General features: G+C 46.0%; 5 protein-coding genes and 2 long non-coding RNA genes across 20 annotated transcripts; 6 read left to right on the top strand and 1 right to left on the bottom strand.

The window, feature by feature from the left end:
• Positions 1–3781: 3781 nt before the first annotated feature.
• Positions 3782–10484, top strand: dapk3 (death-associated protein kinase 3). 4 transcript variants are annotated; one of them, XM_023844074.2, is made up of 9 exons: positions 3782–3899; positions 4814–4902; positions 5599–5959; positions 6172–6301; positions 6404–6452; positions 7013–7039; positions 8281–8433; positions 8541–8586; positions 8912–10484. In XM_023844074.2, the coding sequence occupies exons 2-9, from the start codon at positions 4841–4843 to the stop codon at positions 9440–9442; spliced, it is 1359 nt and encodes a 452-aa protein (XP_023699842.1). In that variant the 5' UTR covers positions 3782–3899; positions 4814–4840; the 3' UTR covers positions 9443–10484. The 4 variants fall into 4 exon arrangements, with proteins under 4 accessions (XP_023699842.1, XP_023699841.1, XP_023699838.1 ...); XM_023844073.2 differs by having other exon boundaries at positions 3787–4045; XM_023844070.2 differs by having other exon boundaries at positions 3791–4000.
• A 1189-nt stretch (positions 10485–11673) lies between these two features.
• On the top strand, positions 11674–29612 carry LOC111860196 (uncharacterized). 3 transcript variants are annotated; one of them, XR_002841984.2, is made up of 7 exons: positions 11674–11866; positions 12184–12316; positions 16823–16933; positions 17649–17738; positions 17901–17969; positions 18599–18958; positions 29179–29612. It is a non-coding gene; the product is annotated as an uncharacterized lncRNA (long non-coding RNA). The 3 variants fall into 3 exon arrangements; XR_002841983.2 differs by having other exon boundaries at positions 18599–18992; XR_002841985.2 differs by having other exon boundaries at positions 17880–17969; positions 18599–18992.
• LOC111860197 (uncharacterized) lies at positions 12296–13233 on the bottom strand. The gene is made up of 3 exons (XR_002841986.2): positions 12973–13233; positions 12812–12882; positions 12296–12418 (listed from the first exon to the last, which is right to left on the bottom strand). It is a non-coding gene; the product is annotated as an uncharacterized lncRNA (long non-coding RNA).
• Positions 29613–29712: 100 nt separating the features above from the next.
• Positions 29713–33539, top strand: LOC111860295 (uncharacterized). The gene is made up of 4 exons (XM_023843851.2): positions 29713–30208; positions 30930–31026; positions 32037–32190; positions 32308–33539. Exons 1-4 carry the CDS (start codon positions 29882–29884, stop codon positions 32468–32470), a joined length of 741 nt encoding a protein of 246 aa, XP_023699619.1. The 5' UTR covers positions 29713–29881; the 3' UTR covers positions 32471–33539.
• A 3013-nt stretch (positions 33540–36552) lies between these two features.
• Positions 36553–51131, top strand: LOC111860755 (uncharacterized). 7 transcript variants are annotated; one of them, XM_072700075.1, is made up of 17 exons: positions 36553–36702; positions 38727–38821; positions 39238–39311; positions 39830–39928; positions 40318–40388; positions 42545–43407; positions 43494–44619; positions 45291–45434; positions 45606–45676; positions 47484–47560; positions 47756–47816; positions 48241–48316; positions 48491–48541; positions 48699–48940; positions 49022–49237; positions 49693–49781; positions 49970–51131. In XM_072700075.1, the coding sequence occupies exons 2-17, from the start codon at positions 38768–38770 to the stop codon at positions 50040–50042; spliced, it is 3387 nt and encodes a 1128-aa protein (XP_072556176.1). In that variant the 5' UTR covers positions 36553–36702; positions 38727–38767; the 3' UTR covers positions 50043–51131. The 7 variants fall into 7 exon arrangements, with proteins under 7 accessions (XP_072556176.1, XP_072556175.1, XP_072556177.1 ...); XM_072700074.1 differs by having other exon boundaries at positions 36563–36728; XM_072700076.1 differs by having other exon boundaries at positions 36563–36739.
• A 1124-nt stretch (positions 51132–52255) lies between these two features.
• Positions 52256–117897, top strand: wdr18 (WD repeat domain 18). Its single transcript, XM_023843719.2, has 10 exons — positions 52256–52518; positions 53816–53926; positions 54989–55122; positions 64817–64958; positions 79687–79830; positions 85548–85612; positions 86594–86718; positions 113046–113212; positions 114704–114772; positions 117135–117897. The coding sequence occupies exons 1-10, from the start codon at positions 52309–52311 to the stop codon at positions 117261–117263; spliced, it is 1296 nt and encodes a 431-aa protein (XP_023699487.1). The 5' UTR covers positions 52256–52308; the 3' UTR covers positions 117264–117897.
• Positions 117898–118432: 535 nt separating this feature from the next.
• grin3bb (glutamate receptor, ionotropic, N-methyl-D-aspartate 3Bb) lies at positions 118433–211052 on the top strand. 3 transcript variants are annotated; one of them, XM_072700022.1, is made up of 10 exons: positions 118433–118625; positions 119201–121673; positions 185049–185677; positions 188446–189538; positions 192339–192484; positions 193482–193597; positions 204543–204694; positions 207426–207590; positions 209459–209526; positions 209711–211052. In XM_072700022.1, exons 2-10 carry the CDS (start codon positions 121632–121634, stop codon positions 210237–210239), a joined length of 2940 nt encoding a protein of 979 aa, XP_072556123.1. In that variant the 5' UTR covers positions 118433–118625; positions 119201–121631; the 3' UTR covers positions 210240–211052. The 3 variants fall into 3 exon arrangements, with proteins under 3 accessions (XP_072556123.1, XP_072556122.1, XP_023699486.1); XM_072700021.1 differs by having other exon boundaries at positions 118433–121673; XM_023843718.2 differs by lacking the exons at positions 118433–118625; positions 119201–121673 and adding an exon at positions 125253–127069.
• Positions 211053–213994: the final 2942 nt, after the last annotated feature.

Genomic DNA, 213994 nt, shown 5'->3' with positions numbered 1-213994 from the left:
CTACCATCTGTTAAAATGGTTTAGTTTGAACGCAGACCCGCGAGCAAAGGGACAGTAAACGTAGAGAGCGGCGCGGTACCGCTCTGTGTGTAAACATTACTCCTCGAAAACGGTGTATCATACTCAACAGTTAATTAATAAAAGATTTTCTGAAATGGTGGAGTTTAATAGTCTCATGTACATCAGTTTTCATAAAGATTATCTTATTTGATTGTGCAACCTGCAACTAGCTTTGTTATTTAATTAATAGCATACCACAAATAGCAACGTTGTTAACACAGCGGTAAATTTGTGTCAGTCCCAATTCTCATTCCATGTTTGCTGTCAGGTCAAAAGAAGAGTTAGAAGCTTGTCAAAGCACGGGGCAGACCTGGCATTAATTTGGAAAACACCATAAAGTTACTCCGTTACAAAAACTCAGAATCATTTAGTTTATAAACAGTGCTGGAAGAAAGTTACATTTACAACTAAGATGAGATCAAATAAATCCCCTATATTTACTTCCATGAGTCTTTAGCAAAAGTTCTCCTAGTTGCTATTTCATGCATGTTGTGATTGTGCTAGTGATTCATTTCCCAGAACGCTAAGATGTGTTTTTGGGAGAAGACGGTGCAGGACAGTGACAAGGGCATCATAGTGGACCATGTGTGGACCACGTGTGGTCATTTTTCCAAACTGAATGGCCTGACATTCGTGGCAGTATTTCGCGGTTTGTGCATAATTTTAATAATTCCCGCAAATTCAGCATACATTATGCGGGACATTGCCGCACATAAGCTGCCATATTAGAGAAGATGAATATCAGTTTATATATTGTGATTGTAATAGTAGTAGCTTACTTATTTTAAAAAAAGAACCGTATACAGCGCAACTACAGATTCACCCTATAATGCGACGTGACGTCACACTTCTGACCACGCACCCGTCTCCCCCAACGTTAATATTATAGCGCCGGTGGAATAAGCGCATGTCTCGCGAGCGTGTGTATGTCATTGTAAATAGCCCTTGTATTGTTGCTGCTGTTGTTAGAACTGAAAACACGTACAAAACTAGACTATATACAAATGAAAGTGTTCAATGTCCATGAGTTTGGGAGGGTAGAAATGGTAGAGGTGTACTTGCTCAGTGTTCATGTGTCTGGGAGCACGGTAAGCAGTAAGAACAAGTGCAGGGCTGCAGTAGGCATCCCAGGGGCCAAATCTGACATCACAGTCTGCGGGGCTGCAGCAGTCGCCCCGGGGGCCTGATCTGAGGTCACATTCTGCGGGGCTGCAGCAGTCACCCCGGGGGCCAAATCTGAGGTCACAGTCTGCGGGGCTGCAGCAGTGGCCCCGGGGGCCTGATCTGAGGTCACATTCTGCGGGGCTGCAGCAGTCGCCCCGGGGGCCTGATCTGAGGTCACATTCTGCGGGGCTGCAGCAGTCGCCCCGGGGGCCTGATCTGAGGTCACATTCTGCGGGGCTGCAGCAGTCGCCCCGGGGGCCTGATCTGAGGTCACAGTCTGCGGGGCTGCAGCAGTCGCCCCGGGGGCCTGATCTGAGGTCACATTCTGCGGGGCTGCAGCAGTCGCCCCGGGGGCCTGATCTGAGGTCACATTCTGCGGGGCTGCAGCAGTCGCCCCGGGGGCCAGATCTGAGGTCACAGTCAGCGGGGCTGCAGCAGTCGCCCCGGGGGGCCAAATCTGAGGTCACAGTCAGCAGGGCTGCAGCAGGCAACCCAGGGGCCAAATCTCCCAACAATAGAGGTTGTCATTGTACAATATGCTAATACCATGACATTGACAGTTTTGTTGAAAATGAACATAAAAAATCATGTGTCAGTAACAAGCAGGAATCTCTGACCAGACTAATTTTATGTTTTCACTCATATCTCTCATACTATATGCTCTGTATTACAAAGTCCTGTTCTTCCATAAAGATGACAGTTAGCACTTTAAGATGATGCCACATGTGTGGGGGTGTGACCTTCCCAACTTCCTGTTATCTCAAAATTTTAATCAATATTTAAAAAAGAACCTTTTTCCCCCTGGATGTCGAGAGGGTATAAATCTGAATAAGTTGGCATCTGTGTACAGCCGCACTCCATTTTCATCAGTGATGTGGCTGCAAAAACAATTAAGCTGGGCGATGTAACACAACCTGTGTTAGGGGAGAAGGAACACATATTCACAGAATGAGTACAGCGTTAGGACCTGGGGAAGAGTAAGTTATCTGGGGGGCCCAGGCTGATATCGCCATAGACACAGGTGTTACGATTTAACTAGCCATTCCATTTTTCCTGAGGCGAGGTGAGGCGAGGCAGGGCGGGGCAAAGCGGGAGGGGGCCCTAATGTTAGCTGGGATAGATGATTCATTAACCCCCCCCCCCCCCCCCCGGTTAGTGCTCTCTCTGACTCCACAGGTGATCATTGCTGCAGTGACACATTCTTTTATTTGCTCTAGGCTAGTTGTTCATATGGTCTGCATCCATCTCACTGCAAAGGCATTCAGGCAGCATTGTGTTTCTGGACAAAGTTTTACAGATCGCAGTGATGCCAGTCAGGTTTGTGCCAGCAAACAGGTTCTTTCAATCTAAAACTGTATTATATGTACAATTATGTTGAATGACTGATACATATACATACCCTGAGCTTTGATTTTTTTCCAACAAAAAGCTATGCATGTTTATATATTTGTCATAGAAGCAAAACGTTTTTGCATCTCTATGTATGATTTTGATTACATTTGGCACGTGAATGACACATACCTTCCAGGGCTCAGAAATGTTTTTTTTTTTTAAATTTTGTAAATATTTTCCCTTTGAGATATAGCACCTTATTTACAGCCTGGGTAGCAAAAAAAATTGTGTTTTCCTATACGCTGTAACTTTTTTGCTATTATAGTTACATAGCTCAGCCGTAGCTCACTGGAAAGCACAAAAAGAGGACCTTTTCATAAGTCTCCTTTTTCACGTTCAAAGTTCATCTCACTAACTGTATTTTTAACTACTTTTGATTACGAAAACAGTGAATGGCTTGGAGTAACAATTCAATTAAATATAATACAATACATATGCATGTGTACTATTTATATATAAAACACTGACCTGTTACTTGGTCCCTTCATGGAATAATCAAACCCAAAAAGTTTCTTATGATGTTTTTGTTTTATATACATTGTCAGAAAAAAGGGCAAAAATGTGCACCGTTGCTTGTCACTGGGGCTGTTCCTTTGTAATTGTACCTTTTAAGGTACAGAAATGGACTCTAAAGAGCATCCCCAGGGTACAAACGACATTAATGTACCACCAATGGTGCATAAATGTTTACCAGAGTCCATGTTTGTACCTTAAAAGGTACAATTACCTACAGCTAAGGGTACAACTGGTAGATCCTTGAGGGTACAGCCCCAGTAACAAGCAAAGGCACAATTTGTACCCTTTTTTCTGAAAGTGTATAAGTAGCACACATTATTTGTACTACTTGTACACATCTTGCTCAATAATGGTTTTCTTTCAACAAATCTCTTCAATAATGCTCATTAGCAAATAAAATTCTATAAAACAAAAAGGAATGACAGCAAGTAATGTCACACAAATCTGTAAAAAAAAATAAAAATAAACCAATAATTACATTACAATCCTTCCAGGGACAATTATGCTTTCATAAAGTGTCTTTACAGAAATATACGCCTTAATATTATTGTTGTTCTTATTCTATATTGTGTATATATATTTACAGAAACACGCATATTTATAAATACACACGGCTTCATACTTGATGGAGGTGATCTTTCCCCAGCTCTGGGACTTTAAATGTTGCAGACTTGCCCCGGGAGGAAATTCCAGCCGGCAGATTAGAGCATCGGCAGCCTGCGCAGCTACCTGGCCGCAGTCCCTTTCCTGGTTAAGGCGGCTCGACGGTGCGGTGATGTAATCTCTCCCTTTCTAATACCAAATAAAGTATTTCTACTGTCGGCCGCGGTTCGGGAAAGGGCTAAGGAAGAAGCGGATCGATAGAGATGTGAGTCTGTGCTGGGTGTAGCCGCTTCGTTAGCTTCGGACGGCGGTGTGTTTTTGATTTTCTTGATAATGAGCGAATTACGGGTTTTAAGTAGTTTGTAGTTGTAGTTCGCCGGTTATAGCTAGCTAGCTAAGTCAATCCAATCAAATTCTCTTTCTGGAAAAGAATAAAACAGCATGTAATGATCGGTCAGAAACTGTATTTGTACAGGAACACCAGTTAGCCAGCTAAAGGAATTCGCCGGAGCCCGGCTTTACGCCCTCGTCCTGCCTATGGGGACACCGGAGAGTCGGCATTGCAGGCTGCTAGCCGGGCATTTAGCCGGCACTTAGCCTGACAGCTAGCGGGCAGCTAGCCCACAGTACCCGCAGTGACGTACTGGCTCTTTCCTTTCAGGTGGCTTGTCTGGCATGTTTCTAGCTAGGTAATCGTTGGTAAATATGCTAATTATTAAAGAAACAACTTTACTTTGTTATAGTTGATATGTATCCTATACTTACCCTCTTGTTTTTATCCTGAATAGGTTTATTATTGGTTATACGGATAAGGACCATTTAATTTAACCGATATAATTCTGTATAGTTTATAAAATCCGGTGGTTGTGTGTTGTATATGTACAGGGCTGTTTGTACCATGGGAATGAGCCAGACTCTAAAATGCAACCTTCTTGTTTTAAATTACTAATAAATGAGTTTATAATGCAGGAAGTAACAGTTATGTTGAAAATGCAGGAGTAAAGCATAATCACTTTATAGTAACCTATTTAGAGGGCCTGGAGATTCATTTTCAATGTCCTTTTCCTCCTTGATACAGTTGAATTTTTCATCATTTTGAAGTGCCATGGCTGGGTTCAGGCAAGAAGATGTGGAGCTGCACTATGAAATGGGTGAAGAGTTGGGGAGGTACGTCACCCACGACAGAGACGATATACTGTACAGCAAACTGCTGATGAAATCAGTAATTCACCCTTTGCAAATACGTGGTCCCAGTCCTGTAGTGTTTTGTTCTGTAAGAGGTTATGGGACAATGAAGCAGGAACTGCTTGGTAAATGATAGTGTTAGTGTGAGTCATGATTCATGAAGTCCAAACTAGACTGACTTTCTTTATATGGAAGCCAGTTCATCTGGCAGTAAGCATGACCTCAGTGCCTGACTATGCATGTGCTCTGTGGATTTGCTGCAGTAGAAAAAAGGTTCTTGAAACTGGATTTAAAAGGAATGTAAGTAATCTTCTTTTAATGTGCTTTTGTTCTACTTGATAATAGTGTCAACGAAAACAATCAGACTTTGCTTAAACACACTGTCCAGCAAACCATGCTGCAGAATAATTGTGTACGGTGTCTGTGGCAGTGTGGGGCGTGTGGTACGCTGGCAGCGTGTGGGCCGTGTGTGGGCCGTGTGTGGAACGCTGGCAGCGTGGGGCGTGTGTGGGCTGTATGGTACCCTGGCAATGTGGGCATGTCCTGCGCCCTGTGCGTCCTGGCAGGGACTCCAGGCTAGTTAATTGTTTATGGAAAATGGGTAGATAGAGGAAAAAGGTCATAACTAATCATAAAATCCATCTTTCTTGCCCTTTTCCCACTCTCCCTCCATTACAGTGGACAGTTCGCTATTGTGCGCAAGTGCCGGGAGAAGAGCACTGGCCGTGATTATGCGGCAAAGTTCATCAAGAAGCGGAGGTTGTCCTCCAGCCGGCGTGGCGTCAGCTGTGAAGAGATTGAACGCGAGGTCAACATATTGCGCGAGATCCAGCATGCCAACATCATCACTTTGCACGACATATTTGAGAACAAGACGGATGTTATCCTCATCTTAGAGCTTGTTTCTGGTGGGGAGCTCTTTGACTTCCTGGCTGAGAAAGAGTCCCTAACGGAGGAGGAGGCCACCCAGTTTCTTAAGCAGATCCTGGACGGTGTCCACTACCTTCACTCAAAAAATATTGCCCATTTTGACCTAAAGGTAAGAAGGTCATTGGCTTTGGTTGGGTAGGATCAGGTTGTCTGAAATTACCCGGCAGACTTGCTAAGACAGTTGACAGGTTATTCCAAATACTGAAGTTGCACTGAAAATGTTGAACCATTTTTTTTCATGGTCTAGGAAAGGCTTAGGCCAATTAAAATGTTGCTCATTATTCAAGTTAATATGAGAATTCTCTGTGTGTGGTGTTCTAGCCTGAAAACATTATGCTACTAGATAAGAATGTGGCCAATCCCAGGATCAAACTCATAGACTTTGGAATAGCACATAAAATCAAAGAAGGCAATGAGTTCAAGAACATCTTTGGGACTCCTGAGTTTGTGGGTGAGCAATCTCGACTTTCATTTGAGGTGCTTCCCTCATGTTAAAATGCTTGTGGCATTGTTTGTGTTTTGTTGCTAAGGTGGGTTTGCTAACCTTTTACAGCACCTGAAATTGTGAACTATGAGCCACTTGGCCTGGAAGCAGACATGTGGTAAGTAAATTTCTTACAAGAGTAATAACTGACCTAATTTCATTCACTGTACACACACTCAGGCTTTATAAAGGTGCTAAACGTTCAGTGTAGTGTGGAAAGACTGAATACTGAGAATTTAGGTACTATGGTACAACTGGTTCAATGGTTCATGCTGAACCCCTCCAGAGAGTAAAGGTTGGGGTGCGTGGTTTGCATTTTCTGAATTTTTCATCGAAAATACATATTCCGTGGAAACTCCCCTTGATCATGTTTTTGAGTCCGAATGAAAGCATATCACAGTGTAATTGTTAAAGCAGGAGTAAGTTCAAGATACAGTAGCTCTCGGTCCATAGTCGGTCAAAATGCTTTGTGTGAAGCTGGTGAAAATGCAGTTTCAGTAGGGCAGTCTTATATTTATAGTGTTTTTTGTGAATAACGGTGTTTTCAACCGAAACAGACTAACCTGTAACCCAGAAACCTAAATCACGCAGCGATATAACGTGCCATAAAACGTTCTTGTATACCTGTGCCTGAGAACAGATTTCCCCTGAATATTCTCTTAATTCTTATTTCTGCAGGAGCATCGGGGTCATCACATACATCCTGTAAGTACGCTTCAGCCTGGCTTCTATTGTGCCTTGATTTATTATGGTTACACATAGTGGGCAGTGTGACTGATGTCGATCCATCTGTTTATTTATTACTAATAATAATTATGTAGAGCAGTGTTTCCTAGCCTGTGGGCCATAAGGGTATTGAAGGGAGGTCAGCACATGTTGCTGGCCACGTCAGAAAGGCTTTTCTGTAGTTCAGTTAATGAGAGGCTTGATGCCACGCTAAGAACACATGGAAATGGATTGATGGCTTTCAGCGAGATCATTGAAAGGAAAGAACCGGTTGACACCTAGGAAGAGCAAACAGAGACATGAAAATGAAAGGTTAGGTTAAACAAACTGTGCCACACACTTTGCATGCCAAATTGCTTTGTCATTTCGTATGCAGACCTTTTTATAAAATATACACACCATCTAAATTATGCCCCGATATGCACAAAGTTACTACTGAAAACTGGGAGCACTACGTTTTGGACTATTACTAAAAATGCAAAACTAACAACACTGAAAAGTTTAAAAGTTACTGCAAGAAACGCAAGGTTGCATGGTTACAAAGACCGCTAACTGACGAATGAGGCTGGTTACTGAGATGGATCCGCGGTGTACTTAAGGCTACCTACCTCACTACCAAATATTATGCATTACTAATATTTATTCATTAAGCTAATTTATGTGATCCAAATGTGATTTTCAATGTTGTATATGGCTTACGTGTTGTCTGAGTTTCTGCGATCTTTCAGCAAACTCCAAAAATATTCCTGTTTAATTGTTCATGGCCAACACATAAATAACCGAAACTGCAAATGTCAAATGTGAAAGGGTTACTGTACAGCAGCGAGTGTTTGCTGTTTGGATTACAGCAACAGCCCTCTCATTCGGCAAGTGATCATGTTAATGAAAAAACAAAACAGTACTGTTGCAACAGCATTGCAAGTATACAAAGTAAGTTGATATTTGTATTTGATATGTTTGCTTATTGGTTTTGGGGTATGAGTTGCTAATAGCATGTAATCATACTACAGTGTAAGTGTTTGTGTGGTTACATTTACTGTGGGCAGCAGATACTTTTTGAATTATGAAAGTGGGCCATCATGGAGAAAGCCCTGATAAAGAGAGCTCCTTCACGCACATCGCCTGAACATCAGTGCCATCCCTGTGCTCCCTCTGCGAATTTCAGTAGGCTGCTGATGATAATGTGATGATGAAAGCTGATGAAAGCTGCTTCTTCACAGGCTGAGTGGAGCTTCTCCGTTTCTGGGAGAGACCAAGCAGGAAACCCTCACCAACATCTCGGCTGTTGACTATGACTTTGATGAAGAGTACTTTGCCAACACCAGCGAACTGGCCAAAGACTTCATACGAAGGCTGCTGGTCAGAGATCCCAAGTCAGTTTCTTTGTACAAAACATCAATTTGAGTCTCATTGAACTGGTTTATGTAAACTTATTAACTTCTGTTTGGAAACTACATGATGAACCTGTGATTTATTCCAGGAAAAGGATGACGATCGAAGATAGTCTGGAGCATCCATGGATCAAGGTCAGAATCTCATGGATGCCCAGTGTTATGGTTAAATTAAGCCTGTTCGTCTTGGCAATGACATCACCATCCTAACTTGTTTACATATAAGATATGTACTCTTTTACTAGTGCTGGGAAATAAGGCATGGAAAAAACGTGCATTGATAAATGTCTGTGTATTATATGATAAATTACTTCTAAGAGTTGTTTTCCTATTTTAGTCATACTTTGCATGTAGAAATTAGTGCCAACACACACACACATTCACCCTATCTAAGGAGGTTCAATCGTGGGCCGTTCAGTGCTGTCTGCTGTAGGTGATTGTGGTTTGTACCTCCTCCCAGGTAATCAAGCGCAGGAACGTCCGGCAGGAAGAGAGCGAGCGCCGGCCAGAGCGTCGCCGGCTGAAGACCACACGCCTGAAGGAGTACACCATCAAGTCCCATTCCAGCATGCCGCCCAACAACACCTACGTCAACTTCGAGCGCTTCTCCCAGGTTATGGAGGGCATCACGGCTGCAGAGGAGGGCTTGCAGCAGCTGGAGCGCAACCAGAGGTCCTGTCAGGAGGATGTGGCCGCTTTGCTGTCCATCTACGAGGAGAAGGAGAGCTGGTACAAGGAGGAGAAGGAAAGTGTGGAGGAGGAGCTGGTGCGCATTCAGCAGGAGCTGCAGCGTGCACAGGCGCGACGCCGGCAGAACCAGGAGGAGGTGCGGGTGGCCACGCTGTCCGCCAACGCCCTCAGGCGCAAGTTCGGCCGGCTAGAGAAGCGCTACGAGGTGCTGGCGGAGAGCGTGCACGCGGAGGTGCGCTGGGTGGAGGAGCTTGTCCAGTCGCTGGCATCGGAAGGCTGCTCTGTCACCAGCATGCGCTGACTTGGTTCCCCCAGACCTTCTCTCTACACTCCTGCTCATCTCGTCACATTTCAGAGCCATATCCCATATCTGACAGAAATGAACTCTGGAGCAGCTCACACTAAATGTACTTTAATCATTTCAGCATGCAGTGCCTTCCCCTCGTCCCTCAGGCTGGCATCTCCGCCCAAATCGCCTGTACACTTGCTTACATATTTCTTGTGATGTCATGTCTTGCCCTGGCTGTCCCTGGGAATGGTAGATGAGTTACTGTTGGTCAGTTGTATTTCTGCACTAAAAGTGCAATATTACTCAGTCACTTCCTCAGGTGGTGCTGTTAAATACAAATTTTGTTGCAGAATAATATTATCGTTATTCAAAATTAGCTGTTGGTAGCAAAATGGACATGGTATTTTTATAACTCTACCATGTTATTTATACATCAATCCGTGTTTTATTTTTGTGTGGTTTGTTTAGTGTCGAATACATAAGCGAACCAAAGTTTGATCTCAACTTTTAGCACGACTCTGGTATGGTTGCTGAATATCATTAGTGCAGATGCATGTCATCCACGTACTGTACTGTCAGACAGCTTTCCAAAGCTGCGTTCTGATTCTCTTTGGGGGGGTGGGGGCTGGTCGCTGTCCTCAAGCATAACGAAGGCAAACTGCGCAAGGCAACACTTTGATCTGGAAATGAATGCTTGCCTGTGCGTTATATATCCCCCCCCCTCCAGATATATATTATATATTTATAAATTCAACGAATAAAAGGACTTATTTACAAGTTACAGGCAAATTATATGTACTTACACGTAAAAAGCCATGTTATTCATGTATTTTTTCTTAAATACTCAAAGCATTCCATCAGACATATACTCACTTTCCAGTGTTTTTTTTTTTTACTATGTGATCCAACCCCCTCCACCCCACACACACGTAATTCTCTGTATGTCGCTTGTGGGGATTACGTAACTGTATTCAATCCCGTTTCCTTCTATGGTACTCCGCTTAGTGACGTTTATTCTTCATGAAATAAACACGAGACTGAAGTTGGCTCCTTATTCGCAGCTCCTTATTTCGATTTTCCGGTCCACCTTAAATGCTGCGCAGCCGAAAGCAATGACGCGATTGCGCATCTAGGGAGACTCATTTAGCGAGGCTTACCTTCAGGACTTCATTTGGCTTTCGATTCGTATTAACTGAACACGATTCTACTGACTTGTTACCACTTTGAGGAAAGTACATATCTGGGCAGATTTAGTAATAGTATGTGTGTATTTTATCAGAAAATGAGACAAACGCAATCGTCTTTCCACTCCCAATCAGGCCCGGAAATATGCCTAATCAGGCAAATATGAACTTCTCAGTACACGTCAGATACCCAACTATATAGAGAAGGTGACATTGTCCTGGCCGAGACTGATTTAGTGCTTTAAAAATCAGATGGAAACAAGGCATGTCATACTATAGTGCACAAAGGTGTGAATGAGAAGCCAGGTTTCCAGATTGAGTATTCAATTGTACCATTTTTTTTTATAACATTACTATTTAAGACAGTAAAGGTAACTAAACATTGAAGCAGATTACTTAAATTACTCAAATAGGTTAAATTACAACTTAAAAATATACGTAAAATGCAAGTATCTATAACAATGCTTAATTCCAGTAATGTGAGTAGTTCTAATTCGTTACATCCACTCCCTATACACAGAAAAAAATATTTGGGTCATTGAAACTTATACAATTCAATTGTAAGAAATAAGTTTCCATCAAACTAAATCGTATAAATACAAATAATATTAATAATTTAATATGCATATTAAGATTCACAAAATTTAAATTGTTCAAGCACTAAAGTTAAGTTGATTCAAATAAATATTTTTAAAGCCGGAATATCTCCATATTTTACTTCGGGAACCCCATCTTTGTGTATTCAGATGCTACCAGAGCAGCTGCCATCTTTTCCAGTAAAACCTCTGAACAAAGTGAAAAAGCGCAGCGTGTCACCGCCGGATCTTAAACGTGGATGTAAGTCGCGCATGCGCCAGTGTTGAAAACCAAATACTAAAGCAACGACTAACTCAAAATAAAATAAAAGCGAGCCAAATACAAAAAAGGTACATGTCCAGTTCACGCTAGGGGAATATATAATTTCTATAATTGGTAAGAGTGCAGGTTTGGCATATAGTATAAAGTACTTTATTACTTGCATAGTACACCACGTGACACCGCGTTCTCCCTGCCGTTGCTCTCGGTTGTTTCCCGCTATCAACTTAAATAGGCTGATTCCTGTTAGCTTAATCAAATACCCATTCGCAAGTATCGATTTTTAATGTGCTGGTATTGTACAGTTTTCAAAACTCTGGTACGACGTTTTTTAAGTACCGGTTTACCGCACAACCATACTGCTTACATATACATAGTTTCAAAAAGGTAGAAAACAGTGAGTATATATTTTATTTCTCCCCAGTCGAGTTGTTTTCTTGGAATCCTTACCGGTCTTCTTTAGGTGGTTTAACGTAATAACAGTAATGTCCATTAGAGGGCATTTTTGCAAGCAATTCAGCAATGTACGATACACTGGCGTTCAAACGTAACTCCAAGCCAGGCTTATCACCATGCTGGAATAGACAATGTAGTCACTGCCAGACTCTTATTACTGTTTATTTAACGTAGTAGCAGCTAGAGGCCTGTCTGCTGCCTTCATAAACATGGCTACCATGGTTTACTATACATCTGTATATGTTGTTTGGGTGCCAGTGTGTCACAGGAATTAGGAGAAATCCTGTAGCAGAATATGAGCCGTCAGTGTCTACAGATGCTTCAGATGTAGCGTCTCCATCATTGATTTTCTCTTCGTTCACCGTCCAGTGGAGTCTCACCTGACTGTCAGGTAAGCCTCGTACCAGACACACCAGGACTACAGGGCCTGAACTCCTCTGGTCAGGCAGCAAAGGCTGAAGCACAACGACCGTAGGAGGAGAGCTGGAGCCCTCTGCAGAGAGACATAACAAAGAGCCATTTTAATGCTGCAAACCTCATGCTTAACAATGTACTGTCCCATAGTCATCTTCTGTTCCAAAATATTAAGGCGAAGTACCTTATAGTATGCATGTGATAACTGTAATTGCTAGTTATTTCCTGAGCAGAATATTTAATATTTCCAACATTAATACTACACCAGTATTTTAAAATGAACAAGTGATAAATGCATAATTTTATAAAGTAATAATTGATATTAGTACTGGTACTGTAGAAAGAACAATGCATTACTTCAAAGGATTTAAATAATGAATATCTTGTATGTAAAGGAAGAATTATGATGGATCATGTTGCCCTCTACAAGATTGTATGTTTTTAATGAACTTATGAGTCTGAGCTTACCTACCGTCAACAAAGAGCTGGATTCCTTCGCTAAATTTAATATTTCTCAGGTCTTGATTTATCCCATTTACTGACCTGTATGGAGTCAAGATTTGCCATCTTTATCATCATTGTGCTACACAGCCATTAAATTCTAATCTGTCATCGATAGCATTTCATATTTACCTCAGCAGGACTAAAGCCACCCACAGCTTGACTGTCCTCTTCATTCTTTCAGTGAGGGACGCAGTCAGCGATGTTGAGCAGACCTCCAGCACAGGCATAAATATTTAAATTTGCGCGTCGCTCTCACCGCACGCTGAGATGGATAAATGGGGAGCAGTTGTTAGTTTGACCAGCAGGATTAAATATCTGGCCTTGCTGATAAAGACAGCATTAGGTCCCTGTACAGCAATTGACTGTGTAGCAGAACGTGTAAATTGTAGAATGTTCCGTGTGTGAGTGGCGGCGTGCGAGGAGGGCTCTGTGGGCAGGGGGCGGTGAGGCGTGCAGGACAGCGGAAGAACAGATTGACAAGCGTTTTTGCTTATATCTGTAACACTACAGTATGTGGTCAATAGAAAAGAAAAGCCAGGCAGTGGTCATGTGTATGACTGCAGAGTTATAACTCTGATAGTCTGCCACTGGAATACTTTATAAAAGTTGGAGTTAATTTCAATGGAAGTCAACAGAGATCATATTGAAATTAAATAAATTAATAGTGAGAATATAGAAGTGGTGAATAGCTGCGATGGGTTGGCAACCCCTCCTGGGCTATTCCTGCAATGTGATACGTTGGCACCCCCACCTGGATTATTCCCTGCCCGGTGCTGAGATGGCGCCCCCTCCTGGACTACTCCCTGCCCTGTGATGGGGTGGCGCCCCCTCCTGGACTATTCCCTGCCCTGTGATGGGGTGGCGCCCCATTCTGGGTTATTCCCTGCCCTGTGATGGGGTGGCGCCCCATTCTGGGTTATTCCCTGCCCTGTGATGGGGTGGCGCCCCATTCTGGGTTATTCCCTGCCCTGTGATGGTGTGGTGCCCCATTCTGGGTTATTCCCTGCCCTGTGATGGGGTGGCGCCCCATTCTGGGTTATTCCCTGCCCTGTGATGGGGTGGTGCCCCATTCTGGATTATTCCCTGCCCTGTGATGGGGTGGCGCCCCCTCCTGAACTATTCCCTGCCCTGTGATGGGGTGGCGCCCCATTCTGGGTTATTCCCTGCCCTGTGATGGTGTGGCGCCCCATTCTGGGTTATTCCCTGCCCTGTGATGGGGTGGCGCCCCATTCTGGGTTATTCCCTGCCCTGTGATGGCGTGGCGCCCCCTCCTGGATTATTCCCTGCCCTGTGATGGGGTGGCGCCCCATTCTGGGTTATTCCCTGCCCTGTGATGGGGTGGCGCCCCATTCTGGGTTATTCCCTGCCCTGTGATGGGGTGGCGCCCCATTCTGGGTTATTCCCTGCCCTGTGATGGGGTGGCGCCCCCTCCTGGGTTATTCCCTGCCCTGTGATGGTGTGGCGCCCCCTCCTGGGTTATTCCCTGCCCTGTGATGGGGTGGCGCCCCATTCTGGGTTATTCCCTGCCCTGTGATGGGGTGGTGCCCCCTCCTGGGTTATTCCCTGCCCTGTGATGGGGTGGCGCCCCATTCTGGGTTATTCCCTGCCCTGTGATGGGGTGGCGCCCCATTCTGGGTTATTCCCTGCCCTGTGATGGGGTGGCGCCCCATTCTGGGTTATTCCCTGCCCTGTGATGGGGTGGCGCCCCATTCTGGGTTATTCCCTGCCCTGTGATGGGGTGGCGCCCCATTCTGGGTTATTCCCTGCCCTGTGATGGGGTGGCACCCCCTCCTGGATTATTCCCATCCATCTTTGTCTTGCGTTTCCTGGTAAGAGTCATGGGTGGCCTGTTAAAATATATAAGCAATATATGCCATACATAAGAATACATATGTTGGCAGATGTGGTGCAAAACAATTTTTAACACATAGTTGATCATTTGATTGATTTAAATACAATCAAATTGTTTAATCTGATGTAGTCAAGTGTTTTGAGATTTTGTCCAAGTTATTGCATACTTAGTGATCAGCTGTATGGTGGATTGAGGTTTCCCAAATAATAATCATGAGCTCGAACAACTTAAGTAGAACTTCAAAGTATAACAAGAGTGGAGTAACTGACCCTGGAGAATTAGAATGTTCAGAGGAGTCATCTAGGTGAAACCAGTTTGACCTTCTGGTGAATTCAGGCGGTTATGACAGTTATTCAGTTAAGAGAAGATGAACAAACAGGAAAGAGCACTTGGTCTTATTTTTCATCAATTAAACAGACTTCCCTGGGACTGCTGACATCGCTGCATCTATGTTGCAGAAACATTTGTCCAGTGTAATGCTCTCGGAGACTTTGAAGAACTTGTAGGATAGTAAAAATGAAAACTGAAATAGGCCGGAGAAAGTGGCTGTAAGGATAAAGAATTTAACGTAAACTATTATCACCGTGCCTTGTTGGAAATAGAATAGCTATTTGTTCCTTAGGATGTAATTAAAATGGAAAATATCTTCAAAAAAGACATGAATTACATAAAATATATACAAATAGAAAATTGGACATGATATCAGTAAAAAGAATAAAAAGTTTCGACATTGGTGAGTTTTATATTCATTCATCAATCATTTTTCTTTAGTTGTGTATTGTAAAAGCTGCACTTACACCTACTTGGTCCACTTATAGTAAATAATCATTTATGCAAATAAATAAATGTAAATGGTCATTCATTGCAGCCTGGTTTGGGGGGGGCTAAGGTACAGCAGAGGTACCTGAACAGGACGAGAGTTAAATGGGTAGCGGAGCTAAAATGGATGAATGATGTCTGAGGCTTTGAAACGTTATATGGTGTGATTACACCCCCCCCCCCCCCCCCTTTTGCTTATCTAGCATAGACTCACAGTGACCCAGAAGCCCCTACCAGGAAATGCAGGGAACACCCTAGACAGGATGCCAGTGAATACCAGTGCAAATTCCAGGGCCAGTTTACAGGCACTAGTTCACCAAACTACATGTGGGAGGAAATCCATGCAAAACCCTCACCCAGCCATGGGGGAAGGAAATCTTTTTTTAAATCGTGTAACAATTTGCAATGCTACCATGCTGTTATATTGTTAAATCAGTCATTTTCCTGTGATAAGTTGTTTTAATTTAACACCTTGCAGACAAATTAATCAAAATGACGGGCATAGGCAGTTGTTACATTCCAGCCTGCACTGGCCGTGTTGCCAGGTGACTTTGTACAGTATGTTTCTCACTGAGCCTTTCCTGGTGTTAAATTCAAATACACACAGTCTCACTTGTTCTGTCTTTAGAATAATGACACCATCTCTGATGATATCATTGAGGAAGTCCTCGTTGCTTCATGTGGCTTTCTCAGCACCACTGTAAATTCATTCATTTCAATAAACATCAAGAATATCTCCCATCAGCACTCCCACTGTACCAGAAAGAATTCTGTGTATGTAGTTATGTTCACTGCCATGGGTTGGCGCCCCATCCTGGGTTTTCTCTGCCTTCCGCTGCAGCCTCCTGGATAGGCTTGCCCCCCCCCCCCCCGTGACCCTGGTTTCAGAAAACGGATGGATGGAATGGGTGGGTAGTTATGTTCATATTTATTCATTGGCAAAAGAAAATCTGGACAAATGTTTCAGGTTCATTATTGCTGTCATTAAAATCACACACACATTAAGGTAAACATTACACCAGTTGTTCTTGTGCATTTTCATGTCATAATATATAAACAAAACAGGAATTAATGCTACAATTCAAATTGTAATTGATTTTTTTCTTCAGCACATAATTTATTAAAAAACACACAAAAAAGTCTTTTGTATTGATGTTTTTGGGTCTTTTGGCTGTTTAAAATGAGACACCGCAATAATAGATAGCTGTGTCGTTTCTTGTTGCCGTGGTGATCTCCAGTTGCTGGAGCGCTGTCCCGTTCTCGCCACCCCGAACAGCAAAATGACTGGAGTTTAATCCCCGGCCATAGAACAGGTTGGTGGCGTTGTGGACCAGGTAGCTGAGGACAAACTGGGGCCCGAACCCGCGGCTCTGCCTGTACCAGCTGATGTGCATACGGCTGGCAGTCCTCAGTGGACAGGTGAGGGTGGCTTTCTGTCCTGCTTTCACTGCCACTGGCACGCCATTGCATGTGTTCATCCATGACAGAGCTGCGTGGTGCAGGGTTATAACTGCCTCAGCATAGACACTCTTATCAGCCACAGATAGACACAGCACATGCCTTTCACTTTGTTTCTACCAAAGTGTCTTTACCAGAAACACAGACAGACACTCTTACTCTGATAAGCTGTATAAATATCAATGATGAAATTACATTTTAATATTTTAGAACAGCTTTCTTGCAAAATTTAAGTTCTTTTTAATTATGTGTTCTTACTAAATAGAATGATGTTCTTGCTTGGTTCACAAACGCTTAAATTAACATTCAAATTTCTTACTAGTAAACCAGGAAAAAGTATTAATAGATTCATTTTTATTAAAGCAACAAATCTTACAGATATTATTTACCTATACTCTACTGTTCTAAGTGCAATTTTATATAATACCAGACTAAATTACAAAAAAAATAAATACTTACTATTCAGGGAGATCCAGAACAGGAAATGAATTTTATTTTTCATTTTTCTTTTGTTGAAATTAGGGTGACAGCTGCAAATATGAAAGTGTTGACTGGTCAACAGTCTGTCCTGTCTACTGGTTAACTGACAGTGACAGTTATATTGAGAATGAAAAGCTGCAGCTGAAAGCAAACTGTTTATCTGCAGCGAAGTGCAACAACAGTCATGTTTTGGCAGAAATGGTTTGACCACCTGGCTCCGGCAGCAGAGGGTTGCCTGCCTGCCTGCCTGCCGCTTCCCCTGGGACTCTCAGGAAATAACTCTTTTGTGAGTGAAATATGAACATATCAGAGATGTCCTGCAGGGCATGGAGAAGCCCACCCTATGTATCCATTACCAGCGTGCAGTGCTACATTTTAGTGCTACATTTTAGTGCTACATTTTAGTGCTACATTTTGCTCATCACAGGCATCTCTGTAATTTACCAAGGACTTGGGGGATGGACACCTGCTAGAAACCCTTGGAGATCCAGGAATACAGCAAAATGTGTGAAGCAAGGTCTGTATGTAACATTCTACCTCCGCATACAGTTAGGAAGCAGAGCCATGCATGCTCTGTCGACTGCATGACTTTACATTCCCATGATATGGTTAGGATGTCGGTTTAATTCCCAGTATACTGCTTATGAAGGCAGAATGCATAGCAAGAGTGTGGAGTTTGCCTGAGAAGCTGCCTTTTAACACCAGGTAGCCATTTACACTCCCTAAGGGCCTGTCACAGTGGTGCGACTCTATTAGCACATGGGACATATTCCAGAGACAGAATTCATAATAAGAAAAGCAATTATAGCGTGGCCAGTACTGTTATTCATTACACATCAGTGATGTGTAGGGTATTTTTTTCATTACACATCACTGATGTGTAGGGGCTTTCTGGGTATTGGTAATTCTGCTACAGATTTTTAAAAATCACTGGACATTATTTAAAGCTGTTTTCTAAAGAATGTAGTTCATTTGCAAAGTATACCTAGAAACAAGGACAGTGTAAAATCTCTTTCTGTGGCTCACTTGCAGGTCAGATTAGGTCTGGATCTAGTCTGGGAGCTCGCAGTCTATTTTGCATTTAGGACAAATGGTCCCATGTTGTGTCCTCGGTATGACGTTAAACTTGTGGTCCTCTTAATACAGGGAAAAACGTTGGTTGGCCACCGTAAAACTTCACACAGCTCCAACAGTGCAGACAGGACTATTTTCTGCTCTCCGCGGGAGCAGCTCTGCTGCAGCCGCCCGCAGGAAGGCTGCAGGCACCATGAAGGGGATGAGGGAAAGCCCTCGGGAGCCTCATCCCAGGAGCCGAAACCAGAGGGCCAATGGGGTCCAGCCTGCTGAGGATTAGGGCTGGTGTGGACCAAGGCTTTGCCAGCTACGAGGAAACACCACGGACCTAATCTGAGGTGGCCCACTGGAGTAATCATATGGAACATCGTGTCTCTCCAGCATGATGACCGTCTTGTTCTGCTGTGGGGAGAGCTTCATACACTCTCTGAGGTACGCAGACCAGGGAGTGGCCAGAACTCTGTAGGTGGGTACACCCTTTATTTTTCTGGTTATTCTGATGGCTGCCATACTGAGGGAGTAGCTGTTGCTGATGGTGTCTGATGTCACTCCTTTCATCAAGCGTATTATGAGACTCTCAAGGTGTCTTGTCTCAGTATATGCTCTGACCATGGTCAGTGATATCTGGGTGAGGGAGACATTTCATTCCCAATTTCGCTCGGTTGTTGATGGGTGCCCATGAAGTGGTCATGGGTGACATCATTGTGACCGCTGGCACTGACGGGGCTGGCTATGGGGACTTGGTTCTCCAGTACTGGTGGTACAGAGGAGGAGACCGATCACAATCTCGTGGGTAGCAGTGGGAGGCTCCTACAGAACTGCACCGTCTATCAAAGCGCCCAGTTTGTGAATTCTGATCACAGACATATTGTTGCTACTCTGAAGATTCAGCTTAGGGCCTAACCCTAACCCTAACCCTAACCCTACTAGGAGAATGAGGCTGGACCTGGCCAGACTTCAAGATCAGGTGATTCTAATGGGTTTGCAGGCAGTTTGTGTGAGGAACTTGCAGACTTGTGTGTGAATGCTGATCTGCTGATCAGGGATCTGTGGTATCTGGTGAGAACTCCAGGCTGGTGGTAAGGCTGGCATTGCAAGCATTCCTTATAGAGAGGTGATAACCCAACTGACTGGAAAATGGGACTTGTCCCTGTGCCTGAGTTGTGCCTGTTTGGAAAGGGAAAGGTGATCGCCTGGACTGTGGCAGCTACAGGGAGAAAACACTGCCAGGTAAGGTCCTTGCTAGGGTCATCCTCAGTAGGATCTGTGATCACTTGCTCGCCTCATCCTCAGTAGGATCTGTGATCACTTGCTCGCCTCATCCTCAGTAGTATCTGTGATCACTTGCACGCCTCATCCTCAGTAGGGTCTGTGATCACTTGCTCACCTACCAGCAGATGGAGCAGTCTAGTTTTACAGCTAAGAATTCCACTGACCACATCCTGGCACTGAGGGTTCTCATTGAGTATAAACACGCACATCAGCGGACTTTCTTTGCAGCTTTTATTGATTTTTGTAAAGCATTTGGTTCAGTTGATCGAACTGCCCTGTGGGACATCCTGAGACTTTGCGGGATCCCCCAAAGTTGCTGGGTGTCATGGCCCGCCTGTACACTGGTACTGTGAGTAATGTGCAGAGGGGAGGCAGAACCTCTGTGTTCTTCCCAGTGGATTCTGGGGTTCATCAGGGGTGTGTTCTTGCTCCTCCTCTGTTCAGTGCTTACATGAACTCAGTGTTGGGCAGGGTTGTAGGATCCAGTGAGGGATCTGTTGGGGAGGAAAGATTTACTGATTTTCACTTTGCTGATGATGCTGTGATCTTTGCAGAGTCAATGGAGTCCCAAACAATGGAGCTTGTTTGGGACTGTGTCTCTGTGCAGATTGCTTGTGTATCATTGCTTTGACTTTGTGTTGAACGAATGGTTGCTCAGGAAGTCATGCACATCAAAGCACATCACCTGCATTGTGAGGGAGCATGACCTAATCTGCTCCATGTTGCAGCTGAATGTGCTCTTGGGACAAGGCTCACAGACAGGCAAAGACCTGCTGTGTCATATAGCTACTGTATATTGCTGTGAGACTCGTTGCATACAGCATGGTGGCGCTGTAGCACCTTCCCTAAAAGCTCTCCCCACAAGCCTCTAGTTCTGCAGACCAGAAACTGGTGATGTGGTGATTATGCTGACCCAGTATATGTGTGGATCTCCAATGCATGCTGTGATTTATCCAACAACTCCTGCTCGAAAGGGGACAGAGTGCAGTTAATGGAAAGCAGCAAATCCTTCCATCGTTATCTGTCTGCCATTAAGAGCAGCCTACATTTTACCCAGGACAAGGAGTGTATTGAGGACTCAGTGCCAATACAAATGTAAATGAGAGTATGGGCACCTCGTCGGAGAAATTCATTCATATAAATATTTATGCAAGAAATGTTTAGAAAACGGCAGAGTCATTATCTCATAAAGTGAAACATCACAGATAGACTGGCTTTCATGATTTAGGAATAGTAAATATTAATATTAGATAATCGAACTATTGTGATATTTTATCATCTTTTATCATCTTGAATATTTAACAGAATATTTCCAGTAAATCTGACTTAAATGAAGTAAAGTAATGCGTTACATTGTCAAGAAAAACTATCCGGAAATGAAGGAGATCACGCTGTTTAAACTAATTTACTTTGGGTGGGGGCGCTAAAGAACGTTTTTCATTTTAAAACATGCGATGCTCCACCCTACAATGAAGCGGCATGTATCGTAACTGTATGCCTAAAAACAGGTGTTCGTTTGAAGGGTATCAGATCATCCCGAGAAACCACTCTTAGAGCCTGCGTCACCTGCTATAAAACTATAATAAGATAACCTTCTTCACTTAAATTACATAGTGAAATATATTAACTTATTATTAACTCATATTAACCATCTGTGAATTACATTATTATTATTTTTGTAATTATAGATGTTCGCTGTGACCCTTCACTGTCTTTTTTATATAAGAAAGGCGTTACTTTCAAGTCTTCTAAAGTGTCATAAGGAAACCGTGTTGCATTCTGACTTCCGACAAATCCGAGTATGGCTCCACAGCGTTTATAGACTCACGCCAGTGATAACATTTATTGTAAGCGATTTTGAGGTGGCTATTTCTCGCCATAATTAATTCGCTATATGTGTGTCAGTCTGAAATCTCAATACACGTTATAATATTGTTATTCCCGGTTATGAGTATAGATGGTAGGATACCAGATAATTCTACGCAGAAAACGACACAATGCTACTCATGGAACTGAACAAATACGGGAAACGCCGAATGAAAACAGGGGAAATTACAGCTAATTTTAATCTGCCTTTATCTTTAATGTCCGCACGTTTGGGATCAGTGCTCGCTTTTCAAAGCGCTTTATTGGCACGGTAAATCAGCTTGAGCATAGACCGTTTAGTTCTGGTTCTCATATTAACCGACGCTTTGGATAGTCATGTTTAGCAGACTACGTGTTTTTTATTTCTTTAATCTATTCGCCAATAAGTCCATTTTTTCCGTTACGGATGTCTTAAAATGACTTCCAAAATTCTGTTTATAGACCTATACTATATTTACATGTTATATGTTTAAGCTTGTGCACTTCGTAAGTGATTATCTGTACTCTAATATTCTGAAAACACATACGTTCGTTTTGGTTTTATAGAAATCCGCATTCATCATGGTAAACTTTTATAAAAGTATATCAACCAGTTCATCATCAGTGATCTTGTTATTTACAGTCATTGTGCTGTACAGGAGATATATGTGCACTTTGTCAGCTTCTTGTGAATAAATATTTTCCCTAACATTAATAATGCTGACCGGTGTTTATACTGTCCTGTACTAATTCTGCGACCCATAGTAAATAAAATCACTCCTTGGGTTGCCAGGAGAGGCAGTAACCAGGCACTTTCCATTTCATGGCACATTCTTTCTCAAGGACCGGATAGAAACGACTGGAGTGGGTACTGCAGGCCCATGGGAATCCGAGTAGGAACTGTGGGCACTGGGCCTGCTGCTGGCAGTGGCTCTGGGGTGCACCAATGGCAACCATGCCCCAGTTGATCCCACTGGGAGGGCAGAAGCTGCGCAGGGTGCTCAGGTCCAGGATTGAGTCACAGGTACTAAAGAGTTAGATGCTGGCAATATGCCTGGGACTAGCACTGGTGAACAAGGGTCAAGCTAGATGGTCTCTGGAGACACTGCAGCATAGACGGGTTCTGAAGACACTGCAGCATAGACGGGCTCTGGAGACACCGCAGCATAGCAGTCTTTGGAGACACTGCAGCATAGACGGGTTCTGAAGACACTTCAGCATAGACGGGCTCTGGAGACACCGCAGCATAGACGGGCTCTGGAGACACCGCAGCATAGACGATCTTTGGAGACACCGCAGCATAGACGATCTTTGGAGACACCGCAGCATAGACGATCTTTGGAGACACCGCAGCATAGACGATCTTTGGAGACACCGCAGCATAGACGGGCTCTGGAGACACCGCAGCATAGACGGGCTCTGGAGACACCGCAGCATAGACGGGCTCTGGAGACACCGCAGCATAGACGGGCTCTGGAGACACCGCAGCATAGACGGGGTCTGGAGACACCGCAGCATAGACGGGGTCTGGAGACACTGCAGCATAGACGATCTTTGGAGACACTGCAGCATAGACGGGCTCTGGAGACACTGCAGCATAGACGGGCTCTGGAGACACTGCAGCATAGACGATCTTTGGAGACACTGCAGCATAGACGGGCTCTGGAGACACTGCAGCATAGACGGGCTCTGGAGACACTGCAGCATAGACGATCTTTGGAGACACCGCAGCATAGACGGGCTCTGGAGACACTGCAGCATAGATGATCTTTGGAGACACTGCAGCATAGACGGGCTCTGGAGACACTGCAGCATACACGGGCTCTGGAGACACTGCAGCATAGACGGGGTCTGGAGACAGTGCAGCATAGACGGGGTCTGGAGACACTGCAGCATAGACGGGATCTGGAGACAGTGCAGCATAGATGGGCTCTGGAGACACTGCAGCATAGACGATCTCTGGAGACACCAGTATAGATGGGCTCTGGAGACACTGCAGCATAGATGGGCTCTGGAGACACTGCAGCATAGATGGGCTCTGGAGACACTGCAGCATAGATGGGCTCTGGCAAAGTGCCCCCCTCTGGGCTGAGCGCAGGGGACTCAGGCAGAGAAATGCCCCCCAGACAGGGTGCTAGGGACTCGAGCTAGGCAGGGATCAGGGGACTCAGGCAGTGCTGCACCCCCAGACAGGGTGCTAGGGACTTGGGCTGGGCAGGGTTCTGCAGATTCGGACGGAGCAGCCCATCTGGGCAAGGCACTGGAGACACAGGTGAGCTTGCCAAGTCCTGAAGTATCAGGAGACGTCTCCTTACCCTAACACTAACCCTTAGAAATGCAAGGGCGTAACCCAGGGGAGAAACCAAACCGCCACTGACTTTGCCCATGAAGAACACAGCATTGTCGGTAAAGCCACTGGACCCCATGACCCTGCCCAACACCCAGTTCATGTAAGCTTTGATCGGAGTAGGAGCAAGAACACACCACTGATGAACCCCAGAATCAACTGGAAAGAAGGTTCTGTCTCCACTTTGCCAAGCACTCATAGTACCAGTGTACAAGCCACCCAGAATGTCAAGCAACTTTGGGGGATCCCGCAAAAACTCAAGATCGATAACAGCTGCAAAGAAACTCTGCCGATATTTATGTTTGCACTCAATGAGAACCCTCATGGCCAGGATGTGGTTCATGGTAGACTTCTTAGGCATAAAACCAGACTTCTCCGGTTGCTGGTAGGTGAACAAGTGATTACTGATTCTAATGAGGATGACCCTAGCAAGGACCTTACTCGGCACTGAGAGCAGTGTAATTCCCCTGTAACTGCAATCCAGGCGATCACCCTTCCCTTTCCAGATGGGGACAAGAAGTCCGGTTTTCCAGTCAGTTGGGATGATGCCCGTCTCCCAAACGGAAGCAAAGATTGCCTGCAATGCCAGGAGGACAGCCTCACCACCAGCCTGGAGAAGTTCACCCTGGACACCACAGATCCCTGCGGCCTTCCCTACCCTTAGCTGGTTTACCACCTGTGCAATCTGGGTGGTTCACAGCTAATTGTAAATGCAATTTAGATGCATAGGATTAATTCTATCTTAACTCTAGATGTTGCTTTTTTCCTTTTCCTCCAAAGCGTTCGTAGGACTACTCTGGACCATTCGTAAATGGACAAACTTTTTCAGGGTATGTTTTATTCATATTGTTTATTTATAGATCCCAAAATCTTCTTATGAATGTGTGTATGAATTTTCGTGGTTATTTAGTTTCTACAAAGTTTCTATAAATGAGCCCCCAGCATCGTGATATCGAAAAACCAGGGTTACTTCTACTTATCCCCATAGTTATCCGGCTAAGCAAGGAATCTGGCTTTGTGATACAGACCCCAGGACAAGTGGGTGGAAACAGAGGTGGACGTTACCATTAGGCAGTCTAGGCAACCGTGCATATACAATGTCTTTGATACTATCCCGCTACAGTGGCAGACATGAAAGGACCTGGAGAAAACACATTTAAACGAATGCATGAAAAAACTGAAGGTTAACCGTATCAAAAGTGGGAATGGTTAAATTTCTTAAATTTACTACCCTCAATCGGCATGTCGGCATAACATTTTTGAAAAGTTAGAGAGAACCCTGCGTAAACATGATCTGGACATAGAACTCTCAACACTAGAGGGGCTACATTGGTGATAGAACCTATCAACGTTCCGGACCTGTGGACATGAGCTGAAAAGCATAGTCACTTATGTAAGCTGCATAAGTTCGGATAACTTTGTTTGACATATACTTGTTTTTACAATGTTAATGAACGTTTTCACTTACTGTAGGAGGACGGGTGTATTCTTTCTCTCCTTTTATCACTTTCATCTTCACTTGGGTCATGAAAGTTCAATCAGTGAAGCTAATTTCATATTCATCAAAATGTTGATTATAGTGACCTCAAATGACAGGTATGTTATGTACCTTGTCGAGTTACATGGTGAAATAGGAACCTTCAACATTAATGTCACCAGAAGAAGAAGGCATGCAGAAATGATATCAGTGCTCGAGCACTGCCGAGCTCAGAGATTTTCTGATACCAAAATTCAGCTGCATAATATCTCGAAATATCTCCAAGACTATTATTCAGACAACAGAGAAAAAAATGAAAGATCTACAGTTTTGACAATTGAAAAACAGAACGTGGCAAGAATCTGCAATTTTCTAAAGCTTTTGCAGTGTCTGGGATCCTGCTATCAGGCTGTCCCTCACGCACCCCAACCCCAGACAGAAATGCAAGACTTTTAACAAGTGCGTGTGAGTATCTTCAGAGACCCTTGACTTTCTCCAGTCTTGTCATGCCTGTTGCTGACAGTACCGTTTTAGGGATGAACCAAACCAGGCTGACACTGCACTGCATGCCTTCTCCTCTCACTCATTTTCTTACAATACAAACAAAGCTTGGGGTCCAGGCCAAGGTTGGCAAAATGCCCCTATCAGTCTGTGCCAGCCACCCCCTGGTCAGCAGCTTTCACAATCACCCCCAAATCTGGCATTCTGGTAGCATCGCTACTGACCCGCCATAAAAGTCTTGCACCCCCTATCAGATTTGTACCTGGTCCCCCTAGAGCACTTGTTGAGGCTTAAATGCCAGGTACAGGCATCCAGGACCGCTGCAGTAAGAGCATTGTCTGTCTGAACTTCAACAAAAAGTCACAGAGTGGAACGGACTTCCCAGAGGATTCACAATCGCGGAATCCCTTCCACTCTTCTGCAAGACCCAAAACCAAGGGCATAGCTTTGGGTTGAACATTGGGGGAGGGGGGATTGAAGTCTCCACCCATTTAGGAGGTTCCGGGGGGTTGTATTGGTCGGTTTTAATTATTGGGGGGTTACCACCCTCCCACCCCTGTAACTTATGCCTGTTATGGCCAGGAACACATGAGACATGGATTTAGTTGCTTAGCAGATGTTCTGAAACAACAGGGCATTATGGAGGTTCTACGTGGAAAACCCCTTGCGAGAATACATGCCTACTGATTCCCCATATGTATTGGAGGCCTCGGAACTATTACTGATTTCTCTACTTATACTCAATGACCTATAAGCACTTTTGATAAAGAGTACAAATAATTCTAAATCCAGATGTTTGCGGAGGTTAAGCAGCCAAAATCTTTTCATCTATCAGTTTAGCACATTAATCGGTCTGCTCAGTTCCATTCCATCCCTTTTGACTTATAAACTAAATTCTTCCATGTCTACTGGATTTTTCCCCACTTATTTAAAGCAGGAATGAGTCATAGAGCTAAAGCCACTCTCACACACTGACCCCTGAGAAACATCTGTATAAGGAACAAGCAGCCAGCCTGCTTGGAGGTAAAAATATCATTTTCTGTCAGTGGATGTGTTTTTCTCTGGTGTCACGGTTACATGGAGAGTTGTCCTCTTGTGCCCAATTATTACAAAATAAATACAAAAAGCATTGTTACCATGCAATGTTGCATGCATCTGTCCAATCAGCGGCTGACCTACAGACATGCTTTAGTTTTTCTGTGAACTCTTAAGCACTATTATGCAAATTCGTTGTTTTGATGTGTTCACAGCTTCAGATATCTGCTATGATGTTTCCCCTCCGGAAGAGCTTGGGGCAGCTGGAGGCAGTGCTCTGCCGTTTAGCTTTGATTAATGCTAAGTTGTCCAGTTAACTGGCTGCTCTTTGGCCCAGTGAGTAGCACTGTTGCCTCCCACTTGCAAGGTTATGGGTTTGAATTTCTCCTCCAATCTTAGTGAGGAGTGTATCTTCCCAAAGATCTTCAGTGAGGCTGATTGGTACCTTATGTGCTCTCTGATGGGTTGGCATCCTGTTTAGAAAAGAACTCTCTGTAAATGTTATACAAATATATGAAAATTCATTCCAAACTTCAAAGCAATATGCCAAGCATGCAACTTGAGGTGAAAATGTATCACATAAAGTACCATGACTAACAACCTGTCTCAGGTTACCTAACTCAACAGAGCAAGATCAGCATATATATATACACACCCAGCTGGGTGTATGGGGACTGTATACATCCCCCCGTGTGAGCAATCTTAGGTGCAGCTAAATTGCTTCTATTGTGGGATATTGAGAGTGTACTCTGCATTGAGCTGGTGTGCCCTGTGTTTTGCTTTTGCTATCTGGAGCAGAAATGTCACTATACATGGGTGCATGGATGGATAGATCACTTATACACTGTTTTTAATTGTGTGTAATTAATTGCAATTAATTGATTATTGTCTTGAATCTGAATCAAATTGCACCACCTGGAGCAAATTAAGTTTTGCTCTGAAGCTCGTGATGAACTGTAGCTCACTGGTGGATGGTCTTGAGCTCCCAGATTTCCATAATAATGGCCCAACACAACCCTGACTTTTTATTATTTTCTTATAAAGGTTTAATGTTCAAGAATGTATACAAGAATGTATAAAATTCCCTAAGCATGTGACGTGAAATACACGCCCTGCCCTGTGACACTCTGGGACTGCGACAAGGGAGACGCCCACGCCTCTGTTACCCCAGTCATAGACCTTGTACAGTAGGAGCTCTGCTTCCAGTTACCAATACATGCACTTCCAGTCCAAACCCGCGATAAGGGTCATCCCAGGTTTTCCAGGGGATCCCCATCAGTCGCACGGCCAGCACTGGAGCTTTTGCCAAACTTTCTCGACTGCACACACACCTCAGCATGAATGGCCAGCAGATAGGATCAGGCAGTTACCCACAGAATCAGGCAGTTACCCACAGGATCAGGCAGTTACCCACAGAATCAGTCTGTTACCCACAGAATCAGTCTGTTACCCACAGGATCAGGCAGTTACCCACAGGATCAGGCAGTTACCCACAGTATCAGGCAGTTACCCACAGGATCAGGCAGTTATCCACAGCAACAACACTGCAGCCCCAGAGGCACACGGTGGAATTGCTCGGGTATCTAATGCTGGAGAAAATTCCTTAAGCATGTGACGAGGGTTAGGGGAGGGGTGAGGGGATATGAGAATGAAGAGGGGCTTTTGGGGGGGGGATAGGGGCTAAGAGGGGGAGGGGTCCTGATCCAAGTCTAGAGGGCTTCCCAAACCTGGTTGTGTGCAGGAAGCAGGAAGGGCATGAGAAGGGTGTAGATTCTACGCCCCCCCCCCCCCCCCGCCCACCCCGCCACCTCACAATGACACTAAACTTATTATTTTAATAGATCGTTTGGGCAGATTTCACTCACATGCTACATTTTATATGTCCATATAAGTGGAGTGGAACAACATTTAAAATGATGATCAGGATAACATAACACAAGCAGAATGATTTATAACCGTCATCTGCTCAGAGATTCTGTCTGGAAAAGACAAGCAAATTCACTCCCTGAAACTATTTGTTGCAAAACTCAAAACAGGTCATTAGCCAAACGAGGTTTAACTGTACATCTTAGAGTAACTAGGGGGAAGGGGGGGCATAGAATCTGGTCATTCATTGTGTAACTGTATGAGCAGTTGTTAGTGTCAGTGGTTAATGATACATATATCGTGATGCAGGCACTTGCAGGTTTAAGTCCCGTTCGCCGCCTTCTCGGGACCCAGTGGCATAGGGCAACGAACAGCACAGCCACTGGAAAGGGCTGTGAAAACTCAGGACACTGGGCAGGGAGACACCAGCCCGCCTGCCCTCACTCCTGGCACACCTTCAGGAAAGACTGAGTCGGAACAGCACTCGCCTTGTTCAGGGAGTGTTTAAAGTAAGAAACGGCCGAAGAACCAAACAAGTTCTGCATGCCACAGTCAAGACTCGCTCTGTCAGCGGCCATCACCGCAGCGCTGGAAATGGAAACAGAAACATACCCTGCAAACTTAAGTTTCACTTTCTCCTGGTGACTTTTGAAACATCAGGGATTGCAACATGGTGACGATCTGGAGGTAAGCCCAACATTATCTGTGTCTTTATACATTTATACCCTGTCGACCCCCCACCCCCCACCCCCCAGCCACAACCCCCCAGCCCTCCCCTAGCTCACAGGCTGATGCCAGGACTGAATAAAGTTGGCCTCCCTATTTGCTGCTACTGGGAAATGGGCCACACCCCGCTCTTGCTGTTAAGCAGTCGGAGGGGAATTCCTCCCTCACTCAGCCTGTGAGCTCACTCAGAGACGCCATACGGCCTGCAGGACTCTCCAGAGCTGACACCTTCAGCACACGACGTTCAGCAATTCCCGTTTGGTCTCCATCAGCTTCTGCCCACAGAATGACGAGCTCCAAGTCATCCAAGACCACCTGCAACATTGTCATGGCGATCCTTGTTATTTGGTCTATCATTTCTCTCGTCATAATCATCGTGTGGGCAACCTCATCGGAAAGAAAAGAACAAGCGAACAAGTGTACGACAGAACTTGAAGCCCAAATCCAGGAGTACAGGAGTGCCAGCGTAGTGTGGGCAAAGGACAGGGAAGCTCTGGAGGAGCTTATAGAGAAAAGCCGCGAAAAGGAGGCACAGCTGAGCCAAGACATCAGCAGGCTTTGGGAAAGCCAGCACAAGACCAATGAATCCCTGAAGATCAGCTTGGAGGAAAACGTGAGTGTTGCTTTGCAGCCTGTGTGAGCTGAAGCAGTCCTGTGGCTTTCTCTCCCTGCTTTACAACGATGCTTTGGAGCAGTGATAATTCTTTTAAAGGAGGATGTTTAGCAAACACCAGATCATCTGATATAAAACCGCACTGGTCTCTTCAGCTTCATGAAAATATTAATGTATGTGACAAAGCAACAAACTGTTTATGAGTTTCTCTCTCTGACCGGAAGGAGATTAAGACACTTGTGGATGTACTTTATATACAAATCGACAGTGAAAAATAATGGTGTTTTACAGCAGGTTGTCATACAAATACAAAACAAATCCTTGCATGGAACTGTTAAGGGACAATATGGGAGGGGGGTTATGGCGACCAACAGCAGCCTCAGCAGCCAGTGCTGTCAGCCACACCCTAGTAGGTCATTTCAGTGAAAGCAGTTACTTTTTTGTATCACATTTATTTTGTATTTTTGCTTGTATGTTGAACTGAATAGTGCATATTTATTGGGGGAATATTTGACTACATCTGTTCCTTGCCAAGCCCACGGCTGGAATGTGACTGTCTTTTCTCAGAGTGTCACATATGCGATATGGCAGGTTTTTTTGGCACGAGCCAGTGAAGTAAGTGTTCCCTCTGTGTTATTTATAGTCAAACAAGCAGGTGACTGAATTTTACTACTACCCACGTAATGAGCATGTTATATATACCATTTGTTCATTATTACAGGTCATCTTAAGGGACAACATAACAGCGCTGGAAAATGAAACCAAGTCACAGAGAGAATTAGTGAAGAACCTCACTTCAGAAATAACGGCACACAAAGGTAGGAAAATTTAAACTGCACTTTTCCTATTCGCCTGCCAGAAAAGGCTTTTCATTTAAGATATTTTTAGCATCATTTTCCTCATGTCGGCATAGAAACCCCCAATTGGGGAAAACAAATATTGCCTGAAACTACTTCAAAAGAGAACTTTGGTAATTGTTTAAATAGTGGGGTGATATGTATACTGTGTGTGTATAATGTAGGAGGCTATATTGGCTATGAAGTATGCATGAGAGACTTTATACCTGTATGAAAAAGTCTGACATGAAAGCGTGTAATCATATATCATACATTTGTGAATCATATATGAAAAGGCCATCATCATGTATGTAAAGTACTACACTTCACTCTTCTGTATGGGTGTCTCACGCATCATTATACACTGCATAACGCATTGGTGTAACTGTTCACAACTGCACTCCATATTGAAAGCGCACAAACTCAACCTTGCTTAGGTAGTTTGCAAAGCAGTGAAGGATGTTGTGAAATCAGTCATCAAATTCATTTTAGGTTTTGATTTCTTGACCTGAATCTGAAATAAATAATTTTGAGTAAACGCCCCAAGGGAAGGACAATAGAAAAATCGTGGGTAATATTCTGTCTTCCAGACAATCTTCTAAGTAGCCTAGAGTCTGAAAATTTTCACTTAAAAACAGGATTAGTTTGTCGTACCATAGCTTGTTTGTTAGCAGATAGACAAGCAATGAGATTAAGCTGAGTAAAATTCCCGAGTATCTGGCAGCTCCAGAAATAACAAAACGTGTCATGGATGGCTGGACCTACTTCAAACTGATAATCCAGTTCCATGACAGATATTGCCTTATAAGTTAATATCACAACGGGGAGGAAACCTTTTTTGAACACAAAAACTACGCCATCAGTCTTGGCAGATTCCATGGCCTGTCTTATGAAAAATTACAAATTTCTTATAATTTGTTTTACTGCAGTCATAATATACTGCATGTTATATGATCTTCTTTGTATCTGCTACCAAAAAAACTATGTTTCAGAGAAACTGGAAGACCTGCAGTACAATCTGACACAGGCTTTCCACCTGAAGGAATCATGTGAGGCATCATGGGCCGCCGCCATCAACCACCAGAGGGCGGCAGAGAGCCGGTACAATGCATTGAACATCAGCCACATGTCCCTGCAGAACCAGCTGTGAGTAGCAAGCATGACTCTGAACTCTGCCCAAGAGTCCATACGCGATTCAGGGTTAAATGTACAGGCTATATTATGTAGCCACTGACTGATCATTTATAATGTTAACAATTTCAGAAATCGGTGCAAGAAGGATAACAGCAGCATCAGCCAGCAGAACCAGCAGAACCAGCAGAGTCATCAGAGTCAGCCAGACAGTGGCTCCCCCAGACTCCTCACCGGCACCTTTGCTCTTTTAGTCCTCCCCTTCGTCAGCCTTCATTTGCTGTGTGTCTTGTGAGTTACATGCCTTTTAAATGCAGGCCTGACTGATTTCATACCTTAAAAATGAAGACACATTCTTATTCATGGATAAGGAACATAGGCTGTATGCATTTTAAAAAGTTCTTATTAAGGAAAGAATCTGGCTTGCTTATTTCCTATTTACAGCAAACAAACAAATAAACAGACAAACTGCATAGAACAGAATTTTGTGATTGGCTGGCGTTTGCCCAGTCTTGGAGCTGGCCAAGCTTGTGATTGGCCACCCTGCATCCCCTCGGTGGAGCCAGGCCTGTGTGATGGCCTTCATACAACATTTTATTTGCTATACAGGAAACATTCTAGGCCGTTTGGCACATATTCCAGATCAACACTGTATTCCAGAATGGCTAAATGATGCATTGTTTCAGGCTTAAAAGACACTCATCAAACTCTGCTGTAAAATGCAATAAGTTTTCTGTTGCCAAAAATATATATCAGGAAAACCATTATGGAAAAATATATATAATACCAGAACTTTTGTATATGAAGATGTGGTCACTAATGGTGATGTAAATGTAATTGATAAATCCTATTGATTTCATTGACCTAACTCTTACTGTATAAGACGTTTCTATTGTTCTTCTGATACATTGTTAGTGTAGCTGTATTTGTTGCAGTTGGGTTTACAAATAACCCTTGCATTCATTTGCTCTGTGTATGGAGCTAAATTTATGGAAATTAAATTTGAACTTAAAACGTGTAATGGGTTTTTTTCCTTAAAGACTTAATAACCTAATATTAATCTTATAATACTGTATTAATAACATTATATTAATTTAAAACATTCCCGTAGTTCTAGATTTTGTTTTAAATTTGTTGGCCTAGCTGAGTAACTATGTTTCCCATAACCAAAGACATGAGTGTTTAGCATTTCACAAGGTAGCGTACCACCATTTTGTAGAAATGTATGTAAATTTGTATAATTGTTGCAGTTAATTATGTTACAGTTTACTTGTCTCACAGAACAATTTTTGACTGCAGCATAAACTAATTTCTATGGAGTGAGATTAGCACCAAAATAAATTAATATGGATTGAAGAATGTTGCATTGGTGTCATGGTTTCTTTTTTAACTCTGTTTGAAACCGTGTACATATTAGATCCCACCATACTGTACAAAAACTGGAACGCAATATATAACTTATAACAAACCTTAAATACCATGTGTATGCAGTTCATAGTATGAGATGTTTGCATTAATCTGTGATTTATCCTTATTCACTATTTTGCGTATTATCACTTTGATACATTACTTTGCTTAATGAGTATAATATTTCTATTTTAGCATGTATAAAAGATGAATAACACTTCTTTAGGAATAAAAATATGTGACACCCGCATACTGTGAATTGGTTTGCCATATCATCAACCTAAAAACCAAAACCAACCAAAAAACCTAGTCGTGGCCAAAAGTTTTGAGAATAACACAAGTATTGGTTTTCACAAAGTTTGCTACTTTATTGTTTGTAGATCTTTTTGTCAGATGTTTCTATGGTACACTGAAGTATAACTGCAAGTATTTCATAAGTGTCAAAAGCTTTTATTGACAATTACATTAAGTTTATGCCTAAGAGTCAATATTTGCAGTGTTGGTCCTTCTTTTTCAAGACCTCTGTAGTTCGCCCTGGCGTGCTGTCAATCAACTTCTGGGCCAAATCCTGACTGATGGCAGCCCATTCTTGCATAATCAATGCTTGGAGTTTGTCAGAATTTGTGGGTTTTTGTTTGTCCACTCGCCTCTTCAGGATTGACAAGAAGTTCTCAATGGGATTAAGGTCTGGGCCATGGACCCAAAATGTCAATGTTTTGTTCCCCAAGCCACTTAGTTATCACTTTTGCCTTATGGCACGGTGCTCCATCATGCTGGAAAAGGCATTGTTCGTCACCAAACTGTTCTTGGATAGTTAGGAGAAGTTACTCTCAGAGGATGTTTTGGTACCATTCTTTATTCATGGCTGTGTTCTTATGCAAAATTGTGTGAGCCCACTCCCTTGGCTGAGAAGCAACCCGACACATGAATGGTCTAGGATGTTTTACTGTTGGCATGACACAGGACTGATGGTAGCGCTCACCTTTTCTTCTCCGGACAGTCTTTTTTCCGGATGCCCCAAACAATTGGAAATCGGATTCATCAGAGAAAATGACTTTACCCCAGTCCTCAGCAGTCCAATCCTGTACCTTTTGTAGAATATCAGTCAGTCCTTGATGTTTTTCTTGGAGAGAAGTGGCTTCTTTACTGCTGTTCTTGACACCAGGCCATCCTCCAAAAGTCTTCGCATCACTGTGCATACAGATGCACTCACACCTGTCTGCTGCCATTCCTGAGCAAGCTCTGCACTGGTGGTGCCCCGATCCCGCAGCTGAATCATCTTTAGGAGACGGTCCTGGCACTTGCTGGAATTTTTTGGGCGCCCCGAATCCTTCTTCACAACTGCTGAACCTCTGTCCTTGAAGTTCTTGATGTTCTGATAAATGGTTGATTTAGGTGCCATCTTACTATCAGCAATACCTTTGCCTGTGAAGCCCTTTTTGTGCAAAGCAATGATGTCTGCACATGCTTCCTTGCAGGTAACCATGGTTACCAGAGGATAAACACTGATTTCAAGCACCACCATCCTTTTAAAGCATCCAATCTGCTATTCTAACCCAACCAGCATGACAGAGTGATCTCCAGCCTTGTCCTTGTCAACACTCTCACCTGTGTTAATGAGAGAATCACTGAAATGATGTCAGCAGGTCCTTTTGTGGCAGGGCTGAAATGCAGTGGAAATGGATTTTTGGGATTAAGTTCATTTTCATGGCAAAGAGGGACTTTACAATTAATTGCAATTCATCTGATCACTCTTCATAACATTCTGTAGTTAAAAACTGATGCATCAGACTTTGATAAAATCGATATTTGTGTCATTCTCAAAACTTGGTCACAGCTGTGCGAAGGCTATGTTTTAACTGTCGATGGTAAAAATTACGCTTTAATCAAAATACCATCAGAATTCATCATGGTTTTGGCGCCTGATGATAGTGAAAAGAAAACTAGATGTAACTTTTATCCATTTATGCTTTTCATACTGATGTCATGAACTTGCTGCTGAGAAATTCCTTCACATGATAAAAAAATCACATGATATCATAATTCAGTAACATTCTCCAACTGCATAAACGACACGTCCGTGGTTTAAGGGCAAGTAAGAAAATACTATATAGGGGTGACACTTACTCAGGGCTAAATATGTACTGCTCGCATCGATATGCAAGATAAAGTTTCCAGGGACTGACCATCATTTTTAAAACAAGTCTAAAAACTGTAGCCTTTAACCCTGAATGATATCAATCTCTAAGTCACTTAGCCCAAGTCAATTTCCAACACAGACATCTTCTCGACTGCCAGCCTTTTTCAAACTCAAGAACACTACAGAATGTTAATGGAGAAAATGAGAATGGAATACGTTTACAGTTCCTGTAAACCACAGTGACTTGGACATTTGACAAGGGCACAAAGTGCTCTGAATTTAATTTACAAGGCAGTTCCAAGCAGGAAGAGTCATCTCCTTCTACCAAGCTAAATACATTCTAAGTAGGCTCTTCACAGTTTACTGCTCTAGAAGCAGACAGCTGGTGTACAAGTGTGCATAAGATGCCCCCTAGCAGAGGTTAGAGAGTACAGCAAAAGGCTTCCTAAAATCTGACACAATTAAATATTAATATTAAACAGTAAACTAATGAATACTATACTGTTTGAACTGGTCGGCCCAATGGGCAGAGAAGTCTGTGTGTACTCCTTGCGCTGCATGTGTATCCTCTGGATACTTCTTTCACCTGCAGTCCAAAGACATACACGTACTTTTGTCAGAGTCTTGCTCTTTGTGTGTGTGACCTCGCGTGCATGTGTCTGTAAAGTACAAGCATCCCAGGAGAAGCTAACGCCAGCTCCGCTCCCTGACTACGACCAGGATTTGCGGTTAGTAAATGTGTGGATTGATATATGCAGCACATATGTTTATGCAGGTAACTAACTAACGGAATGTCTCATACAGGAAACCGACACTTTTATGACCGTATTTCCCCACCACGAAAGAACTGGAAGCATCACCGTTTCAAGGAAGAAACTACACGCGTGACGCCAGCGGAAATGAGGAGGCGTTTCCGAGTGAACAGCTGACCGGAAGTGCGAGCACAGTTCCGATGGCATCCGACTGAACACAGATTATCTGTGAGTACGGAGACAGACGGGAGCAGGTATGCGGTCGGTTAGTGGAGTCTTACTTAATGCTGCACACATGTCTTAAACTGCGCTGGTCGCTAGCCGTTAGTTGAACTATTTGCCTCTTGTCTCCATCAGCGGAGTGGGAAAGGTTGGCTTCGTCGCACGGCGACGGATCTGAAATGTCGCGTATGGTTATTTCTTTCAGACGCTCCTGTATTTCAGTACGTCTGCAGACAGTTGCGTCACTTTTTAGTTCTGTTTCTGAATAGCGTTAAGGTGTGTAACCATTTAACTTCATTACGGATTTACATATTCAACTGGAGCTGTACTGCGTACTATAATGTGTCATACCGCTTACATTTAATACTCAAAAACGCGTTTAAATCACTTGAGACGTAATTATGTAGGCGACCTTAAATTTAATGCGTACGGTAATGAAATAGACAATGGTAATCGACCTGTTGCACCCTTGAGGATTAAATAGCGGAAAGCTAACGTAAGACACACACTTCAGTTTTAAAATATATTTTAACACGTCCATTTTACGATCGTAAATTCACCGATTATTTTTTTGTAAATAATGAATTTCTAGCCGCATGTGACGAGATCACAATCATAAAAAAATAAATGCTGACAACGTGGTCTGTTTGTTTTGGATATTTCATGATTTATTGAAAACGACGGGATATTTTAATAACAGTGTCGTGTACTTGTCGTGATTTTAACTTTTTGTTCTTTCAGCTCCTAGTTTTTCCTATGATCTGCTGTGTGCAGGGCTCAGTTTGTAAATCAGAAGTTACCTGAACGCGAATGGGTGGGTGCAGGTTTCATAATGCGTGCAAAACACTACGGAAAATTTTGGAAAAGCGAAAAAAATGTAAATATTCAGAATTGTCCATGCACATACTTCAGGTTACTTGAAATATATACTTGCAGAGCAATCTTTTTCATTGGCTCTCCAAAACTGACGAATTTGCATCGTCTTCTGCAAAAATAAATGAGTGCATGTTGCGTGGATGCGCTTGTCACCAGTTAACAGGATCACCATAACAGTGGCACGCAGACAATCGAAAACAGAGGTCCGGGAATGTTTTCCGCCAGAATCTGGCACAAATTAAACACTGGTCATATGTATTCCACTAAGGTTAAACGGATATTGATAATATTATTCAGACCTGTTCAGCTTTGTGTTACTAAATGTTACTGATCCTGGGAATGTGTGACACAGAACTGCCACCACAAGCTTTATGCAACTCATAGCTGAGAGTATTTCGCCAGCATGTTAGCGTGGTCTTTTGTCCAAACTGATAAAGAGAAAGCGTCTGTAAGTCCCACCCCAAAGTACTGAAGTACCAAAAAATACCCCAACTGGTTTGGTACTTTAGGTACTGGTTCTCGACCGGAAGTCAATGGAAAAGGAACAGTAGCAATAGTACCGTACCAAAAGTACGCTACCTGCTGTGGTGGAAAAGTGCCCTTAGTTGTGCTGTTGCTATGGTGTGGTACTTATACCTGTAATAGTAATACTTTCGCTTAACTTAATTCAGTCAGATTTGTTCCAAAATTCAAGCAAACTTGTTGGGTACTTATGTTTATGGTTAGTATTGACTGTCTCAGATAATCTAGTAACCTATCAGACTAAAAAGTGTCTGTGAAAATACCATGATTTTATAGAGCTCGTTACAGAAGAATCATAATGGATAGTCATACAATGAGAATTTGTTATTTTTGCAAACTGTGGGTTAAGAACTAGGTTTCAGGCTCATGTATGATATTCAGATTGTGCTTAAGAATTTACTGACTGATATTTTATAGAAACATTTTCTTGTATGACTATACCTATTAATTATGTATAGGAAGGTCTGGATACTTCAGATGCAAAGTCACTCTGTGATACTGGATGTTGAGTCTCAGTTGATGCCTAACTGTGCAATAGAGGTATCCTTGTGAGTTTTGTTGCTAAAATGCTTGTCACAGGACTAAAGAGAACGGCAGCAATATCAAGTTCAGTGTTGTCTTTGGCTCTGCAGATGGGCGTGGCCGTGCATGCCGCTGCAGTTATTGATGAAAGATGGATGACAAGCTGTGCCTCTGCGAATGGAAAGGGCAGCTGTGGCCGGCAAAGGTGAGTGTCGCTGGCAGGCAGCAGGTGCATGCAGCAGGACATGCGATTGCAGTGGATGTAGAGATGGTAACTAACAGGTTTATGGTGCTAACTATGCGAAATCGCTGAAGATTGTGATACCAGCACAAGTGTGAAATCCCTAACGCGCCACATGTGGCTGTCCTACAAAGATTGGACCCTTTAAAGGGGCAGTGCTGAGCTGCCTCTTCACACAGCTGGGCCTGCACTTGCCGTCCAGCCTACCAGGTTTTGGTCGTGCCTCAGGAAATGGACCTTACTGCTTGTTCATGTGTTTTTTTTCTTCTTTTATTCTTATTTGTTTTGGACTTATTTGTTTTAGCAAAGAGCCTGTTTGTGTTACCATTGGTTACTGTACTTTAATGGAGTTTGTGTCTTTTTTTTTCTTATTCTAAAAGATTCTAAGATGTGCTGCCCAGAAATCCAGGGGAAAGAATGAAACTGAGGTTGAAATCCTGGGTGAAAAGGAAAGGTAGGTGGAAAAAGGGCAGTTCACCCCACATTTTTCCGATATGCTGTAGTGATATACTCCAAATCCAACTAGGCTGTTGTGGTGAGTGCTGAAATATATAAATACATCTGAAAAATTCAACATCAATGTCTCGTACCAGAAATCATGACACAGGTACTCAAGATAATCTACATACTTTGTAGTGAGCAGTTTAATATAGGAACTATTTTCTTCTGCCAAATTCCAAACACCAGTTTATCCCTGTGCAGAAGATGCTTTTGACAAAATGACTGGATGTAAACATCAATGATGTCCTCCTATGCTGAGCTCCAACATTAGCTGGCTCAGTGGTACAAGGTGAGCTAGCAGTATTGAGCTAATATTAACTAAGTATTGTTACTATTTGTTATTGTTCATAGCTCGTAGAGAGTCAAATTTAGAGCTCAGCTGAGGAGGATGCAGTTGATGTTTACATTTGCTCATGTTGTTGGACTCACAAGCACTGCACACATGCTGCTGTTCTGCTTATGTCCTGGAAGAGATAAGGCTCCTCAGAGGAAGCTTCCAGTGTCTGTGAGGAAAACGACAGCTCAGCAGCCAAACCAGTCATTAAGAAGGAGATATTGTGGATACGCAAGGTAAAAAGACGCTGGTGCTATGGCGCTGCTTTTCCCAGCTTAAAGTCAAACATGCAACAGGCTGGTCCTGTGTACTGTAAACTGTGCCGAAAACCTGGGCCAACTAAAGCTGGAAATACTGTGAGCTTATTTCATGATTGGAAACTGTCATCCAGTAGAACATCCACAGTGCAAGGGCTTACAGTCACAGGTGGCAGCAGTTGCAGTTTCCATTTTCAATCTGACAAAATATAGGGACAAATCACATCCTGTGTTGGTTCAAAACGGGACACGGTATATTATTTTCCATTACAAGTTGGGTGGCAAGTCTGCTAGCAATGTCACAACCGTTACCTGAAGCAAGACAATTAGAGAAAAATGAGCAACAAACAGCTAAGCTCTGCTTGCAGGTTGTGGGTCCAGCAGAGTGAAACGGTGCCCCTGACTGAGCAGAGGATTGAGACGATCGCTCAGCAGCTGGGTCAGTGATATTGTTTTACTGGTCTCTCCCTTCCTTCTTCCTTCCTTCACTGGAATCTGCCCACTTGCAAGTGTCCATATAGAGACTCTGTATCAACTCCAGTTGTTTTAGTAAGGCTGAAGCATTGTACATTAAAGTACAGGATCCCCCAGGTTTCCCATGAGTCTTTGATATGGAAAAGAGTATTCTAGAGGAAGGTGAGGTCTTTACATTGGGATTGCTGAAAGCAGGGGGATGGAGACCGTCCTGTTTATAGACTGTCATCAGGTCAAGCCAAAGCCCAGCTGGACATGCTAACATTATTGAGAGAGAAAGGAGTGGGATTGCTGAAAGCAAGGGGATGGAGACCGTCCTGTTTATAGACTGTCATCAGGTCAAGCCAAAGCCCAGCTGGACATGCTAACATTATTGAGAGAGAAAAGAGTGGGATTGCTGAAAGCAGGGGGATGGAGACCGTCCTGTTTATAGACTGTCATCAGGTCAAGCCAAAGCCCAGCTGGACATGCTAACATTATTGAGAGAGAGAAAAGAGTGGGATTGCTGAAAGCAGGGGGATGGAGACTGTCCTGTTTATAGACTGTCATCAGGTCAAGCCAAAGCCCACCAATGAGTCAATTCTCCATGCCGGCCAGAGCAGGGTGGCACACTGAAGGCTGCACCCATGATGTTGCAGTTCATAAGTCAGTTTTCCATAGGACTGAACCAGAACTCTAGCTCAGTTGGTGCTCATGTCGAGAACCATCCGGACATGTGGGAAGGAAGGCAGAAAGCATGGGTGGTCAGAACACACATTGACACTTTAATGGACAAGCATAGTAGTTAAAAATTACATGTATAGCAGCCCAAGCAGCCGTAGTTATGTTGTATTATGAGTTAAATTGTGGGTAAGCTAAACTGATGTAATAGGTCTTCAGTCAGGATTTAACTGAGACTGATTTGGCCCTGTAGCAGAATGTTCTACCAGCAACTGTCACTTTATTTTTATGTGGAATGACAAGAAAACCTACGTTCCATGATCTGAGTGGATTATGCAGCTTGTAGACTTGAAATAATTCTGTTAGGTAGGCGGGTGCTAGACGTTTAAGTGCCTTATGTCCAAGTAGGAGAACTTTGAAATCAGTCCTGAACCTAACAGGAAGCCAGTGCAGGGAACTAAGAGCAGAGGTTATGTCTTTGAACTTCCTGCTCATGGTGACAATTTCAGCTGCTACATTTTGAATACGCTGCAAGGTGCTTAATGTGTGGTGTGTCTCCCAGATAACATTGCGGTACTCTAACCTACCGTATACAAAGGCATGTATTAATTTCTCAATATCTAGAATAGTAAGGAATAGTTGTAGCTTGGCAATGTTACGTAGCTGTAAGAAGCGTACCTTTAGGGGCAGCGTGTGGTTCAGTGGGTTAAGCCTGTGTGCCAGTAATCAGAAGGTCACCAAACCCAGCCTCAGTATATCTGCGGGTCCTTGAGCAAGGCCCTTAAAGGTGTAAAAAGACGATATAGTATCAATAAAGTGTCTTGTTATTATTATTTGATACTGCATCTACATGTGATTTAGTTGAGAGGCTTATATCTAAGATGACACCTAGGTTACAGGCTGTGCTGCTGAGGGAAAATTCCTATTCCTATAGCAATTCCTATTCACAGACTTGCCTCCAAACAGAACTTTGGTTCAGCCCATCGCTGTCCTGCTCTGTCTAATCCTGGGGTATCACTTGATTCTGCCCATTGTCCATACAAAAATGATTTCCCAGACTTAATTTTAATTAGGTGATTTCCCTAATGAGAACTTCATTCTCATTAGTGACACATTTCCATGTTCTCTGATATTTCAACACCTAGGTTTCCTTTTCTCTTGCTGCAGATGCCAGTTGTGTTCACCAGAGACCAAATTCATGTTAGCTGTTGGGGAATTCATCTCTGCTAATTTGCATATCTTTGTGTCCTGTATTGTGGGTTCAGCCAATAGAAATGTCTGGTTCAGTTTCATGACGTTATATTTAGCCGAGCTGAGACTGCAGCGGTTTTCCCACAGCAAGGCTGAAGCTCTTTCAGGTTTCAGGTTAGATAAGATCCCCTTCAGCACCTTGTAACATTTCACGTCTTTGCATATTTCCCCTCATTTTGAAGTGGCTGGGTTCTCTGTGACACGCTGTAGGTCGCCATGCTGCCAGAGATCCGACGGAGGAACTGAGGTACCGCAAGGCTCTGCGCTTGGCCCTGAACATTTTTGCCAAACGTGATGGTCAGTGCTCTCCTGAGAAGGAGCCACTCCAGCCGTCTTCATGGCTTTATGCCGTTTCTGCTCAGCCGGCTGGGCGGGAGGGTCCAATTGGTGCTGGCCAGCCGGTGGCTTGCTCTTCGCCCTTGCAACCTGCGGCGGTCCCAGCAAAGGCCACAGGGAGACGCAGCAGGAGTGGCTGGTTGGACCCGCGCTGCTTACAGCTGCAATCTGATCATGAAACTGAGCTGGCGCCATCTTCGGATCCCCAGCCGCTACCAGAAAAAAGGCCAAGACGCGAGGGGGCTTTGGGAGAGGCCTGCAAGGCTTCCGGGAGCGTGTCTGCTGGAGATGACCATGTGGCTCGCCGCGGCCCCGTAGTGCGAACTGGCAGAGGGAGGCGGGCGAGGGAGCCGAGCGGGATGAGTGTGGGAGGCAGGAACAGCGAGCGGGACAGAAGGCCACATGGCGATGGTGAGGACATCTCAAGGACTACTAGTATGGGGCCACTGAAGGGCCAGGCTGGGCTCAGAGGTGGGGTGACTGCACGCAAAACACACACTAGAAAGTACAGGGCCTCTGGGAGAAGAGGAGCCATGCCCAGGGACCTGTCCCTGGCTCCGCCCCGGGACACACTAGGAAACGAGCTTCTGGATAAGGCTCCCCGCCCTGTCCTCGGTCCTCAGGAGACCGTATCCGAGTGTCCAGGCTCTGCCTCTGGCTCGCCTGAGCTGGAAACTCAGTGGAGGGCAGAGACCCAGGGATGTCGGAGCACCAGATCAGCCGGTGAGGAGCGACAGGTACGGTCCAAAAGCCTCAGTGATGATTAAATCATCCTCTCAATGCTGGCTGAACCATATCTGGTGATTGTCTCTTTTTGTTTTAGTGCCTGGGGCCTCGCTCCAAAGTGGTGGTGGCCAGAGACAAAGCCAGGCCTGGGGGCAGGCCACGAAAGGCAGCTGCAGAGATGTTGGCTGGAGACAAAACCAGGCCCAGGGGCAGGCCGCGAAAGGTAGCTGAGAAGGTGGCAGCAGGAGTCAAAGCCAGGCCTGGGAGCAGGCCACAAACGGCAGTGGCGGAGGCAACGGCTGGAGACAAACCTAGGCCCTGTGGCAGACCCCGAAAGGCAGCCACAGAGATGGCGGCTGGAGACAGAGCCAGGCTCGGGGGCTGTCCGCGAAAGGCAGTGGCGGAGGCAGTGGCTGGAGACAAAGCTAGGCCCAGGGGCAGGCCGCGAAAGATAGCCGCGGCAGCTGGAGACAGGGCCAGGCCCGGGTGTAGGCTGCGAAAGGCAGCCGAGGAGCTGATGGCTGGGGACAAAGCCAGGCCCGGGGGCAGGCCGCGAAAGACAGCCGTGGAGCTGGGGGCTAGAGACAAACCCAGGCCCGGGGGCAGGCCGCGAAAGGCAGCCGCGGGGCTGGCTGCCGGAAATAAACCCAGGCCCGGGGGCAGGCCACGAAAGGCAACCGCGGAGCTGGCAGCTGCAGACAAAGCCAGGCCTGGGGGCAGGCCGCGAAAGGCAGCCGGGGAGCTGGCAGCTGGAGACAAAGCCAGGCCTGGGGGCAGGCCGCGAAAGGCAGCCGGGGAGCTGGCAGCTGGAGACAAAGCCAGGCCTGGGGGCAGGCCGCGAAAGGCAGCCGGGGAGCTGGCAGCTGGAGACAAAGCCAGGCCTGGGGGCAGGTCGCGAAAGGCAGCCGGGGAGCTGGCAGCTGGAGACAAAGCCAGGCCTGGGGGCAGGCCGCGAAAGGCAGCCGGGGAGCTGGCAGCTGGAGACAAAGCCAGGCCTGGGGGCAGGCCGCGAAAGGCAGCTGAAGCCAAAGCCAGGCCTGGGGGCAGGCCGCAAAAGGCAACCGCAGAGGTGACAGCCATGAACCCGAGAGGAGAAGAGGCGGCTCTGCCCAGTCTGGACACTCTGCCAATGATGAGGAAGGTACAGCTGGACAGTGGCTCTGCAGAACCTCTAGAGGGCGCGGTGGGCTCTCCAACGCCCTCACACAGCGAGGGGCTTGCAGGTATGAGAGTTAGGACACATTTTTTACGTATTTAACACCATAGTAATGCATAGTATAGTGATCCCCCACTATATCGCGGTTCAGCTATCGCGCCCCGATATATCGCAGACTTTTCCCTGACGCATCACAGTTCTCTACGCATCGCATATCTTCCTTGTGGTCCGATTGTTGTGAGCAAACTTTTTGTGAACATACTGAGCTTAAAATGTTTTTATTTTTACATATTCCATTATGTATACAGAGATAGAGAGATGTGTATATATACATATATACATTACATATTATTATTTATTATTATGTTACTCATATCCTTAGCCCAACACCTACATATATGTCTTTACAAATTGTGCTTTAATAAGTTTACATGTGTTTAATCTGTGTGGGAGGGGTATTTTAGGGGCTTAAACTGTAAAAAAATATAATTTCTATATATTTCACCTATCGCTGACGGGTCTGGAGTGTAGCTTCCGTGATAGGCGGGGGGTCATTGCAATACAATTCAATTTTATTCATTCAGTTTTATTTTATTCATTTACTCCAACATGAAGATCATTTAAACGTCATTTTCTTCAACTTCCTAAATACTTTTGCGTGTGTCATTTGTACCTTACATTTGACATTCATGGCAGTGAAATTCCATCGGGCCTCAGCAGCTGTGTGTCGCCCTGCAGGTGAGACCTCGTGGATCTCTGACCTGTCTATTGAGCTGAGTCTGCAGGAGGATCCCAGCCCCCTGAAATCCTCCCTGTTGCAGGATGAAGGTGACGAGCAGGAGGATGAGGAGCTGCCCAGCTTTCTGCTGCAGACAGATAAAAGTATGTACAGCATTAAGTGTAATATGCAGGCATTCAAGCTGATTAAAATTACATACAAAAGTGCTTTACCTCGATGCAAATATGTGGTTCTGTTAGCATGTACAGTATTGACACAAGTGCGAGTGGTAACCAGTTTTCTAGATGAACACTACAGTATATGTTCTCTTCCAGAACCGAGTGCCATCAAAGAGGGAAACTGTGTCTGGTGCAAATACAGATCTTATCCCTACTGGCCAGCAGTAGTAAGTGCAGCATAACTGTTTGTCCTTCACCCGTCTATCCTCTACCCGCTTATCCCGGTCAGGAGAAGAGCTGCATGTCTGTCTGTCCATCCTACAGCCATCCATCCCCTAGCCGCTTATCCTGGTCAGGAGAAGTGCTGCATGTCTGTCTGTCCATCCTACAGCCATCCATCCCCTAGCCGCTTATCCTGGTCAGGAGAAGTGCTGCATGTCTGTCTGTCCATCCTACAGCCATCCATCCCCTAGCCGCTTATCCTGGTCAGGAGAAGTGCTGCATGTCTGTCTGTCCGTCCTACAGCCATCCATCCCCTAGCCGCTTATCCTGGTCAGGAAAAGTGCTGCATGTCTGTCTGTCCTACAGCTGTCCATGGATGTGCTATTGGATGAACAGGGCACGAGTGGTAACCAGGTTACTGAACGAATGGATCGCTCAGGGCACGAGTGATAACCAGGTTACTGGATGAATGGGTCGCTCAGGGCACGAGTGGAAACCAGGTTTCTGGATGAATGGATCGCTCAGGGCGTGAGTCATAACCAGGTTACTGGATGAATGGATCGCTCAGGGCGCGAGTGATAACCAGGTCACTGGATGAATGGATCGCCCAGGGCGCGAGTGAAAACCAGGTGTCTGGATGAATGGATCGCTCAGGGCGCGAGTGATAACCAGGTTACTGGATGAATGGGTCGCTCAGGGCACGAGTGGTAACCAGGTTTCTGGATGAATGGATCGCTCAGGGCGTGAGTCATAACCAGGTTACTGGATGAATGGGTCGCTCAGGGCGCGAGTGATAACCAGGTTACTGGATGAATGGGTTGCTCAGGGCGCGAGTGATAACCAGGTTACTGGATGAATGGGTCGCTCAGGGTGCGAGTGATAACCAGGTCACTGGATGAATGGGTCGCTCAGGGCGCGAGTGATAACCAGGTTACTGGATGAATGGGTCGCTCAAGGCGCGAGTGATAACCAGGTTACTGGATGAATGGATCGCTCAGGGCGCGAGTGATAACCAGGTTACTGGATGAATGGGTTGCTCAGGGCGCGAGTGATAACCAGGTTACTGGATGAATGGGTCGCTCAGGGTGCGAGTGATAACCAGGTCACTGGATGAATGGGTCGCTCAGGGCGCGAGTGATAACCAGGTTACTGGATGAATGGGTCGCTCAGGGTGCGAGTGATAACCAGGTCACTGGATGAATGGGTCGCTCAGGGCGCGAGTGATAACCAGGTTACTGGATGAATGGGTCGCTCAAGGCGCGAGTGATAACCAGGTTACTGGATGAATGGGTCGCTCAAGGCGCGAGTGATAACCAGGTTACTGGATGAATGGGTCGCTCAAGGCGCGAGTGATAACCAGGTTACTGGATGAATGGGTCGCTCAAGGCGCGAGTGATAACCAGGTTACTGGATGAATGGGTCGCTCAAGGCGCGAGTGATAACCAGGTTACTGGATGAATGGGTCACTCAGGGCACGAGTGATAACCAGGTTACTGGATGAATGGGTCGCTCAGGACGCGAGTGGTAACCAGTTTTCTAGATGAACAGGTCGCTCAGCCCAGAGATCCCAGAGTGGTGATATCATTTTCCAGAAAACCTCAAATGAAATAATGGTATCATGTTCCTCTAGCACGGCTTACAGTGCCCGTGGAGATCCAGGCTGAGAGTCTGTAGAGCTGTTCTGGTGGCTTGTAAAAGAGGCCCAGAATCCCATGGTGATGTTTCTCAGTGTTGAGGACATGGCATCTGCTTCGGCTGACCGTGAAGGTTACTCTGAGCTGTCTGCTTACATGATACCCCTTTGTCTAACAGGTGAAAGCCATCAACCGCAAGAGGAAAAAAGCCAGCATAATCTTCATCGACCCATTACTGTTTGAGACCCAGAGGGGGTGAGTGCCTGGCTCTCGTCGCTGTGGCTGTTCACCACAAACAAAATGCCCATGTTGAAGTTGTGTGGCCTAAATGAGGCCTGGCAGGTTTTCCGTCGTTGCCGTCTTTTGTTCTCTAATAAATTTTTAGGGCTAAATATGGAATTTTAGTGCATTGTAAGAAGTTACGGCTTTTTTCTCATTTCTTCTCTTTAGCTTAAGTGTAGGCATGCGAAGTATTAAGCCTTTTGACTGTGAACTGAAAGATCAGTTGGAGGTGAGCGGTGTTTTTTGTCTTTGTTTTGTTGGAGTCAGTAATGTTAAATGTATAACACCAGTTTTTAAGTATGACTGTGAGTACACTTACACTTATTTAAACTAAGCTTGGGCAGTAATGTGGTAAAGCACAGTATTTTGGATATACCGCAGTATTTTGGGTATACCTCGGTATTTTTGTTCGGCAGATTCATTGTGGGGAACCCACCTGCTTGGCAAAATTACCGTATATCACGATATAATGTGTGGACTGTACAACGGTATGAAATGATCCCACCCAAGCCTAATTTAAACTTGCAAAATCTGTAACCAGCTCAATATTAAATGTGTATGGTTAAATATTGTACAGTTTTAAAAGAGAATTTGTTGTTACGTACTTAGTATGTGTAAATCTGTTCAAAGTGCTTCTTAAATCACCTTCATAGGCTGAAGCCAAAGCAGAATACAGAGCCGTTATCAGCTGGTGTTTGGAGCTGATTCAGGACTATCGATTTCGCATAGGTAGGTGCGAATGAAGCCGCCTTTCTGCCCATTTTTGTTAGTGACTGTTGTAAGGGTGCAGCTGACTGCTTGACTTGTTTTTGGTTGTGGTTTTTTTTCTTTATATTCATGTATTGCTGACTTTCAGTTTCGGTTTTTGCTGCCCGGTGTAAATCTTCTGCACTCCCTTTGCAGCTTGTGGCTCATTTTCAGGTTCTTTCATGGAGTACTTTGCAGATGACATCAGTAAGTGGCAGAATTCTTGTTTTATATACCATACTGTTTTATTTACTCATAAGATCATCATTTGGGTAAAAGCCAATAATGAACCCAGGTGAGAGAGAAACCTCATCCAGTGCAACCCAACTTGCGCCTCTGACGTTTCTCCCATGGCATTCACCAGGCTGCCCCGTTAGGAGGATGTACGCACAGGGGGCCTCTGACGTGGCTTTCCCGAGCAAGCAGATCATGGAAGAACAAGGCGATCTGGTGGACAACGAGAGTGAGGACGGCACCCTGGATCTCCAAAGTGATCACCTCTTCAAGAAACTCCTGCCTGACCGCTCCAAGGCAGCACGCAACCTAGCCAATGAGAAGCTGGTGCAGTTCATCGTGGAAAAGCGTGCTGTGGAGAAACACCTTCAGGTTGGTCAGATGGTGCAGAGCAGGGAAGGGCTGCTTTTGGAGGAAATGCATCTACTGATGGTAACACATGGTCCCTCTTAGGCCATCATAAGTGGTCAGGCAACATCAAAGTGGCTGATGGCCTTGCTGAAAACGAGCAGAACCGTGGACCTATACAAGACCTACTTGGAGGATGAGGACCAGGTTGACCAGGTCTACAGATACCTGCAAGATGTGTACAAAAATGCATCCCAGACTGCTCCCTGTCTTGCGAAGGTGGACGGTGTGCGGTTGATCCTAGATGTCCTCTTCCCAGAGGTTAGCATGAGAATGATAGGTGCTCCTTAGGATGTAGCAGAACCTGCAGCTGCTTCATGGTATCTGGTTATTGTACTGGAACCTTCTTCTGGCGAGGTGTCCACAGTTTTGGTGGTGATTGGTCACTAGGGGGTGTCTGTGTGTGTGTGAAGCTGGCATGTTTGTGTGAGTTTTGCACAGTCCAGCGGGTGGACTGGCACCTCTAAGGCGGCCTGAGCATTCGGCATCCTGACAGTGGAGTACTCTGCCTTATATTCTGTGCCTTCTGGGATTGTCTCCAGGCATTAGATACGTGGCTGCAGACGATGGATGGATGGATGGATTTCTCGCATGTGCCTTAGTGGCACCTCCATTCTGTGATTTACTTGTTTTTCTCTAAGTTTCCTTTATACATGTGGATATACGCATGAGCAGCTGTTTGCATGATCGTGTTGGTTTGTCATCCTCTGTTGCAGGCTGTGGTCCATGCGATCGCAGGAGTTTTCAAGATATCTCTGGAAAAAGCAGAAGACAAGTACCTAAAGGGACCTTCTCTGAGTGAAAGGTTAGACTTTGTGTGTCCTGCTGTATGTGTGAGAATTTCTACGCAAAGCTACTTGATTTCACTTAACGTATTTCAGTTAACATAAGTTCACTCAGTTAACTTGATTTCGATAAACATAAATGCATTTTCTAATTCATTAGGTGAGAGGTGTTAATGAGATGTAAATATTCTATCTGCTCTTCTTTCAGAGAAAGAGAAGCTTTTGACAGGGACATAGAAGAGCAGATGACAACGCAGTCAGTCACTCAGTGCCCTGCGTGATGAGGATGGAGAGGAAAGGACTGACAACGCAGTCAGTCACTCAGTGCCCTGCGTGACGAGGATGGAGAGGAAAGGACTGCTTTCGGTTTTTGCGGTTATTCAGTGGGACTTCTCAGAATATCGCTAAATAGGACCCATAATATCGCTTTCTTTTGGACCGCTCAACAATAAATTTATTCTGTGTAATAATTTTTGTTTTGATACAGGATTTGCTGTAAGAATTTGTTTCTCTTCAAATTATGAGACAAGCTGATTTATTTTGAATGTGTAAAAAGCTTTTGGTTTGAAGCATAGTCATTAACCACAAGTCATAAGCTATCATTGTTGTGGGGTGTGTGTGTGTATATATATGTGTGTATGTGTATGTGTTTGTGTGTTCGCAAGGCTTATTATGCATTTTACACATTCTTTAACCAGTTCATATGGTTTGATTATTACTGGTAAATTATGAGTAAACTGTCTCCCATGAGATATGTGTGAGGACCCAGAGACGCTCAGTTGCACAGTTCTGTGCTTTCAATCTACACAAAGCACTTAATGTGTACTATAGGCCAACGTTGCGTTCAGTGCTTGGTTTTAAAGCCAGCGACTAAACTAGGCACACTGGAAAGGACATTATTAAAAGCCTGATTTGTAAAGCTGCTGAATCAGCTGTGAATGTCTGGACTTTAGTTCCTCCCGTTGTATGTTTGAGAACATAGCATTGAGCTATGTGCCAATTTACCTTCAGTTTAATAAGGTAAACATGGATTCATTTCAGCCATCCACAGGGCATTGTTTTTCCTGTTTTTCTGCAGGTTTTGCCCATTTACAGACATATTTAACATATCAGTCGTGAAGGTAATCATGTTACTGAATCCTGAAAGAATCAAGTAATTTGTTTTATTTTTTATTAATTCTGTGTATATGACTCCAAGAGTCTGTAAGCAGTGTGACGGTGGATGATTAAATGTTTTTAAGTTGGCATTTAAGAACTTATCAAGTGCCTGATTTTACTAATTGCCTTTACTTGTCTCCTGGTTATCTATAATTTGCCATTGAAAAACCATGCATGTATATAAGAAACAATAAAATATTCTTACACTATAAGTTTTAAAAGATTTTTTTGTCATTGAAATTGAACCACTTCTAATGAAGGTAACATTTAATTGCCTATTTGATGCTTTAATGGAAAGTCATTTGTCATTCAGCCAAATTATACAGCTGAATTATTCGCTGACAGAACCTTGCTCTAGGGGCTGCAGCCCAGCCTTCAGGATGCAGGACTGTGGCTGACCCAGGCAGCTGCATGCTGCGTAAGGCCTGTTCTATTAATCACTGCTGCCATCAATCATGGCAGAATGGATTAACTGTGGGGGCAGAATGTCTATAGGCACCCCCTTGAGAAAACAAGCCCTAAAGTAACTGCACAACATATCTGTGAATATCTTCATCGGGGTAACTGCTTAAAAATACTGTAATTAATTTTAATCTTTGAATCATTGTGACAAGTGTAGATCCACTCATCCCAATGTGCAAATTAGCTGTACTACATTAACAAAGGGCTTATTTTAAGATACACTTTACAGAGCTATAGCTTCCAAGTTATATACAGAGTTGTTTTTGAGAATAAATGAGGTTCAGTAATGCACTGAAGTAAATCAAGTAGAGTTTATGTCCATGGGCCATATTTATATTCTGTTGAGAGTTAAATGTGCACTGCATTAGCTGGCCTATTGAAGAACGCACTGCCAGAACTATCCAAAAGATGAAGTGACCACTAGACAGGGTGTGCATTATGTTATGTGTACAGTAGGCAAAAAAGTTCACCCTTACAAAATCCCCGCTTCCTCTCCGTAGGTGCAAATAATTATAGTTACTAAGACTTTTGTTTGTGATAGCTAATTTCAACATAAAGTAAGGTTATATCACCCATTTCTTTAGGTATCGGCGTGCCATTTTATGGAAAAATATTCCTGTTTCAATAGGTAGATTCTTTTCGAGAAATGAAAATGTCAATCAAACATGAGGTAGGTTTCTGTCAGCCAGACAGACAGAAGCAGTTATTTTCTGAACCCTAACCAGTGCATCATTTTATTTTATGCAATTTGCATCATATCTTATTAGCTAATATATGAATGTACTTTTTCTTTTGTATCAGTTATTACACACAGCGCATGCTACCGCACTGGATGTTCAAAGGGGACTTGGTGACCCAGAACGCATCGCGGCAGTCGGGCTGGTGACGACACCGCGCGCGTCTTCCCTGCTCGAAGTCGAAGCCAACATGGCGGCGCCCATGGAGGTCGTGGTTTGTGCCGATTCTGCCGGCCAGCTGTGGAACTGTGCGGTGTTTGAGTTGCACTCTGGCACCAACCTTTTGTCTTATAGGGGTGGTAACTCCTCGCCCCGGTCCTTGACCCTCCTCAACGGTGAATTTATTCTGGGATCCCAGCTTGGCAAGAATATTATTAACGTGTGGGAGATACAAAGAAAGGTACTTAACTCTGTATACCTTGAACGGGGAACTACGTGCATGGAGTATATCGTCTCTTCTCATTAATGCAGTTTCCCCACCAGAAATTAAAATGCATAACCTGATACTCGCTAAAATATCTAGGAATGGAGCTAGCTCAATAACACGTGTTTCTTTTTTCTCCGTTTTTTATTGAACCAAATTAATGTGCTTTCAGCCCGTTGTTTGCTTTTTTCTTGTTGTCCGTAATTCATTTTAATTGAGAAATGTCTGTGAAATAACGGCATATTTTGTGTTGTCCAGGAAATATTTTTGTTTCTTTCGGTCATGCTTTACATATGAAAAGGACAGGCTTCGGCTATATTTTGAATGTAAATTTTCAAATTGCAACTCTGGCACAGTGATCTTGTTGGTCTTCGGTGCAGACAATTTCACACATTTCATAGCTAGTCCAGTTAAAAACTGAGATGTACAGTACTTTGTGAAAGTCTTAAGCAGTCACAGAAAATTATGTTTAAATGATTATGTTGGTGTAAAACTATGACATTATGCCTGTCACAGTGTGTCAGCTTAGTATTTGCAGCAACCGTCCTATACAATCTATTTTTTGACTCGACCACTACCCAACCTTGTTTGGCTAATCAATTCCCTACTGAGTTATTTAATAAATCATGCTTATTAATTAATTGAGCTGGCAGAGAAATTTAACAAACACATAGAATGCCTGAGGTGCCCCTAAGGTTATCTAGCCACCCAAGTTATCAGGCACTTTGTGGAGAACATAAGAAATTCTTGTTCATTTTTATTGTGGTAATGTTAATTTGCATATGCTATAATATAAAATTGTTTATTTCTGAGCAAATATGCACATACTACCAAAATAAATAGCTATAAACATTTTCTTGAACTACCCTATGACTATTGCAGAGTACTGTATTTTACACTGCTTTTACACATTTAATGTATAGTCTTAGCAAGCATGTCTATGTGCTAAACCAGGGGTGGCCAATCTTATCCACAAAGGGCCGGTGTGTATGCGGGTTTTCGCTGCAACTCCCTAATTAGATTACTAATTAGAGGACTGATTGGCTGAAGAATCCTCACACCTGGGTTTGAACAGCTGACCTACAGCTTATCCCAAAAACCTGCACACACAGCGGCCCTTTGAGGATAAGATTGCCCCCCCCCCCCGATCTAAATCATGCTTTAGATGTTATATAACTCTTATAAATATTTTATGTATAGCTTACAACTAATAATTTCTTTCTTCTGAAGGTGTTGCTGTATAAACTGTAAAAGCTTTCTATATGTTTCACAGGACCAACTACAGCAAAAAATTGTGTGTCCTGGCATTGTGACCTGCCTGACTGCTTCACCCAATGGCCTGTACCTGTTGGCGGGGATTGCTGAAGCCATTTACGTGTGGGAGGTAGGCTCAAGGAAAAATGCCTGTTTCATCTGTATCAGAAACAGAACATTATAGTGATGCATACCATTGCCAGGGGTGAACTAACTTCTCTGGGGTCTCTAGGCTGACATGGGTAGGGGTTCCCCATGTGGGCCATTTAAGCTATTTTAAGGAGCCAAAAGAGAAACGAGAGGGAATTAAAAACGATGGAACCCCGGATATATGCTAATCAAAGCGCAGAGTGCCAGTGATAGAACTTACTGATCAGGGTGGGGGAGGGAATGCTGTCGGTAAACTTCATTGATCGGGGGGAGCGGGGTATCGCGCCGGCGATATTTAAGACATTTAGTGGTTCCCTCTTTTACTAAGGTTAGCCTTTTAATTTTGTTGTCGCCACATCTGCTCACAGTTTGTGTATCACTCTAGTGGGACAGTATCAAAGACACAGAGACATGGGAGATGTAATGTTAGGTTTGTACCTCCGAGGTTTGTGCTTCTTCGCCGGTTCTCTTGGCTGTGAAACACCAGTAGCCTCCAGTGTTAAAGGCGAAGTCTCAAAGTGGAATAGTCCATTACAGCTGGGATGGGGGGCAACTTCATCTACCTTGAAAACCGTCGCTAAAAATGCAAATAAGTCATGTTGCTATCATTTAAATGATCATATTATGTTCTACCCTTAAATGTAACTTCTCAATAGTTTTAATGGTGCCCCTAGTTTTTGGGGGCGCAGGTGGTTGCCTATCATACTTAATGGGAAAGTCTGACTGTGGCGTCCGTCCGTCCGTCCGTCCGTCCGTCCGTCCATCCATACACCTTCAAACCATTACTGGGTCACGGGGGGGTGGAGATTGTCCCAGGCAGCATAGGTCACAAGGCACCCTGCATTAGAGGCATATTGTGCCAGAAAATTACTCATTTTTAATTTATCTGACAATATCAATTCTTCTGTAAATGCAAGAGTGCTTCTGATTGGCTTCCTAAAATGAATGAATAAATTACGGCTTGTCTGTTTGTCCTCAGGCGTCACCTGTAATGTTCAGTGGGTCATGGCGCCAGTCCTGCATTGTTCTGTGCGCTTTTCAGGTTTCCACGGGCAACTTGCTGGCCATCCTGAACCGGCATTACCAGGACTTGACCTGCCTCCGCTTCACCGATGACAGCAGCCACTTTATCTCTGGGGGCAAAGACAACCTGGCTCTGGTGTGGAGCATCACAAAGTAAGCAAGCTGTGTAGCAGCATCACTTTGTGTTGTTGTACTTCATAAAGAAGCCACCTAATTCAAATAATCAGTGGCCCTGTCTGTATCTCTTGCCTCACACCTCCTTATTCCCTGACCAGCATAAGTATTTGCTGGATGGATGGATTTATAATGTATAGTGTTTAGGGGTGCACCGATCGATCGGCGCACCGATCGATCGGCCTCGATCGGCGCACCGATCGATCGGCCTCGATCACGTTAATTTGAGGGGATCAGAAATCGACCATATTCCCATGAGATCCACCGATCTTAGTTATATGCTTTTAACTCTTTGGGGTCGAGTATGTCGTCGACGACATCGCGTACTTTTCGCGTCTATTTCAGTTTATAAATATCTCGCTGAAAACTTAATGTATAATCATGAAAAAAACGCTGGCTTAATCCGTAATCTGTCTTCTTTTCAAAACGTCCATTGTCGGAAGTATTAAAGTTTTAAAAATTAGGTTAAATCGGCAAAAAAGTAAACCATGTCATCTTACTTTGTTTTACCTACATCGGGGGCGTGTAGTACCGCTCTCACCCGAAGATCGCTATTCACATTCTAAATAGCCGCATTAGCGCGTATTCAAATCGCATTCGCATGGTAATTTGATTAACAGCGCAACGGTGAAACGCGATCCAGATACATCCCCTTCGGCGCCATAAAAGGGGGTTGGGGACGTGGCCAGGTGACAATGGCTCATTCATACACATGAAAGTTGCTACATATTCAATGAAAGGAGCCAGAAATAGTTACATGAGTTAGGTTTTTCTTATTTATTTATCCAAATTAATGTTGCATCTACACCATTTAGTCATCTTCATGTAGCCAAGACTTTGGTGATCAGATATCTGGGATCAAAACAAACTGCCAGCATTGCTTACTATGTACTTTTATAATGTTTCTGCAAGTGTTCCAAACTGCATTTTGCAATGTCTATACTTTGATGTCAAATTTCAAACTTAACAAAAATCTGACATATTTACAATATATATTAAAATAAAGATGAGTGTAATGGCAAAACAAATATATAAGAAATAATTTATTTGCCATGAATTAAGTGTGATGAAATGTGTGATCATGCCCCAGTCAGTGAAAGTGTGTTTCCTACCCCTAGGCCCCAGAGGGTTAAATCAGCCTTTTCTCCCATTCCCGAGAGAGGTGCAGTGCAGGCTGCCTCCCTCCCTATTTTTTGGACAAGTGTGTCATAACAGCTATATATATATATATATATATTTTTTACAAAATTAGAGAAATTAAAGTCTGGAAGAAAAAATATGATTTTGTAGTTCAAACAGCAATGCTCATTTATATGTTCGTTTATATTTGAGGACACTACCTCATGTTTTGTGAGTATTCATATCAATTTACTCAATAAAAATGGAAACATTGAAGTAACTGTCTTTTAGTTATGAAAGAAACAAGATCGGCAAAAAAAAATCGAGATCGGCAGGTAAGGTTGCCTAAGGATCGGTGATCGTTGATCGGCCAGAAAACTGCAATCGGTGCACCCCTAATAGTGTTAGAAGGTGTCATGGCGCCTCAGTGACCTCAGAAACAATCTGCCTCCAGTCACAAACCAGCGACACATTAGGTCCCATGGATCTGAGCTGCTAGATGCAGTCCAGGGGTCTGTACTACGAAGTGGGGTTACTGGCTGATCGGGGTAACTTGTCGGATTTAAGGTAGTCTGGGCAAAATGTAAGTGAACGAATACGAAGTCCATTTAAACTGTGGTACCTTAAATCCAACAAGTTACCCCGATAAGCCAGTAACCTCGCTTCGTAGGACAGGTCACTGGTCTTGTGTTTTCAGAAACCTCAGAAATGCTTAAGGATCCAGGCGATCCTTCATAATTCATGTTAATGAGACAGTAGATGGTCTCTGCAGTTCTAGGCTTGCTCAGTGCGCTGGCCTGCAGCCTCATGTCTTCAAGGTTGTGGGTTCGATTCCTGCACTTGGGTCTGTCTGTTTCAATGTTGTGCCGTGTTAAAATGGATGTCCTTCCATAGTTAAGTGACACGCGGTTAGGAGAATTGATATAACTAAATTGTCTGTAGTGTGTGATTTGCATGGATAAGTGTGACCTGTGATGGACTGTCATCTGTCACTGGACTGTCACTGTAAATGAAAGTTTGGTGGCTGAAAATTGAAAGTTAATGAAAATTGGTGGATGAATTTGAAGTTAAATTAGGAACCTTTTAGATTGCTTTGTGGTTGCTTTTGGTTTGAGTTTTTGGTCCTTGCATTGACAGATTTACATAACAATTTATGTTCAATTATAAACTTCACACAGTTAATTGCTGTTTGTACAGAATGTTAATGTATTTTAATTATGTTTTGCCAAAACTGGCAAGGCGCCCCTTTCTCATCTTGCCAGTAGGTGGCAGTGTTACTTAGTGTTTCGGGAGTAAAGCAAAGAGCAAATGCTTTGGAGTGGAGTGTCAATTTTCAGCTATGGTAAACGCGAGGATTTTCAGGGGCTGCTGATGCTTTATCTCTGTCCACACCGACGCGCCTGTACCTGGATCTCACCCGCCTGTGCTCCGGGACAGACAGGATGGGCCTGCAAGCCGCTCTTCAGACAGCCTGGAGTCCTTTCTCTCGCCTGCAGGATGCTGCACAGAGTGTGTCACTGCCATGGCTCGTCCATTTTTCATTTATTTTCTTTGGCAGTGCTGTAGTGCCGCTAAAGCCTGCCAGGATGTCGGAGCAGCTTGTCTGCTCTGCTAGAAATGACATTGAGGTGTTTTTTTTTTGTTTTTTTTGCAAAGGCAGAAAGGCTTTTTTGTCATTTGTGGAAGCTTTAGATGTTGCACTGGCTCCAATAGAAATGCTGGTGTAGTGTGACTGTGTGCATTCATTTTCCATAACACCTATGCGAGTGCAGGGTGCAGGGCCGTGCTCCCGAGTCACTGGCGGGATGTTGGTATTCCAGCACCTGCCTACCTTAGTGCAGAGCAGTTAATCTTTACCTGCTATCATGGTTTAATAGCTTGTATAGGTCAGTAAACTGGATGTCCTTATGTCACTGGTTGTTATGCTGTACACGGCGCTAGAACACTGGGGCGGAGCAAATCGCCCCCAGCAATAATGTGAGCCTTTTCAGGAAAGTCTTAATGGTGCAAAATTAATGTGGGTGGAAACTGAAATGGCAACATCATGTTTCTTTGGAAAGGAGTGAAAGACGTTTCATTAAAAGATGGATGAAGTTGGGTGTGAAACTTCAGTTAGCTGGTTGACGTCTTCTGTTACATGGTCTTTGTGACCAAATCACACAGTATGCAAGGACAGCGAAGCCTGTGCTGTGTACTGCTGGTGTGGTTCTCCTTGCATCTGCATCCTTCCTGCATCGTGGGTTTGTTCTGTTACATGGTCTTTGTGACCAAATCACACACAGTATGTAAGGACAGCGAAGCCTGTGCTGTGTACTGCTGGTGTGGTTCTCCCTCTATCTGCATCCTTCCTGCATCGTGGGTTTGTTCTGTTACATGGTCTTTGTGACCAAATCACACACAGGATGTAAGGACAGCGAAGCCTGTGCTGTGTACTGCTGGTGTGGTTCTCCCTGTATCTGCATCCTTCCTGCATCGTGGGTTTGTTCTGTTACATGGTCTTTGTGACCAAATCACACACAGTATGTAAGGACAGCGAAGTCTGTGCTGTGTACTGCTGGTGTGGTTCTCCCTGTATCTGCATCCTTCCTGCATCGTGGGTTTGTTCTGTTACATGGTCTTTGTGACCAAATCACACACAGTATGTAAGGACAGCGAAGTCTGTGCTGTGTACTGCTGGTGTGGTTCTCCCTGTATCTGCATCCTTCCTGCATCGTGGGTTTGTTCTGTTACATGGTCTTTGTGACCAAATCACACAGGATGTAAGGACAGCGAAGTCTGTGCTGTGTACTGCTGGTGTGGTTCTCCCTGTATCCGCACCCTTCCTGCATCGTGGGTTTGTTCTGTTACATGGTCTTTGTGACCAAATCACACACAGTATGTAAGGACAGCGAAGCCTGTGCTGTGTACTGCTGGTGTGGTTCTCCCTCTATCTGCATCCTTCCTGCATCGTGGGTTTGTTCTGTTACATGGTCTTTGTGACCAAATCACACAGTATGTAAGGACAGCGAAGCCTGTGCTGTGTACTGCTGGTGTGGTTCTCCCTGTATCTGCATCCTTCCTGCATCGTGGGTTTGTTCTGTTACATGGTCTTTGTGACCAAATCACACAGGATGTAAGGACAGCGAAGCCTGTGCTGTGTACTGCTGGTGTGGTTCTCCCTGTATCTGCATCCTTCCTGCATCGTGGGTTTGTTCTGTTACATGGTCTTTGTGACCAAATCACACACAGTATGTAAGGACAGCGAAGTCTGTGCTGTGTACTGCTGGTGTGGTTCTCCCTGCATCCGCACCCTTCCTGCATCGTGGGTTTGTTCTGTTACATGGTCTTTGTGACCAAATCACACACAGTATGTAAGGACAGCGAAGTCTGTGCTGTGTACTGCTGGTGTGGTTCTCCCTGTATCTGCATCCTTCCTGAGTGTGTGCCATACTCACTCTTCATTTGTGTTGTGTGTATGTGTGTGTTCTGTCTGATGTATTGTTTCCTGTCCAGAGTGCTCTGTGCTTCCAAGGTTAAATGTTTGTGGGAAATGGATGAAAAGTCTTTAAAATGTATACTCACAATAATAGTTTTCTTGGGACTTTTTAATTTGTGGAGGACAGGTATTTAGTTTCCTGCAAAACAAGCTTTTATTGAAATATTAATAATACATAATACTGTAAGATTTGCCCTGGGCATGATGGAAGAAGCGTGTGAGTTTGGTGTGGAATAGCTGGCTCCTTGCAGACGGGTGTCTAGTGCCAGGCTTTAGGGGGATTGGGCTGGGAGAGGATCAAAACAGCGCTTATAGAAAGGATAAAAAATGAAAGGAGCCATTTCGCTGGGTGAGACGAGGAGGTGAGAAGATCCCCTAAGCTCCTCCATGTGCTGGGTGGGGAGGAAGGAGACCTGGGCCGGGCCGGGCCGGAGACCCATCAGGACTCTCTGATTTATGGGGTCGGCGAGGGACAGCGCTGGCCCCCTGACTTGCTCTTGCTGTGCACCCCCCTCTTGCCTGTGTGTGGCTGGATGTTACCAACACTTGGTCCATTAGCTATCTGAGAGGGTGGTCATTCTCACATCCCCGTGTAATGTCATTTGCTGGAGGACGTAATCACTTCTCGTCCTCCGTCACAGACCGTGGGATTTTAGCTTAACAGGCACCTTCTCCTCCGTTTCCTGGATGTGTATCTCCACAGGACTTGAACCGTGAGCCGAGCTCTTTATCTCCAGCTTCTTGCTGTGTTTTTGGTCCACAGATGAACCCTTCCTGCAGGGCTTTCCCTTGTCTGAAAGTGCTAAAAGATTCAAAGTAAACCAAAGGTTCGGATCTCAAAACCAAAAGCGCGATCAATCCGGAGGGTCAAGCAGACCTCTTGGTCTGTGGAGAGCTTAATGCATTCAGCTCCTGAAGGCTGGGGGATGGCCGGGTTCGAGCAGTCGGATTCACTGCTGGCGTCCTGTGATGTGTGCCGGGTTCAAGCAGTCGGACTCACTGCTGGCGTCCTGTGATGTGTGCCGGGTTCGAGCAGTCGGACTCACTGCTGACGTCCTGTGATGTGTGCCGGGTTCGAGCGGTCGGACTCACTGCTGATGTCCTGTGATGTGTGCCGGGTTCGAGCAGTCGGACTCACTGCTGGCGTCCTGTGATGTGTGCCGAAGGACTCAGACATCGTTAGACTGCTTCCCAGTTAACCAATTATCGTTTGAAGTTCGTAGCCTGGGTACATGTGCAGGCTCCAAGTCAAGTGCCCCTTTAGCCTGATGCATATTTAAGTGGCTTACAGTGCGCATTTTCAGTATCGTGCCTTAAAGCAATTTTCTGGGATGTTTGGAATGATGTATTGCCTTCAGGTAATGAAGTAAAATGATCCTTCATGTGACCTTCAGCAAATCATTTTTGCCCGCCAGTGTTTCCGAGCATCCTGAATCTGCAGAACCTGAATCTGTAGAACCTGAATCTGCAGAACCTGAAACCTTTCTAAGACCCATCATGCAGCTGCATCACCTCTGAATCCATGTCACTGTTTGTCTGGTGACCTTGAAGTGGAGAAAGCAGTGCATCCCTCTAGAATCAGGTACTGAATGAGGACAACAGCTACACGGGGTAGCCTTTGATTTACCGTGTCCTTTACACCAATTACCAGAGAGAAGTGTTTTCGGTAACGTGAAGGCAAATTTCAGCCAGATGAAAAGCAGAATTCTTTGACTGTAGGTACTAGCCATTTATTCGTATTAATCCTGCTGGGTGGCCATGCAGAAATGTAGATGATACAGCCCAGTGGATGATGCATTTTAATGTGGACGTTTCCTAACCTCTGTCAAGGTAGAGAGTGGGGGGGCTTTTCACTGCTTTGTGGCTTAATGCTCTCAGATAACGGACACTTTGATTTTTGCAAGCGCTCTTTGTTTGACAATGAAAGAATAATTTAGGTCTGTAGGGATGGTGCCTTGCTGTTTTTTTTTGAGAGCCTGTTGTTTACTTGCGCCCAATATTGAATGCTAAGCAGTTGCATGTTTTATTCAGTGGAATCTGAAGATTTTTAAGGTAATCGAGATTTAAGCCTTTGGAAAAACAAAAAAATCGATTAGTGACGCCCCCTTAAAGCTGGGAGGCTACAGCTTAGCAGCTTGAGTGTGAAGCGTTTTATTGCTTGAAGCGAGCGGTGCTTTGCTGGGGTTCTGCCTCTCAGACGGAGCAGAGGGGTGGGGCGGTGGGCTCTGGAGAGCTCTGGGAAGGTCAGCCCCCTCGCTCATTAGTGGAATTCCCCCTTGTGGCGCGTGATGGTGTCGGCTGGGCTGCAGTTAGCTCCCCTCTGAGACGCTGAGACCCGCGGCACGCGTGGTGTGACTGACGGAATGAGGCCAGGTGTTTCCCAGATCCGCTTATCACCAGCGTGAAGAACAGAAAAGCGACCCGCCCATCCCATCTGCCTTATCTTTCCAATCCCCCCCCACCCCTCTCCCGACTTCCTCTGAACTCGCACTTTGTCTTTCTGCACACGTCTTCGCTCTTAAGAGCTGTAACGAGGGTCCTAAGCCTGTGCATTTTGGTCAGTTTAAAAACACGATCCTGCTACGCTGTTCAGTTCCCAGAGCCGTCCATCACCGCAGCTGTCGTGTCCTAGGCAGTACGAGATGAACCTTCATTCTTATGCAGCTCCTCCCCTGTCTGCCACATTCCTCATTTAATGAAATGAGTAGATCATTCAGCTGGTAGCTCACGGTCCTGAGGAGAGCCATGAACACACCTAGTAGCTGATCTTGTTCTCACTTGTGTTCATTGTTCCTTCATGTCCTGTTGTGTGATGAAGATAGCGAGGTATCTGAGATTGAAAAAAGCCGTCGATTGTAACCAACCAGTACTCATCAACCAATGTAAGAAATGTATTCTTATTGGCTCAGATGTCACTTGCTGACTTTGCTATTTGCTAATGACCTCATCCCTGGTTCCGTCCAGGGCGCCTGCAGCTCTAACACTGCGGACGCACTGGATGCACTGCATACCCTTTGCGTTTACTCTTTTACTAACCTTACACGTTATTTTTATTTTTAACCTCATGTCTGCAACAGAAAGGTAAACCTACTGAGATTAAATCCCACTGCCCCCCTGGCTACAGCTGGATACTTCTCTATAAACCATTATAATTAATGATAACAGGGTAAGCTACATGTGAGGTAGATAGAGTTTTATTAGATTACATATGTTCATATCTGGAGGAAAAAACAGGACATAGGATCTTGCTGTAGTCTTTGTGAGCTGTCTCTCTGCCTGGTTGTTCTGTACATCTGACCAGCATCCCTGATGAACATGGAGGGAGCATTTTTACGGCTCCCTTGTCAAGGAGAAAGTGTGTGTGAGGTGATTCCTGGCCAAGATGAAAGTTTTGAGCCTCTCATGGAATTCTGGACTGTTTTATTCTTTGCTTTTTTCATCTGTTAATTTCCAGCAATTTAATGGTACTTCGAGGAATGGATGTATGTAATAGAATGAAAATAAGCACCAATCAGGACGTGTGTCCGGATAAATTAGCCATGGAGTCCATTAGATCAGTCAGTACAATTACGTCTTTAGGTAATTGGCCACCAAATTAACAAGCCAAAGAGCTGGTGACCAGGACACAGTACATTTGTCCCTCTGCTGGATATCGCCAGCGGGCAATTTAGTTTTATGGCAGTTTTTTTTTTCTTCAAATTTTTTGTCAATATGGAAATTGAGACCTGATCTCTGGCCATGGCACTGAGCTGGAAAGGTAAGTCCACATTTTTGGTCCCTCCCAGCTTCTTGGCCTCGAGAACCAAATGACCCAAAGTGAACTGAAGACGACGGCTCAGTGCTGGCACTTCCAGAGCTCCTCCTTGTCACTGCACACGTTTGAGTTCCTGTGCTTTACGTCTCTCCTTTTAGAAACTCTGAAAATGTAGCTTTTTAACATTCCTCCATCTGTTTTAGTGCTGATGGTATCAAACTAGAATTAACCTGAGTCACCATTTGAAGCTGCAATTAATGAAAGGCGCTATTGGGACATAATCCTTGTTAAATAGCCTTAATTGATGTGAAACCTCCATCTGGTTTTGATTTGGCTTTTTATCTTAGAAACTTAGAGGATGATTCCCATGGTCCTTGGAACTGCATCCCTATGATTCGCTCAGTTGTCTCTGTCTGTCTGTCTGTGTCTCTTTGTCTGTCTCTGTCTGTGTCTGTCCGTCCACTATAAAACCAAACTGATGTCATATTTCACATTTGTATTATATTAACCATCTGTTTTTGTACCTGATGTAGAAGAATGACTTGCCAGCACTGTGTTCCCTTTTCCCGCAAGTCGCCTGAAAACAAATTTGCCTTTAGGTGGTATGATGAATAGCTCACAGTTTATAAAATATATCTGACTTTTACCTCTTTACTGAAGGAACAGTGCATTATTTAACTGGGTCCTCTGGGACTCACAGGCAGTCCACGTTTTTGCTCCTTCCCAGCTCCATGCACACCTGAACCAGGTGTTTGTTGTTCTCGATTGCTTGGTTTATTCTTGGTTGTTTGTTGTAGCCCGTGGTACATTGCTGGGGCTGTGTGGGGACGTGCTGCAGTTAGTAGATGGTGCCCCAGAGGGTTGCCAGGTGTGCGTGCATGCATGCTGGAGCGTGCTGGCCTGTCTGTGAGCCCCCATGACCTTGTCTTTCAGTTTGCGTGCGTGAGTGTGTTGGCCTGTCTGTGAGCCTCCATGACCTTGTCTTGCAGTGTGCGTGCGTGTGTTGGCCTGTCTGTGAGCCTCCATGGCCTTGTCTTGCAGTGTGCGTGCGTGAGTGTGTTGGCCTGTCTGTGAGCCTCCATGACCTTGTCTTGCAGTGTGCGTGCGTGTGTTGGCCTGTCTGTGAGCCCCCATGACCTTGTCTTGCAGTGTGCGTGTGTGCATGCTGGCGCGTGCTGGCCTGTCTGTGAGCCTCCATGGCCTTGTCTTGCAGTGTGCGTGCGTGAGTGTGTTGGCCTGTCTGTGAGCCTCCATGACCTTGTCTTGCAGTGTGCGTGCGTGAGTGTGTTGGCCTGTCTGTGAGCCTCCATGACCTTGTCTTGCAGTGTGCTGCAGCCAGACCTCTCAGCCAGCCCCGAGCCCCGGCACGTCTGGGCCAGCCACTCCCTCCCCATCACGGACATCCACTGTGGCCTGATGGGCCCCCAGGCCAGAGTGGCCACCGCCTCCCTGGACCAGACCGTTAAGGTGGGTATGCTGCCGCCACACCTGGCGCTGTACCATTCCAGAGTGCGTCTCGCGCGCTAATGAACGTGACGGGGGGGGGGCATGCTCCGCCGCTCGTTAATATTTTGATGGCGTGTCAGACGGTGAGCTACCCCGGAGTGCATCTAATTAAATCTGCCGAAAAAGGCTCGATCTTCGGAAATTTTCAATTACACCCGGCTTAACTATGCTCTCTGTAATTCTTTGCACTCGCCAAGAGGTCTTAATATTTATGGGACTACAAATCATAGGGAACTACTGATTTTGTAACCTTTTACGTTTTTATGGTATGTTAGTCCGAACATGAGCATGTCTTCCGGGTGGCTGTAGATGTTCTGGCCGACCCGGAGCCCGCAGCCGAGCCGCGGGGACCCCGTTAGAACACGCCAACTCGCTCCGGGGTGTCTGCACGCTTCTCTCTGCCGGCCCGTATTTCATCATGATGTCATTTTTAATTTTGCGGTTCTTTTGGAAAGATGCCTTTTACTGCATTTCTTATCGGCAGATAAACCAAAATGCTTCCCTTGTCATAGATGCCAAATTCAAGATCTTCTCTTCTGGTCTGAGGACTTCTTAAATAACCACTTTTTACAGGGTGACTGTGCGCATTTCCAGCCGTCTGTGACAAAGGGTTGTGGTGACATTTGAGTCAGGCCAGAGGTCATCGCAGGGGCCGATTAATCAGTGAGGCGAGATCCCTGCAGGTGCTTTACATCCTTCAATATAATGAGGACGGTGTGCGACTTGGCAGGTTAGGGTGCTGTGCCTGTGACCAGAAGGTTACCGGTTCGAATCCCTTGGGCACCAGAGTGATCTCCCAGTTTGGCCCTGTGGTCATTTCCCCTGTTTTTCCTGCTCCATCTTCCAATACCTTTCAGGTTTTTTTTTATTTGCTTTAGTCAGAGAACAGATGTCAGGCTTGCTGTGTGTTCAGAGCCTTTCGATACCTGAGGCCCAGTTTGCTGACTGCATAGTCTGGCTGGCTTCTTGGAGCAGGCGGTTTCTGGCTCTGGCTTCATAAAGGGATGGGGGCCAGCTTCCGGGGGCGGGGGGGCTTCTTAAGAATTCAGCCCCCTGCCTGCCTCAGGAGCTTTTCAGGTGAGCAGGCAGTAACTAAGTGACGTTATGCACCGGGCCCCCGGTGTGATGTGCTTATACGAGGGGCCCCAGGCAGTAACTCGGTGACGTTATGTACCGGGCCCCCGGTGTGATGTGCTTATACGAGGGGCCCCAGGCAGTAACTCGGTGACGTTATGTACTGGGCCCCCGGTGTGATGTGCTTATACGAGCGGCCCCAGGCAGTAACTCGGTGACGTTATGTACCGGGCCCCCGGTGTGATGTGCAGTGTTGAGACGCGTCATAATGGGAGATTATATATCAGGGTTATTTAAATCACAGTCCTCGAGGTCTGAGCACTACTGGTTTTCCAGCCTTCCTTTACCTGTCAGTCAGGTGTGAAGCCTCTGACCAATCAGAATCAGTAATTAAACTAACTACCTCGGAAAACTGAAAACAAGGCCTGGATTTGGAATCGAGGTCCAGATTTGAAGAACTCTGTTATATAGCATCGTGTTCCGTTTATAATTTCTGCTGAAAAATCCCATTAACCTTCATAAACTGTTTATTAATTAGTTTCAGTATAAAACAATTATGAGATATGAGAGGTTAAAGACGTCCTATTGAGTTGGTAACGACCTTGTAAAAAATACATCTATAATTAGTCTTAATCATTGCATCAGTACTTAAGACAAATTGCACGTATTTATGTTTGTATGCATAGGGCTGTGGCCACCCCCCCCCTTTCAGGGCTTGGTGTTCAAATCCCTCCCCCAGTCTGTCTTCACCCTGTGGAACATCATGCAGGCTGGAAACCTGGTAGCTTTAAATTGCCCTGTGTGTGTGTGTGTGTGTGTGTGTCTGTCTGTCTGTCTGTCTGTCTGTCTGTCTGTCTGTCTGTCTGTCTGTCTGTCTGTCTGTCTGTCTGTCTGTCTGTCTGTCTGTCTGTCTGTCTGTCTGTCTGTCTGTCTGTCTGTCTGTCTGTCTGTCTCTGTCTGTCTGTCTGTCTGTCTGTCTGTCTGTCTGTGTTCGTCTGTCTGTGTGTGTGTGTGTGTTTGTTTGTTTGTATATCTGTGTTTGTCTATCTGGGGCAGTGGGTGAGGTACCCTATGCAAGGTACTGTCCCCAAGCCCTGCTCCCCGGGTGCTGAATTAGCTGCCCCCTGCTATGTCACATATGGATTAAACGCAGAGGACACATTTCGTTGTTGTGCACTGTGTGCTGTGGTGTGTCAACAGTGATCACTGATCACCAAATTCTAAATTCTATCTGTATGTCTGTCTGTGTGTATGTCTGTATCTGTGTATATCTCTGTCTTTGTGTGTGTGTGTGTGTGTGTGTGTGTCTTTCTGTGTATCTGCGTGTGTTTGTGTGTGTATCTCTGTGTGTCTTTCTGTATGTGTTTGTGTATCTGCGTGTGTGTGTGTGTATATTTGTATGTATGAGACAGAGAGCCCTCCAGTGCACTGGTCCTCTGCTGCCTTGCACTCTCCAGCACTCCAATGTCACCCTGCACTGGACAAGCAGTTAAGGAAGATGGGTGATTAGTTACAATGCTTCTGTAAATGTTATCTTGCTGTGCATCTGTTATACTGTATATTTCTGTATTAAAGGTTACTTTAGGGTTTTAAACTTGTTCTAGTTGTTCGTGCTGACCTTTAAGAGCAGTTTTAAATCATGTGAGCTGAAGTCAGAACCCTGTTCCCTGTGTACATATATCTTAGCTTAACAGGCAGCGGAGGGCAGAAGCCAGAGACGCAGCCCCAGCCCAGGCATTCCCTGTAATTACCGGGGCCCGCAGCAGCCCTTTGCTCCGGGAGCGCTAAGACGTGGCTGGCTGCTTGAAAGCAGCGCTGAAAATGGAACCCCCTCCTTCCTGAACGGCTGCCGGAGCTGCCTTATTGACTGAGAGGAGAACCCTGTATAAGACCAGGAGCTCAAAACACGGTGTGACCTCCAAAATGGCCGTGCACCCCCTATAAATTGTGGGCTGGTCCTGGGTCATACGTTTGGAGTCACCAAAGATGTGGTTTTGATAAAGCAGTATAAAATATAAGAGCTTGTGCATGTGAATGGTGTGTGTGTGTGTATGAGGTGTGTGTGTGTGTGTGTGTGAATGGTGGGTGGGTGGGTGTGTGTGTGTGTGTGTGTGTGTGTGTGTGTATGGGGTGTGTGTGTGTGTGTATGGGGTGTGTGTGTGTGTGTATGCGGTGTGTGTGTGTGTATGCGGTGTGTGTGTGTGAATGGTGGGTGGGTGTGTGTGTGTATGGGGTGTGTGTATGGTGTGTGTGTGTGTGAATGGTGTGTGTGTGAGTGACTGGTATGTGAGTGTGCCCTGCGATAGGTTGGCGCCCCCTCCTGGTTTATACCCTGTCCTGCGGTGGGTTGGTGCCCCATCCTGGGTTGTTCCCCACCTTACGCCCATAGGCTCTGTACCCCCACGACCCTGAATGGGACAAGCAGTTACAAAAGACAGATGGATGGAAGTTCATGAATGAACTTTTCTTTGTCAGGAATTCACTTTCAGCCTTGATATGACCTACTTAGTGGTGCACTGATTTGGAAATTTTCACAAATATCAACAACCAATGGCTGTGAAACTCAGTGGAATGATGTTTGATCTGCTGGCCAGATTTAATAATGAATTAGAAGGCCGTTGCTGGCTGTATAAAATCCTCTGGTAGAGATCTCACCCATCCCATATTCTATGGGATCATCCTGTATTGTAAAATAAGTGTTTTGTTTTGATCTGAGACGAGATGCAATTTCTCCCCTGTTTTTGCCCTGAGTGAACGAACTAGGGGGTGGGGTGGGGGGAGTCCCTCATTTCTTCAGAGTGACACTGGGAAGTGAGCCAAAGAAATCCCTCATCCTTCCTTACGGAAAATGGCTGATGGTCTAATGCAGTCATCTCCATTATTTCATAGCCATTTCTTTAGCTCTAGCAGGGCTGGACTGTCTGTCTGGCATGCTGGGCATTTTCCTGTTGGGTCAGCAAAATTTATCGTGGATGAACACCCACGGTCAAAACTGGGGGACCCCAGTGTCCAGGGCCAAATGGATCCCAGTCCAGCCTTGAGCTCTGGTGCTGCTGTCTTTTAATACTAATAAAGTTTAAATATTGCCAAGATTGACACATCAGACCCATATCTTGATTTTTAAAGAATATTGACCGATAGCAGTGTTAATATGTTAACTCTGCCCAGACCTGCTGTCTCGTTAATGCCTCTGCATCGACGGCACCCGGAAATTGTTGATGTGATAAAGCGTGTTAGTCAGCGGACCTGGGGCCTGTTAGCCTGCCTCATTAGTTTTGGGTTCGGGCTCTGCTGTAGGTGAATGGTACCAGTGATGCTGATCTCTTCTGTTTGCCGTGGTGCCTCCATGACTTGTCTGAGGAGTGTGGTGAAGAAATTACCGGAGTGAAGTGGTTCAGAAGTTCATTGTGAGCTCCTGGTCCTGCTTGATCTGGCGGCTTCTAGTGAGGAATGATAACCTCCCTAACTAATCTTGACATGTCTTGGCTTTTTTGAAAATGCTGATGAAGATCTGGATGGAGTGAAAGTTTTTTAGGGTCTGTCTCAAGATCTTTTCTGTCTTAGTGTCATTCCCTGGTTATTGTGGGGATAGATTTGAGTGATAGATTCCTTTTGAAATTTCTACCATGCAGTACCATTTAATGGGTACCATCTTACTTGCAAACTGGGCTGGAGAGGTCTTGGCGATAGAAACTGACTGATGGGGAAAGTTGCATTACAAAGTAAAATCCATCGTGCAGTAGGCGAGGTGCTGACAGGGGAATTACTGTCTGGCTTGAGGGGCATTGGGGATAATCTGTTGCAGGTAATCTCCTCACCTGAAAACCTATAGAATTTGTAATTCCAATCAGTTAGCCAGGACAGAGCTGAACGTCCCCTATGGGGTCGGCATGTTCCGACAAGGACAGGTAGGGGACAATGGGGCAGCTTCAGCATAACACCTCTGCCAGCAGTTCGTGGTTCAGGTACAAGGTAGCTGACATTATTTGCTTTGCGTGGAGGGGGTCATGATATTTCAGCTCATTGCTTCAGGTACTGTGTGTTGCGGCTGGGTCAGATCTGGAAAGTTCTGATACTAACATGATACCTCCACACACTGCTACCTTACCCTGTCTAAGTCATCTCTCAAGCTTAATTGTGTTTTAGGCTGCAGGATAAGCCGATTCCCACCCCCTGTCCCCACCAGCCACAGCAATCCTAAGTTCCGGGTTTGAGTTGTGCGCTTGGCTGTCCCCTGCTTTCTCCATGAAGCAAGGTGAGGCTGTGCTGTTTGCTGACATCTATGAGAATAGTCCTAAGTTCCGGGTTTGAGTTGTGCGCTTGGCTGTCCCCTGCTTTCTCCATGAAGCAAGCTGAGGCTGTGCTGTTTGCTGACGTCTATGAGAATAGTCCTAAGTTCGGGTTTGAGTTGTGCGCTTGGCTGTCCCCTGCTTTCTCCATGAAGCAAGCTGAGGCTGTGCTGTTTGCTGACGTCTATCAGAATAGTCCTAAGTTCGGGTTTGAGTTGTGCGCTTGGCTGTCCCCTGCTTTCTCCATGAAGCAAGGTGAGGCTGTGCTGTTTGCTGATGTCTATGAGAATAGTCATGCTGTGATTCTGAATGATCACCTTTGTGTTTGGGGAAAACTTGCCCATGGAAATGAAGATTGAACAAGCAGATCTTGGCATGCCGTCATCTCGGTGAAGTAAATAAGTCTGTATAGTTAATCTTGTATCAGACACTTATCTGCTATATAATTTCAGTCAGTTCAGCATTGGCAATGAAGCTAATGTGCTTACCAATATGTTTGGGGGGGTCTCGCTAATTGGCTGTTTACCTTTATTCTGATAGGGAGAATGTGAATGATGGCTTTGCAGGCCATGCTGGGAAACAGCAATTTTCATTTATTTTTTAACCGATTAGCTGCAAATTGAGGGAACTTAATTGTGGGAATTACTACTTATTTATAAGACGTTCTGTTGTAATCGCTAATTTGACTAGGATGAATTCAACATCACCACTGAACAGACTGGAAATTGTTGTCATCACAGATGTGCTCATTTACATAATTAAAACATTCTGTTAACTGCTACAGTCTTCCTAGCTAAAGCTGTTCGTTACAAAAAATGTTTTTAGTGGTACAAATACTCTGAAGTGGTGTTTATGTTGCCTTCCCTGGATGAGGAATACAGATGCTTTTGGGACTGGGCTGCTGCTACAGACACTTTTTCGTTAGGATGGTAACTCAAAAATGGATTTGATGGATCCATTTTGAACTTTCCTGAGGCATTGTTTGGTGACAAGCTGGAACTGATTATATTCTGAGACAGAGTCCACCAAAATTGAAACAGCGTTGTATAGTGACAGCAGAAATCGGACACTTTGACACTTGATCTTGTTAAAACAACAGTTCTAGAAGTGTTTGATATGGTCATCCAATGAAGCGCCATATGATGGTTATGTACCAGGAGGAATTCTGCTTCATTTTGATGCCATGTAGCTGTCGATGTATTCTTCAGTTTGAAGGTCAAATTTGCCTTAGAAATAAAATAAGTCGTTATTTAATGTTTGGTTTCATGTTTTTATTTTTTTAAGTATCAGTTCAGGGCACCATTTTAGGCACTGGTTCCATTTTAAAACTGTTGTTTTAGCACCGCTATTGGGAAAAAGCCCAAATGATACCCGACCATGATATTTGTCAGATCTTTTTCAAACCTGGAACTAGTCAAATTTTGAGAAATCACTGCAAAACTAAAGCAATGCAGCTTAGTGCCAGCAAAGGGGTAAGTATGTGAAAGTCAAAAACATCGGATGACACTTATTACTAGTCCACACAAACAGCGTACAGATAAAGGTCAATGAAGCAGTAAGTCTGTGGCAGCAAAAGAAGAAACAGCTGCGAAAGAAATTTGGTGTTATGAACACAGTAACTCTAAAAGTATTTCATGGATCCTTTTCAAACTTTGCATACACATTCTATGGATGAAGATCTTGATCCCATTACTCTTATTACTCTCTTTACTCTCTTTAATCTTTTTACCATTTCACAACCATAAATATGGCTGAAAATCTCTGAGACTCGTCACCCCAAGACTGACGCAGCAGCAGTAAGTGGCAGCAGAGGGCAGACAGGAAGAACCCATCTTATGAACATGGTTAATCTACATGTATTCTTTCCAGGAACACCGTACAGGTCAGTGGTTCTCAAAGTGTGGGTCATGAGATGATTCTCTGAATATACCAATATAAAATAAATGTTAATCTGAGCAGTCTGGTAGACAGCAAAATTTATCATGGTGGTGTTTCATTGTCTCCTAATCAGTGGTGACACATGAAAACAGGCACAAATCTGGTGGACTTTATTATACTGAGACAAGTCACACAAAGTTGCGCTATTAATAAAGATTTTGTATTATGGAAATTGTTTCAGTATTATGTGATATTTTCATTTGGTGAAATTTATCATGTGCGAATCCCAAAATGGGGTCTGTATGTGTCTGCCTGTTTGACTTTTTATGGTAGTTATTTAGTTATACCATTGGTGCATCTGTTACTGTTTTAGCTGTCATGTCACACGCATAGTGCAAATAAAGAAGTAATAAATAGAATAATTCAATGTAATTATTTACACATAAAGAATGTAAATAATATATATGACATTTTATGACGGGGGCAACATGCTGGCATGGTGGTCAGCACTGTTGCCTCACACCTCTGGGACCTGGGTTCGAGTCTCCGCCTGGGTTCCATGTGTGTAGAGTTTGCATGTTCTCCCCGTGTTGTCGTGGGGTTTCCTCCAGGTACTTTGGTTTCTCCCCTCAGTCCAAAAACATGCGGAGGCTAATTGGAGATGCCAAAGTGCCCGTAGGTGTGCATGTGTGAGTGAATGGTGTATGATTGTGCCCTGCGATGGGTTGGTGCCCCACCTTGGGTTGTTCCCTGACTTGCGTCCATAGCCTTTGGCATAGGCTCCAGAACCCCCACTACCCTGAATAGGACAAGCAGTTTCAGAAAATGGATGGATGGATGGACATTTTAAGACAGTCTTCTATGTCTTAATGTCCTAAGAAATACTTAGTTAACCACATAAGTTGGTGGGGAAAGATGGAGTAGAGTGGCATAAAAGTGGGAGGTGTGATAAATTGACAGGCAAAGTTTGAGTTACATGTCACATTTAGGACTTGAAGCATTCAGGTAAAAACACATTTATTGGCTTTCACATTTCCAGCTGATCGTAGAGTTTGGGGGTGTGGGACGAGTCATGATTATATGGGGGGGGGGGGGGGGGGGCTTGTCTGGGGAATACAATGTTCTTCCAAAAGCATAATTTCTAGTTCTACACTGATGTGCATTTACAGTAGAAGTCGTTTTGCATTACATGCCTCTGTTCCTTACAGATCACTTGTTATACATCTTCCATTGACCCATTTGAATACCCAGGCATGCTTTCTGAAAGTTCTGGTCATTCCTGTCACAGCTTTTGATGGGCTGTAGGTGACACGGACTTAATGGTCCCCATCCATCCATCCATCCATCCATCCCTGCCAGCCAGTGTCACAGGGGGAGGGGTAGATAAATAATAATAATAATAAGAAACCCATTTATCATCAGTGATCCATCTTTCATAACTGCTTATTCCGAACAGGGTCTTGGTGAACCTGTGACCTGCCGTAGGCAGCATGGGGCACAATGCAGAGGGCCCCCTGGACGGGAGGTCACTGCGGAACAGGGTTTCTCTTTGATTTATTCTAGGAATTTCTGATGCATGTCCTTCAACGGGTGAAATGTGACTGTAATCTTTCTACCAATTGTCCTTTAATAGTAAACTGAGGAGAACCTTCAGGGCTGTGCTGGGAGTTGAACCTTTGATCGCTAATTGACCCTTTTCATTGCACTGAGTTTGAACAAGCTTGCAGTTTTCTAGGCTTCTCTCATTTGAATATTTTCAGAGATTTCAGAAATAGAAAAGATGTATGGCTCTGATACCTCCAGCTGGGCCCAGCAGCCCGAAGGCGTCCCCCACCCCCCCGCTGTGGCGTCCAGACAGGGGCTTAGTTATTTCTGAGGTGCTGGAAGCTTTTATGCTGCTCTGCTAGTGGGGTCACATGTTCAAACTCCACTCTATTCACTTGTGACCCCCACATCACCAAGCGCCACACTGTCTTGCCCATCTTGCCGTCTGCTGGTGTGTCCCCCACATCACCGAGGGCCTCCCTTGCTAGCTCTTCTTGCCAGCCTTGCCGGTTTGTGGTCCCGTAATGTCACAGAGCGCCTCACTCGCTGGCCCATTGCTGAGGAGCGCCAGAGCGTAGTGAATTTGGGCAGTGTGAGACAATGGGCGTGACTAACTCCCTCGTGATGATTACTCTGCTGTGGCACTGTGTCTGTGCTGTGCGGGTAACAAAGACGTTTAAGCCTGGCTTACTGTAAGACAGAGAGTGACGGAATAATCTGGCAGGACTAGAAACCGTGTGGAGCGTGTATGGAGGTGTAGTCTTTCTCAAGTGAGGAATACCGGCCAGGTTTTTCCTTTAATTATCCGTCTTCCCCACCCGCCAAGCTGAAGCTGGCTCCCCGTCTATTTCCTGTAGATAAACCAGCCTGGCCTGGTGCCGGCGGTGGGGAGCGGCCCTTTCTGCCTGTTAACAATGCTCCATATGGAGGGCCCATTATTGTCATGTGTTTAAGTGGCACACTCAGCCAGTTCGGAGTGCTGGGGAATTTGTCGCTTTCTTCCAGCTGGGGATTAAGAAGCGGAGCGTGGCTTTGTCAGTGTGACACTCTCCTGGACTGCCGCCTCTTGAATGCCGTGTCCCTGTGGAATTAGTTTTGGCTTTATTTAACAGGATGATTACATAACTTTACCCAAATGAGCCTTATAGGGGTACAGCTGAGTCCGCTCTTCCTCTGCCCTAAGGTACAACTGCAGGTCTTCCTGGGACGTTTGACATTTTGATAGCTGCTGCTTTATGGATGTGCTGTTAATGTCTAGCAGATCTCCAGAAATCGGTGATCTCTCACTTTAGCATGGTGATCTTTTTGCATAAATTTTGAAGATCCTGATTACCAGTCAAGCGAATGAAATGGTCTGTAAACCACCTCGTTTCCTGTGTGCAGCACAGTGGCAGATTATATTGGAATACGAGCAGAGAAACTCTGACACCTGGCTTGTTGGAAAGCCAGAGGATCCAGCAGGCCCTAAAATACCCATTTCATATTTGAATATGAAAAATCCTACCAGGAGTTTTATGCATTTTTTTTTTCTCTTGTGCACTGTGACTAGAATGAAAACGATTGGATCCATGTCATGCACATGTTTTTGTGGTGGCGTGTTACATTTAGTGATGAATAAATGTATTCTTCATTTAAATGGAGACTGTGGATGGTGTAATCTTCGTAAAATGTGGGTTTTTAGAAATCTCATTTAATTTGGTGTAGAAGGTTTTTTTAAAAGCTGGCTGTTGCATAGTGCTGTGCACTAGTCTTTAGATCCTGGGTAAGGTGACAGTGGCCCCCAGACTAGCTGCAAAGTGCTGAATCGGGCCCAGAGTCCTGGAGGAATGCAGTCTAAGTATAAAGCAGCCGAGCGGATCGTTCCCCCGACATTGTGGCACGCTGGACGTGCGAGACGAGCTGATCATCTCTCAGCCTGGGGCCAGATGGTTCTGACCGGGGGGCAGATAAGGACCGATTCTGTTGATGATATCGGAGTTAGACAGAGCTGCCAGTCGCTTCGCTGCCTCCTTGTGGTTGTGCAGTCACACCTGTGTAGCAGAGACCATGAGCCGCGATGCGGAGGGGCGTGCGGCCTCGCCGTGACTTTGCCGTGTGCCCCACGGGCATCGCAGTGCCCGACGCCGTCGGCTGCAGGGAGGCTGAATGGGCGCAGTAAGTGCCAGGAATGCCTGTATCCCTGACATGAGCCGCTCCATCATTCTGCTCGGTGGGGGCTCTGTATGGGGGGGTCTGCTGCCTTTTATACTAATTCTTGGCATGGGGATATGGCCAGCTTGTGAAGGTGAATCGTGGGGGTGTGTGCGGGGGAACTGTAACCCCCATTAGCTTCGGTCTTTAGAGGTTAGTGGGGCATATATCATGAGTGCCAATAGAAGATACTTTAGGGCACTGTTTCTGAGGCCAGATAGCAGGGTTGAATTCATGGACCATGAATGCATCACTCATGGTTATGACCCGCTGCCCTTGTGCCATGTGATGTGTATCAGGACGTGCGTGTGATGGCGTAGCTGTAAGCCCCACGATCCTGCCCGCCATGTTGGTGTGGACGGTGTATGTCCTGGTGATGCGTATCGGGACGTGCATACGGTTGCATAGCTGCAAGCCTGTGAGCCCCATGATCCTGTCTGTGTGGACAGTGTAAGGGCTGGTGATGTGTATTGGGATGTGCGTGTGGCCGCATTGCTGTGACCCTGTCCACCGTGTCGGTGTGGACGGTGTAAGGGCTGGTGATGTGTATCGGGATGTGCGTGTGGCCGCATTGCTGTGACCCTGTCCACCGTGTCGGTGTGGACGGTGTAAGGGCTGGTGATGTGTATCGGGATGTGCGTGTGGCCGCATTGCTGTGACCCTGTCCACCGTGTCGGTGTGGACGGTGTAAGGGCTGGTGATGTGTATCGGGATGTGCGTGTGGCCGCATTGCTGTGACCCTGTCCACCGTGTCGGTGTGGACGGTGTAAGGGCTGGTGATGTGTATCGGGATGTGCGTGCGGCCACATTGCTGTGACCCTGTCCACTGTCGGTGTGGACGGTGTAAGGGCTGGTGATGTGTATCGGGATGTGCGTGCGGCCACATTGCTGTGAGCCTGTCCACTGTGTCGGTGTGGACGGTGTAAGGGCTGGTGATGTGTATTCGGATGTGCGTGTAGCCGCATTGCTGTGAGCCCCGTGATCCTGTCTGCCATGTTGGAGTTCGGTGTAGGAGGTTGCTCAATATCCAGTCCCTAACATCCCTGTTTGCGTGTTTCCAGCCTACAGCTGTAACATATTACTTGTTTCGACAGACAGACTTGTGGGTCATCAGCACACCTGCCCTAATTAACATGCGACTTGTTAATGGTACCCCCTGAGGGCTCTGTGTGTGCCAGCGTGTGCCTTGCGGCTGGTGGCAACCTCGGTGGGCCTGGCTGCTCTGTGCCGCTCCCCTCCTCTGTCTACTGGGATCTGCTCCTGCTAATTGCCCACCTGCTGCTGGTCTGCTGGCGTCATATGGCATATGGTAAATGGTAAATGGACTGCATTTGTATAGCGCTTTTTACTACTCTTACGAGTACCAAAGCGCTTTACAGTTATGCCTCACATTCACCCATCCACACTCACATTCACACACCGGTGGCGGAGGCTACCATGCAAGGTGCCAACCAGCTCACCGGGAGCAATTTGGGGTTCAGTGCCTTGCTCAAGGACACTTCGATGGAGTCAGGAGGACCCGGGGCTCGAACCTGCAACCCTCCGGTTGCCGCACGGTAGCACTACCTCCTGCACCTCCTGCACCACCATCGCCACCATATGGTGGTGTTCAGAGCATTCCGGTGTTCAGAGCATGGCAGCAGGCACGTTCAGCTCGTGGCAGTGTTCAGCATGTGCCGACAGGCATGTTCAGCGGGTGCCGGCGTACAGTGTGTGGTGGCATTAAGCACATGGTGGCAGTCAGCATGTGTCGGCAGGAGCATTCAGCCTGTGCCAACGTTCAGCACAAGGCGATGTTCAGTGTATGGCTGTATTCAACGTGTGCTGGCATTTAGTGTATAGCTGCAGGAACTTTCAGCCTGTACCCCACGGCAGCAAGCGTGTATAGCATGTGCCGGTGTTCAGTGCATGGCGGCGTTCATCACCTGGCTGGGTAACCTGTTTACCGTAGAGGTGCACTGCCTCATTTGGGGAGTTTGGGCTGGTGGGCACTGTCTCCTGTAAACATCAGTAGGCGTTTGGGGAGAGCAGAGCATGCATGCTGTTCTTTAGCTTCCATCATTTCTTCAGTGACCCCCCAACCCCCCGTCCCCCATCCCCGTCCCCCCAGGGCGAGATGTGTGGGCTGAAGGGGAAGTGGTCCTCAGTCCTGCCTCAGGCTGTGTAGCTGGCGGCTCGAGCCTGTGCCCCCCTCCAGTTCTCCATCACCGCTGTGTCCCTGGAGTCTCCATACCCAGGAACGGTCTGCCTTCCGAGGTGGCCGCGGAGAGTCATTAGGCTCTGCGGATGTCCTCCTGCGTCATGGAGGCGTGCTCAGGGCTGACAGCAGCAATATGCTCGTTTACATAATTCCTGCAGGGAATGTGCAGTGAAAATGGGTCTGAGCAGTGTGTTCAGCTGTCGTGAGCGATCTCCTAAATCGCGCATAATGTGTGTGTCCTGTGACGGACGGACATCCTGGCCAGTGTGGCCCACAGCATTGTGCCCTGTGTGTTCAGCGACTGGATTCACAGCTACGGTATAGCTGGTGTAGTGACACTGGAATCTTCCATAAGTGCTGGTCTTTGCAGGTGAGGCTGATTGTATATCTGTGGATCAGCCACTGACAGTAGACCGGCAGGCAGCGATTCGCTGCGTTTCTGCTCGATGGGGGACAGTGTTTAATTTAGTGTGATCCCTGTCCAGGAACAGGGCTTGTAGACGGACAAACACACTTTATCTGTTCACAAACGCTGGCAGGCTGGCTGAGCATTAGGGCCATTCCCTTCAAGGGGGAGTTCCTGTCTTTTGGGGTGGCTGCTGGTGGACCCCCCCCCCCTTTCTTCCCATGCCCCTTACTTTAAATACTGGCTCATCTTGGTGCCCTATAAAATACTGTGGATGCGAAGCGTGCAGACTTTGTCCCCAGGCCTGAGGTGACGCTGTAGAGCAAAGCTGCTCTTAAGTCACGTTTATGAAGTGTGATATGGGTGTTACATTAAAAATAAGTATTTGACAGAAGCTGTATTAAGTGCTTACAGTACACAGGGGTATATGGCATTACAGTTACAAGCATGTATTTTATACTAGTTTGCAGCCATTTGGGAATCTTTAAAATCCCATCGCGAGGAACCAAACAAACGCCGGTATTTCTGGACCTTCTTGGCCAGCCTTTCTTGGATCCGCTCATCAGGTTTATCTGTGTTTATATACAACCTTTGGTCTGATCTCCTTTCTGACTTCCTGCTAAACGATTCCCCTGGCCAGTGAACCATCGGGGTGCATTTGTGCCACAGATCGGGTCGTTGTTTAGATTTCGGAGTGGCAGGCACCCTCGCACTGAAACGTGGCCTCTGCGCTTGACCCTTGTGACGAAAATGACGTCAGGACATCCACAGGAGCTGTCTCTGCCACCCATAGCCTTCAGCATGTCCTCTCATCACCAGTGACAGTCATCATAGCGCCCCCCAATAAGTGAGCTACCCCCCCCCCCGCCCCATGCAGCAGGGCTTAGCCAAAGAGTGACCATTTCTAAATATCTGCTGAAGGTGTCACATTGCCGGTAATAAATAGATCTGTCAAGCAATTCATTTCAAGCTGGAACACAAACTTGCAGACACAGCTGCAGCCGAGATTGCCCCCCCCCCCCCCCCCCTTAAAGCTCACCCACTCTGAGCTGCAGCCTGCCCTCTGATGAGCTCACGTGTCTCTCCTCTCTTCACTGACCCCCACAGCTCTGGGAACTCTCCTCGGGCGAGCTGCTTTTAACCATCCTCTTCGATGTGGGCATCATGTCCGTGACCCTTGACCCCTGTGAGTACTTCCTCTTCTGTGGCGGCAGTGATGGCAGCATCTTCCAGGTGTCACTCTGCAGCACGGTAAGCACGTCTGACGGCACCCAGCTCCTGTCTCATTACTGATTTAACAGATTTTTCCTACATTTTTCAAATGTCCCGAGAGTGGTGCTTGTGGAAATTTTGAAAGGCTTCTGGCTCCTGGTTTGCCGTTTTTAAATACGACATGGGTTATGCCAAGAGCCTCACAGTTGGGATGCACTAGTTAAGCATCTTCGTACTTGGGATACGAGGCAAGTCGGGCAAGACGCACGGGGAAAACCACTCCGGAGCCGGCTGAACGGAAGTTCACCTTGCGAGTCTGTCTGCTGGGACGGTAGCTTGCCGATTTACCGACCCGTCATTAATTACTCTCCTCTGTAGCACATTGTTATGGAAATGCGTCTACTTTGTTTTTATGTGCGATGTGTTAACTAATAAGTGTGCTTTCAGTATAGTCATAGAATAATGTAAGAAATGGAAATGCGCTTTAGTGGCGTGAAGACAATGTATTCCCTGTTCAAGTGCAAGGCAGTTGAAGGGTTTATTTGTGCAGTTTCTGTATCCATTATTTTGCCTAACTAGATGTGTGTAAAGAGTGTGGGGCATTTGGCCGTGCAGGTTGAGCACTGTGTAGGCAGTGTTGTTGTAGTGTACACACTCTTTAAATTAATTGATATTATATGATAAGTGTCCTCAATTTGATGGATTAAACACAATTTGGGATAAACAAATGGAGAGTCTGTTTTTGAATTCTTTGGCAAGAACCCACACATTCCATTATTATAGTAACTTAAACCCATTTGTTAACATTATTGATGGTGTGTTGGGTGCTAACATGGATGAAATAATTCTTCCAAAGAACTTGGCTTAAAAAGGCAGACAAACATCCATTATCTGTGGGTGTTCCTTACAGATATACTGTGTAGTATAGTGTCTAGCATATGTAGTATTACGTGGGTGTTCGCTGGTTATACACCATCTCCGCAGTATCCCAGCCGACCTTAGGCTCTGCTACATCCACAGCCGCTTCACCATTTGGAAGGGGTGCCGGTGGGTCCCGTCCCGCTGGGGGGGTGATGCTGGGGCAGTGTGCAGATGCGGGTTAGACACCACCTTCTCTCCAGGATAAATGCAGTCCACCCTTTGCCCTCTATCTCTGGTGCAGGCCTCTCCTGCTTGATCATGGTGACAGCTTGCACACACCAGCAGGGGGCGCTCTGCGTGGCACGTTTCGCCGTGTCCTACTCCCCGGGCATCTTGGCTGGTTGCATACCGGTTGCCTCCCTCTCTGTTCATAACACTTACTGGGCCGCGACACCTTTCTGGGCTGCTGTGCAGAGCAGGCCTGCCTTTCACTTCCACTCCTCCTTCTAATAACGCTTAATAGGAATCATTCAAACTTAGATTTCAGTGTGGGTGGGTGGGGACCACCGCAGGGCATTGTGGGACATCCTGTCGCTCTCTCTCTGTCACTCTCTCTCTTTTGGGAACTCTGGTCTGTTAAGGGAGATGCTGTGAACTGATTGTAGATTAACTGCTGGGCATTAGGACACTTATTGGATTTCTCTCACCTTTGGGACCCTCCTCAGCCGGTAACTGGCGCATTCCTGCTCCTGTCACGCTTCCCTGTGTTTGTGTGTCTCTGCTCTCGCCCCCCCCCCACCAGCGCTCTCTGGCTCTGTGACCCTAGTTGTGAACAGGACACCAGTCTCTCCCTGCCAGCGGTCAGCCAGACGCGTCCGACCCCCCGCGCTGCTGCCTCCTCTGTCCATCTGCTCCTCCTCTCACCGCTGCCCTGCCCTCGATTCGGCTAGATTAGCACTGGCTAATGGCAGCCTCTTTAGTTAGCAATTTTCCTCTGTTGCTGTAAAACTGACTCACTGTCTGGGGTGTATTTAGGGCTGGGGCCACACGAGATTGGGCCCCAGCTTAAAGCTGATTGGACCCCAGAGTGCCCTAGTCCCTGTCACTCTCTGACTCACAACATATGACTGGCTAATAAGGTTGGCCCCTCTGTTTGAGTTATGGCCCCTGCTATGCCCCCCATCATAAAGTACCCTGGAATCGCCCCTCCTCGCTGTCTCGCAGAGAGTAAATGTTGGTACGACGGGCAGCTGGCTGGATGTAACCTGTTACAAAACCTCCTTTCTGCCTCATGAAGCACCCCCCCACCTCACCCACCAAAAACTCAATAAGAAAACAAATGAGCAGCTTAAACTAAATGCAGAACGTTTTCTCACCCTTGATTGGGGAGGCCCCGTGGGGCTCGCTTGGCGCCTCAGGCTGGGTTGGGGGGGGTGGGCCGGCTTGCCTATTTCCTGGGCCTCTCTGTGCTTGGGATTCTGTCCTTAACATCATTAGATGTGTTTCGCTCCTCGCCATTCCTCCTTGATGCTCGGAGTCGGCTCGTCCCTTTATCTCCTCTCTTTCCTCCCTTTTTTATGTGTTTATTATAATCTTTAAGTGACGTTTGAGCTCTTATCTGTCCCCTGGGATCCGGCATTTTTCCAGCCGAACAAAGGGAAAGCGGAAAGATAATGTCACTCTTCTCAGTTAGGGAACTGGGAGCGTTTCTGCTTGTTTAAAAGCAGCACCCCACAGGTCTGTCCTCCATGTTAAGCCCATGTACCTCCCGCGCCCCCCGTCTCCCTATCTTGCCGCTCAGATTCTGAGGTATGTGTCCATGGCTCACGGTGAGAGTTAATAATTTATTTAATCGCTGGTAGCATTTCCGAAGTTCTCCTTAGAAATGTCCTCTGCTCACCATCAATGGAAAAGCATTCAGACCCTTAATTATTGGATCCAGGTTATTGATTTAATGATCAATTTGCTAATTAGGGTTTTCATAACGTAGGCAGATCTTTAACGAAGCTGTTCTTGCGTAATTTTTTTCCTCTTGGCTTAAAGAACGATGTATTTTAAAAGATCTCTTTGAGGGTAATGCTGCCTCAGGACACAGAGTACTGAATCTCACCTCTGCAGTTTTGGACAGTTTTACTGTTAGGAATCAACTTTTAAAAATGTTAATAATTCATCTACACTTTGGAGGCTCTGCCCACCAAAAACCTCGTATCAGCCCGCTGGCCGCTCTGATTGAACTGGCCTTTTTGGGACTGATTTCTCATTTCTGTGTCTGTGTTTATGTCTGTCTGTGTATCTGTGGTGAACACAGCCAGAATTCTTAATCACGTGTTTACAGGAGAGGGCGGCCAGGAGGTCTCTTACTCTGCCCCAGATGTGAGGACAGATGCCATTTCCTGGAGGCCCTTAACCACGGGGTTTTCAAAGAGGTGACATCTAGCAGAGGTAGCATGCTTGCTACTGAGTGGCAGGAACTGGGGATGGGTTTAGAAGTGAAGGAGAAAAGGAATGGAATCAAACCCAGGGAGGTAACTGGAACTGGGGACGTCGGCGTTCAGCCGGGCGAGGATGCGGTGCTCAGGGCCGGCAAACCCAGGGAGGTAACTGGAACTGGGGACGTCGGCGTTCAGCCGGGCGAGGATGCGGAGCTCAGGGCCGGTAAACCCAGGGAGGTAACTGGAACTGGGGACGTCGGCGTTCAGCCGGGCGAGGATGCGGTGCTCAGGGCCGGCAAACCCAGGGAGGTAACTGGAACTGGGGACGTCGGCGTTCAGCAGGGCGAGGATGCGGAGCTCAGGGCCGGCAAACCCAGGGAGGTAACTGGAACTGGGGACGTCGGCGTTCAGCCGGGCGAGGATGCGGTGCTCAGGGCCGGCAAACCCAGGGAGGTAACTGGAACTGGGGACGTCGGCGTTCAGCCGGGCGAGGATGCGGAGCTCAGGGCCGGCAAACCCAGGGAGGTAACTGGAACTGGGGACGTCGGCGTTCAGCCGGGCGAGGATGCGGTGCTCAGGGCCGGCAAACCCAGGGAGGTAACTGGAACTGGGGACGTCGGCGTTCAGCCGGGCGAGGATGCGGAGCTCAGGGCCGGCAAACCCAGGGAGGTAACTGGAACTGGGGACGTCGGCGTTCAGCCGGGCGAGGATGCGGTGCTCAGGGCCGGCAAACCCAGGGAGGTAACTGGAACTGGGGACGTCGGCGTTCAGCCGGGCGAGGATGCGGAGCTCAGGGCCGGTAAACCCAGGGAGGTAACTGGAACTAGGGACGTCGGCGTTCAGCAGGGCAAGGATGCGGACCTCAGGGTCACTTGTTGTGATGTGGGCAAGCAGACACCCTAAACCCCAACAAGACGCATAGGAGGCTTTCAGTGCCATTTATAATTCAGGAACGTTTGAGGGCTTTCAAAGGGTCTGAATTGGCTCTGTACTTGCTTTTAGAAGCTTCACTTGTTTTGTACGTCTTTGAAAAGCTATCCATTTTTTTCAGTTTTGGTTTTTAAACCACTGGTCAGTAGGGGGCGCCTGTCGCTCGGACCATTTAACTTCACAGAATGTCTAAAAACTAAATTCTTTAAAGACCAGTTTCCCAGAACAACAGTTTCAACAGAATCTTATGTTTGCTGTCATAATGGTCTGTGTACAAAAATGACTTCCCTGCCAGCCCCCAGCCCTGGCTCCAAAACCCTTCCTCGCGTTTGCATTCATCTAACAAGCATGCAGCTTGTAGGAGCAAAGGCAGCGCAGAGACCTTTCATGTGCCTTCAGAGCAGCGCTGGATAAACGAGCAGCCAGGCTGACTGCGGGGGTCAGAGCAGCGCTGGATAAACGAGCAGCCAGGCTGACTGCGGGGGTCAGAGCAGCGCTGGATAAACGAGCAGCCAGGCTGACTGCGGGGGTCAGAGCAGCGCTGGATAAACGAGCAGCCAGGCTGACTGCGGGGGTCAGAGCAGCGCTGGATAAACGAGCAGCCAGGCTGACTGCGGGGGTCAGAGCAGCGCTGGATAAACGAGCAGCCAGGCTGACTGCGGGGGTTTGCTCAGTGTAGTGAAGCACTAATTCGGATCCTCTGTCATCAGCTGGAGCAGACTGCCCATCAGTAGGAGCAAGCAGTTTATTTCATGTGAAACGTCCCAGGTGAATGTTCCTAAGCCACAGCAAAGCAGTCATGGTAGAGGCTAAGGCGTCCCGTCCCAGGTGAATGTTCCTAAGCCACAGCAAAGCAGTCATGGTAGAGGCTAAGGCGTCCCTCCCCCAGCCCGTCGTGACACTAAGGGTGCCCCTTTTCATAATGGCCGTTCACACAAAATTCACAACAATTTACAGAGAACGACTGCCTATCCAAGTCACCCCCCCCCCCCCACCCTTGCTATGAGACCCCCTGATACACCCCTGCATGCAAGTGAACTCTGTCACCCCTCTGGAGAGTGCAGGCTGCATTTGTTATATGTGAATCACTGAATCGCAAGCATGTAGTCAGGGATGCGCTTGACGCTGGGCCTTGTCTGGCCGTGAAGAGGACGGGCAGCATTCAGGAGGCTGAGGAGATAATGTTTGAGGGGGTTCTATGACCCCTTTACAAACCGCAGGATATACTTTTTGGGCAGCAGTGGTTGGGTACTGTCAGGGAATATACTGGATTTTGAGTGTCTCGTCTTGTTTATTTCTCCCTTGGCGTAAACTGACAGCTTAATGTTGGAGCCCCTTGAACCACAGTCTGTGTTTGCTATTGATGACTCTCACTGACCTTCCTGCCTCTGCATTGTTTTTTTTTTGTATTGCCGATATGTGAGCAGATCAGATAATGAAAGGCTTGTCTGCCATTAGTCCGTTCGTCTGCTTCCATCTTCCCCAGTCCCTTATAACCTGCCTCATAATGATTTTTTTCCCTCTGTTTGACAGCACATCAGCCGAGATAAGACGTTCCAGTCGGATAATGAAGGCAGCCAGGTTTTCAAAGGACACAGGTAGTCTTCCCTTAACTCTCTCCATCTCATTTGATTTAATTTCTTTCTCCTCTTTTCCACATCACTGGCAGATGCAAAGATGCAGAATGCTGTGGAAAATCGCTGGCTGGCAGGAGCCTCATAGAGCCGAATGCCCCTTTCAGAAAGCGTGTTTGCAGGATGGCCCCACGATACAGCGGTCTGACGGGGGGGCACAAGGGATGGCTGGGCTGGGCTGGGCTGGGCTGAGCCGGGCGGGCTGGTGCACTGTACTGGTGCCAGGGAATTAGGGGCGTATTGTGGACAGCCGGGGGGGGGGCACGGCCATGTGCAGCCGGAGCGAGCTGCGTGCTTTGTTTAACGCCAAAAACAATGTTTTTCATTATTATGGCTATTGGGCAAACACAGGGTAATTAGGCTCCTGTCTGTGTGCACAGAATCAGGGAAGATGATTGGCCTGCAGGGAAAATGGGAGTTTTTGTGTTTCAATTAGTCGAATGCCAACATCTGCATAGCGAATTCCCAAGGATGCCTGTATCCTCATGAGCTTTGGTCAGGTGTTGGCGTTTACACACCTGCCTTCTGCTGTTGGTTCGAACCAGCGTCTGAGTGCCGGGTCTCGTCTCATAATGGTAAAAAAATCAGGATTAAAAGCGTATGTTATTGTGAATGTTTGAGCCACTACATGAGGGAGATTTTTCAGAAATGTGGTATAGCTGATCTAGAGTTGATGTTCTAGTGATACTGACTGGTATACCTGAGGGCAGATGGGGGGGGGGATGAGGAGGCTAGTGGCAGGGGGTCCTGCTGAACCTGTCCGTCCCTCCCGGTCTCCCTGACTGACTGTCCCTCCCGGTCTCCCTGACTGACTGTCCCTCCCGGTCTCCCTGACTGACTGTCCCTCCCGGTCTCCCTGACTGACTGTCCCTCCCGGTCTCCCTGACTGTCCCTCCTGGTCTCCCTGACTGCCCCTGACTTCCCCTCCCCGTCTCTCTTCCCCAGAAACCTGGTCACCTCCCTCTCTGTCTCCATGGACGGCACCCTCCTGCTCTCCGGCTCCCATGATGAGACCATTCGGCTGTGGGACATCCAGAGCAAGCAGACCATCCGCATCAGCAGCCTGAAAGGTGAGTGGGTGGGGGGCACCATGCCCGCGAGCCATGCCCAGGCCAGAGCCGCCCTCTTCAGGGTCCGGGTCCGAGTCTGGGTTCCTGCAGGCCGCCTCTGGCTCTCGTTTTAAACTGCTTTCTCTTGGCAACTCATCTTGTTTAATTCATGAAGTGGAAAATGCTGAGCCCATCTGTCACTTGTGCTTTTGAAATAACATTTAAAAAATATATATAGGGGGAAACTGCCTGTTTCATCTGCTGAGATGTTTTTCTGCTGAGTTTCCCCGTCAAATCTAACGCTGAAAGCTGTCTCGGGTCCTACTGATACTGATATGATGCCTGTTACAATGAGGGGTCTCTGCATCAGCTGCATATTCTATTGCTACAAAGAACTCCACCTTTAAGAAGTTCATTCTCTGTTTTCTGAAATGTGGTCAGGAAAAACTTCTCAAATCTTTAAATTGTTTAGTCACCTTATGGAGAAATGTTTCTGACTTTTTCATTCTGGGCAAAAATGTCGATAGGTTAGTGTGGAATTCTCTGTAAACCCAGTGGAGCCATAATCAAATATCGCATCAATGTATCCTGGCTACACGGGTGTCTGGACGGACCACGTCCAGTTCTGTCACCTTACAACCCCGACGCAGAAACTGGCGCATCATGGATGCTGAGGTTGCAGTGGGCGTAGTGTCAGTGATGGTTTCACGGAGGACGGCAGTGAGCTGAGAATCGTTGTGCATGGACCCAAAACTGCAGGTGCAAGAGACTAACTGCCATTGAAAGATCCCGAGGCTGTTCTGGAGCGCTCATCTTCTGTGTGTTTTACATTCTGTCCATTTCAGAAGCCAAGGGTCAGGTGCTGGTTAACAGCCTCCCGATTGTCATGGAGAAGAGGGTAAAAAGAGAAAAGTAGCTTCAGTCATTTCCATTCCATTAGAAATTACTGAAGACACTGGAGAAAAAGGCGCGTGAGATATTCACCAAACAGATCCGTGTGGGATGCGGATGGTGCTGAGCCTGAGCTTTCAGACGCTCTGGAAAGCAGGCAGCACGGTACTGAAGGACCTTCTGCTCTGTTCACGTGGATGGTGCTGAGCCTGAGCTTTCAGATGCTCTGGAAAGCAGGCAGCACGGTACTGAAGGACCTTCTGCTCTGTTCACGTGGATGGTGCTGAGCCTGAGCTTTCAGATGCTCTGGAAAGCAGGCAGCACGGTACTGAAGGACCTTCTGCTCTGTTCACGTGGATGGTGCTGAGCCTGAGCTTTCAGATGCATGGTGTATGGTTCTTTCCTTCAGAGCTGTGGAGTAACTGCAGATGGAGGATAGAGATGGACTTTGGGAATGTGACGAGGTGGGGTGTGTCCTTGTTAGGCTGGCTAGCAGTCCGGTGGGGGGGGTTGGAAAAGAAGGATGAGAGAAGAAAGAGGGCTCTTTGATGATGGCCATTATTCATGGCAAAGATTAATTTCTCATCTGAATTGTCATTTAACAATTGAAGTGAATGATTAATATGTGTGAAAGGACAGCCTTGGGTGGACGTGTGCTCTTTAAGACTGCATTGTTTAAATTAAATCCATTACATTTAATTACTGTTACATTAAATGACATAATTATTGATTTCATGTATTAACTTGAAGTATTTCAAAACTTGAAGTTATCTGATAATATCCAGCCAGTCCACTACTTTCCTGCTTTGATCAGGTCATCGTTTCAGCTCAGATCTGTCGTTTGTGTTAGCCTCGCTAACTTTTAGAAATGACACACCTCCCCCAGGACAGTAATACCCCTAAGAACATGTCCCCACGAACAAACTGATATCCTCCTTGCCAGCTAAACTACACTGATCCAGGATCTGCCCACATTCACTTCAGTTTTTGTTAAGTTATGGTCGATGTTGCCAGGTCCTCTGCTCAGAGCCTTAATTACGTCTTTTACCCCCGTGGAGTTACTGTCCCACTGAAGACTTGGCCCTATAGCACGATGAGCAACCTCATCACATGGTCCTGTGGTGGCAACAGCGTCACCTCTGCTCCTCACCCTTGGCTTTCGATTGTGGCCCTTTTCCTTGCTGACTCTTTGTTCCTTTGTTGGCTTTCGTTTCTTTTAATTTGTTTTCTTATTAACCCTCTAGGGTCTAAGGCCCCCTCAGATGTCATGACTTGCTTTGACTTTTCTGTGTATATCAGCAGCACAATACATAACGATTCACTGTGACCTATGTTTTTGTTTTCAGCAGAAACGGCTACAAAAATATAGCAGTTTTTTGCCAAGATTTTACTTTTCTTTTAGATTTTTAAAAAATGATCCAGCTTGCAAATCTGATTTTCGAAACATGCTAGGATAATTCCAATAATCACAAATTTGTTCATATTCAGTACACTTTCGAACACAGACCATTCATTGTAGGCACAAGTCTTAGCTATGCAACTGTATTAAAGTTATTCACTAATTCCTTTCAGTTTAATAGAGAGATGTTACTTATGTCACTGTTTCTGTTCAGTTGTCTCTACCTGGGTAAATGGAGGCTGTCATGAATATGAATGAAATTCACCTGGGGAATTTCCCATACCCAAATCAGCCTGTCAATGGGCCTGTCTAGTGCTGAATGCCAGTGTGAGATGACACAACTTGTATAATTTGTACTTTGTTTGTTGAAGGCAGTAGGAATGGTAAGTGTGGCAGGATAGCGAATTCTCTTAGCATGATTAAGAGCAGCTTGTTTTGTGCCAGTCTTTAAAACAATCCTCATTGCTGTCACAGTCTTCATCGGAGGATGAATTAATTTCATCATCGCTGTCGGGTAATGATTGAACTTGCTGCAGAGCTTTTTCAGCAGAAAAATGAGAGCATGCCATTGTGAAAATAGCAAATACAATCTGCCTGATTTCACGTGCCATTTTATGTCATTCTCGATCTGTTTCTCGCGTGGGTTATCTCCGCCTTGAATGAACATATCGTTGGCATAACAATAACCAGTCACACTTGGGGCGTGTCCACAGGTAAGACGCCATGAGGAAACATGGCGCCATTTTGCATAAAAGCGGACATTTGTTTGCTAAGAGTGTGCATGTTTGAAGGAAGACACCGTAACATTTGTAATAATATTTTTTTCAAGTCTGTCTGACATAAACAAGAAGAGTTATTTAGGTTGTTGTCACACACTTCGAAAAATCTGCCTTGAGAGGAAAAACCATAAAGGAGCATGTTGTGATTTTATAAAAATGTTGATTTGTGTTATTTGTGAAAACACATTTTTAAGTAGGCAGATGAAGCTTTCTGATTATGTATTTTTTGAGTATATGCAGGTACTGACGGAGATAACGACATTCGTTTCACACATTTCAAAACATTTTCCAAGTTAACGCACCAGCACCTTAACCGACTCCAGGGAGTTGACTTTTGATAGAGTAGCGGCCTGATCTGACGTCAGTGACACTCCTCTTCATGTTGTTCTCTCTGTCTTGTGTTTCAACATGAAATCCAGGGTTTATATGCTTCTGCTGCTGGACTATTGGGTGTGTGCGGAGACCAGTCAGGATCTTGATTTGCGAATGGCCGAGCGCAATACTCTTGGGGTCCTGGGGCAATTAGCTTCAGATGCTGAGCATGGCATTCTGGGAAGATGGCTGCCTCTGCTATTCTCTGTTGGGAGCGGCGGGAGGCCTCAGATGCTTTAGCTGCTTTCACTGCGGCTTGGTCTTCAGATACAGGCCTTAATGCTGAGTATGATCTGTCCATGTGTAGCTGCATGGGCCAGTTCCTTTGCTGTCACAGATTGGGTTTTCTATTTTGAGAAAGGAAGGAGGGGAGACGTGAGAGCATTTGTGGGATCCTACTTTAAGCTACTTTACCTTCATGGAAAGGCAGAGTGACACATGGGATATGCATCCATGAGAACTGCTACCTGGAGTGCTCCTCATGCATGGAGAGTGCTACCTGGAGTGCTCCTCTTGCATGGAGAGTGCTACCTGGAGTGCTCCTCTTACTGCATCTTCTGCACCTCCCTGTTCTGGGAAGTGCTTGTGTTGCTGGTCCTGGCCCCCTGCTTCTGGCACTCGGAAGCGGTGTTTGCCTCCCTACACCAGCTGTGGGGGGTAAGTCTTGGCTTGCTGGGTTTCCCCTTCAATCGTAACCTGCTCTCATCAATTTCTTCTAGTAATTTGACAAAGTATTTTTGATCTTCTGGTGGAAGCACCCTTCAGCGAGGTGCAGGCCCCGTGATGAGCCCTGTTTATTCATGTTTACCTTTTCAGCCCTGTTTGCTAGATGAATTCTGTTTACATACATTTGAAAGTAGCACAAAGTCAAGGTCTGCTGTGTTTCTCTGTAGGCGCTCGAGCTGCCTTCTGACGGAATCACGCACATTCTTTCCTTGTAAGTTTAGGACACTCCCCTGTGAATCGTTTGAAGTTCTTGCTTTCGGTGAATTGCAGAACGAAGATGTATCCAGCTGACATGTTAACCCCCAGCTCCACCTAGTAACCATCTTGATAGAAAGTTGGCTTGATATTCGATTTCTGGTGTATTAAGAGCTGTTGTTGAAGTTTGCCTGAGAAGATGAAGGCAGCCTGCTGTCCTCACTGTAACCGTACCAAGGCAGGAACTAGGTTCAGTCACCCCAAGATTCAAGATTCAAGATTCTTTATTCGTCACATGTAGTTATAGCTGGTACAACATACAGTGAAATGTGTTTCCCTGGCTGAAAAAAGTACTCAACAGAGGATAAGTATAAAATAAGAGAAAAAATTATCAGTGGAAAAAAGACAAGGTAATAAGTACTAACAGAGGATAAGTATAAATAATCCATTGAAAAGACAGCAAAACACTTCAGTCAATTATGCTTGTATGATCTTCATTTTTTCCATGGCCTGTGTGTAAAATGTCTAAAAGGATTAACAGTGATGTGATTGTGCAAAGTATAGATGAATGGAGTGAGAAATACTCTTGGAATTTATTCCAATTCACATTGACTCTACTGAGGCTTTATTACAGTTTCCTTGTTTCACGAAGTGCAAACATTGCCTGTGGCAGCGTGCCCTTTCAGCTAAGTGGAGAGAGTTTTTAATAAACGAGTTAAAAAAATGCAATTAACTGCAAACACAAATACCGATTATCAGCACAGAATGTTTTATTGTTTATTTTGCCATAAAGGGCCAAAGCCCCGCATCACCTGCAGTGTGTTACCCTGACTGGGGATGCATAGAGCCTGTGCTTCCATTGTCTTATTTATTTATTGGGGGGGGGGGGGGGTTGTGAATGGCTTCCCTGTATTAGAATGATAAATACACTTTGTGGTCCGTCATTGGACTCCTATGCCAGAACAGTCCAAAAACAGTGTGTCACTGAGAACATCCCATTGCTCTCAGGTGGCTGTGATGATGCACGGCTCTAACAGCTTTTACACTTCTCCATCCTGCCCATGGCTGTGTGGGTTTAACTGTTTCCCTTTCTTTGTTCGAGCTTGTTTTGGTATATTTCGCTGGTGGGGGGGGTACACCTCCCAGTCAGAGTGCCGCTCTAAGAACATAAGAACTATACAAACGAGAGGAGGCCATTCGGCCCATCGAGCTCGCTTGGGGAGTACTAATAGCTCAGAGTTGTTAAAATCTTATCTAGCTCTGGTTTAAAGGAATCCAAGGATTCAGCTTGCACTACGTTATTAGGAAGACTATTCCATACTCTGACTACACGCTGTGTAAAGAAGTGCTTCCTTAAATCCAGTTTGAAATGTTCTCCCGCTAATTTCCACCTATGGCCACGAGTTCTTGTATTTGAACTAATGCTGAAGTAACTATTCGGTTGAACAGCATCCAAACCTGTTAGAATCTTATAGACCTGGATCATGTCCCCCCTCAGTCTCCTTTGCTTGAGGCTGAACAGATTTAGCTCAAATAACCTTTCCTCGTATGACATTCCTCTAAGACCAGGAATCATTCTTGTGGCCCTACGCTGCACCTTTTCTAAGGCCGCAATGTCCTTTTTAAGATATGGTGACCAAACCTGCACACAATATTCTAGGTGAGGTCTCACCAAGGAATTGTATAATCTTAGCATTACCTCCCTTGACTTAAACTCCACACACCTGGAGATATACCCCAACATCCTATTGGCCTTTTTTATTGCTTCCCCGCACTGGCAAGAATGAGACATGGAAGCATCAACATACACACCAAGGTCTTTCTCATAATCAGCTACCTTTATTTCAGTAGGTCCCATAAAATACCTGTACTTTATATTTCTGCTCCCTTCATGGAGTACCTTACATTTGTCTATGTTAAATTTCATCTGCCAGGTGTCGGCCCAGTCACTAATTAAATTAAGATCCCGCTGTAGCTGCTGAGCCACTAGTTCAGTATCTGCTACACCACCCACCTTGGTGTCATCTGCAAATTTCACCAGTTTACTGTATATATTGGTGTCTATATCATTTATGTAAATTAGGAACAATAGTGGTCCTAAAATTGAACCCTGCGGTACCCCACTATGAACGCAGGCCCACTGTGACATTGAGCCTCTTATAACTACTCGCTGCTTCCTATCCGTTAACCAGTTATCAATCCAGGTCGCTACAGTTCCTAAAATACCTGTCGCTTTGAGTTTAAGTGAGAGCCTCTTGTGGGGGACAACATCAAAAGCCTTTTGGAAATCTAAGTAGATGACATCATAGGCCTTCTTATCAACTTCCTGAGTAGCTTCCTCAAAAAACTCCAACAGATTTGTTAAACAGGATCTACCTCTCCTAAATCCATGCTGGCTATCCCTCAAAATGTTATTTGAGTGCAGGTAATCTACCATTTTCTCTTTGATTATAGCCTCCATAACTTTACCAGTTATACAAGTTAGACTGATTGGCCATTTTTGTGACCAGCAATGTCTTCTGCGCTTTTACTGCCAGCAGAATAAACCCAACATGGCCACACAGAAGGGCTCTGAGAGCATGTCGTTCGGATTTGGAGCCCTGTCACAAGGAACCAAAAACAAGCCGTATAACCAGGCACCATTGTCGACATGGTCTCTGGAGTGTGGGGTGCTGGTGGGGGGGTTCTGATCTGGAGGGTGCTGGTGGGGGGGTTCTGGTCTGGAGGGTGCTGGTGGGGGGGTTCTGATCTGGAGGGTGCTGGTGGGGGGGTTCTGATCTGGAGGGTGCTGGTGGGGGGGTTCTGATCTGGAGGGTGCTGGTGCTTAAACTGTAAGCAAATGAGGTAAACGGTGAAGGGGACACCAGTAGTTTTAGCAGTGTTTTCGGGGTGCAGGGTGTTTGACTGTCCCTCCACCCCTTGACTGTCCTCTCATGCTCTGACAGAACTCCTGTCAAGCTGACCAGTGCCTCGCCTGGTTCTGCTCTAACATTAAAACAGGGATTTTTTCCATCTGAAATATGAATGAGTCTTGTAAGGGAAGGTAAGTGATGTGGTATAAATATAGTATAGAAGCTGAGCACCAATGAAATGCCTGTTTTTTGTACTTACTGGTGTCCAAAGGAAACAGACATTACGTCATGCATATAGGATGCTATATTGACATGTGAAACTGATGCACTTCTGCTGAATAATGGACAGCACTGTGTGGACATGTGACTGCAGGCTAGGAGAGCTTGGGGGCGCCTGCTTGATGCCCCCCCACGTAGAGCACCTTCTCAGTCACCACTGACACGCACAGCCCCTGCCCTCCCCAGCTTCGTGAAGAGAATGCGGCTCGAGCAGGTACTTCTGCACAAAGCTGCCTTTCAAGCTTCATTATTACACTCATCTCTTTGTTCCCATTTATTTCTGCGTGTGCCTCTCTGGGCCCCCTAGCGCGTCCCGCCGGGTTTACACACACGATTGATTCCTGCTGGGGGGGTGTCTTCCCCGTCATGGGCGGCAGCCTCACCCTGACCACCCCCCCCCGAGGCTCCGAGCGGGTCGCACCTTTGCCAAGGAAATGATTTGGCTATCAGGAAAGCTATCCTCTAGCGGGGTGCCCCCACCCCCGCTCTGCATAATGAAATCCTGCAGAGCAAAGTCTCACCACAAAGCTGTTAAGTCATTTATCAAAGGTTGTGAGAGCAGCCCAGCAGTAAAGTGTGAAGAATAAGCTAATGAATTGGTTTTTAGGCTCTTGTGATCATGGCAGCTTGCACTGCTGTACTGGCTATGCAGTCTGGTGGTGGGGGGCTTGGAGGGACCGTGATTTTGGGCCTGAGTAAGGCCTGAGTCTCGGTCACTTTCCAGTGACTCTATGCAATTTATTGCTATCACTGTCACTGATGGAGTATGACAGCAAGGCTGGCAGTGACACCAAGGGTCACAGTGAAATTGATAGTAGCTACAAGGACGATGGTGAGATTGGCAATGAGATTGACAGTGACACTTGAAGTGGTAGTGTGATTGACAGTGGCAGTGAGGGTCACAGTGAGATTGACTGTGATAGTAACTATGAGAATGATGGTGAGAGTGGCAGTGAAATTGACAGTGACATTGAAAGTAGCAGTGACACTGGCAGTGAGACTGACAGTAACACAGAGAGTGGAAGTGTGATTGACAGTGGCACTGACACTGGCAGTGAGATTGGCAGTGACACTGCGAGTGGCAGTAACGGGTGGTGAGGGCGGCATGGGCTCCCCCAGGCCAGGGGGCTGAGTGTCCCCACATGCTGAAGTGCGGATCTTATAAGACTGGCCTTAAGATCCCATGATCACTCGCTGGATTCCACTTCAGAACTTAAAGGCTTGATCTTAAGCCTGGGGACAAATATAAGCAGAGCTGGCTGTGCCTTTGCTCCCTTTGCATGCAGGCTGAGCTGCTTCTCCCTGAAGGAGGGAGGCGTGCTGAGGGTCAGCTAAAGCTGCTGCACAGCCGCCTGTCCATCTTATGAGTTGGAGGTGCCGATTTAGTGATTCCTGTTTGCTGTCTGTCACTGTGAGCAGCAAGCCGAATTCCTTATAGGTGTGACCTTACGTGCCTAATAAACCTCATCGTGATTATGGTTTAGTAACAAAGTCCATAAAGGTCATCAGTTAAAACCAGACCTCAAAAGCCAGTTGTTTGTGGTGTCCATCACATATCTTTAGTGGGCATTATGCTGGATTTCCAAAAAGCTTTAGACATGACATACTCCCTAGTGATGATAAAATGATGGTTTTTATAGTTTAAAGGTAAATGGGCTCTTATCTGTTTGCATGTCCTGGTTGCTGCATGGTCCAGACCCTAAATCTCACATCTCGCCCTGGCAATGATGCAGACCCCGGGATTCCCTTCATCTGCACTCGGTGCATAGCCGTTATGTGCTGGCAATGTGTGGGTGGGAAAATCCGATCCAATCCAATAACAGATATCCGCTTTGCAGTTTTTCTTCGGTTTCTTATCTGAAGAAAGCATCCAGAGGAGGAGTGAGGCCTGTCCGGGTAATGGCCCATTTACGGCCTTAGGGGAGTAATCAGCTGCAGTGCTTCCTGGTCTGTCTGGCTGGCAGGAGGGGGTGGAGTTTCTACCCACAGCATTAGCGAGGGAGCAGGTTGGATGGCAGGTTGACTGGAGTGCAGGTTGGATGGCAGGTTGACTGGAGTGCAGGTTGGATGGCAGGTTGGATGGCAGGTTGACTGGAGTGCAGGTTGGATGGCAGGTTAACTGGAGTGCAGGTTGGATGGCAGGTTAACTGGATGGCAGGTTGGATGGCAGGTTAACTGGAGTGCAGGTTGGATGACAGGTTAACTGGAGTGCAGGTTGGAGTGCAGGTTGGATGGCAGGTTAACTGGAGTTCAGGTTGGATGGCAGGTTGACTGGAGTGCAGGTTGGATGGCAGGTTGACTGGAGTGCAGGTTGGATGGCAGGTTGACTGGAGTGCAGGTTGGATGGCAGGTTGACTGGAGTGCAGGTTGGATGGCAGGTTGGTTAGAGAGCAGTGGACAGGATTAGTAGCCTTGGGTTTTGGTGCGGACTAATACGAAATGGTGAAAGTGGATTTGCTTACACCTAAAAATGATCTATGGGTGCCAGATAAATGGCCTAACCCTGTTCTCAGACCCCATGCTTCACTCCCAGCTGTATGTGTATGTATGTGTATGTATGTGTGTGTGTCTGCGTGTGTGTGTTTCTGTGTGTGTGTGTGTGTTTCTGTGTGTGTGTGTGTGTTTCTGTGTGTATGTGTGTGTGTCTGTGTGTATGTGTGTGTGTCTGTGTGTATGTGTGTGTGTATGTGTGTGTGTCTGTGTGTGTGTCTGTGTGTGTGTCTGTGTGTGTGTCTGTGTGTGTGTCTGTGTGTGTCTGTATGTGTCTCTGTATGGTTGTGTGTCTGTGTGTGTTTCTGTGTGTGTGTCTGTGTGTGTGTCTGTGTGTGTGTGTCTCTCTCTCTCTCTCTCAGGAGAGCAAGGTGGCATGTTTGAAAACTACTGATAGCAGATAAAGCCTCACTTAATTTTCATTTCACTTTTTTGACATGGAGATACCTTAATCCTGAAGTGTTTTCCCGTTTGGAAGGGCTGTCGTTGAACGTTTTTCAATATTTCACGTTCACTTGAAATTTGGATGATGCTTTAAAGGATCCTCAGAAGTGTCATGGGAATAGAAGACATGTCAGTAACCATTTAACTTAATAATAATGTTAATTATGAATAAAAATCCATTCTTTATGTGAAGATGTGGCTGGATGGTGTTTGTGAAATGAACAAGTAATGATCCAACCATCCAGGCCTTTGCCGCGCCTGCAGTAATGAGAGGATCCACCGGCGAATGCCTGTCCTTGCTAATTCCCCATGCCTAGCTGATTGCTTTTATGTTCGGCACCCAGCAAATGAGCATGTCCATGTTAAATTCTTCCTGACTATATAATCCTATTTAGGAGTGCTTTTCAAACGTTTATGATCGTTAAAGTGTAGCGCCTTGACAAATGTGCCTCTTAATGTTCTCAGTTAGCTGCAGTTTTTATATTCAAATCCTTAACTATAAATTATGTTAAAATGTTGTCACTCTATCACTTTTAATAGGAACTCGGGCCTGGTTCACTGCCACTGTGTTCTGAACATTCAGTTGCATGTGGGAATTTGAATTCCCCGCAAACAAAGCTTCGAGTTGAGATGTTAATTGCAGAAATATTCACCATTCGTGAAACGGGGTGAATTTTGTTCCATCCATCCACCCTCCAGGGTCACTGGAGGGTCTGGAGCCTATCCAAGGCGGCAGAGGGCACATTCCGGCATGCAAACTGCACACAAACCCCTGACCCTGAAGGTGTGAGGCAGCACTGCTGTCCCTGAGCCGCTGTGCTGCCTGCCAAAGACACTTAATAAGCTAATTTGAAGAGACCAAATGACCTACATTCCGGCTTTATAAACAGTTTCTGCATTGTCATCTGTTTTATTTAGATAACTGCATGGGCATCCCCAGCAGCCCATGTCATTAAGATGTGACCTGATTCTCACCATGGTTTTCTGACAGCTGCAAAGCTGTCTATCAGATAGCAGTGCATGTGGTTCCAGATGGTGAGAGGAGCACAAGGCCCCTGAACTGAGCCCTGAGGGACGCCGCTCGGGATCAGCATTAAGGCTCTGCTAATTACCGACTGATCATTGCGCAGGGGAACAGTTATTAAAGCTTTCTTGCTGTTGGATTTGGATGGATGGGTGATTTATAAGGGAGCATCATAGATAGGTTACACAGAATGTTCTAGAAGTCCACATCCAAGGCAAATTGACAAAACAACACAACTAGTGGTATTTTATGAGCTAGTGAAGAAATTCTAAGGAATTTTTGGCGTGCAAGCTTTACGGTTGCAATGCATTCCATCCTTTTTTTTTTTTTTTGAGGTAGCAGAGTCTTGTTTATAACGCAGAGCTGTTTTCGAAGGCATCTAGCACACTCTGCGAAGGGGCTCTTTTCCTCCCAAGGCAGAACTTCCAGAAGCTTCTTCAAACAACTTGGTACAGTAAGAGAGACCAGATAGCAAGGCTGCAGAAATACGAAGACAGCGGGTTTAAGAATCACACAACTTGAGTTCATTTGAAGGGAAATGATTGGGGAACACGGGAGACACCTTGCAAGCTATTTAAATGTGTAATGTCAGCATAATGGAAATGGAAATTCACAGCTGTAGAGAGTGATTCTCAAAATGTGAAGTAATACGGAAATATGCACTATAAGGCTCTTAAAATGTGATGTCAAAAATCAGTCTGATCTGCGGCATGGGCTGTGATGGGTATTTGGTAGAAGAAACTTGAAAATAGAAGTGGTACGGAGGTGGGGAAGTGGTGTTGGTTTGATGGCTAGCGCATCTGTGTCCCCCCAAAAAAAAAGTCATCATTTGCAATTGGCCATTAGAAAACCCATCAGGGACTCATTCATTAAAAGTATGTCATGTATTAAGTTTTGTTTTCATGCAGTTTGGGCTGAATCACCATCAAAGGATACAATCTCAGTGCAATCTAGTCAGAAGTGGGCAGGCAGATTGGCACTGTGTGTGTGATGCTATCTGATTCCTGGTTACTGTTCCTGTTCGTCAGATAGCACCTCAATTCAGCCTCTGCCGCGTTTCCCAGATGACAGGAAATGAACCTCTGTCTTGAGGAGAAAGGCTCGACTGTAGCTGGAGCTGCCCCTAGTCAGTGCTTCAGTGGTCTGAGAGACTCACGCTCTGAGTCTGGCAGGCGGGCTCCAGTGGCAGGTAACAAGATCAACACCAAACTGTCCATCTTGGTCACTTAGCTGCCCAGTGAAAGTGGCCTAGTGGGCTCCTGGTGGAATGATATTGTTTCGTTGTTAATTATTAGACAAGTGGGTACAGAGGATGGATGGATGGATGGATGGATGGATAGATAATTATTCACCTTTAGCAATAGCTTAGAAAATGGTCATGCGAAAAGTTTCAAAAGAATGTTGTTGGCTGTCTTTGATGTGTATAATACAAAATGTCCTAATCTCTGAGATAATCTGAAAGAATGAGCTGTCTTCACAGAGGGGAGGTAATCTGTCATCGGGAGGCCGGGTGTGTCACTGTGCACTTTGGCACTCCGTCACGTGTGTGTCCTGTCACTTATTAAAGCTTCTGAATTGTACCTTCCCATTCTACATTTTTAAACCAATTTTAGTACTTTCATATTCAAAACAATATGGTTAAATGAGCTATACTAACATCAGACACATGCAGCTCACCAGAGCAGACCTACAAGCTTATCATGGCTGTCACTTCTTGTTTCATCCTTTTTCTGATGGCAAGATGATTCTGAAGTCCATATATGCATGTTTATACAAACGCAAGCAGGAGGTCTGCTGATAATTAAGTCATGACATGAACTTCACAGAACACAGCGGAACTGAGGCCTGGTTCTGCGAACCTCTGGTGAGCCAGAGATTGGATTCGGAGCATGTTGGCTGAATGCATGGCAGCAACAGTCCCAGGAGGGCCTTTCTGGTTACAGTGGCAATTATAAGTAGCCTCACGACCCGTCTCTCGCAGCTCCTGCGTTACGTGTCCTCACTCTGTTTACTTCAGAGTTACAGCTCGAGTGTAGCTAATTGATGTCGGCTCGTGGATAATTAAAACGCAGTTGCCAAGCATCCTGGAGACTGGGAATGCAGCCCCACAGCAGGGCAACTCAGAGACGGCTCAGGCCCCTAAAAGCCATCAAAGAAAAGGAATAATTTTGTAAATACAGTCCATAAACTTCAAAATGCAGAGCAGCCTTAAGTGCTGCCTGTCTGTAACATGCAGGGAAGATTTCACAGTGTGTCTATCTGCTGATATACAAATCAGTGCCGCAGTCGGAACATGGCAAAAAGCAAACTCTTTCCCTAGGAATCTTATCTCTGGTTGTCTGAATGTGCCATTTTACCTCAGGATGTACTTACCCGATTACACGCGCTTTATCTTCCAATATGACCGTTCCTCATCACATAATGACTGGAAATACAAAGGCGGCGTTCCGCAGCCCTCGAGGAGTGGGTTTGTACACCTCTCTGTTTGACCGTTGACTCTGGAGAAGATGATTAAACCCTTCCTGTTTTGCCAGCTCTTATCTTTGGGCTGTTGAGTGGCTGTTGACGTGGTTTCCAACTGTGTTGATTCTTCAGCCCTGAGTCCCGCTGTTAGTTGTATACTGTGACTAGTTGACCATGTAATAGATAGTAAGACCCAGGAACACAGCTAGAGACCATACCAGGTTCTGCTTTTGTGATATATCCATCTGGGTCTGCTGTCCATCTTGGCAATGGCTATTGACTGCTTGATCATTGCTTTTGTGTCCTTGCAGTGCTCTTTGAATTGATATCCAGAGTTTGTGAACACAAAATATGTTCATAGAAGTATCTTTGTTTGCTTTGTAGAAGGCTTATCAATGTTAATAATAAAATTGACCAGAGTGTCAAATGCAAATGTATACAAAATGATTTATGATCACATGACTACCCATGAAAATAAAAACATGCCCAGTCTTCATTAATGGGAACAAATTGATGTGTGCTGTCAAGCCTTCACAGGCAGCTACAGTTCATCCAGGAGCAGTAAGAACTCCAACCTCCCACCCATTAGCTGAAAAACGACCCGACTCCGGCTTCATGGGTCATTCTTTCCATGCAGCCCTGCACACATTTATCACAGTGCATTTTGTCCAATTAATGCGATGAGAACCGATGATCTCAACTGCATCAAACCATCTTGGGTCTAGAGACAATTCTGTCCTTTCAGTGTGAACAACACTTCCTGCTGCATTTAGTATGTTTTTTGTCAGCAGGGTTAAGTTGATACAATTTATGCTTATTGCAAATAATATCCAAGATCACATCACCACTGATACTGGTGTGTTCTTGTTTATTATAGATAGTTACCCATGGTGGGTCTATCTCACTCTTGTACTCCCTCTTTGATGGTACCAGAACTTTAGGAATATGACCTGATGTTTTCATCTCAACAAATATTACCAAAAAAAACCCCCATGATTTTATTAAATTACAACTTTGGCCTGATGTTTTATTTCTCTTTAGCGTCGTGGTCTGCCAGGAAAAAATGCTGTTTACCTCAGGTCACTGTCTTTATTTCACTTTCCTGTTTTTTTTTTTTTTTTCCCTGAGATGCATCTTTAATTTTGCGTTGACAAATAAATGCACTTAAAGAATATATCGTGTGTAAAGGCTTGTGTCAGTGAGATTTTGGTTCCTCCAGACCAAATCTGTTAGGAGAACTGCAGATTTTGAGCACACCCACGGAGTCTGTCTTTTCCCAGTGGTTCCTAAGTCCGGCTCTTTAGTAGAGGCTCTTATGGTTCCAGAAATGAATAAGGAGCCCAACTACCTTTAATACCCAAGTCAGGGTTCAGCTCTGGTCCCAGAGGGCCAGAGTCCAGCACAGTTTGGATTTCCCTGCTCAAACTCATCTTAGCCAGCTAGTTACCAGGATTAGTAGATGTGTTTTAGCAGGGAAATCTGGTGATGAGGTGTGCTTTGTGGTCTGGTTCTCCAGATACTCTTTAATTTCTCTTTGAAAATGAATCAAGTCCTGTCTGCCTTTTCTGTCTGTCTCAAGTCACTGTAAAGTACTTATTAGAGTACACCTCTGATTAGATGGGGATACTGCTTCATGGCTTGTGACTGCTTGGTTGTCTTTTCTCTGTGGCCTTTGCTGTCGGTCTTTGAACACACACAGACTGATCTACAACCAGCCCTGGTTCCTCGCCTTCCCCCTGCTTACCTGATCTTTTCTATCAGTGTTTACGATTTACGAACGCATGGAGGGGGCCATTAGTGTAATTCTGAGAGCTGGAGCCAGGGATCAATATCTGTAATTGAGTAGGAGATAATTAGCCAGCCCCGATTACCCACAACAAGGGATGAATACACTCCAGGCTGGGATGGGGGGACAGCGCTCACACCATGTTATTAAACCGGGAGGGGGGGGGGGGGGGGATGGGATGCTCAGTTCAGCTGTGCTTTTTTTCAAGGCACCACTCCAGTCTCCTCTTCAGGTCCTGCTTGCTCTCTCTCCTTCCACTTCTGCTCGCACCCTCTCTTTTTGCTCCCGCTCAATCTTTTTGCTCTTTCTTACTCTTGCTCTTGCCACTTCTGCTCACTTGCTCTCTCCTTCCAGCTCCTGCTCGCTTTCTCTCTCCTTCTAGCTCCTGCTCGCTCTTTCCTGTTCCTGCTCGCACTCTCATCTTCCGCTCCTGCTTGCTCTCTTGCACTCACTCTTTCCTTCCACTCATGCTTGCTGTTTCTCTTTCCAGCTCCAGTTCACTCTCTCCTAGTTCTGCTTGCTCTCTTTCATTTTGTTCCTGCAAGCACGCTCTTTCTTTTCACTCCTGCTCGCTCGCACTCATTCCGCTCCTGCTTGCTCTCTTGCACTCTTTCCGCTCCTGCTTGCTCTCTTGCACTCATTCCGCTCCTGCTTGCTCTCTTGCACTCTTTCCGCTCCTGCTTGCTCTCTTGCACTCTTTCCGCTCCTGCTTGCTCTCTTGCACTCATTCCGCTCCTGCTTGCTCTCTTGCACTCTTTCCACTCATGGTTGCTCTTTCCCTTTCCAACTCCTGCTCTCTGTATACTTATGTTCCTACTTGCTTTCATTTTGCTCCTACTTGCTCTTTCATTTTGCTCCTGCTCTCTCTCTCTCATTTCATTCCTGCTCTCTCGCTTTCCTTCCACTCCTGCTCTCTCATTTTGTTCCTACTTGCTCTCTCTCTTCTTTTGCTCCTTCTCGCTTAAAAGGAAAGCGATAAATTTATTTGTAGAACTACTATTGCAGCATGAAAATCCTGATAGTCTTCTGCATGGTGATAGGAGTGTGTGGTGGAGGTGTGGCCAGTAGCAAGGCATTTGATTCTTTTAAGCATATGTTTTCAATGCTGTCCTCTGAGTTTTCAATTTAATTTTCCCTAATCGATAATAGAGGTGTTATTTAACTGGCTAAATTAATTCCCGGAGATTGATATTACTGGTGACATCGCTGTCAGTCACTATTTCTAATGGTGGGAGGATTATTGGCAGTAATTAAAAACACACACAAAAAAGCTCATTCAGTTTAATCTGTCTGAAACCTCTTATCTTAGTCATAGCAGAATAAATTAAACGCTGTTACTGTCACTAATGGTGAATCTTAGGGCCTGCGGTTGTGAGTTTTACATTCCCGGGTTGTGCACGTCAACAGCTCTATTTTAAATGTGACGAACCTGCCTTAATTTTTATTACATATGACCTGACATGGCTATCAGCCAGTAGCTGTATTGAGTTTTGGTGCAAATTTGTCAATAGAAAGAGCATGCTGGCTACAGTGAATGGGTCCAATGAGGACGACCCGCACGCTTTGACGGAATGCCTGTGCTTCACTCCTTGTGTCCCCCGCTCTGATGGCTTATCTGCTCGTGTGGGATATTACAAACACGAGATGCAGTGCTTCCCTTGAGAACTGGTCTGGCAGAATAATGCTTAAAATAACACAATTTCAAAATCTGATTTTAATGGGCAGTATAAGGCAGAGCCTTTAGCGGTATGGACTGTGACCTTCTGGGTTTAATGCAAGATATCATCATTTTTACATCATGGAGCCGCATCTGGAAGGCCCGCACATTTTATTCTTCTTAAAATGGATCTGTGATCTTTACATGCATCTCCCCAGTGCAGAGTTATAGCTTTCCACTTTGTTTTAGTGAAGTCTGCTCACCTGCTGAAATGAAGATTTTGAAGCTGTGCTCAGATGCAGTAATTGCTTTATACCCAGCAGTTCTTTCCGCATTTGTGCAGATGGTCAGAGTGGGTTTTTGGTCTGGAGGAGGTGGCCTTGCCAGATTTCGCACCCCCACCCTCCACCCCACATGCAGTGCGGCGTGTTGCAGTGCGGCGTGTTTTCAGGAATGTAGATGGAGTTTAAGCAGACTGTTGGTTATCATCACGCCCCTCCATCTCCCTACTCTACACTTGCTTCCTCCAATTCTCTCGCTCTGTTTCACATCGTTCGCTGTCATTGGTGCTTGATCAGATTTCCACAGTGCGGGCTGAGGTGCTTTCGTGAAGAGTGTAAAGCTCTCAGCGATACGGCCCTTCACTGCGTTTGGAATATTTTTAATGCAGAATATTTAATCCTTACATTTCCTTTTCTAAAAGACAGTGTTCCTATCTACAGCTGTTTTCCAGTATGTTTTGATTCAAGGAACTGATTCCTGTAAATGTACATGGGCCCCAAGTTCCATCAGCTCACTCAAAGATAAATAGAATTTTGCGTTCCACTGCAATGTCCAAAAAAAAATATTGCGTCTTACAATAGCTAACTGTAGTAGAATTGCCACAAATAATCATTCTCACTCTGAAAGCATGACAGCTTCAACAGATGCAAAAAGGTCAAATTTGTGTGGCTGTGATGCTGTAGCCTTGCATTGTCCAGTAATACGCTTCATCATACAGCCGTGGAATGATTGTTTTCCTGCTTAGACTAACATGCAGTGCATTGGATTAAGAGCATGGCTGTACTTTTTGAATCCCTAACTCTCTGAAATAGAAAAAGCTTGGAAATTGATGGTAGTCATTAACCAATTCCCACTCTACTTTGTTTTGCTGGTCATGGTCTTCAGCATAGAGTGACTTTTAAAACTCATGCATGGAATAATAAATAAATAGATATGATTTATTTCTGCCAAGGATTTATTTATTAATTTATGTAGAATATTTATACATAACATTTAAGTCATGTTTCGTCCTCCATATTTTTCTCTTCAGATTCTACACACGCATAACAATGTAACTTGTTTGCATAAGCTTCGACTTTCAGGCTCAAGGAGATATATTAATATATGGTTTGAATAGTTCAGTTACTAAAATCTGATTGGCTTTAAAAAAAAAAATAAAAACCCAGCAGAGTGCGCGAGCTGGCTCTCGTTTTCCGGGCGTTCACTTAAGACATCGCTGTTAAAGCCAACTTGTTGTTCATATGCAGCTTGCAGTGGTATTAGAATGTTTTCGAGAAACTTGGACATTTAACTGTGTATCACCAAAACATATTTAGTGTAAGACACACAAAAAACTGCTATAGTCAGGAGAATGCGAGGTTTTGGTCATCGCCAGTGTGGGGTAATGGCTGCATTTCATTGGCTAGTGGTGATGTGGCAAATGGCTAGCCTGGAGGCTGAACCTCGTGATGCCAAAGAACACCAGCCTTCTTCTCAATAGGCCTCCAGCCAGTTCTATGGAAAGTGATCTTTGGGGGGGGGGGGGGGCAAACTTGCACCATTTAACAAAAAAGAAACATTCTTATCATTCTGTTGAGCATCAATGGGCAACAGAAATCCCCAAGTAACATATGGTTGTGTGTGTGGTGGTGGGGGGGGGGGGGCCCGGCCTGGCCTGGCCTGGCTCGGCTCAGCCAGGAATGCTAATGCCAATGTGGACGTTGATTTCTGCACATGCTGGGCTCGGTCTGAGTAAACGTGTAGCAGGGAATCAATAAGGACAGTAATATAAATGTATTTTACATGCATCTCCAGATCATCCTGCTGAAATATTGAGTACTAATGGAGACCAGGAGCTATGTCTGGGCCCCCTGCGCTCCCGTGCTGCTGTGCTCGCCGTCTCTCTGTGGGGGTATAATTTACTTGGGTATTTGACCCAGCATACAGCTGCCGTAGAGGAAAAATAACATGCTTTGCTGAGCAGGGGAGACAAACATGAATAAATCATGCCAGATCTTCAAAAGCTTTCGGAAGGAATCAATCTTTTAAAGAAAAAAAATCTTAAAAAATGCACACACCTGTCACTGGGGGAGACCGAGGCCTTCCGGCTTCATTTAAGCATTGAGCTTTTTTGATATGAAGTCCAGTTATGAGAGCTGGCCGCCATCTGCTCTGTGTGTAATTGAACCACACGCTGCCCCTCATCTCACTGCTGCAGGACATGTGCCAGACCACATCTGTGGCCCCATGCGCTACTGCAGGGCATGCGCTGGACCGCATCTGTGGCCATATGTGCTCCTGCAGGGTATTGCCAGATCACATCTGTGGCCCCATGCGCTACTGCAGGGCATGCGCTGGACCGCATCTGTGGCCATATGTGCTACTGCAGGGTATTGCCAGATCACATCTGTGGCCCCATGCGCTACTGCAGGGCATGCGCTGGACCGCATCTGTGGCCATATGTGCTACTGCAGGGTATTGGCGAACCACATCTGTGGCCCCATGCGCTACTGCAGGGCATGCGCTGGACCGCATCTGTGGCCATATGTGCTACTGCAGGGTATTGCCGAACCACATCTGTGGCCCCATGCGCTACTGCAGGGCATGCGCTGGACCGCATCTGTGGCCATATGTGCTACTGCAGGGTATTGCCGAACCACATCTGTGACCCCATGCACTACTGCATGGTATGCACCGGACCGCATTTATGGCCCTATGCACTGCTGCAGTGGCTGAATCCCTGTGATGGGACCCCAGCATCCCTGGGTCCACTTCCCTGTCCCGCTCCCTTCCACTGCCTCTCCCCCATTTTAACTGCAGGTCATGGGGGCCCCACATGTCTTGTGTCCTGAAATACATGGACTGTTTGTCTGGGGGATCTGCTCTCTACAGGGGGGCAGAAAAGGACAAGCTGAGCAGAGATGTATGTTTTGAAAATGTGCCATATAAAGCTGTAGAATTAGCATGTTATGATTATGCTGGAGTTTTAATTTAGATGCAACCTGGCAAAACAGCATTTTTGGAGAGACTGAGCTACTGCCTTTAATAAAGATGATATATAATAATAATGTAATAATATCTAATCCTACCGCAGAAGGTCAGTGCATGTATTATGAGACTAATGCATTAGTCATATGTAGTATTTGACTCTGGAAATAACTCACCCCCCCACGATACATTTCCCTTTCTAATCTAACTGTATGAAAGCCCCCCCCCCCCCTTCCTTTCTGATCTAACTTTATAAAAGGTCCCTGCCCCCTTTCTGATCTAACTGTATAAATGGTCTCCACCCCCTTTCTGATCTAACTTTATAAAAGGTCCCTGCCCCCTTTCCCCCAAACCCCAGGGGTAGTGAGCGGTCTGTAGGACCCCCCTTCTGCCCGCCTTGATCTTCGCACGCAGGAGCGCTCTGAAGCAGTGCTGCTAAGGGTTCTCCGAAACAGGCTTGTGAGGGACCTGCTGACTGGGCCCCCGAGTTCAGCTGCTTCTCTTTGTGATTTTTTGGTTAAAGGAGTTTGACCCTCCAGCCATAACACGAGCCTCCTTTGGCTTCGTTGTTCTCTGCCTCGCTGGATCATGGTGAATAATTGGCGCTTTCACATGGGGGTTAACAGCTACTGCCTTGTTCCTGCTTTACAGTGACCCTGTGAGATTTAACAGCAAAGATCGGCGTGATCTGAATCTGAGATTCCACCAAGGAACGTCTTTGATTAGATGCACGTAGTCATGCAGTGGCGATGTACCACAGGGTGTCTGTCAAAACCCCGTCAGCTGGCTGCTCTCTGCTCCCGTCCCAGTGAGTCTGATCTAATGTAAACTCAAAACCTGTCAATGTTTCTCTTTTTCCGCAGCGCGTATCTGAGAATTGTACCATCGGCAAATGAAGGACTTGGACGACTCATATGAACTGCCCCCATTCTGCCGCCCATACGCTGCCCACGCCCCTCCCCATGTGAAGCAGTACCCCCCCCCCCCCCCCCAATGCATGGCAGGGGAGGACAGTGGCTAAATGATTTGTGAAGATGTCCTTTTCTGAAGGAGGGTGCCCAATGTACCCGAACCCATCGGTGGAAATCGCTCTGCTGGCCCCCCGCCGGTGCTCAGATCGCAGCATTAATCTCTCTCATTACCTGATGCTGTGTGTGAATCATGGCGCCTCCCTGGATACGGTATCTTATAACGAAAAACTGGGCAAAAATGTATTTTATCGTCGTGGTAGTAATACACTGCCATACCCAGCAGCTCTTCCAAATTAAGGATGTTAGCTGAATGCTAACGCTGCCATACCCAGCAGCTCTTCCACATTTTAGGTGTTAGCTGAATGTTAACGCTGCCATACCCAGCAGCTCTTCTACATTTTAGATGTGTTAGCTGAATGCTAGCGCTGCCATACCCAGCAGCTCTTCCATGTTTTAGATGTTAGCTGAATGCTAGCGCTGCCATACCCAGCAGCTCTTCCACATTTTAGATGTTAGATAAATGCTAACGCTGCCATACCCAGCAGCTCATCCATATTTTTGATGTTAGATAAATGCTAACGCTGCCATACCCAGCAGCTCTTCCATATTTTAGATTTTAGCTGAATGCTAACGCTGCCATACCCAGCAGCTCTTCCACATTTTAGATGTGTTAGCTGAATGCTAGCGCTGCCATACCCAGCAGCTCTGTTCCACATTTTAAATGTTAGCTGAATGCTAACGCTGTCATACCCAGCAGCTCTTCCATATTTTAGATATTAGCTGAATGCTAGCGCTGCCATACCCAGCAGCTATTCCATGTTTTAGATGTTAGCTGAATGCTAGCGCTGCCATACCCAGCAGCTCTTCCATGTTTTAGATGTTAGCTGAATGCTAGCGCTGCCATACCCAGCAGCTCTTCCACATTTTAGATGTTAGATAAATGCTAACGCTGCCATACCCAGCAGCTCATCCATATTTTTGATGTTAGATAAATGCTAACGCTGCCATACCCAGCAGCTCTTAATAATAAATAATAATAATAATACATTTTATTTTCAGCGCCTTTCAAAACACCCAAGGTCACTTAACACAACAAATCACAAATACATAAATAAATAAAATAAAAAAAAAAAACATAGTAAAATATAAATACACAAAATTACCCATAAAATGCACAAAACTATAAAATAAAGATTAAATTGTATATGCCACCTTAAACAAGTGAGTTTTTAAACGTGATTTAAACATGCTAATGGAATTAATCCTGCGAATGTCCGGTGGAAGTGTGTTCCACAGATAGGCTGCAGAATAACTAAAAGCTCTACCACCCATTGTAGTCAGACGAGTATGTGGAACTGTAAGATGGAGAGATGATGAGGATCTGAGGGAGCGAGATGGTCGATTGATTTGGATAAGATCCGACAAATAAGATGGAGCAAGGTCATGGATAGCCTTAAATGTCAGGAGCAGAATTTTAAACTGAATGCGATATGTAATGGGAAGCCAGTGAAGTTCCTGCAGAACAGGAGTAATATGAGCTGTAGAAGGAGTTCTAGTAATGATCCTGGCAGCTGAATTCTGGACCAATTGAAGTTTGTGTAGTGATTTTAAAGGCAAACCAAATAGAAGAGAATTACAATAATCAATGCGTGTTGTGACCAGTGTGTGAACAAGTATGGCAGTTGAATTTGGTGAAAGAGACGGACGTAGACGATTTATATTACGGAGGTGAAAATAAGCAGAACGAGTAACATTATTTATATGAGCTGTGTAAGACAACGTGCCATCCAAGATGACACCCAGGCTCTTAACCAGAGGGGAGGGAGAAACAATGGAATTATCAATATTAATGAAACAACTGTCTACTTTGCTTAATGAAGATTTAGTGCCAATGAGGAGAACCTCAGTTTTATCACTGTTTAATTTAAGAAAATTTGAGGTGAACCAAGATTTAATCTCATGTAAACAATCAGAGAGGGAGGTAGGTGGAAGGGTAGAGGTAGGCTTAGAAGAAAGGTATAGTTGGGTGTCGTCGGCATAGCAATGAAAGTTAATATTAAATTTGCGGAAAATATTACCAAGAGGAAGCAAGTATATGATAAACAGAAGGGGCCCCAGGACAGAACCCTGAGGAACCCCTGTAGTGACTGAACAAGACCTGGATTTAAAAGATCCCATCTGAATGTACTGAGTGCGATCAGAGAGGTAAGATTTAAACCAATTAAATGATGTATCGGTAATACCGATAGACGCTAGTCTTTGAAGTAAGATATCATGAGAGATGGTGTCAAATGCTGCACTTAAATCAAGAAAAGTAAGAATAGTTAATAGTCCAGTATCAGCTGCCATAAGAAGATCATTAGATATTTTAACCAGAGCAGTTTCGGTACTATGGAAAGAACGGAAACCTGATTGAAATTTCTCGTAAAGGTTATTATTAGCCAAATGAGTGTGAACCTGAAGTGCAACTATTTTTTCAAGAATTTTTTGCAAGAAAGGGTAAATTTGAAATGGGACGGAGGTTATGAAAATCAGTGGGGTCTGAACCAGGTTTCTTAAGTACTGGAGTTATAATAGCTGATTTAAGCAATGTAGGAACAGTACCAGTAGTGAGAGAGGAGTGAGTAATGAAAGTAAGTAGAGGAGACAGAGAAGGTAGACAGGCCTTCACCAATGTAGTAGGGAGAGGGTCAAGCTGACAAGTAGTTGACTTTAATTTTAGGATTAGGTTGGATATTTCTATAACGGAAGGAAGATTAAAATGTGAAAGAGAATGAGAAACAGGAGTTAATAATGGCAGTGAGGCCAAATTCAGAGGAGTGTTAGTAATCAGTTGTTGATGAATCTTGCCTATTTTGTCTAGAAAAAACTGCATTAAGGAATTACAACTCTCAGTGGAATAAAAATGCGGGGGGAACATATCCGGTGGTCGTAAAGTAGAGTTTACTAAAGAAAACAAAGCTCTGGTGTTCCCTTCACCAGCCATAATTAAACTAGTATAATAATTGGATTTTGCAATAGAAATACAATCCTTACCCTGCCATACCCAGCAGCTCTGTTCCACATTTTAAATGTTAGCTGAATGCTAACGCTGTCATACCCAGCAGCTCTTCCATATTTTAGATTTTAGCTGAATGCTAACGCTGCCATACCCAGCAGCTCTTCCACATTTTAGATGTGTTAGCTGAATGCTAGCGCTGCCATACCCAGCAGCTCTGTTCCACATTTTAAATGTTAGCTGAATGCTAACGCTGTCATACCCAGCAGCTCTTCCATATTTTAGATATTAGCTGAATGCTAGCGCTGCCATACCCAGCAGCTATTCCATGTTTTAGATGTTAGCTGAATGCTAGCGCTGCCATACCCAGCAGCTCTTCCACATTTTAGATGTGTTAGATAAATGCTAACGCTGCCATACCCAGCAGCTCTTCCACATTTTAGATGTGTTAGCTGAATGCTAGCGCTGCCATACCCAGCAGCTCTTCCACATTTTAGATGTTAGCTGAATGCTAACGCTGCCATACCCAGCAGCTCTTCCACATTTTAGATGTTAGCTGAATGCTAGCGCTGCCATACCCAGCAGCTCTTCCACATTTTAGATGTGTTGTCTGAATGCTAGCGCTGCCATACCCAGCAGCTCTTCCACATTTTAGATGTGTTAGCTGAATGCTAACGCTGCCATGCCCAGCAGCTCTTCCACATTTTAGATGTTAGCTGAATGCTAACGCTGCCATACCCAGCAGCTCTTCCATATTTTAGATTAGATCAATGCTAACGCTGCCATACCCAGCAGCTCTTCAATATTTTAGATGTTAGCTGAATGCTAGCGCTGCCATACCCAGTAGCTCTTCCACATTTTTCATGTGTTCGGGCCGTACATGAGTTCTCACTATGCAAAGTTGTTGCCACTCATTCTTGCACTCTGGAGGATTAAAAGTTCTATCCACCAGAGGGCAGTGCGAGAGAACGGTCTTTTTCGGTTCCATAGTTTGTCTTACTTGGTTGCATGAGGTTGCAGCATGAAATGTTTGAGACTCGCTGCCTCTGTAGCTGATTCTGTAGTTCTGCTGCACCATTCTCTATATTGTTGAATAGACACAGATAAATGTTTTGTTACATGTTCAGTTGACAAATGGGAACCCATACATATGTATGATATAGGTCTGATAGCATTACTAACATGAACACCAGCTAGCATTTATTATCATCCAAGCAAGGCCAAGGCAATGGAGTGCAGATGAGCAGTTCCACTGGGCAGTAGTGCTATAGGAAAAAGGTTAGGGTTAGAGCTGCCCACATCATTTACATACGGATTAATAAAAATAAAAAAAACAATAAATTAAATAAAAATAATAAAACAATTCAAATATATTTTTCTGTAAATCTTTGGAATGGAAAAATGTATGTTTCTATTTATTTATGATTCACATTTCGTCCTCCATATGACTGCCGTATATAAACACTTTAAACACAAAGTCCTGAGACAAAAGGTGACCGTACTGCTCCCAAGATTTTTAGTGGTACTGCATATCATATACACGTAGCCTTAATTCCACGCATTGGTGCACAAATGACATGTGGAATGAATGCAGAATATGTGTGGTGGCCATGACACACCGAGGCGTTGTGAGCCTTGAGTATAAACTGGCCCTTAGTTGGACGCTAAAGCTGCCACACAGCGGGTGCATCTGTGTGCCTCCTCTATACACCCAGCATCCCTGAGGGCCTGGTAAAGGAGCTCAGTGTAACCCTAACCCTGACCCTCCCCTAGGACCCGTCACCAACGCCTTCATCGTGCCGGCCCCCGCCAACATGTTCCTGCCGGACAGCCGGCCCGGTGTGGGCCTGCCGCGATTCAGCCGACACCTCAACCCCTCCGAGCAGGCCGAGGGCTCCGAGAGCGGTGGCATGTGCCTGCGTCTGCAGCCCGGTCCTCAGGTCAGGGCCGCTCTGGGCTGATTAAAAACTAAATAATCACGCTCACTAATGTAAAGTACAGCAGGCCACAGGATTTTTCATAGTGACAGACTGGATGATGTAATTAACTAGGAATTACTGGGAAGAGCCCGTTTTCCCCAAACTACGTTAGATTTTAGTGGTGATTTTTAATATCCAGAACTCACACATACTGTCAGCAGAGACCTTGCATGTGGTTGTCCATTTTATTTGCCTGTTTTATTTGCCCATTTCACACGCTGAAATATGTCCCCCGCATCATTGCAGCCTGGCTGTCTGGAGTCTGTCTACAGATCCTCTGGAGTCAGAATCAATTACAGGGCTTTAAATTAAATGTTGATTTGCTGTGTTTTAACAGTCTGCCACCTGCTCCGTGCTCCCGCCTGCTCTATCTCCTCCTCGCCAGCAGGGGCCACTCATCAACAAAAATAAATATCATAAACAGAGGAGAAATCTCACATAATGCTGATGGCTGTAATGAATATTCTTTCTGTGACGTAGGGTGTCTGTAGCAGCGTGGGCCCCTGGGGAGGGTCCTTTCATGCCAAATTGATATTTTTTCCTATGAATAACATCGGCATGGCAGCGGTGCTCTTAGTCCATGATGCCAGGTCCTCTGTCGGCAAAATCTGCCTGTTCATCAAGGCAGCAGGAAGAGGTACCAGGCACACCGCTCTGGCAGGGAGCCTCTGAACACTCAGTCTGCCTGTGCCCCGCTTTGGGGGTGTAGGTGGAGTGGGAGGGCCAAGCCCGCCACAGGAGGACAGCAGGTTCATCCACCACGGCATCCACAGCCTCCCAACAGGCGGGCTTTCACGTGAGGCATACTCCTGTCATTCAGGCAATGCGGCATGATGTGGGACTTGGCTGATTTGTAACTGGGACGGCCTCAGTCTGTCAGTCGCTGCTCAGCCCACATGTCCCCAGCCCAGGGTGCCGAGTCTGCAAACGCTGCCTTTATGCTCAGAGGTGGCTCCCTGTCCCGCAGCTTTTAGGCCGTGAGCAGCAGCACCCATACTCTAAATGTCAGGCTGGCCTCCCCATGAACACAGATGCTGCCCCCGTTATTGCCGCCCACACTGGTCCGTAAACGTGCAGGATCCCCCATGAATGCCCTGTAGAACAGCCCCACAAATGGTGCCCCTGTTATTGCCACCTGTCCCGGCCCGTAAACACGCAGGATCCCCCATGAACGCCTCGCAGGTCAGCCCCACAAATGGTGCCCCCGTTATTGCCACCTGTACCGGCCCGTAAACGCACAGGATCCCCCATGAACGCCCTGTAGATCAGCCCCACAAATGCCACCCCCGTTATTGCCACCTCGTTGATCAGCTGCAAACGGTGATAGACTTGCTGTAGGAGCTGGTCACCCTGCTGAATGCCCCATCTGACCCCTGAAATCCCTCCAGAGGTGCAAACCTACCCTGGGACCAATGAAATTAATTACTTTCTCTCCCCTTATTGCGTAACTAGGTTTCAGAGGAGACCTACTTGGAGAAAGCAGAAAAGCTCTATTCCCTGATGTGTGCCGTCACGGACAAGGTGAGTGGCTTGCGTGGGGGGGGACCGGGCCCTGAACTGCGAACCGAATTTGCCCTGCCACTTGTTCCATCCCAAGTACTTTGGATGGGATATCAGACAGTGTTACGTGAGGAAGCTCTAACAGGGACAGACATTTAATGGGCTTCTGGGTAGATGGCAAGACCTTCAGGCAAAGGTCGGAGATCTGGGCACTACTAGGTGGCAAAGCTGAGGAGGGGCATGTTCAGGAGCCCCTCTGGAGGGGGGCACTGCAGCAGGATGGCCGGCCGGCTGCAGCAGGCACTGCGGGACGGCTCAGTCCTGTTCTTCCTCACCACAGAGAGCTACTTGAACAAAATGAACAAAACGGGGAGATGATAGCGAGGCGAGTGAAGGATGACAGGCAGCGGCAGTGGCCGCTGACATGAGGCTTAGGTACCCCTGAGAATTACAGTGCAGCCAGTGCCGCTTTGGACAATATTGTCACACTGCTATTTTGTAATTACTCTAAAATTCAGTTTTCTCAGTATCCTCTGTTACAGCAGAGAAGTTTTTGTGTTGTGGTGTTTCTTGTCTGTCACGGTCACGGATATTTTAAGCCATTACCGAGGTCGGTTCACGTAAAACCTTTTAGAGGATAATCGCTGCCGTTAAATCAGGGAAGCACTGTGTTGAGTGGCTTCCCTGGGGGCTCATGACCCCCACTGGGGGGCCTGTCAGCTAAAGAAATTGAAAGTTGCGCTGTATTCTCGTGGTGCGGATGCTTTCGGAGGCTGCTTTGTGTGTGAGCCATGGATACGGGTCCTAACCTGTCGTGTATTTGTGTAATGGCTGGACTGGTATGAAGCCCCCTTTTGAGGTATGGTGTTGCATGGGCTGCTGTGATATCTTGTCTGCTCAGTCCCGCATAGTAACTCTGTCTTTTCATGTGGCCTTTGCTGATGTTCAGTGAAGGTGTGCATCATGTTCACTGCTCCGTAATACTTATTGTCGAGTTGGGGGCTGTAGCTTGTTAGTATGCACCTTGGACAGCCTCCCCCCCCCATGACATTAAGCCTCTGACGCCTATCTCTGTCTGCGTGACTCGTTTGTCAGACCTCAGCGTTGGTGTGTCGAGTGGTTAGGGTTAGTGATGTTTTTGCTGAACCTAAGCGCATGGAACATAAACCGCTTTGACTTTGGCTCATATCTGCATTCCTTGGGTATCCTCACTGCTTTTATTCATTTAAAATGAGCCAAATAATTTCTCAGCTAGCAGCTGTGTAGCATAATCCCAATCGCCAAGCAACGCTGTTCCATTGGCTGTGGTTCATTTTCATTCCCCTTCTGATTGGCTGAAAGTGTCACATGCTCTTTTCCAAGCCTTAGGAAGGCAGGAAGACTCCTTTTAAAATTAAAGTTGGTTGAGACCAGAATTTTCTGTCCACACTTCGAGGCAGCTGGGCTGAATAGGAGCAAACCGTGGCAGAGTTTCGTTGAAATTCCTGAATTTATCTCCCATATTGGCACACGGGGGAAAAATGAATTTGTACGTGACCCGCTCCTGCATTTCCAAGGCGATTTGCTGGCTCCTGGCGTGGGAGCCATCAGTAGGGCTCAGGCTCGCGTCAGCGGTTCCCTCTTCCACATTACGGCTGTCATCTTGCTGGATGGAGGCCGGATTAGCTGTGGAGATGGCCTGGGTCACCGGCATCACCCTAGCAGGCCGCTGACAGCGGGCTTGTGAACCTGGCACTATAGGTAGAATTTGACACACCGCTAAATGGATTTTACTCACATTCAGAAAAAAAGCGGTCTGTCTCTCCAGAAACCTTATGTACCCATTTGCAATGGGTAAGAAAATAAATAACGTGTGGAGATGATTCTTCGCAGTAATCTGTGGGAAATGTGCATCGCTGTCATCCTGCGGTTCCTGCTCTGTCGAAATCCCTACAATAAGACTGTCTGTCTCCCTGGAAGATTAGGGCTGCCTTAGAATGGGATCCCATGACCTTGCCAAGATTCCACGTGGAGGCCCAAATTGCACTTTTTAAAATATTTATGCCAAGTGGTGCTATCTGAATATGGTTTGCGATTTAGGTGTTTTGGGCACACAGCTAAAATTTAAGTCCTAACCTCATTTCCCAGCACTTATGCTTTCCCCAGTAATCATGCGGCATGTCTTTCCTAATAATAATCATGTCCCTGTAATGTTTGTTTCACGCTTGTTGCAGTAAATATGGTACACTGTCATCCTGCTTCCCGATATAGATGATGGATTCAGAGGGCACTGCTTTATATTAGAGCTTTGCCATAAAGTGCGTAGTTCTGTCGCCCCTGTGAAACGTCCTTGGCTTCATGTCCTGGACCTGACGGCACTCCCCTTCTGTCTCCTGCCGTGCAGAGTGTGTTCGGCGACGGCGAGAACACCAAGGTGCGCGTCTCAGAACTGGAGGAGGAGGTGAAGACCTTGAAGAAGATAAACAAGGATCTGTACGAGTTCTCCACGCAACTATTGACCAAGCCGTCTTAGGCCGGGATTCCTCTGAGGCCAGGGGGGGGGGGGGAATGCTTAATTATTTGTGGTGTCGTGTTACTGTTACAGAAAGGAAACTGTGATACAATATACAATACAGTGTGGACATTTTCAGGTGCACCGGTGGCGTTAGAGTAGATCTGGGGTGGGGAACATGTTCCATGGTGGGCTGCTGTGGGTGCAAGTTTTTGGGATGATCTCTCAATCAACCAATAATAAAACTGTGTTTCTCAACTCCAGTCCTGAGGACCCACTGTTATTGGCTGATAGACCATCCCAAAAACCGGCACCCACGGCGGCCCTCTATGGATCAGGTTCCCGATCCCTGGTGTAGATTGACAGGGAACGTGAGTGATTGGTTGTTTTGTATCATGTGACTGAGAGGTCACAGGAGAAGTTTCACATTCTCCAAATATGCCCTTTTTAAATGTGCCCCATTCCACCCCCCCACCCCACACACACCTGTGCCAGAATTTCAGCTCCAGATTCAGTGGTGTTTAACAGTGACCAAGCTGGTAGCTGACACTTGTCAGACAATTTCTGATGGGCATTTCACTACTTTTTTGCTGAGATGTCCTTGCAATGTTTTTAGTAGGCTGTTTAGTAATAAAATGATGATATTTTCTGGTCATCTCTTGTGTTTGATGAGTAAATTGCTTCCAGTGTTGTGAAGTTTCATAAAGGAGCTTCTTTGAGAATCATCCGAAAGGAGGAGACGGCACACCCCAGCCAGAAGGTACCGCAGCTTTGAAATCTCTCTCTCTCTCTCACTCACTGTTAATTTACAACCCTCTGCAATCCAGAGATGTGGAAACAGCTGTTGATTTAATCTAATTTTCTCGCTTGGTTTGTGATGGAGATTTGAGAGGTTGGAGACACCAGTTACAGCAGGGGATGGACGGCAGGACCCCAGTGTCCCGACCGGACACTCGCTGCCCGGGTTCGCTGTGGGGGGGGGGGGGGCAGTCCTGCATTGTCAAACGCCACTTAATGCTGTGCTGCAGGAATGGGCTCCTAACTGTGCTGCAGGAATGGGCTCCTAGCTGTGCTGCAGGAATTTGCTCCTAGCTGTGCTGCAGGAATGGGCTCCTAGCTGTGCTGCAGGAATGGGCTCCTAACTGTGCTGCAGGAATGGGCTCCTAACTGTGCTGCAGGAATGGGCTCCTTGCTGTGCTGCAGGAATTTGCTCCTAACTGTGCTGCAGGAATGGGCTCCTAACTGTGCTGCAGGAATGGGCTCCTTGCTGTGCTGCAGGAATGGGCTCCTAACTGTGCTGCAGGAATGGGCTCCTTGCTGTGCTGCAGGAATGGGCTCCTAACTGTGCTGCAGGAATGGGCTCCTAACTGTGCTGACATCACGGTAAACTGAAAGACTTATCACTAAAGCCCCACGAAAGTGTTTATTAACAAATAGCAAAATGTTACTTTTCTTAAATACTCACTGTAATGTAAAATAAATACAAAAACAATAATACTGAAAACATGGATAAAAGTAAATCTTCGTCCAGCTTTGCTTTCAGTTGCTATAATAGTTGTACGGTATGTTTTTTTACTTGGATGAAAGGGGAAGCATTCCACTTACTGTAATTAAACGAAGATGTTGGCTGAACATTCCCTTGAATTATACCGAAGACCCTATTACTGCTTATCTGCTCTTCAGTTCCCGTTGAACAACAACTGGCTAGCAGGAGATTAAAAAAAATAATGGAAATGTCGCCTTTCCCATGTCCACCTGGCTGAGCTGTGGGCTAAAATGGCCGCCGCACCTTGCTAACGCTGACCAACTCCTGTCACAGCTGAGAGAGAAACACTTTGATTCAATCCTATTAAATGGAGAAACAGTGACATGGATAGAATGTGCCCATCTGCCCTTATTAGGGAGAGCGACGCCTTTCCTGAATTGCTGTAACCCATTTGCATGGTGACCTTCCGCAGGGGACACAGCTCAGGCAGGGCGGGCGTTTGCTGCAGGACACTGCCCCATCCTGGGAACCTCATCCCGGTGAAACCGATTACCGTTAAATCTGTGATCTGAAGTTAACACACAGCCTTTCACCGGTTCTGCAGAAATAACTCTCTCCATTTTCTCATTTCCCAATCTCCACAAGATCTGAAGCAGACATTTTTCATCGCTTCGCTGATTTGCTCTGTTAAAAAAATGAAAGAAAGAAAAAGGTGGCTTTCTCTCTCAGTGATGCTTTGATTTCTCTGTTTGCACGTAAGATGCAGTGATAAAGTCCACAGCTTTCGGGGCCAATTTGACCCTTCTAGGTGGAACAATGAGGCTGTTCCCTTCCACTGTGGGTGGGTGCGACAGCAGAGACTGCAGTCTCAGAGCCCCTCTCTGTCACTGTCACACTTTACTGCTCTCTTCCCAGTCTGTCCCCTCGTGTCACCTGATAAACAGACTGTCATAACTGATTATCTCCTGAACAGAAAGAGCCAGGCTCTGAAAGATTTAATTCCTGCATTCTCCTGCCAATGGATCAAGGCAAAGCAGCAAAGTGATGCTGTATATTTTACTTGTCTATGAAATTATAATTCTCTCCTTGATTTCTGCTAAGTGGGTGAAATGGATTGTGGGTAAAGTTGCACAGACTTGCACTGCGCTGCTCATAGTAATGCAAATGAGCTTAATTATTTTGTTAATTAGATGCAGCCTGGTCTAGCTCACACCCAGATGACCAGGGGAGCCAACATTTATGTTTGCCGGGGAAGAAACAAGCTGCTCAGCCCACATGGTGAGAGGCAGCCCAGTGGAGGGTCCCAGACAGGAAGCAGCCGAGATTGGAAGCGTCTCATCCTGTGAAGTTTGTCGTCCTCCTCCCATCTATTTTCAATACCTACCTGTTGGCCTGATGCAAAGCCTGTCCTCACTGGGATTGGGCAGGATATTCCCTGGGCAGCAGTGTCACCCCCATGCTAATGAATGCAGAGGGGGGCACTGATGGCAAAAAATGGTTTATTTTGGTAGGTTTTTGGCCAGCAACATTATTTGCAATTATCTACAGGGGAAGAATACATAAAATAAGAAATATTACTGTCCATCTCCGTGAAAAGTGTTCTCTTCTTAACTCAGTGTTAACTCTGCAGGACTCTAGTAGTAACGGCTTCCAATGATTCCTTAATATTTTAACCCTCTTCCCACTTAATGTGGCTTATTAGGTTTTTGTTTGTGAAAGCAGAATGTCAGTGTATCGAGTGAATAGGTAGAGTGCAAACAAAACAGGCTTCTGCAAGGACAGCCTTCCATACTAGGACCCCAGGCTGCCAGGGCCCCACCGCATTGCTTTCTGTGCCCCTTGGTTGCCAGCTGACAGGGCAGCCCGTGGCCTGATGCGCAGAGGTCCTGGTACTACTAGCTCTTTTAAGTGTCTCAGGGACGACGAAAATAAAGGCCTAATCGAGAAGTTCACAGCAATGCAGCAGGTTTGACCTGCATGGGCCGGCAGTAATTAAACTTGTTTGTGAAAGCTGCCCACGTCAGGGATTAGAGGCTCTTGTCTGTTTAGGGAGGGTAAGGAAACCCTTCAGGATTAATTACCCAAATGTCCCAGTTAGCGCTTTATGTTCAAGCTCGATAATGCGCCTTTTGAACGTGGAGTCCCTCTCTGATGTGTGGAGCCGTGAAATGCTGTAAAAGTTGAAAAGTGAAATATATTTAAGCGCAGAAATAAAGCTCACAGTCATTTGTAATGAAGCTTAATTCTCTTGAATCCTTATCAGATGAGACACCTGTGGCATTTGCCATTCTGCTATTTATATGTGTGATTCTGTTTGTAGGTATGAATTAAATTCTATGTGGGCTTTGGCTGCCTGGTGTTTTAAAGGTTTGATTGATTCCTCCATCTTCTGACTGGTTTTCCTGGTAAGGGGGCCAGTTAACCTTGGACCCCCCAGAGATTTTGTCCTCCTCTGTCAAACTTGGGGTTTGTTCTCCTCCTTTTATGGCTTTTATTCACCACCCATTTATAGTCCTGTTACCTTAAGCTTTTCTGTGTCACTAAGTTTGATTTTTTTCTTCTTCTTGTGAATCGCTTTGGGGCAACTATGTTGGGAAGTATGCACTATAAAATAAATGGAATATGTCACCAAAATGATGATCTCCTGACAGCAAAGGTTTCCTCCAAGTCACAGCTCTGAAGATGGGCATGAATGAGCATTTGTGACAGATTTGACTCACACAGGATTTCTCTGTACGTCTCTGAGACACCAAAAAAAACAATTGCTGTATTCTGTTTTTGGGTATAGGTGTCAGGTTATCTATGATCATCCGCGCCCTGCTGAGCAGGGACGGAGACGGCAGTGCGGCTACATGAGCACGTGACCATCTGTCTAATGAGACTGAACATGGGATGCAGATTCTATGCTGTGTGAAGGTTTTGTCATTCAGCACAAGCAGAGACAGGTAAGAGTAACGTCTTAGGAAAGGAGGAAGATGATTATAGGACTATCATTTCACTCTAGGGTATGTAAGGTGTCACAGTACTATTACTAGCAGTGGTCCTCAGAATCACGGTGAAAATGTACAATGATGTAAACTATATGAAAGCCTTGTGTGAGCAGGATGAAGAACTTTGCAATAGGAAGGAGGATGTTCCAGGGTGTGAGGCTATCGTAACAGGAAAGACCTTTGACTGCCGCCGTTATTCTATATTTGCATGCTAAGATACCCTGAAGTTCAGTAGTAATGATTTTATTAAGCCAAACAGAACTTTGACTAAACTAGCAGCATATGGTGCATAAATGTTAATTTTAAAAAGATATAAATGTTCTAATATGAAAGTCAGATGAGTCAGCAATGTGGTTAATATGCCTTAGTTTGTAAATTTAGACAGTCTGCCTTTAATGAGGGGAAATAATCAGCATGTCTTTGTGAAATCCTCCTCTGTGCCACTTGAGGGTACCTGCTTCTGAGCTCAAAAGCTGGTTTTAAAAGTGACAGAGAGAGAGAAATGAGAATTTCACGTTTGCCAGTGTAACGGGAGCAGAGTCATGCTTAGGCATGGCTAATCTTACCTGCGGACATGTCAAGGATGCAGTGTTATGTAGTATGCTGTGCACTTTGCTGGCATGCTGATGCTCAGCTGCGTGGTTCCACACTGCTGCGTGGTTCCACACTGCTGCGGAAGGCGCTCGTGTGGTGCTGAGAGGTTCTGCCAGATAATGGAGTATCTATGGATGCCTATCTTCTGCTCACAGGCTCATATCACTGGTGATCAAATTATATCTGTTTATTTGGAATGTTAGCTGCCAACAGAGGTTTTTTTTTGTTTTCTTCTTCCAGAAAGTCTTACCAAAAAGTCTTATTCTCACCAGAACCTTCTGGGAATGATGAAGGTCATCAAATCAGAATCCTTCATTCACGCAGGCAAATACAAAACACAAGATGTTTCTTTTGTTACCATCTTGCAGAAAATTAAATTAAGGAAACAAGAAAACAACTGAACCTAAATGTAGTCTTTAAAGATCCCGGTCCATGATTTCTCTGCTGTGGCAGATAGCAGCAGGGAATCTCAACTCGCTTTTTTTGCAAAGCTCTTCTCTTTCGCATTAAATGTACATGGAAATCGTCAAAGCAACTCCACTTCGACACCTATAATAATTTAGTGACATTTACAATGCCGTCGTCTGAGGCCAGCTATGTGCATTTTGGATGGAAATCCTATTCTTTCGCTCCAGGATGGAGATTTACATGCTTTGAGAAGAATTCTAAGCAGTTCCTCTTACCCTCTTGCTACATTTCATGCACTGTGGATGTACAGGGAATGTTAAACCACCTCTGACATTTTAAAGCAAAGACTTTCCTCGCAGTTTGTATTCTTAAAAGAAATGATTGCCTTTGTGTAGTATATCGCTGCACTTGATGGTAGTGAGGACACAGCAGTTCACTCACAGTATGCCTCACGCACAAGGTCTGTAGTGGGTAATTGGTTAACTGTGAGGCAGAGGGTGTGTTTATTTGTTGTTACTGGTCAGTAATATTGTTTCGTCTTCAGAGAGCTTATTCCAGATAAACTGGCCTCCCATCCAAGGTGTCTCCTGCCCTGTGCTTTCTAGGGTAGCTTCCAGGGGTCCACCATGACCCCACAGATGGAAAGGATGGGTACCGTAGTTATAGCAGCTTGACTCAATTATGGCTTTCGCTTCAGATTAGCCATTTAAAATATGCAGGACAGAAGGGTGTGCACCTGTTTGATTCATGGTGACGTAATGTGGAAATAATGAAAAATGGACAAGGGCTGTACAGTGGGTGGATAAAATAAGTGAAAGGAACTTTGAAGTGACTGAATCATAATTAGAAATTAAGATGCGGGGGGAGTAATATTCAGTTGGATGCCGATTAGCAGCCATTAAAGAGGTGACAGCCAGCCCATTGATGGCAAAAGCATCCAAAATGTCAGAACTGCAGGTACGCTGCTCACAAAGACTCTGAGATTACTGAATGTATCAAGGGGAGTCTTGGAAATCACCACGGCGTGTGTCAAACAGATACATATTCCAGAATGAGGTCTGGGTGGGTTTTTGTTTAGGAAACACCAAAGGGTGCTCCTGACCCACAATGTCTGTTGCTAGAGGCAGCCATCTTCGGGGATTGTATGATAGCTCTGTAAAGTTATATGATGGTTAAAGAGCATCTGCCCACTTTCCGGGACCCGGTGTAGACAAGCAGCCAAACTGCCCATGTGGACAAATGCATTTTTCAGTGCCTCGACAAGCAGAGTGTGGCACTTAAAGGGTAACTGATACCAGTCAGTCTGTATGTAGTAACACGGAAGACGGCAGTGCATTAAGCTGGAGCCCAGGGACTCGGATCAATACATGTTAACTGGGAGAGCTCTATTTAAAGAGGAAAACCGGCCTGCTGAGAGGCATGTAGTTCTCATGGCTCCTGGTGTCTGTTTTGGTTTCCGTGTGGTCACACAGAGGTCACATCCAAATCCTCGTTATGCATCCAACTGGAGTGACACTGATTGGGCAAACAGGATTTAATGGCTGCATAGTCCTGCAATGTCACTTTGAGAAATGTTCCATGTTCTGCGCAATAATGCTGACCGTTCCATCTCTCTTTTGGGATGCTTTTGGGTGAAGGACACAAGGTTGACGACTTGTGATGTAGGTCCTGAAAATGACAGCGCTGAGAATGGTCACCGCATGCTTAACGTAAGAGCACAAGGGCAAAGCTTAGCGTCAGGAGCCGGCAAGTGAAGACAGAACGAGTAAATCCTTTCCCTTCATCCGTGATAAATATCACCAGACTGAAGGAAATGTGCATATATGGTGTTCTGATAATTCTCAGCAAGGGCAGGAAGTCTTTGTTACATCATAGTTCACATTAATATCACCCTCCTCTGCTTCACAACATGCAGCTAATTCTAAGCAGTGGCTCATTGTTTATTGCATACAAATTTTTGAAGAAGGCTTAATTACTTCATGAATTTGTTCTATGTTTATTATCCATTTCACATTCCAGAGGATTTATCCAGCACAGGGTCACGGAAATCCTGGAGCTGATCCCAGGCAGTGCAGGGCATGAGGCTGGGAATGAATGGGGTGATGGGATAGAATGCCGATCTGTGGTAGGAAAATAGGTAAGGTATGCCCCGCATGGGATTCTGGTCAATGGCGGGGCACTGGGCAGGGGACGCCCCGCATGGGATTCCGGTCAATGGCGGGGCACTGGGCAGGGGACGCCCCGCATGGGATTCCGGTCAATGGCGGGGCACTGGGCAGGGGACGCCCCGCATGCGATTCCGGTCAATGGCGGGGCACTGGGCAGGGGACGCCCCGCATGGGATTCCGGTCAATGGCGGGGCACTGGGCAGGGGACGCCCCGCATGGGATTCCAGTCAATGGCGGGGCACTGGGCAGGGGACGCCCCGCATGGGATTCCAGTCAATGGCGGGGCACAGGCCAGAGGACACCCTGCATGGGATGAGATTGGATGGGATGGTCATCCATGGCAGGGCACTGAGCAGGGGACGCCCTGCATGGGATGGGATGGATCTATAAATCAATGCATTTCATGATAGCAGAATATTACTATATTTGCTTATCTAGGTATTTGTATTTTGACAGTCCATTTCTACCATGACATGTCTTTACATTCCTAAGAAGTGTTGAAGATTTTGTTACACTTTGCTATGATTTTGTTCATTTTCAATTTATTAAACCATTAGATCAAATACTTTTGTAATTTTACAGCTTCACGTGGCTTGCGATATCTTTTCTACACAACAACTTATTTTTCTGAGAATCTGCATACTAATGACTGAGGTGAGACGGTGAATAAGACTTGTCAAGTAACAGGACGCCGATGAGACGATGCAAGACTTTAGACAAATACTGTTTGAGATAAATGAGACAGATAATCCAGAATTATACATTAATACTGCGTGTGTATGTTTTCATCATAGCTGCGCGCCGTCACTGACCCGTTTCAGGTTCATATTAGGAATTAGGAGTCCAGTCAATCACTGAAACAATGCATTAAATATCTACACTTAGTGGATTACCGACTGGGACTCCTCATTTCACCTAAATTCGCCACATTAATATCTTTATGACAACTGAATTCAAAAAAGAGTGCACAGTAAGACTGGTCAGCCTTCTCGAGGTACTATTAAGATGTAATTAAGATAAGAGCCCATTTAGTGAAAAGCACAAGCCTGCGCTGGGGGCTAAAACACATTTAATTCCAAGTTTGCACAGAGACATCCCCATCGGAAACTCACTTCACTTAGGCGTTTATTATTAAGATCGCGGTAATGATACAGCTATAGCAATCAAGGGAAAAAAACAGCCACAGTAATAAACCGGATTAAATGCAAATAGCTTATTTTTTCTTTGCTTGTTTTATTAAGTTCATACAATCTATATTTTGTGTTGTATTTTTCCACCCGTCGATATATAACCGGTATGTTGATGGGCAGTTCTGGTACGCGGTTATACTTAATGATACCTGTGTAATGTAGGCTATGACACGCATACGCGCATGCACATTTGCATACCGGCATCTGATTAATCATCTTTCTTATTTGGTAAGTTGAAACCATCAAAGGCGACAGAAAAAGCAGCAGTGCAGTTGTCAAAATGCCCGCCTCACGCCTGGTTTCGTCGCCGTTAAAGGAGAACGACAGCCGGTCGGCATCTCCGCCTCCCCGTGCTGCACCCCTCCCCTTCTCTACTGTATCCACACATTCGCACCAAAACTCCATCTATGGATCGGCACTCGTATCACCGTCAACAAAAACAGGAATTAAGGACGTAAAAGAAAGGAAAGGGGCAAAGTAATAAGACAAGCAATGCTATCTTCTGACAATACCTCAATCCGACTGAGAGCGAAGCAGGATGAATTTAATCTTTTCAAGATTCTTGGCATACTTTTATTTCGGGTTGCAAGTCCTTCTCCATTCCTTCATCGGTCCCTGTTACCCCCATCCCCAGCCCTGCCACATACTGGCGCAGATAGGACACACAGTTCGCCTGGGTGCCCTGCTGCCTACCCGCCAGCCGTCCCGGGTACAAGCCGCTTTGAACCGCGCCCTTGCCAGTCTCGCCCAAACTGGGAACAACTTCCTTCCTTACAACCTGAGCTTGGAAATGGTACCGAGAAAACCCCCGACCGGGGACCCCGAGTCCCTTTTCAGGTGCGTGTGTCAGGCGATCGTTGTTCAGGGGGTCTCCGCAGTGCTCGCCTTCCCCCAGAGCCAAGAAGAGCTCGTACAAGTGGAATTTATGGCTACTTTTTTGGAAATCCCTTTCATCAGCATCATTGAGCAAGGCGAACCACTGAAAACACAGGTAAGAGATAAAAATCCTGGGTTTGAGGTCCCCGCGGTTTGCGTTTTCACGGTGTGTTTGAAATGTTAATGAATTATGAAGTTACAGGTGATGAACTTCTCTAATTGAGCGCGTTTTCTTAAAACTGCTCCTCTTGGCGGAAAACAACATCAGAAAAACATTACGGGTCTTGTGCTATAAATCATTTTCAAATTCTTGTTTAAAACAAACTATCGAAATTCACGACGTTCATTTTGTTAGCAAGATTTTCTAATTTGTTTTATTGACCTATATTCCTATCGAAGTACAATATCTGCACTGGTAAGAAGGAAGCTGTTCTTCCGCTTTTCTGGATCAGCCAGACAGTTATTTTCCTGTTCGCACAATCCTGCTTAAAACATTTTGATGCCCCCATCCCCCCGACTAAATTTATTAGGAGACGTGCGTGACTGTAGCCTAAAATAACGCAGATGGAAATTAGTGTGGTTAGACATCGCATTTGAGCCATTTATCCAGAAATACGTGACTCTGTAAATAGAGCTGTTGTTTTAAGATTTAATGAGCATTTACCAGTATGGCTTTGCAATCCGCACATGCTGCCTTAGTGTTTCCTTGTTAAATACATTTTGTTTAAGATGCCATTATGATTGAGGTGAGATTTGAGCTTTCTTTGAGGTTTATATAAAACGATTTAGAAACCCATCAGCCCAGAAAGCAATTTTCTTAATGAAATTAGTCGAATCCCCATTGCAGGGAATCCCCACGCAACGATTATTATATTAAAGATCAGTAGTTTGTTTTTTTCCTCGCTTCATTTCTATTGAAATTTTACCAAACTTGGTGAAACAGTACAATTGGATGTCTTTTAATAATGGCTAAAGGACTCATACAGTAAAACTGGATATAACCCAGTAAGTTCAGTTAAGAAAAGGTCTTTTACCTAAATGGTGTAACTCACTATTTATCATAAATGTGTTTATCTTGTCATATGAGGACTTTATCATTCCCAACAGCTGATTTAAACGAAACAAACGTATAGACGCGGTGGACCACTGAAATATCGTTGGTTCTGCTGGACTTAATGATTCAAACTTAATGTACTAATTTTGCGGCGTTGTTTGCGGCATTGTTTGACACTATGATGCTTTAAAATGGTAGATCAAATAAAGTTGTGGTACTTTTGTCACTTATGAGGGAAACAAGCGTGTGACGAGCCTCTGAAGATGTTTATTGCGGAGGAACCCCTGTGCGTTGCTGCTGGATCTGTACCTCTGGCTGCCAAACGCGGCGTAGTAGGTGCATTTAATCAATGTACGTTTACTGTAAAAGCTTCACTTTCTATCGTGAGTTAATACTCGTGTTTTTTCATTTAGTTGCCATTCATTTCATTTTTTTTATTGTTAACCATACCGGAGCACTCATAAATATCAGGTTTTAAAATGTATGTTCCGAGTAAAGGTTGCAATTGCTGTTTGTAGGGTTAAAAGGTAATTTCGGTGGTGTGGTGAAGATGGCTGCCTTTCAGTGGAACGTCAGTAGCCTACCTATTTTTCTTATCAGCGGTCTGACGGTGATATCTAAACTTAAGTGAGAAATCACGCACTTGCTGTGCTCTGGAAGTTACCATCAGTTCTAAAGTCTTTATGGTTAGATGTACATGAAATACAGTTTTATTATTTTATTTTTATGGCACATTAAGTATATGCAACCTGTGCAATATTTTGCGTGGTTAATAGCCGCTATATTAGTATTACATCGTGCTGATTGTTTAATGAGCTGTTTGCCAAACTTTCAAGGTTAAAAGATGATAAATAACAGTCAAGATATGTTTATAGCCTAGTTGTAAAACAACAAGAATTACATCCGCAAACGAATCAGCGTCATACTAAAGTTTACATTGGTCTACTGTACATTTTTGTGCAGTAGACAGTACATCATTGTTAGATCAGTATATCAGTATTTTGACATGTCGTTTGTGTTCTTGTTACTTTTTGAAATGACTGTGTAAAATGTGAATATCTGAAATGGTAATTACACATGTAAATTTTGACATCAGCATTATTCTGTTTTATATCTCATATCAGAATTATAATTTTGTACAATACTGATCTGAAATTAACTACAAATGTCAGGCATGGCATTTACAGCATATGGCATGTGTGGATAAAGGTATCATGTTTAAATGGTTCTGTTTTAACTTAAGCTCATGAGTATGCACATGTAATATATCCACCAAGCATTTTGTACCGTTTGAATAAAAGGATGCTGCCTTCTGAATATTGGCACACCATTATTTTGCTTACCTAAACATCCAAAGGAGGAAAAGCGGCTGTTTCTCTGTTCTGTGTTCTTTGACTAATTAGCTTAAAATTCGTATGGTATGAGGTTCTCTAAATGGAAGTCTTTGTTGGGATTTACCTTCGTTTAGGAAAAACAGTGACTACAATCTAATAGGAACCAAAAACACTTGAAGTGGTGATGTTGGTGATTTGGGTCTAATGATACCCGTGCAAGCCCTATGAGAGCAGCGTTGTTTGGGAGCCCTGTAGTGCGTACACGCTCCAGCCAAAATCTGATATTCTGCTAAAGCTGCCAGCCCAACCTGCTGCAGTCGTGCATGTCCACGGGTCTGAATGCGTGGGAATGTTTCAGACGGTTTTTCTTGTGGCTGCCGGCGCTCAGTCATGAGTGGTTGCTGTGTGTCTCCTCCTGGATACAGAGCCTCCATGGCTGTCAGGATCTCCGCAGGAAGGAGGAAGCTGCCGATGATGGCAGGGGAATACTGTGAATTAACCCTGCATTGCAAGCACAGAATCCGCATCTAACTGTAGATTAATGTTTCTTTATAGAACTGTATGTGTGGATATGCTTTGGCCTCTGGCATGCTTTATTATCTCTCATATTTTAGTTTTAGTCTGTTTAACCATCCCTGTGTGTGTGTGTGTGTGTGTGTGTGTGTGTGTGTGTGTGGGTGGGGGGGGGTAACTTGGCAGAGTTTACCAATTGAAAATGGCTTACATCTTGAGGTACTTTAACAAATTAAAAGAAGAAAAAATCACACACTGTAAATCTTCTGGCCGACTAGGTAAAGTGCATACATCTGTCTTGTTTAATGCCAGCTCATTAAAATCACTTTGGAAGGTTTCATAGCTGACGAAGGAATTATCACTTTATGCTAGACGGAAACCTATAGCATAGAACATATATAAAATATAAGCAACGCTCTTTGGAAATGCCATTTGCACAGGAGCAGAGGTGTTCCCTCAAACAAATACTCATTCATTATTTGCCACATATGTTAATGTATGTGTACTGTACGTTGATTTTTGAGGGTTGGTGTTTCATGTGGCAATGATGTGCAAGTTATCAGATGTACTGCTGGTTTATTCACAATATACTGTATATATAAATAACAAAGCTTGTCACTGAAGAACCCCCTCCCCCACCAATTAGCCTAAGAGCTTCAGTTGGTAAGCCTCTAATTTACTAAGAATAGTCCATAAGCAAGACAGTGAATGCATTTTTCTATGTATGCCCTGTATAGGTATCATTTAAATAAGAATGAGGGACCAGGAGAAGGACCACATAGGATCCTCAGGCATTATTCTGCTCCCACTGTAAGTGTGTGTGTGCGTGTGGGTCAGCAGGTCCTCCAGGACCACATGCTGTCCTGTGATTAGTGTGTCCTCAGGACGTTCTTGTCCCTGTTACTTGTGGTGATTTCCATTGAGTTTTCTTTCGTCTCCACACTAGCCCACAGATGACATACTTCACTGATCCAAATAAGTGGGCTGCATTTATGACTCAAAGAACATCCAGTTGAAAAGGTAAATGTGTGTTTAATGCTTGGAGGTGAAGTGTGTGCCATCGATCCAGATCCGTTCATATCATCCCTCTGTGACAATAAACCTCAGAATACCAATCCAGTTCTCCTCCTTCTGAATTCTTTAATTTTCATGGGAACCCCAGAACAATGTAACAGATTGATGAGCCTAGGAAATTCTCATTCATCTGTCTTTTTTTAACAGAATATTTTCAGTTTTTCTTGCCAGCTGATGGCTGTCCTGTGGGGAAACATTGACAATATTAACTTCCCCTTGTTTCTGCTCTGCAAACGCCGTTTTGTTAAAAGGAGATTGACATAAGCATGAATCGAGCTGCTTGTTTGAAGGAAATTACATTTAATCCTGAGACCTCATTGAAAGGGTCTTATGTTTAATGAAACTGCACCACTCTCAAGGGACACTGTTTTCTAGGCTAAAGACGCGCAGAAAAGATGAATGGATTTGTCCTTTGGTTCAAATGCATATCTTTACTCTTCCAGCAATTCAAAGGGAAATGTGTAACTTTTTTAAAAAAAGGTTAGTATCTGAAGATTGCAGTTCATTGGGATAATCCAAGCAGAAGGTCCCGGAAACGTTCATCTGGGAAGCTAAACCCATTGTTGAAGTGTCTCTTTCCTCCTTGTTCAAGGCTCACTGTCAGCAGAATCGGCTCAGCTCCTGTCATCGCCACAGCCATTCTGTGAGTTTGTGAAAGAGGTCGGACCACTTGACCTACTGGGTGGGGGCCTGAGATGGGGAAGGGGGCTGTTCTAAGGAAGGGTTAGGGTTCGGCTTAGGCGACCTGTACAAAGGGCACCAATCGGCCACCAGCGTGGCTGCAGTTGGCGCTTCCTTGGGGGATGAGTCACCCAAGGCATTTATCTCTGCTAATGCCTTTTAAATGTAATTAGCAGAAAAGAAGAGAGCCTTATTTTATTTGTCTAAAACAAACTCCGTGTCCCGGACCTTAAAAATCCAAATGCCATATTTGGAATTGAATGCTGATAGCCGCTCCATGTGTCTGATGCTTTCTGATGACACGGTTGAAATGGTATCGGGGCACACGGCCTCGTAAAGGCCAATAAAATTGTGTTTTTCTGGAGTCAGTTCAGTATTTTGATTGAAATAAGCAGAATGGGAAATCTCTGCCATACACATTGTCTGCTTACACATCAACTGTGTGTGCGCACACACACACACACTACAATATACACTCACCTAAAGGATTATTAGGAACACCATACTAATACGGTGTTTGACCCCCTTTCGCCTTCAGAACTGCCTTAATTCTACGTGGCATTGATTCAACAAGGTGCTGAAAGCATTCTTTAGAAATGTTGGCCCATATTGATAGGATAGCATCTTGCAGTTGATGGAGCATGAAGCTCCCGTTCCACCACATCCCAAAGATGCTCTATTGGGTTGAGATCTGGTGACTGTGGGGGCCATTGTACAGTGAACTCATTGTCATGTTCAAGAAACCAATTTGAAATGATTCGAGCTTTGTGACATGGTGCATTATCCTGCTGGAAGTAGCCATCAGAGGATGGGTACATGGTGGTCATAAAGGGATGGACATGGTCAGAAACAATGCTCAGGTAGGCCGTGGCATTTAAACGATGCCCAATTGGCACTAAGGGGCCTAAAGTGTGCCAAGAAAACATCCCCCACACCATTACACCACCACCACCAGCCTGCACAGTGGTAACAAGGCATGATGGATCCATGTTCTCATTCTGTTTACGCCAAATTCTGACTCTACCATTTGAATGTCTCAAGAGAAATCGAGACTCATCAGACCAGGCAACATTTTTCCAGTTTTCAACTGTCCAATTTTGGTGAGCTCTTGCAAATTGTAGCCTCTTTTTCCTATTTGTAGTGGAGATGAGTGGTACCCGGTGGGGTCTTCTGCTGTTGTAGCCCATCCGCCTCAAGGTTGTGCGTGTTGTGGCTTCACAAATGCTTTGCTGCATACCTCGGTTGTAACGACTGGTTATTTCAGTCAAAGTTGCTCTTCTATCAGCTTGAATCAGTCGGCCCATTCTCCTCTGACCTCTAGCATCAACAAGGCATTTTCGCCCACAGGACTGCCGCATACTGGATGTTTTTCCCTTTGCACACCGTTCTTTGTAAACCCTAGAAATGGTTGTGCGTGAAAATCCCAGTAACTGAGCAGATTGTGAAATACTCAGACCGGCCCGTCTGGCACCAACAACCATGCCACGCTCAAAATTGCTTAAATCACCTTTCTTTCCCATTCTGACATTCAGTTTGGAGTTCAGGAGATTGTCTTGACCAGGACCACACCCCTAAATGCATTGAAGCAACTGCCATGTGATTGGTTGATTAGATAATTGCATTAATGAGAAATTGAACAGGTGTTTCTACTAATCCTTTAGGTGAGTGTATGTGTGCTGAATAATTTCTGCATAATAGCAATCACACTGGCCAGTTAGGAGAGACCAAATGTGTACTGCTAACTTAATTACCATGAAAGCTCTTATAAAGAGCGGCTGAAATAGCAGTGGCTGAAATAGCAGTGGCAGAATACCTCCACTGACTCACAGCTGGGGGGCTGCGATAGGCAGCCTGCCTGGGGGGCTGCAGGTTACTCCTGACTGATCAATGGCTGGGATCTGCTGGCGTTCACATGTGGTGCTGTCATCGTGAGGTGCTCCACAGGAGGTGAATCCTGGCTGAATTGTTCAGCTGTTTCCCTGAGAAACACCACAGCATCTCAGATCTGCTCGTGAGGCAGGAGGTTGCTTTTATCAGGAATGGATATTAAAGATTGCCCCAACATGCTTTGAGGCATGTCGTGCTGGTGCAACAAACAAGACTTGCTTACCCGAATGACCTAAATTCTGTGAATTCTCATATTGCAATACTTGTCTTGGCCTGTAGGGGGCAATCAAGACAGTGATTCGGTAGGTACCACTGTCACCTCATACCTCCAGGACTGGGGGTTCAAATCCCACCCTAAATGTACAGTTTATGTGCCCGTTGTTTTCTTCTCAGTAGTCTGCGTTCCTCCGTCCACAGTCCAAAAATGTGCAGTTAGGCAAACTAGTGTCCCGCAGAAGGCTGCGGTCCCGCTGAGAGTGGCCCTGCCTTTGCTCCATGTCCCTGGGCCAGAATCTGGGCTCACAGCACTGCCCTGAATGGGCGGCATGAAACAGATATAAATCCTGATGTGGACAGCGTTCCTGGGCTTGTTGATGGAATCGCTACATGGGCATGGCACTGTAAAGATGGATGGGCACCATTTTGTCATGGAGTCAGAGGAAGTGTCAGTGACTGACGTATGATTTCAGAGCACAGCTCCTCAGCATCGGCTCCAGCCCGATGGTCCTGTTGTGTCGAGTCGTGCTTCAGCCTTTCATTATTCCAGGGCTGCTTGTGTGGTTCCTTCTCAAAGGGAAAAGTGCAATGCCATCACTAAAGGTAGAATCCCCTTTATTTAAAGAGCTGTCACATGAAGAACAAAAATAAAATCTCATTCTTTTAATGCAGACATCCACAAATGTCTTGGAGCCAGGAAGGTGACAGTGCATGTCATGTGACGCATCACATGACCTCTGGTCCTCAGAGTAGTGGAGGGATTCTTTTATTTCATACGATGGTTCCTGATCTTTGGCGATTTGCTTAATAGGTGGGGCACCAGTAGACTGGTCACCCCATTAGTGGTACAACTAGTATAATCCCAGCATCATCCTGCACAGATCTGAAATGTGCCACTGTTATTTTAATGACAAGCACTGCCATCAGTTATGCACTTCTAGGGCTTCTGCATGCTCTTTGCTTATGTGGCTGTGCTGTCTGCAGGTCAGCTTGTTGGTTTTAGTTTAAAAGGAACCCCGACTGTCATGGCTGCCTTCATGAAGAGGGACCGTTGTTTCAAGCCTCCCTGGTTTTGAGGGACACTGAAATTCTAAATGGTAAATATGGTGGCAATAATAATAATAATAATAATAACACTTTACACTTCTCCTTGCCAGTCAGTAGCTCCCATATGACTTTACTCAGAAATATGAAACATCACCCGTTCAATTTGTTGATGTTTTGAGATGCTAAAAGACGCTCAGTCATATGGGGGAACGGTTTCTTTTTATTTATTTTTTTAAGCAGAGTTAGCAAATGGTTGCCATATTTCGCAAACAGGTCTGCTGTAGGGCATCAATAAGACACTCATGCCAGTTCTTAGTTACTGCTCGTTTTTTAGTATATGTTGTTTAAAGCAGCATTTATACGCTTGGTTGCTTCTCTTTATTTAATTTTCATACTGACAGGTTAAATTTGCACTTAATGTTCAACTTTGTTCTCTTCAGTTCAAACGCTAAGGAGAGTATTTCGTTTCCCTCGATGATAAAACACACTTATTCCATTTCGTAAATGAAGACTAATCTCTCTGGTGCTCATAATTAATCAATTTGTTTGAGTCGTATGCTGTTTATTTCAGATGTTATGTAACAATGCATGAGTATTAATAAATTTTTAAGAACGTGAATCGAATAGAATCTCACCCTCTGCCTGGTTCTCTGAGTCCGAGTACGACGGCATTATAACTCTGTCATTCTGACCTTTGCTGCTTCTCCACGGTGGCTCAGCAAGGGCACTGCTGGTTATCGGCTTTAACATGAGCAGGTCTGAGGCCTCGTTGCTGGGGGTCTTGAATGGGGGTCCCTCTGTTGCTTACTCCCCCAGCGTCGCTGTGTACTTCTGAGTGCCACGCCCTTCTGTTACTACCCCTCGTCTTGTGACTCATGACTTCCTTCCCTGCCGTCTTCTGAGTGCCGTTTCATTTCCTGTGCTCCCGTGGCTTCACCTCGGGCTGTTAATATTCACCAAGCAAGCAAGCCTCCCATTTATATTTATACATTACTTCATGGCCATTTTGAAATTTAAGGGGCCCGCTCTGCTCCCGACGCGGCAAACGGATCTGTCATGCCCGGCTGCAGTGGCAAGCCATGCCAGTAACTGCGGCATGGGTTGCGACCGGCTGCTTTGGTGCAGCGGCCAGGCAGGTCGACAGACGTGCAGCGTGTCACGCCGTCACCCTCTGCTGTTGTTGTTAATTTATTGAGTGTGCTTATTGCCTCGTCGGTACTCACCCGGCGTCCTCTGCCCTGAATAATTGAGCTGTGGTTCAGCCGTGGGGCCCGAACAGACGGAATTACGAGGCGGGCCGGATCTGTGCTGCACGCCTGGGCTGCCCACTGTCTGCCTTCGGGGTTGGCCGTTGTCTTTCCTCTGACTGCAAATCTCCATGACTGCCAGAGCCAAACAGCCACCAAGGCTCCCCAAAATCCTCCCACAAAGTGATCACACAGCTCTTGCCTTTCGCTGCAATAAGTTTAACCTAATTGATGTCCTCCCCCAAGAAACGGTAATACTGCTAAGGTGTGATTTAGCGCCATCCACTGAAAGTGCCCGTGGCATTCGGCGCATGGCGATGATGTGCCCAGGAAGATGCCTGCGGGTACATTTTAAAGCCAGGATGAAATATTTATGGATGTGAAATCAATGTCCTGACATTAATGTCTGGCATCAGTGAGAACATAAACGTGTGTGTGTGTGTGTGTGGCCTGTGTGTCATAAATGAGTAACCACTGCGCTGCCCCCCCTGAAATCTCTACGCGTATTGAGGGCTATCTGGAGGCGTGAAGGTGGGCGTGGGCTATCTGGAGGCGTGAAGGTGGGCGTGGGCTATCTGGAGGCGTGAAGGTGGGCGTGGGCTATCTGGAGGCGTGAAGGTGGGCGTGGGCTATCTGGATGCGTGAAGGTGGGTGTGGGCTATCTGGAGGCGTGGGCTATCTGGAGGCGTGAAAGTGGGCGTGGGCTACCTGGAGGCGTGAAGGTGGGCGTGGGCTACCTGGAGGCGTGAAGGTGGGCGTGGGCTACCTGGAGGCGTGAAGGTGGGCGTGGGCTATCTGGAGGCGTGAAGGTGGGCGTGGGGCTCCAGACAGAGAGTTGGCAGGATGGCAGGCTGAATGATGCGGCCCAGTGGTGTTTAGGTTATACTGTTATACTGTGTTATGAAGGGGGATGAACCAAATGCCTGCGTGTTCACACACACACACAGACACCAGACATGCACACACACTCAGCTGGGCAAGGATCCTTCATAAAGGTAGCTCTCCCTGCTGGAGAGCTGTTGCTCTCTAATTATACATGAGGATGAATGAACCCCACTAAGCCCTTTAACTACTCTGCCCTCTACTGGCTATAGCTTACATAGCAATTGATTTAGCAGCCCTGTATGGCTAAAGGCCAAACACCAGACTGCAGATCCCAAGCAGCGCTGCTGCTTATCCAGCTTGTTTCCTGTCAGTGGGACAGTGTCTTATCTCAAGCCAGAGGAACGGAAATCAGTGCCTCTGAAGCCCATTGTAGTTAACAGACATGTAAGCGAGACGATGTAATGCACATAGAGTTTTATGCTCCGTTTTGAGGATAAAGGGAGCCTTAGTGGGCAGAGTGGATCTCTGCTTTAAAGGGACAGCGATGCCTTTATCGCCACAGCACGTCGCAACATGTGGATAGGAATAATCTGTGAAAGCGGCCTGAAAGGGGGCGAGCGAAGCTCCCGAAAGCTGAGGCCAAACAAAAACTGTGCACCTATTTCATTAGAAGGGTCCAGGCTTCGAGAGCCGCTGAGTGAGATGCCCCCTGGATTTGTTACCCCCTGGGCCGGGTAAATGACAGCTGATCTTGTGGATGTGTGCTGTGTGGCCCAGGCAGGGGTGCTAAATGACACTCATTGTGATGTATATCAGGGGGAGGTAGGCAGACTGCGCTCTGAAGCACTTTAAAGGGCTGATAGGCTGCGTACTGTAGCTCTGCAGATTAGCGGGGGCCACATCTGCCCAGGTGGCTCTCCGAACTGCAGCTGTCAGGCTTTACTCAGAGTCTGCATCCATCCATCCATATGTACCCACATCCAGGACGTGGTCGTGAGGTAGGATCTGTCCCAGGATGCACCGGGCACATGGCCAGGTAGGTCTAGGACAGGATGCCAGGTCAGCGCTGCATTTTTTCTTTAATCCTATTCTGGCCCTAATAACATATTAAACATGAAAGCAATACATATCATAAGGTATAATGCTTTATTGGTTAGTTTACTCACACTAAACGGCCTCTGTCAGTGTGTCTGTGTCTGAGTGCCTCTCTGTCGGTCTCTGTTAGTGTCTCTGTCAACGTCTGTCTGCCTCTGTCAATGTTTCTGTCTTTGTCAGTGCCTCTCTGTCTGTCTTTCTGTCAGTGTCTCTGTGTGTCTGTTTCTGTCAGTGTCTGTTTCGGTCAGTGTTTCTGTCTGTCTGACAGTGACTCTGTCTCTATCACTCTGCCTCTGTCACTGTATCTACCCTTCTCTTTATCCATTAGTGTGTCTCTGTCTGATGGTGTCTCTGTTTCTCTCAGTCAGTATCTGTCTCTTTCTGGCAATACCTCTGTCTCTGTCAGTGTCTCACTACTTCTGCCTTTGTCTGTCTGTGTGTCTTTGTTAGTGTCTCTCCGGTGTTAGTAATAACATATTTGGCTTAATTTTTAATAGCAGGCTTTAAAAGGACATGTCTCCCCATTAACTGAAAGTGTACAATAATTACACACTCAGTTTGTATTGCTGATCTGCTGTGTGATTGACTTCTATTTTGAAGGAAATTCACTAAGCTAGAGTAGTTCATAAAAAGTAGTGAGGTCACTGAAGAGGTCACTGAAGAGGTCACTGAAGCTCCCTTTAACGACTCACTCTGCTTGTGCTCCATCTGACCTAAATGCACTTCATGGGATGAATGAATTAACTGAATGAATATTCACTGACCTATTGAGCTGATTTGCTTACCTAGTTGATTGATGTAATGTTGAGTTTATTTTCTTTTAATAGCTAGTGTTACAATTCTAGTAAAGCAGGCAAGAAAGTTTCATGCATTTAAAAGCTTATGGGAGGAGAGCTCTCATGAAAATGGAAACACTGTACAGCTTGTCAATGCAGATCTGGGTCCACGTTCAAACCTGGATCCCTCAGGGCATGCAGAAACTGTGACTGCACAGCTTGTGAATGCTGAGCTGGGTATGCATACAAACCCGCATCCCTCAGGGCATGCAGTAACCACGACTGCGCAGTTTGTGAATGCAGAGCTGAGCCTGTGTTCAAACCCGCATCCCTCAGAGCATGCAGTAAGCACGACTGCGCAGCTTGTGAATGCAGAGCTGGGCCTGTGTTCAAACCCGCATCCCTCAGAGCATGCAGTAAGCACGACTGCGCAGCTTGTGAATGCTGAGCTGGGCCTGTGTTCAAACCCGCATCCCTCAGAGCATGCAGTAAGCACGACAGCGCAGCTTGTGAATGCAGAGCTGGGCCTGTGTTCAAACCCGCATCCCTCAGAGCATGCAGTAAGCACGACTGCGCAGCTTGTGAATGCAGAGCTGGGCCTGTGTTCAAACCCGCATCCCTCAGAGCATGCAGTAAGCACGACTGCGCAGCTTGTGAATGCAGAGCTGGGCCTGTGTTCAAACCCACATTCCTCAGGGCATGCAATAACCACGACTGCGCAGCTTGTGAATGCAGAGCTGGGCCTGTGTTCAAACCCGCATCCCTCAGAGCATGCAGTAAGCACGACTGCGCAGCTTGTGAATGCAGAGCTGGGCCTGTGTTCAAACCCGCATCCCTCAGAGCATGCAGTAACCACCACTGCGCAGCTTGTGAATGCAGAGCTGGGCCTGTGTTCAATCCCACATTCCTCAGGGCATGCAATAACCACGACTGCGCAGCTTGTGAATGCAGAGCTGGGCCTGTGTTCAAACCCGCATCCCTCAGAGCATGCAGTAAGCATGACTGCACAGCTTGTGAATGCAGAGCTGGGCCTGTGTTCAAACCCACATTCCTCAGGGCATGCAATAACCACGACTGCGCAGCTTGTGAATGCAGAGCTGGGCCTGTGTTCAAACCCGCATCCCTCAGAGCATGCAGTAAGCATGACTGCACAGCTTGTGAATGCAGAGCTGGGCCTGTGTTCAAACCCACATTCCTCAGGGCATGCAATAACCACGACTGCGCAGCTTGTGAATGCAGAGCTGGGCCTGTGTTCAAACCCGCATCCCTCAGAGCATGCAGTAAGCACGACTGCGCAGCTTGTGAATGCAGAGCTGGGCCTGTGTTCAAACCCGCATCCCTCAGAGCATGCAGTAAGCATGACTGCACAGCTTGTGAATGCAGAGCTGGGCCTGTGTTCAAACCCACATTCCTCAGGGCATGCAATAACCACGACTGCGCAGCTTGTGAATGCAGAGCTGGGCCTGTGTTCAAACCCGCATCCCTCAGAGCATGCAGTAAGCACGACTGCGCAGCTTGTGAATGCAGAGCTGGGCCTGTGTTCAAACCCACATTCCTCAGGGCATGCAGTAGCCACAACATTTATTTAACCACCTGATATGAGGCCTGATTTGATTTCCTCATCATATTACACATTTATTAATTTAACGGCCAGTGCCATAATAAAACATACCCTGGAGCTTTACGTTGTTAAACATGAACACGTAATAAGGGTCATCTTTATCCTCTCTGAGAAAAGTTAATATTGAGGAAAGGTAAACAAAATGGGTGGATAGACAAGTAGGCTTTGCTAATTTCCCAGTAGTGTCAATGTGTGAAGCCTGAATTTGATGTCAATTCTAAATTTAAAAGCATTTGAAAAGGTGTAAAGGTACGACAAAGGACATGTGAGAGACCTGGCAGGCTGCAGCCACAGAGATAAAATGCCTGTGAGCTGTGCAGCCTGACGTTACCTCACCGGTGAGAGCATGGCGTTCACGGGCTTGGAAACTGTAAACCTCAGTCCACCTAGGAGACCGATGGAAATAATCATTGCATAATCTGCTCTTGTGCATGAAATACATTGGACAGTCAAAGGGAGGAGTTTGCTGGGGGTTTTTACATAGGAATGTGAGGCTGGATCTGCATAATCATGGCCACTGGAAAAACACCCAGTACAGAAATAGTTTTATAATGTATTATATAAAATGATGTTCCAAAACATTATAGAAATGCATATAAATTGCATTGGCAAAAGGAGGGATGAATTAAAAAGTCTAATTTTAAATGAGTCACAAGTCTTAATCATCTTCCATCTAAATGATGTTTGTAGTTATGTACAGTAGCAGAATAAAAACATTTGGAATGATTGGCTCATTAGACGACTTCATCAAGCCCAAACAAGATGCTCCCTGTTAGACAACCATTTGCATGTTACCAGTGTAAACAGATTGGTGTGTGACCTGACTTACGGTCACTTTATGAAACTGGGATATTATGCCAATAATACTGATCTTATATTTTTAATAAAGCATTCAGGCAGTGCTGCTTCATGCCGAGAGCTATTTTTGCATATTGTTTACAGTGACATTTGTCACTTGCTGTTTTACTGACATCATTTCCTCCTCAGTCTTGGTCAGGGAATAACTGTCAGGGTGTTTTTTGTGTGTTTTTTATTCCAGCTGAAATAAATCACCGTAAAAGGCTTTCTGACAGCTCGCTTGTAAAAATGCACTATGCAGTAACTGCAGTTTGGATTGACTGAATATTTCTGACATTTCTGCCAGTTCTGTCCACGCTTTCCGTTTGGTTTGTGCTTTCACTTGAGTCCAGGAATCTCTCTGGTTTAGCAAAATAGTCTTTGTGACGTGAGTGGAGACAGGAAAGTCAAAGGGAGCCTGTGGAAACACGAGGGAGAGAAGCCACTTTGGGAGAGTGCAGGAATCACACGAGGAGAACGAGGGAATCACACGGGAATCACACAGGGAGAGCACAGAGACTGCATGGGGAAATCACACGGGGAACCACATGGGGGAGAGTGCAGGAATCACACGGGGAGAGCACACGGGGAACCACATGGGGGAGAGTGCAGGAATCACACAGGGAGAGCACAGAGACTGCATGGGGAAATCACACAGGGAACCACATGGGGGAGAGTGCAGGAATCACCTGGGGAGAGCACACGGGGAACCACATGGGGGAGAGTGCAGGAATCACACAGGGAGAGCACACGGGGAACCACATGGGGGAGAGTGCAGGAATCACACGGGGAGAGCACAGAGACCGCATGGGGAAATCACACGGGGAACCACATGGGGGAGAGCACAGAGACCGCATGGGGAAATCACACGGGGAACCACATGGGGGAGAGTGCAGGAATCACACGGGGAGAGCACACAGGGAACCACACGGAGAGAACGAGGGAATCACATGGGGAGAGCAGAGACTGCATGGGGAATTACACAGGAAGAGTGCAGGAGAACACGGAGATTGCATGGGAAAATCACACCGGGAGAATGAGGGAGTCACATGGGGAGAGCAGAGACTGCATGGGGAATTACACAGGGAACCACATGCATACTGAGCCTCATGCCTCTCTGCTGCTTTGTCAGGATGCTCACCTGGGGAAAAGCCTTGTTGGTGAAGCAGGGTGGGGTTGGAAGGCTGCAATAACAATGTCAAAGATGAACTTGGCTGGTAAAACAGATAATCGGATCCTGTGACGTAGTGTATGAAAGCACCACAGTCCCTTAGGGCAAAAACACATCACTCCATGCATGGTCAAACTGCTCAGCGTTATTTGTGGTTATGAACTGCAGCAGTTCTGCTATTTATTGATTCTTTTTTTAAGTCTGGTGTCTGGGTTTATTTGGGATTATCCATTATTCCTTAAACAGTGTGAGTAAGGCCAACAGAGCAGGTGTCTTGTGGATGTGTGATGACAGACCGCAACATTGTCATCATCTGGACTGGGAACCTCATTTGGGGAAGAATGGTGCTGGGAAGAGACTGATAACAAAAGTATGAGAAGGACCTGCTTTCAGCTGATGCTGAAATTAAAATCCAGCAGTTCTCAGGAAAAGCATTGGCTTGCTGGGAATCGAGAGACATGGAACGAGGCTTTGAGATTACAGTACTTCTTCATGGCTGCTTGGGGTGAGTAAAAAACAAAACTCAACCATCTAGACCCACCAGAAGGAATAAGGTGCAAGTGCAGTTAATCTGCACCCCTGCCCCAGTTGCCAGAGGCTGACTCCCAGAATGCCACATGCCCCGTGATGGAACCCTAAGGAGATGGAAACTTGAAGTTGATGTCACCCTGCCAGGAAGCCCACCCCTGCTGTATGTGGCTTCCAAGCTTCCAGTAACGCCCACTCACCGCTGATTGGCTGTTGCAAAGGACCCTCCTGTGATTTCATCACTCGACCTTCTAGTATGTCCCTAACTTGTTCAGTTCCTGCATGCTGCAACAAGTCACTGCAGCCTCTAATGAGCGATCGTGAGCAGACTGAGATCTACCTGCGGCTTGCTCCTCCAAGCATCAGCGTGTGGCCCAAAGGCTTAGGAGCCAGTCCTGGGCCCTTTCCAACTGCAGGTTCAGGTCCCGGGAGCAGAAACATAACTGTGCCTTAGTGAGAGTGTCCTGCTGGATGACTTAATTTAGCAATAGCGACACATCCAGAGTGAATGAACACACTTAGAGCCATTAATCTGACGAGTATTCTAAGCCTAGCAAGGAGCCCTTGGGTGTGATCCAGGACCCCAGCTTTCCCAGTGAAAATAACCACAAAAAAACAGCCACGCAGCAAAAGTGTGTTTGCCAGGAGTATAAGAAACAGTAGTGTTGAGCAGAGCAGGGCGAGCAGGACTGACGCTAGATTAAAACCTGAGGAATATTATGAAAGCTCTTACTCTGCACAAAAGCCCAGTGACAGGGTCTTTCCTTGTGGACTTAGTGCTGTATTTCCTACTCAGTTATGCTATAAAATAATGAGCTTTTTAGGGTGTGTGCTGAAATGCAACTTTAATGCCCTTAGTTATTGTAGTATTTGCCCAGCAGTAAAAACCCTGCATTTAATTTAACATAAAAATGCCAAGTAAATGATAGTAATCCTCAAATTGATGTAAGTTACTCATGTTCTGGTAGCGTGCCCCCTTAACCAAAACAAAAGACATGGAAGTTCAAACTGACCTTGTTTCTTGACTCCTTTTATGACCTTTTCCGCCTCTTTCCATCATTCTCTGCAAAACCAGCTGTCAGCTGAATTTGATTATTTTGAAAATGATATGTATGCTGTTAGAGCAGAAACTCGTTATGGAATCAGGGCAACACCAGCAGGATTATTGCAAATGGTAGCAGTGGCGATGGGCTCTGATTGGCTGCTACACTATAAATATTCCTGTAATATAATTCACCTTGACATAGAGGTCTCATCAGATTTTTCACTTAAAGCTTAATTGTGATCACATATGCACTTCAGACTAGTGCCTCTTTGGGCTATTGAATCCACTAGGGGGTAATCAGTGCGATGATGGGCCATCCAAAGCACTGTAATATCAAATATCCTGCTGACTCTGATATAACCATCAAGGTGCCTGGCTGTCCCTGTCCTTTGTTTTTTCCTGAATCTTAAGGCTCACAGCTGAGATGGTTGTCAAACAGTTGGCATAAACGTAAACATGTTTAACAGTTCAGTTGTCTGGAAACCAATGCAGGCGACTCATCGTGTAATAAGAGAGCATATCTGCTGTTGTGGAACGTTAGCGTGTGTCTGAGCGTGGATGTTCATTAGTGCACTCGGCCTCCTCCCCCAAAACTGCCAGGCACTGCTGCCCTATGCAGTCAGAATGCCCATCAGTATTGCTGCCCTGTGCAGTCAGAATGCCCATCAGTACTGCTGCCCTGTGCAGTCAGAATGCCCATCAGTACTGCTGCCCTGTGCAGTCAGAATGCCCATCAGTTCACTCTTCCAGGATTAACTGTCGTTGACTGATGATGGATTGCAAGGATTTCATTCAATCTAAATTATTTCATAACGCAAAACATTTACATTTTATTTACTTAGCAGATGTCTATATCTAAAGAGATGTATGTTTTCGAGAAAATAGGGTCAGCCAGCGGCCCAAAGGTGACATCACTCTGCTGACCCTGGGATCAAACTGGTGACCTTCCGATCACAGGCACAGAGTCCTAACCCACTGAGCCACACACTGCCTCAAAACAAAATGATACTTCCGTTTAGTTTAATTTTGGTTAGAAGCCAGTATGTACACAAATCTGACTGTTAGATGTCTGATCTAACTTTGTTACTGCCTGAATTTCCTTTGGAAATGAGTGATGGTGGAGTTTATAGCCTGTTAGTGAGAATACATCAGCTAACAGGAATAAAAGTAAAGATGTAGACTGAGAAGATGAAAGTAAGCAAAACACCGCAGGAAATAAAAGGTTTACATTCCCAGTCGCCTGTCGGGTCCCGCTTCGCTTTCTAATGGCTTATATTTGTAGTGACTCGCTTCGTCATTTGATTTCTTTGCTCTTACATTCCTGTACTGTGATACAGATGATTCTCTCTTCCTTTAAACAAAGCTCTTTAATAAGGTAAGGGAGAATTCTGGAAGGGAGAACCCGCCACCTGCTGCACCATCATCCCTTTCCCCAAATCCCATCCTTTTGGAAATTAACAGGTTATTTTGGCATGTGTCAGACGGAGGTTTTGAATACTAGAGGGAAAAAGAAGATGTCAAGCAGCATTCTATCATGGTAGATCGTTTTAAAATATATTAAATATTAAGATAAAATATGATTAATTGATTTGTCAGACTAATTAATCTATAGCGTTTTACACTAAAAAATGTGTGTTTCTCCTCAGATGGCATGACAGTGTAGTCTTCTGCAAGGTTGGATGTCACTTGAATAGACATGTTGGTTGTTGCATGTCAAATATGCATCTGAAAAGCATGACGTATCATGAAATGAGTTTTGATTCATTCCCGTACATTCATCCATCTATCTCGTACAGCTGTTGAAGTGCTGAACTTTGGGATGTGTTCCATTCATGTACATGTACACACCATTACCCTTAAATCGTTGTACCACTGAGAACTTATTCAGGCTGCACTTTATTCAGATCCGGCAGTTGGCAGGTCTACCGCAGTCCAGCCATCTGCATTCTGGCCCTCCGATCCCCCTCTGCCACCCACCTTGCTGTACCTTCTCCTGTCTCCACTGTGCGTGGGATATTTAAAAGGACGCCATGTGTGATGGCAGCGAGTCCCCCACAAACCGCTCCTCCCAGGCACAGGACACAATGTCTACCGTGTTTTTTTTAAAAAAAATTTAGCCTGTTAATGGTGACTGGACTTTATTCAGTTTATTTGGCTTGGTCCTGATGGTCTAATCATGTGACTTTCAGAGTGCAGATGGACCCTTAATTGTTAGTGACAGTCAGCTCCAAAGTTGGTACAGTCTTCACCAGAGATCTGTCTGCTTTAATTAAGCCAGGTCTTGACAAATTTATTGTTTACTCATCGACACTGACGTCATTGCGCCCCCTCCTGCTGTATGAAGGTGAGGATGGGGACCTGGTGTGAGGTTCTGCAAAAGCAGGTCTGACCATAAGAGAAGCAAACCTGCATCCAGGCAACCAGAGGGGACAGTTACAGGTGCAGGACCCAAACCAAGGGAAATGCATTTAGCTGCGTGTCTCTGGAATGCCAGAGGAATCCCAGAGTCCTGGGGATGAGCGTTTGGACTTCACCCACACAGGAAGTATGTGATTCAGGTGCCCAATCCCACACAGATAGCAGTCTTATCAACAGACCTGCCTGCTCCGCAGTTCACCAAAAGGTGCGTGGGTCACGTTTTTGTCTTACTGTGATGAGTCCCTAAATCCTCTTAACTGGAGCAACTGGGCTGACAGCAGAACGCCACCCTCGTTGCAGCCGTTTGAGAGGCGGGGGCGGTGAGCTATCGTGATTGGCGGTGAGATCTGCCTCATGGTAACTCCGCTTCCGTCTACTTCCTGTGCGGCCAGGGACACCCGCCATCATGCCATTTGCGGCCGTTTTAATTAATTTTCTTGCTAATGTCTGTTTGTTCCCATTAACACTGGGGTGTGATACATCTGGTACGGGGGGGGGGGCACCGCTCCTTTCAAGGAGCAAAGGAAGCCATGGCGTGTGCCTGGGAAGTGGACAGCTGGTCAAGCAGGCTGATCTTGCCTCTGTTCTTTTCAATCTCCTCATACCATCAGGTTGTGGGATGGACACCCACTGGTTTCTTCGCTCTGCATCTTCGCCGTGCGCTGCTGCACGCTGAGGAAGTACAGTACAGCGGTGCGCTGACACCCAGGGGTCACCCTGGGCCTCGGGAGGGACGGCTTTGACAGGTGGGGGCCGGGCTGGCAATTCATGGCGTCACAGCAGGAATAGTAGTGAGTGTTCTCCAGTAACCAGCCCTACGCCCCTGTCAGGCCAAGGACCGGCAGGGACAGGGTCACAGGCTGGGCTTGCTTGTTTGTGCACCGTGGTTTGAGGTTCATGGGTGACCGCATTGTGCTGACATGGTAATAATGAAGAGTGTCATTACAGTGTGAGCTTTCACTCAGCTGTGGTGTTAATGGCGTTCTCAAGGAAAATCTGAAAACAGACATTTTTTCGAAGACTGATTACGTGACAACGTTTAACAAATCGCAGTATGCCAAGCCAACAACACCTAGTCTTTATTCTTAATGGCTGTTGGGTATGAAGCAAGGCTAAAAAAAAAATCACAAATTGCCAGAGAATCTTGGACGTCGTGTTTTTGTCTGAAATACTCCTGGAATGCTAAACTTTCATATGCGTGGGAGTGATTGATTATAAAACACAGAGCTTTCTCAAACCCAATTGATTTTTTCACTGTGTTCATTCATTGTCTTTGTTGGGCCATGGTCACCCATTCAACTGAAGTATTGTGCCAAAAATTTGGACGGATTTTGCCAAGTCTCTTCCGGGAAACTGCTATGCTGTGGTGAGATTCAAATCCTCAGCTTCTGTGATGAAGGTAATAATCCTTCCCTAGCACAATACCTGCAAAACAAGGCTTGTTAGGGTAGTTATGAAATTGAAGGATTTTTCCTTAAACATATCAGTTGACAACTGAAAGACTACTTTTCATAACAGCCTAGATATTGTTTTGTTGGGGTGGGAGTTTATATATCAGTATAGAAACTCATCAGCTGTGGCAAGAAGACTGTTTTCCCGGAAAAAACGTGACTTTGTTAATTTTGAATTCGGTATGAGGCCATAATGAGTTTCACCTTTCACTTTAGCTACGTGCAATTGCTCCCACATTCGCTGATTTGTGTCGGGTGGTGATAGCGACTCTCCTCCGGAGTTCCGGAATGCGCTGTAGGTGTATTGTTTAGTGCCGCGCCCACCTGAACCTCACGCTTGATTAATACTCACTCTGACACCTTGGAAATGATGAGACATCCCCCAGCACCACCAGATGTGGCTCAGAAACATGACGGCACAGAAATTAAGATGAATGCTTGCTCCTGAAATCTATTAGGCTGCTCCAAAAGATGAATCTGAGTCAGACATGAATAGCTTCACTCCCTTGGGGAAAATTAACCATGTTAATGTTTTCACTTCTTTTCAGTTGAGCCGATGTGTGGGACTCAGGGTCAGCATTAGCTGGTAAATGTGAAATTTGGTGATTTCTGCATTATAGTACATTCATCTTTACTACTGATAAGTCAAAAATGAAGAGCTGCATAAAAGGAATAAACCTTATACACTAGCTTTATTATGGAGCTGATTGTGGACTTGTGTGGTCTCCTAGAAGATGTTTAAGTATGTAAAAGACACGCAGAATGCTTACACATAGCCTTAAAACGTGATTAATGATGCTGTTGTAAGTGAAAGCTGCCCAAACATGCAGACAATGTTCCGTAACTCATCAGCTAAATCAGCAGACTTAAGAAACAAAGATTAAATAGAAGGGAATGTTTTTTATCCAAGATTCAGAACTCAGAGCTCTATATTTTTCTGGTGACTTTACCGCAATTAGAATGAGTCGATTTAAACTGAAAAATGAGTGTGAATGAAGAGACAAATTATGAAAGAACATCAAGGTCCATAAAAAGCCAAATAAAGGAATATAGAGTGTTTCTCATTGTCAATTTAGACCACCAATATATTTAAATGGCCCATTAATGAAACCGCTTGCGTGAAACATGACATTGGCAATATTATATTACTGATCTAATGGGTTTCTATAATGTGACGTGTTCTAAGCTCACTTCCTTCACTAGCTGAGCTTTCTGAAGGCGTCTCCAGGAGCTGTGTACACGCTGAGTAACAAACGTAAGTTCGTTCCCCTCTGGATAAAAACAAGCCGCCACAGGAAATCTGCCGGGGCCCTGGACAATGGGCAGGGAGAGCTGAGACTCTGAGCCCCCAGGCTTGTTAAGCTGTTGGACACTTCTGCTTCTCAGTCAAGCAGCAGGTAGTGGGATCATGCTAAAGTTTGGGATCCATGAGAAGCGCCATCAAGCAGCAGGTAGTGGGGCGATGGTGGTGCAGGAGGTAGTGCTGCTGTTCGGCAACCGGAGAGTTACAGGTTCAAGCCCCGGCTCTTCCTCAGCCCATTGAAGTGTCCTTGAGCAAGACACTGAACCCCAAATTGCTCCTGGTGAGCAGGTTGGCGCCTTGTGTGGCAGCCTCCGCCACCGGTGTGTGGATGGGTGAATGTGAGGCAATCTGTAAAGCATTTTGAGTGCTCGAAGGAGTGGAAAAATGTGCTATATAAATGCAGTCCGTTTACCATTAGCCATGCTAATGTTTGGGATCCATGTGAAGTGCCATCAAGCAGGGGGCAGTGTGTGTGTGGGCATGTATCTGTTACATAGCATACATAGCAGTCCCCAAAAGGGACAAGCCTACGAGCCTAACCCAAAAGGGACAAGCCTACGAGCCTAACCCAAAAGGGACAAGCCTACGAGCCTAACCAAAAAGGGACAAGCCAAAACCTTGTACTTTGTTTGTCAACCCTATGATTAGGGTTGACATTGTTGGGATTAGGGTTTTGGCCATAGAAATAATGGAGAATCCCCACAAAAATATAATTACAAACTTGTGCGTGTGTGTGTGAGAGAGAGCAGGTATACTGTATTTACCTAAATAAAAGAATCTGTGACTGCAATGAAAAAACTAAAAATGCAAAAACTCTTTAACGCTTGGTTACTTATGGTTGGGGCTGGGTAGGGGTTAAGGGGTTAGGATTGTCATATAATTATCGTTAGCATTTTTCCCATAGAAATGAATGAGCGGTCCCCGTAAAGATATGTTTACTCAATGTGTGTGTGTGTGTGTACATTCTCTCCTTGTCCTTGAGTGGGTTTCTTCTACATACTCTGGTTTTCTCCTGCAGTCCAAGGACATGTCGCTAGGTGAATCAGTGTTGACAGTGTGTGAGAGTGTGTACTCTGCAATGGATCGCACCCTGTGCAGCCTAGGATAGACTCCCGGACCACCATGACCTTGTACTGGATAAGCAGCTATGGAAGATGGACATATGGATCATATTGAGGGCATATTTATGTTGCTGTGTATATGATATACAATGGAATGACTGAAACAATTAAATGAATGGAGTTGCTAAGCCATCCATCCAACTGCTTTTAAAATGCAGGGTCATTGTGAGTCTGGCGTTTACTCCAAGAAGCACAGTCAAGGAGTTGGGGCCATTGGGGATGGGACGCTCTTCTATCCCTGGACACACACAAAGCATCATCCATTGAGGAGTTCTAAGAGGCACCAGCAGATCTCTGGACCATGGCAATGAACCCACAAGAACACAGGCAGAACATGTAAACTGCACATTTGCAGAGCAGTGGGTGAGCAATCACATGCACAGTCCTGGCAGTGTGACATTAGCTGAGCAGCAGCGTTAATGTCATGTGAAAGTTGAGTATCACTAGGGTGCAGTTGTAATTAATAGTATTACAGTGCTGGTACAATATTAGTTCTGTGAGATTTTTAATCACTTAGGTGGCTAGCAGGACTAACATATCCATTCATCTTACTTGTAACTGCTTATCCTGGTTGCGAAGGGGATGGGGTGGGGTGGAGCCTGTTCCAGGATCCACAAGGCTGGGGTACACCCTGGATAGGATGCCAGTCCACCACAGGGCAGACACCCACACAAAATCATACACTGCGGGTGATTTAGAGACACTAATGAGTCTAACTGCCAGTGTTGGGGCTGCGTGAGGAAACTGGAGTACCTGGAGGAACCTGCACCTCCTGGGGAGACAGTGCAGATTCCAGAGACAGGGCGGATGCTAGATACAGACCCCCAACTCTGCAGATGTGAGGCAGCTATGCTACCCACTGAGCCATGGGGAAGCACAGAGGATATTCAGTGTACCTAAATTAGACCTGTTGAAAATAACAAAATGTATCAGCTGCCTGACAGAAAACTTCCCAGCGTCTTCGCTGTCCCTCCTCTCATTAGTTTGCCCAGAACCTAATGGGATATGAAGTATGGAAACATTCATGCAGTTTCACTCCTGAAGTTTCTGCCTGTAGTTTATGAGTCTGTAGGTGATTGATGATATGTTTTGACTTGGTCCAGTATTCATTTGAGGCATTCCTCAAAATTGCTAGGTACTCAATAAATGAAGCTTAAACACCAAAGCTCTTTTGTTATTTAAGTCTTTTTAACAATTTAAATGTATATAATATGAAGAGACAGCTTCATATGCTGTATTTTTTGGACTAATTTGCAGCTGCTTTCCTGTCTGAAACTGCCCTGGACACTGTCTCAGTGTCGGAGTCTCCCCTGGACACTGTGTTAGTGACTGAGATTGCCCTGGACACTGTCTCAGTGCTGGAGTCTCCCCTGGACACTCTGTTAGTGACTGAGATTGCCCTGGACACTGTGTTAGTGACTGAGATTGCCCTGGACACTGTCTCATGTTGGAGACTCCCCTGGACACTGTGTTAGTGACCGAGACTGCCCTGGACACTGTCTCATGTTGGACACTCCCCTGGACACTGTGTTGGTGACTGAGATTGTGCTGGACACTCTCATGTTGGAGACTTTCCTGGACACTGTGTTAGTGACCGAGATTGCCCTGGACACTGTCTCATGTTGGACACTCCCCTGGACACTGTGTTAGTGACTGAGATTTCCCTGGACACTGTCTCATGTTGGACACTCCCCTGGACACTGTGTTAGTGACTGAGATTGCCCTGGACACTGTCTCATGTTGGACACTCCCCTGGACACTGTGTTAGTGACTGAGATTGCCCTGGACACTGTCTCATGTTGGAGACTCCCCTGGACACTGTGTTAGTGTTTGAGATTGCCCTGGACACTGTCTCATGTTGGACACTCCCCTGGACACTGTGTTAGTGACTGAGATTGCCCTGGACACTGTCTCATGTTGGAGACTCCCCTGGACACTGTGTTTGTGTTTGAGATTGCCCCGGACACTGTCGGTGTTGGAGACTCCCTCAGATCTTATGTTTGACACTGCTCCAGACAATGTCTAGGTGTTGGAGACTGCCCCAGACACACTCAGATGGTCTTCTTTCCAACATGCTGTTTTGGCACACTAGCCTGTTAAACTCTATTTTGAAGCATTCCTCAAAATTGTTAGTATGCTTTGGGCTAAATATGGTGGCAGTGCACTTGATGTTAGCCCTTGGCTTGTCTTTAAATGAATATCTGGGGGGAGGTACTTTGCATGGCTGCCTGATGGGATTTGTGAGTTCCCTACTCAGCCCACCTGAGGTCACTCAGTGGAGTAGGTGTTCATCACCAGGTGGGGTTGGAAGGTCATTTTAAGTGCAAGTGGCTGCATTTGAAGAAAAAAATCTTTAAACCTGTCAGCAAGTAAATGATGCAACTCTTACCTTCTTTGCTCTCCCTCTATGAGTAATTACGGAACCCGACAGCTGGTTTCCTCAATCCCAACACACATAGGATCCTGCTTAGCTTCATCCTCGGAGGTCTGAGTCTGAAATCGCCAAGGAAGATGTTTCAGAAATGCTGCCAATAAAAATGGAGTCTTACAGTGGCCAGGTGCATGTGTGCAGAAGCCAGGAGGGCTGCTGGGATTTAAAGGGTGGCTGTAAAATTGTGAAGATACTATAACCGACACCGGAAAGATCTTACCTCCCTACCAATACTGTCAAGGCACACTTTAATAGCCCCCATTTTAAGTCTGTCCTGTCAGACATTTTTATGGAAACTGAACAGTAAATTACCCCCGAAAAGTCCCCGCATTGGCATCTCACTTAATATGATAATATGATGATATAATTTGTAAGTGAAGACCCTGATGTTGATGGGGAAACTCCACGTGGTTCTGTAGGCACAAACCTTTATTGAATCCTTTGTCTTTTTCCCAGCACAGACTCTGTGGCATCATAAAAACCACAAAGCCACTGCTGCCTCTCCATAGGACATGGTGCCAGACTTGCAGCAATGATCTCCCAAAGATATCGACGTTATGATGTAATGGCCAAATGAAGACACATAGAATGTCTCTTCTCAGCCTTAATTTTGTGGGCAAGACTTGATTTTTAACTCAAATAAATTAGGAAGGGTAACATGAAATAATGTTGTTTTTTTAAGGAAACTGGGAAGAGTTTAGTCCCAACTTCTGACAAAATGCCTGATGAGACTTTTTTTCAGTCACATCCTGAATATGTGGATATATTTTGAGAGATGGGAAAAGGGGTCTTTAAAATATGACTGACATTTAATTTGGATGATGATAAATATATCCTTATCGGACCAACGAATTATAGTATTGATTTTGCATTAACGTGATGATGAACTGCGGCCATTTGTTCTTTGTTTTGGTGTTGAAGGCACCTGCATTTGATGAATAATACAGGGAAGCTTAATGAGATGCACTTTGAGGAACTGGCGGTCGCCAATTCAACTAATCAGAAGTTCCAAAATATAACTGAGAAAAATGGTCAAAAAATGGTTTACTTTCAGAAGCTGAAAGGTGAAGGCCAGTGGAGGTGGTGACAGGGGAGTCTTCTGAGCCTTTGCCCAAAAACAGTCAACAAACTTGGTTATAGTTGGAGCCAATTTGGGTTAGGTCACCTTTGCCTGTGATGGGAGGGTTGCTGGTTTGAATCCCGTGCTCAGCAGAGTAGCCTCAGCACTGTTGGACCCCTAAGCAAGGTCCTCAGCCCCCGGGAAAAATGCACTGGGGGTGTGGCATGGATGGTTTACCTTACGCTGAGACCCCAAGCTGTGCTGTCACCCCTGTTTGTGTGTATGTCATGAAAAAAGGAGAGCAAGATGGGAGATGTGAAAGAATTCTAATGCACCTATTTAAAGCTTCATTTTATCTCATTCTGATAAGTGAACGACAGGCTGAAAGCTGAATGTTACTGGTAATATTGTCCAGCTGTTGCAGGCGTTTAACTTAAATAATAGCACTGGAGGACCATCTGAGTAAAAATGAGCCAAGAAGCTGATAGAGGAAATGGCCTTTAGTGCCTGCTGCCTAGCGAAGGGTCTCGCCTCTTGTTTTGACAGATTCTGTTGAGAAACACACACGGTGGAAGCTTCATCCTGCTATGTATACGGTTGTATGTGGATTTAGGATTTTCCTCTAACACTTCAACAGGTAGAATTACAAATTTGAGAAAGCAAACAGAAAGAGTCCTGCAGTGAGCGCGTCACACCCACGAACCACAGTCTCAGTGCCATGTCCTCTTAGTCAGTGCGGATGGCTGCTTATCAGCCCAGGATTATGTGTCAGGATGTAGGGGAGCCATGTGAAAGGCAGCCCTGAAGATTTCTGTCCCCCCCCCCCCCCCCCAAAGACATGGCATGTTCCCACGCAGTGCCATCAACTAAGCAAACAACATTTTGACAAAGGCACTCAACCAAATAATGTATTATTTATTATTATCCTTAGAAGTAATCCACTCTTTTACCCCCGGGGAATGATAAAGGAGTTTCTTGCAAAACTTCATGTTTTCCCCCAGTACAAACACCCAAAGACCATTTGTATTCACATAAGCAGAATTCCCAGTTAGTGTTCCCTCAAAGGCATGTTTCCATGGTGATGCATTTGTTTATTTTATTTATTTTTTGTGCATCGTACTGTAGTGCTAACTGATGGGTGCTATACTTGAACACTCACACCTCCTCATGCTTGTTCTCTCCCCAGTGCTGTGTGTTATTATGGGCTATACTCAAAGATTCCATCATTTTAGGGTCCTGTTTAAGAAAAGGCTGCTTTCACTGATTTCTTTCGAAGCCCAGGATATTTCATCTTTTGACAGTTACTCTTCCGTGGGATGCCAGCGTGTCTAAATTCAGCTGCAGGTGCTGCAGTTTTCTGTCTTTGAGGCCTTAAATCTCAGCGTTAGCCGCAGAGTCACAAAGCCATACGGACTATAGTCACCGTTTGGGGGGGCTGTGTCAGGAGATGCATCATCGGTAACAGGCTGTGCTGTAGCAGCTTATTTTGTTCGTTTGGGCTGTGGCTGCCTTAAATATTTATAAAGCAATGTGTGAGAGAAGATTTTTAATAGGAATATCAAAACAAAACCTTAATTTTCCAAGAGCTCCAGACATCCCATTACGGTGTTCTTATTTTTACTTGTGCGGTAAAGAATAAGTTTACTTTCTGCTGATTCTCGGGGGGCGGGGGGGGGGGCGGGGTATTTGATTCATTTCATTTTTGGTTTGGAATGTGCTGGTGACAAGGACGCGTGCATACATAGAGCTTTTACATGTCTAGGTTTAATGCCCCATTCCTCAATGTGCAGTTTCCTGTTTGCCTCTGTTAGGAAAAATAACCTTATTTTTGACTGATTTGTCATTTTATATATAGTACTGTCATTTTAATATTTTCTGCTTCAAAGGGTGAGGTTGTGTTGAATTTTCCCTTGTTAATGAAAGGGGACTGTGAATTTCTTAGTCTAGGCAATCCCTCAGAATTCAGTGAAGCAGTAACATATGCAAAAACATACCTGGAAATGCATAAATTCCCCTCTTTCCAAGTGTGAAACCATCTCACCTTAGTGTCTGTAGCTTCATCCGTACTTGATTGAGCCATCTACTAGCCATCCCCACTATGCTCTCCTTAGCAGTTACCTTTACTACCTCCCCAGGTGCTAACATTTAGCATACTGGGCTAAAACGATATTCAGAAAGACCCCGGGGCACTTTGCTCTTGGGTCGAAGTCCCTCGTGTGCTCTGACAGCCCTCGTTCATTCATAACTCTTGCAGCGAGCTAGAACGCTCATTAGTCTTTAAATATGTATGCAATGGACAAGCAGGGACTCACACAAGGAAACGTGGCTGTTGCACCACTTAGAAAACGCATAAATAGTCACAAAATTTACATTTGAAAAAGGAAAGAGATTAAAATATGTTTACATTAATTACAGTTGAATTGATGAGAAAACCTTAGTATAAACATGACCCATTTAGCAAGAGACACACGTATATTTTTCACTTTTTGCATTTTTAATGTTTAAAATAAGAGGAAATACATTTCCGAAAAATAAACTAGCTCATTTTTCATAAGAGATTAAGAGTGAAGAGGGGAAGAAAGTCTGCCAATGCCATCATGCTGGAACTGGAATATTCGGTAAATGAGCTGCTTTCATGTTGTGAGAAGTAAATTGTTTTCAAAATGAGTCTTTAAAAACACATTTAAAAACATTCTAAAGGTTTGCTTCTGTCCCTTCCCTGCTTATGGTCGGAACTACTGTGTGAGATGAAAGGGATAATTTACCATAGGGGCGATGTTTACATGGGGGCAAGAAAAATTTCTCAAAGGGTGATTTACCATAGGGGCGTTGTGTACAGAGGGTGGCAGGAATAAATTCTCAAAGGATGATTTACCATAAGGGAGATGTGTACAGAGGGTGGCAGGAATAAATTCTCAAAGGATGATTTACCATAAGAGAGATGTGTACAGAGGGTGGCAGGAATAAATTCTCAAAGGATGATTTACCATAAGGGAGATGTGTACAGAGGGTGGCAGGAATAAATTCTCAAAGGATGATTTACCATAAGGGAGATGTGTACAGAGGGTGGCAGGAATAAATTCTCAAAGGATGATTTACCATAAGGGAGATGTGTACAGAGGGTGGCAGGAATAAATTCTCAAAGGATTATTTACCATAAGGGAGATGTGTACAGAGGGTGGCAGGAATAAATTCTCAAAGGATGATTTACCATAAGGGAGATGTGTACAGAGGGTGGCAGGAATAAATTCTCAAAGGATGATTTACCATAAGGGAGATGTGTACAGAGGGTGGCAGGAATACATTCTCAAAGGATGGTTTACCATAAGGGAGATGTGTACAGAGGGTGGCAGGAATAAATTCTCAAAGGATGATTTACCATAAGGGAGATGTGTACAGAGGGTGGCAGGAATAAATTCTCAAAGGATGATTTACCATAAGGGAGATGTGTACAGAGGGTGGCAGGAATAAATTCTCAAAGGATGATTTACCCTAAGGGAGATGTGTACAGAGGGTGGCAGGAATAAATTCTCAAAGGATGATTTACCATAAGGGAGATGTGTACAGAGGGTGGCAGGAATAAATTCTCAAAGGATGATTTACCATAAGGGAGATGTGTACAGAGGGTGGCAGGAATAAATTCTCAAAGGATGATTTACCATAATCAATTTTGGTGAACTCAATCCAGGAAGGTTAACTTCTTGCCATAGTCTGTCATTCCAATACTCATGGTAGAAAGACAAATATTATGATTAGAAAGTTGTATTGGATGCCCCAGAAACCATAAATATTTCTCCTAGTGATTACATTTTGAAAAAGCCAAAGTTTATGGTAATCTCAGATCTGACTGTGCAGGTGGGGTGGGGTGTGGGGGGGGGGAAGGTCTGTTTGTTCTGAAATTTAAATGACCGTGTGCACTGCTGAGCCCCTATGGTCAGACCAATGGGTGATTGAGAAGGAAATGCATAGTGTCCCCATCCTCCATCACATTAAATATGTACAGAGGCCATGGAATGACTGTGCTTCTTATCATAATGGCTATTGCGTGTGTCAGAGCTGCAGAGCCGTGTTACCCTACCCCCACCTTACCGTGAAGGGGCTGTCACTTTAAGTCTTTCTGCATGTGTTTCCCTGCATGTTTTATTTACCATTAACATAAACTTTGAGCCATTCAGCAGGGAAAGGTGTTTAAGTGTAAGTTCTGCTCACAGTGAGTCTGGCTTTTACTGAGCATTTTTCCAGTTTATTGTGGATCGTGTCACTGTGGGAACACCAGTGTGGCCCACCTGTGATGTCACGGCCTTTCGGCATGAGCGAACAAGACGAACAGCTTGTAAAAGTTTCTGGACCGGATCCTGATGGTGAAGCCTGGGAATGTGGCATGGGCCTGCAGCCATGGCTCGGGTTGGCAGGCCGGATGGCATCTCCCTCCCTCCAGCCATGGCTCGGGTGGGCAGGCCGGCTGGCATCTCCCTCCCTCCAGCCATGGCTCGGGTGGGCAGGCCGGCTGGCATCTCCCTCCCTCCAGCCATGGCTCGGGTGGGCAGGCCGGCTGGCATCTCCCTCCCTCCAGCCATGGCTCGGGTGGGCAGGCCGGCTGGCATCTCCCTCCCTCCAGCCATGGCTCGGTGGGCAGGCCGGCTGGCATCTCCCTCCCTCCAGCCATGGCTCGGGTGGGCAGGCCGGCTGGCATCTCCCTCCCTCCAGCCATGGCTCGTGTGGGCAGGCCGGCTGGCGTCTCTCTCCCTCCAGCCATGGCTCGTGTGGGCAGGCCGGCTGGCGTCTCCTTCCAACCATGGTTCTGGTGGGCAGGCCGGCCGTTGTCTCCCTCCCTCCAGCCATGGTTTGTGTGGGCAGGTTGGCTGGCGTCTCTCTCCGTCCAGCCATGGCTCGTGTGAGTAGGCCGGCTGGGGTCTCCCTCCGTCCAGCCATGGCTCGTGTGGGCAGGCCGGCTGGGGTCTCCCTCCATCCAGCCATGCTCCTCTCCAACTCAAGGCCTATGGGCCAGTTTATACTTCATCTTTGCAATGCGCATGCATGCTGTTGCTGCTCATACTTCTGCTTGTAGTTTACATCAGTCTAGAAGCCTATCAGTCATGTCCACCAGGAGGCAGTATGAGAGATCATCTTGGTTGGCTGTATCCTTTCCGGTCTTGTTTTTATGAGGTGACTAAGATTGTTTCGGGGAGCACATGCAGAGCTCATGTAAAAGTAGCAAGTAAATTTTTTATCATTTACTAGATCTTAAATCTTAAAAAGGAACAATCGCTAAAATTCCAAAGCTTGCTGAGTTTTGTTTCCTATGACAGTGTTTAAATGTTTTAAAGAAACTTAAACCTGCCTGTGCTTGATGAATTTTATCACAGTAATTTTGAAATACCGAAACTATTGAAAAATGACATTATGAAACTACCTTAAAAATACCTTGTACTGCTGTATAATGTCTATAGAGTATGATGGTAAGCAGAAGACTGCTAAACACAGCTGCAATGTGAGAATTGCATGTGTGTAACTTGCAATGTCGATTTATTAATATCGCCCAGCCCTGCTTAGTATTTTCTGTACTGTAATGTTGGACTATCCTGTTAATTATCTGTAGTCTGTGGAAAAGGCATTCAAATAAGAATTTCATTGTACTTTGTACATATGACACTGGTTTCTTAGTTCAGATTGAATTCAGAAGTAGAAGAAACTTAAACTGCCATTAAATTTTTTAGACGCTGTACACAGAGGCACACAATAGTGTCCAGAATGTTTTTTCTCTTGCCTAAATATTGCCATTTGAATATCTTCTGAACATCAGATGCTACTTTAATACTAACTGTACCGTATCTAAACAAATAGTCCCGTGTCCGTACTGTCCCCAAGATATTTGGTGATACTGCATCTTCCGTACGCGTAGCATTAATTCCATGCGTCGCTGCACAAATGATGTGAGGAATGAACGCAGGAAACACCTAGCGACCATGATGTGAGCACGGATGCTTCGCGAGCATCAAGTATAAACCAGGCCCAACATGTCACGCTCAGCTGCGAGTGTGGGACGCCGGTCGGCCATCACAGGCTGTCATGCTCACAAACCCAGGAGACCTTTGCACGGCAGACAAGCTCACGCATCTTCCTGGATGGAATTAAGCAATTGGTGTTCAGGATATTCTGACATCCATTCCTTTGTCATTTCTTCTCTTTCCTGATGCTTAAGGAGTAGACATTTTGTAGTATAGTCCAGCAGGTGGCGCTGGCTGATGTGGATGGAGCGTCACCTGTGCACGTCTCCTCTTCCAGTCCAAAGACACACATGAATCCCACTCATCTACTGTGACTGATTATCCAGCATGAGGCCAAGCCTGAGTCCTATCCCAGGAAGCACGGGGAGGAGCCGCGATGATGGGATGCTTTTAAAATGAGAGACATCATGCCACCTAATTACAGGAGGGGAGACACTCTGTAACAGATAGAACATGCAAGCTTCACCCACAGAGAGCTGGGTGTGGGAATCGTGGCTCCACACCACCCACGTGTGCCTCCTACGGGTTGGAGGTCGTTGTCGCTGGGGAGTGTGTCCTCCCAACTGCCCTCCGCTTTCTGGGCTAGACTTCAGATCCTGATGGGTGATCAATTCTTATAATTTATTTCGCTGTTTATGCACTGAAGACAGAAATGTAATTTACTTCTTCCCTGCAGAAACCCAGAGACCCATATAACACATTTTGTGTTCTTTTAATTTGAATGGCCGTTTAATTGTGGTCATGAGCATGCATGTACAGAGGAGATAATTTTTTATTCATTTTCATCCTATCAGTTTCTGGGTGTGCTGATCTGATCCCGAGCCACAGAAGAGACTTTCCAGTCTTCTGTAAATACTGCTGTTTTGATGTATTAAAAGTGATCGATATTTCATTTGCACGGCTAATGAACTTGTATGACCCACTGTAAGAGGTGACTTCTGTAACACTGGTGGCTTTGAAAGAACAAAGCAATTGAATCACAGACAAAACAATTAACTCTACAGCATGAAGGGTGAGAAGTGCTCCTCTCCTGTCAAAGAGACTCCCCCCTAAACTGTTGCCACTCTCCAGTCTGGCAGAAGGGGTAACACTGACACTCATTAAGGCTAATCGCAGCTCAGACCCACCCGCAAAGCAATTTATTTTCTCAGATATATGAAGCAGTTACAACAGTATTAAACTGCAGAAATAATTTAACAATGTGTTTTATGGTCTGTGTTGGTGTCTTTGTTCCACGTTTCATTGGCAGTAGTTTGCTGAGATCCTCATGCAGGATTAGCTCGTAGTGTTTAGCATTTAGCATTAGCATAACAGCATTTTGCAGATCCTGCCATTTGGTCTGTGTAACAGTTCACACATGGTAAGCTTATGCTTGCCTATCTTACTGACAGACCATCCACATCGGGCCTGTATTCATGCTGTTTTGTCCGGGAGCTCATCCACATTGATGAATGTTGCTTGTTCTGGAAAATGCAATAAAAGATTAATTAATGCATTATTTCAGTTATGCAAAATACTTTCAGTGGTGACAATGCATCAGATAAATGTAGTTGTTTTACTTGTAGATTAAACAGATAGAGATTAAACAAATAGGTCTGTTTGCTTTAGGGAACTGTAGTTATTTTGAACTGGGTATTTGTCAGCCCTGTGGTTAGAGCTCATTTCACCACAGTGGTGTTTCCATGCATTAATTACTACTTGTAGTAACCACACTCCTCAATATTACTCACTGTGTCTGCGATGGTAAACCTGCTATGTCTCAGCTCTCAAGATGCAGGACAGAGACCACAAAAGATGAATAAATGCATCCTAGACAAACTGACCCTCTAACATATGTTTTGCGAGACACGTGGAACTGTAAGATAGGTGTGGCAAATGGAATACCCTGCAGAAGGATAATTATGTCCTTTTATATAGTTTTTATTTATGTTTATTTCATTTGGGGGTACATGTCACGTACCTCTTTGTATGCTCCTAGCTAACAGGCGTTTAAGGTCATATTCAAAGCATTGGGCTGTAAGAGATGAATGTGTGAGACTGTGCATCTTTTTCACTCATTATGCCTGTCAGCTCAGTCATTGATCTGAGAGGAGGGTGATTATGGAAATTTGAACCAGAGGAAATTTCATCAAACTACTAACAATGATATATAAATAGGAGTCGTACATGTTTTTTAAACAATAAAAGGTTTAGAGGAACACAAATGCAATGCTGTAAATATACTGTCTGAATGGCACACCCAAGCTATGTTCATGTTACCTGTTGTGTTGAAACTCTACTTGCATTCGCTCACATTTAACATGGATTTGGGCCTGTTCGCATCGTGATAAATCCGTGCCCACAGACGCGTTGTCATGGAAGGAGCCGTGTTAAAAACACGCTGGAGAATCAGCCTGTCATGGGCAGATAAACAGACCTTACACGGGCGAGCAGGAAGCGAGTGCACTCTGAGAAATGAAGTCAGGGCGTGCTTCCCTCAAAGCCCTGCCTGTCTCACCAGCTTTCTGCAAACCACAGATAAATTGCACATTATTTAATTTTCCCATGAAAAATGGGAAAGCTCGCGCTAAGGCAGAAATCATGTAACTATTCCATCATGCACAGTAACACTGGCATGTTTGTAAACACTGAGCTGAAACAAAATGCTGAAGTGGAAGCTGATCTGCTTCGCCACAGTACTTTCGTAGCTGCTCATTTAATCCCTCAAATTATGCAGCTATTCTTTAAAAAGTCCAGCATCTTTTACACATAGGCTGAAAATCCCCGTACACTGTCTTCCACAGTACACATTTACCATGGCCCTCATACAATTCAGGAGCAGGAATCAGTTTTAATTCTCCCTTGACCGTGTTTTGTCTGCAAAAATGTGCCTGTAAACATACATATTTTTGGTTAAAACACATTTTTGTAATCCCTTTGCTCCTTAAGCCCAGAGAATGTTGGCGGGAGGGCAAGGGGAAGGGGAAGGGGAAGGGGAAGCACGCCATCACATCTCTGCTGCCGGCCAGTCAGCCTGTCCTCAGCAAATGGATTCCCGTTTCATAGCCCCTCATTTTAATTTTTTGATCTCTTGGTTCTGAATTAGGCACCCAGAGTTCCTTTCACAGGACATGATGCTTCTGAACCTTTTAATAATGAACTATGATGTGAATTTTCCTTTAGGGTTTAGTCCTATAATCTCTCTTTTATGGTGAGAGATATGAAACGTCACAAAGCTCCATAAATCCGTGATTGTTTCAGGCAAAAAGAAATGGTTGCCAGTAACCCCTGAACGAAATGGTGTGAAACATCAGAGGTGCGCAAAGCCCCATGGTTACATTCTCTCCACTTCCAAAGACACTTACAGGTAGGAGCCTCAGAATGTTTCATCTATTAAAAATCACACAATTACTAAAAGCGCTACTTGTGTGCTTGCCTTACGTAATATAATTATATATCTCAAGCGATTGTCTCTGGGAGAAAAGCCTTCACTGGTTGCCTCATGTAGGAAGATGAATACCAGTGTTGTACAGTGTCAGCTGACACATTAATTCCTGTATTACAGAGACTAGATTGATTAAGCGCTTATGGAAAATGGGTGTTTGTACTGATGTTCAAAAATACCTTACAAGCCAGCATTGAGGCAGGATGGATACTGCCTCCACTGGCTAATTGAGATCTTTGTCCTGGCCTGCTGTCCTTTAAAGAACCTTTGCTTCAATTAGTGAGAAGCTGAATTTCAGCATTTTTGGTTAAACCTAAAGTAACATATGATGAATATTCTGAGGTTGAAGGAATGTTTAAAGTGAGGACACTGCTCTCCCAATCCACACGTCCTGTGTTTACCGAATTCGATGTGTCCCTGGTTCAACAAGGGAGGGATCGACTTGCATTTCACTTCTTTAACCAATCACAGCCATCATCGTATGGCATCACCACATTGATTAAAACCAGTGTTTTCCGCTAAACTGCAAGGTATACACATTTCTAAAGTACAGTAAAACCTCGGATTGCGAGCATAATTTGTTCCGGAAATGTGCTTGTAATCCAAAGCACTCGTACATCAAAGCGAATTTTCCCATTAGAAATAATGTAAACTCTGATGATTTGTTCCACAACCCAAAAGTATTCATATAAAAATGACTAATACAAAATATAAAGTAAAAATACATAAATCAAATTAACCTGCACTTTACCTTTGAAAAGAATCATAGATTGTGTGAGAGAGAGGAGAAGAGGAGGGTTAATTTGTAGGACGACTTTCACTATAACTAACGAAATCACTGCTATCTGTTGGCTCACTGGAATCTTTTTCTTTTTGTGCGACTTTAACAAGGAACCTATCCAATGACAGCCACTTTTGCCTCCTTTCCGATTTCGTGGAAAAGTAACATTGCATTCTGGTCAAACAGATTCATCGCTCGCACTGCTACGCCCTTACTCCGGGGGTGCTTTTCTACTAAATTTTGACTATACGAGTGAGACACGCCGACTGAGACCAAGCATGGGAGACGATTACCCACAATCCCACAGCGAGAGAGAGAGAAGAACCATTGGCTCAGTTGTGATCACATGACGCTCGGCAGACAAAGCGTATACGTAATACTCGTATTGCAAGACCATCCATCCATCCATCATCTTCCGCTGGATCCGAGGTCGGGTCGCGGGGGCAGCAGTCTCAGCAGGGAAACCCAGACTTCCCTCTCCCCGGCCACTTCATCCAGCTCATCTGGGGGAATCCCGAGGCGTTCCCAGGCCAGCCGAGAGACATAGTCCCTCCAGCGTGTCCTGGGTCTTCCCCGGGGTCTCCTCCCATTGGGACATGCCCGGAACACCTCACCAGGGAGGCGTCCAGGAGGCATCCTGACCTGATGCCCGAGCCACCTCATCTGGCTCCTCTCAATGCGGAGGAGCAGCGGCTCTACTCCGAGTCCCTCCCGAATGACCGAGCTCCTCACCCTATCTCTAAGAGAGAGCCCAGCCACCCTGCGGAGAAAACTCATTTCGGCCACTTGTATTCGCGATCTCGTTCTTTTGGTCACTACCCATATCTGATGACCATAGGTGAGGGTAGGAACGTAGATCGACTGGTAAATCGAGAGCTTTGCCTTTTGGCTCAGCTCCTTCTTCACCACGACAGACCGATGCAGCGCCTGCATCACTGCTGACGCCGCACCTATCCGCATGTCGATCTCCCGCTCCATCCTTCCCTCACTCGTGAACAAGACTCCAAGATACTTAAACTCCTCCACTTGGGGAAGGACCTCCTCCCTGACCCGGAGAGAGCACTCCACCCTTTTCCGGCTGAGGACCATGGTCTCGGATTTGGAGGTGCTGATTTTCATCACAGCCGCTTCACACTCTGCTGCGAACTGCTCCAGTGAGAGCTGAAGGTCACGGTCTGATGAGGCCAACAGAACCACATCATCTGCAAAAAGCAGAGACCTAATCCTGAGGTCACCAAACCGGACACCCTCAACGCCCTGGCTGCGCCTAGAAATTCTGTCCATAAAAGTTATGAACAGAATCGGTGACAAAGGGCAGCCCTGGCGGAGACCAACACTCACCGGAAACGAGTCTGACTTACTGCCGACAATGCGGACTAAGCTCTGGCACCGGTTGTACAGGGACCGAACAGCCCTTATAAGGCAGCCCGGTACCCCATACTCCCGGAGCACCCCCCACAGGACTCTTCGAGGGACGCGGTCAAATGCCTTCTCCAAGTCCACAAAACACATGTAGACTGGTTGGGCAAACTCCCACGCACCCTCCAGGACCCTGCCGAGAGTATAGAGCTGGTCCCCTGTTCCACGGCCAGGGCGAAAACCACACTGCTCCTCCTGAATCCGAGGTTCGACTATGCGACGGACCCTCCTCTCCAGCACCCCCGAATAGACCTTACCAGGGAGGCTGAGGAGTGTGATCCCCCTATAGTTGGAACACACCCTCCGGTCTCCCTTCTTGAAGATGGGGACCACCACCCCGGTCTGCCAATCCAGAAGCACTGCCCCCGATGTCCACGCAATGCCGTACATGCGTGTCAAACAAGACAGCCCCGCAGCATCCAGAGCTTTGAGGAACTCCGGGCGGATCTCATCCACCCCCAGGGCCCGGCCACCGAGGAGCTTTTTAACCACCTCAGCGATCTCTGCCCCACAGATAGGTGAGTCCACCCCCAAGTCCCCAGACTCTGCTTCCTCATTGGAAGGCGTGTCGGTGGGGTATTGCAAGACCTTGCTCGTTTATCAAGTTAAAATTAATACATTTTTGCTCGTCTTGCAAAACAATCGTAAACCAAGTTACTCGCAATCCAAAGTTTGACTGTGCCTGTTTTATCGTGTCTGCCTTTTGTTAAGGGACAAATCATAAATAAACACACCTGCAAAGGCTTTATGGAGCAATGTAAGTGTGCATCTTTATTTCGTGATGATAATAATAGTAGCAATAATAACAAAGCTTGAACCAGCAACCTTCTGATCACAAGCAGAGAGATTTAACCTGGCCTTATGGCTGGAAGCTTTAAGTTTGGAAATGAGAAATAAACAAACCAATGTGGTGATGTCATACGATGAAGACTGTGAAGACACCGAACTTAGCAAAATCAGGACGTCCTTCCAAATCGCCTGACCTTAACCCCATTGATTTGGCATGAAATGGATGGAAAGGTCAAAGCCACACAGACTTCTAGTGCAGGGCGAACTTTCACTGAAATTAGACTATAGTAAAACATTGCAAAGGTTGAGAATAGGATGTAATAAAATCATTAACAAACGCACCGCTTTCTCTGGGCTGAGCAGTGTGCCCCACTCACCTTTTATTTGCCGGAAAAATAACCTCTTATTTTTATCTTGAAGGGATTGAATTAATCCATTTGTTTTGAATTGTTACATGAAGACTGAGTAATTACAGAAATTAAAGTTAATAGGTTAAGTTAATTGGTCTGCACAATCAATATTTAAGAGTAGGAGACTTAATTTAATTGGAACGGGTGTCCTCTGAGGTTGGAGCAGCGGGCGTGGGGATGGTGCATTGTGAGGCTGCCCCGCTGGATGACGGCGGATAACTGGATGCTGAAAATGCCGCAGTTCTCAGCCTCCCTGGCGGGCACTTCCAATCAGAGCTGGACAATAGGCGACGCAGGAGTGCAGCAAGCCGGCATGTCTGGGGAGGGAGAGAAGCGGCCGCAATGCCAGATTGGCAGGGCGCCGGGAGAATGATAGCACGGATGGGGAAGCCGGTCCAGGAGTGATCTATGGCAATCTGGATTTGTGGTTATGGGCATACTGACAGGGAATGGAGGAGATCGTGAGAAGCAGGCGGAACTGGTGTCAGCTAGTGCTGATTTTTATGATCATTATTATTAATAATGCAAACTGAACATGAAAGCAAAAAACACCATACGCATTTGGTCACTTGATATAGGAATCCGCTGCTCATGGCACAGACTATCTGTTTGTAAGTGATAAAGTTTGCATTTTTATATTTCAGCTCTGGGCAGCCAAGTGGCTTGATGGGTAGCTTCACTGCTCCAGGGTTGCGGGTTTGAATGCAGCTCAGTAAATGTGCAGTTTAAGCAGTATATTCTTCCCGTGTTTATGTGGCTCTCCTGCAGATACTCAGACCTTTCTCCACAAGCCGTGTTGCCACGGTGAACTGGTGTCTCTGGTTCAAACTCAGCTGGCACTTTGGGGGGGTGAGGGGGCTAGCAGTCACACAGCACTGATGAGTGAATGTGACTAATGGGTAGATGTTTCAGCTCAGTCTCTCACTAGTTAGTGCTCAGTAGTTTCACATAATACCCAGACTAACTTTTTTTTTGGGGGGGGGCAGGCAGACACCGACAGGATTCATGGTGTTCATGTGTTTCTTTTAATGACAGCAGTCAAATTTTTTTTTTCTTCTGCTTTTCAGGTGGTTGACACAACATATTTCCTGACACGCACTCTCTGTCCGCTGGTGAGAGTGTGCTCATCTGTGTGTGCGCGCTCATGTCTGTGCGCGTGCATCGGGGCGGAACTCCGCCATGCACGATACTGAGAGCAGAGGAGAATTGTAAACGAGCGATCGTGTAGAGACAAAAATGTTGTGTAAATAAATGGTAAATGGATTGCATTTATATAGTGCTTTTCTACTCCTACGAGCACTCAAAGTGCTTTTCAATTCATGCCTCACATTCACCCATCCAAATAAGATAAATAACATAAGGCTATTTAGTTTGTTTAATAAAAGGACAATGTATAGACCTGTTCTGTAGGAAAGGTAACCTTAAATTACTTCTGTGATCTGGCGCTATACAGAAAATTAAATAAAATTAACTTGACCTTCAAGGGGGGCGAGAGGTGCTATTGTGGGGGCGGGGCACCCCCCTAATGTAATGGTAGGGGAAACAATGATATCACAATATGCAAATATTCTTTTAAATAGTTAAATACTCTGTCAGACAGAACACAATGAGGAATATGTGTGGCTAACTGAGGACGCTGGCAGAAATACTGCTGAGCGAATATGAGGAAATGCATGTGCGTGCTTAGCAATAGATTGACACCCTGTCCAGGGTGTCCTGCGCCCTGTGAGGGACTGGCACCCCGTCCAGGGTGTCCCCCGCCCTGCGCCCTGTGAGGGACTGGCACCCCGTCCAGGGTGTCCTGTGCCCTGTGAGGGACTGGCACCCTGGACAGGGTGTCCCCCGCCCTGCGCCCTGTGAGGGACTGGCACCCCGTCCAGGGTGTCCCCCGCCCTGCGCCCTGTGAGGGACTTGCACCCCGTCCAGGGTGTCCCCCGCCCTGCGCCCTGTGAGGGACTTGCACCCCGTCCAGGGTGTCCCCCGCCCTGCGCCCTGTGAGGGACTGGCACCCCGTCCAGGGTGTCCCCCGCCCTGTGCCCTGTGAGGGACTGGCACCCCATCTAGGGTGTACCCTGCCCTGCACCATATAAGGGACTGGCACCCCGTCCAGGATGTCCCCCGCCCTGCGCCCTGTGAGGGACTGGCATCCCACCAAATCCATTTCACCAGCAGTGACTTTGAGTTTCCTCTTTGGAGATAAGTGCTTCTGACACAAGTGACAGCTTATTAGCAGTTTATTATTGCTTAAAAGGATGAAGCAACCATGAGAACAACTTAATGACTGCAAACTTCACTTAGTGTACACACCACACAGGTGAGTGACTAGTAATACTTATCCTGATGAGGGTTACCACTGCAAACTTCACTTAGTGTACACACCACACAGATGAGTGACTAGTAGTGCTTATCCTGATGAGGGTTACCACTGCAAACGTCACTTAGTGTACACACCACACAGGTGAGTGACTAGTAGTACTTATGCTGATGAGGGTTACCACTGCAAACTTCGCTTAGTGTACACACCACACAGATGAGTGACTAGTAGTGCTTATTCTGATGAGGGTTACCACTGCAAACCACTTCGCTTAGTGTACACACCACACAGGTGAGTGACTAGTAGTACTTATCCTGATGAGGGTTACCACTGCAAACGTCACTTAGTGTACACACCACACAGATGAGTGACTAGTAGTACTTATCCTGATGAGGGTTACCACTGCAAACCACTTCGCTTAGTGTACACACCACACAGGTGAGTGACTAGTAGTACTTATCCTGATGAGGGTTACCACTGCAAACGTCACTTAGTGTACACACCACACAGGTGAGTGACTAGTAGTATTTATCCTGATGTGGGTTACCACTGCAAACTTCGCTTAGTGTACACACCACACAGGTGAGTGACTAGTAGTATTTATCCTGATGTGGGTTACCACTGCAAACTTCGCTTAGTGTACACACCACACAGGTGAGTGACTAGTAGTATTTATCCTGATGAGGGTTACCACTGCAAACCACTTCGCTTAGTGTACACACCACACAGGTGAGTGACTAGTAGTACTTATCCTGATGAGGGTTACCACTGCAAACGTCACTTAGTGTACACACCACACAGATGAGTGACTAGTAGTGCTTATTCTGATGAGGGTTACCACTGAAAACCACTTCGCTTAGTGTACACACCACACAGGTGAGTGACTAGTAGTACTTATCCTGATGAGGGTTACCACTGCAAACGTCACTTAGTGTACACACCACACAGATGAGTGACTAGTAGTACTTATCCTGATGAGGGTTACCACTGCAAACCACTTCGCTTAGTGTACACACCACACAGGTGAGTGACTAGTAGTACTTATCCTGATGAGGGTTACCACTGCAAACGTCACTTAGTGTACACACCACACAGGTGAGTGACTAGTAGTATTTATCCTGATGAGGGTTACCACTGCAAACTTCGCTTAGTGTACACACCACACAGGTGAGTGACTAGTAGTGCTTATCCTGATGAGGGTTACCACTGCAAACTTCGCTTAGTGTACACATCACACAGATGAGTGACTAGTAGTATTTATCCTGATGTGGGTTACCACTGCAAACTTCGCTTAGTGTACACACCACACAGATGAGTGACTAGTAGTATTTATCCTGATGTGGGTTACCACTGCAAACTTCGCTTAGTGTACACACCACACAGATGAGTGACTAGTAGTGCTTATCCTGATGAGGCTTACCACTGCAAACTTCGCTTAGTGTACACACCACACAGATGAGTGACTAGTAGTGCTTATGCTGATGAGGGTTACCACTGCAAACTTCGCTTAGTGTACACACCACACAGATGAGTGACTAGTAGTACTTATCCTGATGAGGGTTACCACTGCAAACTTCGCTTAGTGTACACACCACACAGGTGAGTGACTAGTAGTGCTTATCCTGATGAGGGTTACCACTGCAAACGTCACTTAGTGTACACACCACACAGGTGAGTGACTAGTAGTGCTTATTCTGATGAGGCTTACCACTGCAAACTTCGCTTAGTGTACACACCACACAGGTGAGTGACTAGTAGTGCTTATCCTGATGAGGATTACCACTGCAAACTTCGCTTAGTGTACACACCACACAGGTGAGTGACTAGTAGTGCTTATCCTGATGAGGGTTACCACTGCAAACTTCGCTTAGTGTACACACCACACAGATGAGTGACTAGTAGTGCTTATTCTGATGAGGTTTACCATAGCAGAAGCTTCAGGTATTTTAGCTGGTAACTCAAGTCCTCATAAGATAAATGAGGCTTTGCTCGGTGTGCAGGATCAGCAGTCAGCGTCTGGTGAAGACCAGTAGGAGCCAGCCCAGTGATCAATAGGAAACCAGTTCAACAGCCCTGACCCCCCTATTCCTATGGGTTTTTAGAGTCTTATTCCCCCCGCCTCTACCTTCATTTTATGCATTTGTGTCGGTTACCACCCCACTGCAGTCTTGTAAGCTGAGATTTGTAGGAAGAACTGCTTTAGAAATATGCCTTAACGGACCATGGCTGAATATACTTTTAAGGCCTAATTTTCCAGGGGCATAATTTTTAAAGCCATGATCTCAATAGATAATAATTAACAGGCAACAGCCTACTTTGCATTATCCAATACTTTAATTGTAACTCCACCATATATGAAATGTTACAATTCTTACACATGGAAAGACACTGTAAAAACCACAATAGGTGGAAACAAGTAGACAAACAGACATCCATTCATTTCCTAACTCCTTCTCCTGGTCAGGGTCACACAGCTGCTGCCTTGTAGTTCTTACTGCACCTAGAAGACTCTGCATCTGTACACTTATGTACCTCTTGCCTGAGGCTAGGGGGATGCAGACGTCATGCCTGAGGGGCCGATTGTCCCCTGCTTGCCTCTCAAAGCAGCTACACAGTTGGTTACTTAACCGGAGTAATGAGGTTACTGAGCCAGCACTAGGGTACAACAGCAAGGCCCGTTCTGTGATATTTTAGCAGCTAGTTATTGGGTTACGCTCTCAAGTGTTTCTTGACCTGGTCCTCGGGGCCCCCCAGACAGCCCATGTTTTTGCTCCCTCCCAGCTTTCTGGCAGACAGTCCGCACTTTTGCTCCCTCCCAGCTGCTGGGAGGAGCCCATAAAGGGGATTGTCTGGAGGATCCCTGACGACTGGTTTGACACACACTGCTCTAGCTGTTGGGAAACTCCTGCCTTTAAGAGTGTTACCATTGCTGAACGGGAGAAACATTTACAATGGAAAATGTCCCACATGCTGTGCCTCTATATGTTAGTACTGTTAGTTACTAGTGACCAGTATTTCCTAGGCACCAGGAGACATTGACTGCTGCTCTCAATTTATTCTCAAAGACTTACCATTCACTGCACGCTCAGCCGCTAATCACAGTTTTGCATTCTAGACGTCACCTCTTTCATCTACTAAATGGGTTTTTTTTAATTCCTTGCTCATTTGTTTATTTTCAAGGGCATAGAAATGGCTGCTTATTTTTTTCTGCATCTCTGCTGACCTGCTGTACAAATGTAAGTTTCTGGCCATTTTCGTTATTGATTAATTTAATATACAAACAGGGCGGTGGGGGTGGGGGGGCTGAGTCCTGCATTGAGGAGGATAAGAAGGTGAACTGATGGACAGACATTGATAGACAGGCGCCCTGCGCACACGGCGTGACACCAGGGCTCAGCCGTTGACGGACAGGCGCCCTGCGCACACGCGTGACACCAGGGCTCAGCCGTTGACGGACAGGCGCCCTGCGCACACACGTGACACCAGGGCTCAGCCGTTGACGGACAGGCGCCCTGCGCACACGCGTGACACCAGGGCTCAGCCGTTGACGGACAGGCGACCTGCGCACACGCGTGACACCAGGGCTCAGCCGTTGACGGACAGGCGCCCTGCGCACACGGCGTGACACCAGGGCTCAGCCGTTGACGGACAGGCGACCTGCGCACACGCGTGACACCAGGGCTCAGCCGTTGACGGACAGGCGCCCTGCGCACACGCGTGACACCAGGGCTCAGCCGTTGACGGACAGGCACCCTGCGCACACGGCGTGACACCAGGGCTCAGCCGTTGACGGACAGGCGCCCTGCGCACACGGCGTGACACCAGGGCCCAGCCGTTGACGGACAGGCGCCCTGCGCACACGGCGTGACACCAGGGTTCAGCCGTTGACGGACAGGCGCCCTGCGCACACGGCGTGACACCAGGGCTCAGCCGTTGACGGACAGGCGCCCTGCGCACACGGCGTGACACCAGGGTTCAGCCGTTGACGGACAGGCGCCCTGCGCACACGGCGTGACACCAGGGTTCAGCCGTTGACGGACAGGCGCCCTGCGCACACGGCGTGACACCAGGGCTCAGCCGTTGACGGACAGGCGCCCTGCGCACACGGCGTGACACCAGGGTTCAGCCGTTGACGGACAGGCGCCCTGCGCACACGGCGTGACACCAGGGCTCAGCCGTTGACGGACAGGCGCCCTGCGCACACGGCGTGACACCAGGGTTCAGCCGTTGACGGACAGGCGCCCTGCGCACACGGCGTGACACCAGGGCTCAGCCGTTGACGGACAGGCGCCCTGCGCACACGGCGTGACACCAGGGCTCAGCCGTTGACGGACAGGCGACCTGCGCACACGGCGTGACACCAGGGCCCAGCCGTTGACGGACAGGCGCCCTGCGCACACGGCGTGACACCAGGGTTCAGCCGTTGACGGACAGGCGACCTGCGCACACGGCGTGACACCAGGGTTCAGCCGTTGACGGACAGGCGCCCTGCGCACACGGCGTGACACCAGGGCCCAGCCGTTGACGGACAGGCGACCTGCGCACACGGCGTGACACCAGGGCCCAGCCGTTGACGGACAGGCGACCTGCGCACACGGCGTGACACCAGGGTTCAGCCGTTGACGGACAGGCGCCCTGCGCACACGCGTGACACCAGGGTTCAGCCGTTGACGGACAGGCGCCCTGCGCACACGGCGTGACACCAGGGTTCAGCCGTTGACGGACAGGCGCCCTGCGCACACGGCGTGACACCAGGGCCCAGCCGTTGACGGACAGGCGCCCTGCGCACACGGCGTGACACCAGGGCCCTGCCGTTGACGGACAGGCGCCCTGCGCACACGGCGTGACACCAGGGTTCAGCCGTTGACGGACAGGCGCCCTGCGCACACGGCGTGACACCAGGGCCCAGCCGTTGACGGACAGGCGCCCTGCGCACACGCGTGACACCAGGGTTCAGCCGTTGACGGACAGGCGCCCTGCGCACACGGCGTGACACCAGGGTTCAGCCGTTGACGGACAGGCGCCCTGCGCACACGGCGTGACACCAGGGTTCAGCCGTTGACGGACAGGCGCCCTGCGCACACGGCGTGACACCAGGGCCCAGCCGTTGACGGACAGGCGACCTGCGCACACGGCGTGACACCAGGGCTCAGCCGTTGACGGACAGGCGCCCTGCGCACACGGCGTGACACCAGGGCCCAGCCGTTGACGGACAGGCGCCCTGCGCACACGGCGTGACACCAGGGTTCAGCCGTTGACGGACAGACGACCTGCGCACACGGCGTGACACCAGGGTTCAGCCGTTGACGGACAGACGACCTGCGCACACGGCGTGACACCAGGGTTCAGCCGTTGACGGACAGGCGCCCTGCGCACACGGCGTGACACCAGGGCCCAGCCGTTGACGGACAGGCGCCCTGCGCACACGCGTGACACCAGGGCCCAGCCGTTGACGGACAGGCGCCCTGCGCACACGGCGTGACACCAGGGTTCAGCCGTTGACGGACAGGCGCCCTGCGCACACGGCGTGACACCAGGGCTCAGCCGTTGACGGACAGGCGCCCTGCGCACACGCGTGACACCAGGGCCCAGCCGTTGACGGACAGGCGCCCTGCGCACACGGCGTGACACCAGGGTTTAGCCGTTGACGGACAGGCGCCCTGCGCACACGGCGTGACACCAGGGCTCAGCCGTTGACGGACACCAGGGTTCAGCCGTTGACGGACAGGTGCCCTGCGTACACGGTAGTTTTGATGCTAGACCTGGTTTATGCTGGTTTAATAATAGCAATAAATTGGTAATAAATTGGTATTGGTTAGTAGATTTTTGAAAGGGTTTGGGTGAACAATGTGTTTATATTTTCACAGAATAGTAAAGTTAATATATATGTATATATTGTCATCAATTTATGTATAATATTGCCTAAACACTTGTATTCTAGCATAATGAAGTTATAATGCACTCCTTTGCACACATTCCATGTTATTGGCCTCGTGTCATTATGCCTATCACTTGCTCCATAACTATTAGCAAAATAATTTGGACTTTATGATCAGGAATGCTCTGAAACACCTGTCATATTTTATTGTTGTCTATGTATGAATCTTAAAATATTGTGATAAATAATGATATTGTGAAAATCTCTGAAAGTATTGTGGTATTTTTAGAGCATTTCACGCAGCCCTAATCAAATCCATTCCCTGACGGAGAAGAAAACTGAGCAGCAATATGTACTGTCGCCCTACAAGTAAAAGTTCATTTTCATTTGATTTATTTATCAAAATTAGATTTTATTTTGCAGTCCACCCAGTTTGTCACATTTTTCATGTTCTGAACCTGTTTAAGAGGAAGGCAATATTAAGTAACAATGGAGCACTGAAGTAAGGAAATGATGACTTGAATTATATTGAGATAATTACCGATATTGTTTGATATGAAAACATTATCATGATAAACCATTTTGCCATATCACCCTATTTTCATGCTTGTGATATAGCTGGTTGTGCTGCTGCTGCTGCTGCTGCTTGGGGGGGGGGGGGTGCTGGCTCGAATCCCACTTCCTCTCAGTCTGCATGCTGATCCTCTGTCGTATGGTTTTCCTCTGGGGGTGTCTGTGCAGTCCACCATGATTACCTGTGATGGATGTGCCCTGTGCTTGGCGTTACACCCAAGGTGTGTCAGACCCTGTGCTTCCTGGGATAAGGGGATAGAATGCTTTTCTTTTAATTGTAGCCTTTGCAATTACACATCAGTTAACACATATTCATATAATATACATAATTAAGATTTTGAAGGACTTAATTTTTCACCTATAATGTTGGGACAGCAGCTAACACAGAAAATGAACTTGGACTTGACAGTTGGCCACCAGTATCCGAAATCTATTTTGGTTGTGTTTTTGTGTTGTTTTACTGGTCAGGTTCCAGGAAAGCTTTTCTAGGTAAAGTCCCGTAACTCTAAAGTCTGTCAGGCATGGAGTAAGATAGTGAGGCCCACTGATTATCATGATGTTTTTTTTTGGCTGCGTCATTCAGGAGGCTGGACTCAGTTTTCCATCACTCCTCCATCATGCCATTATTATCAGGGTGAAGCAGACTAGCCCATGGAGAAGCATGATAATGTGCTTAGGAAGAGGCAGTCCATGTAAAGTGAGCTGCCAACACAACTAGATGGTCATGTGAGGGTCATGAAGGTGTGAAAACAAACGTGATTTTTCAGATCCTAGATCATTTTCCACAATGATTCTGTTCTGAAGCTGAAGTTACTTATACAGGTAAAACACACCCCTGAGGTTCATAATAAGGATACAATTTCTGAGCACTAGAACAATAATTTTTGTGTTCTGTCCTTCACTTGGGATAAGAGATAATATCTAGACAACATAAGATAGTCCAGATAAAATTCCATGAAGTATGGACCATACCCCTTTCACACAGGAAGTGTTTGTCAGCTTGCATTTGTCCCCCCCCCCCCCCCCCTAAAAAAAACAAGATTTTAAGTATTAGCTTAAAATCAGATGTATTAGCATCTTTGCTAATACATCTGGCCCTGTTGTGGCCGTCCCCTGGCGTATGTGCAGCCTGGCACGCTCCTCTGCGGATCTGCAGTAAAGATGGGGCGTCACTGGCGCATGCCAAGGGGGCGCTGTCGCTGTCGGCAGGAAGTGAGGTCGTGGCATATGGGCTTTCATTAAAGAATAAGAGTCTATAGTCTGCAACCAGCAGGAGTACAGCAAAGGGCCGTAGCACTGAGGACAGCACTGCCGACCGAGCCTGTAACCCCCACTGCTAATTGCCATTATTTTTTTTTAAAAAGGCAGTAATTAAAGTTGTAGTGAGGTGATGAGGCTGGAACAGTGCTTTGTATCAGACAGAAGTGAGTGTCCTTTTACAGACAAACCACAGGGTTCTGGGTGAACAGTAATGGCACTGGTCTAGTACGAGACCTAATGTTCCATCATGGGGCCACAGAGAGGCCTGGAGCCCATCCCAGGCAGCACAGAGACGGGAGCCCAGGCCATCATGGGGCCACAGAGGGGCCTGGAGCCCATCCCAGGCAGCACAGAGACCGGAGCCCAGACCATCATGGGGCCATCATGGGGCCATCGTGGGGCCATCGGGGGGCCTGGAGCCCATCCCAGGCAGCACAGAGATGGGAGCCCAGGCCATCATGGGGCCATCGGGGGGCCTGGAGTCCATCCCAGGCAGCACAGAGATGGGAGCCTGGAGCCCATCCCAGGCAGCACAGAGATGGGAGCCCAGGCCATCATTGGGCCATAGGGGGCCTGGAGCCCATCCTAGGCAGCACAGAGATGGGAGCCCAGGCCATCATGGGGCCATAGGGGGGCCTGGAGCCCATCTCAGGCAGCACAGAGACGGGAGCCCAGGCCATCATGGGGCCATCGGGGGGCCTGGAGCCCATCCCAGGCAGCACAGAGACGGGAGCCCAGGCCATCATGGGGCCACAGAGGGGCCTGGAGCCCATCCCAGGCAGCACAGAGATGGGAGCCCAGGCCATCATGGGGCCACAGGGGGGCCTGGAGCCCATCCCAGGCAGCACAGAGACGGGAGCCCAGGCCATCATGGGGCCACAGGGGGGCCTGGAGCCCATCCCAGGCAGCACAGAGACGGGAGCCCAGGCCATCATGGGGCCATAGGGGGGCCTGGAGCCCATCCCAGGCAGCACAGAGACGGGAGCCCAGGCCATCATGGGGCCACAGGGGTGCTAACCCAGCACTGAGATAGACAGACAGACATACACACGTTGTCCTGTTTTGAGGGTCTCTCCTCTTACTCTAAGCTCTGTGCTCCTCTGGCCTTCTCAGTCTGACCCTGTCCTACGTACATGATTAGGTGATGTGATATATGGATGGATATATTACTATGTACTTGTGTGTGCATGGAAGATGGATAGATGGATGTGGCTGTATTGTTCTATTCTTGAATGAACCTCAACTGACCTGCCACTCCTCCAAATTTGGCAGCACAGTGTCTGCTGCAGAGCTGCAAGAGCTGAATTTTTGCATGAGAGCTTCTGCCCTGCCTGTCTAGCACTACCCTCCCCTGCAGGATGGTGATGGTAGTGGTGGTGGTGGGGGGGGGGGGGGTCACCAGAGATTCTTCTCTGCTTTGCAGGGTGAGACCCACTGACAGTCTCCTGACGAATGCCACCTCTCACCTGCACAGCACACTTGACCCCAGTGATGAGCTGCATGTTTCTCATTAGCTTGTTTCTGGTGACAGACGCCTTCTAAGATGACATTCAGCACATGGCAGTTATTTATAAATCGAATTTAGTAGCTGAGAAGAATTTTGTTTTCACAATCAAAGGTCTAATGCTACACAGTAGCTGCCCCCACTAGCACCACACTTGGTAAATGGGCTGCATTTATATGGCGCTTTTCTACTCCTACAAGCACTCAAAGCGCTTTACAACTCATGCCTCACATTCACCATCCACACTCACATCCACACACTGGGGACAGAGGCTGCCGTGAGGCGCCAACCTGCACACCGGGAGCAATTTGGGGTTCAGTGTCTTGCTCAAGGACACTTTGACAGGGTCAGGAGGAACCAGGGCTCGAACCTGCAACCCTCTGGTTGCTGAACGAAAGCACTACCTCCTGCGTCACCATTTTCAGTCACATGTCTATAATGTGATTGAAATTTGACAGGTGACGTGATAATATGTGGGGTGTTAATTGGGTGGAGCTTTTAACTGTGTCCCTTCCTTCTGGGCAGTCTGGCTTTCTGCCAGGGAAAGAAAAACTTCAATTTAACCTCAATATTTCAACAAAGTGGGAATGTTGCCTCAAGGTTCGCTGTCAGAGGGCTTATCTGCAGTCACTGTGAGGTGGGAATTCTCACTTTAAGAACATCTATCGCAGCAAAAGTTTAATCTAACCTTGATGTAACTCTAAAGTTGGAATATTGCTGCAAGGGTAGGAATCCAGTGGCTTTGCCCTGCGGTCAAAAAATGTTCTAATGCTCACATACTTTATAATCTTTAAGATCATGCTTTGCTAACCTTATATGTTTACAGAAAATCAGCCAGAAGATTTGAAATAAATGAGTATGATGCATACTGTACATAAACACTGCTCTCGTTTGCCGGCTTTGGCCGTGTTCTTTTTGTAGCCTTTGAAGACTTGAGTTTGATTTTCAGTCAAGTTGGTGAAAGCCAGCAAGCTCTGCTTCTCTTCCCAGTGCAGCAGCAGGTATCTTAACCAGGAGCATTATTGGTGGACCTCATATGTACAGTGCAATAGGACAATGAGCAGGGTGTGAAAATCAGCCCAGTGTCCCTGAGGCTGATGGCAGCTGGCTGCAATACAGCCTCCCGCCGGACGGAGGAGCTCTCAGTCCTGCTCTGGCTTTACTCTGCATTTCAAAAATATCACAATTCATTTGCTTAATTGCTAAGGGCTATTTGAGGTATGATGCGTTTTTCAGAAGTGAACTCCTTTGTTTACGGTTATCGCTTCTCCCAGCTTATTTTCTAAATTAAATTGAGAATAATGAATAACAGAGGAGGTGGTTCCTTTCTCTGAAGGCTCACAATGTATCAGGGGCCCCACAAGGAACAATGAAACAAGAGCCTGTCACTCATTTTCATCACATGCTGTTTATCTGCACACAGCGACCATGTCCAGAGGCTTGACCTGAACGCGGGCAGTGGCTGGGCTGGATGGGCTTCCCACACGATAAAGCAGCGGGGCCTGAGTGCCGGTCGCTGTTATGAAAGCCTGCAGTTTAGCAGGTGTGTCGGCTTCCAAATGCAGATAAATGCCGTGTCATCGGGCCAAATCCAAACAGGAAGCAGGAGGTAATGCGTTAAACGCGTTGTTATTGTTTTCTCCCTGTGGGGCTTCAGAAGCTTTGAGGTTTTACAGCAGTACGGAAAACAAAAAAAAAGCCAGGGGGTGCAGATCTACCCCAGGAAAGTGGCAGGATGGCTTCACACCTGGTCAGGGGGAGGGGCCGCGGGGGCCCACTTGGGATTCACAGTCCTGCCCCCCTGCACTCGTCTTCATTCTGCTCTCAGAAAATAGGCCAGTATGACACTGCAGACCCGGAGGTGGTTGGAGGTCGCCGAGGTCCGAAAGAGTCGTCCAAGAGGCATGTGTTTTTCTCACCATAACCGATATGAAATGCGGGAAAAAAGTGAAAATGCCCTTTGGCTGCCATCAATACCAGCAGTCTGGCACAGATAAATTAAGCGAGCCGTAACAAAGGAGTGTAAGACACCCATAAAAGGTCCACATTAGGCTGGAATATGGAGGCTCCAGCCACCTGGCAGCTCTCGTCATGGTAGCCCTTGTCATGGCAGGCCTCATCATGGCAGGCCTCGTCATGGTAGCCCTAGTCATGGCAGGCCTCGTCATGGTAGCCCTTGTCATGGCAGGCCTCGTCATGGCAGGCCTCGTCATGGTAGCCCTAGTCATGGCAGGCGTGTTCCCCACCTCCATTTTTTCCCCGAGATTCTTTTAACACAGGATGACAGCACCATATTCCTCTGGAATGCTAAGTAGCTGCCGATTATGGCGACGTGCCGCCCATGACGAGCGATGCCAGGTGCTTTTCCGAGGCGGGACCGGGGGCGGGCACTCAGCCCCTGGGGAGATTCACAGAGAAAAAGAGAGATAGAGATACAAACGGCTGCTGGCATTTTGGAATGACTCTGTACCACCCCCTGCCTAGCCTGCAGTATCCAGGTGACGCCCACTGCCACCCCCTTCTCTGGAGGTCATACCGCTAAAGCGAACACCATCGTCACCTCCTCCTGTACCGAGTCACGTTTCATCTGTCCTGCTCACACTTCCCGCTTCCTTTAGCATCACAGCGGAATGTCGCTATTACCGCCTCACTGTCTTGGTTTAGCTGAATGGATGCATTAACCTTGGATTTTTATCAGGAACCATTTAGGGGTATCAGCATTAATTGAAAGCACTTAGCATTAATTAAAGATCTTCACACGCATAGTCCTGCATGGCGGCGATGTGTGCGGTGTGCTTCTCATCCCCATGGAACAGCAGGCCCTACTGTGTAGCATGTGAGTAATAGCTGCTCGGAACCTGTGGGAGGCGCCCTGCATAATGTGAGCAGGGCGTCATAGCGCCTGTGGCGTCTGTGATGTTTTCATCAGACTTCCCCACAACACACCCTCCCATTTCATCCCCTGCAGTTTTCCGAATCTCTCTCTCCCTCCCTCTGTTAGCTCTGCCTGTCGCCCAGGTCCTGTCAGCATAATGCATCATCGGCCGTGCTACAGGAGGGAAGCCCCCAACTTGGCACGACTCTCCAAGCCCCCCCCCCCCACACCGTTGTTCATTTTATGACCCCCCCCCCCCCCATCTCGCTCCTTCTGTTTTCTTTGACTTCGCAAAATGATAGTCGATCTTTTGTTATGCTGTGACACTCACCCCTGCTGGGACGGTCAACAGCGTCACATGAGGCACGGATGGGAAGATGGCAGTAAGCTGGGGGCAGGTCAGCTCAAACGCACGGCTGAGATGATTGGAACACCAGTTGCCTGCATTTCAAGAGGTCATTATCTTCAAGGTTGATATACCTCTTCCAAAGGGTTCACAAACTTTTCCTCGTGACTTTGAAGGTCAGTTGCTGTGTGGGCTTTCATTCTGTCTGCCACACAAATGGGGGAGGGGGGGGTTTACCACAGCTAAATGAATGTACCTTTTTGGTGAACACGCCCTGGTTTTCATCACGTCTTTCCTGCCTTCTGGGTAATGTTCCTTGCAAACACTCCTCATTCTGCACCCCCTAAAAGCCTCACCACCTCTCCTACATACAAAATTCTGCACCCCCCCCCCCCCAAACTTCCAGCCTCTCTGATCTCAGTGAGCGTCTGATTCCCACTACATGACGGTACAAAGCCCCCCTTTCTCTTCCCCCGGGAAAACCCTTCGCTGATTGTGAAGATCAAGGTTTGATTAATGTGGCTGGATCACTGTGTGCTGATGCTCCGAATACTAAATCACTGTCGCTTATCTTAGTGCTTTTTTTTTTTACATGGACTCACAGAAGTTCACCTTAAGGAGACAAAGTCAGGAAGGGGTCACAGCAGATGGGTTGAGATTCTGATCCAGGATCACGGGGAAATTTTACACCCTGAGGGTGGCTAGACTTGCGTCTCTGGAACAGCTTAGATTTGTGCCACAGGGAACCGCTTCTGAAGGTGTACTCACACTAGCCAATCCATACCATTCCCAAGCACTTTTGACCCCCAAAGTCCTACTCATTTGACTAATGTGATTGCTCCGTACCGTGCCTGGGCCCACTTGACGAGGTAGGCCAGAGTGTGGTTAGTCGGACTCGAACATGGCAGGCATCTACTGTGATAGCTAACTGTTCCTGGGTACAGAACACAGACATGGCGTCAGTTATACGACTGACACGCACATGTACACAGTAAGTTAACCAGACCTGGAAGGAAGGCATCGGGTAGGCTGTACACATACATGTACACCGTAAGTTAACCAGACCTGGAAGAAAGGCATTGGGTTAGGGTTAGGGTAGAGGCTGTACACACACAGATGCCTCAGCAACAAACATTTCACAAACATGGTGGCAAAAGATCACTTTGGTCTACGGTAGTGTTGTCACCAAAACGATGACCTTGGTACCAATACCGCTCTAAGTATCATGATACTGGTACTACAAGGATACCAGTGCAGAAAAAACAGTTAAGCATTGCTTATGGTAAATTATGCACTTATATAACTAATTTTCAGGAGACAGTTATCTCAAGCACATTTAAATTGTTGCTTTTTTAATTTTAATAAATGAAGCCTCACTCTACTCCAGCATATACCCTAATATTGCCAAGCATCACATCACAAACATTCCGATTCATTCAGTTAGAAGTAAAATGCTAATACCAATGACGTATATTTACTGGACTTGCTGTCAAGTGCCTGCAACTGCGATGAATTGGCCACCATATTGGGGAAGTCGAAGCAGCGCATCATTGATGAAGTCACACTGTGCAGCTTCTGGCTGCAGACACAGGTGTGGATCCTGCTCCAGTGATATAACCTTCCACCAGTTAGTCTGCTTACCAGTCACTGTATATTTTTGTACTGACAGCCATGTGATATTCCCTTGCAAACAAACATTTTACAGTCTGCAGAATAGCGCTGGGTGATATACCAGTTCATCCAGTATGCTGGTTTTAATTTCCCACATTTCTCCATATACTGTAACACTTCAGTTGTCAGCAAATTATATAATATTGTTTGCGCTATAAGCTCTACGGATCGCCGTGCAGAGTGTATTTCTAAATCATATTCCACATATGAACTATAATTATAACTGTCCTATAACACATCCTATTTGTATGAAATTTGCAAGAAAATTGTGTGTCACTTAAATTGTTTTACATACAAACAATGGGTGGAGCAACTTCTTCAACACGTCGTGCTCTGCACCCATGGGCCTATAGTCATGTCCCCTAAACATGACAGGGCACTTTTCTGATGAATGAATAAAAAATAAAAAAAACACCAGGCATGCAAAACTGTAAGGCGCATTTCTTCTGCGATCAGACTTATCACCATAACTCTCTTGTAAATAAAAAAAAGAATAGCAAATGGATAATATAAGCAGCTATAAAAGTTACAGCAGTTTTTTCTGCTTTCTTCCATTCATCTGCTCAATAATCATAAAAAACATTATGCTTGATTATCTAACTGTATCCAAATTAAATTCCACAGTATTGAAGTTATGTCACTTGGTATTTGTTCACTATGTTTAGAAGTATGAGTGTTTTTTTTTCACTGTTTGGCTGCCGCCAAACTCACTTGGGTCATGCTTTCGTTGTTACTGCTTTTGATTTAATCACTTATTTCATTGTCATGTATGGATTGCTGTGGTCTATTGAATACAGTTATTATACTACATACACATAGGCCTACATATATACATTAAATGTAAGTTAGCCTGAATCAAATCGCAGACTGTTTTGCTGAATGTTTTAGTCAATGAATCTCCCTCATTCAATAGACCAGAAATACATGCTCTATTGTTTTAACGGATGCATAGATCGATTTGGAAAAGAAATACTTGAACAAGATAGATTAAAGATCAGATTAACTTTGTTACTCCTTTCCATTAAGATTTAGCATAATCTCAAAGAAATTTAAAGAAGTATTATATAGCAGTAGAATAGAAAGGAATGCCTTCCTTTAAGCAATCATTCCTTAATATTACAGTGAAAAAAATCCAATGTCCAACCATACATTCAAACATTCATTGGCAGAGAGTGCAGTTTTTCCTTATATGAAACACAATAATTATATACCAAAAAATCCACCACATTGAATAAACAATAAAACATCACTGGCACCAGAGTGAACTTCCGCTATTTTGGTAGATCTACCTCACACTACGTCTTGCCTGTTGAGCTCTTATTCCATCACTAGTATTACAAAACTAATTTTTCATTTCACAATTAACAGTATAACACATGTAAATCACAAAATTATTATTACTCTGTTTGTAGTTAGGACAATCTGTATATTTTGTAAATATTACACATTATACCCTCCAATGTGTGACACGTGACTATTTCGGTCCAATCATGATAGAGTGATCATACCTGAGATAAAAACTAGGCTAGTTTCATGATATCTAAATTTAATTTGAAATTTAAGCAAAATAATTATAATAATGCTACCAATTCATTCAGACTACCTTGCCCAGCCGAGCCCCATGGGTAGGGTCTTATTCACGAGTGAGGGAAGAAATACGAGATCGAGAGACGGATCGGTGCAGCATCAGTAGTAATGTGAACGCTGTACCATTCTGTCATGGTAAAGCACAAGCAGGCAAAGCTTTGATTTACCAGTCATCTATGGTCATGAGGATAGGACTGAAATGAGGTAATGACCGAAACACAATCAGATCATGGATACAAATGGCAGAAATGAGTTTCCTCCGCAGAGGACCCTTAGCAAAATTTGTTTGAACCTAGTTGCCATTCCTTGCCATTCTGACTGTCTGATCAGATTGGTGTCCCCCTGATGGTCGTTGGGCCCTAAGCAACTGCTTAGTTCAGCCCTGACCCAGAGCACCAGGACGGCACTCCTATATGGGCAGCAGCATTATATGCTTAGCACTTGTGCTTCAAAGGGCCAATCATGTTGGTATAACACTATAAGTTACCAGCTGTTCATCTTTGATGCCTCTCTGCCACAGAACCGGTTCCACCTGCAGATGGCAACACGGATCCCACCGTCGGGCCTGACGGAGCTACTGCTGACGGTGCTGCGGCGAAGTGGCTGGAACGAGGGCATGGCAGTGCTGTGTCAGGGCTGGGAGGAGGCCGGAGTGCTGGAGCTGCTCAAGCTGCAGAGCCGGCAGGGTGGCCCTGGGGCCCGCTGGCGCTTGCGCGGGGCCCTCAACCTGTCAGAGGCAGAGCAGGAGGACATGGAGGTGCACGAGTTCCTGTCCAAGCACTTCCGGCAGGCACGGCCCCCGCCCACCTCGGTGCTGCTGTTCGGCGGCGACCCGCAGTGCGCTGCCACAGTGCTGCACAGCGCCCATGAGCTGGGCCTGGCGCTGCCCACCATGCACTGGGTCATGGCACACCCGCTGAGCCCGGACACGCTGCACTCCATTGGTCTGCCGCTGGGCTTGCTGGCCTACGGGGAAGTGGACCGCAAGCCGCTGGACTTCTACATCCGTGATGCCCTGCAGCTGGTGGCCCGGGCTGTTGCCGCTGCCACCGTGGTGCGGCCTGACCTGGCGCTCATCCAGAACATGGTCAACTGCTATGACAAGCCCAACAAGCATGAGGTGCCCTCCTCCGGGCAGTACATCGCCAGGTTAGCAGGCTCCGGTTGCATTCTTTAAGGAAGTGTGGGAAGATGGCATCCATCCTTCCAGTCATCTGTCCATCCAAGGGCATCGCTGTTATTTCCTTATTGGGGGACAGGAACAGATCCATTAAAGGGTTATGTCTACACTGCTATGCTTTCATTTCATTTTCAAAAATACAGACAATAGTCTCAGGTTTTGCCATTCATCCATACTTCCCTGGAGTTTTCAACCCCCCAAAATGAAAATCTTCGTAAATGGTCTCACAGTCTTGTGCTTCTGAAAACTCTGTTTTAGAGTTGCAGTATGGATGAGTGAAAATGGGGACTTTTCCAAATGCATACTCTAAAATCGCTCTAACTGATCTCTACTCATCATGAGGCCCATACCTGATTTGCAAACGCAGACTCTAAAATCGCCCTAACTGATCTGAAATCCAAAATAAAGTCCCAGTTTATAAATTAAAACTGTGTATAAATGCAGAAGATCCTGCTGATGTCAGAGCATGCAAGCGAGGAAGCTGCTTCCTTCGGCGGGGTGGAAGGGCGGCGCTGTCCAGCGGCAGGCAGGCCAGGAAGCTGCTTCCTTCGGCGGGGTGGAAGGGCGGCGCTGTCCAGCGGCAGGCAGGCCAGGAAGCTGCTTCCTTCGGCGGGGTGGAAGGGCGGCGCTGTCCAGCGGCAGGCAGGCCAGGAAGCTGCTTCTTTCGGCGGGGTGGAAGGGCGCCGCTGTCCAGCGGCAGGCAGGCCAGGAAGCTGCTTCCTTCGGCGGGGTGGAAGGGCGCCGCTGTCCAGCGGCAGGCAGGCCAGGAAGCTGCTTCCTTCGGCGGGGTGGAAGGGCGCCGCTGTCCAGCGGCAGGCAGGCCAGGAAGCTGCTTCCTTCGGCGGGGTGGAAGGGCGCCGCTGTCCAGCGGCAGGCAGGCCAGGAAGCTGCTTCCTTCGGCGGGGTGGAAGGGCGGCGCTGTACAGCGGCAGGCAGGCGAGGAAGCTGCTTCCTTCGGCGGGGTGGAAGTGCGGCGCTGTACAGCGGCAGGCAGGCCAGGAAGCTGCTTCCTTCGGCGGGGTGGAAGGGTGCCGCTATCCAGCTGCAGGCAGGCCAGGAAGCTGCTTCAGTCGGCGGGGTGGAAGGGCGCCGCTGTCCAGCGGCAGGCAGGCCAGGAAGCTGCTTCAGTCGGCGGGGTGGAAGGGCGCCGCTGTCCAGCGGCAGGCAGGCCAGGAAGCTGCTTCCGTCGGCGGGGTGGAAGGGTGGCGTTGTACAGCGGCAGGCAGGCGAGGCGAGGAACTCTCTGTGAATTTCAAAGAATTTCAAAGAAATCATCTTATTTTCCTTACAAAACGAGCATTTGGTACATCAGAAAAGTTCTCCGCAATCCCTTTTCCTTTCACATTTTAATTTTGATGTAACCTGCAGTTATTTCTCTTAAGCAGCAGAGAAGCATGCCGCACACTGAGAGCGATCAGGCAGACCCACAATGCAAATGTGTGTGTGTGTGGGGGGGGTTAAGCTATTCATGAGTTTTAGTGAGTCACTTTTGCTGCCGGGGGGAGAGTTCTTATCGGATGGGCCTTTAGCACAGCCCTGCTAAGTCTCCCAAAGCCAATCAGCACAGAGCTTTCTGGGCCGTATCTCTTCCAAGAAGAGAGAAGGGTGCAGCACAGCGATAGATCCGTATTCAAAAGCGCCGGAAGGCACAGTGGGAATAGGAGCTGCTGTGCCAAGCAGCCGGTGCCTTGGCTCTGTGGGACAGGAAGCAGAGAATGTGATGCTGGGCTGTCCAGGGATGTTAAGGACACGATGCTGTCTGTAGCTGTTCAGGAAGGTCACACAGATGTTTGGTGGTGTTTCCCTCAATTTGTTGATGTAAAGCAAACTCAAGTCAATCTCCTCATGGATGAAAATGGATGGGTTGATGTTATAACATATTTATAACATCAACCCATCCATTTTCATCCATGAGGAGATTGACTTGAGTTTGCTTTACATCAACAAATTGAGGGAAACACCACCATATATCTTAAATGTCTTAAATACACACACACACACACACACACACATATGTACACACACTGCCTGGGCAAAAAAAAAAAAAGTCATTTGAATTTAAGTCAGCAAATACTTAAACAATGATTGGATCACTGTTATGCAGCCATAAAGTCAGCTGAGTACCTGAATCTACTGAACAGCCAGAATATACCATCAATGGATTTTTTTGACCGGACAGTGTGTGTGGAACATTCTGTTTGCTATTTTAACACATGTATAAATATCACAACACAGAAATAAGGGATTACTTTTGAGTGACATGTCTCTTCATTAAGGACAAGACCAAACTTTTCAATACCTACCTCTCCAAGGGAGAGACTATCAGTAGACAGAGAGAGGTGAAATGAATGATGGGAAGGCGCAGACCAGCTGACGCGCTTTGATCCCCCTCCCCTTGGGTGTCTCGCTGCGGAGTTCAGCTGCGGTCACGCGTAACACGCCATCGATGCATTTGTCATTAGCTCAAGTCAGAACCTGCCAGTGAGGTGGATGCATCCACCCTCTCAGCCCTGGGTGACCTCATCTCCAAAGAGGCATGACGAGGCTAATTTACGGGAAGGTTTCTAGCTGCAAGTTTTGCGTCCCAGTCATTTGAGGCAGATTGTGCCTCTTCACGGTTACTTGCCATGGGGTCCGAGATCCTGGGGTATAAATTAGGCTCGTCTGTTGCCAGGCAGATATATGCAGCAGGTCAGATGTCTGTCACAGGCCTCTTCTGTCCTCCTCTGTCCTTCAGGTTCCTGTCCAACACGTCCTTCTTGGGGCTGACTGGCCCTGTCAAGGTCCAGCGCAACATCTCCCGCGTGCTCACATCCCAGCGCTTCCACATCTGGAGCCTGCGGCGGGATGCAGTGGGGCAGCCAGCCTGGGTAACAGTGGGCAGCTGGGAGGGCAGCCAGCTGCAGGTGGAGGAGCAGGGCCTGTGGCCGGGGCCCTCGCAGCGACAGCAGGCAGTGGGGCAAGACCGGCGCAGGGATGTCCGTTGGGACGCCTCAGTGCCGGTGGCAGGCAGCCGGCTGCGTGTGGTCACACTGGTGGAGCACCCCTTTGTATTCACACGCGAGGTGGACGAGGACGGCAGCTGCCCCGCTGGGCAGCTATGCCTGGACCCACGGATCAACGACTCTGACGCTCTAGACCGCCTCTTCCACGACCTGGAGCAGGGCAACAAGTCATCCTTCCCCAAGGACATCCGCAAGTGCTGCTACGGCTACTGCATCGACCTGCTGGAGAAGCTGGCCGAGGACATGCACTTCCAGTTCAATCTCTACATTGTGGGTGACGGCAAGTACGGGGCGTGGAAGGGCGGGCGCTGGACGGGGCTGGTGGGCGACCTCCTGAGAGGGGCCGCCGATATGGCCGTCACCAGCTTCAGCATCAACTCTGCCCGCAGCCAGGTGATAGACTTCACCATCCCCTTCTTCTCCACCAGCCTGGGCATCCTGGTGCGCAGTAAGGACACCGCCGCCCCCATTGGAGCCTTCATGTGGCCCCTGCACTGGTCCATGTGGATGGGCATTTTCGTGTCACTACACATCACCGCACTTTTCCTCACGCTCTATGAGTGGAAGAGCCCCTTCGGCATGACACCACATGGCCGCAACCGCGTCAAGGTCTTCTCCTACTCCTCGGCCCTCAACCTGTGCTACGCCATCCTCTTCGGCAGGACGGTGTCCAGCAAGACTCCCAAGTGCTGGACAGGCCGCTTCCTCATGAACCTCTGGGCCATCTTCTGCCTGCTGGTGCTCTCCAGCTACACAGCCAACCTGGCTGCCGTCATGGTAGGTGAGAAGACCTTCGAGGAGCTGTCTGGCATCCATGACGCCAAGGTCAGTGGCCCAACTGGGGACATCCGGCATTTTATGTGCATCCTGTGTTTGTTATGGGTGTATGTTGTAAGTTCTAACATTACTAATATGGCAGAGGTGAAAGTGACCGATGATGGCACTTTTGGCTCAGTGGGCTTCCTGTTTGGAAGGTTGCTGGTTCAAATTCCATGGCTGACAGAACGATGCTGCCATTCCCTTGGCGGAGAACTGGGGAAACAGTCTGAAAAAATAATAATGACACTTTATTGATCCGATAGAGAAATTATCCTTCCCTCTGCCCCATCTTGCTCTCCATGACACACAGACACATATGTAGGTGACAGCAAGCTTGGCAGCGAAGAGCAGCCACCTGCAGCAGCACCCAGGGGTCTGGGGGTTAAGCGCCTTGATCAAAGCCCTACGGACATGTGACTGTTCTGCTGAGGCTGGGTTTGAACCAAAAACCTTCCAATCATGGGCCCAGTGGTTTAGCCTGCTGCTGTCTCGATTGTATTTAGGACAGAACTGTCTGATAAATAACCAAATGTAACATCTATCCATACCTGATTGTGGTGAGGAGTTAGAAAGTTAGAAAGTAAAGTAAGCGAGCATATGCATACAGAGTGGAAGTGACATGGGTGCATTGTCAGGGGTGCAGAGGGGGCAAGGAAACCCTGACAGATACAGGGGCCCCTGAATACATAAAATTATATGTAAAAATGTAAAACTCGCCAAAAGTGACATTTTGTCAGGGGGTCTGGAATTTCTAGCAATGCCCCTGCAGAGTGTATAGGGGATGGCTAAGGCTGGTCTTCTAGCAGCTCGTGGGCTGCTCGTCTGAGTCCAGCACCATCTAGAAGCCCTGAGAAGTGCCGGTGTAAGGAGCTGTATCTTAGATTAGTGTTATGATCGAGTTCACCCTTCCTGGGTTTGAGTCAAGACCATATCGCTAACAAATTGAGTCTGAGTCGAGACCGAGTCCAACAGGGGGATAAGTCTGAGATAGAACAGATGACAGAAAAACACCAGTTCAGTTCTGGACCATGTGCCTGAATTTAAAAACCAATCAATTAAAGGCTTAACGAATACTTCAAATTTTATTTGTATAAAACTAACTAAGAAATAACTATTTTCATCTTAGAAGTATATGATTTGTCAAACACAAGTGTAATAGAAACACCTCCACTGCATTCTGTAGTAATTATTAATTTCCCTTGTAACATGACTGTATCCTGTGGAACATATTTGGTTCTGATTTTAGAACCAAAGAATATACATAAAACTTAAATTTCTTTCAATGGGTATTTAACAAACTTTTTATTAAACATTTTGTAATTTTTTTAAAGTACACAATGTAGATAAAGTGCGCACACAGTGTTCAGGGGCAGATATCTATGCTGATTGGTACTCTCCACACTGCAACATTGACAGATTGCTTTGATGAAGCACAAGTGCTGTGAACATTTCATGGCTTAAATGCGCACAATGGGGGTTAAGACTCCTTTGTGCGAAAAATTGCTGGTCTGATTCCTACTCCCAGCAGATCAGCTACACCACCATTAGGCCCTTGAGTAAGACCCTTAAACATAACTACTCCAGGGGTGCTGAACACTAACTGACCCTGCGATCTGCTCCCAAACTTCACTCTCACCTGTGTCTCTGTGGAGCAGGTGGGTGCTGTGAAAAAGAGAATTTCTGGCATAAGGATTATAATTACAACAATCACCCGAATACATGACAAAATTCAGTCCATTCATATGTGGACTCGAGGCTGGACTCCAGTCCATGTCTGAATTCGAGTACCACAGCTCTGCCTTAGATGGACTGCTGGTCCTTTGCAGGGCAAATTGCTTTGCTGACAGCAGTTCAATGGAGATTTATTTCCATACATGTGAGCTGAAACTGCTGTATCTGTCCACAGCATGGATCCCCTGTACATGCAGCTTGATAGATGTGTGCTTCCTTTCTCAGTTAAAAACCTTTCGGGAAAATGAATTGCTGACCGTAAGATGTTTTCTGTCTGTGATTTTGGAGAAGCCCTGTGAAGGACCTGCAGTCCGTCGCACCAGATCCAGATCAGCATGACCTTAAGTGTATAAAAGGCTACTGGAGGAAAAGTTATTCTGTTTACTGATGGTGGTCCAGTGCAGGTTTTTGTGCTCTTGGCCTGAAGCTGTCAGTTCGGGCCCACGGAATGACATGGGAGCCTTGGAGAACTTCTGCATCCTTCTAGTGAAGTTTGAAGGCTTTTTGTGAACCAGTAGCTCCCATGAAAACAGTGTACTGTTCTGTTACCTTATTTACATATAATTGGCAAACAGGAACACTTTTATATTATTTAATGATGCAATTTATTGCAAGCCTGACAGTTACTAACCCATGATCATGAAACTGACATCTGCCACAATGAAAGTTATTTGTCATAAGTGTGAAAAGAGTAACTGGCTAGGTCCTAAATTAATCCATGTGTCCTTCACTAGGGATCTGAAAAACGTCATAAAACGAGCAGAATTTAGGGTATCGAAAAACCCGGCCGCTTGGCTTTGGCATGTGGCTCCGTGGGTTAGGGCTCGGTACTTCCAGTAGAAGGTTGCCGCTCCACACCCTATTTGTTGAGCCCTTAAGCGAAGCTCTTAACCACAATTGATCCTTGGACTGTCTGATCCTCGCTTGTGTCGTTTCTGGATTTCTGCTAAATAAATAAATGTGAAATGGCCATCACTGCATGTGCAGCTTCATATCTGTGTTAAGAATCACAGCCCAGTTTTCCTAACACACAGCATGACTTTGGGACTCATTATAACCCCCCCCCCCTCCTCAGCTTCACCACCCCTCGCATGGGTTCCGCTTCGGAACGGTGAGGGAGAGCAGCGCCGAAGACTACATGAAGAAGAGCTTCCCTGAGATGTACGAGTATATGAGGCGCTTCAACGAGCCAACCACACCGGATGGGGTCTCCACGCTCAAGTAAGCGGGTCCAATTACGAGGCTCTGGCCAATCCAGGTTCTGGGGGGGGGACGTCAGCAGTCTGTGACATAGAAGTCTATAAATATATGCCTATATTTGACAGGGGTAACGGATTGTGTGTTTGCTCTCACACAATTAGCTATATGCTAAATGGCATCTGCCTAAGAAGAGAGTGTAACGCAGGACATTTTAACGGTGGTTACCGAGGCTAAAGCTCAGAAACATAGTGTGGTCTCCCGGCCCCCGGGAAGCTCTGCTCATTCAGAGATATGGCGAGAACCTTGTCATGGCTTCAGAACCATGGCCAAGGCCAGTGGATGGCTGTATGTTTGGGCTTTTCTTTGTTGAAAAGAAAGTGAAATAGAGGCTGGGAAAATGAGATTTTCCAAAATTTTCTGCTGACATTTTTCAGATTTTTCAGTTTTTTTCAACATGTTTTGTACAGGTATCCCTGTGTCTTCTTCAACAGATTGGTTTCTTAGACAATTCTGGAATTTTCTGGATGGTTCCCCTGAGTTCCTTGGATAAACTTTAAAATGGGCAGAATTACAGAAGTATAAGTGGTATTTCATAATAACCTTGAATTAATTCCTGTGGTTAGGAGTGGGGCTGGTAGACCCCTTAGCTCACCACAAAGATGTGTATCAGCAGTGAGCTCCATTCTAAGCATCTCTATGAGTATTAATCCATTATGATTGAAGTGGTCTGCAGCAGAACAGAGGTCAGCAAAGTAATGAAGTAATCTGGTGCCCATGGAACATATTTTTCCATATTTGCCTTACCACTGGCTGTATTTACTTTTGTGATGTTTAATCCTTTCTAAAGTGTTAATTAACTGTCCTTGTTCCTGTAATCAAGCGTAAGTTCCCTCGAGAAATAATACGTGTTATTATCAGCCGAGTTGATGAAGCAGTGACAGATGTGTACTCCACCCGCGAGCCGAAGATGGGGGATTCACGCCGACATCTGACAGACCCTCTCCCCACTGTGTTGAAGGTCAGATCCTCCCCAGCTGGACGCCTTCATCATGGACAAGGCGCTGCTGGACTACGAGGTTTCCATCGATGCTGACTGCAAGCTGCTGACTGTGGGGAAGCCGTTTGCCATCGAAGGTGAGGCCCCACATCTACATATAGGGGTCTCGATTTACACATTATTGCCAACAGAAACAGATGCTACTATCACCTCAATGACAAAATCAATAATAAGTACAGTGAAATAAGACAAATATGAAATTATTGTATAATGAATAATGAAAGGCATATGAAATGAAATGATCAGCTATGGCTCTAACAATGTTTATAGTTTGTATACTCTGCCCATTTTGTGCGCTGGTATCGTGTCTGGTGTGGCCCCTCCCTGTCCTGATTAAGTGGGTATATACTGTATGAATATCACATGGGATTTAGTACATGCATTGTGTACTGTTATTTATGATTGAGTGGGAAGATGAAGATTATTATTTAGAGTACATGATCAGGGTTAGGGTTAGGTTTTAGGGTTAGGCTTAAGGTTTATGGCAGTCATTTAAGTATAAAATTTATGGTTCGGGTTTAAATTAGGGTTTTGGGTTTTTTATCAATCAATTTTATTTTGTTCATTACATTTTTAAGGATTATTTTCCTAGGTGAGGGTTTGTTATTAGGGATTAAAATTTGAGTGTAGGGATAGGGTTTAGAATTAGAGTTAGGCTTTACAAGTTTTAGTTTAGGTTTAGGATTTTGGGTTAGAGTTCACAGTGAGGGTTCCATTTTATTGTTAAGGTCTGAGGTTATTGTTAGGATTTAGGATATAGGATTAGTCAGGCTGTAATAGTACATGCATTTTTTTCGTGTCTCATTTGGTACATCATTTTTGGTTTGGTCCACACAATGAATCAATGAATACATTTATTGACACAGGTGGAACCGAAATTCACAAGTAGATGTTCAACACAGAACACATTATGGTAATTGTGACTGAGTTGGCTACGACTAAGATTGATCACAGTCATAATCAACCATTTGGGAACATTTCGGTTTCGAAATAAATTACACCAGCACTGAACAGAGTAGTTCACAATATCAAAAGTGTCTGTTGGCTGTGTTCTACCAAACTCAAATGTTGCTGGAAACACATCCAACATGCTAACTCATTTCACATGGTATCATCCAAGTGTGCATATGACCGGAGCGAAGCAGAAACTGCATGTGCAAGTTTTTAACTTACATGATGTGGCACGGGTCACACTTACTGTACAATACTGCCCACCATGTTGGCTGCCCTGACTACTCACATGCAACACGGTAGGTGCACATACACACATTATTTACAACAGGTAGCATTAAGCGCTACACATGATATTACGGCACAATACATGACAAACACACAAGTTTATATTGTTTACACCTGATATCGATCCAGCACGCCACCACACAGCCCGATGGGCACTCCCAGTCAAGTACCAGTAACAGAAATTTTAGTACCTAAAGTGCCAAACCAGCATGGATACTTTTTTGGTACTTTGGGGTGGGACTTGAAACCCTTTTTCTTGTGGATTGATTATGCAAATACCCTGCTTCTAAACACAATATGACTGCTGTCTTAGGAAATAAGTTGCGAACTCGGAAAACAACAATAAACAAAGTAAAAAAAAAAAAGTAATACTAATGGATGCATGGACAAACGAAGAGACCCAAACTTAAACTGCGATCTGGTCGAAAGAACAGATGCAAAAAGATCAGGATGGCATGACAAGAAGTAAAGTATTTTGTACAATATACTAGGACAACACGGTATTATTTTTTTGTGATTAAATATTGGACTATTTATGAAACAAAAAGGAAGTTTAACATAAGTTTCTCACAAACACGTCTAAGAGTGATTTAACCAGCAATGATGAAAATGATTGTGTCAGAGAACGCATGCAGCGCTCATGCAAAAGCAACGGAGGTAAATTTTAAGCTGATTATTAAACATATATTAGATAATCCTGAAAAGGAATAATCATTAAAATTGCAAAGCTTGCTACAAAACAAAATTTAAATTCCCTGCACTATATTGTCTATACAGTATGAAGGTATGAAAAAGCCTGATCTTGGTCTCGCTGATTAGCGATGAAAAAAATGCATGTGCATAACATGCGATGCTGGTATTAATATCGCACATGTTCCAGCCCAAAAATACACTACAGCCATTTTTCGAATTCCGTACAAAAATATCCTGCTTCGTGTTGTGATGTCAAAACTGGTAACAGATTTTATTCCAGTGGAAAACAATCACAAAGAAGTAGGCCTGCCGTACTTTTGGTACTTTCTTTAAGTAAAGTGAAATTGATTAATTTTCATTGTTGACACACCACAGCACAATAACAAAATGTGTCCTCTGCATTTAACCCTCATGTGACATTGTGACATAGCAGGGGGCAGCTAATTCAGTGCCTGGGGAGCAGTTCTTGGGGGCGGTACCTTGCTCAGGGTACCTCAATGGTATCTTGCTGGTCAGGGATTCGACCCAGCAGCCTTTCAGTCACAAGTGTGCATATACTGTATGTAAACATAAGCATTTGATAAGCATTTTATATAGTATATTGTATATATAGTGATCAGCTGTACCATTAACATTACTGACAGGTGAAGTGAATAACATTTATCTCATTACAATAGCACATGTCAAGGGTGTCATTATATACTATAGTGAATAGTCAATTCTTGAAGTTGGTGTGTTGGAATCAAGAAAAAATGAACATGTGTGAGGAGCTGAGCAACTTTGACATGGGCCAAATTGTGATGGCTAGACAACTGTGTCAGAGCACCTCCAAAACAGCAGGTCTTGTGGAGTGTTCTCAGTATGCAGTGGTCAGTACCAACCAAAAGTAGTCTAAGGAAGGTTAACCATTAAACCGACGATGAGGTCATGGGCCCCCAAAAATTGCTGAAAAAGTTAAAGGTGGCTATGATAGAAAAGTGTCAGAACACACAGTGCATCGCGACTTGCTGCGTATGGGGCTGCATAGCCGCAGACCAGTCAGACTGCGCATGCTGAGTGTCAGAAAACACAGTGCATCGCAGCTTACTGCGTGCGGGGCTGCACAGCCGCAGACCAGTCAGACTGCGCATGCTGAGTGTCAGAACACACAGTGCATCGCAGCTTACTGCGTGTGGGGCTGCACAGCCGCAGACCAGTCAGACTGCGCATGCTGAGTGTCAGAACACACAGTGCATCGCAGCTTACTGCGTGTGGGGCTGCACAGCCGCAGACCAGTCAGACTGCGCATGCTGAGTGTCAGAACACACAGTGCATCGCGGCTTGCTGCGTGCGGGGCTGCACAGCCGCAGACCAGTCAGACTGCGCATGCTGAGTGTCAGGACACACAGTGCATCGCGGCTTGCTGCGTATGGGGCTGCACAGCCGCAGACCAGTCAGACTGCGCATGCTGAGTGTCAGAACACACAGTGCATCGCGACTTGCTGCGTGCGGGGCTGCACAGCCGCAGACCAGTCAGACTGCGCATGCTGAGTGTCAGAACACACAGTGCATCGCGGCTTACTGCGTGCGGGGCTGCACAGCCGCAGACCAGTCAGACTGCGCATGCTGAGTGTCAGAACACACAGTTCATCGCGGCTTACTGCGTGCGGGGCTGCACAGCCGCAGACCAGTCAGACTGCGCATGCTGAGTGTCAGAACACACAGTGCATCGCGGCTTACTGCGTGCGGGGCTGCACAGCCGCAGACCAGTCAGACTGCGCATGCTGAGTGTCAGAGCACACAGTGCATCGCGGCTTACTGCGTACGGGGCTGCACAGCCGCAGACCAGTCAGACTGCGCATGCTGAGTGTCAGAACACACAGTGCATTGCGGCTTGCTGCGTGTGGGGCTGCACAGCCGCAGACCAGTCAGACTGCGCATGCTGATCACCGAAAGCGCCTACGATGGGCACGTGACCAATCTGAAAAAAACATATACAGTGGTACCTCGGTTCTCGAACTCGCTAGAACTCGAATTTCTTTAAAGTCGAACAAACCAGTTTGACTGAATATCAGAAGTCGAACCGTGAACGCTGACCTAATATAAATTGTACGCACCAGGAAATGACTACAATTACTACAATGCAATTCTTACTTGAATGCCTTCTTCACAGACTGGACGACTAATCAAATAAAGCAGCGCAACATTACAGTAACTAACAATAAAGAAACCACTAACTTACGTGTACTATTAGAGCATTTATGTCATTTATTTAAACTTTATTTTACCAGGTAAATTAACTGAAAACCAGTTCTCACTGCTTTATGTGATATTCAGGAAAAATAGCAGATTATTCATCAGAACTGCCTGGGATACATGCGTGTAGCTAAACTCTTCAGCCAATAAGGGCAAAGGTGTGTCGTCACGGAGGTGGTTCCAGTTTGTGCAGCCGGGTGAGAGGTCGCAATACATCTAACCGTAATTCATTGCGTCAGGATCAGAATGCGTTGCTTTAAGCCAGCGCTATAAGCAAGTTGAACGCACCCAATGACCGGACTGGGGAAACAAACTGAAACTTGGAGTTAATACAGAGGACTAATGACAACAACCAGAAACAGCTGATCACATGGGGTTCCCACACGAGGTTAACGAGGGGGCGTGGCACACGGAAGGAGTGGACGATCTGGGCAGGACATGGGTAATGTTGGGATAAGATCTTTATCGTTTTGGAAGCCATTAAGAAAAAAATGCTCTTCTTGTTTTATCCTGTTCATTTTGTGTTTAAATGCTAAAAAAAATTATTTAGGTGTAATTTTGGGTGGCCGGGAACCAATTAATTGGTTTTCCATTATTTCTTATGGTAAAAATTCGATCAGAACTCGAACTTTTTAGGATTCGATCCGGAGTCCGGAACAGATTAAGTTCGAGAACCGAGGTACCACTGTACTATACAGTATATTATGGGCTCTACATAGATGTTGTGGTATAGTATATTGATACTGTACTGTGTGGTATAGTATCTATATGCTATATGATACAGTATAACATACATACTATTCATTGTTGTATGGACTCTACAGACATGTTTTGCTATAGCATATTCATACTCTACTGTGTGGTAAAATGTATACATGCTACACTGAATAAAAATATAAACGCTGTTGGCTTTGCTCTCATTTTGCAAAAGTTTGAAATAAGATCTTTTTGTCTGCATATCAATAACGTATGTCTTAAATTTTGCAAATAGAAAGCTTTTTTCCCCAGTAATTTTTACATGTATTGATAATCCATCTAGTGCACAGATGGCACACCAGCACAATGATCGATGTGACTACTAGGCAGGTGTTCCTTATTATAGGACAATAAAAGGGAATTCTAAAATGTACCATTTTTGCTGAGCAACATAATGCCCCAGATGTCTCAGGTTTTGTGGAACCGTGCCATTGGCATGCAGAGATCTCCCCTAGCTGCTGCTAGAGTCATAAATGTCAATTTCTCCACCATAAGCTGCCTCCCATGCCAATTTAGAGTTGACAGCATGTCCAACCGCCTCACCATTGCAGACCATGTGACCTGCATACTTGTCACTCATTGAGCATCTTTGGAAGGCCCTGGATTGGCACATATGACACAGTGTTCCAGATCCCACCAATATCAGACAGGTTTACACAGAAGTTGCACAGTAGGACAGCATTCCACATGCAACAGTCAATAACCTAATGAACTATATGCTAAGGAAATGTTGGACTGCAGCAGGCAAATGGTGGTCACTCACATAGAAATATGGATGTACAATTACATGAACTACCTTATTTTTCAGGGTATCTGTAAGAGACCCTAATAAAACCATTTCCGTTGTTGGATTACTACACACACACACACACACACACACACACACGCAGTATCAGTCAAAAGTTTGGTAACACCTACCCATAGAAAGGTTTATTTGTACAATTCTCTACATAAGAACATAAGAAATTTAAAAACGAGAGGAGGCCATTCGGCCCATTAACTTAACTAACAGCTCAGAGTTGTTGGTAGTTGTATGTAGCTACAGACCTGCTCTGTCTAATCTTAGTTAATTACATTTTGTAATGGTAAATTAAGTCATCACTCCTAAGAGATTGTGGGACTTCTGAGTTTAACATTGAAGAATTCTGTGTTAACCTGGACATGGATTCAAACAGGAATTTAGGATTGTTTTTGTTCTCTTCTATTAGTCTGGAGAGATTCACAGACCTGGCAGTCACTAGTGCTTGTCTAGTGGCTCTAGCTTGTGTGAAGCCTGTTTACGTTCACACGTATGATCAGAGTACCAGGGGGCAGGTTTCTTATCTCTATGCTTTATTTTCTTAAGTGGAGCTACAAGATCAAGAGTGCTGCGAAGCGATTTCTGCATGTTCACGGTTACCCAGATGGCCAAAATGGGCAATCACTAGGTAACCAAGCAATGATGGCCAAAATGGGCGATCACTAGGTAACCAAGCAATGATGGCCAAAATGGGCGATCACTAGGTAACCAAGCAATGATGGCCAAAATCAGGTCAGAAAATACAAATTTACCGGTCGATCTACATTCCTACCCTCACTGATGCTCACAAGCTTTGGGTAGATACAAGTGGCAAGAAATGAGTATCCAAGAAATGAGTATCCAGGAAATGAGTATCCTTTGCAGAGTGTCTAGGCTCAGCCTTAGAGAGAGGATGTGGAGCTCAGACATTCGGAAGGAGCTCAAAGTAGAGCCACTGCTGCTCCGCATCAAAAGGAACCAGTTGAGGTGGTTGAGACATCTATCTAGGATGCCTCCTGGACACTTGCATGGGAAGGTGTTTCGGGCATGTCCAACCGGGAAGAGGCCTTGGGGCAGACCCAGGACATGCTGCAGAGATTATAACCCTGCATACATTGTTGCCTCCATGACCCAACCCTGGATAAACTGCAAAAGATGGATGGATGCATGCATGCCTAAATGATATCATAAACATCTTATGAGTCTCACAAGAATTGCCTAGCAACCGCTTCAATCGAACATGCCGCACTTGCTAACTTGTCGATTGCCAAGAGATGGGAACAGGGATGGTTAAAATGATGCTTCATGAACCATTTGCTGGATTTTATTCACTCCACTAGATGGTGCTCTTTGTTTGATTTGGGGCATAGTTTGAACCCTTTTTTGAACAGAGAGCACCATCTAGTGGGGTCAGACATGAGCCACAGCCACCATGCAGTCAGGCATGCACACAGCACAAATACAAGTGATTGTGGTATACAGAGGGACTCTGGAGGCAGCATAGCTACAGACAGCTTACGAAAAGCAAATGTAAGTGAATAGAAAAGGTTGCTTTGTGTTATTATATGATAATTTGTCAAATTGGAGGGGGGCAGTGCTTTAAGGGACAAGTTTCCCAAAAGCACTGTAGCTCAAACATCATCAGGTAGTGCTTCCTTTATGAGTATTTATGAGTCTTCCTCTGCCGTCCTGCATTTCAGAATTTCGAGTGCGTGCCCTGCAACTTGGTGTGTCTACCTGCAGCACGTAAGCACAAGAAAGCACAACCTGGAAGCAGAAGTATCTTTATTTTGCCCCCAAAAATTGATTCTGGTGAAATATACTGAAGCATTGTGTCGCAACTTTGATAATCGATTCGTTACAATGCATAAATGTATCTTTACACTCCTAATATGCTTTATATGGTTTCCTACGCCATGTAATATTTACACGATTTACTGCACCATTTAGTATGTGTACACTATGTCAGAAATTAAAGGATGTATGCACTCTACCACTTCATATAGTATTTTTACATTATGCCTTATCATGCAGTATGTATATTCTATACCACTCCGTATACAATGCATACATTGCAGTATTCTGTATATCGCATGTGTGGTTGAGTTGCAAGAGAAATACTTATCTGGCAAAATTCATGCCTCTTTCATGTCCTCCTGATATCAAGGCACTATAGTACCTTCTCCCCCTGCTCTGACCAGGGCCCAGGCTCATCTGACAGTGGGGGGAGTATTTTTCTTTCTGCTGTGCCATTCTTGCCTCCTGTTATATATGCATATTTCATAAATTCATATTTTACTGCATTTCAAAGGATGCAAAGCAAGGTTCCAGTGGCGATATCTGCCAGAAAACACTGTGAACAAGCACGCTGTGCTGTACTATGGTGGTGTTGCTGGGACACTCTTCTGGGCAGCAGTGCTCTCATAAGTATAGCACTTTGTCTGCACACATGCCACTGCACTTCTTTGCCATTCAGGACACTATGGAGTGCATACCTGTTTTTACTGGTAAATATTCTGCAGATTGTGGAGGATTTAATAGCCACAGATAAGAGTACGCTTTATTCATAACTACGTCCTTATCAACACAAGCTACCCGCGGATCTTCCTGGTGGAAAACCGTCCCGTTGTGGTTTTATGGCACACGCTGCAGTTTATGAGCACTTGAGAGATGTGCTCCATTAAGATTATTACAGTGTTCCAGAGCTTACTCTTCCATTAAGCTTTTCAAATCAAAGATTAAGCTCGTCCCACCAGGCTGAGGAGAAATATGGTGGCTGTTTTCTAACCCAAACCAGGGAGTGGTGTGTGTGCGTGCGTGTGTGTGTGTGTGTGTGTGTGTAATTTGTGTCACCCTATCTGAAGGAGTGTGCTGGTGTCAGAGGGCTTCATGCATCTGTCAGCCTGACTGGGGACAACTGACAGACGGTGGCAAGGCCACAGAGAACTGCTGGAGTTGGGGGAGGGAACAAAGACTAAGATTTATGCCTGTCTTCTCCAGGAGAAGAAAAACAAAAAGTCTCTATGACATTAGTTTATGTCCCATGTTAACCCAGCAGACAAAACTAATTAGTCATTCATCAAAAAAAGTGAATTGAATTAATGATGTTACACCGCAGAGGCTCTGTGATTTCACTGTGAATTTGCTGAACATTATTCAGCTTTTGTTAAGCTTTTCCACATTCATTACTTGTCTCTTCCTGCCTTTGTTATGGCTCTTTTCGAATGGAAGACCAGAGTTAATTCCATTGGGATTACACTCCGAAGCGGTCTTGTCCTTTTAAAGTCTACAATTTAGTGTAACACCTTAAACAACTTTATTGTACACAGCTCAATTTATGACATGTTAATTATAAACATTTGTATTAAATATGACTCACATTGCTTAAATATCACGACACGCTGCAGGGGCGTAGATTTGGGTATAGACAGTGGGGACGTGACCCTACCAGTACTACCAGTACAGAGCACTCTATGGGGGCAGAGGGTTCGGGGCTGATTTTGTCAAAACCAAACCTATGACCTTGACTGGCTGAAATCCAACAAATAGCCCATCTTCTTTGCACTTTTGCATTTATATGATTGCTAATCCTGATCACTTTCTGTGCCTCATGGAGTATGAGTGTATATATTATGGTATAAGATTATTCCATCTATCGTCTCATAGCTTATCATGGTCAGGTTCAGAGGGGCCTAGAGTCTGTCTCAGGCAGCTAGGCTTAAGCCTAACAGCAACCCTTGCCCAACCCATACTCTAACTCCTACCCTAACCTTTGAATTAAATCTAATAGCACATCTACTTCAAATCCAATCCTTATTCTGAATGCCAAACTTAAGCATAATCCTTAACCATAAAACCATATCTGAACCTTGCCCTCGCTTTACTCTAATGCCAAACCTAACTCATGACTCATGACATGCATACAGGGCAGACACCATGGGTAATTTAGAGGTGTCAGTTAGGCTAACTGCGTGTCTTTGGAGTTTTGGAGGAAACTGGAGTAGAGGTGGGACTGGAAGCCCAAACCCTGGGGGTGCAAATGGTTTTGGGAACACTCCACTGCTGTGTAGTGATAGGAAAGGAAAGCACAGTTTCAACACTTGATGCCATTAGCGTGGTAACTCAAAAAATATTTGAAGTATCTTTCTCAAACTTTGCAGACACTGCATGGATCAATGACGGGAACTGATCAAATTTTGACAAATCACTCCAAAACTGAAGCAATGCTGCTTAGTGGCAGCGAAGGGAAGGGTGACTGTAGACAACACATGAACTGTGAATGTAATAAGGTATAAGTATTTAATGGATCTTATTACTGATTCAAAAAAACATTCTGTGGATGAATAACAACATCTAATTTCATGGGGCAGCAAAGGAAAGAAACAGCGGCTGCAGAAGACACTTCGTTTTTTGAACACAGTAACTCTAAAAGTATTTTATGGATCATTTTCAAGCTTTGCAGTCACATGGGTGGGAAGATCTGGAACTCATCAAATTCTGAGTCAGATGGCATCAAAACTGAAGCAGCACTGCATAGTGATATTGAAAGAAAAGGGCAGTTTTCAAATTCTAGATTCCTTTAGTTTGATAACTCAGAAAGTATCTGTAAAATCTTTTACAAACTTTGCAGACACATTGTATTGATGAAGATCTGAATCTGTTCAAATTTTGAGACAAAATTAAAGCAACAGCACTTGTACTTGTATGAGTGTCTGTTTGACATTAGTTACCAGTAGTAACCACTGCTGTGTCTGTTGCAGCTCTAACTATAATATCACTGAAAACCTTGGTCATAATGCAAATGAGAAAGTAAGAAATAGAATATAAATATTTACACATATAAAGAATATAAGTAATATAAATGACATTTTAAGACAGGACATTAAGACACTGAAGACAGAGAAATACAGTTAACCATCGAGTTAGTGGGGAAATATTGTGATAATTGACATATAAAAGAAATGTGCAATAAATGAATAGATGTAGTTTCAGAGTTGTACATCACATCTAGGACTTGGAACATTCAGGTAAAAACACATTTACTGGCTTTCACATTTCCAGCTGACCCATCCAGTAATTGTAGAGGTTGGGGGTGTGGAAGGAGTCAGGATTAGGTGGAGGGAGGGATTGTCTGTAGAATGCAATGTTGTTCTTCCAAAAGCATCATTTCTAGTTCTACATTGATGTGCATTTTCTGTAGAAGTTGTTTTGCATTACATGCCTCTGTTCCTTATAGATCACTTGCTATAACTTTTTCATTGACCTGCTTGAATACCCAGGTACTGTATATTGTCTGAAAGTTCTGGTCATTCCTGCCACAGGCTACGGGATTGGACTGCCGCAGAACTCCCCCCTTACCTCCAACGTGTCGGAATACATCAGCCGCTACAAGTCAGATGGCTACATGGACATGTTGCATGACAAATGGTACAAGGTGGTCCCCTGTGGGAAAAGGGTCTTTGCCGTCACAGAGGTGAGATCCTCGGAGCAGCAACCTCAAGGGTAACCCGAACCGGCAATTGCAGGACACCTTCATCTCTGTGAAAAGCCCCACGGATATGATGGTGGAGGCACTGCATGACACATGGAGCAGGTCGGGAAGGAGAGGCTTATCTGGGGTGGTGGTGGGGCAGGGACAGGGTCAACAAGGCACAGACTATTTTTATGCAGATCTCTATTCTGTGGCTATTGTGGCTATTTCATAAGGGATGAAAATAACAGGGGCGCTGCCCATATCAGGGACTGGATGCAAGCTGCCATCTAGGTTACTTGGAGCAAAACGAAACAGAATACAGCAATGCAATACAGCAATTCACAGGGGCAGGCAAAACAGATCAGTACACAAGATCAACAGTCAGCTGATCCCCAAATGGGCCATCAATCGTGCTCACCCTCCCATTCTCCAGCACTGCCTGCAGTGTCTTTTAAGTCAAACCTAATGTTCTACTCTAGAACTTTTGAAAACTCATTCCTAGGTAACCTTTGTGAAGGCTGAGAATACAAAGAGGGGGATTACGTCAATTTTACTTCAGAGGATACTGGCTTCCACAGGTCTCTCTGGTTATTATCCAACAGTGGAGGTTTAAAGCACTATTGTTTTTGATTTGCTATTATTTTTAGGAAATGATCCATTAGCATTAACATTAAGAAAGACTGTTGCTCTCATTACTTTTTTCTGTTACTCCATGCTGCTCTGTTTGAACTGATATGAGCATCAGATCTAACTTTCACTAACCAAAAAGCTGGAGTGAGTGCTGAAGGGTATATAAAGCACCACATCTCCAGACTGAGCCCTGACTCACTCCAACTCGCTGCCAGGACCCCGCTTCCTGGCCAATGTTCTGCGTTCTCCTGCAGATAATTGGTGTCATAATCTAATCAACCAACGTGGGCTGGTTGCTCTCCTGACGGCTTTGTCCCTCGTGATTCTCCAGCCAAGGTGATGCTTGTGTAGTTGCTTGGTGGCTCTGCAATCATTCAGACCCCATGACCCAACAGATGAGTTTATATGAAAGTATTAGGAAGACTCTGGCAGGTCTGGGAACAGATGCCGTCCTGTGGTAAAATCATGGGAACATCAGAGACCAACAAGTGATTTTGCCATCTGTGCAAAGTGACTCCCAGCATCTTCATCATTAAATCATCTTTGTGTTTCTTGCCAGGAATTCCAATCACCTATGCTAATGTTTATTTCACGCAAGGCTGTCCCATCTGTGAGCTTCAAGGAGAAGCTTAGAAAATAAGATGATGTGGGCTTCACTCACAGGAGCTACGCGGGAAGAAACTTCAGCTTCCTCAAGTTTTTTTTCCCACTTATTGGCCAGAACCAGATGAAAATAAGTAACTATTGTAAAAGCCTGGGAAGCTCAACACAGATTCTAGGTAGAACAATGTGAACTAAAAATGAAAACCTTGATTTCTTGACAGGAAAAGGGGTCAGTGAAGCATTAAATAGCTTTAATCATCCGTGACAGAACTTGGAGGAGTAAATCTGTAGCTATAATATCCCTATGCCCCTTGCGATATATAGGTTAGAGAACGATGAAAGACATCAGCCTGGCAATTTTTTGTTACACTTAAAAAAACTGAGTCTGTTCTAAAAAGATTATTCCTAATTTAAATTTTAAATCCTTTTACTCATATAATATCGCAGGCTAGAAGAGGGCCTCGAGGGTGGGGGGCGAGATGCCTGGAGCTTTAAATGGTGTGGGGTGGACAACTGCAAGCCAGTCAACAGGCTCTTGTGGGGGCCTGATGGGTTGGGTGCTGGCCAGTAGGGAGTGCCGTATATCACATGAGGGGGGGCTTGCAGGCCTGTCGACACCCTTGGCAATACTTCCTGGAGCCAGCCCAGGATTAAATGGAGATGATTTCTGTGAATGGCGAGCTCAGCTTCCGGATCCTGACACGGGGCAGAGTCAGCACTTCCGGAACAATCCGCCTGCACGCCCGGCCACCAAGCCCCAGTGATGACCTTTTTTGTTGACGTTTTAACACCAACTCCCTCTGAGTGCATCAGCAGAGTTCGGACCCACTGTGTTTGCCCCGGCAAAGGTCAGGTTGGTCCTCAGAATGGCTGAATTCATTTCAGTCACCAAAAAATATGCACTAAATGGACTTGGATCATGAGTAATCCTAGTGGATGTTGAGTAAAAAACCTTTGCTGCAGATAGTCATTTCTAGACATTTTCCAAATACATTTGACATATCATGAGAAGTTCCCTTCTCCAAGTCAGACTGCAGTCATGTGACTCTGTGACCGTGAAGAAAGGATCGTCTCTGTCCGTGGCAGAGATTTCAGTTTTTGGTTTTGAAAATCTCCTTTTGAATTTGTTAGATTTAGTCAGCAGGATTCCTTGTCCCTACCCAGCAAAGCCGCACCAAGCCAAGCCATGAAAGATTCATCAGAAATTTCAGGACTCCACCAACAGAGAACCAGTGTTTGTGTGAGCAAGCCTACACTGCCCCCTAGAGCTTAAAATGGAGAACTGACTTTGGATAGCTGGATCTCTGCTGTGAGATTATGGAGGGGATGGGTTAGCTAAGCCTCTGAGGAGTGCAGAGTGGGGAACAGTCTCCTGCTTCACCTTTTGACTGTGAAGTTCCGACCAGTGTCTTCCTGAGCAGTGTACAGGCCTGTGTGTCCATGTTGAGGCCCCTGTCTCCCTCCCCTCACCCTCTGTCTCCCTCTCCTGGCCCGGCAGACCCTGCAGATGGGCATACAGCACTTTTCCGGGCTGTTCGTGCTGCTGTGCCTGGGTGTGGCGGGGGCACTGCTCACGCTGGCCGGGGAGCACGCCTTCTACCGCCTCGTCTTGCCCCACATCCGCCGCCGGCAGAAGTTCAAGTACTGGCTTCACACCAGCCAGGTGAATTGGGGCATTTCCGGGGAGATCCCAGCACCGCTTCACATCTGTCTGCGCATCCATCTGCATTGAAGGCCTCCGCGGGGCTTTCTGGGCAGCCGGCTACCCACTCTCTGCATTTAGAGAACTCCTTACCCATAATGCACCGGGGTCCTTGTGAACCTGAAAGTCTTTAATAACTGTATCAGGTAAAATCCTGTTACTCGCTGCAGCATGTGAAGCACAGGCCATACCCCGGCCTGTCAGGCTGACTAATGGAATTCCATAACTTACATTATGGAGGTAATCATATTAAAAGGAAAAGCTACCTTATATAAAACATGATATAGAGGGCTACAATTTTGGATGACTACAGTATAGCCTGAACAAGTTAGCAAATGTACCCTAATAAAGGTTTAATGGAGGTACCAGGCCACTCCACACAGCTTAAGACGAGGGCAGTTATTGGAGTTATTTCTGGGTGTTGAACAGGCCAACAATTAAATATGAACATTCCCAACAAGAGGGAGGTGTGGAGGCTCAGTGGGTAACAGCACAGCCCCCCACCTCCACTGTGCGTGTGGGGTTAGCATGGTCTCCCATGTCACGTTCCTGAACTAATTCTCTGGCAGCTCCCCTGGAGGTGTTGTTGAGTATTACAAAAACAAGACCTGAAAATATATTATTTGCTTCATAATGACAGATAAGATGACTGAAACACTGCATTCACACATGGTTAGTAATGACAACTAACACATGTATTATGACACTAAATTAGTGCAAGAACACTGTAAATTTAATTTTAATATAGAATCCTAACCCTTTTCATACTTTTACTGCTGACAGCATGATGTTAAATTTTATCTTTGACATATTTTCCTTAATCTTAAATTTTTAGGCTTGTGGCAGCCATATTGTTCAAGGTGTCTATAATATCTGTTATATTTTACATCACAGATCCTCCAAAGAATTATTTACTGTCAGACTTCCATTGAGTGATCAGTTTGGAGATGTGTGCAGGTTTGGTAACTTTCTTCAAAAGGCATTGTAACAAAAACCCTGAAAGTTATGATGTTTATATTGCGAAAAACTTTTTTTTACAAATGTGTGCCAAGAAACACAAGAATTAAGATGAAAATGTTGGAATCCATTGTAGTTTTTTTAAGTTAAAAAATGGTAAAATGGTGGCAGATACTTATGGTCCTGGAGGAAATGAGTCACTTTCTTCAGCGTCCGTCCCAATGCCTCCGCTAATCTTCAGAAATTACCAGCTGATTTATGGCATTAGGATCGGTACCAAGGGCAGATTAGAACCATGGTAGTAAAGGTGGTGAATTTCAACAAACAATATAAAGCGACAGACACTAAAGCAGGCAGGATGATGGCAAGGTGGGCAAGTCTGGGATGGACCAGTGAAGAGTGGAATGCAGGTACAGAAACACCACAGACCGTGCAAAGAAAACACGGACACACTATTATGGGACAGCGACAACATTTTAATGCTAGAATCATAACTCAGAATCAGAGAGCTTTAGATCTGCATTGTTCACACTCATGTCAGACAGCACCAATGGGACCCACTGGCCAGCAAAACGGCACAATTTTCTTACCTGCATTTCCTGTCATACCCACAGTGGTTCTAAAATCAGACTATAGTTTGCAGTTCTATCCAGCACACCTGTGCTCACCCATTTGAGCACATAGGGCGCCACCTGCTGTTTAGTCCAGCAAACTGCAAGCAAAACCTTTTCAGCCTCCCTGAACTACACACATTCCCTGGGCAGGATTACTAGCAAGAGGGAAAATTAATTTTTAGGATGGTGTCGCTTCAGAAAATTAGAAGAGGAGAATTTAGCTTCTGGTTGATGTCAGCATTTCCTTCTGTCTTTCAGAAAATCCACAGAGCATTAAACATGACCTATGAGGATGTGAAGAGGCAGCGGGCCAATGCAGAAAAGAGGTATCGGCTCTGCAAAGTACCATCCAGCTAATTACCTTGCCAGCTGTGCCAGCCAAGCCGCTCTATCTCCCAGACTTTTATGGCGTTTTACACTAGTTTTGCGTTAGAACAAACTCTTGACTGCATTAATTTCATTCCGCTCACACCTCACAAGGTTGCCTTTTGCTCCTCTGTCTTTTCCCAGCTGTAACATACAGAAGGCACAGCCCTCGCCTCCTGCCCCACCTGCACCACCAACAGATGGTGCCACCGCCACCACAATCACGAGCACCAGCGCCACCAAATGGAACAATGAATACAGCAAGGCCTTACGGGAGCCTAAGGATAACAAGCGGGTTCACTTCAACCTGGAGACCCTCAATAGCCGCCGTCTCCAGGCACAAGCCACGCCTGAGGTGCGAGGAACCGGCGGGACCAGCAGGGGGACGCTGACCTTGCCTGTGTGTGAGAATGGGGGGCCCGGGCTGAGCCTGCTGCCACCCTCGGCCTCCTCATCCTCAGGCCCGCTACCCCAGGACGACGAGCTGCAGCAGCTGCAGGAGCAGATCGAGGAGATGAGGGGCCAACTGAGAGCAGCCCTGGCCCGGAGGGCTGAGCTGCAGACCTCACTGGCGCAAGAGAGGGTGGCCCAAGCCACAGCAGTGACGCAACCCCCCCCTGCCAGGCTCCTGGCTATGCGCGTCCCTCCCACCAAAGAGAATGGCAAGAGGTGATGGTGAAGAGGTTAGGGCTCCCGCAGGCCGCAGCTTGAGAGCTCAGCTGGGCCATGAAGACCCTGCGGCATGCCAGAGATGGACCCCCATCTCCATCTGGCAGGATCCGCCCTGGACGCTTGCCTGGGACGCTGGTGCCCCAGTCACTCACTGACTCTCTCCATACTATCCAGGGCCCCAGAGAGGAGAGATGAGGCAGAGCAAAGCACTTTCTGGAAGAACATGAGCCCCTGGTCTGCGCCGGTCGACAGTCCCGCTTCAGGATGGGCTACCACACTCACACGCTTCACTCCTCGGACTCAAACCATGGAGGCAGACACAAATACAGACCCCAGACTCCCCAGACTGGTGAAAACAGAGATGCAGCGGCGAGCCGCTGTAATCTGATGGATGGAGGGTCAGGGTCGTGCCGGGGATCAGCTGCGAGAGATAAGTCTCTGCCTGACCATGTGCAGATGGCCCACACTTATGCAAGCTCACAACAGCAGCCCGGGGTCTGGACTCCTGAGGAGCCGTGAGCTCAGAGACCTGGAGCATCTTTTTAAGGTGTCATTGTTTCATACTCCAGTATGGACTGGTGATGTTCTCTGGCTTTGACTCCTCCCCCCCCCCCCCCAATAAACATTGTCTTATTGAAGTATGATCAATTGGAAATTCTCGCTGTATTCATCCACAGTGCAATGTCTGAAGACAAAAGATAGAGACAAAGAAGGGAAGAAAAAGGGGGGAGTGGAGGAAAGAGGAGCAGAGAGGGTAGTGGAGAAGGAAAATGGGGGGGGCAGGGGAGTGGACAGGGCAAAGGAGGAGCAGAGAGGTGAGTGGGGAGGAGAAAGGGGGAGCAGAGGGGAAAAAGGAGCAGAGACGGGAGTGGGGATATGAAAGGGCTGGAGAGGGGGGAAAGGGGGAACAGAGGGGAGTGGAGAGGGAAAGGAAGAGTAGGGGGGAAAGGGGAAGGGAGTGGAAGGAAAAGGGGGGGAGACGGGAGTGGAGAAGGAAAAGGGGGAGCAGAGAAGGGAGTGGAGAGGGGGAGTGGAGAGGGGGAACAGAGAGGGCAGTGGAGAGGGGAGAAAGGGGGAGCAGGGAGTGGAGAGGGGAAAGGGAGGCAGAGAGTGGCAGAAGAGAAATAGGGGAAGGAGGAGCAGAGAGGGGAATGGGAGCCAGGGGGTAGTGATGTTGCAAATTTACACCAAATACAGTGGTGGGCAAGGTTCTGTTAATCCACTAACCACTTTTTCATTAGAGGACTAGCATTTCTGCCAACTTTAAAACCATTAAGTGTACCAATTAGCTTCTGCTAAATTTAGTTCCCCTAAATGTAAATCTGCTGACATTTTTTTGCAGGTAAAGTGAATAAAGTTTAACGGTCAAAAACGTTTGTAAACCTTAAAATCATACATACAGCCATGGAAAAAACTCAGACCACAGCACAGTTCTTTGTTTCACTCATTTCTCAATTAATGGGTGTGCGTCTGTGAATAATATGCTTTTTTGTTTGCAAACTGCAGCCTGGTTCTTCCCTGCTTTATGGGACTTCAGTCCTGCTTCCAGGAGCCTGATACCCTAGCAGTGCACTTCACAACTGCACTCAGTTTTCCATTCCTTTTGAAGGTCACTTGATATCATCCTACGATTCATGAGAAACTGTCAGGTATGTTGATAGTCATCTCTGGCATTAGAAAGTCACTTCTGCCTTCTACCTGGCTGGTTTCGGGCCGTTCCCAGGGTGTCCTGCTGTATTAGAAATTTTGAACCTGGAAGCAACCTGCTGCTCAGTGTAGCTTTCTGCCAGCAGAACCAGGATTAAACCAGGATTTTAAAATACAGTTTTTTTTTTTAAATATAGAGCTGCCTCTTTTTTCCCGAGGCTGTATTTGTTCTTGTTTGTTATGAGAATGTCTGCGGTTGTTACTATGTGTAAACACAAGACGTGACTGGTCGATAACTTGTTGGATTTAAGGTAGTCTAGGCCAAATAGAACTGAATGAAGTCCAGTTAAACTGCAGAACTCAGAACTAAGAGGAGAACAGACCTGTATAAGAAAGCTGGATTTCTTGCTGTTAAGTCCTAAATATCCTCTGGTAATCATTCTAGTCAGACAGATAGGACTTAGGTGCTAAACAGCTTTTTAGCTCTTTATAGAGCTTTTAAGGGTTTCAGAGCCAAAAACCAAACTGAAACTAAATTAATACATAAAAGTTAGAATTTTGATTAGGTTCCTCAGAAGTTTCTAGTGGTTTGTCGGTTTAGCATTGAGTTAAACTTTGGAGTTAGCGGATTATCAGTTATGGAAGCTAACTTCTTGGTTAGCTGTGTCCACCTCTGGCTACATAGCGCTTCACACATAGACACACTTGAAGCACCATTACAGAGGAGTACGGCTGGATATGGGAAACTCAGAGTAACGAATTATGGGACAAGCAAACACACAGCCATTATTGTGGGTTCTGTACAGTCAGAACTGCATAAGGCCACTATGGAACAAAGGAATATCTCCCTTAAACACACAACTTTGCAAAGCAGCCATCTGATGCATCAGGTGGGATAATGCAGCTGTTCACAGCTGTACCAGATGGCCTGGCATGGGTTTCTGCGTTTGCAGAGTTATTACTGGGGCCCTATGAGTTAAAGACGACTCCTACTTCAACCAAGTAAATAAATGAAATCAAGCACAAAACAATAGTGGTAAGTAGAGGACAACGGTGAGTACAGAGACTTTCTTCTCTAGTTTTTTTTTTCTTCTTTACTTAATTGTTAAATACATTTGAATGATAGGAAAAATGTTATCCATCACAGATTCAATGATTGCATTACAATGTCTAAATTCTACAATAAAGAGCGACAGGCTACAATCATAATGCCTTCTCTCACATAAGACAGGCACTGAAACATAGACGGAACTTAAAACCTTTGTTAGGGCTGTGACTCAGTACTCATTAGTCAGTGACACACACACCTGGATCGTCATATTGCACTGTTTACTCCTGAATCACTAAACATTTATGGGCTTATTGCATAGCCATTTCTGAAAACCCTCACCTTACTTGGCGAATGGTGACAATAGTGACAGGAATAGTGTAAGGCATAAATCTAGGTACAGCTGAGCGGACACAGCCATTCCTACCCCCTGCATTTACAATTCCGGCTTGAGGGTCCCTGCATTCTGTAGTGTGAAGCCTTCATCTTTCACTAAGATAACCCCACCCCTTTTTGTTGCAAAAGTAACACACCAGGAATCACATTTAGCACAAACCTGAGACACAGCGTTTTAAGACCACCCACTGCGAGTGAGACCCCCCATGACCCACGTGCTGACAGGGCATTTACAGACAGGAAGGCCACACCTCCACCTAGAAGATCCCAAAAGCAGGGGCATGTACGGTGGGGCAATTGGGAGTCATTTCAAATATACAGTGATCTATATATATATTTTATATACCATTTCCATTCATTTGAAAAGCAAACTCCAGTAGTAAAATAGAGGACTTAATTATTTTAGGGATATTGTCACATATACAGTGTAACATACTTCCAGTTTAAGTTAACTTTCCCAAACTGGTCCAAATGTCCACTCACTGCAGCCGACTAACGCATCACCAACCCAGAGCTCGCCGGGGATGGGAGGGGTCAGAGTATGCTGACAGGGATATGGTGCGATGGTGGAACACACATAAGGGCGTGCTACGGCTCGGGATGGACGGACAGACGGACGAATGGAAGATTAGGATGACTATGTGAGGCACTCTCCATGCTTCAAA

The sequence above is a fragment of the Paramormyrops kingsleyae genome, chromosome 15, assembly GCF_048594095.1.
Source record: "Paramormyrops kingsleyae isolate MSU_618 chromosome 15, PKINGS_0.4, whole genome shotgun sequence".
NCBI classification, from domain to species: domain Eukaryota; kingdom Metazoa; phylum Chordata; class Actinopteri; order Osteoglossiformes; family Mormyridae; genus Paramormyrops; species Paramormyrops kingsleyae.
This window is presented reverse-complemented; position numbering and strand designations above follow the sequence as displayed.

Coding starts and splice junctions, on each gene's coding strand:
- LOC111860755 (XM_072700075.1), top strand. CDS start 38,768: ATGGATGACAAGCTGTGCCTCTGCGAATGGAAAGGGCAGCTGTGGCCG. Junction 44,620..45,290: donor ACACAGCGAGGGGCTTGCAG/GTATGAGAGTTA, acceptor GTCGCCCTGCAG/GTGAGACCTCGTGGATCTCT. Junction 47,561..47,755: donor CTGTTTGAGACCCAGAGGGG/GTGAGTGCCTGG, acceptor TCTTCTCTTTAG/CTTAAGTGTAGGCATGCGAA.
- LOC111860295 (XM_023843851.2), top strand. CDS start 29,882: ATGACGAGCTCCAAGTCATCCAAGACCACCTGCAACATTGTCATGGCG. Junction 31,027..32,036: donor AGAAATAACGGCACACAAAG/GTAGGAAAATTT, acceptor ACTATGTTTCAG/AGAAACTGGAAGACCTGCAG. Junction 32,191..32,307: donor ATGTCCCTGCAGAACCAGCT/GTGAGTAGCAAG, acceptor TAACAATTTCAG/AAATCGGTGCAAGAAGGATA.
- wdr18 (XM_023843719.2), top strand. CDS start 52,309: ATGGCGGCGCCCATGGAGGTCGTGGTTTGTGCCGATTCTGCCGGCCAG. Junction 85,613..86,593: donor CAGGTTTTCAAAGGACACAG/GTAGTCTTCCCT, acceptor TCTCTTCCCCAG/AAACCTGGTCACCTCCCTCT. Junction 86,719..113,045: donor CCGCATCAGCAGCCTGAAAG/GTGAGTGGGTGG, acceptor ACCCTCCCCTAG/GACCCGTCACCAACGCCTTC.
- dapk3 (XM_023844074.2), top strand. CDS start 4,841: ATGGCTGGGTTCAGGCAAGAAGATGTGGAGCTGCACTATGAAATGGGT. Junction 6,302..6,403: donor TGGGACTCCTGAGTTTGTGG/GTGAGCAATCTC, acceptor AACCTTTTACAG/CACCTGAAATTGTGAACTAT. Junction 7,040..8,280: donor GGGGTCATCACATACATCCT/GTAAGTACGCTT, acceptor GCTTCTTCACAG/GCTGAGTGGAGCTTCTCCGT.
- grin3bb (XM_023843718.2), top strand. CDS start 126,617: ATGAATTTAATCTTTTCAAGATTCTTGGCATACTTTTATTTCGGGTTG. Junction 189,539..192,338: donor CTGGCATCCATGACGCCAAG/GTCAGTGGCCCA, acceptor CCCCCTCCTCAG/CTTCACCACCCCTCGCATGG. Junction 204,695..207,425: donor GGGTCTTTGCCGTCACAGAG/GTGAGATCCTCG, acceptor CTGGCCCGGCAG/ACCCTGCAGATGGGCATACA.